We start from the raw sequence: 206,064 nt of genomic DNA on the forward strand, positions 1-206,064 counted from the left end.
AACTTGTAAACTTACACCTCTGCTGTAGTGCGTTGGGAAGATCTATTGAGGTTCACTCACACATGTTGTTATCCCTACCCCCCAGATCTTTTTTGTGCCTCCTCCTACCATTTATTGGTTGTTTGAAGTGGGGACAACTCCCCCTCTGACAACAGGGATTGGGATTTGCTTCTCTTGTTACTGAACATCAAAGTAGAACGTTATGTAAGACTGCAGTCAACTCTTTTGCATGCTTACCCAGTAAATAAGTCCCATTGAGCAACAGAATGCATTTCCAAATTAGAGCCCCTCAGATTGCAGTCTTAATTTTTGCAACTTTAAAAAGGGGGGGGGAACAGGGTGGGTGGGTGTGATGGGGGAACGAAGCGAAGTGTGTTTCATGTATTGAGTATATTTTTATCCAATCCTTCCACAAAGTTCAGGATGGCTTGCAAGCTTGCAAGCTTTCCCCCACACTCCCAATTTTATCCTCACAATCCTGTAGGATTGGTTAGTCTGAGAGAAAGTGATGGGCCCAAGGTCACCCAGTGAGATTAATGGCTGAGTGGGGATCTGAACCTGGGAAAGAAAGAAAGAAAAACCCCTCCACCAGTTCTACTCCAGCACCAACCACAACATCACACTAGTTATGGCATAAATTTGTTTGAACTTCAAACACCAGCTCAAACCCTGCTGTTTTATGAGAGTAAATGAGCAAATAAGTAGAATTGCAATACAGTTTCTCAAGCAAGGCCTCTTGAATATGATGGTTCATTATACCATGCTCCAAGAAACACATCTCAGTTTTTAAAGTGTGTTTTTTTCTATTGAACTGATTAACAGACATACTTCCTGTTTCACTCAATATTTCTATTGGGGGTGGAGAATCATAGGTTTGAGAAAATCAAAGGCAGATAAAAATCACAGACACTGTTATCAAAGCACACCAGTTCCATTTAGCTTGAAAGGACTTAATGGAGACTAAATATTGTCATGTACTGTATAGTTCAGAAATGGCAGGGTGGGGGAGGATAAATATAAAACACAAATGAGGCCTTAAGAACTGTGTTCCCCAGCCTTGTTGCTTAGTTCATTCTGTAAATATCCACCACTTCTACCCTGGACAAACACATTCCTCTCTTCCTCTCTCTCTCTTCTCTGTCAGTAAAGAGGAAGTGAGACTTAGAATGACACAACTGTCAGTATTATAAAGTCTAACAGCACAATCCTTGGCATGTTCACTTCAAAGTAAATACTAAAGTGTTTAATGGGGCTTACTCTCAGGAAAGTTAGCACAGGAGTACAGTCTAAAAGAAGTAGGCGTCAGGCACAGTAAGGTGACCCTAATGTATGTGGATTGCTTAAAGGCTATGCCAGTCCATTCTTTCAGCAATAATTAATCAAGTGAAGTGCTCCGAGTGTTATAGACAAAATGATACACTTGCCTATGTGCTTGCAATACAGATTTGATTATTCTTAGTTAACGTAAGCCTTCAGGGGCTTTGATTGTGCTTCTGTGTCTGACTGGAGAGCAATCATTGGTAAAGTAGATGCTGTGCAGAAGGACCCCATGAATTAATAGAGACTGGTGGTTGCATTCATATTACTACAAACAATTTTTTTTTAAAAAAAGCTCCAGTTTTATTGGCCTTAACTTGGGGTTGAAGTGCTGGATGAGAAAGAGAGCAAGAACTCTGGAATAGGTCAGCCCTACCCCACGCTCAGAGGGCAATGTCCAGGGGCTGATACCATAATGCAATCAACTTCAGCAGTGCAGTTGCACATTTGACACTTCATGAGGGACATAAGGATTTCCCAGGAGTAAAGTATACTTCTCCATGTATTGTTGGAGATACATTACAGTATCAGTTCTGGAAATGTACAGAACTTCTACCTGGTGGAACCATAAAACTTTGTAAACTGCCCAGAGAGCTTCAGCTATGGGGCGATATATAAATGTAAGAAATAATAATAATAATAATAATAATAATAATAATAATAATAATAATTCACATGGCATAGTTCTTGTGCCATTCCGGTGGGAAGTTGCCGAGGAGATTTTGTGCTTGATAGAGACCTACAAACTGCCGCTTCCAATATTAATCTTGGGTATGAATTATTCAAATAGGAGATCACTATGAATCAACATTTGTGATTTGTTAAGGTGGCCAATGTATTAATTTTGGAACACAGTGAATTCTCCACAAATTGATGATCTACTAGATTTGGCTGTAAATGAGTGAGCAACACTAGTCATAGCTGCTGGTTTGCTTCTACTAAATTCAACAAAGTATGGACTGCATTCTTGGCATTATTTGAAACATGATTAGCTCTGATGAAAATTCATGGCTCATGTCACCTTCCTCTTCTTCCCCATCCCCCTTTTTGGTTGCCTTTTGCACATGTGTATATCTTCACAATCAATTTTAACATGGGACTAAATGGATCCAAAGCTCATAAGGATTATTGGGGGAGCTCGGCGTGGGACTGTTCTGTACTTTATTCAAAAATGGAAAACAGAAATTGTGTTAAATGGTTGTTTTTAAGTGGGTCATTGTTCAATATGAATAAAATGTTGTAGGAGGGGCACAGCACAGTGACAAGAGCATCTTCTTTCCATGCAGGTGATTATCCCTGGCACTGACATCTTCCCCGGATGGCCATGCCCCTTCCCCCTTATTGATAATTGGGTGATTTCTAGGCTTTTGTGTTTTTTTCTCCATTCTAAAAGGTTTAACTGCCTCTCCTAAAGTTTAGTTACTGGCTGTAAATTAAAATATGCTGGAATTTCAGCCCTGCCTCTTTGGCCAAACCCATCATTGGAATGCAGTCCCATGGAAAATTAAATTAGGCCATCAGTCTGAAAGAGGTTTCACACCCCTGACTTAATAGATATGGTAGGGTTTGATGTGAGAGACACCCCCCCCCCCCCCGCTTAGGAGTCTGTAGCTCGCCAGAGAAGACAATGCAGGACTAGATGGACCAACCTTTTGACTCAGCATAAGGTAGACAGTATGTATATTCTATGAAAAACATGATGATGATGATGATGATGATGATAATAATAATAATAATAATAATAATAATATATTTAATAAAAACACCATAAAATACATACAACTCATTCAAACATTTAAAACCAAGTTAATATCGGCAAGTTAATGATAGCGTTTTATTAGTGTTTAATGACAACATTTTATTAGTGTTTAAACTTTCAAGACAGTTGGTTAGGAAAGTAGACACCATCTTTTCCCACGGCCTAGCCTGTCCTGGCTGCCGAGCTTTAACCCAGCAGAAAAACTCTTTTAACAATTCGAGTTCACTCTAACCTCTTCTTTGAACTCTGCAGGGCGATACAAAGTTAGGTCCCCGGCGGTGGCTAAAGGAGCCTGAGCCAACGCAAAACGAAGCTTAAGTTCGCAGCTGAGTTTCCAGCGGGAAAGCGGCCGCCCCGCAAAAACGCCACTCGAGCCTTGGAAGCAGTTTTAAGTAAGGGAGTTTGGCTTTTAAAATGGGCACTCCTCTTCCCCCACCCCCACCGCGAAAGTGAGCGTCAAGGACAAACAGCTGGTTCAGGTAAGGCGCGCGGAGCTGCGCGCGCCACCCCCGCAAGCAGGAAAAGCAGCCAGCCACCCGACGTGGGGCCCCCGAAAGGGCTGGGCGAGGCTTGTGCAAACTAGTTCCTTTCTGGTCGCTTTCGCCTGGGAGAGTCCCTTGCGGCGAGGCCGGGGAAGAGAGAGAGGGCACGGAATTAGGCACAGAAAGAGGAAGAAAAAGTGAGAACAGCAGGCATGCCAGGCTCAAAGTGACTGCGGCTTCGCTCCCAGTTGGGAACGGACCGTGAACCAGGGAACTCCCGGCTCTCCCTCCCTCCCTCGTGAGGGAATTAGTGCAGCGCGCGCTCCCCAGCCCCGCGCCCTTCTCGCCCTCTCCTCCGGTGGGAGTCCCCGCGGCAGCAGGTGATCGCGTCCGGCAAGAGTTGAGGCGGAGCGCGCGGCGAGGGGCGGTGCAAGCGCGCGAAGGGAGAGAGGGCGGGCCGGGCAGGGCAGAGGCAAGCCCCGCTCCCGCTCGACGGACAGCTCACTTTACAAAGCGGCGCTCACGGCCTCGGAGCGCCGTGCAGTTCTTGCGCTCGGGACCCTCGCAAGGCAACGGGTGAGTTAACCTGCGGGGAGGCTTCCTTGGCAGGGGCGGGCGGGAGGGCAAAGGCGCTCGGCGTGGGAGTTCCTGCTTCGCCTGGCCCCGTGGTGAATGAGGAAGCAGGGCAGGCGCTGCTCCCCCTCCTTCTCCGAGCCAGCCGCCCATTCTCTCGCTCCGTCATCCGCCCTCCCTCACCCGACCCCATTCCGGCGCTGAGGGGCTGCATGAAAAGGCTGAACATCTCTCTGCTCCTTCCAGCCGGAGGTGAAGGAGCCCGGCTCCGCGCTCGGACTCCCAAGTAGCTCGAGTTCCACCCTCGGAAGGGCGAGCTTGGCTCCCGCCTTTCGCTTTGGGTTGGGTGACACACTTGGGTGGAAGGAGCGCCTCCGAGCTTCCCGCTCCCTCGTTCCTGCTTCCCCCTTTGCAATCCAGGGGAGTCCGGGACAGGACAAGAGTTTACCGGGTCATGCCGATGGGGAGGGGTGTGTGTGTTGCACAACTGCGGACTCGAACAGAGATGGTGTGTGTAACATCTGCCGGAGGGTTGGCTTCACTCGAACTTCCTCGTTTTAAGAGCCTCCATATTTTCTTTACGTGTTCTGCCAAATTCATGCACATCGAATTCTTGCCTCAGTAAGGAGTGAAGGGCTGAGTCGTTGATGGAAGTTTGTTTCTCTTTGCAGCTCATTGCATGTGTGTGTTGGCAACATTTATGTTCTCTACCCACTTCTCAGAGTTCTGTCATGAATGAATTCTTAAATGAACCCTCTTTGGGTGGAGGGAATATTGAAACATATTTGGGATGTGAAACTCCAGGCTCATCAGAAAGCACTTCCAAAAGCTGCTGCTGGTGTTGTTCAGTAAAATTGGAAATCTAGCCTCTGCGGCTTAGTATTTGTAGAAAAGGTTGGTTATCTTGAAAGAACAGAGAGCTTCGGCTATTGGGCGGTATAAAAATGTAATAAATAAATAAATAAACGCTACAACAGTATGCAGAAAACATAGTGGCAAGATATCCTTCTCTCCTGGAAGAGAAGGATATCGGTGGCTACTCGTCCTGATGGCCATGTGCTACCCAGTATCAGAGGCATTGTGCCTATGTATACCAGTTGCTGGGGAACATGGGTGGGGAGGTGCTGTTGCACCATGTTCTGCTTGTGGGTCCCTGGGCAACAGCTGGTTGGCCAGTGTGTGAACAAAGTGCTGGACTAGATGGACCCTCAGTCTGATCCAGCATGGCACTTATGTTCTTATGACAGATATTAGACGTTTAAAGGACAGCAGCAGATAACACCCCTAGCAGTGTTTATCTAGAAGCCTGCTCTTTGCTGCACCAGCAGATAATTGCCAGCTGTATCACTGCTGTATTCATTGGGTTTATGGCATATATTTTGTGTTCTGTTCTGAAACCTCAGTTGTCGTCCATTAGGATCGCAATACATCCTTTTACTACATCTAGAAACAGCATGTTGAGTAGTTCAGTGATAAGGATTAGCGAAAGTTCCCCATCTCACAAAACCGGCTTGGTTAGTGTTTATACCTGTTTGTTTTATTTTGGGGTGGAGGGGTATTTGCCTTCCCATGCCTTGTATGGTTGGATTTGCTTATATTAGTCATCTCAGGTTATTTGCTATTTGTTAATACGTTTCTATTGTTCACTTGTTTTCTGCTTGTGGTAGACTCTTGTCATCAGTGGTGGGTGAGTAACCCTCTCCTTGGGCAGAGAGTTGGACTAGATGTCCATTTGGCCTCCTCCAACCAACTCCATTTTCCCTGTCAACACAATCCATGATAGAAGTGCTAATTATATTCACCATGATGCTGTACCAGTGTTGCTTGGAAATTTCTCTGGTGTTTCAGGCAGATATAGTAATGGTGGTCAAACTTCTTAACAGAAGCACCAAATGAGCTTCAAAGTGTGTAATAACACCACTCCAGTGCACGCTATGGTAATATGTAACCAGACACAAAGCCCTTTCTGCTTTTGTACAAGTGTGCAGCACACATGCTCCAGGTTGGCCACTTACAAGATACACTAGCATAAATTATTCCGTTCCTCCAGAGATGTCATTTTTGTACTGCAAAAGAAAACCTGTGCATTGAGCAATATGCTGCTGCTTCCTGTCACAGTAGCAATTATATTTCTAAATAAAATGGCTGAATGGTACAAATAACTGTTAGTCTAGGCTTGGGCCATAAAATAATTAGTTCCAGGAAGTGTAGCAAGCTGCCTCTGGGGAGCATGTATGGAGGAGTTCATAATTTAGCCCATAAAGATCTGAGAATACTGTGGATTTGTGCAATTTGGTTGTCTTTAAATTTAATGCAGATGGTGACAATTCTGTACCATCTGGATAATGGAAAGGTGACGTAGTATATTAAAAAAGCAATTTATTTACCCTTGGGCTGAATCCGATGCTTGCTTTCCTGAGAGCAACCTCCATTGTGTCAGTGGGACTTGCATCTGAGTAACCATGAAGAGGGTTTGGGCATTCACTGCACAAACCCAATATGATGAACACATTTCTAGTTTTGCTTAAATTATAAAAACACATAACGGAAAGTACATGGTGATGAATAAAGGAAACACATGAGAGCCAGTGTGGTGTTGTGGTTAGATTAGGATTGAGCAGGCCCAGGTTCGTGAAGCTCATTAGTTAACATTGGGCCAGACACGATGGGCATGTCTAGACCAGCCCTATATTCTGGGGTAGCACCTGGATCATCCTTGTGCATCCAAATGACACACAAGGGATCCCCGGGGGCAACCCAGGATGACCAGGGACTTTCCCAGGATATACGGAACCATGGAAACCCCGACTTTTCCATGGTTCTGGGACCATACCATGAGCAAGGGCTGTGTGGCCACTGCTCCTGGGTTGTCCCATCCTCCCTGTGAGTAGTGGGGCACTTGAAATGGGAATGGAGCTGCACGGCAGCAGTCCGTGCCCATCAGGGGTGGGGAGCGGGGTCGGGTTTTCTTTTTTAAAAATCACTTTTTGCACTGGAGTGCAAGTGCACTCTTCCTTGTTTTTCGTCTTTTTTAAATGGCAGCTGCGACGTCCTTCTGTGATGTCGCACGACCATCAAGACACCCACAGAGGATCGCAGAAGCCGGTAAGTCCACGATCCTTCACCCTCCCTCCCTCTACACCCTGTGGTGTAGACATGCCCCATGTTTTAGCCTAACCTACCTCACAGGTTTGTTGTGAAGCTAAAATGGGCAGGTAGTACGCTTTGAGCACCTATTAGGAAAGGAAACATATAAATGTAGTAAATAAATATCTGCCGCTTAGTGTGTTAATGCATGTACCTGGCATATAACAGCATTTATAATCTATACACATCTGTCTCACATGTTTATTGTAAGGTGATTCAGTGATTTTTCAGCAAATTTAATAATGCAGCATAGTGAGAAATATTTTATTTATTTATTTATTTATTTATTACATTTCTATACCGCCCAATAACCGGAGCTCTCTGGGCGGTTCACAAAAATTAAAACCATTCAAAGTATAAAATTAAAGTATAAAAATTTAAAAGTATAAAGTATATAAAATCAAAGTATAAAAATTAAAACCATTCAAAGTTAGCATACTAAGTACTACTTAGTATGCTAACCTTTTTGTTCTGCAATTGTCAAATTGTCTTCGATGGTACTAATGTGAATCATTGGGAGGATTGCAGTCTTGATGTTGTTACTCATTAAACACTAACATTTCCTTAATTTGGACTAGTCCCATTTTCTGGCAGCCTGAGCTTATAAATCTGCTTTAGCATTGGTGATAGCAACTGAAGCACCACCTTGTACTTTGCAAGTAGTCCACTTGTACAGTTCCATTACACTAAGGAACAGCAGTGCATTCCTGTCTCCAAGGCATGTGAATGGTTGGGGATGCTGTAAGGAACTAATGCCTAGTATTATAGACAATGTTTGTTTGTTTAGAGAAGAGTTATATATTACCCTTCATTAAAATACCAGCACAGTGTATAGCATCTCGTGTCTCAATACAATAAAAACAACAGATGTTAAACTCTTAACATTTACAGCAAGTTAAAATACTTGAGTAAATAAAAATGTTTTATGCAGTACATTCCGTAACTAGGATGCCACTGCTGAAAAAAGCCCTGCCCTTTGTTGTAGAATAGATGATTAGGGCCTCAGGAAAAGATCTTAAAGCCTGGGCAGTAGGGAAAAAGTGTTCCTTCAGGTGTTCAGGTTTCAAGATATTTAGGACTTTAAAGATGAGAACCAGTACCTTCAATTGGATCTGAAAGGGAGCAGGCAGTCAATGGAGTTCTTATAAGGTTGGCATGATTTGCATAAACCTGTCCATACCAGCCAATCTTGTCAAAATCCAGCTTTAATTGATTGGCTTTCATCCAACCCATTAATACATTCAGGCAATGATTCAGCACTTTCATAGCCTCACCTGACGAAGAGAAATAGAACAAAGCGAAGGAGTGTGAAATTATTCTTCCTAGGAGCAATTATATTTGTATAGAGGAGCAAGACTACTTTACCTGGAGACCTGGGTTAATTAAGAGGCATGAAATAGACAGAACTGATGTTTGGTGAACAAGGGACAAAGAGCAGCTAAGAAAGAACCTATAGCCTGGGATCTTTAGCTATAGGGATACAGAAATGAAAGGAAAGAAGAGTCCAGTTTGATACCTCACTAAGAGAGTGAAAATATTCAGAGCTGGCCTTACTCATAGGCTATAACAATTAGTAGAACAATTGAAGTGTCCTCAGTTAATTGGGCAGCAGAATTGTTTAAAAATGATAATTATTTTTCATTCAGTTGGCAGATTGTCTTAGAAGAGGCATTGCTTTCCTTCCTTACACTTTTAAGAGAATACCACTTTTAAGTTAGGCTATGCTGTGAGTATGTGTATTATCTGAAAATATTCTGTGTTTACTTCAGTAGTATTGTTTTTATTCCTAAGTAAATTCAATGCAGATTCAGTCAATTGACTAAAATACTAATGTCTTTAATTGGTTGACAGCCCTATGAGTATAGTGATGCAACTTCCTAATGCCTTTCTATTTCTTTATATCTTTCTCATTGGAGGTTGTTAGGTTGTTGACATAAAGTGGAAGCAGATTGTGCTCAATGCACATCCCAACAAATACCAGGTTAATTAACTCATGATTTGCCACTGTGATGTGTGAATTGGCCCAATTGTAGTCCTAAGGAAGTTGGTGGTACTACTCCTGGCACTTGTAGATAGTCATGTGCCATCTGCCAACAGAGATGCCCAAAAGAGAGAGAGAGAGAGAGAGAGGCAAAGATGTAGAACAAAGGATGTTATTTAATATGATAAAACAAATCTGATTTGTTTCGGACCCGTGTCAGATTTATTTTATCATACTAAATATCATTTTTTGTTCTACCCCTTTGCCGTTGGCTTTCTTTGGTATCTCCGTTGTAGTTTCCTTTCTTTCTTTCTTTTTGCTTTTGCCAGCTGCCAACAGCACATAAAAATCTTTTATTATAAATATGAGGTTTTCAGGAGTTAATCATATCGTATGAAATAGAATGCATGCGCAAATGATGAGTCATTCTTTAATGATAAATGAAGAGTTTCAGTGCTGCTCTATCAGTATTAGTTTAACTGGGTGAATGTGCCATTTGATGCCAAATTCATTTTTGTCGTCTTGATCCTTAAAGTACCCTGGGATCATACTGCTGATTTATAATGTGCAACCCTCTGTTCAATTCTCTTACACAGTGGCTTTTTCACATTCTCCCACACAACCTACTGCCCATGACAGACTATGACTCTGCCTATGCTAGTCAAACGAAAACTTAACTTGTTAAATTATTATTATTATTATTATTATTATTATTATTATTATTATTAAAAGATGGGTACTTTGTAAGGTATTGGTAAAATCATGTCATTCAGCAATGATATGTTATTTCTGAATTGACAGAGTATATGTCCAATCTGAAAGGATATAAATAAATTGTATCACTCAAGAAAAGTTCTGAACTGTAAGCTCATATTGGCACTAGTTTCTTAGGGCAGTTTTGGAATGTCTGCCAGTTCTTAAGAGGAAGTTTCTACATTGGCTGCCAAATAATTCGTGGAATGGGAGGATTAGAAGATTTGCATGTGGTATCTTCCATTTAGATGCTTCAGTAAGTTGAACTGGATCTTGCAATGGTAGTTGTGAATCTACATCTCTTACAGTGCAATCCTATACATGTCTACTTAAAAGTAAATCCTAATGAGTTCAGTGGGGCTTACTCTTAGGCAAGTGGATGTAGAATTTCAAGCACCCATGTGTGTGTGTTTTCATGGATTGTACACATTAATGGACAAACACAGCCCTTGAGAGCAATCCTCTATCAGTATGCCAATGAGGTACACATACAGTTGTTTACATATGATTGCTGCTGGCAGGCTACTGTAAAAGTATCACCAGTTTTCACTAACAGAATTTGAAGGCACATTCACATAAACAGAAACTTGGTTTTAGGTATTTTAGTTTTGTGAGTTTGGAGAGCTGTGCAATTTGTTTACCATAATACTCGGTAATGTATTTTCAAATAGAAGAGCACTTTTGGGGGCACATTTAGCTTGTTTTCATGTGGTGTTTATAGCGTGATCAATAGTGTTAGAAATGTACTGTGATAGCCACGTAAAACTAAGGTTTCTGTATTGGTGCATTTACTATCACAATTTAAAATATTGCTAAAGAGGTAATCCTCTACATGTCTAGTCTGAAAAAAGTCCTACAACTCCTAGTATCTTTCGTGTCACCCATGATTTCTGAAGCATAATGGGAGTTGTAGGACTTTTTTCTGTCCAAACATGGAAAGGATTGTGTGCTAAAACATTTAATTTACACTGCACCCCAAGTCTGTACAGTCTTCCTTATGATTATGTTCTTTTAAACAGGTAGGAAGCTGCCAAACTATAAAAAGGCAAACTTATGAGACAGCTTTAGGTGCCCGTTAACAGTGAACAGAGCCAAAACAAAAAAGCACATGTCAGTTCTAATTCGTTCACTGCATTTTCTTTCCATGAGTTCAAAGTACTTGCTAAGCCCTAGTGCAGACAAAACATTGCCCAATTTTCTAACCATGGTTAAGAGATTGGGAAAATACCACTGGCTTAAGTGATTCTCCCTCTCTTCTCTTGCACATGAATTCCCTCCCCACCCCCCTACATTCATTTCCAGAACTAACTAGATTTAGCATTATGTCCGCATCAGACTTGAGATATTGATGACTCAAGCTGTTTTGGAACTTGCTTGCTCAGGGTGGTTGTCTCTAATGAAAGGGAGGGAATATTTGAATGCAAAAGGGAAGGAGGAAGAGGTGTTAGCAATCTCCAAACCAAACCATAGGTCAAACCATGCCATAGGTATGACATCAGGCAGCGTTACGTCTGTGCCAGTCACAGTTGAAGAAATATTACTGCCTGAGGTGAAAAAATGAAGTAGTGCTTGCTGCCCTTTAGTGCACTTACATTTTTTTGTCAAAGTGGTGGTCTGTATTGTAGTGGTCAAAAAGCACCCGAAAAAGTCATTTGGTGACCCTGAACACCTGACAATGGGCATTTCTATCAAGGCAGGTGATAAACTGAAATGATCCTCACATAGTACTAATAGCCTGATCCCCTTCAGAATTACGCATACTGGTTCAAAAACATCAGCTGCTACAGAATGCAGGTATCCAGGGTGCTGATTAGAGCCAGGTGGTTAGAACATAGAATGCCAGTTCTGTACATCTCTCCTTACTAGTGCACTTACCACTGCTTGCTTGTATATTTTCAGGCCCAATTGACTTTTCGGGCACTGCCTAAACAGTTTGGGACCAGGGGGGGACCAGGGATCTACACTACTGCTTTAAAGCAATTTGATACCATTTTGAAAACTGTATATGGAGTGTGTCCTAGGCCCCAACAGTTGTCAAAACTGTTATAAAGCGCTTTAAAGCAGTAGTGTAGATCCTGCCCAGGTTATCTGAAGGACTCCCTACACTGAACAAATCTGCCTGAGCATTTGGATGTGCTTCAGAGGCCCTACCTGCAAGTGAGATTGATTTCATTTGTGCACATGAAAGAGAGAAAGGACCTTTTCTGTGTTATGGAACTCCCTTTCCACTGAGGTGCACATGGCTCCAATACTGCAAACGTTTTAGCGGGCTTTTAACACGTATTTGTTTTGGACTGCTGTCTTTTAAATGAAACTCTGCTGGTTTAAAATGATTGCAATGCTATTATTATTAAAAAAAATCAGTACTATTTATTGGAATATCTGCTCCTGTTTTATTAGTATTTCAATTAACCGCTGTTTTTTGTTTTGGATTGTTTTTAAAATAGGCTCTTTTTATAATGTCTAGATATTTTTGTTTCTAGTGCATTTTTTATTATTATAGAAGCTGGTTTGTTAAGGCTGTACCCTCAAATATGAGATATAAATGAGTATAAAGATAAATAAAAAATAAAGCATGGGACTGGGCTGTAAAAGTGACCAAAGGCATAATCCAACTCTCACTGCGACAGACCAATTCTCACTACCACCACCCACGTACCACGCATATATGAAAAGATCAGTTCCTCCACGTTATACAGACCATTCAAACCCAAATTGTTCTGTACATTCTAGTACACTGAAACAACTGCATTAGGTCTCTTGATTATGCATTTTACAGTTCACTTTCCCATCAAAACATTAAAAAAAACCTGGATGTTCCCAAACATGCAAAAAGAAGGAAATTCAGGGTGAGTGTGGGTAGGGAGCTATGCTTTAGCAACAATCCCAAAAACACAAAAATAAAATATCTCTCTCATTAATTTGTATTCCAAGCTAGAAAAGAAATTCTAATCATCTAGCTGTGGTAATAACGGGAGGTCTTTCTTCCATTTTCTCCTCCACACTCCCTGTTAAATGGAGTATTGCTTTCACAATATAGTAAGTGCTAGGTGAGAAACTCCATTCAACTCAGAATTTACATTGTAATCCTATGCATATTTACTCAGAAGTAAGTCCCATAAATTCAAAAGCTGTATAGAATTCCAATGTTACTTCTGAGTAAACTCTGAATTAACTCTGCCTGGACTCTAGTAGGCTACAAATCTTAAAATAATGACTCCTTTCATTTGAGTCCTTGGATGCTTAATCTAATGTCATGACAAAATCTCTTGAACGAGGCATTGCACTTCTCATATGCTGCTTTTACCATTTGTGATATTGCACAGGGAGGTTTTTTGGGCTATGCCTTTCCTTTAAAATTAGCTCAACATCTTCCATCTCTAAATTGCCATCTGAGGCAGATTATTTATCCTTGATTGCCTCTAAATATGAATATTTTATTTATTTACCTACTGCATTTATATTGTCCACACAATAATACAGTTTTCTGGGTGGCTCACAAAGATAAAATGCAGTATTAAAAACATTGTAAGAACAGTGCAGCGTAAACATTGCAGAAGATAGTAATGTACAATCAAATGCATAGTAGGCTTAAAAGTACATAATATACTAGCAGTTGGGTATTTTAAGATCACAGATTTTAAAAGCCTGAGAAAATAAAATGGCCTTCCTCTCTGGTGCTGAAAACACAATAAAAAGGTGCAAGGTGAGCTTCCCTAAGGAGACTGTTCCACAGCTGGAATAGCCTCCCCAGGGAAGGCCTTCTCTGAGAAGACTTTCTCCCTAGTACTTAGCCACTTCTGAGGTACCCTCAGAGTAGGGCCTCTGAAGAGTATCTAAATATTCAGGAAATTATATACAGGATAAAGAGATATTTTGGATAAAATGCTCTCTAGCTGTTAAAGGCTTTAAATTGGTTCTGGAAATGGACTGGGAGCTAGTGCAGCTGTCAAAGCACAGGTATAATATTATCAAATTGCCCAGTCCTAGTTTATAATCTTGAGGCCCTATTTTAGACCAACCACTCTTTTCAGGCCATTTTTAAAGGCAGTCCCATGTAAAACACATTGTAGTACTCTAGTATTTAGCTATACTAATATGACACTTTTCAGTAGTCAAACTTTATCAACATAGTTGCAGTTCTTATCATGTCTGGGCCAACAACTGTGTTTTAATTATGGTGTGTATGCCAAAGGTGCATAATTAAAGAAATGTTTTAATATATTTCTCTAGCATATTTAATGTCCGAGAGCAGGCAACAACATATTCAGAACTTGGCTACCTAGGAAAGCTGTTATGAATTAGACTGCAAGTCAGTTTTTGCTACACACTGTTTGTAAAATGTCCTTTGAATTATTGCATTTTTTTGAAGGCCAGCTGAACAAGCAAAGAAGGACGTAATGTTGCCTTCATAAAATGAAAATTTAAGCAGCACAGGAGTGTACGTTCATACATACACTCTTATTCATGGCCTTATTTGAGAGACTTCACAGTAGTCATGATTGTGCTGGTGCAGCCCCATTGTGTATTTTACTATCAGTTTTATTCTGCTTTTGTTCTAGATTACTTTCAGTATAGTTCATCCAAAGAAAATAAATTATCTGACTCAAATTTCAACATTTAGGTGTTGTGACTTCTTGGTTTCCCGCCATAATAATATCTGAGTACAGCCTGCATGAATACAACTGTATGTGTTAAACTGCTCTGAGCTACATTTCTAGAAGTGATAGTGAACAAGAGCTTAATCCAGTACTATTCTCTTAACCACTAAACAGAAAGATTTCAAATAGGAGAGTTTCTAGAAGCCTTCTAAACTCATTAGATCAGCTTTCTCCAACTTGTAGCCTCCAGATATTTTGGACTACAACTTCTTTAAGCGCCAGCCAGCATTACAAATGTTGAGGAATGATAAGAGTTGAAGACCAAAACATCTGGAGGGTCGCAAGTCAGGGAAGGCTGCATTAGATAGGCTTCTTGTTGAGTAGTTATGGGAAATTGTTTTCCCATAGTGAAAGAAGGCAGAGGGGAAATGTGCATTCTGGTACATGAGAAATTTAGCACTTGGGGTTTAAGATAAATGGGAAGGGGGAGACAAACAATGTACAAATTAGTGTTGGGGATGTGACTAATCAAATAAGATTTGGTCAATTATTAAAATATTTTTATGCATTCATGTTTTAAGAACAACAAAGATATCAACAGGTTTAATAACAAAATAGTGTTATTAATATCTTTAAAAAACAAATTAGAAAACTATTATTGTGAAATGATACAGTTTTTAAAAGATGTTAACAAATGATTGATTTTATTAACCTTTTATTCTCCTCTTCCCTCTCCAATGAACTCAAGCCTGTATACATAGTGGGTGTGCTTGGACGATCACACATTGGGGAGAAGCCATTGTGTACAGCACCATTTGCATAATCCCCCCAGGATGCAGTGCAGGTCGGTGTGTCTTGAAAACCTAATGCGTGGTGTGGCAAGGGTAGCTTCGTACCCACCCTGCAAGCTCGATTGCATGTAGTGGATTGTAGGGTGAGTCTGAAGCCACCCTTGCTATGCTTGGATTGGATGGCACACCAACCCGTGCTGCATCGTGGAGGATTATGCAAATAGTGGTCACATGCACTCCACATGAGGGAGTGGAGGGAGAAGCCATGATGGCTTCTTTCCCCTGAAAGTTCATCATAACCTGGTTATTCTCTCCCCTTCCACCACCACCCACCCATTTTTACCTCACAAGAACTCTATGAAAGTAAGCTAGGCTGAGAGTTTGACTGGCCTAGCATCACGTAATGAGCGTCATGGCTAATTGAGGATTTTTTATTTAGCTTTTTAATATAGCATGCCAAACCACCATTTTTCTAAAGCATAGGTTTCTAAATTATACAACACTATTAAGTACTGTTGAACTATGTTTATCTGGAATGCAACATTCCAATTTCATTACTCATGCTTTCTAGAGGCCTGCTTAATTATCTGGAAATTCATTTAGTAAGATGTTCAAAGCTGGGAATTTAGGTGTTTTTTCTTCGTTTCTTTACAAATGTTTCACAAGCTTAAAAAAACCCCTGAAAGTGTCTTTAAAACAGTTTCTTTAGGTTTCCTTAAATTAGTCTCATGTCTGCTGCTAACTTGCTATGGATTGAAACTAGCACAATTTCGCTCCCACACCCTTGTGACTGAGATAAAGAATTACTTCTGAGAAAGTAGCTATTTCAAATGAAGAGATAAGGAAGCTTGTGATCAAAACATAAGTAACCCAGAGCTGCTAGCTACAAGGGCATAATGTGGACTGTGTCCATGCATGTAGAGATCTCCAGAGGGTAGGCTATACTCCATCTTTGGTGTGCATGTAGGGATCTCAACAAGGCACCAGTTTTACCTCTTCTTTCTTTGATGTATATGTACACAGCCCATCTGGATATTACAATCAATCTCTCCACTTTCTGTTGTGCCCACACAGCAAAGTGGTCAAAAGCAGGGCTTTGTAATGCTCCTAAGGAACCCTGTCTGTGTATGGAAGGGTCATATCCCAGGTTTGGGAGGAATTGTGAGTTGGGCCTCAAAATGAAATTCAAAAAGATTTTTTTTTAAAAGAAAGTTCTATTAAAGGACATACTGGCTGCATTTGGACGTCTCTTTAAGCCATGATGGGTTAATAAGCTACTCACAGTAGCTTATGTTGAAAATAAGATACTGTTATCCCCCACATGAACAGACAAATGAGCTACTGTGTGTAATCTGAGTGATCCTCCTGCCCCCTGTCCAGTTACAGTCCTCCTGCCCCAGCATTGGTGCTGTTTTACCCATTGACAACATCACAGCAGTCTGTTTTAACCTTCAACAATGTCCCAATGAGAAGGTAGAGGTTAATTCAGTGCTCCCAGCATCGCTCCAACAAGAGGATGATTGCTCTAAAGCGCTGGAATTATGCAGGATTTGGACCAAATGTCATGCACAGCCTTTCCTAGTTGGGAAGCACCTGATGAGCCATGATTGCACATAAAGGAGCGAACCCCCTGGGGTGGTGCAGATAAACCGGGCAAAAAGCGGGTGGTGCAGATAAACCCTTGGAAGTCTGCAGGATCAGGACCAAACTTCATACATAGTCTCCCCTAGTAGGGATGCATATGAGGCCCATTGAAAACCCTGTGCACTGACAAAGCCATGAGAGTGAAAGCACTTTTTCACCCAAAAGTGGGTGGCAGGTATAACTCCATGGAAGTTTGTAGGAATGGAGCAAAAATTTATACAACACATCCCCTGACAAGGGTGCACACAAGGCAAAATGACAATCCTGCACAGCTGTCTTCACCCGACCAATACAGTGTTTGACACTTGGAGAGGTTACAGAGGACACTGCCGGGGAACACTTGGGGTCGGGCTGCTAGAACAATCAGATCATAGAAACAGAGATCTGCCAGCTAGTGAACTGTGGCAGTAGCAGTTTGGAATGCTCTTGTCAAGGGGGCATGGCCTTGGTCACATGTCTAATTCTACACCTCACAATTAAGACAAACCTGTTCTACATAATGTGTTAATGTTAAAATCACTGAACTAAAGAACAAGTAAGACATTAAATGTATCAGAAATTAACATTTATTTTTAGTTGCTGTATAAATTTTAAGACTCTTCCTCCCAATGTGCCCAGGAATACTTTTCAGTCGATCTTATTTTTCTTAAAAGTAGGATGAAAAGGAGGACAGGGCTCCTGTATGTACGCCGCCCTGAGATCTTATTGATATAGGGCGGGATATAAATGTTTTAAATAAATTTTTTAAAAAGAGAATTTCAGCAGTTAAAGCTGTAGGAGCCCTGCCCTCTTTTGTATCTGGTCACACTAGGCAGGGCTTCTGCAGCCTTAATTGTTGTGATGAACAGGGACTCTCACCAGGTGCTGCATGCATACAAATGACACCTGCTGAAATTCCCTTTTCTATACAACTGCTAAGGATGCAGGAGCTCTGTCCTCCATTCCACATGGTCAGCCTATTATTGCCAACAATAGCTATCCCCAACCTGGTGCTCTCCAGATGTTTTGGATTTCAACTCCTATCAGCCCCAATGGTGAGGAATGCTGGGAGTTGAAATCCAGCATCTATGGAGGGCATCAGGTTGTGCTGCGGCTGGACAACAAGAGAATCAAGAGTCTTAGAAGTACTTTGTGGGTAGCATTTTGAACACCCAGCTGCTGTGTGCACAACCAGCCACACAATAAACCTATGAGATTATGAAGAAACTTCTGTCATGCATAGGCAAAAGAACCTGTAGAAACTGACTTCACATTTGCAGAAGAGGCAGGTATAGTAGTTCTCCAAGAACATACAAATTATTGTTGAAACAAGTTAAACAATCTTATCTCATGAATGATATCACTAAATTCCTGTCACTAACTCTGAAAGCAACAGTCTCAAACTCTCTTCACTCATTTCTCAACCTCACTGAATCTAACTTCTACAACAGACTCTAACTGAATCCCCTCAACTCCTCTCAAGAAATTTCAAGCTGCCTAGAATATATTTATAATCTGTTGCTTTAGCCATAACAATAATAGAAAAGAAGCTCTAAGGAAATAGATAAGGCTGCAAAAATGCCCATCATGCCCTGGACTACTGAAACATGCTCTAAATCAGTCTTCTACAACCTGGCGCCCTCCAATTGCTATAGACTTCAAGGGCCCTCAGTCCCAGCCTGTGTGGCTGAGGCCTTTGCTAGACCTACCGGATATCCCAGGATGGAGGAGGGGTGATCTCATGTTGTCAATAACACAAGATCCCGCCCTCATCTACACGTAATGCGAGGCGACTCAAGTAGAGAGCCGTCGCGTCTGCCATTATTTTTTTTAAAGGAACAAAGTGCACAAACGCTCGTGCGCCAAGGTAAGGTGTTTTTTTTTTAAGGGTTTCCCTGCTCTCCCCACCCTGTGCCCCATGCGCAGCTCCCGGCTCCTCATGAGTAATTGCACAGAGCCCGGGATCCCCTGCACGGGCAATCCTAGGTATCAGCCCAGGATAACCCCTGGTCTAGCAAAGGCCTAAGAGTCAGAAATCCTGGGAGCTGCAACAGCCTGGGGAAAACTTCTCTAAATAGATCTAACTTTAAAGGGGGGGAACTGGAAATGTCACTTGCCTTTTCACAAGTTTGGCTGGAACATTTCTATTTGAGAAGCCATTTGTTGGCTTTGAATGAACACAATTTAATGCTTTCATGATGTTTTATAATTTTTGCTGGACTGATTTTACCTTTTGATCTATTTATTCTGATTTTGTTATACTTTTGTCGTATAGTAATTATACATGGTGGCATCCAAAGGCAGTGTTTAAAAAGCTAACAAAATACAAAAGGATAGCCTAATTCAATTTTGCAAGAAATTTATATAAAATATTTTAGCTACCACGTAAACATCATCAGTATGAAACAACTGATGGCAACCTTTTTTTAAAAAAAAACCTGCTGTTTGCTGTAACCAAAATAGCTTCATTACTTCTGGATTCCTTGTCACCCAGCAGAATGGGCTACTACTAATTAATGGAACAGATGGAACCAGAATGGCAGCACCACAAGCCAAGAAAAAACAAATCCGCAAAACCAGAACTGAAACAAGGGCAGGAGTTTGTTTTTTTCCTATTAATGTGTTAGGTCAGATAGTAATTTTATCTGGAGAAGTGGTCAGAAATTTATTAGGATAAAGGGAACAAAGCAGGAAGATATATATATGTCCCTCCCTTCTGCATCACAATTATAAATGCAAAATAAAGCAAAGTTCATAATGTTAAGGTAACATCCTCCCAAGCTATGGAATGGGTGGGTTCTAGCCTCTTTCAAATTCTCTTCTGAATGTACTTTGTACACTATGCCCATTTGAAACCTTAAAGAAATTAGTAGTTTGTTAAAGTAAATTTACACTTAATGAACACTAAAAATGAAATAAAGGCACAAATGAGCTAATTTCCCAAATTGGAATACCCGGTCCTCCTGGAAGTGCAAGAAGGGCAAGGGTGAACGAAATCACATCCCTTTAGCTTTTTCACAGTATCATCTCCCAAGTTGGAAGATAATGTGTGCATGATGAGTGTGGGTGGGTGTCTGTCACTCCTCTTTCAAGAATTTGAACACAGAGGAAAAAACTAGGTCTGTTAAAAACCATTTATCTGGTGTGAAGCTGAATGTTTTAGTTATGGATGTACATTTTAAAACACATTTTCCAGGCAACACTGTGGCAGGAGAAGGAGGATCGTGCTCCGTACCTCTTTGCCCCACTGGTGCTGCTGCCACCACCACTGGTCTGGTGGGCCGCTGCTGCTGGTGGGCCTGGTGCGTTTTCACAGCAGTCTCAGGGATGCCGGAAGTCTCGTAAGATTTTAGACTTCCTGGGGAAAGCAAGTGGCCAAAAAACGAAGCTTGACCATCACCGCTAGGTGCCTGTTTTCCCCGGTAAATTGGCCCCCAGCCCCAGTTGCCCCAGTCAAGCCTTGTCTTGACAGAGGACTCTGGGCATTTCACTCTACTTTCTCTGCTTCTCAGAAATCATCATTTCCAGAACAGGAATGGAGAGCAGGGACAGGAGAGATGCATATGAACATGTGGGAATTTCAGGCTGCCTCTGTCTTAGGATCTTCTGATGAGGCTCTTCTCTAGGCCCCCAAGCCTGGTGAAGTACATTATATAGCAACAAGGTGGAGCCTTGTTTGTAGTAGCACTCTGATTATTGAATATCCTCCCCTTGGAGTTACAACTAGTACCAACAAAATACTGTTTCAGGAGTAAGTTAAAACTTTATTTGCCCAAGCCTTTTAAACTTCGTTTATGTTCTATTGTACTGTTTTGGCTGCCTTTAATTTGTCGTCCTCATTATTGCCCATTGTAAACCACCCTGGTATCCTTAAGATGAAAGGTGGCTCAGAATGTTTTAAAAGAATGAATGAATAAATCAATAAATGAGAGTCTTACCTGTTTTTCCTTCCCTTTCTCACTCTGTGCTTTTCCTACCTTTTAAACAGTGGTCTCTTGCTACTTCTAAGTAGTGTTAGGGATGTATGCGGGCAGGAGCCGTTCAGGAGCCTTTTGGATCTACAGTTCTCTCCATATCAGATGAAATGTGGTGAGGAGTGAGAGGGCTTTTTGAGAAGTGTGTTTGTGGGAGTTGAGAGGTGACCGTGGGTGAGGCAGGAATAGCATACCAGCAGGTCATTTCAAAATGAGATTGATCTGTCCCACCACCTCCCACTGACTTCTCAAATAGCTTGCCAAAAAACAAAAACAAAAACCCTAGTTTTTGACTAAAGTTATTGCCGTGTAAACACTATTTTAATTGCAGAGTTAGTTCAAGATAATTTGCTTTCTGATGCAGACGACAAGATAATTACCTTCCCATTCCTTGTACAGAGGCTGACAAAACTGGCAACTAAACTTTACTCCAACACTAGTGATGGGACAGTGTCCTTCACCACACTGAGGAGAGCAGGCTAGCTAAGGCCAGCTGTCTGGTTGCACACAGCTCTGTTCTCCCAACACTTTGATACCACTCGCTACCTTAGGCTTCTGCTGGAGTGTGTGCCTGGGCTGGTTGCCTCTCTACTTGCTTGCTCAAGGAATAATAGGAATTACTGTGGGGTCTCAGGATAAATGGCTGGGGTGGAGCCTTGCTAACACCGCTGACCCTTAATAATCACTACCAACTCTGTTTATGAATTTGCCTTAAATTGTATTAGCTTTCATTGCTGTATTTAAGTAGCTAAACAAATGTGGACTAACCAGTTAAGTTTCAGGTCAATACTGAGTTCAGAAAATGTATATGTGCAGCATGACAAAAACATACATGGTTTCTATTAAGCATGCATTGTGAAATGGATTTTCCATTTCAAAAGTATTTTATTGTAAAACAGCCTTCTCCAACCTGGTGTTCTTCAGATGTTTTGGATGTTTTGGACTACAACTCCCAGAATTCCTGACTGTGCTGGCTGAGGCTGATGGGATTTGAATTCCAAAATATCTGGAAGACATCAGATTGGGGAAGGCTGTTGTAAATCATGTGTGCTGTGCTTAACGATATTATTTTCATCCTGAATCTGTAGAAGAGCCTGAGGTTAACGTTCAATCCTAAAACTTGAAGTGTCTCCAAATAATTCCTATAGGGCATGTTCTGTACACAGTAGGTAATTTGAGACTCAGGCTTCTTTTAAAAATAAAAAGCCTGAAGTGCTTTAGTTAATTCTGGTTTTGATTCATGAAAGTAGTAAGGAATGTTTATGGTTGGAAGAAATATCAATTGTTCTATTGGTATGAAGTTTCACCATAAATAATTGGAACATATTTGTTTTTGAGATTAAACACTATAACTGCTGATATACCCTGAACATAATCTCATTTCTTTGGGGTAGGGGGTAGGAAATCCCATTATTTCCAATAGAGCTTGTTGAAGACCATAGCCTTAAACCACATAATCAGCAAATAACTTTTGGAAGTTGCCAAGGAAGTATGCTTTGCATTAGTGAAGTCTGGTAGATAAAAGCATTTTATTTGAGCTGGAAGACATGTGTTCAAATCCTAGTTCAACTCTATGTTCAGAAGACTGAAGGCATTCATTTCATTTGAAGACATTGTATAATAACTGACTGCCATTTCTTTTAATGCCACATGTCTGGGGAAAACAATGCCTAATGTACTTGGTAATTATAGGAAAAGCCTCATTTTAAGTTTGTTTAAGGACTCAGCTGGATACCGTACAGGGATGTAATGCCACTGCCAAAACGAAAGTGACTAAGTATCTGAACTACATTCAGAGGATCAGTAAAATTATTCCTTTCTACAAATAAAACCTGAAATGATCCATATGTTTCCTAACTAGCTTTGAATCTGGCCTTGGGAATACATAGATGCATATTCTAGGAAAGAATTCAACAAACGTTGAAGCTTGTTACCAGCTATCAAGAGACATTTTAGGTGACAGTTTTCAGTGAATGTCAAGCTGTCCTTAGCAAAAATGGTGTCTGGCTCCTTATCCTGCTACAGTACTCCTGCCCAAACAGTGGCACTGTTTCACCTCTAAATTGCTGGATGTTTGCAGATGGGTCCAACATCAAACCCCCACACAACTACTCACCAAGGAACGAAAATTCCAAGTGCACCCAAAAAGGGTTGGTGGCTATGAAACCTTGGGACTTTGCACAATCAGGACAACACACACAGCCTCTCTTAATTGGGAGGCACCTGATCCAACAACTAAACACTGTGCAATTAGACCTGGAGGAGGGGAAATCCTAGGTGCACCAAAAAGGAGGTGGCACTAGTAAACCCCTGGAAGTTTGCATGATCAGGACCAAACTTCATACACAGCCTCTTCTATGGGGAGGAACCCGATTCACCCTCAAAACCCTGTACAATTATACACGGGGGAATCCGGAGTGCATCTAAAAGGGGGTGGTATGAATAAACCTTCAGAAAATAAGCAGGGGAAAAACCAGCGAAAAATGTGCATTTCTCCCATACACTAAAAGGACACAATTATGCAGGTACAAATTCACACAAATGTGAATTTGCGCTATTGCAAATTTGAGTGAATTTGCATTTGCATGAATTCACAGCTGTGCAAATGTGCACTTTAGACTATGGGGGAAATGCACATTTCTGGCTGGTTTTGCTTATTTTCCAAAGGTTGGTTTGTGCCATTCTCTATTTGGTGCACCTGGGATTTTCCCTCCCCTGGGTGAACTTGCTTATGATTTTGAAGGTGGATCCGGTGCCTCCTGACTATGGAAGGCTACCTATGAAGTGTGGTCCTGATCCTGCAAACCTTCAAGGGCTTATAGAGAAGCAGCAGCTATATGGTTCTCTCTTGCCACGTGACTCTATAGGCAAGCAAATTAAATCACAGTGCTTGACACAATAACCCACAGTGGGTTAAATAACACATGGTGTGCAATAGGGGTTATTAGAGGCAAATTTCAAGCAAATATTTTGGACAAATAACTCATTGTGGGTTAAAAAAGATCCCAAAGATGACATGATAACCCATGATGGGTAAATAATCCATCTGAACACATTTCTTAACTGTGAAATGCAGTTTAAGGGTAGGCAGAGTATCTTACTCACAGGCAACCCTCGCAAAGTTCAAGACTCTCACAATTTTCATGGGATTGATAGAAGGGCAGCCACTCATTGGTACCAGGCATTTCATGGCTGGATTATTCTTTGAAGTAGGAATAAATTTAGTTATTTAATTATCAAAACATCTATTGTGGCCAAATTGTTGATTCCCACCCACAGTTTCCTAGTAAACATGCCAAAGGACTATTGGCTCTTTCACAACATAGTTCCCAATCGCCTGGTTTAGTTGTGGTTTAGTGACAGGTATACATTGTTAGGAAGCCTCTGGAACGGAGAAAAAGAGTAATCATGAGAAGCAAATGTGTTGAATGTCATTATTGTTCCTCCTCCCCAGTTTGTGTGAAAAGGTGGGGTTCACCTTCATTGTAAGAGTTGTTGCCTCTTTGTATTGGCATTTGAGGAGCAAAGGCTGACTTGCTCAGTTGTTGAGAAACAACAGGACTAACTAGGGGTTGTTCCATAGAAACCCATTTATGCAGATGAAAATTCTACACAAAATTGGCAATAAAATGGTGAATGTTCTTCCTCTCTAATCAAGAAAGGTTGGACAGATAATGTAAACTAATGTACAGCTAGTACATGAAAAATTATGGAAAAACTAAATTATAGAATCATAGTTACGCTGCAGACAAGAAAGGTCCATTTTAGACTGTCGGTGACCCCGGTGTTCTACTTGAAAATGAGGATTAACTCTGCATGAAATAAAAACATTACAGCAAACATCATTATGGCAGCTATGCTCAGACCAGAATTAGCATCTGGATTCTGGGCATGTATAACAAAGAGAGAAAATATGAATTTACAATTATAATCATGCTTTTAATGAGTGTTTGCATGCATCTGAACTCTCATGTCAATGAAGAGCTCTTATTAGGAAGCAGATACAGTTTTCAAAACAAGGCGTTGTATGAGTGGGAGTAGATCTCTGATTACAATCAATTAGAAGCTCAACAAAAAGAATAGAAACTAGAAAGCTAGCATTAAAACTGCATCTTCGGTTATCTCTTCCCCCAACAAGCCAGAGAAGTAAGCAAGAGGTCTTGGTTTGGACATAATGCTGAAAAACCATAGATGAAAGGTTGTTGTTTAAGTGCTCCCACTTGCAGCAGGAGTAATCAGGTAGAGTGCACCAGCAGTGCCCCCTTGTACATGACAAGCCAAAACTTTTTTTAAAAAAATGTGCCTTGTTATAGCTGAAATAGGGTGACCATATTTTGGAAACCAAAAAGGAGGACAACATGGTCGCCCCCAAGGGGGCGTGTCCAGTACCAAGGGGGCGTGCCCACCCGAACATAGCCTTGGTCACATGTCTGATTTTACAGCACACATTTAAGACAAATCTGTTCTACATAACATCTTAATGTTAAAATCACTGAAATAAAGAACAAGTGAGAGATTCAATGTATCTGAAATTAACTTCACTCACTCCTACTTTTGTAGGTTTTGCTGTACTTTGAAGCTTTTGCTATACTCTGTGTGTTACATTCTCCCCTTCCCTCAAATATCTTTTCTGACTGTATCTTCACTCATTGCAAGCGGCTATTGTTGTTAACAGGGTTTGCTACTGGCCCCAGATCTGTTTCAAATTTGGTATGGCTAAAGCGCTACCTAAAAGCTATCATGGTGCCAACTTTCAGCTCTTTATCTTTAAAAATGACAGTTTAAAAAATAATAATTTTAAAACCTCAATTTTTTAAAAAAAAATCCTAAAAAATCAATGGATGAACGGATCTGTTTCAAATTTGGTATGACTAAAGCCCTTCCTAAGAGCTACCATTGTGCCAAGTTTCATATCTTTATCTTAAAAAATGATGGAGTTATAAGCATTTTTGTTAATTCCCATTAGAGCTTCTCTTTGGAAAAAAATCCGGATTTCCCCTCCCCCCTCCCGGATTTGCCATCAAAACCCGGACAAAACCGGGCAAATCCGGTCATATGGTCACCCTAGCTGAAACAACAAATGAACATCTATACTTGGATAAATCTCAATACTGAGTGCCAAACTATTCATGACATTAATTGGCTGGTTGTTATTTATAGAACATAAGAAAACCATGGCTGGATCAGAGCAAGGTCAGATCTACACCAAGCAGGATATGACACTTTGAAAACAGTTTGAAAACTGTATATGGAGTGTGTCCTGGCCTCCAACAGTCACCACTACTGTTATAAACCGTTTTAAAGCAGTAGTGTAGATCCTGCCCAAGAGTCTATCTAGTCCAGCATTCTGTTCATACAGTGGCTAACCAGCTGTTGACCAGGAATCCACAAGCAGGACATGAATGCAAAAGCACCCTCCCACTGCCTCTGCTACTGGAGGTAGCTCATAGCTATGAGAACTAGTAGCCATTGATAGCTTTCTCCTCCAGGAATTTTGTCCAACCCTCTTTTGAAGCCATCCAAATTAGTGGCCATCACGACCACCAATCTTGTAGTAGTGAAGTCTATAGTTTAACTATGTGCTGTGTGAAGAAGAACTTTATTTTATCTGTCCTGAACCCCCAGGTTTTAGTATTTTGAGAGACGGAGAAAAATGTCTCCTATCTACATTCTCCACACCATGCATAATTTTGTACCCCTCCATCATGTCTCCCCTTAGCCTCCTTTTTTCCAAACTAAACTAAACAAAAGCATATGTATTAATTGCATTCAAGCAATTAACGTCATATCTAGTTTGGCCCTGAGAGTTTTGCTAATTCTGGTTTCACCTAAAGGTTCCAGAATTGTTTAGCTGAATCTTTAGTTTTTGAATATCATCTGTCTTTCAAATTCAGATTGTATCACTGTGACTAGTTCATGGATCATAACTACTTACATTTTAGTTTACTTACATCTAAATCCCCCTCCAGCTATAGCCAAAATGAAATCTCAAAATATATTAAGAGTCATGAATTTAATCTTAGAATCAAGTAAAACATCAAACTCTTTGATTTGCTTTCAGGATTTTTGGTTCACTGCTGGGGGCAAATGAAGCCAACCTCTCTCCAGAACTTTGTAGAAGTTGCTCCATTTCCCTGAATTAAGTATATATGGTCCATATGCTCATTCTTTACACACTTGCATTTTCTTTCTGTCTGATACAATCCCCTGGAAACTAGTAACTTTTCCATTGTGGATATTATACTTTATTAAAAAAGTCATGCTTTTAGTGGAAAGGAACTGTTTATGGATTTTTCAAAACAATTTATCTGAAAAGAGCTACATCCAACTCCTTGGGATGTGAAATTTCCATTTGGTCTTCGGGTGTGTGCAGGAAGATGTTTGAAAGCAAATAATAAATGAGTAATAATATATTTCCCATTGGCCATTTGGGAGTTCTTAACACTTCCAGCCCCTTGCTACATAGGAAGCTGCTTTATACTGAGTCAGGCCATTGGTCCTTTCAGCATAGTATTGTCAACATTGACTGGCAGCAGCTTCTCCAGGGTTTTTTCTGCCCTTCCTGCAGATCAAACTTGGAACTTTTTGCATGCAAAGCAGGTGCTTTATTACTGAGCTATGTAGAACCCCCTATAGTCAATCTGTTCGATTATATTAAGCAAAAGAGTAAGTCTAGTGAAGGAAGTTGCAATTAGACAGAAAGTACAGTGCATGTGGAATAAGGCAGAAAGAGCTTGCAAAGTACTCTAATACAGCCAATGTGAAATAGAAATGAGTAACATTCTAGAAATTGATATAATTCTTAAAGAAACTTTAAAGAAACTTTAAAGAAACTTTAAGGGGGATTGGGTGCAAGTTTTGGAATTAAAAGTACATGAATGAGAGTAAAAAGGGATTCATAAATATATGAATGAAATACATTTTGTAAATCTGACAATTTGAGATATTTAGTTATGGAGAAAAGTTCTCTTCAGGGAAGTTATTCTGCCCTTTTTACATGTCTTTTCTTGCATATGAACATCTTTGTTCATTTCTGCCGTTTCCCCATATTAGATATATAGTCCTATGATTTTTCCATTATGGGATTTTTTCTGCATAAAGGTTGCAATCCTATGCAGAATTAGGTATACCACAGCCCGTTGATTTCAATGGCCTCAAGAATACGTAGTGCTGTGTAAGATTGGATTCTTGTAGAGGTGTGTTTGTAGAGTCAAAGTATGAGTTGGAGCAGCAGAACCTGCTTTGCAGGGAGAGAGGCTTGTGTCACTCTTAATTTATGTAATAGATTTGTTGCCTTGATTTATTAACATTCTACCTTTTAAAAGGTTCTTGCTTTTGTATGTCAAATTATTATGTGCTTATAATGGGCAACTGCTGGATTTTGGGGGGTGGAATGGGGTGGAATCAAAAATAGCTATGAGGGCCTCAATCTAGATTGAGTCCAAGGTACATTAGGGAGAGGAGTTTAGCCATTTCATCATTCACCTACAGAAAATCACCCCCTGACATTGCATTATTATTATTATTATTATTATTATTATTATTATTATTATTATTATTTATATAGCACCATCAATGTACATTTATGCTTTATGATTCCTTATTTATCACCTTTGTGGCCATAGCAGTGTTAGGCCATGGCTAGACGGGGCAATATCCTGGAAATCGCCACTGGATTGTCCCTGTGCATTCACATGACACACAGGGGATCCTGGGAGCAGGGAGGGATGATCCTTCCTTTGCCCTGGGATACCCTTTCCTCCCACTTTTCCCATGGTCTCGGGGTGATTCCGAGACCGCAGGATGTGTGGCCGGGCGTCGCGGTTTGTCCCAGCTCCTTGCGAGTAACCGTGAGGAGACTGGATCTGCATTTGGCTTTCTCTTCCATTGAAAAATGTGATGGGAGCTGTGAACTGGGCACAAGGCGTGAACTCCTCAGGAGCTCTGTGCCCATCGGGGGTATGGGGGGGATATTTTTATTTAAAAAAACCCTACCTTTTACGCTGGAGTGCTTGCGCACTCCTCTCCGATGAAAAAAACAAAAACAAAGTTGCGTGCGAAACATCCTCTTCCTCCCTGGAAGTCTCACGCCACGTGTAGACAGAGGAGGAGATCTCACTATCACCAGATCATGAGATCCTCCCCACTCTGTCCCTCTACACCCAGTAGGTCTAGACATGCCCTTAGAGTGATTATCAGTGGGGAAATTGTTGGAAAAGGGTTAAATCCCTCTCTCCACTATGCTACAGTCTCAGATTGGATCGAGGCGCTACAGCCATTTTTACTATAAAGAGTCTATATATAATGTATATAGTGTACATTATACACTACCCATAATGTAATGGGTAGTGTGTGTGTGTGTGTGTGTGTGTGTGTGTGTGCGTGCACGTGTGTGTATGTTAGAGGAGAGACTAAACTACTCCAAACTAAAAATGTGCTCATAGTTGAGATTGCAAAATTATTTTTATAGCTTTATAGATTCAGTCTAGCAGCATTCTAACCCTGTGATAGCCCATTGTAATGGAAGGGTTAAACCTTTTGTTATTTGAAGGAGTTATATCACTTTTCTTTTTCACTTTGGGGTGTACTTCCTTTGCCACTTAAGAAACCTGACTATGCGTTTTAAAGCTTTAGCAAAGTGGAGTAACAGCAGGTAGGGCAAATAATTGGCTGGGAACCAGACCTGCTTGTGCAAGCAAAGGACACTAATACTTTTTAAAGGAGGGAAGCTCCAATTTTTTTGCTTCTTCCTTCTTGGAGGTGGATCTTGTGCAGGGCCGGTGCCAGACTATTTTGCGCCCTAGGCAAGGTGAGCTACTTTCACACACACACCCCAAAAAAATTTTTTGCCAACTTCGATTTTTAAGAACAGATGGTTTGTAGAAAAAATAAGCACAAAACTTGAAACTGCTAAACTTATTTTAAATTGCAAGAATAAGTAATAATCAATTTTTGATTATCTTTCTCAAATACAAAAGAAAATGTTTTGGCACACAAATCATTTTGAACTAAAGGGCACTCGATGTAATGCATACCTCCGCCATTGCAAATACAACAGTAAAAAGGAGATTTTGTTCACAGGGCAGAGAGGTGAAAAATGTCAGGGGAGCTGCTACATTATTACATTGTCCAGGTGCACTCTCAACTTATTTAAAGACAGACAAATGGCACATAAAAAACCAACAAGACAACTTTTTCATTGGTGAGAGTATTTCATGCTGTTATACTCCCTCTCTCAGGCATGCATTCCTCTACCACTCACAAGCAGGTGGAATTATGTGCAGGGTGCAACGTTCCCCCCGCCACACACACACACATTCATATGCCTACACACACGAGTTTAGGGCCACTACAACAGGACTAGTCAGGAAAGTTGAGCAGATGGCAGGAATTTGTATCTCTCCCCGCCCCCCCCCCCGCCCCTGCCCCCCAATAAAGATATGGTGCCTTTAACTGGAAATGCCAGGGATTGAACCAGGGACCTTCCGCTTCCAAAGCTTACAGGCTGTCACTGAGCTATGGGCCAGGAGACATGGGGATGTTTAGATTCTGCAAGCTATGGTTCTTGTTTTCACACCTAATCCATCCCCTTTCATCGCTTGGTAGTGGGGTTTACTCAACAGCCTTGAATATACACCATCAGTCACCAGCATCACAGTATTATCAAGTCCCATTGATTTCAATAAAGCTTACTCCCAGATAAACAAAAAAGAAAAACACAACTGCCTCATTGACAGCAATACCTAATGACAAAAATGTTGCAGAAAAGAGAAAAAGAGAGGAAAATAAACAGCACCGGCTATGGAAATTAAAGAACTGGGGCAGCAGGAAAAGTCACAATTATTCCATCAGTCACCAGCATCACAGTATTATCAAGTCCCATTGATTTCAATAAAGCAAACACCCCATTCAGAGATGAATACACGCACTGCCAGCATGTGCACCCCCCCACACCTTAGTCTTACCTGTTGCTGCTTCTTCCTTACTGCTGTTTCTTCTTCCTCTTCCCCCTCCCCCTCCCTCTCCCGCTTCTCCTGTTTGCTGCTTCTCCTCCTGCTGCTTGCTTCTTCTTCTATCTTCTTCTTCCCCTTCCCCTCAGCTGGCGATCGTACCAGCCCAGGAGGAGAGGGCTAGTTCGCACTGGGGGGAGGAAGCTGGAGGAAGGAACATGTCCTCTGCCTCCCCCACCCCCACCCCAGCCGCCAATTTTGCCCTTTCCCTGGGCTGGGGGGAGGCGAAGGCTGCTGTACGCATCCGGAAAGTTCCCTGCATTTGGCTTCCGTTTGGAGCAGCTCTGGGAGGGCTGCTATTTTCACTCCCCATCCCTGGAGCAAACACGGAGCCCAGCCTCTTATCTCTCCTCGTCTTGATGCTTGTGTCAAGGCGACAAGAGGTAAGGGGCGGTGCTCCGTGTTCACTCCCAGGACGGGGGAAATGAAAAACGCAGCCCTCCTAGAGCCGCTCAGAGGTTAAGGGAGTAAAAATGGACCCCCGTCCCTTACCTCTCGTTGCCTTGACGCAAGCATCAAAGCGACGAGCAGGCCTTCTCCTGTGTGATGGCCAGGCGAGTCCAAATGTGTGCGCCATGGAGCTGCCCTCCGACGCTACGCTAGAGCGGCTCTGGGAGGGCGGCTCCAGCGCGTTCCGGAAGTCCGAACTTGCCGCACCCCCAGCCCAGCATCCCTGGCTTTGTTTCAGTTGGGCAGGCGCAGGGTGCCATCTCAGCCACCCAGGCCCAGCTAAATCCTAGAGCTGGCTGGGCCGGTGCCTCAGCCAACGCGCGCTGCACACCCGGTGCCTCTCTTAGGTTGGCGCTCTAGGCCGCTGCCTTAGTGGCCTCAATGGTAGCACCGGCCCTGATCTTGTGGACCAGATCTCATCTCATGCCTTTAACTTTTGGAGTGGCTTTTCCAGGAGCACAAGGAGCTATACTGGAGGCAGTGGCTGGAAAGGACCATTATATAAGGGGTAATTCTGTTCGTACCAAGCTGGAACCAAGCTGTTTTGAGAATGCAAGCAGACTGGATCTGCATTTGGCTTTCTCTTCCATTGAAAAATGAGATGGGAGAACTACAGCACTGGTGGAAGAGGTTGTGCCAGAGTGGCCTCTTTGTGAACTCCTGGGGCCATTCCAAGCATAATCCATTTTTCCTACAGCCCTGAAAAGGTGCAATTAAAGGAAGGTTGAGAAGTGATATCACTATTTCTGTATTGTATTATTTCATTCTTCAGCGTAAAGACCGTGTTTGAATGTTGCGCCTGGTTTTTGTTTTTTCTGTTAAACTAATGTGGGTGTGCACTCAATGATATAAGAAGGGCTGTACCATAAGTTTAAAAATCTGAGTTCTTTGAGACACAGTCTTATATGATCCATCCTTATTTGCATGTAGGGATGGGTGGACCCAACTCCATCCAGTTTCTCTGGCTGCTCAGGAAGCTCCCGTACCTGGTTGCGAGCCCCCAGACATTACCAGAGCCATCCACAAGTACCCACAGATGTCTTTCCCTTCAGCAAGTTGCAGTTTTGCTTAAAAATGGCAACTCATGTTTTTCCATAAATCAAATCTTATCCAAATGGCAGTCGTAAAGCAGCCATTTACACAACATGCAGGAGTGGGCTCTGCATTTAAGCTAGACAGGCAATTTTGCCCATCTAGCAGAGGCTTTGGGATAGGGAGGGAAGGAGTTTGTGGTAGCAAAATGGTAGCCATATGGCTTCTTATGGCCAATGCCCCAGTCTCCTCCACTCCTAGGAATGCCTGTTTTTCCTAAGTCTGCAGGGGCAAGGAGTGCAGGGGCAGAGAGCACAGTTTCGGAGCTCCGAGGTCAGAGCACCATGTTGTGCCTCCATTTGCGATGGAGGAAGAAAACAGAACAGCTGTGCTTGAGAGTGTTTAGGGAGGGGCCCAGCACATGAGCAAGCAGAAGATAGCTGCAGCTTAACCCAGCTGACCTCACTTACCCATGAGCCTCACAATATAAGGCAGCCTCAGAATCAGCTTGGTTACTGGAAGCAATTGTTGTTCCATGACAGTAGCTTTCCTGCCAGCTCCTTGACTCAGCTCAGATTATTCCTGAACGCGGATCGACTTCTACCATTCCCCAGTGCGTCCCTAAATCTGATGTTGTTTGCCTTTGCTCCCGATGGATATCTTTGGCGTATTGACCTTGGACTGTTTAATGACCTACTAGCAGCGGCTAATCTCTCAATTTCTGTGATTTTACCATTTCTGTCCTCAGACTTTATGAACCGAACTATCTGGAACTGGTGGTTTTGTTTGTTTTCAATTTGTCAGTAAGGTCTAGAGCTGAATTTTTTTTGTCACTACTATTTCAGTTCCTTTTTGGGGAAAATAAATTCAGGCACAGGTATATAACCTATGTCATCTGCAGTGAAGTCAAATGCATACAATCTGTTCGACTTCTCTACAGTCTCCTCCTTTACTTTTCAGTTTCCTGCTTCTGATGTAATTGTATTTTTTAAATAACAATATGCTCCTCAAAATCCTCTTTTTTAAATCTATTATTGTCTGCTCACATTTTTATTATACAAGTTTGTGTTCCTTTTCATTTTCAGGATCATTTGTCCCAATTTTCTACTTGCAATTCTTTCTCACTTCCTAGTAAATGTGCATGTCCTTCAGACTGCACATTGTTTCCTTTCAGAACAGAAACTATGTCTCCGTGTGTCTATAAAGCTCATTCTTTTTAATACCTTCTTTGAACATTAATTGTATTGAAAATCGTTTCTGTAAATAGCTAGTGTACTCTGAGGAAAATAAATACATAATCATTTGCTTAATCTGAAGTTTCCACAACAGAAAAATATAGATTGCAGAGAGAGAGAGAGGATTACAATCAGAGGATTGTAAGTTCCTTTTCTTGCTAAAAAATCTTTGCTGACAAATTTTAAAGAAATCACTATGTAGCAGAACTTAAAGCACTTCACATATTCTTTTTCAGTATTATTGTTGCAGTCATCATTCCCTTTTTATTAAATGCCTATATGCTATATTTACACAGCCATTAGTGGCTTGGATCCAAAGAACCATAATCAGAGTTCTGTTCAGAGAACAGGGATTCCCCTTCCTTTTCCATGTCAGCCCATTTCATCCCCCACAAATGTCAATACTGAGCATTGGGAGGACAGTTCAAAACAGTGTCAATCAGAAATTGGAGACATCCCCACTTTCTGTTCACACAAAACGAACTCTTGGGATGCAAGTCATATTACTTGATTAATGATTTATATATCAGCTTGAACATAACAATAATATGAGAAAATCAAAGAACAAATACTAGATCAATCTAGATACTTTATTTTGGAAAAATATCTTTCTTTTAGGATAGAAATTGACTTGTAACTTCATTTTTGCTGAGAAGTTTTATCTTTGAGATTAGCTTTACAAATGATGTCACGCTTACTCCGGTCAAGGAAGCTCGTAGTCTTGGCTTTATATTTGACTCCTCGCTCTCCTTTACTCCTCACATCGAGGCAGTAGCTAAATCCTGTCGTTTCTTCCTGTATAATATTGCCAGGATTCGACCATTTTTGTCTGTCTCTTCTGCCAAGACTCTCGTTCACGCACTGGTTATCTCTCGGTTGGACTACTGCAACCTTCTTCTCTCTGGCCTTCCTTCGTCTCACATCAGTCCGCTGGTCTCTGTCCACCACTCTGCCGCTAAGATCATCTTCTTGGCCCGCCGCTCTGACCATGTCACTCCACTTCTGAAATCTCTTCATTGGCTTCCAATTCACTCCAGAATCCAATATAAACTTCTCCTGCTGACCTTCAAAGCTCTTCACGGTCTAGCTCCTGCCTATCTCTCCTCTCTCATCTCATACTATCGCCCCGCTCGTGCTCTCCGCTCCTCTGATGCCATGCTTCTCGCCTGCCCTAGGACCTCCACTTCCCTTACTCGGCTTCATCCTTTTTCTTCTGCTGCCCCTTACGCCTGGAACGCTCTTCCAGAACACTTGAGAACTACAAACTCAATCACTGCTTTTAAAACTCAGCTAAAAACTTTTCTTTTCCCTATAGCCTTCAAATATTGAGTTTGTTCTGACTCTATACTGTTAGCTTCTCCCTACCCGGTGCCTGTTTACACTTCCCTGTGCCTGTTTGCATTCTCCTTCCCTCTTTATTGTTTACTACAACTTATTAGATTGTAAGCCTATGCGGCAGGGTCTTGCTATTTACTGTGTTATCTGTACAGCACCATGTACATTGATGGTGCTATATAAATAAATAATAATAATAATAATAATAATAATAATAATAATAATGTCTGTCCCATAATTAATTGAAAAGCTATCTGAAAATGTGGCAGATTGCTATTATTAAATGAGTTACAAAGTTGGCTATATTGGTATGAATGTAGGGTGAGTTTATCTATAATACATTTGTATCCATAATTCCTTTCCCATCTTTTCCATTGGTTGTACATCCCAGGTGAGTCATCCTACATGTGTCTCAGATTACCAAGAACACACAAGTCTGAAATAACTTGAATTTACCATGGATTTTAAGAAAATTTATTTCTTGTGGCATGCAATATCCACAGATCATGGCGAGACTGATCTGTCAAATTTGAATATATAAACTAAGGCATATAATATATGCCTTGCTACCTATGAATGAAATGGAGTTGCACTCACAAAGCTTTTATTTGGCATTCACTTTTTTTAAAGTCTCATTTTATATTATACCCACCAGTAAAATTTTGTGCCTGTTTTGTGTCACAAATCCCGAGTTCATGTGTAGTGATACATCAAATGCAGGTTCTTAGTTAACACACACAAAAACCTAATATTATTGTATCACCTCCAAACAAGTGCCAAGGTTTTGTGCTAGCTTTGTGCTGTTTTATACTACAAATCCTGAGTTTTGTGCTGCCACCAAAGCGTGAAAATGACATACCTTTAGGTGGGGCCTGGTGAATGCTGAAAAGTCCATATTCTCATATCACCTACAACCAAATAAGATACCCCAGGACCCGATTTAAAATCTTACCATACACTGCGAAATGCCTGAGAGTAGTGCAAGGTCTTAATCTGGAACCAAAAAGATTACAATATTGGTGCCAGGCAGGCCTCATTGTGGAGATCTTTCCGTAATCGGGGAGGGCACTAGTGAGCAGGCTCCTTCCCTTGTTGCCACCTTCTGAGTTTCTCTTCCAAACTCTATCATTCATCATGTGTCTTGCTTTCAGTGTATTTTCTCCAGTCTATTGAAATAAACAAATATTTCCACCAAATGCGACTAAAATCCTTGCTTTTCTCTATGTAACTCCGGTACATATCCGAACACTTACAAACTTTTTGGTGCCAGGCAAAAACATTTTGGTTAACCCAGATATTTTAATCTGTTGTAGTTAGTTTTTATGAATTCTGTTCTTTTTATTTTAATTGTATTATTTATTGTACACATTGAAATTTTAAAAGGATGAAAGGAAGCATTTTTTAATGCATGTACATTTTCAAAGTAGCACCGAAATCATATCTTACAAAGTTTCCTTAAGAATAACACAAACTATCAGTAAACTATTGTGCTGTTATCAATTGTTACGTTTCCCAGATTACCATGAGAGCTGCCATAGAAACATCTGGCTACACAAAAATGTAAGAAAACAATCAATTTCTGTTTAGCTGCTCTAAGTCCAATGCCTATAGAAAATGGCTTCTTAAAAGTTTTTGTAAGCTGCTCTAGAAGTTGTAAAACTGAAGTGCAGCATGTTTTTTTTAAAAAATTAAGTCTACATGGTAACTAGCTAGCTTTGTACTAGGCACTGGGGATATGTGGACTATGAAAAACATTCTGCCTCATATTTTACTGTGTGGCTGTTTTCCTGGCTGTGTTTTTTATCTCTTACACTAAAAAACAACAACCCCAAAACCTTGGGCTGCTGAGTGTCATTAGTATTTGTTAAAGATTTTATTGTTTTGATCTCTCATGTGTGAGATCTCTTTTTAAAGAGTGGAGATATTCATCTACCGAATGTATTGTTTTTAATCCTAGTGTAGATGGAAGTGTGTTTTTATGACTGGCAAGTTAGCTAATATTTTGGAATTGGGATCAAGAAAGTGCAGATTTATTCTCTATGAATATAATTTTGTAGGAAAGATGAGAAAATGTTTAACCCACGCTTTGGGTAAAATAAATTGTACTTAAGGTAACTTTTTAAGAATGGCCTCCTGTCACTACTCTTACCCCTGTTTTTATATCAAAGTGAATTCATCAGTGGATTTCAAAGGATATGTCATTGAGGTGCATCTAGTTCAGGGGTGGGTAGCTTGTTGCTTTCCAGAAGTTTTTGCCCACAACTCTCATCTGCCTTAGCAGCATAGCCAATGGTGATGCAAGCAAAAACATCTAGAGAGCCACGAGATTCCCACCCCTGATCTAGTGGTTACCTCTCTTACTGTTTTCTAGCAGAGAGTGAAAAGTGTTGTCTTCCATTAGGCGTTCTATGATTATTAGAAAGTTGTTGTTGTGTGTGTGTGTGTCCCCCTCATTCTGCTTCCTTGCTGTTATTTAAGCTAGTTTATTTATTTATTTATTTATTACATTTCTATACCGCCCAACAGCCGAAGCTCTCTGGGCGGTTCACAAAAATCAAAACCACAAAAAACATCCAACAGGTTAAAAACACAATTACGAAATACAGTATAAAAAGCACAACCAGGATAAAACCACACAGCAAAGTTGATTATAAGATTAAAATACAGAGTTAAAACAGTAAAATTTAAATTTAAGTTAAAATTAAGTGTTAAAATACTGAGTGAATAAAAAGGTAAAAAAATTAGTATATTGTAGTTTATTGAATGTTGGTGGTTCTGATTTTGATGTTTTTATCTGTATTTTAATTTTATGCATCTTGCTATGTAGCCCTATGGTTGATAGGCAACCAACCCCCCCACACACACACAAACCACACCTCTGTGTTTAGCATGTAATATCATCTCCCCTTGGATACACTTAACATAATCTGTAGCATCATGTCTACATTAACCATAGCCAATCCAAGCTTTATGGCATATGCATCTGTATGATATGTATGTACATATGTATGTAAATACTGGCATACTTGCATGCATTACATGCATTGCATATTATTAGTACATGTAAAAATGTGTGAAAGACTATTTAGTTCCGACTTCTAGTTCTTTTTAAATATGCCTAGCACTTGCCAGTAGTGGTACAGATAATTGGGTGAGCATTATATTTTAAAAATGTATTTGAATGATCTATGAATTTCTAATATATATTTTAAATTCCATGTATTGAACTAGATCTAGAAACAAATATTTTGGGCTGAGCAATTACATTGTCTGTATTGTATGAATACATTACCAATTCCAATTTCAATCAAGATTCAATAGTTAGGGTGGCTTGGAGTGGAGTTCACAGGGGCCGGGATCTACCAGCAGTTTCATTAACAGAACTGACAAACAGGGACCATGTTGTATCAAAAGGATCATGTTTCAGTTGACCCCACAAGACCCTACAATGATACGTTAGTTTTTCAGAAAGAGCTATGTTCCACACTTTCCCTTTCCAGACATTTAGCGTGGGGCCCTTTGGGTCTTTCCAATGCTTGCCAATTTCTAAATATGCAGCCATAAGCAGCATAGTTACGAGTTCTTTGTGAACGAGGAATGGATTTAAGACATTCAGCAGGAACAACAAAGCCAAGCTTGGTTTAGGCAGAATTCTCTTTAAATATGCCTAGATAGATAGATAGATAGATAGATCTGCCTAGCATATTTGTGGCCTCTGAGATTGCCTTGAAAACTAGTACTCAAAACTGCTTTAAGGCTTTGCAGTCCCACCACATGTGCAAAAAGAAGCCCCTCTCCTGCACAATGGGGAGATAGAGCTCGTTATGCGTGAAAGTTGGATTGGGGTTTTATGCTATCTTAGTAACACGTTTAGGGCTGCCTCCTCTTTGCCCAGGCATATGGCAGCGCATCTTAATCACCCACATTTTTTTAACGGTTTTTAATGCTTTATGTGTGTATGATCTGTGTTTTAAAATTTTAAATTTTGTATACTTGTTTTTATCTCAATTTTAGAATTTCTGTAAACCGCCCAGAGAGCTCTGGCTATGGGGGCAGTATATAAGTGTAATAAATAAATAAAATAAATACGGGATGGTACTAAGTGGAGGGCTTGTCCATACTTGCTTCCACATGTCATCTTTTATATGCATGGGTAGGTCTTCTTACCATATGTTTTTCAGTGCCCCGGAGGAGCCTCCCACTTCATCTAGCAATAAATTATAAATTGTTGAGGCCAAACCCTTATCTTTTCCCTTGGGGCCCAAACATAAGTGTTCAAAGGCAGTGAGGGGGCAAAGATCTACTTGTAGTTTAGAAAAGTTCTTACTTGCCACAGTTGGAACCAGGTAGGTTTAATGCCATTTAACTTTTCTTTTAGCTTACTATCATTAATTACTAGCCCCTTTATAAAATCTCTCAAGAGATAGATATTATTCCTGTCCCATCCTGCAAATTGGGCATATTTATCTCCATGTCTAATAAAGGGATGGTCCAGGAAGGGTAGCATTGGAGATTCTGATGGGGAAAGATATGGTGACCATTTTTTCCAGATAGCAAATTAAGGTGCATAAATAAATTTGAGATTTGTTTAATGGTCACCCAGGAGGGATTTTAAAAGGGGAGAGCAGATATTGTAGGTTGTTGAGGGACCATGTCCATGTGCACCCAGTTGACAGTTCACCTTTCATTTTGCTTTTAAAAATCTATTTTAAGGAGTTTTATTCTGTTTTTAATGTATTTTATCTTGTACACTGCTCTGAAATTTTGAATGGGGAGTGGTATATAAATATTGTAAATAAATGTCAGTCTAACATTTAATTATTCTGATAAGCTGCCTGAGCTGGAAAGCCTCAAAATATGTCTGCAAATTAGGCATTGCCAAGCTTCCTATGGAGTGTTTTCTATATAGCATATGCTTGTTGATTCGAGAACGCTTGCCCCCAATTACAAAATGGCCGAACATGGCTTGCCATTTGGAGAAGCACTTAGCCAGGATATTAATAGGTAAGACCTGATAAAGAAATAATAATTTAGGCAACAAAGCCATCTTTACAGCAGCTATTCTGCCTAGCCACATGAGGCTTAATCAGCTCCATTTAGTACTGGCTGCGCAGTTCCCCAAAATTCCTCTGAAATAGCTGAAGAGGGTCTCTTATTATAATCACCCCCAAATAGTGGAATCCTCCAAAGCATGGTTTAAATCCTGTTCTTTCGCAGAGAGAGTTCGTAACCTCAGGAGACATATTTAATGGCATGAAGGTTGATTGTGTTTAAAGTACAGGCAAGATTGATTGTGTTTAAAGTACAGGCAAGCGCATCTTTCATGTACTTTATGTATTTTGAATAAATAGAAATAATTTGTTAATGCGTGAAAGCTAGACACAAGTGGCCAAGAACACAGCTGGGTATCTGAACCTAAACTGTGGTTCACACATAACAAGCCACCATGATTTTCCCTGCGAGGTTTCTTGTTGCAGCGTTTTGAATATTTGAGCTGTGGCGGAGGGTGGGGAGGCACTGTAGCTTGTCGTTACATGCAAACCCAGCGAGGGTGGGTTGTTGAGGTGGTTAATATTCCATCTGCAACCCTAAAGAAGACCATAGGTTCTAGGTGGCTTGTGAACCATGTTAACTACCCTTGCTGTGTTTGCATGTAACAACAATAGATGACATCCACCAGCCACAGCTCAAATATTCAAAATGGCAGCTGCCACTGCAATGAGACAACTTCTTGTTACGTGTGAGCCAGGTCAAAGTAAAGCCATACTTACTCTCCTCTTCCTTTCTTCAGCTACTCTTTTTATTTTTTTTATTTTATTTTTATTTATTACATTTTTATACCGCCCAATAGCCGAAGCTCTCTGGGCGGTTCACAAAAATTAAAACCATCATAAAACAACCAACAGGTTAAAAACACAAATACAAAATACAGTATAAAAAGCACAACCAGGATAAAACCACGCAGCAAAATTGATATAAGGTTAAAATACAGAGTTAAAACAGTATAATTTAAATTTAAGTTAAAATTAAGTGTTAAAATACTGAGTGAATAAAAAGGTCTTCAGCTGGTGACGAAAGGAGTACAGTGTAGGCGCCAGGCGGACCTCTCTGGGGAGCTCATTCCACAACCGGGGTGCCACAGCGGAGAAAGCCCTCCTCCTAGTAGCCACCTGCCTCACTTCCTTTGGCAGGGGCTCATGGAGAAGGGCCCCTGTAGATGATCTTAAGGTCCGGGTAGGTACATATGGGAGGAGGCGTTCCTTCAAATAACCTAGCCCCAAACCGTTTAGGGCTTTAAATGTCAATACCAGCACTTTGAATCGGGCCCGGACCTGGACTGGCAGCCAATGAAGTTGTAAAAGGACTGGCGTAATGTGATCTCACCAGCCAGTCCCTGTTAGTAAACGGGCTGACCTGTTTTGTACCAGCTGAAGCTTCCGGACAGTTTTCAAAGGCAGCCCCACGTATAACGCATTGCAGTAATCCAAACGAGAGGTTATCAGAGCATGGATAACTGTAGCTAGGCTATCACTGTCCAGATAAGGGTGCAGTTGGTATATCAGCCTAAGCTGATAAAAGGTGCTCTTTGCCACTGAGTTCACCTGTGCCTCAAGTGACAGTTCTGGATCGAAGAGCACCCCCAAACTACGGACCCGATCCTTTAGGGAGAGTGCAACCCCGTCCAGGACAGGGCAAACATCACCTCGCCGGACAAATGAACCACCCGCTAACAGTACCTCCGTCTTGTCTGGATTGAGTCTCAGTTTGTTAGCCCTCATCCAGTCCATTACCGTGCCCAGGCACTGGTTCAGAACAGTCACTGCCTCACCTGGGTTTGATGAAAAGGAAAGGTAGAGCTGGGTATCATCCGCATATTGATGACACCTCAGTCCACATCTCCGGATAACCTCCCCCAGCGGCTTCATGTATATGTTAAACAGCATAGGGGATAAAATAGAGCCCTGCGGAACCCCATGGCTTAGGAGCCACAGCACAGAGCAATAATCCCCCAGCACCACCTTCTGGAATCGGCCATCCAAGTAGGAGCGGAACCACTGCAAAGCAGTACCTCCAACTCCCAGCTCAGACAACCTATCCAGAAGGTTGATGGTATCGAAGGCCGCTGAGAGGTCTAGGAGAACCAACAGGGTCGCACTCCCCCTGTCTCTCTCCCGGCAGAGGTCATCCCACAGGGCGACCAAGGCAGTTTCCGTTCCAAAACCAGGCCTGAAGCCCGATTGAAATGGATCTAGATAATCCGTTTCATTCAAGAGTGCCTGGAGTTGTCCTGCAACCACCCGCTCAAGCACCTTGCCCAGGAAAGGAATATTAGCCACCGGCCTGTAGTTGTTAACATCCTCCGGGTCCAGATTAGGCTTCTTCAGGAGTGGTCTAATTACCGCCTCTTTTAAAGAGGCCGGCACCACTCCCTCTCTCAAGGAGGCATTTACAACCTCCTGGACCCAGCCGGCGATCCCCTCCTTATTTGATGTAATGAGCCACGACGGGCAAGGGTCAAGCACACAGGTGGTCGACCGGACTTGGCCATGCACCTTGTCCACATCCTCGGGCCTCACTAACTGAAACTCATCCAATAAAACTGAGCCGGACGGCGCTCTGAACGCCTCTACTAATGGTGCTGCATTAAGTGTGGTGTCCAATTCATGGCGAATCTGAGCGACTTTATCTTCAAAGTGCCGTGCAAACTCGTCACAGCGTGCTACCGAGGGTTCAACTATCTCACGCCCTGGCCCAGAGTGTAACAGGCCATGAACCACTCGGAAAAGCTCCGCCGGACGACACTGAGAAGACGCAATGCTGGTGGAAAAGAACTTCCTCTTTGCCACCCTCACCGCCACAGAGTAGGCTCGATAGTGAGCTCTAACCCGTGTTCGATCAGACCCAGCACGAGTCTTCCTCCACCTGCATTCTAGCCGTCTCCCCTCTTGCTTCATTGCCCTCAGCTCAGGTGTATACCAAGGAGCTGACCGGGCTCTGCTCATAGGGAGAGGACGCTTGGGCGCGATCGTGTCAACAGCCCGAGTCATCTCTGCATTCCACAGAGCGACCTGGGCTTCGACAGGCGCACCGGCCATATCAGCAGAAAAATCCCCCAGAGCCCTCTGGAATCCATCGGAGTCCATTAGCCTCCGGGGGCGGACCATTTTAATAGGCCCCCCACCCTTGCAGAGGGGAAAGGCCGCTGAGAGTCTAAACCTCAGTAGGAAGTGATCTGACCATGACAAGGGGGTAGATGTTAGTTCCCCCACTTCCAGATCACCATCCTCCTGCCCAGTCGAGAAAACCAGATCAAGCGTGTGTCCCTTTGCATGTGTTGGGCCGATGACATGTTGAGACAGCCCCATGGTTGTCATGGCAGCCATGAAGTCCTGAGCCGCTCCGGATACAGCAGCCTCGGCATGGAAGTTGAGATCCCCCAGAACCACCATCCTGGGGGTCCTCAACACCAGGTCCGAGACAACCTCCGTCAGCTCAGGCAGGGAGACTGTTGGGCAGCGGGGTGGACGGTACACCAGCAGAATCCCTAATCTGTCTTGAGTACCCAACACACAGTACAGACACTCCAGACCACATTTTTAAGCAATGTGGACAATATACCAAAGAACATATAAGCATCTCTTAACTCTCTAGCTTTCAGACTGCAAAAAGTGGCTGTGTGAGAAGATGAGCTGCTAGTTCTTTCCTGACTCTCTTGCCTCTTACCTATCGTATCTAGTTCTCCCCATCACTGCTTTCTTAATTCACAGTAGTGAGGGTTAATAGCTTCCAGTAAGGGTAATGTTACTTTAATAAAAACCAGATGTATGTATGTTTTTCTTGCTTTCCTCTTACTTGGACAATCGCTCCAGTCCTGAAATGGTCCAATTTGGAATAAATCCACACTGGAATTTTCAGCAAGGTTAATCATCAGAAGTATCTAGGAGATGGGATTACCAGTGATTGGGTTGGACTGTAAAATGGGTCACCAGTCAAGAGATAGGAAGGAACTGGCAAGACAGTGTTGTTCTGAATGGTACAGAAAGGAGCTGCTGCCTGGGGGAATAGTAAAGGGAAAGAGACTTGAATGTGCTTTCAGGGCTTGGCTGTTCCCACCTGCCTTGCCACACTCCCAGCCCTAGGAACATTTATTAGGAAGCTGCTGTTAATTTTGGTGTGTGAGAAAATGTCTGTCCTGTCTCCAGAACAGCTAGGGGACATCTCTGTGGGAGAGTATTTTTCCATCTTGCTTTTCCTGGTGCTCTGCTGCCAAGAGTACGATGGAACCCTGGTGAGAGGAAGATCTCTTTCTGCTGCCTGAAATGTCTTATTTTGTTGTTTTTGCTGGGAGGAGAGGAGACTAAGAAGCCTGGGCACAAACTCTCCTGGGGCCTCTCCAGCTTCCTTTCCTTCCCCTCCAAAATGATCCAGCTAGATGGACAAAAAAGCCCATCTAGCAAAAATGCGAACTGGGGGCAGAGGGGAGCAATTGCTTCTGCTGCTCTGCAATAGATGCTCATAAGTCTCTTGGTTCGGAGGCTTATGAGCATCATGGGTGGAAACAGTAGGGTTGCACCCAAACAGTAGGGTTAATACTAATTAAAATGGCTAATGGCTAATGGAAATGGCTAATACTCAGGGTTTTTGGCACCCTAGGCAAGGTGAGCTGCTTTCACCACCACCCACCACCGTATCCCCCCCACCCCAGGTAGGCGGAGACAGGTTACCTGTCCCTCGCCTGAACTCCTCCTGGCTTGGCGGGATGCTGCAGTGGGTTGGGCGGGCAGCTCTAATTCCGTCCGTTCGCTGCCCCCAGTGTCCTGGCTTGTCTTTGGCTGGGATCCCCCAGCCGAAGCCAAGCCAGGAAGCTGGGGGAGGGCAGTCAGACGGCTCCACATTCTGACTTTCAGCGTGCGCTGGAAGTCAGAACGTGGAGCCATTCCTTCCCTCACCCAGCATCCCGGCTTGGGTTTGGCAGCCCCCAGCCGAAGCCAAGCCGGGAAGCTGCGGGAGGGCGGTCAGACAGCTCCATGTTCTGACATCTGGCATGCGCCGGATGTCAGAACGTGGAGCCGCCCGCCCCCCAGTGTCCCAGGTTGGCTTCGGCTGCTGGGCGGGCGCCCAGCTGAAGCCAAGCCAGGGACGCTGAGGAGCAGGGCAGAAGGCTTCGGAACGGCGCCCCCGGAAGCTGCCCTCACTCAGCCAGAGCGGCTCTGGGAGTGGGAGGGCGACTTCCGGGGGCGCCGAACTTGGCGCTCTAGGCGGCCACCTAACTGGCCTTTATGGAAGCGCCGGCCCTGCTAATACTAGCCCAATAAATGACTGGAATTCTTAGTTTAATTGTCTATCCAATTAGTTGGTAATCTGTTTCTAAATTAAATTTCTCTTTATCTATCTAGATCATAATAGAAACATGGAAAACATGGAATAAAAATATACAGAATAGTATGTGTAAAGAAGAATGATGAAGATATATTAGGTTGCCCTGATAAAATATTTCTAAGAGGAGTGTAACTGTGCAAAGCATACTTTAAATACACAGGAGCAAGTAAAAGAGGGCTGCAACCTGTTCCTTATTCATTTATTATTTACCCAGGTCATAGATAAGGAGGAAAATGTAGAGACTGGTTTATTTTTGACATCAACATGTATCTTATGGTCAGCTTCTGCTGTCATTCCATTCCATAGTATGCCAAATCAAGGTGCATACCTTAGCTTGATGTAGAGTTGAATAAATGGGTGCTTATTTGAAATTATATATTCCTTAAGAATGTTTGGTGATCAGTGATTTTTTGTTAACTTAAATCATGGTACTAAATACACATACTGTATTTCTTCGATTGTAAGACACACTTTTTCCCCCATATAAACATCTCTAAAAACGGGGTGCATCTTAGAATCGCAGGTGTGTTTATTATTTCTTAGAATCAAAGCTTTTTTTTTGTTGTTGGTGGTACTGAAATTAGTGTGCGTCTTGCAATCAATGGCGTCTTAGAATCTAAGAAATACGGTAGTTCCAAATACTATCAAATTAAACCCTTCTTTGGACTCCCTAAATAACATGCAAGAATATGTAGTACATAGCAGAAGAACCAATGTTTTGAGGTGTGTCTTAAGACAAACAACACACAACCTGAGTAACAGTTGGAGCTAGACTATGTTCAGGAAATGAATTGAAACTATGGATGTTTAATATTGTATAGAATTGTATCTGGCTTCTGGTTCTGGAAAGGAGTTACTGATTCAGTAGGGACAGTGCCACCTACTGACTTGCCAATATGAATTGCTGACGAAAACGAAACTTTTTCTGCTGGTTTCCAGTTAAACTGCTGTACGGAGTTGTTCCATGATAAAGACAGATTTCAGCATAGTGAAATAGGTGAAGGTATATTTGTATAGTTGCTAACACAGGGCATGTAAAAGACACAAAAATAATTCATAATGTCGGTATTAGCAAAAGCAATGCAGAAGCCCAAAGAAAATAATTTCAGTTTAATAGGAATTACACTTGTGAATTCACTGTGGTGTTTCATTGACGAAATGACAGTGTGTGTGCCTGCCCTATTACCCAAGCTGGGATAAACATCAAATTTCATATTCCTTATAATCTCTGTAATAGCGCACATGCATGTAATTGAGAGACAGGGGGAAGCCAGTAGTGATTGAGGTATGTATTATTAAACAAGCAAACCAAGCTAAATGTGGTGGGGATTGAAGAAGAAAGAGACTGGTTTGTGGGGGAGAAGCCTTCTGTCCTTGTTATATTTTTTAAACAAGAGTGAAAGTACTAGATGGCTGTGTTATATTTTTTAAACAAGAGTGAAAGTACTAGATGGCTGAGGAAAGGACTGAATGCAGATTTTTCTTTGCAATGTGTTAAATATTTTACTTGCCAATACACTGGCAAATTGATCACACATGTTTATGTGAAAGGTTTCCCATATTCATGAATAATGATTCAATCAAGCTAAAGTGTTGTCTTGCTTTTTGCATATTTAGAGCATTAGGTCATAGCATTGGCTGTTATATTGTAGCCAAGTGCACTGAATGTCTTGTGATATATTAGAAAATGCAAGGAAGACCTAGTTTCCATTTGTAATACTTAAAAAAAAAACCTGCTCTTTACAGTTCAACTTTCATTACATTTTCCCTTTTAATAATGATATTGGAGTTTTAATAATAATATTGGACCACAATCTTGCCAAACCTTTAATAAAGTATAGTTAATTACTTATTAGGTTCAAAAGATTGTAGTCATCTGATTGCTCTAGTAGGCAAAAAAATGTGTGCATGATATAACAAATTCACTTCAAAAAATTCTTATTTAAGTATGCACGATTTTCTAGTAATTTTATATTATTTCTTTATCGTGTGGTGTAAATTTACATATAATGCTTTTAATTCACTTTGGAAAATAAGGTGGCATATATGTATTTTAAATAAATAGATGAATTTAACTAGGTAGACTTTTTTATTTAAAATAAATGAAGAAAGCAAATTAGCAGTTTAGTTCAGTGAAGAATGGGATGATAATCTCTTCAATCAGAATGCTGACCCAAGCATCAGCGGAAAAAAGGGGGGGACCCTAAGACATGTTTGCTTTCTGTTAATGTGTTTGTTTATAGTGAAGTATTGATAGAGCTCAAGATGGATAGTGATCCAGAGCAATACATTTCAACAATTTGATAAGGGAAATAATGAGCCTTGACTCATATTGAAAGGAATTCTGAACTTGCTGATGGGACTGGATTATGAGTGGATACAGGAAAAAAAATTATTTTTATTTATTACATTTTTATACCACCCAAAAGCCGAAGCTCTCTGGGTGGTTCACAAATGGAAAACGACTCTCTAAAATGGTTAATAAAGTGCTATCAAGAAAGTTTATACTTATCATGGCCAAAATCCAAAGGGACAGTGACCTAGTTCAGATGATTCGACAGCTCACTGTGAATTAATTTACCGACAGGAGCTGTCACATTGTGCCAGGCACCAGTGGGTGTCATTCTTGACTGGTGCCCACACGTGCCTGGCTTGTTGTGTCATACAAATCCATGCGGCAGGGGTTGTTTGGGGGTTAGACAACCCTAAAAAAACCAGATGGCTTGTTTTAGTATTATTTGAGGGTTGTATAATGTCCAGGCAACCCCTGCTGCTTGGGTTTGTGCACCCAGTATGATGTGACAGCTCCTCAGGTAAATTAAGCCATGGTGGGCTGTCGTAACATGAGAAGAGGCTCATTGGCTTAGATCCAAAATGGACTAGCATAAGCAGTAAGGCATTTTGCTCATGGAAGGGGATTGTCCTACAATTTTAGACTCTCTCCTCTCTTCAGCCTCCTACCATATCCCACATCATTCCTGAGGTTTCCCTGATGCTCAGAATCACAAGTTGGGTGATGGAAACTGCAGAAAAGCTCCATTCCATGAGCTGAATGTGGCTTGCTCTTCCCTCAACAAATTCTACAATTGAAGGCACCTACCAGCTTTCGGTGTGGTATGCAAAAGTGTAGTGTCACAGCCACTGACAAGAGAAAGAGCAGCAGCATGGTAATTGTGCAACCATTAGGCTGCACAGCATCTAGCTCCCAGGTGTATTTGAAGGTTCTTTTTACAGGGGAGGTTGACTGTGCTGGTGACAGGGAAGGGTTGGGAAAGGTCATGTTAATACATCAGAGCATTTTTTCAGACCATGGTCTAATCAGTGTGAACTGTTAAAGTGCTAGCATTAAAGGAAGTGCTAGACCTAAGGATTATCCCAGGCAAATGTAGGGGTCATCCCTGCCTGCTCCCGGGATCCCCTGTGCGTCATTTGGATACATAGGAATGATCCCGGGACAATCCCAGGATATAGACCTGGTCTAGCCATGGCGTAATGTCTGGGCAGTTCTTCTTTGTACATGCATGTTACCACTTGGGCAGCAATCTGCCTGTAGTTTCATCTGTATTATGAGCTAGATTGAGTTGACAGCAATAGCATTCCATGAAGAGGCTCCTGAAAAAAGAATTGCACAGGGAGAATTCCACTTGTGTATGTGTTCTTGAATGAGCACAGCATTGGATGTCCCAAAATAACATCAATCTTTGTTCTGAAAGGAAAATAAATGGTACTGCTTTGCATAGAAAGTTTCATCATACTCACCCTCCACTTTGGCCTTAAAAAAATATTGGCAGACACAAATTTGGAAAATGCAACTCTTGTAATAATGCCTTCTATTTGGCTCCCATTTTACTTCTAAGGATTGTATCTTAACATAATTTAGCTGTGATATAGAACCTGAAATTTAAGGAGTCAGTTCTGATGTAATGCTAATAGCCTGTGGTGGGTCTGTTAGCAAAGGAATATTCCTTGAAATTATATTGCCATTGGCCAAACTAATGATGGCAATAACCTGGACCCAAACCATGTAGGCCTTTAAAGGTAATAACCAACACTTTATACTTTGCCTGGAAACTAATTGGCAGCCAGTGAAGTGATTTTAAAGTTGGTGTAAAGGTAGAGAACTTTTCAACATACCTTGGATAGCTTCTTTAGAGTTCTGACTGAAACCCGGAGCCACCAGCCTCCACTGACCACAGGTTGGTCATCCCTGTGTTAAAATGATGATGATGATGATTGATGATGATGATGATGGTGATAACTTGTGTGATCCAGAACCTCTGCATTCAATTTCACTCTGACTTAGAATTTATTTACAGTTACGCACAAAGAAGAAAATATATGTAGCTTTCAGATGTTCCTCAAAATATGCCAGGTTTTAGTTCAAGACCTTTCTTGATTTTTATTTTCATCACAAAGCCCAAGGTTAAACTTTAATTTTAACCATTTTTTCTTCCACTCTTTCCTGTATAGGTTCACAATCGTGCTCTGAGCTATGGCTCCTTTCTTACGAATATCGTTCAACTCATTTGAGCTAGGACCAGTGCAGAATCAAGGAGAACAACTACAGCCCTTCTGTGCAATAAAAATGAAAGAGGCCTTGACGACAGGTAAATGACTGATTTTATTTATTTATTACATTTATATTCTGTGTTTTCCTGCAAGTTGCCCAAGGTGATGTAGACGATCCCTCTTCATTTTATTCTCACAACAACCCTGTGAGATAGGTTAGACTGAGGCCATTGCTAGACGAGGGTTTAGCTTGGTGCGAGGCCTGGGCTCCCTGATGTGCATGCAGACTATGCACAGGGGATCCCGGGGTCAGGCCGGGCTAAACCCTCCCTTGACCCGGGATAACCGGATCCACTTATGGCCCTGTTTTTCTGCAGCCCCGGGCTTTCCTTTCCCCGTCGCATCTTACGTGTAGAAAAGGGCGATGGCCCGCGCTAGCTGTAGTGCGGCCTCACTCCTTCTCCTCTCCGCATTAACTGGTAGGTCTAGCAAGGCCCTGAGAGTCAGTGACTGGGCCAAAGTAACAATGGAATAAAACCCAGAATGAAGGGAAAATATTCCTGTGAGAACTGAGTATTCTCAGTGGGCATGGAGTGCTGACTGACCAATGGAATGAAAAAAAGGAAAATTGAGGAGAAGGAAATAAAATGCAGTGGTTTTGTTTCAGGCCTCCACTTGTAAATAATCTTGGCTAACTTGGGTCCAGATATTAGCTCAAACTGTTGCAATCAAATGTGCATATTCTTCATGTACCTTCCTCAAAACAAAACAAAAAGCTGACCAAAGGTAAAATGAAAAAAAGGAATATATTTTGTGTCCAAGCTGCTGGCTACTTAAGATGTAGTTGCAGCTTTTAGAGTACAAGTGTTAAACCTATGGCCCTCCAGATGATGCTGGACTCCAAATCTCATCATCCCTGACTATTGACCATGCTGACTGAGGCAGGTGGGAGTTGTAGTCCAATAGTATCTGGAGGCCTCAGGTTGCCTATCCCTGCTTTAGAACAATGGAGTCAAGCAAATTAGTATGTGTTGGATCACCTGGGGAAATGAGTAGAGATTTTTTAAACTCTCCAAGAACAATGTAAGAGTTGACAAAAGAATAGAATCATAGAATAGCAGAGTTGGAAGGGGCCTACAAAGCCATCGAGTCCAACTCCCTGCTCAGTGCAAGAATCCACCTTAAAGCATCCCTGACAGATGGCTGTCCAGCTGCCTCTTGAATGCCTCTAGTGTGGGAGAGCCCATGACCCCCCTAGGCATGGTGGATTTGATTTAAATCATGAGATAAATCACGATTTAAATCACTACTCAGAAAGACACGATTTAATCATGTGACTCCCCCCTCTCCAAAAAAATTCATTCTATTCATTGATTTTTTTTAACTTAGCATTTAAGAGGTAAGGGGTTGATTCTGTGTACATGGATTTCCAAAGGAACAATAGGATTGTGATCTCTGCAGACACAAATTCACAGTTTTGAGAATTGTAAAGCCAAGCATCTGTGATAATATCTTCTATAGAAAAATTGCCCAATAATCTTACAGAAACCTCTGGAAGAGCATGACATTGTGAATGGATTAATGGAATTCATTTACCAAAAAAATTAAACATTGCATAATTAAAAACTAATCCTTATTTCATGATGAATATACCTTTGGACTATAATGTATCTTAAATAGAAAACTATTTTTCCTCAAAAAGCATTTTATAAAAAAAAATCCGATTTAAATAAAAAAAATCCAATTTAAATTTAAAAAATCTGATTTTTTTTTAAATTAAAAAACATTGATTTTTATCCACCCTGCCCCTAGGTAATTGGTTCCATTGTCATACTGCTCTAACAGTCAGGATGTTTTTACTGATGTCCAGCCAGAATCTGGCTTCCTGTAACTTGAGCCCATTATTCTATCTCCTGTACTCTGAGATGATTGAGAAGAGCTCCTGGCCCTCCTCTGTGTGACCACCTTTCAAGTATTTGAAGAGTGCTGTCATGTCTCCCCTCAATCTTCTCTTCTCCAGGCAAAATATGCCCAGTTCTTTCAGACTATCCTCATAGGGCTTTGTTTCCAGTCCCCTGTTCATCCTTGTTGCCGTCCTCTGAACACATTCCAGCTTGTCTTCATCCTTCTTGAAGTGTGTGGTGTCCAGAACTGGATGTAATACTCAAGATGAGGCTTAACCATTGCTTAATAGAGGGGAATCAGTACCTCACACGATTTGGAAGCTATACTTCTATTAATGCAGCCCAAAATAGCATTTGCTTTTTTTTGCAGCTACATCACACCGTTGGCTCATATTCGGCTTGTGATCTACAACAATTCCAAGATCCTTCTCTTTTGTAGTATTGCTGAGCCAAGAATCCCCCATCCTTTAACTGTGCATTTGGTTTCTATTTCCTACATGTAGAACTTGGCATTTATCCCTATTAAATTTCATTCTGTTGTTTTCAGCCCTGCACTTCAGCCTATCAAGATCACTTTGAAGTTTGTTTCTGTCTTCCAGGATATTAGCTATCCCACCCAATTTTGTGTAATCTTCAAATCTGATAAGCATTCCCTGCACCTCCACATCCAAATCATTAAAAAAATGTTGAAGAGCACTGGGCCCAGGGCTGAGCCCTGCAGTACCCCGCTCATTACCTCCCCTCAGTTTGAGAAGGTAACATTGATAAGCACTCCTTGAGTCTGATTCTGTAGCCAACTGTGAATCCACATAATAGTTGTTCCATCTAGCCCACTTTTAGCTAGTTTGTTAATCAGAATGTCATGGGGCACTTTGTCAAAAGCTTTGCTGAAGTCAATGTATATTATGTCCACAGCATTCTCACAGTCCACAAGGGAGGTTACCCTATCAAATAATGAGATCAGATTAGTCTGGCAGGATTTGTTCTTGAGAAATCCATGCTGGCTTCTAGTAATCACTGCATTGTTTTCAATGTGCTTACAGATTGACTTCTTTATAATCTGCTCCAAAATTTTCCCGGCGATGGATGTCAGACTGACTGGTCTGTAGTTCCCAGGTTCCTCCTTTTTGCCCTTTTTGAAGATTGGGACAACATTAGCCCTCCTGCAGTTGTCCGGCACTTCACCTGTCTTCCATGATTTCGCAAAGATAATTTAACAGTGGCTTTGAGAGTTTTTCTGCTAGCTCCTTTATTACTCCAGGATGCAGTTCATCGGGCCATGGAGATTTGAACTCGTTCAAAGAAATTAGGTGTTCCTTGACCATTTGTTTATCAATCTCAAACTGCAATCCTGATCCTTCAGCTTGTCCTTTACTTTTTCCAGGGAGGGCATAGAACCGCTTTTGGGAGAAGACTGAGCCAAAGTAGGAATTGAGCATTTTGGCATTTTCTTTGTCATTTGTTTTCAATTTGCCTCATTAAGGCAAATCCTCATTAAGTAGTTGAACCACCATTTCTCCCCCCCCCCCTCGGTCTTTTACTGTTCAGGTATCTGAAGAAAGCCTTTTTATTGCTTTTAACATCCCTTGCTAGTCTCAGCTCATTCTGAGCTTTAGCCTTCCTGATGCCATTCCTGCACTTCTGTGCTACCTGTCTGTACTCTTCTTTTGTAGCCTCGACTTCCTTCCACTTCCTATATGTGTCCTTTTTTGTTTTTAGGTCATCTGTAAGCTTTTTGTGGAGCCACATTGGTTTCTTGTCTTCTATCTTTTTTCCTTGTTGGAATTGTTCGTAATTGTGCCTTTAAAATTTCCTTTTTTAAATACTCCCCCCATCTTGGACTCCTTTTCTCATTAGGGTCACTTGCCATGGATCTTCCTTAACATAGTTCTGAGTTTATTAAAATCAGCTTTCCTGAAATCCAGAGTTCATGTATGGCTATACTCTGCTTTTGCTTCCTTTAAAATCAAGAATTCAAGTATGACGTGGTCACTTTTTCCCAGAGTTCCCGTAACTTTAACTTTATCCACTAAGTCATCCCTGTTGGTCAGTATCAAGTCAAGGATAGCTGATCCTCTAGTTCCTTCTACTTTCTGCAGGAGAAAGTTATCAGCCATACATGTCAGGAATTTCTTGGAAGGGCTACTTTTGGCAGAATTTGTCTCCCAACAGATATCGGGGTAATTGGAGTACCCCGTTACTACTGCATCACACTTGCTTTTCAAAAGTTTCATCCTCGTCTTCTTGATTGGGCGGTTGGTAGTAGACTTAGACTATCATGGTCTTTTTATTCCTTTCCCTGTTTATTTTAATCCAGATGCTCTCAATGGGGCTCACAGGTTCATCCTCCTGTATTTCTGTGCAGGGATAAGTATTTTTAACATAGCGCAACTCCGCCTCTCTTTATATTTCTTCTGTTCTTTTTGAACAAGTCCTTCAATTGCTATATTCCAGTCGTGGGAATCATCCCACCAAGTTTCGGCATTTATCTTTACCTGGAAAGTCACGTACTCTATCTGTAACGGATTATAAGTGACTCTTAAGCATTACCACAACAGAATAATGGCGGTGGCAGGTCTGGAATTAGCTTTTCATTAATGGAACCATCTCCTCTGAAGAGCTATTACAGGAAAGAATTTCTGAAACCAGGTAAAAGCTTTTTGGCACAAGTAGAGGAGATAAACCAGAAGTCTGTAGAATGCAGAATATTCTCAGGTGGCTATTTGTGAACATTTGAGAAACTCATTTGGCAAACTAACATCAACCTGCTTGTCAGATATGTAATTTATAATGTTGGTTTTGGCAGGTCTTACCTTATAAAGACAAACTGAGGTGCTATTCTTTACTACTGTTTGGACAGTACATCACACTGAGAACCATGCATCAAACAAAACTGCTGCTGGATCAACATAAACATAACCCTGAACTGCAATCCCATGATAGAAACATCACTGGATATTAGGAGGCTAATTGCTCACTCCACGGATCATATAGTGATGCAACAGTTCGGTCTGACTAGGCTAAGGCTGTGTCCTACATTGGGCGTGCACATTTTCCCAAGACAGGATAGACCATTACTATAGTTCAACTTTTTAAAAGCACGTTGACCCTTATTACAGTGGACATTTTACTACTGTAAATAATAAATATGCTTGGAGACTCACTCTTTATCATGATCTCAAAAGTTGTTGAGAGATCATTTCTTGGCTTTGATTTAATGCAATGAAGATTACCCACTGGTTGTGATGCTTCTCCCTGTGACAAAATTTAGTGGTTCCCAGGGTAACTTTTCTCCTATACTTTTCTGTGGGATTTCCAGAGAGAGGCAAAACCTTGATTCAGAAGAAACCCACTATGTACCCAGACTGGAAATCATCCTTTGATGCCCACATCTATGAGGGGCGTGTGATTCAGATTGTTCTCATGAAGGCAGCAGAAGAGCCATTATCTGAAGTGACTGTAGGTGTTTCTGTTTTGGCTGAAAGATGTAAGAAAGGCAACGGGAAAGCAGAATTCTGGGTGAGTATGATGTCATGCAATTAATTATTTTGTTATATGTTTACCCCAGTCCCATACAGCATAGAATCAGGATATCTGAAGGGCAACCCACTTCTAAATGAACCTGCCTGCCACTCTAGCTTCAGAGGTTTTCCCTGCCCCTTTCTACACCTAAGGATTATCCCAGGAAAATGGAGAGATCGTTCCTGCCTGTTCCCAGGATCTGCTGTGTGTCATCTGGATGCACAGGGATGATCCTGGGACAATCCCGGGGAAAAAGGCAGGTGTAGAAACAGCCTCTGTCTTCAGTGCCTTCTGTATGGAATTCCCTCCCTGTCAGTGTCCACCTAGCACCTATGTTGCTAAGTGTTGGACACCAAATCAAAATAGATTTGTGATTTGGCATCAAAATTTTATTTTTAATACAAATCTTTTAAAAAGCTAGAGCATCAGGTTCTCCCTCCTATTCCGGGACATGCTGCAAATCAGCTGTTCGGGTCAGCAGGAAGAAAAGGAAAGAGTTGCTTTCTCTCCCTGCACACTCTTCTTCCGCCTACACAGTCCTTTCCCCTTTGCTCTCTCGCTTTCTCCACTCCCTCACTAATTCTCTCCTTTCCCATCCCTAGCCTGCTTCATTCTCTCCCTTCCTGCCCTTAGCCCTGCTCTCTCTCTTACTTACCCCTTTTTCTCACTGTTTCTCTCCACTCCCAGCCTCTAGCCTTGCTATTTACCTTTCCCCACCTCTTTACCTTGCTATTTCTCCCCATCCAACAATTTCCCTTGTTCTTTCTCTCCCCTCTGTCTCTTTGCATTGATCTTTTCCCTCCTTCCTAGCCTCTAGTCACCCTGTTTCTCTCCCCACCACCTCTTTACCTCTCTGTTTCTCCCCATCCTAGCCTCTAGCCTTGTTTTTCCCTTGCTACTTTCCCCTCCTGCCCAGTCCCTAGCCTTGCTCTTTCTTTCCCTCTCACCCATTTTTCTCTATTTCTTCTTCCTCCCTTGCTCTTTTTCTCTCCATTCCAAGCTGCTTCTCTCATTCTACACAGAGAGAGAGAGAGAGAGAAAGAGAACCTTCCCAGGGAATACTTTTTCTTTCCTTTTGGGGCTAGGCAAAAGTGTATGTGTATAGGATGAGCAGAGCAATCCTAGTCAGAATTGACTCCCACTGAGTTTCATATTTGCATGAATAGGGTTGCAACCTTAAATGGGCATTTTGTTGTGCTTCTTTGGAGGATTGGCTTTGGAATTCAGACCTTTCCTCTGCTTATATTCTGTTTCTTGAGTGAATTACTGGTCTTTTAACTAGCCAGGCTCCCATGGCAGCCATTTTCTGGCTAGCCAAAACTTCCAAGGGAGCCATTTTATGGTAGTGATCAAATTTCCATATGCGCCATGGGTCCCATGGTATATAGAAGGTAGTACAGCAGTTGCTATGAAGTTGCTGGGTTTTTTCCTGTTCCTGCATACGTATCAGCAATATATACAGTATGTGTCCTGGGACCTCAGTATAGAACTGTTCTTTAATCTACCTTTCAGTCAACATTTTGAGTGCTTGAATGTGCATGCAGGCAGATCCTTCCCTCCTTTTCTTCACTGCAGAATTATACATTATAAACAAAAGAATGTGGGGTTGCTGCTGAAAGTGGCAGCCCCTTGTCATGCTCCTCTGTCCACTTCCACAGTGTATTTATTCATCATGTCCTGGCATCATTACCATATGCATTTTCCTACCTTTGCTCTTTATGGGTCAAGGAAATGGCTGGATCAAGGGAATGCTTAGAATAATAAGAGTTAATCTGATGGGTCTTTAAGATTACAGTCTATAAAATATGTTTAGTTGTGTAGAATATATCATTCACCATGCTGGTGGGTTAGTAGATCTGAATGCTTGTCTGCCCTAAGATGAATTTAACAAATAGTGGCTGGGTTCACACAGCACACTAACCCACGATGGGTTATTGGGTTGTCTGAACACAGTGCATTTTCCACAGGGTGGGTTAACATGTTGCCTGAATGCAGTGCATTTTCTGCAGAGTACATTATCGTGTTGTCTGAACTCAATGCATTTTCCATAGGGTGGCTTCTTTACCATACAGTGTGATTTATTTTTCTCAAACAAGCCACCTTGAGAACCCATGGCTTGTTGTTTGGTTGTTCAGAGTGGTTAACAAGCCACACTGCATGGTTAACAAGCAACCTCATGGAAAACATGCTGCGTTCAGACAACATGATAATCCATGGTTCAACAATAATCCACACTGGGTGGGTTAGCGTATTGACTGAACACAGCGAGTTTCCTCTTTTGTCATACATATTTTTGGGAAACACTGCTCTGTTCATTTGTAGGGGCTTCCTGTGGCAAAGAATGAAATTGAATGGTATTTGGCTGTAGGCTTGTAAGGTTTACACCAGACTTTCCCAACCTGGCACCCTCTAGGCTTGCTGGTCTTCAACTCCCATAATCCCAAACCAGCATGACCAATAGACACAGTTCCAGTCAGCTAATCATATATGAAACATGGGCCATAGCTAGACCTATGGTTTATCCCTGGATCGTCCAGAGGTCAAACCTGTTCATCTAGGTGACACACAGAGGATCCAGTGCTCAGGCAGGGGTGAACCCTGGATGATCCCAGTATAAACCTTAGGTCTAGCTGTGGCCTTGGTGTCAATCCCTAACGATTAAGGGCTCATCTACACCAAGCAGGATATTCCACTATGGAAGCGGTATATAAAAGGCAGAAGCCACACTACTGCTTTATAGCGGTATTGAAGGTCACTGCAGGATCTACACTACTGCTTTATAGTAGTACTGAAGTGCACTGACAACTGTTGGGGCCTATGACACATCTACACCAAGCAGGATATAACACTATGAAAGTGGAATATGGTATGTGTCAGTGGGCCCCAACAGTTGTCAGTGCACTTCAATGCTGTCATAAAGCAGTAGTGTGGCTCCTGCCTTTTACATAGGCTTTCATACCACTTTCATAGTGGAATATTCTGCTTGGTGTAGATGAGCCCTAAGAAACTCAAAATATCAACATTGTTGTTACTGTGAAGTAGATCAGAGAGAAGGAAAACAGCATTTTACTTTGACTTGATTCTCTAACCAGACTCATGTGACATTTTTAATTCCATATGAAAATAGATTATTGTGGAGTTTTAGCATAACTGGTGTGTAATTCATTGGTCTCTTTCTTCTTAGCTCGATTTACAGCCTCAGGGGAAAGTATTGATGGCTGTACAATATTTTCTAGAAGATGGAGGTAAGGAGAGCTTTTAAACTTACATTATTTTGTAAAAATTGATTTGAAATATGATGAACAGAATCCAAATTCTGAATCTGGAATGCTTTGCATTGGCAACAGGGTTTCTCCATTCAATGCATAGAGCTTTCCTCTGACTCATATAGGGGTTTCAGATGATACCCCCCCCAAGACACATACCCCTAAGACACCCCTTATTGTTTAAGGAATGTCTTAGGGAGGCTGTCAGGCCATGAATATGCCCCCTGCCATCCGTTGCTGATGCGTCCAGTTGCCATGCCTTCCCTGCAAGAGTGAGTAGGAGTAGGAGCTGTCATGCATCCACCAACATGCACATTCAGAGTTTCTCTATACAGGTGATAATCACCAACACCTCTTATGTGGGGGTGGGATCTCTACAGGTGTTTATCTGTACATGAGTAGAGCTCCTTCTAACACAAGGAGCATGGTGATGGGGTGCCTAGTCATCACAGCACCCTTCCTTGAATGTCTGCAGGGTTGTCTGAACACTCCCCCTACTCCCAGAAGCTCTTTTGTTCAGAGCTCCATATGAACATTGGATCCACAGCATGTGTGTCAAAGTCATGATTATAGCACTGGATTTGCAGGGGAGTAGTGCTCTTTTTATTTCTTGTAGCGTTTTTTCCCCTTTACTTTCATTTTTTAATTCATATGGTACATGCAATTGGAATATAAGGTGGAAAGTGACAGCTTTTATTGTTTTACCAGCTTAGGCTGATATACCAGCTGCGCCCTTATCTGGACAGAGATAGCTTAGCTACAGTTGTCCATGCTCTGATAACCTCTCGTTTGGATTACTGCAATGCGTTATACGTGGGGCTGCCTTTGAAAATGGTCCGGAAACTTCAACTGGTGCAAAACAGGGCATCACGCTTACTAACAGGGACTGGCCAACGAGACCACATTACGCCAGTCCTTTTCCAGCTTCATTGGCTGCCAGTCCAGGTCCGGGCCCGATTCAAAGTGCTGGTATTAACATTTAAAGCCCTAAACGGCTTGGGGCCAGGTTATCTGAAGGAACGCCTCCTCCCATATGTACCTGCCCGGACCCTAAGGTCATCCTCAGGGGTCCTTCTCCGTGAGCCCCTGCCAAAGGAAGTGAGGCAGGTGGCTACCAGGAGGAGGGCCTTCTCTGCTGTGGCACCCCGGCTGTGGAATGAGCTCCCTAAGGAGGTTCGCTTGGCACCTACATTATATGCTTTTAGACGCCAGGTGAAGACCTTTTTATTCTCCCAACATTTTAACAATCTATAAATACATTTTAACATGGTATTTTAAATTTGTAATTTTGCATTGCTGCTGTTTTTATCTGGTTGAGCTTTTATATTGTATTTTATATTATGGTTTTATTGAATGGTTTTAATTTTTGTGAACCGCCCAGAGAGCTCCGGCTATTGGGCAGTATAGAAATGTAATAAATAAAATAAAATAAATTAAAGAATGACTAGCCCTGTACTTATAACTAAGGGCTGGCTATTAATCTGGTTGTGAATTTGCCCCCCATTGAGCAAGGGTAAGGACAAGGACAACAGACTCAGGGTTGCAGCTGAAACAAATTAAAAGATTCATTGAAAAACTGCAAAAAATAGTGTGAGCTTAAATTATTAAATGTGCAATGTGACTAAAAGATCAATAATCAAGGCAATGCAACGTGAATAGAATATCAGCAATTTGAATAAGAGTAATGGACAAAATAATAATAATAATAATAATAATAATAATAATAATAATAATAATGCCCTATTTTGTCAGGCCCTACATCACTCTCTCTAACCCATTTAGTTTAAAGCATAGCTACATTAAACCGCATAGCCTTTAAACATCAATTCCATACTGACCAACCCGTCTCAGGTTCAGAGCAGAAACTGAAAGGAAAAAAGGATGTTACGCTCTTGTCTTGGAGTTATAGGCGTCCATTTTTATATTGGTCACAGCTGTGACCAGTTTTTTTGGATCTGGGGCCAAAGAGGGACATATCCACTTGTGTACCCAAAATCTTCCCATGACGAAGCATCACCAGTGCTTCTGCAGTTCTTTCATTATTTTTCCATTGCTTCATAAGTACATTGCATCTTCCCTGAGCATGTTAATGATTCATCATCCGCTATACCATGGATGTTCCTCAGCTTCTTATTGAGGTATTCTTGTTATCAACGAGAACCAAGGCCACGCACTGGCAGTTGCTCTTTGCTTCAGCAAAAGAAGTCACTCTGACCTAAAAGCAGCTTTGCTGCCTTCCCCAGTGATTACCCAGACTCATGGCTGCTCTAGGACCTGCAGGGATCCAGTGTTTCATTGGCTCTGACAGGGCTAGATCAACACTGGTTACCACATTTTTGAAAGAAACGATAATTTATGCCAAGAATAAACCCCATATTTTCCTGCCCAGCAAAAGTGTTACATCACCACTGAAAGATCATTGGGGCTTGGTGAATCAACTACCTAGCAAAACACCTCTGTTAAATGCCTTCCAGATTAATTGAGGTACTTGGTCCTTTAAATTCTGTAGCCCTAATTTTCAGATGCATACATGAAACTCCTATATGCTAAGCAGCTTCTTTCATTTCCTCAGTAGAAGGGGCAGCTTACTGCACACATTTCATGGCATCCAGGCTCACCCATGTGAACCTTTTGGGATGTTTTTTTTTTAAACGGGGATGCCAGGTATCAAATTTGGAACCTTTTGCATACAAAGCTACCTCTTCTGTACTATCATGGCACTGTAGTATCTTAGTATCACTACATGACTGCAAGAGGCAGAATGGCTTGAACACGATAAGCATGCAATTCCACTATGACTTTTTAAATCTGGCAATATTTAGATAAATGTGTCTTCATTGTAAAAATTGCATGAGTGATGCAACAGAAGTGCAGAATCATATACTTGTGTTGCCAGTGGTTTTTAACACAATTGTTGCAATGTTTTATTGCCTTGAATTTACAAAAGCTAAACTTTGTTCATTTTATTTATTTATTTATTTATTACATTTTTATACCGCCCAATAGCCGAAGCTCTCTGGGCGGTTCACAAAAATTAAAACCACAATAAAACACCCAACAGGTTAAAACACAATTACAAAATACAGTATAAAAAGCGCAACCAGGATAAAACCACACAGCAAAGTTGATATAAGATTAAAATACAGAGTTAAAACAGTAAAATTTAAATTTAAGTTAAAATTAAGTGTTAAAATACTGAGTGAATAAAAAGGTCTTCAGCTGGCGACAAAAGCAGTACAGTGTAGGCGCCAGGCGGACCTCTCTGGGGAGCTCATTCCACAACCGGGGTGCCACAGCGGAGAAAGCCCTCCTCCTAGTAGCCACCTGCCTCACTTCCTTTGGCAGGGGCTCACGGAGAAGGGCCCCTGTAGATGATCTTAAGGTCCGGGTAGGTACATATGGGAGGAGGCGTTCCTTCAGATAACCTGGTTAACCATTCATAACTAATGGTTGTGATTAAGTGTAGATGTATATATTTATGAATTACAGTTTTCTGGTATTTTGTTAAAAGAAAAATCAATCCTGGCAGTTTCAGTGAAGCAACAAAGGTTACATTTTGTTGACGTCCCTGTGCTCTCAAACTTAAGAATTACTTTTGACCCAAAAGGCTTAGATCAGAGGATCTCTTGTATAAGCTAACTACGGTACTAAATGAAGCTACAATAATAATAGTGCAAATGAACAAGCATACCTGGCCTCCCTGCCTGCTTCTACCCTAGTCCTAAGCTCATTATTGCTCACTTGACATTTGGTTCTAGTGACTAGAACCAAAGCTTCTGAAGTGATCTATTCTAAAATTAATTTCTCTTCTCAGTTATGACTTTTTAAAAAAGCAAAAAGGAAAGGCAGTTCTTCATTCCTGGGGTTGGATCCAGAACCATCATTCTGCCAGTAAAGGATATTGTTGGCAGAAATGAGAAAGTAATGTACTATTTGTCACAGATGATGTACTCTGGACTGGGTGTCCCCGCAAATGGGGCTTCTGTTTTTCTATGATATATAAATGATACTTAAAAAAAAAAAAGTACATAGGTCTAGTTGCCAATGCCATTGTTTATTTAAATGAAGTTATTTAGTTTATCCTGGCACAGAACTTCGTGCCATGGTGGATGGTTTACTTTAGCACTGAGTGCCCCTCTCTGTTGGTCTTTAAGAAGCTTTGGAGGCAGCTGGAATAGTTTTCTCTTTTTGGATGGAGCTATCATGCGGCTGGCTTCAGCATTAAAAAGAAAGGGTTCGTCTATTGCTTTCTTTGTAAAATAGGTAGTTTCAGCAGAGTGCAAGCTATTTTAAAATTGTATTGAACCGTTTAACATTTTCAGGAGATGGGGAAGGTTATATGGATAATGTGGTGTCTGAATGAGATATTTTTTTCTACACATATTTTGTGAAGAATGCTTGGTGAGTGGATGTCTATGATTTATTTAGAGAGCAATATCTGGTGGGGGGTGCCTATTTCTGCCTTACAGATATATAGACTGTGTTAGTAAGTGTGCATGGTTTCAAGTTAATTGATTTAATGAATACAAACATTCGATTTTTATAATGAACAGACAGAAAAATAATTGGCAATTGCTGTTCCCATCTGGTTAAAATTAATGGAAATTCTGTTGTTTCTGCATTTGTTCATTCACAATCCCATTAATTTCAAAGGGAAGTGTGCAAGACATCCCAGCAATATTTCCTCCCTCATTTGTAAAGGGATGAAAGCTTGGTAGTGTGTTCTAACATCTATAGTCTTCAAAAGCTGAGGGAAACTTTTCCATCTTGCTGTCTTGAGATGCTGTATGCAAACATTTTTGTGCCCAATGTGTCTACATGCGAAACACTCAATTTACTAATGGGGAAGTGATAATTGGTACCGTTAGCAGATAATTGCTTTTGAAAATTGTATGTTGGATAATCTTTGAAACACTCCAGTTTCCTGATATTTGTGTAGTGTCTGCAAAACTTTCAATGGCACCTATGAAACGCTCTGGAAAATAAAACTGCTCAATGCAGAGGGAATCCATTATTACAACTCCTCTGAATTTAACTTCTCTGTATGAGGCAATTGTTGCAACAGTTCATCTGGTTACTGTTGCAACAACAGTTGTTATCTTTCTAATTATGACAACTGGGCTTCGTCCAATGTTTCACATATGGACTTTTGCTCATGTAATGGGTCTTTCCTTTTCTCACCTCCCCACGGCATGCAGCCCTCTAGAGCAGATTTGGGGGCCGCAGGAGGGATGGGCAATTCAACCCACTAGCTGTGCCTATTTAAAGAGCATTGATATTTGAGAACACTGATGTTTCAGAAGCATTTATTTATGAATTTATTTATTTGTAATATTTATATACTGCTCCCCATTCAGCAACTTCAGAATGGTGGACGAATTGAATAAGAGCATTAATACTGAATAAAAACACATTAAAATAGATTTTTTAAAAAAGAAAAATGCAAAGTGAACCGTAGCTGGTCATCAAGGGAAGGCTTCCTGGACACATTTTCAGGAGGCGCCAAAAGGAATATAAAGTTGGCACCTGCCTGACCTCCAGAGGCAGGGAATTCCATAGAATGGGAGCTACCACACTAAAGGCTCTTCCCCTGGTGGACTCCAATCAGACAGTAGGTCTATATGGAACATGCCCTCAGTAGGTCTATGTGGAACATGACCTCATTGACCGGGCAAGTTGAGTAGAAGGCTCTTTCTCAGGTATCCTGGTCCCAAGTTGTTCAGGACTTTGTACACTAGTACAGGAACCTTAAACCTGGGCCCGTAGCAAATAGACAGCCAGTGCAGTCCCTTCAGCAAAAGAGTAACATGCTGGAAAGGGGAAACTCCTGACAACTGTTGAGCTGCTGCGTTCTGCACTAGCTCCAACTCCCGGAGCAGCTTTAAGGGCAGCCCCACATTGCAGTAATCCAGTCCTGAGGTTACTAATGTCTGTACCACTATGGCCAAGCTATTTCTGTCCAGCAGAGGCCGTAGTAGGTGAACGAGGCAAAGCTGGTAAAAGACACTCTGAGCCATGGTGGCCACTTGAGTCTCCAGCAACAGAGATCGATCTAAGAGTACCCCCAAACTATGAACCTGATCTTTAAGAGGGAGTGCAACCCCATCCAGAACAGGGAATGAGCCTATTTCCTGGACTCAGGAACCACTCACCCACAGGGTTTCGATCTTGCTAGGATTCAGATTCAGTTTATTGGCCCTCATCCAGCCCATTACTGAGTCTAGGAACTGGTCCAGGGCCTGTACAGCCTCACCTGATTCAGTTGTCACAGGGAGATAGATTTGCGTGTCATCAGCATATTGATGGCATTTAGTTCCAAATCCCCTAATGACTGCACCCAGTGGCTTCATATAGATGTTAAACAACATTGGGGCAAGATGGTGCCCTGCAGCACACCGTAGCTCAATTCCCAAGGGCCTGAGGAGTAACACCCAATGTTACTCTCTGAAAACGGCTCTGTAGGTAGGTCTGGAACCACTGTAACACAGTGCCTCCAATACCCATCCCACGGTCAATGGTATTAAAAGCCAATGAGAGATCGAGCAGAATTAACAAGGTTGCACTCCCCCTGTCCCTCTCTTGATAAAGGTCATCCATCAGGGCAACCGAAGCTGATTCCATCCTGTAACCATATCAAAACCCAGATTGAAATAGGTCTAGATAATCAGTGTCCTCCAAGAGTGCCTGCAGTTGTTCTGCCACAACCCTCTCCAATACCTTCCCTAAGAAAGTGGTATTTGCAACTGTGCAATGGTTGTCTAATACCATTGGGTCCAGGGTGGGTTTCTTCAGGAGTGGTCTCACTACTGCCTCCTTAAGGACAGCAGTTGACCACCCCTTCCAAAGGGGAAGCATTTATCACCCCTGGACCCACCCAGTCACTGCCCTTAGCTTGCTTTTATTAGCCAGGAGGAACAGGAACCGAGGAGGCAAGTGGTTGGTCACATTGCTGCAAGCACCTTGGGATTGATCCCAACTGGGATTGATCCCACAAAATTGGGCAGATGTGGCACTAGACACCTCAACTGGAGCTGCACTAACAACAGCATTAAGTTTGCTGCGGAGACAAGTGATTTTGTCCTCAAAGTGTGATGCAGAAAGGTCACAGTGGGTCCTCGATGGGGCCAGGACCTCATTTGCTGGGGAGGGTGTTAACAGCCCCCAGACCACCCAAAAGAGCTCTGCCAGACAGCTACTTGATGACACAGTGGAGGCAGCAAAATAAGCCTTTTATAAGTGGCCAATGTTTCTAATTCCAAATACTATTAGCCACATACACTAAATCTGAGGCCTTAGCTAGACCTAAGGTTTATCCCGGGATTGTTCTGGGGTCATCCCTGTTCATGTAAATGACAAACAGGATATCCCGGGAGCAGGCAGGGATGACCCCGGGACGATCCCGGGATAAACCTTAGGTCTAGCTAAGGCCTGAGTCTGACTGAGAGCTGCAGCTCCTTCTGCTTCACCCTCCCTCTGCAACAGAACCTTCCATCCCACCATCCTTCCCAACACCCCCCTCCTCCAATGCTTCTTCTCTTTCTGTAATGGCCAGTGGTGAGGCCTCTGCATAGAGCCGGACTTTGGGCAGGAGGGCCCCAAACAGACCAGGACTGGCTAACCACATTTTGAAGCAAATGAAGTTGTCATCTAAAGAAGGAGCTCTGGTAGACCATTAAGTCCAGAGCCTAAAATTATCCAACTGCACTACTTCTTAGAGCAATCTGTGGTCCTCCAGATGTTTTGGCCTACAACTCCCATCTGCCCTAGCCAGCATAGCCAATGGTGTGGGACATTGTAGGCCAAGATATCCAGTTGTCCATCCCTGGCTAAGAGCCTCCTACAATTTCTAGTTTTCCCTTCCCCCCTCTCATATCTTTCTTATTTATTTATTTATTTATTTATTTATTTATTTATTACATTTCTATACCGCCCAATAGCCGGAGCTCTCTGGGCGGTTCACAAAAATATCTTCCATCTTTCTTGTAACTAACCATAATCTCCAGAGTTTCCTCTATCTTGCAGATCCTTGATATGACCATCTCTTTCTACTACCTGTTCCTTGTGTCAGATTCTGATTTGGTCTAGAACAATCAAGAACAATATTTGTATCTTGAATTGGTCAGGTTTCACAGTTGATCTGTACATGAACTGTAGGTAGCTTCTGAACTATTATTTGGGCATCTCCTGTTGCACGTTATTAGAGATAATAATTTGAAAAACTTTTAAGAATATATGCAAGGTAGCTCTTTGAAATTTGCAAGATTAAGAGGGAAACAATAAACTGGGCTAGCATGTGTTCTGCCCCACCCTCTCATATTAAAAAGACAGGAGGAGCTAACTACTGCAGACTCAGATCTGGTATTATCTTCTTGTTTCAAGGCTGTTTCAAGCCTGCTGGCCTGCCAGCTAGTTTAGACCAGAGGCTTTTTTCGTTTATACTGTCTACAAGTTTCTTTTCTTAGGTTTGCATTGTAGGAAGCAAGCAATTGCTTTGAGGGCCAGCCAGAAATAGCAAGTATGAAGCAGTTGTCCATTCTTCAGACTCTGCAGCTAAAAGGCGCACATATTCATTTAGAGATGTATTGCTTAGAAACATCAGATTCACTGCGCATCCAGCTGCTGCGGACACTTTCCCATTCCTTTGCTGTGAAGGGCAAGCAAAACAAGCTGTTTACATTTGCTTGTAGCAATGGAACTGTGATGGTTGCTTTTACATCATGCGTAATTCATGGTGTGGAATCTACATAAAGATTTGAGAGCTTAGAACAGTGAAGTCAGCAAAAAAGTTGCTAAGCCGGACAGTACACTGAACGGTATGTTTAGGTGTACTATTAAATTTAAAGGCAAGGCATCTTCATATATCATGGGCCTCAGCGTTCCTTTCAGGGAAAGGCAGTTCATTCTCAATTTCTCTCACACACCTTTTTTTGTCTCAGTCCTTGTATTATTCTCCCTGTTGTGGACATTAAAATGGCTCACTAAGATGAGGAAGGATTAGAGATGTAAAATTTCCGGAAATTTTGAGGCCATGGTCTTATTATTTCATGCCCCCAAGACTAATGTAGAATTTAGCATCTTGGGCTTTCATTCTGATTCTAAACACATTTACTAGGGCCATAGCTAGACCTAAGGTTTATCCCTGGATCATCCAGGGGTCAAACCTGTTCATCTAGGCGACACACAGGGGATCCAGTGCTCAGGAGGGGCGAACCCTGGATGATCCCAGGATAAACCTTAGGTCTAGCTGTGGCCTAGATTTCAGTGGAACATGTAGGGATCACTGCTTGAAGAGAAGAGCAAGGCTGGGAAAATGTTAGAATAATTTTCCACTCTACAATGGGCTAGTTAGTATCTTGCTTCTGTCCTCCAGGTTCAAAGATAGATAGATAGATGTTCCATCCACTTTGAGTAAGAATGAGTGAGCATTAAAAGATGAGTAATGCACAGGAAAAAAGGTGTTGAAATATTGATACTTTTTTAACATGAGACTAATCAAACTGAGGTTGTTTTCAACTTTCCATTTTGGCTGTACAATCAACAAGAGAAAATAACACTTGTGTCGAAGAGTACAGAGGTCAGAAAAGGAATTTCCCCCTTCCTTTGAAACACACTCACAATTTCAATAGTTTTTTCCCTTATTGCTACTTTTTTGAGGGCACCATATGGACTGCAGTTTGTGGGAGATGGTCTTGGGGGCAAGAATTGCTCAGCCCTGTTAGAGTGAAATTATCTCCCACTAGCTTCACTTTGAACTGAAGCAGAGGCATCATGCTTGTTGATAAAACACCATCTTGTTTTGTTTTTACTGTTCTAGTTACCATTATGTCATTACCCTCCTACACAGTAAATAAGTTATTTGGATCCAAATATCATGTTTTAATCAATTCACCTAGCAACACATGTTTTGCAAATGGCTGCAGAAATTGTGCCCAAAATAAGAAATCAGAATTCTGCTGTGTTTTATAGTTGACATTTGTCATGAAAATATTCCTGTTTATTTTAGTGCACAATCCTATGGTGATGCCCTTAAGCCTATGGACTCAAAGGCTTACGGGCACCCTATGCAGAGAGAGAGAGGAGTGGCAGTTCCATGCTTCTCCAGCTCCATGTTCAATTCCATGCTTCTCCAGCTCTGCATTTTGGCTAGATGGTCTTTTTTGCCCGTCTACCTGGGGTGCATCAAAGCAGGAAGAAAGGAGACTGGAAAGGCTTCAGGATACATTGTATTCCAGCTTCTCCAGTCCCCTCTTCTCCTTGCCCATGGACATGCCCCCTTTACACCCCACTCCAAAGTTGCTTTTGCAACCTTGGAGAGGCAGCCGGCATGGTTCTCTCCACACCAGGGGGGAGTGGGGAGTGTGGATTTCTAGATCCATGGTCAGAGCGCTGTCTCTAACTTCAGATCCAGGAATCCGAATTATCCTCTGGTCCCCCAGACTCTGTCCAGGGGCCATAGGACTGCTCCCATGATTTCCTTGGGAAAGATTTGACGCTGAAAACTTAAACACACTTAACTAGTGTGAATACAGTTGCAAATATGGTTAGGATTGTGCTATCAGGCTGCAATTTCATGTCTCCTATTTGGGAGTAAGTCCCATGAAATCCACGGGGAGAACTGCACACACAGCTAAAAAAACCGAGCCAGGTTGCTTTTTTAAATTTAAAATAGGAGCTTGCATGTTTAGTCATATGAATTGCTGTAATAGATATTTCAAAGTTTCCTGTGGCTGTTTGTATGCTTCTCTTATGTATGTGTATATAGCTTCACATTATCGACACAGGGTGTACCACAATACTGCTTTTTATCTCCAATAACTTTTTCAAAATTTGCTAGTATGTGAGCATGTCAGATTTTGAGGTGATCAGAGCTTTCCTTAAACAAACTACATTGTGTTATTTTTTTAAGCAGTTCAGTTCAACTTCCATATATAGTCTCTTCTCCCAGGCAGTTAACAACATATGCTGAGTTTTTTAACTGACCCCAGAATAGTTGTTTTAAACGATATTGCTATTTTTATGCTTTTAAATTTTTGTATATTTGTTTTTAATGTTCACTGTTTTTAACTTTTGTAAACCGCCCAGAGAACTTCAGCTATGGGGCGGTATATAAATATAATAAATAAATAGTTGCTACTGTGACTCTGTAACACAGATGTTATCCAAGTAATGTATTGCAATTGTTTAAAATGAATCAAATTGTGAATTATGTGGTTTTCCCAAGACAGAAAATATAGAGGTTAATGCTACTACTTTGAAGTTAGACACAGTAACTCTCTTCATCTGGATCTCTTTAAAATATATCTGTTCATTTGAGGTTTCCAGATGCTGATTAGCATGTGCTGAAATAGCTATGTAGTTGGCCTTGGCCAAGTAGCTGTTTTAATTCACACACTTGCTGTTCAGTGCTGGGGGATCTCAATAAGGAGAAGAAGCTTCATAGGAGGAAGGAAAGGACACGATTTTGACTGGGTTCGGACAACACAATAACCCATGATTAATTAACCCATCATGGGTATCGTGTCGTCTGGTGGGAGTTGTTTTTTTTAAACCTTTGTTGGCTTATTTGGCCAAAATAACCCATTCTGATAACGCATGTATCATGTTGTGGTCACAGTGGGTTATTTTAGCAGGCTACTAAGCTGTGCGGCAAGAGCAGTCAAAACAGCTGCCACTCTGCTGACCACTGGCTTACTGATTAGGAACATGTTAAAGCGTGTTATTTAGCTTCTAATTAGCTAAATAATTGATTTAGAATGTAGCATGGTGACTTTATTAGCATTCATTCACCACCCCAAAAAACATATTGTTGTGCTTCCAGCTGGTTGTAGTATCTGAGGGAAGAGAACAAGGATGACTCAACATACATCTCTTTCATCTATATTTCCTATCTTCCACATCACTGTTTCTATGAGTTGCAGTTCTTAAATAAAACCAGTTAGCTCTCTTTGTTATTTGGGGGACATTTTGTATAAAAGAAGAGAAGAAATGGTGTGTTCATAAACCAACGTCTTTTTTTAAAATAGAGTTTTATAGCAGAGTTGATTTCCCATATAAAATCTTTATTTCTATCGAAGCAGAAGAGGAAAATGTTCCTTCTGTTAATATTGATGACATTATCCACAGCAGCATAGATCAGTAGTTCAATGGAATGATAAGCTGCGGAAGCATTTTGTTCTCCCAGAGCATTGGTCTGTGCTAAAGTATCTGAAGATAAAAATGGGATAGCATAATTAAGAACATATTAAACAATTACATGTCCAGTCTTAATATAGTAAATGCTATAATATGTGTTCTGTGCTCTAAGGTTTTTTGTGCTTAGAATGATAACGGGGGAAGTTTGTGGGGGTTGGCTTTGCTACAGCATTGCATTTGTAGCTAGGATATCTACTATCTGATCTAAAGTTTCCACATGGTTGGTGAGTTTTGCTGGGCTAGTCCCTATCGTGTTCTTTTTAAACTTCTTTTTTTAAAAAAATATGATTGAGTTATTATTTGTGGGCAACAACAATAAACGTTGAAAACAATGTTCCCTTTCTTTAGTATAACTCATTTTCATCATATTATTCAGCTGGTATTATTTTACAACAGTATTTTGTAGATCTTGTAAAGGGGGGGGGAAGAACAAATTGCTTTTTTGTTTTGTTTTACAGTTGCTAGGTATTTTAGCACTAAGTTAAAAGTTACTTGAAAAAATATGAACAATATGATAAAGTGAAACAAGTATTCCTTCCACAATTTCACTTCTGTTTTATTTCTTTACTTCCAGATTGCATGAAGTCAATAAGGGAAGATGATGAAGGAACTGTAACTATAAATAGAAGAGGAGCAATCAAACAGGCAAAGATCCATAACATCAAAAACCATGAATTTATTGCCACCTTCTTTGGACAACCTACATTTTGCTCTGTCTGTAAAGATTTTGTCTGGTGAGAAGAATTGTCTTGTCACACACACTTTTTATATACAGCTCTGGTATATGTCTAAGAATTTAATTGGCACTTTCTACTATGCATTCCAGTATAAGTACACTATTCAAACCTCTAGACAACTTCAATCTTCCTTCAGAAACTCGTCAAGATGATTTTTTTACAACTTTCTTGAAAGTATACAACAGGAATAGGGAATACATTTGAGGTGGGGAGCTGAATTTCCACCACCACCACCACCACAGGGCCTTCCACAGGCCGGGTGATATCAGTAGACATCATATAATGTCATAGCCCTGCCTATTTTGCCTTTCTCTGTGCTGGGAAAGGCTTTCCTAGACCCCGTCGCATCTGACATGTAGACGGGGCCGACAGGCTGCGCTACTTCTAGCGCAGCCTGGCCCCTCCTCACCGCCGGATTTTAAGGTAGGTCTAGGAAGCCCCCAAATTTCAAGATGAAAATTCACTATAAATTCACTTCTTCAGCTCAGGTGTACTTCCTCTTCATCCACTTAACTACAGCAGCCATTCTCTGAGACAGTTACACCTGACTTAGAACCACTGTGAAATGAATAGCTAGTTGATAGTACCCCACTTCAGAACTGAATTGCAGCTTGACACACATATTTCATTGGGGACAGATGAATCTAAAGATGCTATTTTATTAGTTCTGTTGGTGACTCTTTCTCCTCCATTTTTTTTAACAGGGGGCTAAACAAGCAAGGATACAAATGTAGACGTAAGTTGGCCGAATCATCTTTTATTCAAGGATGGCAATAGTCATTGATTAATTTATCATTAGAACATAGGGCATGTCTACACAATGCCTATAACCCGGGATCATCCCAGCATCATCCCTGGGCATCCAGATGACACACAGGGGATCCTGGGAGCAGGCAGGGACGAACCCTCAATTTTCCTGAGATAATCCTTAGGTATAGAAAGGGCCATAGAAGTAGCTTTACACTGTCAGACAATTGGCAATTTAGCCCAGTATTATTGACACTGACTGGCAGAAGCTCTCCAGGGTTTCAGGCAGGAGTTTTTGCAGCCCTACCTGGAGATCCCGGGAATTGAACCTGGGACTTTCTGCATGCAAAGCAAGTGTTTTACCTTTGAGCCATATTCCTTAGAACAGCAGCTAACAGTTATTCATATGCTAGCTCTCCCATTAACAGAGTAGTAGCCAATGTTAATCTGTTGCAGCAAGTAATAAACAACATTTTGGCATCTTGGAAAAGCTTTTACTATTGGAGTTTAATTTTAAATATGGCTAGATCTGTTAGTAGTTAAAATATTAAGTGAAATAATAAATATAATAGAAGTATTAAATGAAAATGTAAAAAAATGTCGCTTTCTCTGTTTTCTGAAAGCTATTTTTATTTAAAGTGGGAATTAATTACACACTTCTGAGTACTTCTTCATAGATCCCACCCCCAAATATGTAATTTAACTGTCTGTATCTTTCTATTGCTACTCTTCTGAAGAATGCAATGCTGCTATTCACAAAAAATGCATTGATAAAATCATTGGGAGATGTACTGGTACTGCTGCGAACAGTAGAGATACAATGGTAAGTATCTCTTTATATTCTATGTTCTATATGTATTCATTAACAACATTGTGCATATCCTACAGCAAAAAAATTGAAATTCAACTCAGAAGAAAATCAAATACTGTACTTCTCATTGAAAGAGAAGTTTTCATCAAGCAGCTAAGAAAATTACATTAAAAGTAAAATGTACCCCTAATGTTTAATTTTTTGTTCTAAGTCGTGGACATAGAACACAGCTCATGGGAAATTATACAAAAGTCACCAAAGAATTATTTTAAAGCTTCGGAGAATCCCTATCTCAAGCCTTGTGAGCAAAGGACCAGTGTAATCCCTGAGCTTGCCTGACCAAGGTCATGGGAAATGATGACAATACTGAGTTTTGACAGAACCCATTTTATCTTTGTAAACCTTTTTCTGGTCTATGTGACTGTAGGCAGGTCTTAAACAGAAATAGGATGGCTAGTCACATACCAAGGCTACACTTTCAGAGGATAAGAAGCACAATGTAAATACAATTATGACTATAGAGACTTACTTCTCTAGAGGCTCACCAAAAAGCTGAACATTTCTTAGACATATTAGAAGACCTTTAAGATTATTTTTCTTTAATAAAATTGGTAATAGTTTTAATTATACTAGTGTGGCTTGGTCGGAAGGATAATATCTGTATTGTCTTTGAATTGTTTTAATTTATTATAGTTTGTTTTGTTAAATTTGCTTTCACCAAGCCTATGAGCTAGATATTCAGATACATGATATGTTTCTGGGTGCCTCTCCATGATAGATGTATTTGTTTGACTTTTTTTCTAATATAAATATCCCTTCAGTTTCAGAAGGAGCGCTTCCACATTGATATGCCGCACAGATTCAAAGTTTACAACTACATGAGTCCTACCTTCTGTGACCATTGTGGGAGTCTTCTCTGGGGACTAGTTAAGCAAGGATTAAAGTGTGAAGGTACAGTCTCTTTCTTTTGACCATTAAAGGCACTGGGTAAAACAGCAATTCTAGGGCACTTTTTTTTTTGAAGAGGAAAGGATGAGTTTTGTATGTAGGGCTTCTTTTCAAAATCAGATTCCACGCACACATCTCAGTTTAAGGTATGTCCTTAACTAAATTTAGAGCTGAAAAAAGAGTTGAATGCTCTCTCTTTTTTTCTCCAAAAGTAATGTTTTCTCCTTTTTGATATTGAGAACTAAAGGAGGAAAAGTAAATTTTACATTTCAGTTCTGTTAAAGGGCTTGATGAGCAAATGGCCCACATTTTCACAACAGAAAAAAATAATTGATTATCCTTATAAATTATACTAAATATTATTAATAATTTTCTTTCTATAGAATGTGCAATGAATGTACACCACAAATGTCAAAAGAAAGTGGCAAATCTTTGTGGCATCAATCAAAAACTATTGGCAGAAGCTTTAAATCAAGTTAGTCAGGTATGTCTGATTAGTGCTTGTCTTCATGAATATTTAAGGATACATCCCTGAATGCAGATTATGATTTCCAAGCAATAACTACTATACTACTTGCTAACTTCGACATTTCTGTTAGCCTGCTAAGTGATGAGGATTTTACAACTCTCTTTTTTGCCTGAATTTCACATGAAATATACATAGCTGTGGCAAGATTCTGTTTACCCCTTGGCAAGAGACATAGACAAAGGTAATCTCTGTAGAAAAACAGGCTTAATGTTATGCACACACCGTAAGCTCATGTATCAACCACCCAATTTTGCATAATCTTTTATTCATTGTACCTTCACAGTCTGTAGAAAGCAGTCTGACTGGTAAAACAAGGTGATGATAATACATACAGTAGACATTAAAATCTTCCATTATTTATTTGTAAAGTCAGGTGTATACACATTGCTCATATTACATGACAAAACATTTGAAAAATTTGGGCATAGTAGCATAAAAAACAATCATTGCTAATTTAAGGATTAAAATAATCTTATGTTGTTTCTTTTCAGAGATCTTCCAGGAAGTCTGATTCTGGCTCAGTAGAAAGTGTTGGCATTTACCAGGGTTTTGATAATAAACCGAAAGCCTTTGGTGGAGATTCAACAGGTTAAAATCTATCTGTTTCTTTCATTGTGAATGGATAATGGTATTGCATTAACACAGTGTATAGTTAAATTATGGAACTCGTTGCCACAGGATGTAGTGATGGCCACCAATTTGGACAGCTTTAAAAGGGGGTTGGATAAATTCCTGGAGGCAAAGGCTATCAATGACTACTATCCCTGATGGTTGTGTGCTATCTCCAGTATTCGAGGCAGTAAGCCTGTGTACACCAGTTGCTGGGGAACATGGGTGGGAGAGTGCTGTTGCACCATGTAATGCTATGTTGTTCCCTGGCCGTTGGCTGGTTGGCCTCTGTGTGAACAGAGTGCTGGACTAGATTGACCCTTGGTCTGATCCAGCATGGCAATTCTTATGTTCTTAAAGCTCACCACTACATTTTTTTTTAATTTAAAAAGTCAATAGGACAAGGACATGGACAGAAAATAATTCTTTACATGCAACAATTCTGTAGCTTATGTTAACTATGTTAGGCCAAGTCAAATGTTATGTTTTTATACATTGATTGGTCCTTGGGATACAGTGTCTTGCAGAAGTATTCACCTCCCTTTGACTTGTCCACATTCTGTTGTGTTACAACCTGGAATTCAACTGGAGTTAATTAGGATTTCCTTTCACAGATCTAAACAAATAGTCCATAATGTCAAAGTGAGGAAAGAATGTACTTATTAGTCAGACAATTAGTTGAATGGAAGGCCCCAGAGTTTGTTGGAGAGAATATATATACAAATGCCATCATGAAGACCGAGAGCTATGAAAACAGGTCTGGGATAAAGTTCTGGAAGCACCAGTTAGGGTTGGATTATATATACACACCATACTATGAACATCCCCTGGAGCACTGTAAAATCCATTATAACAAAATAGAAAGAATAAGGTATGACTGTGACACTTCCTAGAGAATGCTGTCCACCAAAACTCAGTGACTGGGTAAGGAGGGCTTTAGTCAGAGAAGCAACCAAGAGGTCAATGGTAAACCTGAAGGAGTTGGTTGAAATTCACAGCTGAGATGGGAGAAACTGTCCATGGGACAACTATCACCCGGATGCTACACAAAGCTGGGCTTTATGGAAGAGTGGCAAGAAGTAAAAAAGTCAACAGGGCTCATCGCCCTAAGAACACCATCCCCATGATGGAGCATGATGGTGGCAGCCTCATGTTGTGGGGATGCTTTTAATTGGCGGGTACTGGGAAGCTGATCAGGATTGAGGGCAAGGTGGATGGAACCAAATACAGGGCAATTCTAGAGGACAACCGGTTTCAGTCTATAAGGGTCCTGGGACTGTGGCGGAAGTTCACCTTCCAGCAGGACAATGACTCTAAATACACAGCCAAAGCTACACTGGAGTGAATTAAAAATAAGAACCTGAATGTCATAGAATGGCCCAGTCAAAACCCATACCTCCGTCCAGTTAAGAATCTGTGGCAAGACTTGAAAATTCCTATTCACCAACAGTCCCCATCCAACCTGACAGAACTTGAGCAATTTTGCTAAGAATAATGGGAAAATACTGCAGAATCCAAATGCGCAAAGCTAGTAGAGACTTACCCAAAAGACTCACAGCTGTAACTGCTGCCAAAGGTGCTCCTTTGACTCAGGGGGAACGAATACTTATGCAACCAATGCATGCCAGTTTGTTTTTGTTAACTTTTATGCCCCAATGAAAACATTTTGCACTTTAAACTTGGAAAAATAAACAGCTTTGGATTAGGAATTTTTTTTTAGAATTTAAGACAAAGTATTTATTGTTTCCAAGCTTTTACTCCCACAAAATGATTTCTAAAAGCCATGTATTAAGAACATGTTTATAGAAAGACTAGAGATATAAAATGTCTGGAAATACTGAAGCCATGGGGAAAATCCTTGCTGAAAGTTAATTCTTTCAATCCTTATTAAAATTATTGATCTAAAGTATTTTGCTAAAAGACATTTATGCTCAGTTTCCCAACATGTGAGTAGAGTCAACATTGTGCATTGTTGACAGTAAATGGGCATTCCTGACAGTTTGACATTTGGGTTTTGTTCTATAGAGTCCTGTGTTTCTGATGCTGTAGCAGTCAGTCATTTAGTATAGCTCTAATCTGTTCAGACAATAATTACAAATTTACTAACTGAGTGTACTTTTAAAAGTTTAAAAATATAGTGATAATTTTATGAGCAAACTAAGTTATATATAAATAACTTGGGGAACAGAAAGACTACTTGATGTTCCTAAAGCAGCCCTCCCCAACCTGGTGCCGCCCAGATGTTTTTGACTGCATTGCCCAGCATTTATGACCATTAAACATGCTGCTTGGGAGCTGAAATCCAAAATATCTGGGAGGGCGCTAGGTTGGAGAAGGCTGTCTTAAAGCAACAAAGTGATTTTTGATATAGTGCTTAAAAAAAAGGTATGGTTTATTTTTCATTTCCCCCCCAAATTTGTTTCCCCCCCCCCATGGCTTCAAAATTTACAGAAATTTTCCATCTCTGTTCCCCAGAGAGGTTTACCTAATGCCAATTTTGATACCATTTTGGCACCAGCAAAATAACTTTTCATTTGCCAAGACATTCTGCCAAATTGTATAAACTGAGTTTGATTTATGGCATTATCAGTTCTGCTGAAAGCTGCTTCTGCGATTTTTATGTTGTTTTTATCACTTCATTGCACTGAGAGGGTGTTGTTGTTGTTGTTGTTATTGTTATTGAAGGGTGACATAACAATTATCTAAATAAAATGCCCACCACCATCCCTCAATTTATCGCATGCTCTCTAAAGGAAGCCCAACCCCACACTTTGAGAACTGCAAACAGAACTGACAAAAATGCAACGGTATCCCCAGACTTCAATAAGTTTGGAACTCAGTCATGACTTGTGTTTGTATGAGATAGTTTTGACATATTGAATTTTTCCCTCCATGTTTTCAATCTCATGCAAGCATGCATGCAAACATACACACTTGCACGTGTGACAGGAGGCTCACAGAATCTGTTAGTGATGTAATAATATTTTCTGAAGTCATAAATTGCCACAGCAAGTATTGATCTTGTTTGCACCTAATGGAAGCATTTAATGGCAAATCATGGGTTAATTAACCCATGAATTTACAGGGACGTGAGCCGCTTCTGGTTTTCAGTAAAAACCTACCAGTGATGCATTCATAAATTACTATTGTGTTGTCCAAACCTGAGCACCCACAAACAACCCAAAGTGCCTGGTTTTGGATGTCACAGTAATATTCTATGAATGCAGCCTGACTTTTTTCCAGGATCATCCCTGTGCATGCAAATAACACACAGGGGATCCCGGAAGCAGGCAGGGACAATCCCTCCATTTTCCTGGGATAATCCTTAGATGTAGAAAGGGCCATGGTGCATATTTCCCACAATATGTGAGTTAATCCACAATTAATAGCCTGATTGAGGGGAAGGGGGGAGAACTTCTTAATCATATCGCAAAAACTTGCATTTCTCTTTTTGCAGATAGTAGTGAGTATGATAGGCTCTGGGAAGGAAGATCATTAACTCGACCATCCAGTAGGAGGAAGTTCAACATAGACAGTTTTATCTTCCACAAAGTCCTTGGGAAAGGAAGCTTTGGAAAAGTAGGTAACTTGCAGAATTTAATTTTCTTTACATTTTTAAATGGCTAGCTAGCTCCTAATCATGCATTGTTGTAATGCCTTGTGATGAAATTAGGCAGGGAATGGGACCAAGGCTGAGAACTCATGGCATCACAAGACTGGGATCTCATAGGGCATGTCTACACCAGCCCTATATCCCGGGATCATCCCGGGATCGTTCCTGTGCATCCAAATGCCACACAGGGGATCCCGGGAGCAGGCACGGACGATGCGTCCATTTTCCTGGGATAACCCTTAGGTGTAGAAAGGGCCACAGTTGGGGTAAGGAAAGATGTATTCTCCTTTCTTTTCTGTCTCCCACCCCTCCATCCCTGAGTGTCGGCACAAGTCAGTTGTCACAAAGGGGAAAGCGCTGTTGTGGCTTCATCATTTCCCTATGGAAGTTTGCTTCATTGGCGATAAGGGAAACATGAAGGAAGATATCAATTGGTATGCATTGGGAGAGAAATCCTTTTTCTTCCCCTTCTGTCTTTTCATTGCTGACATGCTTCTGGATACTAATCTAGAACACAAGTCTGGACATGAATCTGACATTTAAAAGGCAACATTCAGCACATTTCTGTCTCCCAAGACATTCTGATGCAAAAGTCCCCAAACTTCAACAAATACTGCGAGTTGAAATTAAATTACATTCAAATTTAGTTAGGATTTTTTTTCCTTTTACAGGTGTCCTATTACCATACCATAGCTAGAAAGATCATGTTCTCACTTGTGACTGCTGTTGTGAATGTTTCACTCTGTTCTGAGCTTGTATAACAGCAGAGGGAGGCAAACCTTTTTTAGCCTGCGTGCCTGATTGCCTTCCAAGGGCTACATACCAGTAGTGAGCATGGCCACCTCACTCTCACACACTATGTATCCTGATGGCCAAACACCACTCTTAACACGCAGAGACCCAAATGCATGCTCAGACATGTAAATTATCCACACTGTTCTCTCATGTGTGCACACCATTCATATACCTATACCAGCCCTGCTTCCTCAGCTGATCCATGAAGATAACCTGGGGGTGAAGAGCTACTTCTCAGCCACATTGTGTATCCCCATTGTGGCACACTGGACAAGGAAGTTTAACCTTCCTACCTGATCAGCAGCTTTCCTTACAAGGGTAGAGGAGGCAGAGCCTGGGGGAAAACCCAGTGGGCTGAATAGGAAACTTCTGTGGAACACATACAGCCCACATCCTGGAAATTCCCCATGCCTCTTGTATATGCATGTATATACATTTGTACTTTTGCATAGAAATATTGCAAACTTGTACACCTCTTGCATTTCATCAACGCTTGGCATGGACAACATGTAATGCATCTGATCAGCCATAATGAATTTTAAGTCTTCAATATGCCACAAGCCCTCTGCTGTGTGAGCACAGATATGGCTATTGGCTGCAGAATTGCACAATCATTACCTGGGGAGTAGATATACCAGTAGTACTCCGATCACAAAGGAACATATCCAGGATTTTATCATCTGGAAAAGCCCTTATTTTTTGTATGCCAACCTAATATTCTGTTTTGCAGGTACTACTTGCTGAGCTGAAAGGGAAGAATGAATTTTTTGCAGTAAAGGCTTTAAAAAAAGATGTGGTGCTAATTGATGATGACGTGGAATGCACCATGGTGGAAAAGCGGGTCTTAGCACTTGCATGGGAAAATCCATTTCTTACCCACTTATATTGCACTTTTCAGACTAAGGTACAAGGCAATCCTTAATTTTACTTTTGATATAACTGGCAAAGTCAAGTGTATTCATGCCTTTTCTGAAGAGGAGTAAGTTTGCTTTAAGATAAGCATATTATTTTATCTATGCATCGTCTTCCATCCTCCTTAAGTATCTATTTGCAGCTCTGAATCATTTGCCCACAGTGGAAAGAGGAAACAATCTATCTATTGGCAAATACTTTGTATCTTAAGAGAATCTCAAAGGGGAGAAGGTAGCACTGACATATAATGAAAGTGAATAATGCAAGAAAGCAGCAGCCAAATTTCATTTTAAGTACCTCAGACGTCTGAGGGACAGTGCTTGCTGTGTGTACAGGAAGACTGAACTAGTCTGAAAAAGAATGAGATAGTTCATGCAATTCCACATACTAAGTCTTATTTGTCTCCTGTTTCTATCATATTGTGATTTTGTTGCTCTGAAGTAAACAGTATCTTCTTGCTGTGGTAGGTTATTTATTTGTGGCAGTTATTTGTCAAAATGACAGAGGCTACCTGAAGGATCAACCAGGGATAGTGCAAAGTTTGATGTGACCTGGTCACACTGTCTCCAGCTGCCACCCCTTCACCCAGCACCACCCTATGGTCCTCTGCCTGGGAAAAGAGAAGCTTGCAGCAATTTTGTTCAGCAGTTCTCTGGCGAGCACCAGTCTTCATTCTACTGCACCTGGCACCCCTGTAAGCCTGGCATTCACCAGAGAAGCATTGAATGAATCAGCTGTCACTGCCATCTTTACCCCAGAATGCCCCTGGTCCCACGTACAGTCAAACGCATTATATAATACCAAAAGTGAAGGCTGCTGGAGCCGTTTCTCTTGATGCCACAATGCTTGAAGGGGGGATGGATATTAAAGAAAAGCATCAGCCTCAGTGGCCGCTGGCATTTGCCCCACCTTTTACCAGATGCTGATGATGGGTCTGGGACTGTCTTCTCCTGTCTTCTCCTAAAAGCTAATGGAGAGGCCCTTCTCTTTGTACCACCTTTGGCTAAGTCACCGCTGGTCAGGATGAGGGCAGGGGGGCTTCTTGGTGTCCGCAGTCAGATTGTGGAATACCTTACCTTGTGTGTCCATTTGGTCCCCTCCCTTACTGTTTTTTTCTTGACTGGTTAAAACATTTCCTGTTCCAGTAAGCATTTATCTTGCCAGGCAGATCATTTTTATATGGTAGCCCCTCACTTTAGAACATTTTTTTTTAATCTGCTGAGTCCTTTTCCATTTCTGTGTTGTTGTATTACGTCTCTTGTGGGATTGTTTTGTTTTTAATTGATGTGAGCCATCGTGAGTGATGCAAATGCATTTTAAGTGTGGGGTATGAGCTGTCTAATTAAGTAAATAAGTACATTTCTGACACTGTTTGTAAAGGTTTCCATCCAGAGGCTGTCACCAAAGGCTGGAGTCACTTGAAGAATATGTTCTTGCTATGGGATACAGTTACATCAATGGGCTAACCTTGTATTCTTCTCTGTTTGTAAACAGGACCATCTGTTCTTCGTTATGGAGTTCCTTAATGGTGGTGACCTAATGTTCCATATACAGGACAAAGGCCGTTTTGATCTCTTCAGAGCTACGTAAGTGTTAATAACATAACATTGTGGGGGGGGTGGATGTTTTTCCCATTCCTAAGACTTGCACAAGCTCATGTGTTTAAGAAGGGATGTACTATGCGCTACACCTATGCAACATGACAGAATGTGTTAAAATCATATTTCGAATAACTTTGCCCTCACAGACCATTAGGGTTTGAGTAGTGTTGTCTTGGGTATGGTCACTGAACACGTGGCTTGCAGGGAGGTTGTCTGGCACACATGTTGCTGGTTGAGAGATTTAAGCTAGTCAGCTTAAGCCATGGTGAGACGTGGCATGTACCAGGCGGTTTTCGGAATATTCAAGCCGTTGCTTCTCGAGTCATCCAAACCCTGGTGGCGGGGGTTGCTTGAGGGTTCAACAAGCCTCACATAATCCTAGAACAGGCTGTGGTTCATGTGACGGTTGTTTAACCCTCACCCAATCCCCACCTGGGTTCGGATGACACAACAAGCTGTGGCTGTAGCTTGAATATTCAAAATGACCGCTGGCACATGCCTCAGCTCAGTGTGGCATATTTGCTCGTGTGAACCACCCCAAAGACTTCTGTCTAACTCAGTAATAGCCAAAGGTTTTGTCTAAACTTCCAAGTTCATGAACTAATTATTTCTTCATGGACTGCTGTTTTAGGTGATGTCTTATTAAGCTCAGCATAATACAGTTCATATAGTAATAAAATTATGATTTGAAGGGGCACATTGGTTTGCAGAAAGGTGTGTTCAAAGCATACTTCGCTCTCGTGCTAAGATTGGAAGGAGACCTGAATATGGGATCTCTGGGTGCACTTGTTAACGTAAGGACAAAGAGGAGCCATGCTAGATCAGACCAAGATCCATCTAGTTCAGCACTGTGTTCAAACAGCTGCTTGGGGAAACCAAAAGTAGGAAATGAGTGCAATGGCCACCTGGCGGCTCTTTGTGTTGGCTATGAAGCCTGTTGTGCACACGTCCCACTCAGCCATCAATGCCCGTCCCCCACCCCCGAAGGTTCAGGGCAAGCCATCTGCTGCTTTGGCCTGTGCTGCTAATGGGTGCCATGTGCAACCTTCGGTTAAGGCTTTTAGAGAAAAGGGAAAGGGGAGCCCTCCCCAATTTCAGTCACCCATGTCTGCATATGGACATTTCACTATGTTGTTGTTGTTGTTGTTGTTATTATTATTATTATTCATCTCTCTTTTATTGCTCGTGGCAGTTTTTCTAAACAGACATGATGGGCTTTGCCAAGTCGTGCTGTCCTTTACTGACTCAGAAACTTCCTTACTATTGAACATGTATTGAGTATGACGGCTTTCTGGATGTTGGTGTTGATGTATTTTGACAGACCCAGTTTCTGAAGATTTTCTGTAAATACATAGTAGTTGCTGTTGTTGTTGTTATTGTTGTGGTTGGATAATGATCATCATCATATGAAAAATCATGCCCACATGTGATCTCAATTCTACATGTGGACATATGTTCTGATATGATAAAAACTCCTACAGCTAGTGATGACGCCAAATTTCATAATTAGACCACCCACTGATTGAACCTTGCCTTTTCATAATGTTCATCCTTTTAACGAACCTGGACCGGCGGTTTATGAATTTACTATTAAGTTCAGAATTGATCACAAGCTTCTGAGCATGCGCGGTCTGTATCTAAACAATGTCATTTCTGCACATGCACCGCATTGGTTGAATTAACCCTTTCCTTGCCTAATTGCTCTAGAACCATGAGGAGGAGGGGAAACCTGACAGTGCCTCCCCAAAAAATCTTCAGACACCTTACAGCAGTGTCAGCAACACAGTCCCCACTAAGACCCCCAAGTGTGTCCACCAGAACCCACTCAACCCCTTCCTTACCACTGCTACCACCATTGGCCTCCAACCATTCTTTCCCCTGCCAATGCTGTGGCCTGGCCTGGCCTTCCCCTCCCTGCTGTGGCCTTTCCTTCCTCTCACAACTGCTGGTATAAGGCAGCATTCTATGTTCCTATCGGCATCCTGCCCTACTTCTTAAGTAGGTATAGAAAGAACTAAGGTTGATGCACTATGACCAGACTAGGGTCCCAGTATTTATTTGAATGCAAGAGGAATAGCTATTACAACATCATTAGGCTTAAATTAGGACTTTGTAGCTGTTTTAAAGAGCTTTTGCTCTATTTCAGGTTTTATGGAGCTGAAATATTGTGTGGCTTACAGTTTCTTCACAGCAAAGGCATTATTTATAGGTGAGTGTTGGTTGGTTGATTGATTGATTGGTTGGTTGGTTGGTTGGTAAGAGTCTTTTCAAACATTGCAACAATTACATCTTGGTGAGGAATTGGTGGATTCTGTTATTAACTTACAAATACAGTATTTTACAAGGCACTGCTCCTTATTAACATTTTGATTTTAGTCCAAAAGTGTTAAAAATTCAGCAAGCACTTGAGACTAATCTATAATTGTTTTCTTGTGTTTTTCTCCTTGGAAACAAGAATAAAGAAATATTATTTACATTACACAGAAGAGTCTTTGATTCACATTCTGCCAGGCACTTAGCCCCAAGACTGAGACACTTTGTCTTCATTTCAGTGGCAAAGGAGATTGATAGTATTTGACGCAGCATTTCAACAGGCTGACCTCTTGTCAAAGTACTGACCAAAGTTTTTTGCCTTGAATAACAAATTATGGAAAGGTGTTAGAAGTCCAAATGATTTTAGCTTGCAATACAAGAAAGTACCTTTGAATGCTATTGGCCAAATTTGATCATCTTCTGGAGAAAGCCTGATGGAATTAAAGATTCATTTGCTTCTTTTCCCTACATAGTGTCAAATTCATGCAATTAAAATATAAAATCTGAAACTTTTGAAAGAAGACATGAGAAAGGCATTTATTTTGCTTTGAACATGCAGGATCTATCATTTTCTCTGCTAATGACCTTGGTCATACTTGTGTGTTTTTTAAATATATTTCAACTTTATTGGCCACTAATTAAGAGTTTTGACTTTCAGAGCTCTGCCTAAAGCCAGAGCTAAAGAATGGACATGTACATATGGAACAAATCTGAGTACACATTGAGCTTTGCTTGGTTTTCCTTTTGCAGCTGTTCCCAATCCTGAAGAGACAGCCTGCTTCTTATTATTATTAAAGCGTAGTTAATTATACAATTCAATGAACTATCATTGATGTAGTTTGCTAATATAAAATCATTACTAATATATCTATACAAGCTAAGACCATGAGGTATTTAGGCACTGGAGACATACAGAGAATATGAGAATCTAACTTTTAATTGAACTGTACTTCTGTATTAGATTCGAATATAGTAAATAACACAGCTTGCAACGCAATCCTATATATGTCTACTCAGAAGTAAGTATGTGTAGGATTGCAGCCTTACTGAACCAGTGATGGCTTTGCTACCAGTGCAAAATTCCCTCATGGACCCCCAAAGTGAATATCTTAAGGATTCTGCATTTTGCCTCAGCTTCAAAAGCAATAATTTTCATTTCTCTATGGCTTCCATGATTTAATTGACCATACCTTTAGCATGAGGTAATTTTTAGTAAAGTTATTGTGCGAAGCAATCATTTACTTGTTTCCCAACTTCAATCCATTCTTGTAGGCTTGGAAATAGTTTTATATTAATGCTGACGGAAGCATCCTTCAAGTCTGAAAACAAGTAGTGGGTTTTTTGGGGGGTGTTGTTTTTAAGTGGGAGTTTACTACTATATTAACATGGAACTTTCAGGTCATTTTTAAAAAATTGTTATTTATTTATTTATTGCATTTCTATACCGCCCAGTAGCCAAAGCTCTCTTTTTTTTCTAATTTAAATGCTGTGCTGGGGGTTTTTTTACACAGGGACCTCAAACTAGACAATGTGATGCTTGATAAAGAAGGCCACATCAAAATAGCTGATTTTGGGATGTGCAAAGAGAATGTAGTTGGCGAGAACAAGGCAACGACTTTCTGTGGTACCCCAGACTACATAGCACCTGAAGTAAGGAATGTACATATGTAACATACAAATACTACAAATGGTATCTTTAACACAATCAATAAATAGGATATTAATCTCTACCTCTAAGCAGGACCATCTCCATATATTTTCACCTCTAGGCAAGGTGATATTTTGATACAACACAGGCCACCTCTCTTCATTCTTGCTTGCCCCAGCAGCAGCTGCTTCTACTGTCCCACCACCACCTTCCACCTCCTCATCTTCTCACTCCCAGCCACCTCTCTACCACCATGCAGCTCCTTCCTACCCCCTCTCTTGTGGCAGTGCTGCCCCTTCTCTTGTCTTTCCCTTCATTGTCCACCCTGGCTGATGCTGTTGCCCCCTCATCTCTTCTTCTCTTTCCCTTTCCCATGCATCCCTTCTAGCTGCCACCACCTTCTCCTCTTGTCTCCCCAGTCCCCATGGACTGTTCTCCACTTCCATATTCACCCGGCAACTGTCTGACTGCCTCACTGTGAAAGGTTCTACCTAGTGAGCCATTCTGGGTGAGGTGGCCCTGGAGATCACCTGTGTTGCAGCAACATAGGCAGTCTCCAAGGCTACCTCACCCTTGCTTTAAGGAAGGACCCTTTGTAGTGAGGTATTTGGGCTGCCACCAGGTGGACTCCCTGGAGATCCTTGCTGGCTACTTTTCTGCCACAGAATTTGCTGTAGTAGGGAAGCAGCCAGTGGGACTTCCCAGAGGGCCTACCCTGCCCCATGCTTAGCTCTGAGGAGTTGTGCACTGGGTGAGTGGCACTCTCGAAAGTCACAGTCCTTCTGGCAGCAGAGGAGCATGTGGCTCCCGGCACCAGCTAAGAGGACCTGGAGTGGCACCACCAGACACCATCACCATCACATGGCTGCTGCCACCTTAAGGGGGTTGTTTTCTGCCCTCAAAATTTGGAGCCTAAGGTGGTCACACTGTTCACCCTCCCTACCCCACCCCAAGAAATGGCCCTGCATCTAAAGAATCAGAGAGGGCTCGCAGCTCAGGTCTGTGCCATTGCCTTACCAGATAGGAAATAACACCGGATCCTTCCAAATACTGGGTTTATCTGTTCCTGGGATCCTCACTAGCTCATGATCTTTATTAGCATTGAATGAGTGGAGCAGATTGTGGGTTTAGCCCAGGAGATTCTGAGTACAAGTAAACCTGTATTATTCATTCAAATTAGATGTCACTATAAGCCAGGAAAGGGTGGGCAAAATATGCGTCATCCCAAGGCTCACTGTGTCAGAGCTCAATTGGAATTATGCTTTGAATATTACACTGAGATGTAATGGAATCAACAACATTCTTTTAAATTTTACATACTGATTAAAATCTGGAAGGATCAGAGTATTCACTCAAAAAAATTGGAGGGTCATATGTCTACACTAGTAAAATATGGAAAACCAAATGCTCAGTCTTTAAGGCTTTAATATACCACATACTACTAGAGAAGTGGGTATTTTTAGAATTAGCACATACCTGCTGCTAAGCCATAATGTGTGTGTTTTTATTTTATTTTTAACCACATGTAAATCATAAAGATGTGTTATAGAACTGAGGGCAATTATAGCTCCCAGGAGCATATTTTCATAATGCATACAGAATGAAAATATATGTAGTTGCCACACATTTCAGAGTAGAGGTGTGTGTATATACACACACAGAATTTTAGCGTTCAGCCACTTCTACTGTAATGTGCAAAGCAGCCCTCAATTCTGATAACAAGGTATTTCTCCCATGGTGGTATAAAAATCAATAGGTTAATAAATAATAGAAGAAAATAGCTGTATGTGGAATGAACCTGTTATTACAGAACATAACATGCACATACTTACACAATGCAATAATTAGTTCTTCTCTCCTAGCATCTTACCACAAATAAAATACTATTACAATTGGTCATAAATAAAGTATGTTTAATGGGAGTTGCTTTGAAACATATACAATGGCTGCATTCAGACACAACAGAACGCTAAGGGTTGTTGTTATGCGAATGAACTGCAGTGAGACTTGGGCTCACACACGCCCTCTTTCCCCAGCAAGGAGAACATAAGCTTTTTTCAAGGAGATGGTAAACTTTTGCTTTCATTTCTGAGGAACTGCAATTTAGCATTGCACTCAAACCAAACAAGCTGTGTAGTGGCTAAATTTGACTGTAGTTTGTTTAAAAAAGAAAAAAGAAAGAAAGGTAACAGCGGGGAGCCAGTTTCATTTAGTTTGTTTCAAGCCATAGTTGAGATTAAGTTTGTCCAGATTTGGACAGAACACTAAAGTGAGATTAATCACAACTCTTGAGGAGTTAAAGAAACATATTGGCAGGAAAGCTTTTCATTATATTTCACAGCTGCTCTTTTCTCCTATGTGCAACAGATCTTGCAAGGGCTGAAGTATACATTTTCTGTGGACTGGTGGTCATTTGGAGTCTTGTTGTACGAGATGCTTATTGGACAATCTCCATTCCATGGTGATGATGAAGATGAGTTATTTGAGTCAATTCGAGTAGATACACCTCATTACCCACGCTGGATTACCAAGGAATCTAAGGATATACTAGAGAAGGTGAACACTGGCTAAGGCTAATTCATGTCCTTTGTGCAATAAAATGAAATGAAATGAAACTGAGGATATTTGAACCTAATCTGTTATGCTGAACCTGCTGTTAATTGTGCTTTTACAAAGAGATTAAAGCTGGGTTCACACAACACACTAACCCACAATGATCATGTTGTCTGAATGCAGTTTGTTTTCTGCTCCTTAACCATGCAGTGTGGCTTATTTACCGCCTTTATTGACAAGCCATGGGTTTTCAAGGTGGATGGTTTGAGAAAAATAAACCACACTGCATGGTTAAGAAGCTATCTTTAAGAAAACAACACAATAACCCACCCTGCAGAAAACATGTTGCGTTCAAACAGCATTGAAAACCCATGGTTCAACAACAACCCACACTGGGTGGGTTAGTGTGTTGTGTCCTGCCTCCAAAGCAAAGATTTTTGTGAAATAGAGCCAAGAAAAAAATGCTTTTTTGTTTGTTTTGTTTATTTATGTATGTATGTATTTCATTTCTATACCACCCAATTGCTGAAGCTCTCTAGGCAGTTCACAAAAGTTAAAGCGATAAGTATAGCATAAGATATATTATGAAAGCTTACAACCGGAATAAAACTAAGCAACAATGCTGATATCTAAAATGCGGTTTTAAAGCAGCAGAGTTAAAAGACTGGGATAGTAAATTGCTAAAATAGTGGGGAAATGAAAAGGCATTCACCTTGCGCGAGGAGTACAATGTAGGTGCCAGGCAAGGGTATTCCACAGCCAGGGTACCACAGCAGTAAAAGCCCACCTCCTGCTAGCTATCTGCCCCCCTTCCTTTGGCAGGGGCTCATGGAGAAGGACCCCTGGGGATGCTCTTAGGGTCTGGGCAAGTACATATGGGAGGAGGTGATTCTTCAGATAACCTGGCCCCAAGCCATTTAGCTGTTTAAAAGAGCTATAGGTTGCTGTTTAGAGGAACCTACCATCCAAGATGGCATACAAAAATAATAAATAACAATAATAAATAACAAGTAAAATAATAAATAACAATAAACAGTGATAAAACAGTAATAATAAAATAACATTTTAACAATTAACACTAGCCAGCATCATGTACGCAATGGACAAGTTTACACATCAGGGTATAAGTCACCTAAGCTACCATGGATTTGTTGTTTGCTGAACAACCCATGTTACTCTTGACAGATGATCAAGTGTGAGGCAGCTTGAGATGGCTTCTTTCAGTCCTCCTGGCACATATCCCAGTTGAGTTTATAGCACAGCCCCTCTCCGATCCTTGTATTCTTGACAGCCGAGAGCTTACCACCACCACCACAATTGCTACTTAGCTTTCTTTCAGATCTACAAGTTGCAAAGCACAAAATCGCAGAGCCTTGTACTCCCCTTTCCTGAGCAATTTTAATGTTGCTAACCCTTTCTCCCCACATACTTCTAGTTTGCACAAATGGGATCAGGTGTTGTTTTTAATTTCTTCGAACCTTTGCAAATGTGAAAATTCACAGGAAAACAGCTTGCATTCTTAAGTTGGACAAGTATGATAGCAGCTAGTACAATACCCAAGCACATCATATGCCCTCTGCACATCCAGAAATGCCACTTGTCCTCCCTCTCATAACAGGTTGAAATACCAGCTGTCAAATTTCTCCATTTCAGCGATTTCCTTGAGAGAGAATTCTGAAATGAGATGGGAGGTCCTGCTAGCGGTGTAATTGCTACAGGAGTATATGGAACTTATTTCTCTTTTGCCAATTTAACAACTAATGTAGCATGAAATAAAATAGGAAAACATGCCTTGCTGTGGTCCTGCAAATGTGCATGTTTATGCAAGGCTGAATGGGGTAGAGGGGCATGAGCTCATTTGTGCTATCTTTAAGGACCAAAAATATTTTTTTAAAGGCTGCAAATGTAGTAGGGACATTGCCAACTGTCAATGGAGTATTGATGGAAGGGCAGGCACTGACAGCAGAAGAGGCGGATGGATGGCAGCAGCACTAGGAAGATCTCAGGGAGTGGCCTGCAGGATTTTGGGGGGGTTGCTGCTCTTGCAATGGGGCTCTCTTGCCATTATAAAGAACCCACAATGAAGTGAGTCTGCTGGTTTGGACGTTGTGACAAGCCACCCTAAGAACAAGCCACTATAAACAACCGTACGACAACGCATGGTGTCTCAGAGCGGCTTACTTGTGAAAAACAACCCAACGCGGAAAACACACACTGGGTTTGGACATCACGCTAAGCCACCCTGTAACCATGCATAAAAACAATGGAAACAAATGCACAATATATATTGGACCAATATGTTACAATATTGTGTCTTTATTGGTCTGATATATATCATGTATTTGTTTCCATTGATTTTATGTATGTATATGTACATGTACATGTATATGTGTGTGTGGTTTGACTAGATTGAAAAATTAATTTTTTTAAAAAAAATATTTTATTACCATTATTACTACTACTACTACTACTGTATATATTGGTCTGCTTTTTTGTTGTATTTCTAAGGGATTGGGAGAAATTTCCTGTTGTATTTAAGAGGGTGATGAAAGTGACAGTGGAGGGGGCATCGCAGGTGTGCTTCCCTTCCTTGCATGTTTACTATTCAACAACTGAATAGCATTTTTATCATGTCAAATTCTGCTTCCATTCCAGAATGTCAGGTAAGTAACAACAGTCACTAAAATTGGCCACAATGATGGCCTTAGATCTGTAAGTTCTATCAAACACATCAACCTCTTGAATCTACTCATCAAGGTCTTGCTTTCTGAATTGTGATTTCCAGCCAAAGTCATTTTTGTGAACCGCCCAGAGAGCTTCGGTTATTGGGCAGTATAAAAATGTAATAAATAAATAAACAATAACTTAATTAAGATTGTTATTATATTTTGTAGCTGTTTGAAAGGGATCCAACAAAACGATTGGGAATAACTGGGAGCATCAGAGACCACCCTTTCTTCAAAGCAATTAATTGGACAGCGCTCGAAAAGAGGGAGATGGAACCACCTTTCAAACCAAAAGTGGTACGTAGCCTCTGAATTTCTCTCATGCTCTATAGAATGTAAAACTATGGAGCTAAGGGCAGCAAATGTGGAATCACCTCAAGAATGGGCAAATCTGTTTATTTCTATCCATGTTGCTTTTGCATATGTTCACCCATAAGTCCATTCTGCCCTGCTTCTATATTAGTCTCTATTTTAAAAAAAATCACACAAAAATGTGCATTTAAAATCCATATTTTCAAATGCTTTTTTTCTTTCAAAATACACACACAAACCATTTTTTCCAAGCATTTTCAAATTAACATTGAGACATTAATTGAACCAAAAACTGCACTGGGCAGTATGAAAGCCATTGAATAATTAAATTTTGATCCACATATTGGTCAAGGAGCTAAGGATCAGAATTTGCAAATATCAAATCTCTCAAGCATTCCTAGCTGATTCTCTCAACTAGCCTGTGAAATAGGTTAGGCTGAGTGAAAGTGGCTTGCCCATAGCCACCCAGTATCCTTAATGACTGGTCAGTGATTTGAATGGAGGAAACACTGCAGGTTATGGGTATAAAATATTTATTTCATGGATCTGATGCCCTACGCTTTCTCACTCTGGAATAATATCTACATGAATTGGACGATTCAGCCTAGAGATGTAACATTTGTGAATATTTAGATATCTGATGTTGTGTACTCCCTCCCCACCCTGGGGCCTGAAAAATATCAGAAATTGAACCTGGAACCTTTTCCATATAAATCTGTGCTCTTCCTCTGAGCTATGATTACCCTAGTCGACTGGTAGCAATTATAGCCAGAGTATGTGTCAGGACTGTCTATTTTCCAAAGGGAGCACCATGTTAGTGTGGTGCAACAAAAACAAGTCTTGTGGCACCTTAGACTCCCACATATATCACACCATAAGCTTTTTGAACTAGAATCTGCTTTATCAAGAGGTTCTTAAAGATAACCAGTTTTACCATACATCTGCACCAGGTGTGTAGTGGTTCCTGTTTACTACTTGGTGGGATGATGTAGACAAGTGACCTTATACTGCAATAGTTGGATTGTCCATCTGAAGTCACTAGAATTAATGACTCTTCCGGGCAATAGCCTAGATTGTTTAAGCTGCTTCAGATGATGTTGTTGCCCTTCTTCTTTGTAGAAATCAGCAAGTGACTACAACAACTTTGACAGAGAGTTTTTGAGTGAGAAGCCCCGACTATCCTACAGTGACAAAAATCTAATAGACTCTATGGATCAGACTGCATTTGCTGGGTTCTCTTTTATTAACCCCAAATTTGAACGAATTCTTGAGAAATAGTTCTTCAATCAAAACCGAACTCTGAAGTACAATTGTAAACAGAAGCTCTCAAGCACTCCATGTGAAATGTGATCAGAGGATACTTTCATCTCTTTTTCTTCATTCTGAATAACACTCAATAGTGACTAATTACATTCTACTGCTAATTCTTTAGAAACTGGCAGTAAGCTTCATCTTGCATGGTTGAGTTTATAAGTATCCTTGTGAATCATGTGTAAATGATTTTCTCTGCAACAGGGAAAATGTAAATTGTGTGTTGTTATTTGAATGCAGTTATCTGTTGGAAAAAATATATGTATATGCTGTATATTTTGCTCAAGTGGCGAAAGATAGCTTATGAAGGGTATTTTAAATAAAGTGACACAGCTAGCCAGTTCTTTTACATCATCAAATGAAATAACTTGAATTTTTATTCAGTTGATTCTGGGTTTCAAATATTACTATTTTTAATTCATAAGTGCCATGAATTGATATTGTGCTTTGCAGAGCCTCACTCTAACAAGTTTACAACCTTTATAATAATACTTTTACTTTTTGTCATTCATGGATGAAACCACATTAAAGATCATGGAAGTACTGCAGTTTTTAAAAGAAGTGAGTCCTTTCCCAGTTGGATTAACTACCATCACAGACCAAACTCTATCTGCAGCCCAAAGCATGTTGAGTAAGATGCAAGTCCCCCAACTCAGTGGGGTTTACTTCTGACTAAACATGCATGGAAGCAGACCTTACATTTTTGTTAAAGGGAGGTGACAGATACTGAGAAAAAAATCTAGCTGGGGCTATATGACAATCTCATCTCACATGGTAGGATTCTTCACAGGGATTCCTAGGATGGCTGTTGGCTTGATTCTATTTTTTGTTTTGGTTTTTATCCAGTGCAGGCTAATAAAGGTTCAGTCACCACTCCAGAGATTAAGACTGGTTCCCATAGGAATATTTAAATACAGAGTATGTGATAATCATTGCTACATGGGAGCCTGATAAGAACAGATTTTTATACTCGACAGAAAATTCTGTACAACACGTACAGAAAGTTTAAACTTTGGTTCGGGTTGGGGGAAGATAAACAATGCAAAACTGATGTGTTGATTTTAGGTTATTACTTAATTGTGAAGATGTAATGATGAAAGACTTAAAAGTTTTAAATAAAAATATACATGCTCTGTTGCTCACTGAAACACCATGTATCTATTTTGCTTGATTTTCACCATCTTTAATCTCTAGAAGCTACCTTCCTCAGTTTCTGGACAGTTGGATGTCAGAACCGTAGACAACAGGTATAGACTATCTGTAAAGGAAACTCCACAACTAGCCCTCAATAGGCTAGATTCATAGTTAGCCTGCAACACGGGTACAGCTAAAATGAGGACAGAATGTGGGCACACAAGCCCTACCCCACATCTCTCTCCACCCCTGGTGATATTAAAGATGTTCACTCTTTGAGAGTGAAGATATTAATAGAGGCTTATACGTGTGTTTGGCCGAGTGCACTTCCAAACCTCCTACAATTGCAAACCCTGCCTCATCAGCACTCCCAGTTGCAAGAATATTTAGATTTGGTTATATTTCAAGTACTGAAATGAACCACTTGCTGTTTGAAATATCCAACCCCTGGCTGCTTTTGTTGTAATAGAGAAAAACCTATCCTTACTGTATCCAAAAGAGACTCAGTCACATGATGTTGGACATGGTTAGGTTCCAATTCACTGCAAGATTTATCTTTTCCTTGTGCCATGTTGCATAGATTACTAAAAATATTTACTCTCTCAGCAGCAGCAGCAGCAGACACTTTGGCTGGAGTAGCGGGAACACAATATTTCCATGGAGTTAAGTTTTTGTAAGCTGAAATACAAGCTTCCACTGCTACAAATACCTGCTTTGTATTTATAAGCTACTTTTTTAAAATTAAGAAATCGTATACTAAATTAAACACAGGTTTTAGTAGCTTACATGTTATTAGTCTTGTTTTACTAGGACTTTTGGGAAATGGCTAACTACAAATATCCCATGCAATTAGGAAGTTTAATGGGACTCCAGAAATTACTGGCCTCACAGCTGGCCTGATGTAAAATGGAAGGCTTGTAGAGCATCTTTCTAGGCAACAGCAATTTCTGAATCTTCCACTGTTTCAGTGTACTGCTGGGGTGTTAAGTCATACCTAGTGCTACTACTAAAAGCAGCATAATAACAAATACATTACCTATTGCAACATAAGTAAGCCTTATTAGTTATTTCACAATTTATCTTTCCATTTTCCCAATGGAATTAGTACTAATGAAATACCACTAACAAGAATTATATTACAGAAAGTCGCTCACTGCTTCTTGTAGCTGTTTCCCAGATATTTCAAAGTCTCGGCAGATAATTTATTTACACTGCCTAAATGTAATACCTATGTACAAATAACACAGTGCATTAAAGGCTAGGATAAATTCCTAGCAATAGTATGAATTCCAAGGTAGCAACTGATTATGCTACATGGTTTGATTAAGCAGACTTCCATATTAAATAAACAGGGCAAGATTCAGAACTACAAAATCATTCATTATGGTCTTTCATGACCTTTAAGGCTAGCATTTGGGCATACTAATGCTATTAAACTAAAAAAAAGGTGCAATTACTTATTGTTTAGGATCAGGTGAGGGTTCTAGATAAATAGATGTTTTAAAATTAACTATTTTTAAAATCCTTAAGCTCCTTCACAGAAAGTGCTGCTGCCCAATTTTCTGTCATCTCTGCCTGCATCCCCGATGTGCTCCACTGGGCCCCCTCCCAGCCATTCATGTTTTGGTTGATGGTGAAAGAAAAGGGAAAAGTTAGCTGCTGCCTGTCCCTTCATTCCACAGATGGTATCTGGATCCCACACAGTATATTTAAGTGTTTTGAAAAAGAGAATATCTACTATTTGGATCCTGAGGGTTGGATTCAGGATCAGCTTCTATGAAAGGAAGGGAATTTCTATGAAAGAACAATTCCAAGGAGCTCTCGTCAGTGGGCCCCTGCTGGGCCGTGTATCCTCAGCAGGCTTCCAATCAGGCCTGTTAGCATAGGTGTCTCCATTTTCTAAAGGAAGCTGTGAAGTAGCCGTTATACAGCCGGCGAAATGTCACGTACCCGAGGGCGTTTTCAAGGGTGTCTTCTTGTATCTGTCTTATCTAACGAAAACAATGACCTCGGCTCCAGGCAAAAGTTAGCTTACTGTAACTTACTGTAGAGCAAAGGGGACTGTTCAGCAGAGATTAGCAATGCTCCAGTGTTACGTTCTGATTGGCTCATGCTGCTACTGGGCCCTGCCCTTTGCAAGCTTCAAATGCTGTGCTAGATTCCCAATTTCTCTGTCTGACTGCTCGCCTTTGAAGAGACTCAGATCTTGATTACTAATCAATAAAGCGCTTTTGAACCCTCTGTCGCTGAAGTGTGGAGTCGTGCTTAGTGGCTGATTGGATCTCGTCCCTAAGGGCAAAGAACTTGTGCAACAGGTCAACCCTTGACGCTGGCCTTAAACTCCTGTGCTCTGCCGAGGGTACGAAACAGAAGTGATTTATCGAGTCACCTTAAGGAAGGAACCCTAAGGTCCAAAACACAACAGATCTTGGGTTTAAATAAACCACATCTTTTGTTCTACCTATTTGCCTTTTTTGGCATCACTATAGGAGTTTTCCTTTTTTTTTTGGCTCTTCGGCTCTTACACTAAGTCCCACTACTGGTTGATACTCTCCAACTACAGCAAACCCTCACAGCTCTTAGCATAATGTGGTTGAATATAAAGAATGTTTTGAAACTTGCACAAATTTCTGAAAGTGAATCAAATTAATCAGCGGCACTTGTAATATATACTAGGAAAGATAAATATAGAATATGTTTATTTTACTTGAGCTTCAGGCAGACAGAACTTAAATGACAAAAGGAACCAAAAGAGAAAAGTAAAAAAAGCAACTCTCGCAATTTAAAACAGAGCATTTATTATTTTGGAACAAATATTACATAAGATTAGTATCTCTCAAAATATTAAATTCAAGGCCGGATATATCAAAGGACTGCATTAGAACTAGTAAATGAATTAACAGTCACTACTGATTTAAAATCCTCATTCAAAATCCTTTGGGTCAACTATACATATTAGGACAAGATGAAGAGATTTTCATAACATTTTGAACTCCCCAGTACTGACTGAAAGCCATTTCACACATTATCCTGTTGTAAACCCATGTTTGCCCACAACTACACACTTAACAAGAAACTGCTGCTAATCACAGCTCCCTGATTAATGTGTCTGTGAGATCCACATTTTTATAAACAAGTTTCTCAAATTCCCCTTTTATATCTAAAAAATATATAATGTATGAATGGAGTTGATCATTGGGAAATCCAAGTGTTGCTGATGGCACACAAAATCTAACACCTCAATTTTAAACTCATTTACTTAGAAGCAAGTCCAACTAATTTCAAAAGGGCTTGCTTTCAAGTTGTGGGTTAGATCCAGATGTAGTCATACTTACAGTAGAACTACTGAAATCAATGGGACTTAAGTTAGCCATGATCAACTAGTTAAGTACAACTAAATCCCTGGATCTAACCCTGTGTGTTTAAGATCACAGTTTAAGTAGAATCAAGAGCTTTCTAGTTTTATATTTTCAAGTATCAACATTAAATTTATAACTTAAATTTTCAATTATACATCCATCCTGTAATAAGAAGAAACCACTGTTATCACAGTATGTTTAGATATAATCTATAAAAATATCTACTATACATTAAATATTCAGCCACAGAATTTTACAGCACATTGAAAAATATGAAGATCAGGAAATAAGGAAAACAAATACTTTTTTTCTGGTTAAGGAAAGATAAGAATATTTTACACCTATCAATGAAGACAAGCTTACTTCCTTGGCTAAATGAAGAGAAGAGTATTTTCTTACAAAATACACATTCACCATACAATGTGCAAAATAATATCTGCCCATTTTTCTTCTGGAAAATCTTCAACTTCAAGGATTAAATTCAGTCCACTTAAGTAGCAAAATCCTTTATACTCAGTGCCCCATATCCAAAGAATTTGTTTGTTGATTGAATTCATCTATGCTAATCAGGGAAGCCATAACACGGCATCCTCTTCTCCACCTTATACATCCCATATTACTGTGTGTGCTTCCCAGTCTTCTCCAGTACCTAGTGATCTACCTGAATAAATACATTACAATGTAAATGCATATTATCTTATAGCATGGAATAGAGCTAAAGCGCTTTTGATGTGTAGTTGCTGTAAGTGTTTAACGTAAGAATTTTCTGAAATAAGATTGGCTTTATGGCTTATTTCCAGAGCATTGAATATTGCTCAAACTGGGTTGTTAAAAGAAATTCACAATACAGCAACAGGTTGCGTTAAAGCGCCCACCTACGTAAAATCCAAAAACGATTTGAGCCCCCAACTTGCAAAGCTAACATGGTACATTGCACAGAATTCTAACATTAACAGCATGACAAGGTTCAATAAGGTACCAATACAGATAGTGAGACAAACAAAATGCTGATTGCAGAGGTCAACAGTTCTTCATTTCAAGAACTAAGAGGCACCTAATTTGCTGCTTTCTGCTGACTTCCATCACACAAACATTTACACTATAAATTGTATAGTACAACAAATAGAAATGGACCAACATGCACAAAACTGTATCACTCTTAAGAGTAATTTCTTCTGTACAAATTCCATTCATTTCAACAGGTGGAGCATATTCCCCCCAAGGCCTGTGCCCAAAAAGTAAAATTAATAAAATTTCACAAATCCACCTACAAGACTGCATTCCTATATGCATAAGATTATCTGAACATCCTTCAGGCCCACAGAAAGGGAGTACCAGGAGTCCCCCTTTTGTGGGACTGAAGAATATTTCACTATGAATGTAAATATCTTTACAATAGCTGCTGAAGGATCTCTTTCATCTGACCCTGCCGATGTACTTTAACTGGAAAAACATGAATACAACTTAACACTAAAACACAATTAAAAACAAACAAACATGTAATACTTTATCTGTTAACTTTGGTTCAAGAAAATAAAAAATAAGCTCGGATAATGCCAATAACTCACTGGAGCCTCGTGATCATTTGGTGTGCCTCGAAATTTGTCTTGCACCCTGCACTATTACTGCTGTTTAACCTCTGCCAACTATACACCATCTTCTAATTTTATTGTCTTGTTATTTGTTCCATGTAAGCTAAGCTAAGGTAATATTAATTAAAATTTTCCCATTGGTTTAATTCGAACCTGTTTGGACATTTCTTTCTTTTAATAAAAGCTTAAAGTTAAAAAAAGAAAAAAAAAGAGCAATGCTCTTTAAAAACAGGCTTATAAAACATGTTTATCCTACCAATTTTTTAAAAAAATAACCAGGTTTTTTTGGAACAATTCAACAAGACAAAAGGAGTGCACTTGAGCAAATATTATTCATTCATTCTTCCCAGTAGGTGCTATAGGGTATCAAGTGGAGCCTTTAATAAAGTTATTTGGAAATTAGATATACTTTTTAAAATTTCAAATACTACAGTGTGATTGCCCCCCAAAATGGAAATATAATATTCTATTGTATAGCACTGATTGGATTAGGAAAACATTGTTTGTGGCTAAAGTAGATATTAACAGGATTAAGTATTTACTAAATGGAAAGGAAAATTGGAATGAATTCTTCCAGGGTTGGACAGAGATCTTGTATACTGGAATAAATATTTTAAATATCCTCAGAGAAATGCTTATTTTGTGTTTGGTAATGTAAGATCTCATAATATTTGAATAAAATAATAATGAAATGCTACTACCGGAAGTCTGGAACTGGAATAGCAGGAATCATTTACGGAATAATGCTGAAGTTAAGATATGACATTAAAAGTGACAACCCCATTTCATACACCTTAACATTCACAGGTGAGGAACAACAGGATAAAGATAACATATATTAATTTAAAAGCCATTTTGTTCAATGTTCCATAAATACTTGGCATGTTTCAACCTTTCATGTTAAGTCTGCCTCGTCCCAGGGGGTTAAAACACATTCTAAAAAGAGGAGTGTGTGTATTCGTAGGTGGCTTGGCTTTCTTGAAGGCTTTCTTCATTATTCTCATGTCCCTGAGTGGTTTCCTTAGCACTGCTTCAGCAGTATGGGACGGGGGTTGGGGCCCAAGAGAGCTACAACTGATTCGGCACAGTCCTCAAGGCTTCTTCTCGAGAGCGGCTAACGCAGACATTCTGAAAAGAAAGCAAAGGTCCTCATGTCAGCAACATTGATGGCTTTCATGCTAAAAAACAAACAAACATACTTGAGCTTTGGCTTGACCGTGATGTTTTCCAGTACCACGGTATTCCTTTGAAAGGCTGGATCACGGAAAATTTGTAGAACTAAGGATGCAATCCTATGCACACTTGCCTGAGAGTACGTCCCACTGACATCAATGTGGCTTACTTCCTAGTAAACATGGATAGGGTAGGGCTGCAATAAAGCGGTATTTTGTCAAGACTCCATCGGGGACAGGTTGCTCTATATACCTTTACTTTGTAATATGTTCTTTCATCCTGGAATAACTACCTAAATATAAACTGGGTTTGCCTTATATTGTGCTGTAAGAGCAGCTTAGCAGATATTCAAGAGATTGCAACCTGGTGGGTTCAGCTTCACTTGGATCTGCTTGGCTTTAGGCCTGGGCTTAGTTAGCCTGGGGCAGAAGCCTGCTTTTAAGTGTTCACTGGAAACCAACACAAGCCAAGGAGCACATATAGCACATGCTGGTAGCTACTTTAATAACCAAAACAGACAGCCTACAATTCTTAAACACATGATGTACTACTACTTCTCATCACAATTAAGATATGTCATGACACTACATGGGACACATCCACCAATAATACTGCTGAAAACTCCTAACAAGAGAGTAGTCCAGGGATAGGCAACCTTTTGGGGCTGTGGGCACATCTGGCAATTTGAGAAACTGCTGGGCAACACCACAAAATGGCTGCCATGGGAGGTATGGCAAAGAACAAGAAACTTGCCCCAAAGACGGAGTGCAATGCAGAGGTAGGATCTGAGTCCCAAGACAATAAACAACTCCTTTGACCCCAGAGTTTTCATTACCAACAAAATCCTATTTCACAACTATTCCAGCTGCCAGTAAGAAAAGTGTTAATTGGGGGGGGAAGAGAATGGGAGGGGGTAAGGAACCTTGATGGGCACCAAGAATGTTATGTAGGGGCTTTTTCCTGCCTGTGGACACCATGTTGCCTCCTCCTGCCATACTCATACAGGCTACGCTGTCAGCGTATGCAAAACATTTGGTTTTCTCAGGCACAGATATTTTCCAGTTTCTCTCCTGCCCCTGGCAGACTGTATCCTGCTGCTACAGTCTGTTGCCATTTGTTGTGTAGTGCTTATGAAATCACACACGGCTTGATTTCTGATTACCTGCATTAAGTGCAACGCTCAATTTGTCAATATCAGCTATTAATCAGCACAGCTGTTTCCTGAAAATATTAAGGGATTTTTTGTTTTGTTTTTGTTTTTACAGTCGGATCTACATTCAAATAGCGTAAGCAATACCTGGGGTGGAATTAAATAAGTTTGTTAAAAGTCAAGCACCAAAAGTCTGTACAGCACCATGTACATTGATGGTGCTATATAAATAAATAATAATAATATAATAATAAGCACAAATTGAAATGCCTACTGGCACTCAGCCATATGTGATTTTGATGACCCCTGACAATAACACTGTACTCAGTGACTACTTTTATTGGAGGCCCTTTGAGGAGGGCTGTAGGCAGCCCCCTACTACCATTGTCCTACGTTCCTGGATGCAGCAATTGCCCCCTCCATATATTCTCTTTGCCTGTGGATTGGCAAGTGGAGGATCCAACAGAAAACCACCCCCACCCCCCGCCAGGGCTAGAAGGCTACTAGTTGCTGATCGCTTACCTAGAAGCAGTCTGTCACTCTGGCATTAGCCACGGGATTCCACTTGCCACCTGATCTCAGTATCAAGCAAAACCTTGTACATTTTCAACCTCATCTTGGAGCTTCTGAAAGTTTTTCCAGGACTACAGCTGATACTCAACTCTGAGATCCACAATTTGAACATCTTGTTCAGTCAATAAGTCAATTGATGTGTACCAAATGAGCTCTATTCAGTTCTCCAAGTATTTCAACCAGCACACCTATGAGGAAACCTATCCCTGATCTTATTTCAAAAACCTGAGCAAATCTTTCTCCACCATCAGCGATCACTGATAGAATCTTGCTGATAGTTATCGATATAACCGTTGTTTTCACAGCAAACACCAAGTGAGACTTCAGAATTTACTATCTGCTTTATACACTTCTGGTGTAGAGGGAAGTTGTACATGTCTCTACACATATTGCACACATTACTCTGCAGGGGGAAATGCATCATTTTCCTCTTCCCTGGAAGTATGAAACACATATGAGTCATTTGTACATCCACATCACCACTGGATCAATAATGGATTGGATCTAGGGTCTGCCTTCCATGAGAAGGGTTCCACTCGTGGGAAGACCCTCCACACAATTTGGGGGGATCTCTCCCCTCCCCTCCCCCTCACACCACAGCTCACCCCAAACAGCCAGGTTAGCTGATTCTCTGTATAGCATTTTCAGGAGACTGGAGGGGCTGCCCGAGGAAAGCAGCACAGCACTTGTGCCAGCACATTTGATCCACAATAAACCATTCCAATGATGATACCCACCCCCAGCAACTTTACTTCAGTGCAGATCTGCATGGATCACAGCAGCATTTTATAAAGCTGCTACCAGTACATCCTTCCCCCCCACACCTCCACTTATCTATGTTGTTTAGTTCTACAAATTGCCTACTTAGCACCAGAGCAGAAATCAACAGAAGGAATTCAGTTTAAGCAAAGAGCTTGATGAAGAAATGAGGGGAAATAGCCAAAAAAACACACAAAGGGATGGTCATGGGGGGGGGGGGGGAAATAGTCAGAAAAACAAAGGGATGGTCATCTCAACCCCAATTCTGATAGTGTGCAATGATAAAAATGATTTCTATTGAAATTTTCAGGTATACAAAGATGACAATTGCCTTTCTAGATCCAGATAATTCAGCATTCTGCACCTAGCACTGGTCACTCAGATACCTCTGGGAACAAGCATTGTCTCAAAATGACCACCATCATTTGCCCGCTGCAATCTTATCAAGAGAACCTCGCTAAATGTGAGCGGTTAGCTCACCAAGACCCCAATCCCACACATTTCATACACCTTAACAGTGGATCTTCCATATTCCATCCTGTATCACCTGATGTTTCACCCCCAGGCACAATAAAACGACAGTCCTACATCACAGCATTGTAGGATATTATAGGCCTCACATCAGGCCCTCAGAGTGCCGTCAACTAAATAAATTGATGAAATCAAAGATCTCACATAGACAGACACAGAAAGCTTAACTCAGGACTTTGATGCTGTGGACTCCAACTCCCATAATCCCTGACCATTGGCTATGCTGGCTAGAGTTCATGGAAGCTGCAGTCCCAAACAGCTGGAGAGCATCAGTTTGCCTACCCTGGCTTAACCGGTCCTAAAGGATTGAGATTCCAATAGCTAGGGCCAATGCAGAATAGTTCTCTTTTCAGGTATTAGTCCTGCCATAACACCCTGAAGGTGTGACAGAATCACGTGCCCTAGGAAGTTCAAAGAGAAAACAAAAGAGGGTCTGCTAAAGAGCCACAAGGGTGATTCTTTTCTCTGCCTTGCACCATTGATATACCAGCAAATCATGGTTGCACTTTTCCCTTTTGCAAATCTAAGAATTCTGGGTCTAAGTACTGTAATCAAATTCAAAGCAAATTTTAGGTCTCCGGTGCTTATTGCATACGTAATAATACTTACAATCTAGTTTAACACTTTTGAGGAATATATTTTTTTATTTCCTTTGTATTTTTGAAGGCAAAGTATCCCTAATATTGGAAAGATGGAAAATCAGTTTATTGTATTCAGTGATACTGAAAACTGCCCAATGCAAATAATGGCATAGTGGATGATGATGATGATATCGATATCGATATCATCATCATCATCATCATCATCCAGGAAAGTCAACCATTTTGCCCCAAAATTTAGGAAGCCTACACCCTCATTTTGGATGGGAGAAATCACAATTTTCTCCCAGTTTCATTAGCACTGAAGCCCTATTCCTTCCTGCAACCTCGTCTGGTGAAAACTGATGATAGAGAAGTGCATCAGGGAGGGGGGAGAGAGGGGGGGGTCTGCCCGCATCAAGGTCTGGGCTTTCCAGTTACACTACTAATTACTCCAAGTGAACAAATGATTAATGGGACACATTTTTAACTGCCACACTTGTTTATAAATTGGTTAGAGCTTAGAGTATGTAAGTAAGCAGTAGATATATTATTTCGTACTTCCTTGTGAACCATCGCATTTTATTGTTCAAACGCCATTTGGCTGAAGTGAGATATATTTACATGTATGAAATACACTTTGAGAGATATTATCTCTTACTGGCCCACTTCAACATGTGGGAAAATCTTTATGCATGATATTATAGGACATGATCTAGAGTCATGTCACAAATTCCATCAGAATTTTTCTGAATGTTCCTCTCTCTCCCCACAAAAAGCAGCTTTTCAATCTCAGCAGAGTTTTAAGATGTCAAATGTAAGCGGTTTTCACTAGAATGGGCCTATATTTGTGGTAGAAACAAACTAAACCATAGCATACAAACTATACACTACAGACTAATGTACTTAACAGTACACGGACGCTTGTAAAAGGGGGGAAGCTGTTTCCAAAGGGGAGAATCTAGGGTGGAAAAGTAACAGAAAAAGGAACAGATTTCTTTTCCGACCTGTCATTTCGCTACTGATTTCTAGTGGCTCTAGGGTTTCAAATGCATATTTTCTCTCATATTAATAATTTCTAAGTAATACACAAATGCAACTTTTATTTGCCAAACCTTAAGAGAAATATAGTTCTATGTCCTTATCTTAAAAAGAAACAAATTAAAAGGTACTACCACACATCCATTTCAAAAAAGACGATAAATTATCAGTGTCACAGAATTAAAGAAATCTTAGTCGATTAATTGATTAGTCAATTAATCAACAAATTAAATTGCACTTGAGTGTGTTTGTATTTGAGTAAAAACAATGGTTCTGAGGCAAGAAGCAGGCTTACTTTGTTTGTAGATAATGTATGCACATGTTATAGCAGGTGAGAAAAAAGGGGAAATGCCTCTTTTCAGATGGTGCTTGGAATCATCTTAAAACCATTTGCAGTTTTTATAAGTATCTATAATAAAAATACCTTTTAAAAAAAAGCTGCCTGATTAATCAGATGCACATATTTAGTCTATTAAAAACTTTCTGTAATTAATTAATCAGATTGATCGATTAAATGTCACAGCCATATTAAAAATTAAAAATATATTTTCCCTAAAGTTGGGGCTGAGCACCCTATTCCCTGCAAAAAAATCCATTGTTAAGCATTTAGCTATCTGTTATATCTACATCACTGATGCTATGCACTAGCAGGAATAACTGTAGGGTGACTATTAATTATGTTATGCTTTTCTATGTAAAACAATCCAATCACTCTAGGGAAAAGAAAAAAAATAGTTATGGACAGAAAATTAACAAGAGCTTGCAGTTATCCCATATTATCTTAAAATTCCTTAAATGTACATAAAACATCAGTTTTAAAATTAGCAAGCCTCAACTGATTACGTGATATCACAGAAGCCAGTAATCAAATGGCTCAACTAATAAATTATAATGGGATGGGGGAAACAAATTAAATTTATCTAATAGGATTTGATTGTGTGTTGATTTCCAAAAATCATGTGCTAAAAAAAACCTGAAATTATCTGCAGTTGATTCCAAAGTGATTGGAATAGTTAAAATAAATTTAATATAATATGATGAAGACAGCACCACATGTTTCATAGCTGATCAGGACACAGGATTCACTGGTGAGCAGGGACAGTTACAAGAGCTTCCTCGGGAGGTCTCGAAATGTCTACATTCTGTGTAATAATAAAAATACAGAGGAAAATGTTTATCATGCAACATCACCAGTCAGCTTTTTAAAATAAGTAAACAGCTGAGCCTGTTAAATTAACAAATGCTAGGCAATTTTTTAAAAAAAAACAGAGCATAGTAATGACTTTTAAAAATATACTAGCAAATATAGACAGTAGAACTCCCTCCTGTGAAATATCTTATGTATATTTATTCAGAAGTCTACCTGTGGTTCAAGGAGATTTACTCTCAACTCTGCATGCATAGGATTGCAGCCTTAATCCATACGTGTGTGCAGGTGGGCCAGTAATTCTGGGGGACATGTGTCTGGCTGGCTTATACACTTATTGTGATAAAACAAAGTTCAACCTGCTACCAAGAAGAGCTTACAATTCTCATTTACTTTCACAGTCTGACCTTTCTTACACTCCTAAAAAGCAAAAAACCAACCCAAGTTCAGCTCAATCAAAAACTGGCTTCAGGCTCTGTGTACTCAAACATCATGGGGAACTGGCCAAGAATGTGAGCCATCTTGGCCAAAAATCTTAGTTACCATTTTCCCCCACCCGAAATTCAATATGGCTTTGATACGTGGCTGCCATGATGCTAAGTTCTCAAGAAAATGCTAAGTTCTCAAGAAAACTGACTTTTTGATTTCCTATTTCCTGGTAAAAGTACGTTTACAGCTCAATCCTAAGGGACAGTGTTGTCCTTACAGTAGCAGAAAGGTGGCCACTGGCATTTAGACCCTGCTACCCAAGCTTGTAAGCCGTTATGCCCACGTACCACCTGACAGCACTCACAATAAATCTGAAAATACATTCTCTTTTTGTTGCTGTTTAGATCTTGTTCCCCACCTTTTTTTTCCAATTTCAAACACTTATTACAGCATAAAGCCTGACCAAATTAAATGTTGATACTATGCCACAGTATCCGTCAATCAAAACTAAGATATGGATGCTGTTCCTAGACGTGTACATTTTATAGAAGAGTGTTCCAAAACATCAATAGGTTTATAAAGACTCGTTTTCCCTCACAGTGTTTAAAGAGGAAATTAACATTTACCCAGCAACCAAATGGCAGTCGATGGGTCGTTTGTGGAACACTCAAGATACTTCCGCATAATGAAAATATTTAGTTAAGTATTCATTCTGTTGACAGCACAACTGCAGTGCTACTCCCAACTGTAGCAGCTTTCAGGGCTTTTGTCCAACATCTTATTATCTAGTCTGCATCTCCGCTAATAGAACCATTACCTGAACACAAGATCACTCCTCCCAAGGGTTACATACAACAGGTCAAAGAAAAGCACTCCATTTACCAAGGGTGATTAGCATCATAACTGGATGCAAAATTGTTACTCTCCCGAAAAAACCCTGACAAATCCACCCAGGCGACATACACTGTATTATGGCAGCACTGTGCAATCAAAAGGTGTCATAATTTTGACCATAAAAAGGAAAGGTGCAAGAAACGCAACCACTGAAGACACAAAGATGATAAAACTACCAGGGAATAAAACTTTCTTTGTTTTACAAAACTTAGTTGTGTCAGACTCTCAAAAATCTACTGTATCCTTTATAAACAACCATTCCAATTAATCAGATATTGTGTGTGTTCCCAGGCCACTGAAACCAATGACGTATATCACTTTGGGCAGTGTATCCCAAACTGTTTACGAATTTATTGGTGGTTCTATACATAAATTAATTAATTTTGCAATACATTATACTTAGTCGTTAATTTTTGTTTAAAAATTGTGTTTAAAAAGCAGCTATGAATTAACACATATCAGAGTTGAAGAGTGAAAGGTGGCGAACACATTCATTTTGCAGGACTTTTTTTTTTAATCCTTCATAGGTCCTTTGATTTGCCTATGATTAACTTGGGCAGAAATTTGCACGTTTGGGCCCACTGAAGCCAATAGGAATGGCAGATACATTATTGGGTGTAAGATCACAGCCATTTCTACTAATACTGCTGCTACTACAACTACAAGAAGTATTCAATGTCAAAGCAAGAGAAGTAATGTTTCATACTAACGACTGATGTTTTTTACTGAGTCAGATAAGTACGCTCATCAAGTTTCCATTATCTAGGGTTGATGACCCACTGTAATGCATTTTCATTCCCATTGCTACATACATATGGAGCTGTTCTTAGCTAACAAGTGCTGCCCCTTAGCTGGTCTATGGGGCTCTGCAGATGTGTGACCACATCACCCCAGGCCCACATCATGTGCTCCATTTGTATGTAGGCTCCTTTCCATGCAGTTAGCAACTTCTCTTAGGTGTGGTTCACACCAGCTTTAAGCCTGCCAGAGAAAACAATGACCGGCTTTTGTCTAGGATGAGGAAAAAGACATGAATTTCAAAATCGCACAGAAGAAAAAAATAAAACAGCCCAACCCACTTGAGTTCTGCTTCACACAAGCAGCTAAACCCAGAGAGGCAATCCGTGGCTATCTGACAGCCACCAGGCTGCTTCTTTAAGGCCTGAAGTGGGCTGAAACTCTACTCTAAAGACCGAACTAGACATTACAGGTGTATGTTTACAATATTCCTCCAACAGCCTTTAAAAAAAATATCAAAAGCAGCTTTGGGAACGGGCCACTTGGAACAGAGAACCAATGAAAGGAGTAATAGTGCTTAACCCTTTCCCTGCTGGCATTTTTTCTGCTTCAGAACCACCCCCAGCCCTGTAGAGTTCTGTCTGTAGAGTTCCAAATCCACATTTGAGAGAGCAAAGAGTCATACCTGTGGTTTGTCTCTGTGCGTATTTACAGCTTCAACATTCAGAAATATAGATTCCACCTTGCAACCTGTACACAGAAGTCAACATTTAGAGACTTTGTTTCTTCACTTCAACAAAAATAGCCACTGTATATTTTTTAATGAAACTAGCAATTTCTTACTAATAATACAAATTAATACCTGGGGGGGAGCAAGATTGTCAAAGGATTGATTAACATGCTGCAGAGAAACTAAGGTGAAACCTATTCATGTAATGTTTTCCAGTGAAATTGCCTTAACAGCATAGAAGCCACTGCAGGTGACATCATGGCAACAGAAGCACAAAGTCATATGGAAGTTATCCACAATACTGCTCCTTCTGATGTAACTTTAGAGCTTTTGATATTATCTGAGGGTTATAGGAAAGATGTATACTGCAGTTGCTCCCACACCAGTAAGGTAAGCCTGGAAGGGGCCTTAATTCTGAACTCGTTATCTACATTCTAGGCGTATTTCTGATTATTCACATTCAGTAGGTCAGGAGTGGGCCCACATATGTAACCTCTGGGATCCTGCTGGCAGCTCTCCTTTCAATTTAAAGTTCACAGAGTTGCTAGTTTGAAAGGGTGTAGTCAACATCAATGGGAAGCAAAGAGGCAAATTTAAAAGATCTAATTAATTTTATCTAGTTTTATAAGAAAAATAAGGAATGTATTAGACATACAGATTAAACACAAAGGTTTTCAAGGCATATGGTTTCATATGATGAATGAAATCATGTGTCTTCAATTTCACAATAAAAGCTACACATAATCCACTATAGCTGCATTATCTTATACTTCAAACACATTCTTGGTCTGAGACATGTGCTCAAAGGTACCATGATCTTTAGTTCTACTAGGTGTGGGTCTGCCCTGAGCCACTCCACTCCACCCGACACTAGTTGATGGGCCTTGAGGGTCTACTATGGAATGGTATGCAATCCCCACTGAGGCCTGCCTGGCGCAGACACTGCCATCTTTTCGGTGTCAGGTAAGCCCTCTACTCCAGGCATTTAACAGTATATTAGGAGGCATCTCTGTCTGTTGCTTTAGAACTGGTCTATTAGGAAAACATTATTTATTTGTTGTTAGCTGTTTACATTGTTTTAATTCTATTAGGTTAAATTTTTTGGACTATTTTTATTATGTATTTTGTATTTTTATTCATTGATGTAAACAGATTCTGGATGCCTGACATTTGCATACCCCCAATCTAATAAACATATTTACAACTCATGATGCATTTTGGACACTAGATGTCACTACAAACATCTCTTTATTTAAAAGGGTAACAAAGTAAAATTTTGTTTTGCTCATAATCTGCTTTCATCAATAAAACCAAGTCGCAATAAACATGTTGCTAGTGGTAGGGCACTGTTGGATCCTACCCCTTGTCTCCATTTTGGCCCTCCACTAAATAACATCGCAAATGATAACAATGCCTTCTATTTGAACTAACCAGGGTTTTAAATTTCAGGATTAAAGCTTTTGTTGCACAGAACTCTCTCTCTCAGGCTGGAAGTCAAGAAATGGGAACGGAGGATAAGGGAGAAAATAGATGTTTCTCTGACAGGGTACAATATCTGCCAAGCTTATTCTGTCAGAAGCTTCTTTTCAGTTCACAGAGGAGATAAAGGAAACTGAAGGTGACACTTAGATCAAAACAAGCCACATGGTAAGGTTTTAAGTTGCCTTACATGTAGCAATGGCGCTACAGCACTTATACAACATCCCCATTCACTCCATTGTTCGGTAGAGTTCGTTTCAGGGCTTCTTCTGGGAAGCATTAAATCTCTGTTGGGCAAGCGGTGGGTTCTGCTTGCGCGAGAGAATTGGTGTGTAGGTGCCCCGGTGGAATACTTCCCACTACTACATGTATGCTATTGATTAAGGCTAAAACACACCTGGGAGGAAGTCCTGCTGAATTCAATGGAACTTACTTCTAAGTAGACATGAATAAGGAGAACTGCAGTGTAAATCACTGTCAAGTATTTAATTATAACCTTTTTCTTAATAAACATCTAACAGTTTGTTCCAAAAATGAATAATTACAACTGGAATCTAACTGGCATGTTGCCTCCTACAAACGTAATGTTTTTCATAATAATTATGGTTAATTTGAATACCTTTCCAGGCTCAATTTTGAATAGCTTACCATAAGCCACTGGGGTTAGCTTTAAGACAGTATGCAGTGGGCACTTGAGATAAGGCAGTTGTTCTAAAATAAAAGACAACAAAATTAATAGCAAGTAATATAACTTGCCCTTTTCAAAACCACGTCACATGTAAATTATTGTTGTTGTTGTTGTTGTTGTTGTTATTATTATTATCATACCACCCCATAGCCAAAGTTCTCTGGGCAGTTTACAAAGATTAAACGTTGAACATTAAAAATCGATATACAAAATTTAAAAGCATAAAAGCAAACAACAGGCAACATACAAGGATAATGTATATTTAAAACAACTGTGAACTCTCAGCCAGGCGTAAATATAGATCTGGGGTCAATAAAAAACTCAGCATATGCTGTTAAATGCCTGGGAGAAAAGAAAAGTCTTGACCTGGTTCCGAAAAGATAACAATGTTGATGGCAGGTGAGCCTCATCGGGAGCTAATTCCATAATTTGGGGGCCACCATTGAGAAGGCCGTCTCCTTTGCTGCCATCTTCCGAGCTTCCCTCAGAGTAGGCACCCAGAGAAGGACTTTAGAAGTTGAGCGTAGTGTACAGGCAGGTTCATGTCAGGAGAAGCGTTCTGTCAGGTATCGTCCCAAGCCGTGTAAGGCTTTATAGGTTAAATCCAGCACCTTGAATCGGGCTCAGAAACATACAGGAAGCCAATGCAAGCGGGCCAGAGTTGGTCTTATATGTTTGAACCGCCCGGTCCTTGTTATTAATCTGGCTGCTGCATTTTGCACAAGCTGCAGCTTCTGAACCGTCTCAAAGGCAGCCTCACGTAGAGCGCATTGGAGTTTACCAGAGCGTAGACAACTGAAGCCAGGTTATCCCTGTCCAGATAGGGGCGTAGCATCTCAGTCTTGTCTGGACTGAGTTTCAGTTTATTAATCCTCATCCAGTCCACTGTCACAGCATATCCACAGCATCACCTGATGAAGATGAGAAGGAGAAGTAGAGCTGTGTGTCATCAGCATACTGATGACAATGCACTCCAAAACTCCAGATGACCGCACCCAATGATTTCATGTAGGTGTTGAACAGCATGGGGGACAAGACTGACCCCTGCAGAACCTCGTACTGGAGAATCCACGGGGCTGAGCAATGTCCCCCAAGCACCACCTTCTGGAGCCGACCCGCCAAGTAGGAGTGGAACCACTACAATGCAGTACCTCTGGTTGAGTTTTTATATTGTATTTTATAGTATGGTTTTATACTGTTGTTTTATACTTTGAATGTTTTTAATTTTTGTGAACCGCCCAGAGAGCTCCGGCTATTGGGCGGTATAGAAATGTAATAAATAAATAAATAAATACCTCCCACTCCCAAATTAGACAAAGGAATCTCTTTTGCCAAGCATATGTAAATGACTGTATTGATTTACTATTTGAAACATTTGTATCAAACCTCAAAGAAATGTTCAGAATGGCTTACATCATAAAAACAAAAGGCATAAAACAGCAATACCTCCACAGCAGCAGATCCAGTTAAACTCAAAATTCTAACATCTTAGAAGCAGCAGCAATAAAAACCATGCAGTACACTGGATCAAAATGCCTGACTAAAAGATATTTCAACACGCCTTAAACTGTGAATGCCAGGCATTACAGATGTAGATAACCCCTACTGAAAAAAGCCCATGCTCCCCTCCCCCTGAACTCAGCTGGCAGAAGAACCCCGAGAATGGGCTCCTCAGATTATCTGCAAGGTTTAGGAGGTTCATACAGGAACAGGCAATCCTAATAGCCCCAGAAAAGGAAAGAAAAGAAAAGATCATCCTCATTCCACTTAAAGCAGGGATGGAGAACTGCTAATGCGCAGGCCAGATATAGCCTACCGGGGAGGGGGGGATCCAGCCCACCAGATTCTCCCCTCCCCAACATTGCAATCCGCTACTCAAAAAAATGGGGGTGGGGGAGTGTGTGGTGCTGCAATCAGTCTTTTTTTTTAAAATCCATTCTAAAATTTCTCCATGGAGAAAATTCTTCAGAGCAGGGAGGGAAGGGCTATCTTTCCCCTTATGTCCAACACTATGATCCCCTGCTCAAAAAAAAAAAAAAAAAAAAAAAGACTGATTGCAAGGGGGGGATTTTCAGGATAGGGAAGTATGTGTTGGGGGGTGGGGGAGAGAGAGAGAGAGAATGAATGAAGCCTAGACAATCACACTGAAGGCCACATGTCACCAGTGTGGTAACCCTACCCACTGCTGGGATGCAGCCCCCAGCATACTTGTGCAGAGTAAATTCAGCCCTCCGACCAAAAAAGGGTCCCCACTCCCGAGTTAAAGAATAGCTCAGCCTTAAGAAGGTGGAATTGTAGGTCACGAATGTGTCAACGAGCCCTTGCATGCTCAGTTATGGTGTGCAACCTCTGACAGATCAGATAATCATTAGAAGATCCACGGGGAAATTACTGCTGATGGACCAAGGTAAAAATTCTCCATGAGAGTTTGCAGTCAAAAGAAACCTACCTGCGGGCTTATCCAGAAAGTAAGCAAGCAGACAGCGCATAACAGCTTGGTGACAGATTACAAGCACATTTTCCTGCCTTTCCAGCTCCATAATTACTGGCTCCAACCTTTGAACAAGATCTTCATAGGACTGGGAGGAAAAAAATCAACAATATATGTTCAATGAGTCTCTTGAACTGCTAAGAACTGTTCAGCTGATCATGACCAGGAAGAATTGTAAAAGATATTGTTTTAATATGTCGACTCAAATTAAAGTTTAATTTATTGGTAACGTTAAAAATATGTTGGCTAGGAAAACCCTTAATTGAACAAGTAATCAAAGTGTCTGTAAAATCAAACACTTGTGGATCTTTATACAGAATAAACAATGTGCTGCCATGTTACGGGTAACCTCCCCACAAAAATCAGAAGTTTTACTCTATAACTGAGTAAACAGATGTTTGATGCTTTGAATCCAGCTGCAGTGCACTTGTGCAAGGAAAAGATTCTCTGATTAGAAGACACGGTGTGTCTTGCTTCAGGAAGGTGATTTTTCTCTCAGTGTATGGTTGCCACCTGCTTTTCTTGGCAGGGCTCCTACGCTTTTAATGGTTAAAGTTAAACCACTGTGCCACAAGGGGAAATTTGGATGAATGTTTACCCAGCTTGCAGTTGCAATGACAGCCAAAGTTTCACCAGCAGAATCACTACTTGCCAAGGCACAAGAACCCTTCCGTTGGTGTGCTACTGTTGTTATTATTGTAAGCCACTTTGAGAGGGTCTTTACCCTTAAAGGCAATTTATACAGATTCTGAATGAAAAAAATAAATTTCAGAAGGGGAAATAATGTCAAGCTGACCTACAGTAAACAGCCTGGTAATTGATATGCTACTATTTTTGGTGGACTCATATGTTTATTTACATTTACATTTTTATACTGCCCAATAGCCAAAGCTCGCTGGGTGCTGCTAACATCTATGAATAATCAGGCACGCTGTCTTGCTGAAGTTTTTGGAAAGTTGGAATACTTGTTTAGAAATGAATCGTGAAAGAATCTTTTTTCATTTATAGTCTCTTTATGCTAATTCCTGAAGATGGAACTTGGCAGGTAGGTCGATTGGGATTGGATGGGAGTTGTAGATAAACAGACCAGCTGGGATCTAGCAGAAGATATGTTTTTGCTACTATTAAGAACACATCAACAACCCAAATTTTCGTCATCAAGCAAGGAAGTGCAGAAGCTTAAAAAGAAGCAAACCAACACAAAAACTCAATTCATCTTCTAAATAAAAGGTTAGCAAACATCTCTAGAAAGGTTTCCATCTCAATGAACACCCATTACAACATGGTTACTTTACACAAAGAATAAATAACGGCCATCTGTATTTCAGCATCATTCTGGGCTTTGTGATCACATAGGCACCTCATGGCAGGTGGTGTGCTCAGCTGAAACCAAGGTGTGCTGCACATTTCACTAATATTGAAACAGCTGCTTTGATCAATGCTTTTTACTAACGCTTGACTTCTAAAGCCAGCATGTGAAAGGCCAGGATGAGTAGCAATTGACACAGCTTCAACCGTATGTCTTTATTCTGGTCTCCTTCAGAATTTATTCCCCTACATGCTGCACGAACGTATGAGGAGGGAAGCATGGGGAAGAACCACATGGGTGCGTTCAGTCAAACGTGTGTCGGCTTCTCCCATCAGACCTTCACAATAGTCCGAAGAGGAGCCTGTTGGGAACGGGATGTTAGGGCCAGGAGTGTTCTTCGACCATGTGTTAAAAGAACGTGGGGAGAAATTACCTCTGAAGGAGGCTACTTCCTCCTTGGTATTTCCAGCAGCTTCAGAAGTGGTTGAAGATGCAATCCTATGCATGTTTAGACAGAAAAATGTCCTGCAACTCCCAGCATTCCCCAGCCAGCAATGTTGGGAGTTGAAGGGCTTTTTTTCTGTCTAAATATGCATAGGATTGCACCCTAGAAGGTCTTTTAGTCTTGGCTAGAATTTGAATGCTTTTCTGTGTAGGCAATGAACATAACATCACTGTTGCTATGACTCAACACGTTTCTATACAAATGAGAATTTGATAACTATTTTAGTATTATCATAGATGAGAATTTGCATATAGACTTATGTATGTTTCCAGGTACAATCAACATACCTGGCAAAGCATTACACTCACTTTACATCAAAGTATTATTATTTTTTACCATTGTATCCAGCATCCCATTAAAAAACAGGGATTGGTATACCCTTGGCTTATGAGAAAAAACCAAACCCGTAACGTACCTCCCCCTTAGGATATCTGTATCTGTATTTGTCCTGGTCTCTCAAAGCAAATTCTAATGGATAATTTTCCTGAATTTCTTCATATGTCATTTCTTCACAGACTCCCTAAGGAAACAAAGAAAATATGAAAACTGGTGTGGCTCTATAGCCAGAAAGCTGGGTGGGGCATCAAAGTTCCCAGTTGAAATCTCATATCCAGCATGAACTCAGCCTCAGCCCCCCGTCTGTTCTATGAATACTGACTTACTTTACAGGAGTGTTGTGTTGTATGGACCACTGAGTGAGACATAGTGTATGTAAGCTGATTTGAAAACTCAAAAGCACCACACAAATGCTAAGCATGATTATTACTACTATCACTAAGACTACTAGCAGTAGCAGTTTTAAGGACACTGCAGTTTGCAACAAACAGATGTTCACCTTCCTGATGAACCACACTGCACTATCCTCGTAATTAATTATTAAATTTTAAGGGTTGGACCCATGGTGGTTCAACAAGTGCTTAAAGTCTTCCTTACATCTTGGTACAAAGTTTCATGAATTCGGCTAGATCTGGCATGTCTTTTTCACTTCAACCTCAATGGTTATTTCAGGCTTCTTTTTTTAAAATCAAACTACTTATTAGCCCACATCTTCAGTTTTAAAATGTGTGTGTGGGGGAGAATTCCCCAATTTAATATGCATTGAAATTAAGGGCAGGTGGAAGAGGCAGGAGGAGGAAATATGCTGGGCATGATTACCTGTGTTGTGAACCTTCAGTAAAGATGGGATGGAAGAAAGAGAGAAAATAATACGTCTTCTATTCTGTTGTATTGCAAAGTGTTGACTTTGCAAGTAATACAAGCTGTCATTTTGGGTAGCAATATTTTACAGACTACACATGCAGGATTATTTGCATCATTACACAAGAAAAGTTAATGCATGTGTGTAACTTGGTACCGGAGAACTTTAAAAGTCTGAAATTTTTTAAATTTTTGTGAACCGCCCAGAGAGCTTCGGCTATAGGGCGGTATAGAAATGTAATAAATAAAATAAATAATAAAAACAAGCCCTGCAGTCTTACCATCTTCAAGTGCCCTATTATTGCCTCATAAAATATGTCTCTTTCCACCATAAACAAAGCTAATCATTTAGACGTAGCCACTTACCGCATCTATTTCATTCAAAACTTTCCATTGCTCATAAGGCACTCCCAAAGCCTCTGCTGTCTGAATGGTCCGCTTCATTTGGCTAGTCCATACTTTCAGATCTTTGATGTTTTGCTCATTAATGAAGTGCGCCAAGCTCTTGGCAAACTGCGAAGCACATCAGAAAAACAAGTTACACGAGGAAATCACAGCTGAAGGACTCCACTCAAGTCAAATGCCAATCAGCCTAAGCCTCTAACTATGAGATAATGCTGTCTTTCAAAAAGTCTCTGTGTGGGCCTTCAACAGTTCTACTGGCGTTTGATGTGAGAGACACCAAGGAGAACTCTTATATTCAATGTTAATGTGTTAAAGAGAGACTGTCTTCTGGCTTGGATGCAGCAGAGTAATTGTGTGAGCATGAGGCACTTCCAGTCATGGAAAGGGCGGAGTGTCCCCAATCTACACCAATTTCCCCCTCCTCACCGCAGCCTCCTGTTTCACATTTCACACCATTCCTGAGGGTTCTTTGGCCCCCACAAGTGACTTTTTAGGGGGTGGGACAGGAAGGCGGCTGCAGCAGGAAGGGGGAAGTCAGAAAGTGCCTTTTCCAAGAGGATACCGCCTCACAGTTTGTGGATCCAAGCCTCTGTCTTGGTCTTCAGCCTCGGAAAGTTAGCAAAAAGCAAGGCAGATACAAGCTTGAAATGTTAAAAGTTAAATTTTAAAATTACGTCAAGTTATACAGTGATTAAATACAAGGAACGAAAAAAGCTGTAGTTACATTAGTCAGACAGCATGTACCTCTTTCCCCCTATGAGACAACCCAGTGTCCCCTCCTATTCTTCCCTTTAGATTTAGTTCACTTTCACCGTGTCGACAGAGGTAGATGGCGCGAGGAGTTACATGGATATTCATGAGGTAGTAAACAATCCGACTCTGGATGTGGTCCATTACTCGGTTCACAAGATAACTCCTTCCAACATCCATGATTTTAATGTAAGAAAGATCCCTGTAATGGATACGACAGAAAACTACTTGTAAGAGTTACAAACTTAAGTCGGCTGCTTCATTTATCACCCATAGGGGCAAAGAATGAGTTTCCCCCACCTAAACTAGAACTTTTTCTAGAATATGAGAATAACAGGATATTCCATTCCACCAACACCCCACGGTGTTCTGATACTTTCCTCCAACAGCCTGTCTGCATGGAGCAGGCACAATCCTGAGTCCTTTGTTTTACAGGACTTCTTCTTCGAGACTCTTCAAGAAACCTTCTGCTGAAACCTCCTTTTTACAAGAGAGTGGTGCCACTGTTGCTACATACGGACTCAACCTTGGCAGAATGAATTTGCTATTAGCATGTAGAAACTCCTACCCCCCTACACCCCTAAACTGTAGCATACAACCTGGTTCATTTGCTTGAGCCATCTGTTTTATATTCCACTTACTGAGGTGCTTACTGTGCTGTTTGCTGAGATGCAGCATGAGGTCTTGGCTTGCCAAACTGATCCCGGGGTGGGGAGGAGATGAGGGATGGAGGAATCCTACCTTTCATCAAATGGTTAAACCAGAGAGCCTTTTCATCCTTTTCAACTGCTATAAGCCCCTATAAGGCTTCTTCCAAACCATACCCAAATATTTCTAAAATGCGTTTGATTTGTCTAGTTTGGACTGTAAAAAATTACATAACGTGAAACTTGGAATGAGTTACCCTCTAAAACTTTCTAACACCTATTACAGCACAAGGAAGGACTTATTTAGATTCAGACATTGGGGCCCAACAATACACAAAACGATCACAACACACTGACCCAGTTCTCACATAATGGTGGCAACTCCTAAACAACCCAAGAATTAGGTTAACTTTGGGTTGTTTAACCCACAAACAACCCGAAGTGTCTAGATTCACACATCACACAACAACCTATGACCGGGAACAATCCAAAGTTAAATATGCAGAGTGGCAGCAGCTCACGCACAGTACACAACCCAGTAAATCATAAGTTAATTAACCCACAATTTGCCGCTGTTACACGTGAATGTGCCCAAAAAGGGAAATATTATTTCTATTCTATGGTACAATAACAAAACATACTGCCTCGCCTGTTAACAAAACATACCACCTTACCTATTTTGCTTCTTCTTATTTTCTGGTAGCAACTGTGAAACAACAATCTTATTTATTATTATTATTATTTATTTATATAGCACCATCAATGTACATGGTGCTGTACAGAGTAAAACAGTAAATAGCAAGACCCTGCCGCATAGGCTTACAATCTAAAAAAATCATAGTAAAACAATAAGGAGGGGAAGAGAATGCCAACAGGCACAGGGTAGGGTAAGCAGGCGCAGGGTAGGGTAAAACTAACAGTATAAAGTCCAAACAGCATCAAGTTTTAAAAGCTTTAGGAAAAAGAAAAGTTTTTAGCTGAGCTTTAAAAGCTGCGATTGAACTTGTAGTTCTCAAATGTTCTGGAAGAGCGTTCCAGGCGTAAGGGGCAGCAGAAGAAAATGGACGAAGCCGAGCAAGGGAAGTACAGGCCCTTGGGCAGGCGAGAAACATGGCATCAGAGGAGCGAAGAGCACGAGCGGGGCAATAGTGTGAGATGAGAGAGGAGAGATAGGAAGGAGCTAGACCGTGAAAAGCTTTGAAGGTTAGCAGGAGAAGTTTATATTGGATTCTGAAGTGAATTGGAAGCCAATGAAGAGATTTCAGAAGCGGAGTAACATGGTCAGAGCGGCGAGCCAAGAAGATGATCTTTGCGGCAGAGTGGTGAACAGAAACCAACGGACTGATGTGAGAAGAAGGAAGGCCAGAGAGAAGAAGGTTGCAGTAGTCCAACCGTGAAATAACCAGCGCATGAACAAGCGTCTTGGCAGAAGAGACAGACAAAAATGATTGAATCCTGGCAATATTATACATGAAAAAACGACAAGATTTAGCTACTGCCTCAATATGAGGAATAAAGGAGAGCGAGGAGTCGAAGATAAAGCCAAGGCTACGAGCTTCCTTGACCAGAGTAAGCGTAATATCATTGACAGTAAGAGAGAATGAGAGATGTGGAGAAGGTTTAGGAGGAAAAACAAGCAATTCAGTCTTTGCCATATTAAGTTTCAAACGACGAAGAAGCAGCCAAGCTGAGATATCTGAAAGACATGCCGAGATACAATCGTGAGGCTGTCCTAAGAAATAAGGGCACAAACTAGCTCTTGGTTTTGTGGGAAGGGCCATAGTTCAGAGGAAGAGCAGCCATGCTTTGCATGCAGAATCCCACGCACCTCCAAGAAGGGCTAAGAAAGACCCCCATCTGAAACCCTGGAGTGGTGCTGCCATTAAACGAAGACATACTGAGCTAAAAGGACCAATGGTCTGAATTGGTATAAGGAAAGTTCTTCGTTTCGGAAGTTATTTTATGTCTTATTGATTTCAGTGGGGGAGAGTCGAGCAGAACATCAAAGATCTGGAAAATGTGGATGAACCAGATGAAAAGGACAATTTAGACAGCAGAGGCTTTTATGAGTCTAGTTGTGAATATCATGGATGCAGGGAGATATTCTCATGGTTATATCCAAATGCCTGGTGGGTGAGTGGGTGTTATGGTGGACAGAGAAGTATCTTAAGGTAGTTCCAAAGAGAGCTTTCTTTTTCTACCCTAACCCTAACCCTTTCCTCCTGACAGAATCAAAAGAGAAGCCACCTGGTACATCTCAGACAGAAGTAAGTTTATCACTCAAGTGAGAACAAGAACAGAACATAAAAAGCGCCATGCTGGGCCCCAATGTCATAGATAAGTTTAAGATTGTGAAGTCAAACAACATAAATAGCATCAAGATTGATGTGGCCACTTACTTGTCTAGGTTTTCATCTAGTGTCTCATATGTATTCTTGTAACACTCAATTCTTTTCATGAAGTCTTCTGCAGCTTCATCACTACCACAGTCAACATAATCAGGACTGCCCAGTTTCACTTGCTAAGAAAAAACAAAGAAACAGGAATGCTTTTTTTTAAAAGGTTAATATTCCTCTACACCAAGCAGGATATTGCACTATGAAAGTGGTATGAAAGTGGTGTATAAAAGGCAGGAGCCACACTAAGCAGGATATGGTGGTATGAAAGCGGTATATGGTATGTGTCAATGGGCCCCAACACTTGTCAGTGCACTTCAATACCCCCATAAAGCAGTAGTGTGGCTCCTACCTTTTATATACTGCTTTCATAGTGCAATATCCTGCTTGGTGTAGATTAGGTCCTAGTCACAAGTGTAACACAATCATAATAATACTTAAAGAGCAATCCTATGAATTGCTTACAGATATATAGCTTGTATCTTTTGATAGATACGTGTTTCTTTAGACAGATACGTAGGACAGATACATACTGACTCCACACAAAAAGTTTTCGGACCAAACAAAAATGACATTTATGGAAGAAAGCATGCTGGAAGTTGTAGGGCTTTTTTTCTATCTAAGGAAAGGGAAAGGAAAGGAACCTCTCATGCAAGCACTGAGTCATTACTGACTCTTGGAGGGATGCCAGCTTTTGCTGACGTTTTCTTGGCAGGCCTTATAGCGGGGTGGTTTGAAATTGCCTTCCCCAGCCGCTATTACCTTTCCCCCAGCTAACTGGGTACTCATTTTACCGACCTTGGGAGGATGGAAGGCTGAGTCGACCTGAGCCGGCTGCCTGAAACCAGCTTCCGCTGGGATCAAACTCAGGCCGTGGGGAGAGTTTCAGCTGCAGAAACTGCTGCTTTACCACCCTGCGCCACATGAGGCTCCATTTTCTATCTAAACATGCATAGAATTCTGTCCTTATTTTATCTTAAAAGGTTGTTAAATAGCTAGTATTTTAGCTTTGGCTAACAGATGCCAGCATCTAAATGAAGGGTTCAGGTGAGCAGTGTCACAAAAGGAGAAACAAAACAGTGAAGTTGTAATTGAATGTCATCTGTAATCTGTGCTATAATGAAAAATTGGATGATGTTAGTAAAACTAGATGAGATAAAGAACAAAAAATAGAGAGGTAGTTCAGAGTGAGGAAATTAGAGTGGGACAATGCAAGTCATTAATTTGAAACCATTATGGCAAAGCCTTGCATTGTACAAAACTTGCCAGAAAAAAAGCAGATCACAGGAGGCAATGGGGACTATGCCCCTTCATTTGCAAATTTCAGCAAGAAATTGCATCAAAAATTGGCTGCGTGCACTCCTTAAGTCTCCCCACCATCACCAAAAAAGAGTATTGGATAAGACTGGGGTGTGGGGTAGGGAACCAACTACACCACATGACTGGTCTTGGAAATTACGCTGACAGCACAGACTTTTACTTCTCTCTTTTTTTTAAAAAAAAAAAAGGAAGTTGCTACTCACCACAATATTTGCAGCAATAACCTCTGGATCCACACATACTGACTCCACGAAAAAAGTCTTTGGGCCAAACAGGAATTACATTTATGGAAGAAAGGGAAAAGGAGAAGGATTAGAACTGGTGTAGCGAGCAATTACTGCACACACACATGCCCTTGTCTAGCCCACTGCATATTTACTGTTACAAGACATGTTTTACCTTCAAACATTCATTCTGCCTGAACTTGACTATCCCCTTCAGAGATCCAAATTAGTATGCAATTCCCAGCTAATCTGAGGCTCTTCCAAAGAGCACGGCTTTAATGAAGCAGTTGCAAATTAAGAAGGTAAGTCATCCCATGGGAGCCAGATGGCATCCTGGCTTGGAGTCCATGACATGGTGGGAAGGGGTGTGTGGGCAGGAGCCTCCCTGCAGCGTGACTTGACTTGTGGTCAAAATGCAAAGCTACTCTCTACAGTGGCCGCAGTCAAGTAGAAACAGGGGATGCTGCCACACCCAACAGCTTCTCATTCAGTGAAGTCTGCTGTGCTGAAGCAACAACACAGATACAAACACTGGGGGAAAGGTGGATATAAACTGACTACACCCATTGGTAAATAAAGTCTTAATAAGGTATTTTAATGATGGCATTACAGAACTTGAAAATTTTTAAAAAACTGCTTTGGCCACTACAGTGGGTCGCTGCCTTGGCATCTACCCATTGCCTCTATGGATCTTAGGCTGCATCTTAATAAATAAATAAATAAATAAAACTGTGTTGAGCCAGATGTCTGTTTAATAAGGGATTGTCTAATTCACCTAAATGCTTTTTAATGTCTCTTTAATAAGGGATTGTCTAATTCAGCTAATCACTAGCAGTGCAATACAGCTAATGCTTCTTTTAAACATATGATTTGGCAATGTCCACTTGCTTCTTTTCAGGTGGATGTTATTAACAGATAAATTTTGTACTGGAAAAGTCCTTAATATTTACTGATATGCACACTCTTTTAAATGATTTTACCTGCTTGTAACAAGCCACCTATCACAAGATACCTAAAAATGGTAGTTTTTAATGCATACTATAAGAGATCCTAGAAGAAACCAGTTATTGCCAAAACAGAATCTTATTTCATATCCAGTAACAGCAGGACCTATTGCTAATGGTTATTTTGAGCCACATCAGCAAACAGGGCTACTGATTAACTTCACAGTATGAGATGCAATCAACAAGATTTAATGAAAAGATACTTTTTCCGCAAGACTGCTACTGATAAATATCACATGAAGCTACAGTCAATGCCATGTCCATCACATATTGGGAACAAAAGATTAGCACATCCAACTACTGTGTCATTCAGGCAACTTTGCTTTTAACTCACCTTATACCCATTTTCCTCACCAAACGTATAGATGGTTTCTCTACGTTCCCTTGTAGTGTTTGTGGCATCAAAAACCTACAGGTGAAAATAAAAGAAGCAATACTGTATTAGAGGGGAAAATGTAGCTACAACAAGAGCCCCAAACTTGTTGGGCTGGTAGACATTTTTGGAATTTTGCAATGTTGCCATGGGGTGGGGGTCTCCCCATTTATAAAATTGCCGACATGGTGGGCTTGGCAAGTTACAAAACACCCATTTCCCAGAAAGTAAATTGCCCAAGAACCTCCATACAAGATGAAACCTAAAGCTATTATTTTGAACCCACTGATTATTTTCTGCTCCATAACCTATATTACAGAAGGCAAATTGACTAGGCTGAGGGACAAGTAAACTTGGCCAAGAAATTGAGTACCCTTCAGATATGGGTGTGAGCCGCAAACATAAAATCTCTTCTTTACACTCACAAAGCCAATACCCATATAACAAAATGCCAATTTCACAGAATGCAAACTGGTGATGCTTATTAAACACACACAAACAGGCAAATACCCACCCCGACGTTAAAAAATACCACCAGGCAAAACACAAAGACACACTTCACATACACACAAAGGCAGGCAAAATATACACACAACATCAAACAAACCAGGTGGCACAACGCCATACCTCAAAGACAGATAAAACAGCCACGTCAGAGGCAAAATACATACCCCTTGCTCTCCACTGCCCCTCTAACCCCTGGGTGCCCCCCTCTAGCCCCCAGCTCACCTTATTTTTTTCTGGGTGGCTGAGCATGTTTCAAAATGAAGTGCTCTCTGGAGCCATCTGCCATTTTTACTTTCTAAGACTGTCTCTGGAGTTGTGTGGAACCCAGAGGGATTCTTGGAAATAAAGGTGGTGCTGGATGCCGGTGTTTTGCAGCATGCCAGACTCTCGGTTTAAAAACTAATTTTAACATGATAAATAAATAAATAAATAAAAACAGGTGGGATAGGGAACCTGGGGAGGGTGCCAAGGAAGGTGTCCATGAGCACCACATTGGGGACCTCAAAGCTACAGCCTTAAAGGAGTATATTTCATGAATCAGAGCTTTGTTCACACCTTATGCTTTTTGACAATACCTATACAATTGTGACATGTACACAGCAAGTGCATGTTCCTGATCTTGTACGGCATACAGGGAGTGTAATGCTCGGTTCCTGCCATAAGTACATGTACGGCACACTGATGGCAAGTAGTCCAAACAGCTCAATCCAATGCATGATTACAAAGACAGTAATTCCCATTGTCAGGGCTTAGTCCATGCAGCCCACAGTTAAAAGTATTCCCATGAACAAAATAATGGACAGAATGAGGTCACTGATCTGGTTTGCACATAATGACAGACCACAGATGAAACGACCCATGAGCTGTTGGGGACAAACAGGAGAGAGTGGGTGCATTGCCTCCCACCTGCACACCACTTCTGCATTTATAGTAGTGCCGTTCCATGACCAACAGAATGTCACCATGTAACATCTCGAAGATGGGCCTTCTCTGTGGCAGCACCCACTCTCTGGAAACCTTCTTCCAAGATATTCGGGAGGCAGAAAATGTGGTTTGCTTCAAAAGCCTCTGGAAAATGCACTTGTTCACCCAGGCTTTCTTTGGCTTGTGATTTATTGCAATTAATATGCTGCTCCATCATACTATTCTTTGTATTGTTATTTTAGATGAAATTTATCTTAACAGCATATTTAAATGTGACTTTTGGTCCATTCGTAGGTTGTTGAGTCTGATGTGTGAATACAAAGCACTGGCTTGTTTAGGGGCTAAGTAGCAGTTAAGCCAACAACAAGCCATGGGTCAACCACTGGATTGTTTAGTTCCTAAACAATCCAGCACTCCAAGCTCACACATCCCGTTCAACAACATACAAACGGGCTCATCATAGCTTGTTGATTAAAAGCAGAAGTAGCTGGTAATCTGCAAGAGCAGACTCACCTTATCTGTCCTGCTTGTACACAACAGCCCATGGATTTTTAATGTCCCAACATCCCATACTATGTTAGTCCTAGAAAAGCATCATAGGAATCTTAGTACGATTGACAAAGCGCATTAATCTACTATGTTCCTGTACCAAACATTACACACAGAATCAAATGTCTTCTATACTGTCCTGATCTCTCTGCAAACCGCTAGCCTCATATTTTATACACAACTTAAAGTTAGATACTCAGTTCTAATGACAAAGTCAGAGACTCTTCTAAGTAGAAGAATACATGCCAGATTTAAAAACAGAAGAACAAAAATATATGTGCTCATCATTTTGGTGAATTTTTTATCTTCTGTTTTTATGTCTTGCATTTATAGTAAAATTAAAAAAGAGAAGAGACACACAAAATGAAGTTCTTGAAGCACTACATTTGTTGTCTGGTTTGTGTTTCTTAGCCTCAGGAAGTTCCTAGTCCTAAAGTAACCAAGAAGATCAAACTGAACAACAAATGTATTCTTCAAAAACATAATTATATGTGTTCTCTTCCCTTTTTTTAATTCCAGCATAAAGAAACAGATAGAAAAATCATCATTCCAGGGAGAATCCATTTTTTCAATAAAAGGAATGATTGAATGCTATCATTAAATTTCCAGTGGCAGTACTGAATAAATTACTCCCAGGGTTCCACAAACAGCATCTATCATCCTTCTCATGCACAGATTTTGAACTAGAGGCAAACCTACTGAAGATGGTCTTGATTAAGATTTGATCCATAACATTAGATTGAGTCTATTTTTCTTTTTTTTTTAAATGCTCTGATGTAGGTGGACTTGAATCAGTCATTTCTAAACAATGTTAAGTATGGGAGATCTGGAACGTTGCTTTGCCTTCTTGGCCTGTCATGCACTTCCCACACATTTCAAGGTATGTGTCCATCCTTGTTGCCCTTGTGTAAAACCACAAAGGAGAAGTAGAACGTTCTCTCTGCAAAACCCAGCCAGTAAAGCACTTATAAGCAAGAAAACAGAAGGAGGACCTTAAAGATTAAAATTTCAAATACAGCAAGAAGCAGCATCTACAAAAAGTTATCAACATAAAGACCAGCTACACAAAACAAAGCAGTTTGGCTATCATATCTGTGTGCTTATAATTTATCATTTCCTTCTGCTCCTAGGGAAATCCCACAACATCTATGTCATCACCACAATTGTATGCTTGCCTCACTGAAATTCTAAAGGAAGGAGGTTAGGAAGAGAAAAGTGCAAACATTTCAAATTTTGTTGAAAATGTACAGTGTTGGCTGCTACGCAAGATGTTCTGAGTAAGCAGGATTTATGAGAAGAGGTCTTCGTACTCCCAAACATTTGGTTCTTTCCCTTTTCCCTCTGTTCTAGTTCACATCTGGTGTTAAATCAGTAGCAAACTCTTACTGGTTTGGATAATACTGAACCTTTAATTGATTATTATATTATAAAGTTTGATCCCACCTCCTGGGTTATTCACCTTCTGAAGGTAGTTTACAAAACAATCAGTGAAGCAAACAATACAAAATGGTTACTTCTGTATTTAGAGAGGAAATGTCAGTAACAGCTGAATGGAAAATTTCTTACACCCCTCAAGACACAACTATGGCAAGTCACCCACTGATGTTGGCAGGTTTTTTTCATACAACATTGCCTTTGTTGTGATGTTATTTTGTAATAATATCACTAAAAAGCAAGTGAAGAGGGTCTACTATCAATGGGGGTTTAGAGCCCAGATTCCACAGGGGACATGCACCCAACAACTAGAATTCATTTAGAAGGCAGCCATGAGTTCCATGAATAGTTTAGGACTTATTTCTTTAGCCATGGGGGAATGAACACTTACTGCTACATGCCCATTTTCTTCACAAAGATATCGCCGAACATCATTCAGTGCTGCTAAGGCACATTGTCTTAAAAAGAGAAGAAACAACATAACAATTACACTCCCGAAAACAGTGCATCATTACATACACACATGGCACTTAGTTTGTTCCTAGCATGCTTTAAAACACAATATAAAGTCCAAGAATCAATCTATTTTACAAAGACATCCAAGAGACACCTTTACAAATGGAGAAACATGTTGAGTGTCTTGCTCCTAATCACATAGCTGGTATAGGAGTACTATACCAGTACTATTGTTATGCTGAGGGACTCCATCATACATGCTGACCAGGTCATCTGGTCAGGAGTGACTCAGGACTTTATGCCCACCCCCCAGCTTCCAAGGTTCTGTCCCAATGGTGTTGGGTAGGATGACGGTGGAATGATGGTGATTTGGGAGTGGAGGAACTTTCTATAGTTCCATTCTCATGGAACTCTTGGTGGGTTTTACATTTACTGGAACTCAGAGTCTCTGCAGGGCCGGGGGAGTGATTTAAAATGGTCCACCACAGGATACTGATAATCTGAATGGTTTTCTGACAGCTCTTGGGTTTTTCCTTTGTCAAAGCCCAGGCTGACCTATGGAATGGGGAAGTGGCCTGGGTGGTTGACACAATTGCTCCTAAGCATCATCTCCCATTGGGTAAAACCAAACGAGCTTCCTTGTTTTTCAGGAAGCTGGGGATAATGAAACAAAAGTGGATAGAGCAATGTTGGCAGAAAACCTGGAACCCAACATAGGCTAGAGCTCATTTGAAAGCCTACTCCACGGCCCTGATGGTGACAATGAAACTATTTCTTCCTGCCACCACTGCATCTGCATAAAGTTGCCCAATGGAGCTTTTTTGAGTGGTCAGAGGCCTATTACGTTCTGGCCAACAAGAAGGAAATGTGAACTCCTCAACAGAACATTGTGACCAATTTGTACAACAATTTGCAAATAAAATCAACTGTATCCATGCCGACTTGGATGCCTTAATTGATACAGGTCCAATGTCTGTAGCTTTGGACTCTGGTTGTCCAGCTATAATGGATACTTTTCCATTTGTACATCCTGAGGATGTAGACAGGATACCTAGGGAGGTGAGGCCTACTATGAGTGTGCTTGATGAATGATCTGCTTTGATGAATGATCTATGCTGGGAACTGGACAGTAGGAGTGTATTCCTGTTGGTTCTACTGGACATCTTGGCAGCTATCTATACTATCTACCATGGTATCCTTTTGAGGCATCCGTTTGCGGGAGGACTTGGAGGCACTGTTCTACACTGTCTCCAGTCCTTCTTCGAGGGGCTGTATCACTTTTGGACTATTATAACAAGCTCTACATGGAGCTGCCTTTGAAAAGTGTTCAGAAACTGCAGCTGGTTTAGAGTGCTCTGGACAGACTCTTGACTGGGGGTGATTACAGGGAGCACATGACTCCCTTGTTACAAAACCTACTTTGGCTACTGGTCTGCTTTCTGGGAAGAATTCAAAGTACTGGATCTGACCTACCTAAAAGACTGCCTTCTCCAATGAGAGGTTTAAGGTCTCTGAGAAAGGTGCATCCTTCAGACCCATCACTATCAGAGGCACATTTGCAAAAGATGGCCTTGTCGATGGCTGCCCCCAAACTCTCCCAAATTCTCGGCCAAGGGAGGCAACGTACTACTGATTTCTTTCATTGTTATGTTTTAATTGTGTTTTGATGGATCTGTTTTTATTATGTTTTAATTAAGAGTTTGCTTTTAAACTGTATTTTATTATTGTTTGCCATCTTCAATACGGTGGAAAATAAATAAGGAAGATTATAATCTGAATTATTTCTTGTGAATCAGGGGACTTAAGAAGACAGCTCTCAGGACTAGTCGGGTATTTCCTCTTGAATCAGTCTTCTTACTTTCCCTTTCCTTGATCGAAATGATAGCTAGCTAGTAACAGCTGCCTCTAGGCCAGAGGACATGGAACATTCTTTCAGATCAAAACAAGACTGCGAAGCAAAAGGAGCAAGCCACATTGCAAGCTTACTTTCGGATTTTCAGGCCTTCTTCATTGTCTGGCAGGAAGAACTCAAAGGACTTGTATGTTTTTACCAAATCTCGCCGATACTGACCAACATTGAATTCTATGTGGAAAACAAGGAAATTAGTCAAGTTGAGTTCAATCAGAATTTGGCCTTAACATCACTGGCTTTTTCCTATAATTTACAGATGACATCTCATCTCTGCTGCTAAGGTGTAGCACAGTGACTAAGAGACTGAGCTACCAGAAGCTCAGCCATGAAATTACTAGGGGCAGTAAAACAACTGTGCCAGCAAGCACCACTGGTGTTGCACTAGAGGTCACCTAATTTATGTTAGTGGGAATGATTCTAACCTAGGTGGCATCAGGCAAGTCACTCTCTCACAGCCTCTCTCCCCACATCTGTAATAAGGGGGATACTACAATGACTTGCAGGATTTGCTGTAAGGATTACAACTGGATAATGCAAATCCATGGTTTGAAGTTGGCTTGATTTAAACACACCATAGTTCAGATGACTTGCAGTTTGTGAGCTTCAGACAAGACAAGGAGCAGTTAAGCAAAAATGGAAGCAAATGTTTTCAATCTCCTCCTCATGGTCACGCTAGAGGGGAAGGGAGAGCATGAGGTTTTCTGCAGCTCTTGCCCAACATGATAAATCATACTTTCTCATGATGTCCAAACCAGCTCAGAATTATCCCTGAAAGTATTGTTACATGAAGATCTGCACAACGCCACTTCTCTCCCTCTCCTGTCTAATCCCTCCTCAGAACCCACATTTTCTGTGAAGCCTTTGCCTCAGCCCCCTACTTCCAACGCCCTACTGCAACTTAGCTTCTAACTAAACCTAAGCATATGTGCAACAGAAACAATGGGCCTGTTCAGACAACACGCTAAGCCATGGTTAGGCTGCTAAAACTTTTGCAGCAAACGGTTATCAAGTGCGTTTAAACTAGAGTGAACATATGAAAAGGAGGACAGGGCTCCTGTATCTTTAAAGTTGTATAAAAAAGGGAATTTCAGCAAGTGTCATGTGAATGCATGTAGCACCTGGTGAAATTTTGTCTTCATCATAACAGTTAAAGCTGCAGGAGTCCTGCCCAATTGACCAGATACAAAAGTGAGGAGGGCACCTGCAGCTTTAACTATTGCAATAAAGAGGGAACTTCAGCAGATGCTGTATGCATACAAATGACACCTGCTTAAAATCACTTTTCTCTACAACTGTTAAAGATACAGGAGCCCCTGTCCTCCTTTTCATATGGTCACCCTATTTAAACCGTGGTTATGTAGCCACCATGGTTAGGAATGGTTCACACAGCACACTAAGTCATGGTTCACACGACATGATAACCCATGACGTTTAGCTCAAAATGCTTAACCACCATGGCTTAGCATGTCATCTGAACAGAGTCATCCTCATCTTCCTTCCCCATTTATCCCTGGTTCCCCCTTGTTCTCCTTCCTCTGTTATTTTCCTGCGTGTCTAATTTTAGATTGTAAGTTCCTCAGGGCAGAGAACCATGCATGGTGCCCTGTATAGCATTACGCACACTGGTGGCACAATATAAATAGCCAATAATAATATTTATTAATAATTTTAAGCACCCCAATTCCCCCAATAAGTTCATGCTAAGGAAAAAGTAGTCACCTTTTGTAGGCACTCCAATCCAGTTTAAGTAACGTGTCAATTTCTTTGAGATGTAGGTTTTCCCTCTTGCTGGGAGGCCAACCATAACAATCAGTGTAGGGCAGTTGGTCATACATACTGCAAAAAAAACACACACACACACACAAAAAAGCTTGTAGTGTTCAAGCCAAAAAGAAAGGCCGAGCTCAATTTCAGAGTCCATTTAGGAAACAGCTGTATTTTTGCAAACAGAACATGAACACACTGTTATTCCCATTGTGGTTTTTTGCTGGCACTACTTTTGATATTTTCCCAATGAAAACATTGCTCAACTGAATAAAAGGTTTAAAGCTAAATTTTATTTTTATCAGAAGTTCCTAAAACCACCCCATTAATAAGGGTTAGGGTTTGGGAAGATGTTTATTAATCTATTACGTTCCTAAGGGTTGCAGTAAGTTTTATATTATTCTGAAGTCAGCCTTCAGAAATTATCAAGTTTTAATACATTCCTAATGAACACAGAGTTTTCCTCTAAGTCCATTTTTCAAATGTTTATGGATCTGGAATTTGATTCTTTCCAAAGGATTATATAGTTGCATCAACTGCCCTAAAACCATAAAACTACTATAGTTTAGGTCCAGCCAATTAGAAAATACAGATGATGACGCTTCTCTAATACAGCAAGATATTATTCTATTGTTTTTAACAAAATCTCTCTCTGTTTCTCTTTACCACTGGGGAAGATGCATTTCCTTTTGAACAACCAGAAAGAAAGCAGAACAGTATAGTTGGGTAGTAATCATCATCCTGTGTGTCTAAATAATACATTTCTATTGGACGAGTATCTTCCCTTTATTTGTCCACTAGCCAAAGTGCAGTGTAAAAATATAAGAAAAAAATAACTACTGCAGATGGAGCAATGGCTGAGGCCAAAAGACAGTGGCCTGGATCACTCAGAACACTAATCCATGGTTTATTTAACCCATCATTTGTTGCCCTACACAGGCTTCATCTGGCAGATGATCAAGCACACTCTGGTTTGTTTTCTCAATCCCTGGGTTGGTTGTTTCCCTCCTCCTTCATCCCCACCCCCATATCCCAAATACTTTTGCAGGGCTCTAGTACTAGCACGTAGAATGGTTTGCTCGTTTGTTTTTACAACTCTTGCATGCCACATCTATAGCCTAGTGAAACAACCCATAGTTCTGGGGTTGCATGTAACAGCTATCCATGGTTTAAACAACCCAGAGCTCACAACTCAACAACAAACCATGGGTTCTCTTTCTAGGTTGTTCATGGTTAATAAACCATGGTTTGTTAATGCAGCCAGCTAACAAGCCTGAATTTAACAACCCTTTAGGTGTAAACCAGGCTGGTACCTCAATAATTCTTATAATAGCCCTATAAGGTAAATGAGTATTATGGTGGTATAAAAATATAAGAAAAAATGCAGATGGAGCAGTGGCTGAATCCAAAAGAATCCAAAAGAATAAAAAAAAAGTGTCAGCACTGAGCACCCCACCAGAAATATTTGTGACCTGAAAAAGTGAAGCTAATTTACATATTTTGTCTGCATACTTTGACTGTAACTTCCACTATGTGAAACTACAATTCAGTTATAACCTCTCAGAGAAACATTTGGAGATTCTCTTGTGCTGATTCACTGCACTTGAACCTCACAATCCACTGGAATGGCCTGTACACCAGGGAAATCAAGGGGAAAGCAACAAAAGAGCAGATGGAAGACTGTTTAAGACTGTTCAAAACATCCCCTTCCCTCTGCCACTACTTCTGTGGCAAATCAACCTCTTAGAATCATAGAATAGTAGAGTTGGAAGAGAGCCTTTAAGGCCATCGAGTCCAACCCCCTGCTCAATGCAGGAATCCACCTTAAAGCATCCCTGACAGACGGCCGTCCAGCTGCCTCTTGAAAACCTCTAGTGTGGGAGAGCCCACGACCTCCCTAGGTAACGGATTCCATTGTCGTACTGCTCTAACAGTCAGGAAGTTTTTCCTGATGTCTAGCTGGAATCTGGCTTCCTGTAACTTGAGCCCATTATTCCGTGTCCTGCACTCTGGGAGGATCGAGAAGAGATCCTGGCCCTCTTTGTTAGAAGAAGTTGTCATCGGAGGGTTGGGGATGTTAACATATACATGCCACTTATAATCAGGTTCTGGGTCAAGGGTAGGCATGATGCGGCACCTGCAGAGAGACCACATCCCAGCAAGGCGCCGCTGACACAGAGGCCTCTCTTTCTACATCTAAGGATTATCCCAGGCAAATGGAGGGATAGTCCCAGCCTGCTCCCGGGATCCTCTGTGTGTCATTTGGATGCATAGGATGATCCTGGGGGGAAAAGGCAGGTGTAGAAACGGCCAGAGTTGCTCATTCTCTTCCCCACCTCAACCTGCTTGTTCACTTGCCTCTCACTCTGGCAGAGACAATGGTGGTGGTGAGGAAGCTGGGCAGTAGATGCCACTTGTTCACTGTTCCTGTCAAGCAAGCAAGTGGTGTAAATGATGAGAAAGCAGGTAAGAAGCAATAGCAGCTGACGACAAAGGTGGTGAGAAGGGAGACTCACTTAGGAGGGGAGACCTTGAGGGTGAATTGCTCAAAAGCCCCCAAAAACCTGGAGTCGGTACTGTATATAATTAGCATCCTTGTTGTGCTACCTTTTTTATGGGTCAGAAATTTCAGTCCTATAAAAGCAGGGTAGAAAATAAGTAGAAGTATTGGATATAAATAACGCGATTATTCTAATAGGAGTCCCTGACCTACATAAACCAGCCTTAGAGAACATATATCACCCACCCAGACATCAACAGCAGTGCTCAGATAGTATCATTACCTTGGTTATGCAGAGGCGTGGATTTCAGCATTTAGAGTAAGCACAGTGTCCCAAGTGCAACTTAAAAGACTGGTAAGGCTAATCTAAAACAAGGGTTATTGATTCAACATAACCAGCCAGGAATCAACCCTCTAAATCAAACTTTGGCATCTTTAATCACCTTAACAAGCTCTTTCCCGAGGGCAAATTCATTACAAGCAAGTGATCTAATTGTAGCACTTCTAAGGTAACGCAAAATTACAGAGCAAATTTTGTGCAATGCAAACATTGCCATGTTTTTCTGAATACTTTTGGTATGTGACATGACAACCGAGGAGTGTGTGAAGAAACAACACAAGAAAGGAACAAAGCAAAATCATGAAAGAAGCATGTGTCCCTATGCAAGTCAAGAACCACTGATATATTCATCTCATTATACTCTCACTCATATCTACTCAGAGGTAAGCCCACTGAGTCCAAAGACACTTACTCTCATAGATTGTACTTAGGACTGCAGTCTAACTGGGATGGATCCAGATTTATGCAGGGTCCCTTTCTTCTGACAGCAGCCCCTCCAGTCCTCTGAAAATACTAAAGAGTGTCTGAAGACCCAGCTGAAAGGGGTGAGCTGTGTGTGGAGGGATGGTAATGCAGGGGGACCCCAATAAATCAGATGGAGAGACCTCATGGAAGCAGAGTCCTTCCTTTTGCGGAAGGCAGATTCTGAATCCAACCCAGTAGTTATTTTTGGCTGTGTGCATGAAGACAAAAGAAAAGAAAAACCCCAGACTGCTTTACACTGTAAGAAGAACCCAAGAGAGAAGCTCTCAATTGTAGTCAGGAATTGTGGAGCATCCTCTCCTGGGCTACACAAATGTAAAATACTAAAAATGTGTTTTTGAAGATTACCCGGCCATTACTAAAGGGCAATCAAATCCACAATTCTACTTATTTACACAGAATAATGAATGCAAATCAGCATTCAGTTATGCATGTTTGAATGCCATTGAAATCAACTAAACTTAAATGTTTGTAACTGAATACAGCACAACAGTTAAAAGCTTAGATAAAAGCTTTTTTCAAAAAAGATGGACATCGGGTCTATCAATTACTACTAGGTATATAGTATCTAAGAACAAAACATCAATGTTGAAAGGCAGTATATTATCAATTACAAGAAAAATCATGTGAACAAAAACAAAGGTTAGCTACACCCATTATGTTCTTGTGATCTTCCCAGAGGGGGGAAACGAATTAAGATGGACCATTAGTCTGATCCAGCAAGGCAATGTTTATGATCTTATAGTTCTTATGCCTGCCTGCCATTATTTCTTCTATTTCTGTCATTTGAAGCATTCAACATGTTTCAAATTTTAACAGTTGGACTTTAATCCCTTCCTTGTGCTCTAATAACTCAACCAACTTTAATAGCTTCATTATTCATATTAACTGAGAGATAAGGAAGTACTTTGGCCTTGTTTTGATGTAAGTTTCATCAGCAAAAATGTCAGACACATCAAAACCGTGAAAAATGTTACATCATCAAATTCTTTTCAGACACACAAACCAGCACCATTAATAAAAGACTGCTATCCAAGAAAGTGAACCACTTAGGGATTTTATTATATTTAGCAGTATACAAATATCACAAATAAAGTAGGAATTTGATGTGCAGATCATTCTTTCACAGTGGTATCCTATGCAACCTGCTATTACTTCTGTTTGTTAAGTTACTTTCATTTGTAGTTGTTAGAGCTGTTGTATCACAGTTCATACATATTACTCTGCCACACATATTACGTATGAAAGTTGCTTGAGACATAAGCTAAACTTTGCCAAATTCAGTAGTACAATGGCCTTCAGTGCAAGAATGGAGGTTTGACTAGCCAGAAATCCACTGAGAATTACACAAGGCACATATGACTAGGTAGCAGGCAATAAATCCATTCCTATACAGAGTGAAATTGGATGAAAGAAATGGGAAAACTGCATTGCTTTTTCCTCTCATTAAGTGTAATGTCTACATGAGAAACAGTATTAGAGAAGCACTGACATGCTTAGAATTGTCAAACTATGCCCTGCAAGTCTATCTACAACAGGCACAATGCTTGCATACCACTTTCACATTTACCATGTTTTTTATTCATACATCTGAGGACATGGAATTTTGCATCAAAGACAGCAAATGGTGCAAACCAAAGAAGTCAATCTCAAACAAAAATAAAGTCTCATACTAGGCAAATGTGCACACATTTACTTTTATCTTCTTTATTTTATTATTTTAAGCTTGCAAATAACCACTTACCTGGTCATGTGTAACAAGAATTGGCTCCAGGTGATCAGGTAAGAAAGCAGTTTATGAAGATGGCTATGAAAAAGGACTGGGATATATGTTGTAGCTTTTCAGACTTCTAAATTGGGCCTGTTCAGACAACATGCTAAGTCATGTTTAGGATGCTAATATCCTAAACATCTGAACAGGATCATTATATAGTTGTTTTAATGTTTTACTACTTTTAATGTTCTTTTTTATTGTTTTAAATTGTTGTACATCATCTTGATGGCTTTTTAGCAGTATATAAATGCTAATGATAAATAACATAAGTAACACACACCTTATATGATAGAATCCTCTAATAGGACCCTTATTAGGATGGGTTTACTAATACAAATTAATATGTTCTTGCACAAGTAATAAGAACTTCTGACTTAGAGAAATGTTTACAGAAGCTTTCTGAAGTTTAGAGTTCAATGAATTCTGTAAGATGAGAGAACTGTGGCACTGGCAACAAAACACATTTACTTCATGCCTTCATAAACTGAAAAGCTTCATCAGCTTCTTATTAACAGAAGCCATAAACTTGTACAGGCCTTTTTCTGCCTTTGAACACATCCTGCTTAATTAATCAGTCAATAAAAGACAAGGTTCTTTTTCACATCAGATTAAACACTTTGCCAAAGGGCTAGAAAAGTGAACCTGTTATCCCTTCTTTTCCAGGAATAGTGTTTCAGTGTGAGCCAGCTACGACTGGACTGCGACACAACAACAACCAATCACTTGTAGTGAACTTGGGGCAGCGCAGATGCAAAAAGCAATCTCAAGGAGAGGATGCTAAATAATACTCACATTTCCCTGGAGCACTATATTACCTCAGTAATTGTTATAATAATTCTATAAAGTAGGACTGTATAATGGACACAGAGAAGAGAGCACAGTGCTTGGCCTGGGCTGTTGTATAACAAGTTCTTAGGTTACATTAAATAGTCCAAAGAGGACTAATTTAGGGTGACTATATGAAAAGGAGGACAGGGCTCCTCTATCTTTAACAGTTGCATAGAAAAGGGAATTTCAGCAGGTATCATTTGTATATATGGAGAACCTGGTGAAATTCCCTCTTTATCACAACAGTTAAAGCTGCAGGTGCCCTGCCCTCTTTTAAATCTGGTCACTCTAGTATAGCTCCTACACCTTTAACTGTTGTGATGAAGAGGGAATTTCACCAGGTTCTCCATATATACAAATGACACCTGCTGAAATTCCCTTTTCTATGCAACTGTTAGCCCTGCCCTCCTTTTCTTATGGTCACCCTAACTAATTCATATTATTATTATTATTATTATTATTATTATTATTATTATTATTTATATAGCACCATCAATGTACATGGTGCTGTACAGATAACACAGTAAATAGCAAGACCCTGCCGCATAGGCTTACAATCTAATAAGTTGTAGTAAACAATAAAGAGGGGAGGAGAATGCAAACAGGCACAGGGAAGTGTAAACAGGCACCGGGTAGGGAGAAGCTAACAGTATAGAGTCAGAACAAACTCAATATTTGAAGGCTATAGGGAAAAGAAAAGTTTTTAGCTGAGTTTTAAAAGCAGTGATTGAGTTTGTAGTTCTCAAGTGTTCTGGAAGAGCGTTCCAGGCGTAAGGGGCAGCAGAAGAAAAAGGACGAAGCCGAGTAAGGGAAGTGGAGGTCCTAGGGCAGGCGAGAAGCATGGCATCAGAGGAGCGGAGAGCACGAGCGGGGCGATAGTGTGAGATGAGAAAGAGATAGGCAGGAGCTAGACCGTGAAGAGCTTTGAAGGTCAGCAGGAGAAGTTTATATTGGATTCTGGAGTGAATTGGAAGCCAATGAAGAGATTTCAGAAGTGGAGTGACATGGTCAGAGCGGCGGGCCAAGAAGATGATCTTAGCGGCAGAGTGGTGGACAGAGACCAGCGGACTGATAGAAATCACAACATACAAACAACAGTAGTATTCAGGTATGAAGTAGTTCAGGTATGAAGTCTCTGTTAGAGTTGCCAGGGACTCTCTATTTTTCTTCACTCTTTGGCCTTAGCTAGACCTAAGGTTTATCCCAGGATCGTCCCAGGGTCATCCCTGTGCATGGGATCCCGGGAACAGGCAGGGACAACCCCGGGACAATCCTGGGATAAACCTTAGGTCTAGCTAAGGCCTTTATCTTGTTTTTACCAAGAATCAGAAGTACCAGACTTTCTGTTGTCAGTGCTGAAAAACCATTTATGAACCAAAACATTTCTTTTCAATGAAGCTCTTTTACTCATCTATCTTACAATATATTATAGGCATAGTAATTCTGCTTCCTCTTTTTTATTTTGATCGAACTGTCCCATGCCAAGAACACAGACCACCATCGCAAGCTGAACTCTCTCTGTGCTGATCTTCATATATAGGAACCATTAAACAATTGTTTTCTTGAATTTAAGGAAATCCACTCACTATAGCTATAGAGCAGGAACTATAGTATGGTGGGGGAGTATCTGCTTTACATGCAAAAGGTCCCAGCTTCAATCAGGGTGGATTAATTTAAATCAAGGCAATTTAAATCAATGATTAAATCAGCAAGAAAAAAGTTGATTTAAACCAAGCTTCCCATTGAAATGTTTTCATATATTTCCTGAATAAAAGTACAAATCTGACCACTAAACCATGTAATTTACAACTAAATATAGTATTATTTACTCTGTTTCATTCTTACAAGTTGTTGCATCTCTTTATTTCACTGTATATATTTTGCACGTTTCCTTTTATTATATAGGGAATGCCTTTAAAATATTTCTATATAGAGTCTTTCTTATGACCAGTATCCATGACACTTTGAGATTAGCAGCACAATCCTATATAAACCTCCTCAGAAATAAGACGTACAATGGATAATTTTGTCTTTTTTTCTTTCCAGTGTTGCTCTTTTCTGCTTTTCTCTGTTTTGGCCCAACCTTGCCCTCACAAAAATACAAAGTAGCAAACCAGGCACAAAAATAATCCAATTTAAATGTTTAAAAAATCCAATATGTTTAAAAATCAGGTGGTGATTTGGGGACGGACGGACGCGGATCTCTGGTTCAAACTTTAGCTCTCAGTATTTCTTAGAACCAAAAGGTCCAGAAAGAAGCAGGTGGAATAATACCAAACAGAAAGCAAACTGTAGTACAGGTTGATGTTTTCAACTCAGTATTCAAGCAAAAAGATGGCTCCAAGCTGTACAGATCTTGAAACAACGTGAAAGATTAACTCAAGAATAGCTTTGGTCTAGGCCAATTATAGACATGCCAAGTTGCACTCAGTTTCAACTTAGAACAAAATATCTCCAGAAGAGATTACAGGGGTAGGTAACAGATGGATATCGTATCTTTCATCTCCAGGAATTGTTCATCAGTTTTTCACTACAAACAGATTTCATTCCTTGGTGTCAGACATATGGGATCCTTTAAAAGCTTCCTCAATTTTATCTTCATTTTCCTAGCCTTCAGTTTTAAATCCCTATTGTAATAAACCATTCAGTACAAAACATTAGCATATTTCCATTATTCCAAGATCCCTACATTTTTTAGAGTTCATGAGATATCCAATTAAGAAGTAGAAATTTAAAGTAAACATAACAGACAACCCACTCTAGCAATAGAGTAGTTTAATGGTGCTACTTTGAAAGTTGTACTTTTGCAGTATTTTACTCCCCTCTCTGTTACATGCATTAATATGTAACTTTAAATAAAACATGTATCGTTTTTAAGGTTTTACATGGTGTTTTTAAGCAGCTGTTTTAAAAGCTGGTCTTGCTATCTCAATGCTACATCTCACAAGATCACTGACGGACCATCTCACATGGCCAGCAAGAAGAAGAAGCAGCTTGAATGAATGAAATGGTGCTAGAGTAATAACAAAGAGGATTGCTAACAAATACTGAAGAAATGTAAAAGATGTGAGCAAGGGAAATGTTTTGAAGGCACCTTTGGACACCTCAAAAATGCCAGAAATGTTCACTTGCAAATATCTGCCGCATCACTATTAAAGTCATAATATCCAATGTCTTGCTGGCCTCATTTGAAATCAAGATAGTGAAGATTCAGAGTTTTTTGAATTAGGTTTAATAACCAGTACTACTATGCTGCTTATCCAAAGTAGAGGTTAGTCGTCACTGAATGTAAAAGTGAAGACTTAAGTTGCTGCATCTATTCATTTTAGGACTTGGGGCAGCTCCACATGCACCCGAATGTTATGTACAAATTGCAAACATGGAAAATATGGATGGCATACATGCATGTGCACAAATTTTTAAACTACCAAGTTTCTGTCAGCCAAATGACACCTGTGGAGTATGGGAGCTGACATTAGTACAGCCCATTTAAAAGATGCAGTTTTAAGACAGGACCAGGTGTAAATTTATTCTTAATAAACATTTATAAAGCCTAATCTTACATTCACTTTCTTAGAAGTAGGATCAGACTGGGAAAAGGTAATTTCAAATTACATCTAATATAGCCTGAACTCAAACTAGGTAAAGAGATAATTTATGCTGAGCTAATGGTTTCTTTATTAAAAGATTCATAGAATAAACTGGAAAGAAATATCAGAAGTAGTAATTCCCATACAGGTGGATCAGGACCAACTACTAAGATATGGAAACCTTGGGAGTGCCGCTTTTTAATTTGTAAGGAGGATTTGGAATTAGACAAAATTTAGTATATTGCTTTGTAAACTGTTTGTTAACCACTGCCACATAGACTAAGTGACAATGCTGTCTTAATGATATATCATTTTCTCTATCAGAGATGCAAATGACCGCTTTTTCTTCATCAGCTTGGACTAGAAGTAATCCACCATACCATTTTAAACATCCAACTGACTTGTCCAAGAACACACTTTGATACTACACAATACTGTTCTTGACTTAACATCGCATCTCGCAAAGGGTCACAACCTGTTACTTTTTTCCCAATGGCTGCAGCAAAACTGGAGGCTGATGTAATGCAGTTCTGAAGTGAAAGAAGGCTGTAAGCTTCCAGTGAGATTGCTGCGGAAAAGGAATTGCTAAAGTGAATCTGGGTCTATTAACCCGTTTCTTTCTGTGACATGATGACACAATCTTTTTTCAGAATACTACGTTGAGTGCATGCATGCTTGGCAGCTGCTGTTTCCAACAGTGTCACTCCATGCTAGGTAGCATAGACCCAAATGACAACCTAACCTTCCACACACCACCCAAGCCCAGACCATAGCTGAAGCAGGAGGCTGAAGTTCCCTGGCACAACTCTGCCAAGCAGCAGCAGTACATGTTACCTCAGACTACTGGGCTTGCTCAACTCAGATTGTTATTCTTCCAACAACATGTTTCCTCACTCCTCCTACTTTTTAACATACTGAACTGTGTGGAGAGGAGGAGAGAGGAAGCACCTCCAGGGAACAGCACCTCTTCTCTGATCTCTGGATCCAGGTTCCAGGCCATTTCCCCTGTTCTTCTCTTAGGATCATCCCAGGTATGCACACTGTCCATTCCTGCCAACAGATAGCTGATTTTTGTACTCTCTCCCAGAGATCACACATTGTAATAAGGATACCAAACTTGCCTAAAAGAAAACCATCTATCCTGAAAGATAATCCCCTTAAATCCTATTTGTTATGGAGGCTATTGGTCTGAAACTTCACCTTCGCCAGAACTAAACATGACAATGCAACTACCCATCTTTTCCTGTTTTCAATTGAAATAATTTCCAGTCCTTTCTGAATGGTTCCCTAGCCCTCTCTTCAATCTTCTGTAGCTCTCAGCTACAGTTCTCAGCTGCATTTCCCCCATACACCCCGGGACGATCCCGGGATAAATCTTAGGTCTAGCTAAGGTCTTACTCACTGGTGTGGACAGGATTGCAACCTTAGATATCCTGCTGGGCAGTTTTCTTCCATACACACACACACACACACACACACACTTATTTTTATCTTGGGAAAACATTTTGCATTTGTCTAGGAGTCATTATCTCTAAGGTGCCACCAGACTGTTTTTGCTGCAGTAGGCTTATATGGCTACTCTTCTGGAAATCATCTGAAGTGACGTACTGGCAGAATTAGGACTTTCCCATTGATTTAAAGTTCTTAATCCATCTGTCAACTAACATACTCACTAATGAAGACTTCAGCAGTTGAATTATAATACTACTGCTTCTAATACTGCTGTTAAATGCAAGGAGTTTGCCACATCAATGTCTACTTTATCCCTCCCTTCTTTGTGTCCCTCCCATTCCCCCCCCCCCCCCAATGCTGCCATCAATGTTTCTTTTATTGGAAAAGAGAGAAAGGAAGGAAGGAAGGGAAAGTGAGAGACAGCTAGGATGTGCTGGGACGGTCAGAACAGTACTGTGTTGTTAGGGAACTTCATGATCATTGCTCTTGTCAAGAGTGTAGAGTAACCACTTGCATTTCCTTCCAAATGGCCTTTACTCACGAGGGAAATCAACGTATTTAGCATTTTCAAGGTGCAACACATTCTATGCACTTTTTAAAAAACTGCATTCAGCCCAAAGGTGTCTCCCATCATCCAGCCACTCTGTGTGTGTGGCAAAATTCTGGCGCCTAAAATAACGGGCGCTCAGAGGGCATCGCTTCGCTCCTTTTGAGCTGCTCCTCCCGAAGTTTCTACTGCACATCCGTCTTCCAACTCGCTCTGACAGCAAGGAGGAAAGCTACACCCACCGCCAACAGCGCCGTCCCACTACCCCGCCTCCCCTTGGAAGGCGCCGGTGCCCCGTTTCCCCCTGCCCCACTGGTCGGTTTCTCCGTCCCCCGAAAAACTCTTTGCCTGCTCCCTCGGAGGCCTCGGCCTCTCTGACACCATGCCCTGCTTTCCTCTCAGCCTTCTCCAAACTACCCCCCCCCCACTACCGGGGTGATGCAACTCCAATGTCTTGCCTTTCCGCCGCCCCCATCCCGTATCTCTTAGCCTTGGCTCCTGCCCGCCCGCCGCTCGCTCGCTCGCTCACTCACCCCCGCGCTGCGCGCTGTGCTTGGCCGGGAGCCCGTTGTTGTAAGGCACCCAGATCTTTTGCAGGGGGTTCTGCGTGAGCTCTCGAGCCGGCGACGCCGCCATTCTTGCATTTGGGGCTCGATCCCCACGACTGCAGTCCCGCCTGCTGCGACAGCAGAGCGCTCGCCGGCAAGGAGATCCGGGAGGGTGCGCCGCCGCCAGCCAGACAGCCGGCTTGTGTCCGGAGAGCGTTCGGCGACGGAGGGAGGCAGGCAAGGCCACCGGAGGGCGGAGTCCACGCGGAAGCTCCGCCTCCTCAGGCCGCGCGGAGAACAAGTTGCGGAGCGCGGAGCAGAAAAGACTCGCCCCCAACTCTGGAGCGAAGCAATGCGCGGGAGGCGCAGAGCCTCGGCTCCGCCCTCTACGCGCTTCGCGGAGACAAAGGGGAGCTCAGGCTGCAGGGCTGGCCGTGAAGGTGGGTATTACGCGCCGCGGCCGAGCCGGGCGGGTAAGTGTGGAGAAGGAAGAAAGCTCCGCTCGGTCACCCCTGCTTTAGCAGAACGGGGGACTGCGGTAACAAAGGAGATATGCAGCGCAATCCTCTGCGTGCTTACTCGGAAGTAAGAGTGCATAAACAGCAACGCCTTCTGACACCTAAAGATTAATGCATTTGCTATGGCATAAACTCTCGTGGATTAGAGTCCAATTCATCAGATGCGACGAAAGCTTACGCTATACAGCCTTTAAAGTGTCACAAGACACTCTTCTTGTTCTTGCTGCAACACTACAGACTAATAAGGGTGCCCCTCTGGAAATTCTAATAGTGGATAGGATTGCAGGTTCAAATCGCTTTGAATCTCCATAAACGTTTCCACTGACTTAGGAGTGTATTATTATTATTATTATTATTATTATTATTATTATTATTATTATTATTATTATCATCATCCTGCCTTTTGCCCAATACTGGGCCTCCATTTAGTCTAGTATGCAATTGCCCATCTCTGACGGGGAAGGGGGTAGGGGGGAAGGAGTAGGGAGAGAATAACCTTGAGCAGGTTCATCAAGGGTTTTTCCTCTAATAATTCTTGGAGCTGTGATTTTCTGAGAAGACTGACAATCCTGCTTGGAAGATCCTTAGGATCCTTCCTCCTTGCACACAGCCATCCAAAAAAGCAAAGATTAAACCACTTTAAATCTAATGTAGTCATGCCGTAGTACTACGTAATACGTAGTATTAACCCTCCAAAGAACACTTTCTAACATGAGATGAGTTCATCAAAGTCAACACAAAAGAAAATTATGAAACGTTAAGAGTTCTATGACATTGCATAAAAAACCAGTACCGCAACTGAAACAGGATTTTTAAAATTATTACAAACCTGAGAATCAAGCTTTTTCAAAGTGAAGCGTGTAAACTTGCCTTGCAGGAAAAAAACAACCCAAGTCTATGTATGACATTACATACCTGCAGTAAATGCTAATGAGGTTTTGTCATTCAAATCTCTTAAGATAAATCAAAGACACATCTGCATGCTGTCAAAAAACCTAAATGAAAGATAATCACCAGATGTGTTCACAAAAAGTATCAATTTTTCCCATCTTTATAGTGCAATTCTATATATGTACTCAGAAGTAAGTCCCATGGAGTTCAAAAGGGCTTATCCCAGGTAAGTAGCTATAGGACTGCAGTCTCAGTTTATGGTCAAATTTCCTGATATATAAAATAATGAATGAAAAAAGTTGTATGTCTGAATGAATCATTTAAAGCAAGTAGGGCCGTGCAACACAATATTGCAGAGTATCAGTGTGTTACCTGAACTGGGGGGGGGGGGGGCGGGGCGTTAGTACCAAAGACAGAAGTCCCAGTTCTATCTTGGTCCTTACTTCATGTACAGATGTTTGTTTTTGAACATTTAGAAGTGGAACTGGTCCACATGCAAGTCAAGGTATAAAAGGGCTTCATGCAATTGAACACTGGATCTGGCCTGGGAGGGAGCATTTTGACCTTTGCTGCAACCTGAGAGGTATGGGGGTGTATTTGACTGGAAAGTCAAAACAGTCTCATCCTAACTTCTGATATACAATATTAACATTATAGGGCTGCTGTAAAATTACTCTTTCACAGCGCAGCCCTTGAACTTGCTTAACTTAAGTTCAATCTCTGGACAACACTGCAGATCCTGACCTGCAGTATTCAATATGAACTACACTGCGGGGCTGTCGTAAACTGCTCTCTCCCAGCCACAGTGCCTTCCAGTCTCCGTTTGAAGACAATGAACTGCATTTGCTTTGGTATTTGCATTGGCTGGGTTAGTTTTGAATGTTTCATACTGAATAAGAATCAACTTAGAAAAAGTAGGGACTTTGCTGTCTTTTGGTGTGGGGAAAACATCACTGATGGCCAATCCTAGGCCAATGGATTTCTCCATTGATTTTGATGATTCCATCATTACGAAAAGCAGCTTAACCATGTGAACCAGGAAATGACCTTTTTATATCTATGTTTTATTACACTTCCTCGGTTGTCTTTTGCTTGTTTTTCTGAAGGAAGAAGAGGAATGGATCAAAGGGCAATGCAGCCCTGCAGTGTAAATTGCCTAAGAGGACACTAACTGGCTCCATCGCCTGAATCACTGCCTGGTGCTAAATAGAACTTAGGACACAATCCTGCGCATTTAGACAAATAGTCCTACAACTCCCAGCATTCCTCAGCCAGCCACAGGTGGGGAATGCTGGGAGTTGCAGAACTTTTATCTGTCTAAGCATGCACAGGATTGCACCCTTAGCAGCTCATGTGATGGAGTTAACTACGTACTGCATGTGAGCCATACACTGGGACAGCTGCATATACAATTACAAATCGACATCTGAGTCACTACAGCTCATGGACTCTAACATTAAGCACCCAAAAATGATTAGCAGAGGTGCACAAACTCAAAGACAACCAACTGAGCCTATTTTACTTATTCACTGAACCTAAGTGATTTGTCCAAGGCTAGCCATTTCCTCTATGGCAAATATTTTTTAAATTTTTTGTAAGGATCCACAAGTTGTGCCAGCATTCTTAAGCATAGTCCCATTTTTACAGATGGGGAACTTGAGCGTTTTACTTTCCTGATCTTTGGCAAAGTTGCATGTATGCACGGGATTGCTATCTATGTATGAGCACATTCTAAGCACTGATGCTTCAGCAATAACAAACAAACAGCCATGTCTTGTGCATGTTTACAGAGGCATCACTGACTTCAGTAGAACTTGCACCTAAATAATTGGGCATATGATTGCAGCCTTAGAAGTTAAACACCCCAAAATCAACAAAAAGGGAGGAAAACCAGAACAAGGCATGCTGTCAGTAACTAGCCATTCCAGCAGGCTGTACTAAGGAAAATAAGAGGGCGCAGCCATTCCCCAAGCTTGGATGAAGACCACTTCCATGAAGGTTTCCTCTCCCTCAACCGTCATCTCCAGCAACCATTCAAGCAAGGCTGTATTGAGGAAGATGAGAGGGGAAAGCACCAGAATGGCTGACTAGGGAATGCTGGAAATTGTAGGACTTATTTCTATCTAAATATGCATAGGACTGCACCCTTTATTATTTTCCCTCGTCCCTCCCTGTTCCTTTTTCTTTGTGCGGTGTGTGTATTTTAGAATGTAAACTGTGGGCAGGGACTGTTCCAGTCAGTCCACCATGCCCCCGCCTCAAGGATACACCATTTATTTATTTTTATTTATTATTGCATTTATATTTCGCCTTTTTTCCTCTAAGGAACCCAAGGCGGCATACATAATCCTCCTCTCCATTTTTATCCTCGCAACAACAACCTTGTGAGGTAGGTTGGGCTGAGAGTCTGTGACTGGCCCAAAGTCACCCAGTGGGTTTCCATGGGAACTAGAACCCGGATCTCCCGACTCCCAGTCCAACACTCTAACCACTACACCATTCCATACTATTCCCCCTGCCCCTATCATCTGATTTTCCTGTCAATCAGCTGGATGTGCTCAGCCCTAATTTGGGGTATTTTGCAGGATTCCTCACACTTAAAGATTTTTTCCCCGTATTTGTTGCTGCTGCTGCAAAACTTGGGGTTTGCCCCAAGCCTGCTGACATCTCCCTCTTGTGCACAGATGGTGCTGTCTTGGGGCTCCCACTTTGAACTTAAGAAACAAGAGGAATTACAATAACCTCATCATTGGAAGCACACTTGTGTGAGGGAGGGGAAGCAGAGAAAATGGAGAGTGGGGGGGGAGGACTGCAGACAGCAAAACAGCTGCATATCCCACCTCCCCAACATTTCAGAATATGAGAATGGGAACACTCCTATACATAAGAAACTGTGTGTGCCCAAGGCAAGACTCTGGCTAGCCAGGAGGTGGGCCTGGGGGCAGAAGCTGTTCTGGAGACAAGAAAGCAAGGAAAAGGGAAAGCATGTGCAATCAAGTGACTTTCCCTCACCATATTACTGGAAAACTGCAACTTTATCTTTCTCCACATGTAAAAATTAAGGAGCAGGACTTACAAGCTGATTGCATCTCATATATACCCATAACACTCAATAGCCCTAAGCAGTTCTGCCCATGGCTGCAATTTATATCGCCTGAATGGCTCACTTTTTGGCAATCAGGCAAAATACTCCTGCATACCATACCATGTATTGGAGAACAATGACAGACAAAAGCTATTCCTAAATGTCCTTCTCCTGGCCTTCCTAGAAGCACCTCGTTGCCTACTGTATGAAACAGCATGCTAGAGCAAAGAGGGCTTTGATTTGATCCAGCAGGGTTTTATATTCTGCAGTGCCCATTCTCCAAGTTCCTTTGCATCTGAAGTGAGAGAGAGAGAGAGACTTTTTGGTGAAGTACAGTTCCTCTCCTGTTAATTAACTGTGGAAAGAGTGGCTGATACAGTATATTTGGGACGTAGGAAAAAGAGGTTCCATAGCTACACCCGCCAAGCCCACGGGCACAGGAGCAAAAGACACTGTCTGGTGAAAGCTCATAGAAGAGAATTTTTAAAAAATGCTGCGTACAGAAGAGGGAAAATCTGATGCTGCTATGCCCCTATTCAACTAGCTAATCAGATATGAACTATTGGCTAAAGGTAAAGAGAGGCTAAAATATACTGAATAAAACAATCTACTGCAAATCATCCAGAGAACTGACTGGTAGAATCTGATCCCTATTTACCCTGTACTTATAGGAATGAATTTCTGGAGGAAAAAGCCAGAACAAGAAAGGCATTTAAACAGTATCACACAGCTTCCAAGTGAAGGCTATACTCTGTGAGGACTTTCATGTTCTTAAAAACAGACCTTGTCCAAATCAAGATGCAGTACTTCTAAAGCATGAAAAACCGGTTCATAGTTTCACTGAGAGTTCATATGGACGATGTGCAGAAGATAAGCTCTATATTACTTTCTCTCACCCCTTACATCATTTTTAAAATACACTTCTGTTATAGATGGAAAATAGATTTTTTTCAGATAAAACTTAGGGTGACTCTGGCAATTAATATGTGAGGCTCCATTAGGCATGAACACATACAAACACAGCAGCCCACAAGAGCTTTCTAATGCAAATTGATAGCATTCACTGCTGTATTAAAGGTGGAATGGATTTTTTTTTTTCATTCTCAAGCAGCCAGATGCGCAGTAGAGATGTGACGCAAATCAAGGACAGACAGCACCCACTTTCTTGGGGGTAATTTCCACTCAGCCAGGTTGCTTTAAAGCCTGTTTAAATCTACAGCAATGATAAAAGTGTGTGTGCGTATCTCTTCATCTGTCAGCAACATAACACGAAGACCATGAAACCTAGACACCTGAAACTTGGGATGCATACTAAGAGATCCAATGGCTGGGTTCATGCAACACGCTAACCCACCATGGGTTAATGTGTTGTCTGAGCACAGTGAGTTTTCTAAAGGTTGATTAACAGGTTATCTGAATGCAGCGTATTTTCCGCAGGGTAGCTTGTTAATCATGCAGTGTGGTTTATTTTTCTCAGGAAAAACAACAACTTGAGAGCTTATGGATTGTTGTTCAGGTTATCTGAAAGACCGTATTCTCCCTTATGAGCCTGCCCATGCTTTGAGAACCTCTGGGGAAGCCCTTCTTTCAGTCCCACCATCTTCACAGGTGTGCCTAGTGGGAACATGGGAGAGAGCCTTCTTGGGGGCTGCTCCAGTGCTCTGGAACTCTCTTCCTAAGGAAGCTAGACTGGCTCCCTCCTTGATGTGCTTTCAGAAGCAGGCAAAAACTTCTTTGTTCCAGCAGGCCTTTGGGGAATGATCTGGGCCTCTGTCTATGTTAAGGACTTGTAAAATTGTCGTGTATTTTAAATGTTTAAATGTTTCAATATTGTAATATGTTTAATATATATATTTACTTCTGTATATTTCTTTTCATAGGTTTTAAAATGTATATTTTAATGTTGGTTATCACCTTTAAAGCCCTACATGGTTTAGGTCCAGGCTACCTGCTGGATTGCCTTCGCCTGTACAATCTGCCCCACACACTCAGGTCCTCTAGAAAGAATCTACTTCAGTCAGCAAAAACTAGATTGACAACTGTTACCCAGAGGACCTTCTCTTCTGCTGCTCCCAGACTGTGGAATGGCCTGCCGGAGGAGACTCATCAACTTAACAGTCTATTAGCATTTAAGAAAGTTATTAAGACTGATCTCTTCATACTAAGGACAAGGCTGGCCCAAAACATTTTATTGGGTGAGCAACAAATGGAGGCATCTCCCACCCTCCCCAAGTCAAGATGTGTAACGCCTATGGCCAGCTAAGTTATTTTGGTACCTAAGGCTGAAAATTCCAGAAGCACCTCTGCCCTTCCTTGGCATCCCACTACTATGGAGCAATTTAACTAACAATTTGCCACCTTTTCATGACACCCAACATCAGCCACCTGAGGCAACTGCCTCACTCTGCCTAATGACTAAGGAATTACTAACTGTTCTAATACTGCCCAGCTAATTGTATAAACCTAAATCTGCCTAACTGTAAAGGTGTTACCTATGTAATCTAACTGCATGCAATTGCAAATATTACATTTTTCAAATTGGAAAAATTTGAAAAAATTGAACGGACACTTTTATAGTTTATTATTTAGAAGGATGCTTTGCTTTCTTTATGGAGTTGACTGACCCAGGTTCAAATTTCAGCTCAGCCTTTTTCTTCCTTTAATTTTCCAGTTGTAAAATGAGAACAGCAGCTCCCTTACAGAGTCATTGCAAGTAAGACTACAGAGTTGCAGAAATGTTACCTTACAAGGCAGATTTGAGGATATAAATTGTAAGTTTGTGGGAAACTTTGCAGTTTGTAAAATTATAAGCATTATTAACAACTCCAGCAAGAAGGAATTTGTGTTTTCAATAAAAGGAGTTCTACAAAAACAAAGTACTTGAGGCAAAAGCAACCAAAAGGAAACTAAGGAAATCTAGATTTGTTTTTAAGTTCATTTCCCCTTTTCTTAAGACAAATACAAATTCCAGCGTTTCTCTAGTGAGATTACTAAAAAGAAGGAATGGACAAAAGCATTTGCAAGACTGATTCTTAAATTCTGGTTGCCTAGAAGCAAAGTCTGCAGCATTGTCAAATATAGCAAGACTGCTAAAATCTGATAGTTTTAAACATGAAGATATTAACAGACAAGAAGCAGGCTAACACATAATTGAGGAGCATACTCATAACAATATCATCCTCCAGAAAGCTAATGAAACAAAGTTCTTATACGTAATGAGAAGGATACCTATAGCAAAAATTGTAATGTATTTTGGACACTAGAAGTAGCCCAAGAAAGAAGGAAAGCAAAAGGCAACAGTGATAGGAGGAGATATGCCCAATTAAATGCAAAATTCCAGAGGTTAGCCAGAAGAGATAAGGAATTATTTTTAAACAAGCAATGTGCGGAAATGGAAGAAGACAATAGAATAGGAAGGACAAGAGACCTCTTCCAGAAAATTAGAAACATCGGAGGTAAATTCCAGGCAAAAATGGGTATGATCAAAAACAAAGATAGCAAGGACCTAACAGAAACAGAAGAGATCAAGAAAAGGTGGCAAGAATATACGGAAGATCTGTATAGGAAGGATAATAATATCGGGGATAGCTCAGACGGTGTGGTCAGTGAGTTAGAGCCAGACATCCTGAAGAGTGAAGTTGAATGGGCCTTAAGAAGCATTGCTAATAACAAGGCAGCAGGAGACAACGGTATCCCAGCTGAACTGTTTAAAATACTGCAAGATGATGCTGTCAAGGTGATGCATGCCATATGCCAGCAAATTTGGAAAACACAAGAATGGCCATCAGACTGGAAAAAATCAACTTCTATTCCCATACCAAAAAAGGGAAACACTAAAGAATGTTCAAACTATCAGACAGTGGCACTTATTTCACATACCAGCAAGGTAATGTTCAAGATCCTGCAAGGTAGACTCCAGCAATTCATGGAGCAAGAATTGCCAGATGTACAAGCTGGGTTTAGAAAAGGCAGAGGAACTAGAGACCAAATTGCCAATATCTGCTGGATAATGGAGAAAACCAGGGAGTTCCAGAAAAACATCTATTTCTGTTTTATTGACTATTCTAAAGCCTTTGACTGTGTGGATCATAACAAACTGTGGCAAGTTCTTGGTGGTATGGGGATACCAAGTCATCTTGTCTGCCTCCTGAGGGATCTGTATAACGAACAAGTAGCAACGTTAAGAACAGACCATGGAACAACGGACTGGTTTAAGATTGGGAAAGGAGTTCGGCAGGGTTGTATACTCTCACCTTACCTATTCAACTTGTATGTAGAACACATCATGCGACATGCTGGGCTTGACGAATCCAAGGCTGGAGTTAAAATCGCAGGAAGAAACATTAACAATCTCAGATATGCAGATGACATCACATTGATGGCTGAAAGCGAGGAGAGCTGAGGAGCCTTATGACAAAGGTGAAAGAAGAAAGTGCAAAAACTGGGTTGCAGTTAAACCTCAAAAAAACCAAGATTATGGCAACCAGCTTGATTGCTAACTGGCAAATAGAGGGAGAAAACATGGAGGCAGTGACAGACTTTGTATTTCTGGGTGCAAAGATTACTGCAGACGCTGACTGCAGCCAGGAAATCAGAAGACGTTTACTTCTTGGGAGGAGAGCAATGACAAATCTTGATAAAATAGTTAAGAGCAGAGACACCACACTGACAACAAAGGTCCGCATAGTGAAAGCAATGGCATTCCCGGATTGACCTATGGCTGCAAGAGCTGGACCATAAGGAAAGCTGAGCGAAGGAAAATAGATGCTTTTGAACTGTGGTGTTGGAGGAAAATTCTGAGAGTGCCTTGGACTGCAAGAAGATCAAACCAGTCCATACTCCAGGAAATAAAGCCAGACTGCTCACTTAAGGGAATGGTATTAAAGGCAAAACTGAAGTACTTTGGCCACATAATGAGAAGACAGGATACCCTGGAGAAGAGGCTGATGCTAGGGAAAGTGGAAGGCAAAAGGAAGAGGGGCCGACCAAGGGCAAGATGGATGGATGATATTCTGGAGGTGACAGACTTGACCTTGGGGGAGCTAGGGGTGGCGACAGCCAACAGAAAGCTCTGGCGTGGGCTGGTCCATGAAGTCACGAAGAATCGGAAGCGACTGAACGAATAAACAACAACAAAGGACTAAATATTTGATACCTCAAACGTGCTTATTTAAAATTAAAACCCAAACGCTGCCAGTAGATGGCACTTCAGCTGCATGTTCACATAGCAAGAGTTGTGTATGAAAGACATCCTGAAAACAGGCCAATTCTGGTATAACCCTCTCCCCCCCTTTTATTAAACTAGTTCTGAACAAACAATGTTGTCTTGCTCATACACTTGCTTTGCCTCAACAGGAGTTAGAGGATGTAAAAGGCCATCATTTTTAATCCAGAGCAGGATTGGAGCTTCTTTCTACCTCACCAAGCAGAAAACAAGTATCTGAAAGGATGCAATATCGATCAGGATTGGGGCTCAGCCTTCTCACCACACAGGCTGAAATTTTTGTACTCCCATTCATTTGTCCCAAGCACTAAGGGAAGAAAATGAATAAATGTTAGCCAACAAAAAAACAACAACCAAAAAGTTCAGGTAGCAATGTTAGAACTCATGCATGTTATCTGTTTACTCCTCATTATTGTAATCCTGGACAAAATATTTTTCCTAAATATTTCAGTCAAAAGTACTTTGCACACAACTGTAATTTTGAGTGTATTGAATGAGAAACCAAGCAGTTTACCAGGAAAATACTGATCATGGCCCTCAAAAGTTGCTTTCCAAGGATCCAACCCCCTATTTTAAACCATATTTTCAAGGTTTAAATGAATATCCTTCATATCTGCATAAGAAAGTATTTATATAATCTACAAGAGTGGGTTCTCTAGGTTAAAGTGATCATCAAATATTTCTCTCTCTGTAAAAATCTGGCTCATTCAGGACCTGCTATGCAGCATAATGCACATTTCAGCATTGAAGATCTAGCTCAACATAGAATTTTCCATGAAAGAAAATTACTGAAATTATTTACATGCTGTCAACCAAAATAATAATAATAATAATAATAATAATAATAATAATAATAGTTATTTATTGCATTTTTATACCGCCCAATAGCCAAAGCTCCCAAATAGCTGTAAGCTTCTATTATCCCTGAACATTGCTCTGCTGTGCTCTTTATCTCAATGGGCTCTAGTAGAACAAAATAACAGTGTCATTTAATTAGATAAGCTTTATAGGCCTTAATCAGAAACATAATTTTCACATGTTAGAAGCTATGCTACTGTCTGCACATCTGTGTGCAAGGTGCATCTCCCAATATGAATAATTCTAGCAATTACTTTTAAATTATATATTGTTTTAACTTGGATCATGGTTTAATTTGTTTTTAACTGTGTATATTTATTGTTTTATATTGTATGTTTTTATTTGTATGCCACTCTGAGATCTTAATGATATAGGGCGGGATATAAATGTTTTAAATAAATAAATAATTCTATAACAAAAATGCCACAATCAATACTCTTAAGAAGGGATATAGCTGATTATCCAAACAAATATATTGTTACACTATTTTCTGCTGCTTGATTCTGCTTAAGTTCATGTAATTGTTCTGCAAGTCATTTGCAAACAAACCTATAGAATGAAGACAAGCCTACTAAAGGTGTAAGATGACGCATTGGAATTACATTACCAAATAAACTGAAGTAACTGCATGCAAGAGCACATTGTCTCTAAAGGTTGGAGTCCTGTATCATCAAGAATGCTTGGGAAGGATACAGAATTGTTACAAACAGTTTTTAGGATGTTTTAATAATGTATACTGTTTTTAATTCAGTTTTATGTATTTTATACTTCTAGTTATGCTTACTCCGGTCAAGGAAGCTCGTAGCCTTGGCTTTATCTTCGACTCCTCGCTCTCCTTTATTCCTCATATTGAGGCAGTAGCTAAATTTTGTCGATTTTTCCTGTATAATATTGCCAGGATTCGATCATTTTTGTCTGTCTCTTCTGCCAAGACGCTTGTTCATGCACTGGTTATTTCACGGTTGGACTACTGCAACCTTCTTCTCTCTGGCCTTCCTTCTTCTCACATCAGTCCGTTGGTTTCTGTTCACCACTCTGCCGCAAAGATCATCTTCTTGGCTCGCCGCTCTGACCATGTTACTCCGCTTCTGAAATCTCTTCATTGGCTTCCAATTCACTTCAGAATCCAATATAAACTTCTCCTGTTAACCTTCAAAGCTTTTCACGGTCTAGCTCCTTCCTATCTCTCCTCTCTCATCTCACACTATTGCCCCGCTCGTGCTCTTCGCTCCTCTGATGCCATGTTTCTCGCCTGCCCAAGGGCCTCTACTTCCCTTGCTCGGCTTCGTCCATTTTCGTCTGCTGCCCCTTACGCCTGGAACGCTCTTCCAGAACATTTGAGAACTACAAGTTCAACCACAGCTTTTAAAGCACAACTAAAAACTTTTCTTTTTCCTAAAGCTTTTAAAACTTGATGTTGTGCAGACTTCTACTGTTACTTTCTACTGTTAGTTTTTCCCTACCCAGTGCCTGCTTACCCTACCCTGTACCTGTTTGCATTCTCTTCCCCTCCTTATTGTTTTACTATGATTTTATTAGATTGTAAGCCTATGCGGCAGGGTCTTGCTATTTACTGTTTTACTCTGTACAGCACCATGTACATTGATGGTGCTATATAAATAAATAATAATAATAATAATAATAGTTGTTGTTCCCCGCCTCGATCCAGTCTAATAATTATTATTATTAGACGTATTTTTATTTTATTGTTTTTATTTATATGTTGCATACTCCACCTATAAGCCCTGGAAGCAACTCACAGCAGTTAAATACAATATCGCTACAATATAGGTGTTGTCTTCTGCAAACTAACTGGATGAGATTATAAAATTTCAAAGAGACACAGCTGTTAAGTAACTGGGCCCAGACAAAGCTGGAACAGTGTTTGTAATTTAGGACTGGAGTTGTTTATTCTGTCCATTCTGGAGTTGATGATATAGGAAAAATAAAGATAGTATTTAACATAACTGTGCTGAAATGCTTAAACTAAACAGGCTGCAATCCTATGCATACTTACTTATGAATAAGCCCTACTGAACTCAATTAGACTCCTGAGCAAACACGCATAAGACTGTGCTTTTAAGCTCAGTAATTTAGCATCCAAAAGAATTGGTATTTCTGATCCCTAGCTACAAGGGAAATGAGTCCCAGTAACACTAGGGTGACCTTATGAAAAGGAGGACAGGGCTCCTGTATCTTTAAGCAGACTCCACATCAGAGTCTTGCAGACTCTGCCCAAGCTTATAATGGGGCACAGTGATGAAACTAGAGAACAAAACACTCATTATCTTGGCAAACAATTTCCAGACAAGTTAGCCCTTTCTTTTTTTAAATCCAAATGATTACAAAATTGCTTAATCTGGTTATTATAGATATACCTCCCATTTCTAATTGTAACTTAAAGATAAAAATGATCCCTCAAAGTTTCAGAACTGCACCTTAACAAGATATGTATTTTTTGTCAGAGAACGAACACTTTCCATATTTTAAAAGCAAAGTGAATGTACCGGTCTGTGCGTGAAATACTATTATACTATTTATTTATTACATTTCTATTTGCCCATTAGCCAAAGCTCTCTGCTTTTTGCAAGACAAATTTTAAAATCATAAAATACAACAACACTTTTTGTGGACACTTCTTGAAATTTTCATGTTTTGCAACTTTGCACGCTTATAGAAAATGTTCTGTTTCACGAAATTCAAATGTTTATATATCAATTGAAAGACCTGATTCACGTAATACAACAATCCTGCTTCTTTTCCTGGGTGTCCAATCAACTCTTTTCTTTGGTGCCATTGCTCTATTTATGATGTACATATGTACACTTTCAATTTGAGAAATATTTCAAATATTCACACTATCTCTAATTGCGCTTCAGTTACACAACAGCAAATCTGAATTTCCCCAACTTGAAAAGTGATGTATCGCAGCTACTGCCATGTGATTGGTCCCCAGAACAAGGACTGTGATTGGCCAGTAGGGTTTACAATTCTAGTCCGCTTCTTCACTCAATCGCACCTGTTTGTTTTTAGACTAAAGTAAGCATAACTTTTTTGTACTGCAGATATTTGCATTCTGTTTTTTGTATTGAATTCAGCATTAACTTCTCTTTCAATTAATATATAAACATTTTAATTTCGTGAAACAACATCTTCTATAAGCATGCAAAGTTGCAAAACATGAAAATTTCAAAAAGTGTCTACAATTTTGGCCACCACTTTATACAGTCATAATATTAAAACAGAATATTACACAATATTCAAAGAAGAATGTAAGTTGCCTAAGAGTACAAGGGGAAAGCCAAAATACAGATGATTTAGAAAATACTGAAGACAAAATATAGTCACATTAAAAGGTTGTTAATAAAAGACGTACATCACCTGTTATGGAAATATAACTGATTTTCCATCATTCCCTTCGTCCATTTCTCCCCTTCCCTTCTTCTCTCCAAAACCATCCTTCCCTGCCCCGAATTACCATCTTTTGGTTTTAGATGAGTAGAGTAGACCCTCTACTCTTAGGTAGGGAAGAAAAGCCCCATTTACCTTTTTGGGTAAGGTCGCTTACTCAGGTGTAAGGAACGAGCCCTAGCAGCTGGTTAAATCGCCAGGCGCTTATGTGCGCAGACACACATCTTTTTCCTTTCCCCAAGGCTCGGCGGGAAACCAGGGAGAGAAATAAGAGGTGGGAAGTTTGCCCATCGAAAGGAATGTCAGGCGCCATTTTTGAGGGCTGGGGGCTTCTTCTTCACCTTCCTTTCCACACGCTCCGGCGGGAATTTGGGAAGGGACAGTGAATACTGATTGAATGGAGGGAAGGTGAAGCACGAAAAGTTCTGCCACATAGGCAAGGTGGGACAGGAATGTCCCAGGGGACATTGCAAAGGGGGTTGGGCAGGAAGGGAGATTGTGCAGAATTAACCCTTTCCCCTCCCAGCTGAGCATGTCGGGTGACGTAAAAGGTGACAATTTGGGCTAGTAGCCAATTGTAAGTGTAGGATGTTTTTCCCTCTGTATAAAACTAAAAGTTAATCTCTGCTCGTGGTCTCTCTCACCCCTTTTGATCTGTGGAGAGAACCCCATTGCGCAAGGGATTTTTGGTACCTGATTGTGGAAATAAAGCCTTTTCCTGAAAACCTGCATCCGGATTTTTTTTATTTGAATCAATTGGTTCGTATTCCACAATATATATTACACACCTAAATTGATTTATTGTGAATTTTAAATTGCTGATATTGTTCTATTTTGTGTTTTGATTTTAATTGATTTTATTTGATGTAAGACATGTTGTGTAATACATGTGTAATATAAATTTTACATTAAAAAACCTGTTTAATCATGTCCATTTCTGCAATGCTTATGCCTTCCCTAAAATCCCAACTTCTAGGATGCTGCAACTCCCATTTTCCTTTTTATTATAGCTGACCTCCATAGCTGCATTTTTTCAAGACTAATTGCATTAATATTCTCATAACAACTGTCATTAAAGACTCCATATTTTAAAAAAGCACTTTGCAATGAAATATTTGGCATGATGCTAGAAAAGAAGAAACTTCTTCAGAAACTGGGAAAGCATAATTGGGAAATCTAGGTAAATCCCAGATGTGCAAAAGGAGGAAGTGGTACCGGTGACTCAAAAGGTGAATACATCCCTTGTATCTTGCAACTGAGAAATATCGTTTCATCACAAGCCGCACCATGCAGAAAACAAGTGCCAGCTGTGCTGGAGAGCAAAAGGGAAGCACACACTGGCCTCATCCACCAGTCAGGGGGCTAAGGGCCACTAGAAAGTTGTATCCCACGGACCCCCAGGAAGTACACAATGGCAAGAAAGAGACCAGCCTGGCCCAATCTACTGGCTAGCAGAAAAGCAGCTGCAGGGAGTTGATTTCCCACCTCCACCCCTGCCAGAAAGAACCCTCGACTCCAACTGCCAGATGCACAAGCAAAGCAAAGTATGATCTGGCCCCTTCCATTAGCCATTGAGAGACTACTTGTGTTTCTTTTCTTTTTTTTTCATATTACTTATTATCTTTTTCTTTGCAGAACCATTTGATTAAAGATCTGTGTATGAATCAGCTAGCCTGGCTATCTGGAGAATGCTGGGAGTTGTGAGACTTTTATTCTGTCTGAACATGCACAGAATTGCATCTTAAATAAATAAAATAGACAAGAGAAGATCTCCATCTTACAGCTGCTCTTGGTTAAACGTATTTTATTTCCTGCTATTTTAAGCATGGTGAGAGTATGTATGCTAATAGAAGAACCTGTATTCTTCGCCCAAGGCAAGACGCAGATCTGAGTTACAGTGGGCTTTTGTATGTTTAGAAATGAAGATTAACTTATGCTTCTCTCTCCCAGAATGCATTGTGAGGTGTAATATAGCACCTACAGCACCTACCAATGACAAATTCAATCAGTCTGCAAATCTCCATTTTGGAATTATTATTATTATTATTATTATTATTATTATTATTATTATTATTTATATAGCACCATCAATGTACATGGTGCTGTACAGAGTAAAACAGTAAATAGCAAGACTCTGCCGCATAGGCTTACAATCTAATAAAATCCTAGTAAAACAATAAGGAGGGGAAGAGAATGCAAACAGGCACAGGGTAGGGTAAGCAGGCACAGGGTAGGGTAAAACTAACAGTATAAATTGGGCCTACCTGCAGACCTCACAGACATAACACCTGGCCAAATGTTTAGTCTCTTCTATTTCTTCACCTATCCCCTCCTTTTTGTCTATCTAGCCTGATTAAGAATTCTGGAGAACTCCAAAGCATGCACACTATTGTGGCAATTTAGTTGATCCTAATAAAGGAATTGCCTAACTATGGATTTTGGATTTTTAAAATTCATCTTCCAAGTAATGCTTGCTTCCTTGAACTATCAAACCTTTTGAAGTTACATTCATTTTCCACCAATCTGTATTATTCTGGATGAATAACAAGCCTGGATTAATGTTTTACAAATTTGCTAGTAAGTTCAGAATTGATCATGAGCTTTGAAGCATGTGCAGCTTGCATCTAAACAATACTATTTCTGTGCATGTGCTGAATTGGTTGGATTAATCCTTTTCTTGGTAAAATGTGATGATGTCACTTTAACCACAATGAATCATGTTCAAAGAAACAGCAAATTTGTAAAACATCGATCCAGCCTTGTTACAAAGGTAAGCATTACGAAAGGACAAGTTTTGACCCGTGAACCCATACACATGACACAATTAGCAAGAAGGAGGTTCACAAGCATAAACACTCATGCTCATAGTACTAGGCATGAATTTAACTCAAATTACAGAATGAAATGTTAATATGCAAATTAGTTATTAGCTCCAATGCAGCTGCCTATCCCCCACCCACCCCAAAAAGGTGCTCCTAGAGGGGGCAAGGGAACCTCAGTGTGGGATGATGCTGTAGAATGGAGGAATTGCCAGAATTCAGGGAGGCTGCCTTTTTTACTGGCACAATATGCAATTGGATCCAAGGCATAATGAATGGAGGTGGTGGGAAACTGAAGGGTTATTTTCCCTCCTTCCTCTTCAAAATACTTTTAATTTTTGTAAGCGTTGGATGTTATGACAGGAGAGAATAAATCTCGTCACTAAAATAGCTGACAACTGAAAACACACTCAATGTGCTGTATCGTAATTTCAAGAAAGGCATACAATTGTTTTAAAACAGTTCACAACACTCCCACAGTCTAGGCAGAAATTGCGTAATGCAGTACGTGCTGTTACTGTAGCAACATCAATGATTACTCCCAGGGCAAGGCATAAAAAAAAGTTCTCAAAATACTGCCCTATAACAAGAGAATGAATGTCTTAATTTTAAGCAACTCTAACACATCCTTCAAAATACATCATGTATTTTTAAATAAATATCAATTTACCTGGTCCTCTCTCCCTTATATTCATGTATCACCTTATATGTTTAAGTCATGATTAAAATAATGTTATACACAATAGAAAACTCTCAGTTCACATCTCTTGTTCTAAACCCACTTATACTAAAGGAAGGTTAGATATCATACTTAAATTTTGTACTAATAGGATTTCAGCCTTCAGCGAACAGGAACCAGTGGACTAAGAATCTGGGCTGTAATTCCTATTTACATAATATTTTTATTAAAGCGATAGTAGATGAGTCTCAGCTGAATCTATACAACACTGAAAACATTTAAGGACTTGAGGAATTTAACACACATGCCCTTCAAGATTCCCAATGTTATAATACTATTATTTCATTTGTGCTTGTAGTAGCTCCTCTATTACTGGATGCTGTTATCTCTACAAAGATGAGAGCAGCCTGCTGGATCAGACCAAAGACCTATCTAGTCCAGCATTCTGTTTGCACTGTGGTCATCCAGATGGCGATGGAAAACCCACAAACAGGACATGAGCACAACCGCACCCTCCCGCTCATGTTCCCCAACAATTGGTATACAGAAGCATACTGCCTTCTGATTCTAGGGGTAATACTCAGCCAACATGACTAGCAGCCATAGTTAGCTTTATCCTCCACAATTTTTTTCTAATCTCATTTGAAATCCATCCAAATTGGTGGCCATCACTACAAACAGTGGTATACACTGTGGGATCCACAGAGTGACACAGCTATTTAATATGTGCTATATGATCAAGCATGCAAATTATCCACAGTGAAGTAAACCAAGGACTAATAAAATTACTCTTGTGTAAAAATGGGAAAACAGGAACACAGCCTAAGCTAAATAAGATAAGATCTTTTTTTTTTCCTGTCTTGATTGGATACATTTCAGTGACACAAAAGTGCGGATTGGTTTATGGTCCTCTATTGTTTCCCCTTGCTCCTGTTCCCTAGCAATTACCTTCCCATTCTCTATATAGAAATATATATATTTTTCTGCCAAGCATCCAGAACAACATACAATATTTATAAAAACCCATAGAATTGTTAGCAGCTAGAATATCACATGAAACAATTGAGGACAGCAGATCAGCAACTTCTAAATGCCGGGCAAAATAAATGGGTTTTCACTTAATTCCTACTGTTCAAAAATGAAGAAGTCCAGCAGATATCCTAATGGATACATTCCCTAACTGTAGTGTCACTACTAAAAATCCTGGGCTCCGGGTTACCACAGACCACACTTAACTAAATAATGGTAACTGAAGAAGGAACACTTCCTAAAAAGCTCAATGAGGGAAATGTGGGGTAGACTTTGCTTCATCTACACTGTACACAGGCTGTTCTGGCTTTACTTATGCCATCATCCTGAAGTGAGCCAAGAGACAAATTGGAAGTGACTGCAGCTATCAAAGCACCAATGCTATGTGTCCCCTGTGTCCAATCCCAGACAAGAGACAAGTAGCTGCAATATCTGAACTGTCTTGGAAAGCAGTGCTCCACGCAACACTTTACTTTTAGTCAATCCACAAGGGCCTGAATTATACTGGCTAGATTCCTATCCACCAGAAAGATGAGTTAGCAAATTGAATTGATAGATGGAAGGTTCAACAGGCAACTTGAGCTACCTGAACTTACAGGAGCACAGCTACTTCAGTAAGTACTCCAAAACTCATTCTACCAGAGAATGTGCAACACCATCAAGGACAAGTAAGCTGACCTCTCCATGATACATCTGATCACCATCAACTGTTTTACCTCCAGTTTCAGTTTATTAGCTCATAATCAACCTGTCACCATGTCCAAGCAGTGGTTCACAGTTGAGATTGCAGCTTCTGGACTAACTGAATAGGAAAAACGTCAGTGGGGGGATCTACACTACTGCTTTAAAGCGCTTTGAAAATGTTTTGAAAACTGTATATGGAGTGTGTCCTGGGCCCCAACAGTTGTCAAAACTGTTATAAAGCACTTTAAAGCAGTAGTGTAGATCCTGCCCTGGATACTAATGAAGCCACACTCCTAATCTAGGTATGATCTCCCCAGCAGCTTCATCTAGATGAGGAGTGGGCAACTTGTGGCCCTCCAGATATTCCCAAACCCTCCACGAAATGGGTGACATTGCTTGTGTAGCTAAAATGCAGAGTGGGAGCCACATCTCGCTTCCCACTCTGCATTGGAAATTCATTCGTTTCCAAGTTCAGAGGCTTACAACTATCCAAGGTGGATCAGATTGGATTGTGCCCTAAATTACCAAATCAGGACTCAAATAAGAACATAAGAAGAGCTATCCTGGATCAGACCAAGGGTCTATCTAGTTCAGCACTCTGTTCTCACAGTGGCCAACCAGCTGTCAACCAGAGACCCACAAGCAAAACACAGTGCAACAGCACCCTCCCATCCATGTTCCCAGCAACTGGTGTATATAGGCTTACTGCCTTTAAATAATATTTAAGGCAACTCTTAAAAACTGAAGAATTAAAAAACCCAACCTCTTGATTTATAATCACATCAAGACAAGGGTACCCATCTTAAGGAGTTCTCACCCCCATTCACATGGAAGTAAGCCCCACTGAACTAAGTGGGGCTTAATTTTGATTGCACTGTTAAGTTCTTGCAGGAAGTTATACCCCAGTCAACTGTATCGTAAAGATAAGGTAACACCCCAAGTGTGACCAAAGTATCTTTTTCATTTCAACAAACTGTCCTAAAAAACCTTTATTTTAGCTGGCAGGACAAAGAGGTTAGGCCATATTTGTGAAAATGCAGCTCAGACATTCCTTCAGAAGAAATAAATTAGTTGCAGCTCACTCACCCATGCAGATCAACACAAACTGTCCTGGGTAAGTTTTTACCTCCTACTTTTCTACAACTTGGCAACATGTAGTGTCTAATTACTGAGCTATTTAATCCTAATTTTGATATGGTCCAATACACATCACTGAGGAAGACAAGCATTGTCCTTAGAAGATTGGCAATTTCCTAAAAATATTAATTACTATGCTATAAATGGTAAATAGTTTGAAGTTAAAGGTTTCCATAATTTTGCTTGAATTTTCTCCCAGTGTTAAAACATAATTTTGCAACAACTATGGATTCAATTTAAACTTAGGCCATGGCTAGACCAAGCCTATAGCCCGGGATTGTCCCGGGATCATACCATGACACTCAGGGGATCCCGAGAGCAGGCAGGGATGACCCCTCCATTTGCCTGGGATAATCCTTAGGTCTAGCTAAGTCCTTAGTCATAGTTAGTGTGCACCTGTTGAAATCAATGTCATTCACTACTAACTTCCATCCCATTGTTTTCAACGTGTCTTCCATAAGCATGACTAAGTCTGGGTCAAACCCTTTGTAAATAAGAGACATAGCCCAAATCTATAAAAGAGTTGTGTTGAGGCAAAAAGAATCTGTTATCTCCAAGTTTTGGAAATCCTTGGAGATGCTAGTAAAATTCATAAGAATTAAAACCACATGGCATCTCACCATACCCCAAAAGAGCAGTAATGATATGCAGAAGCCATACTATACTTAGTCCATTTGAGAGATTCAAATTTCCAGGAAACTCCCAGGGTTCATATAAAGTTTTCACATCAGCAGCAACCACATGCAATGCTAAGGTGCCTGTTACAAGCTGACAGAACTGATTAACCATTTTCAGTTTTCTAATTCACCCATTTCCTGAACAAACATCCATACTAATGGTAGTTACAAAAATAATTTAACAATACATTAACAAATAGAGACTTTATATTATACAGAACCATTCCACTGTAAGGAACTGCATGTCCTCTACCTCTTTGGCAGACCATTGACTAGTTTGGAAACATATAGGTCAGAAAAATTCAGCTCAAACCACAATTTCCTTTTCATCTTTAAGACCACATTTACCAGAAACAAACATGCTCAGATTACATCCTTTGTTTTATCTTTGAGAAAGGAGAGTTGTTCTTCTGTTTCTGTCATCCATAATATAGGGGAAGGGGTTAAATGTCATAAAAATAGAAAGCTACCATATTCCCATTACTAGTATCACAGCTGAAGAGCAGAGTAATGTACTTTAGAGAAATGTTACACCAGCATAATAGAATTTTAAATAGGCCAGTAAGATTTGTGACATAGGCCTTAGCTAGACCTACCAGGACGGAGGAGAGAAGATCTCGGAGGAAGGAAGATCTCGCGTTGTGTTTAACGCAAGATCCCTCCTCCGTTTACACGTGAGGCACAACAACCTCAGGAAGAGATGCGTCGAGCCCGCCATTTTTTTAATTTTTAAAGGAGACGGAGCGCACGAATGCTTGTGCACTGAAGGTATGGTTTTTTTAAAAAAACAAAAACTACTTTCCCCACTCCCCCCACCCTTACCCTGGTGGGCACAGTGCTCCTGAGGAGTGTTGCGCCCCGTGCGCAGCTCACACGGAGCAGGGTCAAACCGCGGAAACAGGCCACATGTTCCACGGTCACCAGCTCAGCCCAAGACTGGAAAAAGTGGGCCCAAAGGGGAGGGCTCTATCCCAGGGCAAGGGAGGGATGATCCCTCCCTGATCCCAGGATCCCCTGTGCATCATCTCGTGCACAGGGATGATCCTGGGGTTCGCTCCGTGATAAAGCCTGGTCTAGCTAAGGCCTAAGTAAAGTTCTTCAATCTGTTCTTTTATTTAGTTCTGTATTATGGATCTCTTTCCTCACCTTAATATTTCAGAGCTGAGAGATCGAAGAGGAGCGTGAAGGGTTAAATTTACTTTCCAGAACCAAAAATGATGTTTCTGTGGGAAAGAATATTTCAAGTGTATTTGACTACTATGGTTTTCAAGAAACAAGGCACTTCATCTTAGCTCCTAGCATCCTTTAAATTTAAAATACTGTCTTATACATATGGAAGGAGATGGTTCAAAATGACCAAACACCAAGTGATTCTCATTCTTTGTTTTACTCTGATGGTCCTCACTGCTTGTTCTAACTTGAGTTAGGCCCAGTGCAAACATAACACATCTAGTTCCTTTACCCATGGTTAAGAGATCAGGATTACCCCCATGAACTCCTTTTCTCTTCTCACCACTATCCTCCTTTTGCATTAACCAATTCCCTCTTCCTTTCCTTTTTAGTATTAACCACAGTAGAACTAATGACTACCCACAGTTAACTTTAAACCAGAGTTCAACATTGGTTTACAAACCCTGGTTAAAGGTAGGTTTAACATCGGCCTCAGTACAGATATATTTCACCATGTTTAATACTGGAAGAGAAGGGTTCATGCAGAAGAGATGAAGAGGGAGCATGCAAGCTTAAGGAGTACTTCAGAACTCTTCAGCATGATTAAAAGATTGAGAAGCATGTCCAAACTGAGCCGTAGAATGGCAGGGGATGGGATTCTCTTCTTCCAGCTGAAGTGATAGTCAAGACTGTAATCCAAATTTGTTTCACACCCTCACAAAGAGGAAGAGAACATTTCTGAAAACATAATGAATAAAATGACAAAGATTTTCTATAATATTGACCATTATGTTGAGCAGGAGAGAAAGAACCAACTCGCAAGGGAAAGGAAATTGGCTAAAAACAAAATGATTCTACAACAAACAAAAGGTAAAGATTTCTAGACAAAGGGTTGTAGCCAATGCTAGTCCTTACTTAGAATGGTTCCATTGAAATGAATGGGACTTGAATTAGACTAACATTGGATACAACCCAAAAAGATTGCACTACCAGTCTTCTTGCAATCATAAAGATTCAATAAATAAAGATTGTCTTTCCTTCAAGAAGGAAAGACAATCATTTCTCAGCATTAAATATCATACTCAGCACAACCCAACCCTTATATAATGATCAGGCATTTACAATCTATGGTATATTAATTTAAAATACAGATAATAAAAAAACTTCCACAAGTGTCTTTCATGTCAACTAAAAGATGCATTTTTAAAAATACAGAATGGTATACTACAACATAGTTTTACATATCTTTGCTCTTCAGCATGTCTATGAAGCTGCCAGGGATTTGGACTGAACCTTCACACCAAGCTCTGGTGATTTACAAGTGCTAAACCTGTGCCTGAATTCAGTAACAGGCTGGATGAGGTCAAATAAACAATGCCACAGACCAACGTTCTGTGGGTAAATGGTTCTGAAGTTCAGGGAAACGGTTCTTAATCTTAACCAGTTCTGGATGGATTTGCACTATCCCTGAAGGAAAAGGTTTGCAACTTGGGGAATGTGGTAAAGCACAGTCAGGACTCACAAGGATACAGCGCCAGCACATCTGCTATTCTCCTCAGAATTCCCTTTTCCTTCTGAGCACAGCTGCAATCTCACAGTATCTGGGGGGAAATGAATTTTCCCAGCAACAATATAGTTTCTTATTGAAATGCAAAGTATTTTAAAGTGGCTTGGTCTTGAATGGACAGTTAGCTTTGCTTCTGGTGGAGATAACATTGCTAGAACCGGTTTGCTGATATGGATCAACACAGCTGCTGGGACATGGCTATGGAGGCTGCCATGATGAGCACCTTCACTTCAAATTTTAGTACTATACCACTGCTTGGTGGTGCTCCTCATTGACTTTAGAGGTCCTGATGACCTCCATAACATTGAGTGCCTTTCACCAGTTTTAGCTAAAGTGCCAGCTGTCATCTTCTACTGGACACAGATAGTCTGCCCATAGTTACCCATATGGATAAATGTGATGCATTATAAGTAGAACTGCCTCTGAAGATGGTTTGGAAACTTCAGTTAATGCAGAAAGCAGCAGAGTTTTAATTTCACAGATTATATCTCACCGGTCTTAGGGCTCATCTACACGAAGCAGGATATTACACTATGAAAGCGATATATAAAAGGAAGGAACCTCACCAAGCAGGATATAGTAGTATGAAAGCAGTATATGGTATGTGTCAATGGGCCCCAACAGTTGTCAGTACACTTCAATACCTCTATAAAGTGGTAGTGTGGCTCCTGCCTTTTATATACCACTTTCATAGTGGAATATCCTGCTTGGTGTATATGAGCCCTTAGAAGAATTTGACTGGCTGCCTAATCACTTACAGGCCCAATTCAAAAGTGCTGGTCTTTACCTTTCAACCTCTAAATGGCTTGGAGGATTCACACACTTGAAGGAGTGTTTCCCATATACACACACTAAGTTCATCAGCCATTGTACTTCTCCAAATATACCCCCAAGCAGAGGTGGTTATTATTATTATTATTATTATTATTATTATTATTATTATTATTTATATAGCACCATCAATGTACATGGTGCTGTTCAGATTACACAGTAAATAGCAAGACCCTGCCGCATAGGCTTACAATCTAATAAAGTTGTAGTAAACAATAAGGAGGGAAAGAGAATGCAAACAGGCACAGGGTAGGGTAAACAGGCACCGGGTAGGGTGAGGCTAACAGTATAGGGTCAGAACAAACTCAACATTTAAAAGCTATAGGGAAAAGAAAAGTTTTTAGCTGAGTTTTAAAAGCTGTGATTGAGTTGGTAGTTCTCAAGTGTTCTGGAAGAGCGTTCCAGGCGTAAGGGGCAGCAGAAGAAAAAGGACGAAATGTCCACCCCAGAAAGGTGCACTTGGAACCAAGTTTGCTGTCTTTTAGGTGTCAGCCAAAACTTTTTTTTAAACTACCCAGGCATTTAAAAACATTTTATGATCTTTATTAAATATTGTAAATTCTGACTTTTAATTGCATTTTATGTGCTGGCTGTACTGTATGTTTTGTTTTGTTGTTTTGAAATGGTCGGAAGACTTATTCAATAAAGTTTCATTCATTCATTCATGCTAGTTTTAGTCTTTCTACTGCACATTTGAATATTAGAAAAAACTGCTTTTGTTGGATTAACAATCTACAACTTTGCCTTACCAGATTGTTTTAGTTTCTGCAAACCCCTTTAAATAATTGATTAAAGGAAGTATATAAATGTTTTAAATAAACAAACAAGAAAAAATGTTATTATGGTAACATTATCTCCAAGAAACACGTGTGACAAGACAGACAGCTGTGGAGATCATGAGCGCTGATAAAGAATCCATTTTCCATGGCCTTAAGGGAAGCATTCAGTCTCCCAGGATTTTGCAAGCATTCTTGCAGAAAGCATGAACTTTCTAGAAATTTACCAAAGCCACAATACAGAATGAAGTTAAATATCTCTCATAAGAATTGCATGCAGACTATAGATTAGTCCACAATCGCCAATCTATTATTTATCTTTCTTTTTAAGAGTCTACAATATTTATTATAAACTATGTATTGGATTGGATCCAAGCAGAACCCTGTTCATGCATCAGGGATTTCCTGGGTCTCCACTGAGGCCTTAGCTAGACCTAAGGATTATCCCAGTCAAATGGAGGGGTCATCCCTGCCTGCTCCCGGGATCCCCTGTGTGTCATTTGGATGCACAGGGACGATCCCGGGATATAGGCCTGGTCTAGCAATGGATACAGACACACTACAGCCTCCTGCATCCACCCCACCTCGCAAAACCACTCCTGAGAAACTGAAATGGGGTTGAAGGGGTACAGGAAGCTTAAGCATGGCAGGGAAGTCAGAGGAATTTAACCAGGCTATCTAGCACAAGTACATTTCTATTTGTGTAAAACATCTCCAGATCCAAGCCTTTCAGCATGAAATTCTGTATTAGCTTTATATTGGCTGAAATAGCTCAGATACTGAAGAAAGCTATGTCTGAAAAATAATTCATCTAACAATATTTCATTCTAAGAACATTTAATTTTAACATTCCTAATAGTAAACAAACTGAAGGCTGTGTGTTTCAGTTTTACTAAGAAAAAAATATGATGCAATCTGGAATTTTGAAAGGAGCTTTTTAGAAATAACTTGCCTATGAAACAACTTGTCTATGAGTTCTGACTACAGTTAGTGCTGTGCTGAGCATTTCTCCCACAAAAATTTTGACTATCCTCATTCAATATGTTAAAAAAGAAATTGCTTATTCAAGACATTCAAAGGAGAAGAAATTTCAGAGACATTCTCATGGCTTTGGTTCAGGGTTCTTGTGCTTACCTTACTTATGAGATGACTGAGGGGTGTGTGTGTGTGTGTGTGTGCTGTCTTTCATCTCTCTGACAGCCTGTAGCCGCCTTGGCTTTCCACACTTCCTGCCCAAGGGAAGACATCATGAATTTATAGCTCCCATAGTGACTTTTCAGATCAGGAAGTGCAAGCAGCCTGGGAGACTGTAGAGCAATGATGAGATGTGTAATAGGAAGAAGAATACAAACAGTACCTTCAGCCCCCTCATAGTGATTAGGTAAGGTCAAAAACAGTGGTTTGGTGTTTTTTTTTTCATTTTCACAATGTATTTTCTGTCCTGTTTTGTTGATATTCACAACAACAACAACAACAACAATAATAATAATAATAATAATAATAATAATAAATAAATAAAAAACTGCCAACACACATGCAAAATAACTTAAGAAATACCCTAGAATGAGGCAGAAAAATGGAAGCCTCTTTCATGGGGGAAGAAATTTTCAGGAAATTGGAGGACAGATTTTGGCACCATTTCCCTGGAGCTTGATGCAACACTGCTCCCCACCACCACCTCACACCTCCGACGGGGCTTTCAGGGAAGGAGCAGTGTTGCCAGAACCTGTATTAGAGACAAGGAGCATGGCCAGATGAGGCGATATCCTGAGGATCGCCCTGGGATCGCCCTATGCGTCCACATGACACACAAGGCATCCCGGGAGCAGGGAGCCATGATTCCTCCCTTTCCCTGGGATATCACCCTACCTTTCCATCCCAGTTTTTCCCGCGGTCTCAGGATGATCCCAAGACCGCAGGACATGTGGCCCGCCATCGCGGTTTTGTCCCAGCTCCTCACAAGTAAACGCGAGGAACTGGGAACCAGGCACGGAGCTCCTCAAGAGCTCCATGCCCATCGAGGGTGGGGTGGGGTGGGGTGGGGTGGGGGGAGCGCGAGGTTTTTAAAGGGAAAATGCAAAATGGCGGGCACAACGTCACATGCCACATGTAGATGAGGGGGACAATCTCAAGATCATAAAATCCCAAGATCATCCCCTCAACACCCCCTCATCTAGCCATGCCCAAGATGTATCCATAATCACCCCACAGAAATGTAACATTTGGAAGACCCCCGAGAAGTTGCCCTGAAGAATAACTAGAGCTGAGCCAAAGTTCCGCAGAAGACATTTTTCTTACAATGCTCTAAAGTGATGCTAGATATATGCAGCCTTGTGGAGAAAGCAAAATGGGGTCCAGGTGGCCAACACAGTTGATTCTGTTGCCAGTGGCACTGCAGGAAAAAACAGGGTGGAGAATTACAAGAGGCCACTTTTTACACAGTTCTAACTACAATTATTAACTCTATTATGGTATATCACAGTTAGGAGAATGATCCAGTCACAGTTAAGCAATTTAAAGACGTAGTTCTCTCTGAGGCTGAGTAAACCTGAGTTTGGCCAATAGGTTATAGGCATAGATTCATATGATTTAAAAATCTTCCAGATAAAACAATTCCCTACACAAAGAAAATTAGGGTCGCATTCTTCTTTGTGAGGAAGGGTCATTACGGAGAGGGGAGGGTTAGCAAAAACCACTGCAGGTGGGTCCACCACATGACCACAGAACCATGTGGCACAACATGGTTCTGCTACTTACTCAAACGCGCGCACACACACACACACAGTACTTATGGCACATACCTATGCACAGTTTAAAAGTTCATCCCAGCATCCACAGAAAAACATCTGCTCCGTCAGAAAAACAAACCAAAAAAAATGGACATCATAGAGAAAGTCCACAGCAGCTAGAGCATTGCCAGTGTGGGATGTTCTAACCCACCCTCTCTATGGTCGCAGCCTGTAAACCACCCAGAGCCCACCATGCATAACAGTAAGCCACCCAGGGGGCCCTTATCCCTGCTGCAGGGGTATGATTAGCCAGAGTGGTTTCTTAACCATCATTGGGCATTTTTCTCCCCACATGACACTCTAAGCCACCATAGTTAGGTCAAAATGCTTAACTATCATGGCTTAGCATAACATCTGAACAGGCCCCAAATTCCAGGAAGGATTTTATGCTAGCCTTCCCCCTGACATGTTAACCTTCCATACAATAAGAATGCTTCTTTCTCCCACCCCGTGTATAATAGAGTATAATAGAGTCACTTGTGCAAACAGAGGGGGAAAGGGACGCAAACAAAATAACCTGACCTTTGTAGTGATGCTGGCATTGCTTGACAGAGCAGGGGCAATGCTGCAGGAGTCAAAATGCCAAGGCTAATTGGAAGGGTAAGACTAATAACACTAGTCACTGGCATGGTTTGAATAAAGTTGCTTCCTTGTACATGGTATGGAGAAGGTTGCTTCCTTGTACACGGCATGGAGAAGGTTGCTTCCTTGTACACAGTATGGAGAAGGTTGCTTCCCTGTACACGGTATGGAGAAGGTGGAGACAGGGAAGCAGAGATGCCCAAAGGTGAGCCACCCTTGAGGAAGGTGCATAGGGAAACAGACAGGAAGGAGACTCCACCTGACACTTCAGGTTCCCATTTTGGCCATACCCGACTCCAGGCAACATGCACAAGCTCCAGGTTGAGTGAACAAATAAGGACTTTGGTGGGAGTGCCATACAAGGGAAATGGGCCAAGACTGCTAAATCTTAAGGAGAAGAAGGATAGTAATTTGAGTCTTTATGTTCTCCTTTACTTGTAGTTTGCTTTGGAGATAAAATAGTGTAATCCTGTGATGCAACAGACTTCAACTAAAGGACGTAAACAACAACCCCATCAGACAGAAATAAAGACCATCTGTAGGGTTCTAAACCTCATAGGTAAATCCAGACACACTCCTCTTCTGGTACACAGACATGTAACAAGAAGCATTGCAACATTGCATTTTACAAGTGCTATAGAACAATATGCCCAGGCAAACATACTGGTATGCCAGTAGCCACAGTGATCTGAACCTAACAAGCACCGGTCAGCATGACATGCCCAGTGCTCACCAAATGTTCTCTCATTGCAGCTACATAGGGTTGAATCCAGCACCACCCTAGTGGAGGTCTGCTGGTGGCAGGAGGTGTTCTCCCTCTCTTCTCTCTCCTGCAGTACTCTCCACTACCCGAAATTCTGCTCCAGGGGGTTTCACAGCATTCTGGGAGGAAATTTGAGTGCACAGGGGGTGGGTTTAAACCCAGTGTTTGATAGCTACATTTTTATGAGCAGCAGTGCCCAAACGTTTACTATACCAAGTGATTCAACTCATCTTAGCGAATACATGCAAATCTTCAGATTGTTTCATTCTTGAAGATAATTCTTGGGTGAATTCTAAGAGTTCAAGAATGGTTATCAACTACTACAGGCAGAATGTAAAGATGTGTTTTTCCCTAAACATCAGCTATCTCCACCATAAAATACTACACAAGGAACCGCTTTTGAAACAGAGGTGAATTTCAAAAGCAGTTTATAATCTGACACAGGCATCAGCTCTTTTTAAAACGTCACCACTGATTGTGCACACACACTCCCTTTTTCTTGGCTCCCAGGCCTATGGCTCTATTCTCTGACTAATTTTAAATATTAAATGGAGAAAGAGGCTCCTGATAAGATTATACAGTTACCAAAAACAAGGGCAGTGACTATATTTAAAAACAAAACAAAATGTGTGACACATACATGCATGAATGCTTTTTGCAGTCTTTCCAGATGACACATGCAAGGCATAGAATAGCCTTTAATTAAATATTTTTTGGAATGTTTAAAATTATACTTACTTGTGTTTACAATATCCTTCATATTGGGAGTTCTAATTTAGGGTAGTTGTTATAATTCAAATCCCCTTATATGTAATACAATATATTTGCAGAGTCTTAAAATTGGCTCCCACCCTCAAGCAGGAAAGTCTACAATGCCTGGTGGGATGGGAGTGGGGGGTGAATATACAGAGTGAAGAGGATGGAATAGCCCCACCCTTCATCCAACACCAGAGTGTGGTTGGCACACATGCCATGGTTGGAGGAAGGCCAGGATAGGCTGCTTGATGCTGTCTTGTGCTATTTGCCCTTCCACTGTTTTAACAGCAGACAAGCTGAACTTTACAACTTTACAACACAGAGCTGGCAGAACCACTCATTCAATAAAGCTGCAGCTTGTTTTCACCCCAGCTCATTAGATTTCTTTTATCCCAATTCTGCTCCCCAGCGCAGGCACAATTTAAAAATTAGCTTTCCGGAAAGAAATTGTGGATTATTTTATTTATTATTTATTTGTTTATTTGATTTATACTTCATCTTCCCACAGAAAGAAATGATGCTCAAAGTGGTTAACAATAAAAAGAACCAAAATTTAAAATTAAAATTAAAACATAGTTAAAACAATTAAAACACAATTTTAAAATACAACAAGAATAAAAAATTACCCAGTCCAAAAGACCAGTTTACATGCAAAAAGACTGCTAGAACAAAAACATCTTTGCCTTCCAGTGGAAGAACAACAGAAGGGAAGCCACCCTAGCCTCCACAGCCTGGGAGCAGCCACCAAGAAGGCCCTTTCTTGCATCCCCACCAAACACACCTCTGATGGTGGCACTACCAAGAGAAGGCCTCCCCTGGACAGGTCTGTATGGGATCAGAAGGCCTGGTCCCAAGTAGCATAGGCTACTTTACCAGCACTTTTCATTGTGCCCGGAAACAGACCAGTAGCCTGTAACAAGCCCCAGTCAACACTCTGGCCTTAGCATTCTGGACCAGCTGCAGTTTCTAAACAGTTTTCAATGGTAGCCACACATAGAGGTCATTACAGTAGTCCAAACAAGATGTGACTAAAGCATGCATGACCATAGCTAGATCAGACATCTCTAGGAACGGGCACAATTGGCACAGAGTTATATTGTGGTCATTTTCAACGTCCACTTATAGCCAGTGTAAATAATAACTTGTGGTTAGAAGTTCCAAAACAGGCTAGGCAATCATGTACTCTCATCCAACATACCCACACATACACCCGATCCTTTTTTAGAAGTGAATCACTTTGATGATGCTGAACAAAGTAAGATGTGAAGGATAAACTTTATAAAAGTTATAAAAAATTTCATAGGAACATGCTGACTCAAACTCAGTCAATAACAGAGAAATGTACCACCATTACAAAATACGCTATATAATTTACAAGAGAGTATCTATAAATAATTTCTTTTAAGGAAGATACTGAAAATATATAGCAATGGCAGAGCTGTCCACAGGAGACTAGCCTTATCATTAAGCAGTATAGGCTGCCATTACAGGCAGAAAGTAACAGTACAGTGGGGGATAAATCATTCATTAGTATTACTGGCCCTCTGTTTTGTCTTTTTAAACTTGCATGTCAAAGTGCCAATCTAAACAAAATGGCTGCCATGTAAATGAATACAGTGGTACCCTATGTCTGTCCACTAGCCTTTTTTTAAAAAAAAAAAAAATATTGAACCTACATATTAAGAAACATGGATCTTTGGTGCCAGTGGATATCAAGAAAAGCACCAGAAGCCAATAGCAGCCCTTAGCATCTAGGAGACCAGCAGCAAGGAAATAGTGACATCATGTAGACATTTGTGTCGGTAGCCAAATGCCTAGATCACCACATCATCCAACATATGGCCCAATTGTTTGCAGAGTTACATGTGCCTAAGCCTATGAGATCAGTGTGCTTAGGATCAGACTGACAGGTCTTCATCTCAAGATACATGCGCTGGCAAACAAGCCCTTCATTTAACATTTCAAAATATATACACTTTTATCAGAAAACACACTCATATATCCAACCCCACAACATATATTCAACCTCACAACAATTTTCATATACTCAATCTTCTGGCCACAGCCCACTCTCTTTCTTTTGGCTTAAGCCATGAGGTTCTAGGTTAAGACATGGCTTTCTGAAGTGCTCTATCACATCCAACTCAAAGAAGAGCTACATACTACTTCTCAATAATTACATAGCGTCTGAAAGACCTAAAACATATTTTAAACTAATTAAGGTCTCTCATTGGAATCTCCAGCTCTAATGTAACCTTGATTAGGACCTTCTGGCAAAACAAAAAGATTATACTATATACAGTAGGAAACCATATTCTGGTCACTTATCAGATAAGAAACTGGTGTAAATAACATCATAGGTGATTTCCATTTAGTTGAAACACTGTACTATGTTGTCACAATTTGTGCTTTACGAAGCTCCATGCAGACATGTTAAGGGGGAGAAGAAATTGAGGGCACAATACAACAGGATGGATACTTATTCAATGGAGAGCTATGATATCAGAGCTCTCTGTGCATTCTAAGCCCTGCCAGCAAGAGCCAAGCAGGGCAGAGGGAATCACAGAGGACTTTTTGCCTACCATTCCTCCCAAACTGCATTTAACATTAGACAGGCTTCTGAGTCCATCTAACTCTCTTATCTTGCAAGAGATGGAAGCTAAGAGACCGGTAGACCTACAATCTCTCCTCTCCACTGCCTGCCCTGTCCACTGGCACAACACCTTCCTCCCCGGTCCATTTCCAGAAGTGGGAGCTCAAAGGAGCCAACGTGGAGAGCTTCCTTGGCTGAGGGTGGGTAGCTGGGAGGTGCAGGATTTCCCTGATGGAGGTTGTCTATAGGAAATCCCCAGCATCCTGTGTCCCTTCAAACACCATCTAAGGACCACTGGAATAATCACTATACAAACATATGGAGTAAAGGAATATCAATATCCACTCTGCCTTTCTCCAGTGCAAAAACTCATAAACATTATTGATAATGGACCTAACAATTACAAAACACTGATTATATAATTCTTTCACACCAACATGTCAACCATTTATTCCATTATTCTTTCAAATCATGCTAACACTCCTGAAATTCACTGATGTATCTAAAAATATAAGAAAAGAGCCTCCTCATGCCTTGCCAATTTCCTACATGGAAGCCACTGATTCAAAGCCATGTTGAATCAGACCAAAGGTCTATCTAGTCCTGCACCAGAGGACAGTCGGAAGTCCACAACTAGAGCATAAGAGCAATAGCCATGTATGCATTCTCTAGCAACTTGTCTAAAGAAGCATACTGCCTCCAATTCTGGAGGCAAGATAGATCTAGCATGACTAATAGCCATTAATAGCCTTCTCCTCCTAGATCCCTTTTAAAGCCATCCAAATTGGTGGCCACCACTACATCTTGTGGTAGTGAATGACATAGTTAAACTACGTGCTGTATGAAAAAGTACCTCCTTCTATCTGTCCTGAACATCCCACCATTCAGATTCCTTGGATTACCCTGAGTTCTAGAATTATGATTCCAGTTGTATGATTCCTTTGCATAACATGATAGTTCAGTATCCATGTAAATCATTGTACTGAGAAACTGCAACCAAACATTGCTTCCTAGCATAACACAAAGCAATTTACATGCATTGGCACACATTACAATTTATTCTCTGGAATCGCCCTGCTTCCTACACAGAAGTGACCTCTGTGTGGTAATTACAACCCAAAAGCCAGGGGGCTTATTAAACCACTCCCAGATTTTCATCATATCACAGAGTTCACTGTATTACAAAATGTTTGCCTAGGAGCTATTTATGCTTCCTTTTTAGCATTTCATTTCTAAACCAGAAATACATTGGCCCTAGTGTTGGCCCATGATTATTATTATTATTATTATTTATTTATATAGCACCATCAATGTACATGGTGCTGTACAGATAACACAATAAATAGCAGGACCCTGCCGCGTAGGCTTACAATCTAATAAGTTGTGACCCATGGTGCTGGAGAAGGAAATAACTTAGTCTGATGAGTTTCTTCTGAATTGTAGGTACTGTTGGTGCCTCTGATCTCTGACAAAAACCTTGTGCAGACTCGCTTTTAGCTAAGGGGACTGTGACTAGTAACAAATCCTGCTGTTCCTAGTAATTGTATACTTAAATGGATAGCAATTTAACTTGGAATGCAAAATATTATTGCTTTTCACTTCCATGATTTCACAATCCTCAATGCCATTTTCTTCCTCGAATCACCTGGAACTGACTGCTGTCAGACCCTGTATTCATACATTGACTATTCATCAGAATCAATAATAGAACTTTTTGCTGTCAACTAACACACAAAATGGAAATGATCAAAGAACATGAAATCTCTATTTCAACAAATTGACAGACCAAAACAGTTGCCCTTCAGAAGAGGACTAGAGGCTGAAAACAAGTAGTTAGCATTTCAGCTATTAAAAGCCCTCACACTGAGCAACTCATCCATGGTTACCTCAAAAGGATGGTGGTGAAGAACTAATCCCTGCATGCCCTAAAGCTGCAGAGGCCTTATTACCTTCCAACCGCTGCCACCATCCCTCTGAAGCCCATATGCAGTAGTTGCAGGACCCAGTCCTTAAACCTGCCATCTCAGACCTGGAGCCTGTCACAGTGTTTAAATGTGAATATTCATTTATACGGTCCTCAGTAGCTGCTTTTCTCCTTTAAAAGTACTCAAAGCATTATGAAACAACACAGATGGCAGCACCCCTAAGCATGTGCAGAGTGCCACTCCCTCACCAGAGTATCGGCAGCCTGCCCCCACAGAGCTAAGATGAGGAATTAACCACTTATATAGCTCAGAAGATCTGGCTTCCAGTCAGGCATGAACCATTGCACGTCGGCATTTTCACAAATGAACCACTGCCTGAATGACAGCATATTTGGAGGTCAGGAGGAGCAGCTCAATGAGCCCGCCCCTGGAAGCGCATGGTAAACAGAAGGAGTGGAGAAGGGCCAGCAGAAATAAAAGCGGGGGGGGGGGGGAGTGGGTGGCAGAAAGCTCTACACAGAAGACCGGAGCTTTGCGTTAGAGAATTATGGAGCCTCAGAAGGCGGCCGATTTGCCATTGCCACAGGGGAGGAAGAACTGAGCCGCTTCTTCCACCCTAAAAAGGAAGCGGAGGGGGGGGGCTCCTCCGCCTCAAACGCGGGTAGAGGCTACGTCTCCAGGGACGAAAAGGAGCCAGGTCCCCCAAGCCCAGGGAAGCAGAGGGGCTTCTCTCCTCCACAGGAACGCCAAGCGGCTGCCTCGCACAGCCCCCCAGCGGGAAGGCAAAACGACATGGGAACGCGCGCCCCTCGCCGCCGCCGCCGCGCTTCCTTTGGGCGAGGCCAAGCCAAGAAAGGCGGCAGGCGCAGAAGGAGAACTAGGAGCAAACAGAGTCCCCGCTGGTAGCCGGAGAGCAAGTCATAAATAGCAACGGCGCGGACAACCCACAGTCTCGCCAGCAGCCTGGAGGAGGCGGGATTGGGCAGCCTCTGCCCCGCAGCAGTGGCTGCGTACGTGAACGCCGCCGAGCCCCCTCCCCGGGGCGCTTGTACTTCACACCCGGGCACACGTATCTGTGTGCGAGTGTATGTGTACATCACACGCACGCACACGCCATCGTCACGACCCCTTTACCTTTCCAATCCCGGCCTTGCAAAGGACGCTCCGGTCTGCCATCGCCTCCGCCACCTCTGCAGCACCTGAAGCCCGACATCCGTGCCGTCGCGGAGCCGTCGCCGCCCGGTTCTCCGCGCTGCGCCCGCTGCCGGGGTAGCGTCGTCCAGCCTCGGCCACTTCACCCGGGCGGGGGGGACAGAGAGCCGCCCGACAAGCCCACAGTCGGCGGGGAGGGCTGCCGGCGCAGCGGCCGAGCCTGCAGCTCGCTGGTTCCCGAGCCCTGTGGAGGACGGAGGCGGCTCATGAACGCGGCGCAAGCAGTGGCGGGCGTAAAAGCATCCTGCTGCGGGCGCAAAGCCCGGGAGAGGATCCCCTCCTCGTCCTCGTCGGCGTTGGGGGGCGGGGACGGGGGTGGGGCGTGTGTACTCCGGCGGCCGCCCAGGGCTCCAGCCGCTCCCGCCGCTCGCGCAAGCCGGTTGGATAGAGTCGGCGACAGGGGCGGAGAAGGAGGCGGAGAGATGCCCAGCCATCAGCACTGCCTCTTTCCGTCCGGAAAGGTCCCCGAGCGCCTCGTGTATTTACTAGGAGAAGGGGAAAGAGGGGCGCAGGAGCGTCGCGCTGGCGCCTCGTGTAAACGCGTTTGGTAAAAATATATTTTTTAAAAATATCCCGTGTCTTCATGTTCAAGGCGTTTTCACACGTGATTTCACTCCACCCGCAAAGCAGGGAGTCCGTTCATTTTTAAAGAGATGTCGGATATCCGCTTTCGGCTCAGCTAAAGCAATCACGGGTTAGAAAGCTTTGAGGCGACAATCCCATGTCAACATGCATAGGACCGGGCTGCATGAGTAAAGCCAGCTTCATACGTTAATGTGTCAACTCAGGCTCTGTGCTGCTACCTCCAGGATCAGAGGCAGTATGCCAATGTACACCAGTTGCTGAGCAATATGGTGGGAGGGTGCTGATGCACGTGTGTCCTGCTTGTGGGTTTCCCATCCAGGAGGCATCTGGTTGGCCACAGAATGCTGGACTAGATGGGCCTTTGGTCTGATCCAGCAGGGCTCTTCCTATGTTCTTAATGAAAAGACATGGACACCAGCCAGTGAAAAACTTCCCTGCTATAGCTGGACCTTCCTCACTCTATGGCCATATGCCTACACAGATGAGTTCACAAGTCTCTAATTGGGAATGGCAAGTAATTTCCTGGTAGAGCGCCTGCTTTGTGGGCCAAAGGTCCCTGATTCAACCCCCAGCAACTCCTAGTAGGAGTGGGAAAGGCTCCTGCCTGAAACCCTGGAGAGCAGCCACTCTGTGTAGATTATCCTTCCCCAACCTCGTGCTCTCCAGATGTTTTAGACTACAAGTCCCATCAGCCCCAGCAGTGTAGATAATAGTGAGTTGATGAACTGAAAGTCTAACTGGGTTCAAGGCAACTTCCTCTACTTGCACAAGCGCCATCCAGATATTAGGATAATTGGGGTTGATATGGGAAGTACACCTGCAATGTCTTTTTATACTATGAGAGGCCCTCAGTGCAGATGGGAAAGTACTGGCATAATATGATCACATTAGCCAGTCTCTGTTAACAATCTCGCAGCCTTATTTTGGACCAGCTATAGTTTCTGGGCCATTTTCAAAGGCACCCCCTCGTATAATGCTGGGAAACTCATTTGACAACCAGGGTGCCACAACAGAAAAAGCCTTTTTTTCTTTGGCAGGGGTTCCCAGAGAAAGGCTGCTGAGAACTATTTTAACGCCTGGGCAGGTTTATATGGGAGGAAATGATCCTACAAGTAACCTGGCCCCAAGCTGTTTAGGGGTTTTGAATTTTAATACCAGCTCTTTGAATCAGGCTGGGAAATGGACTCCATTGTTATCCAAAATTATTATTATTATTATTATTATTATTATTATTATTATTATTATTTATTTATATAGCACCATCGATGTACATGGTGCTGCACAGACCACACAGTAAATAGCAAGACCCTGCCGCGTAGGCTTACAATCTAATAAAGTTGTAACAATAAGGAGGGAAAGAGAATGCAAACAGGCACAGGGAAGTGTAAACAGGCACCGGGTAGGGTGAAGCTAACGGTATAGAGTCCAAAAGCCTTCCACTGAACAGAATACCATGTTTTGGGGGGGGGGGAGGTAAAGCCATGCACTGCTAATTATCTTGTGCCCATACTTTATCATCTTCGTCTCTGTTCCCACTGTTAGAATATTCTTAGACAGAAGAATGTATGGCATTGAGACAAATATAGTAAGTCAGCCAAGCCAAGAACTCTTCCAAACACAGCAAGGCTACATTAAGGTCCACTTACAATGGTGGCACAGTGCCCACTACTGGAATAGTATTTTGCTCTTCACCAGAAGCATTTTGTTTATAGCCTATACTAGGCAGAATATCATTATTCACTGCACACTGCAGGTATTTAGGAAATCTTTAATTGTCCTAATAAAGTGATAGTGCAGTCCCAATAAGCTGATTTTAAATTATTATAAAACAGTAATTATAGTAAAATAACAATGTGATCAAACACTGGAATCCTATACACAGTTACAGCTCGATCCTATGCATTCACCATCTTCAATGGGCATTGTTCCCAGCTAAGTATGCAGAGGACTGCAGCCTTACCTTAAAACCACATTTATGTTTTAAATCAAAGTAAATGCATCTAAGATCTATCCTCCAGAGTCTTGCTTTGTAGGACAGGGCCCTCTGGCTAGACAGTGTGATGTCTGGGAACAATCCATCGCCATTGCAACTAGTTGCCAAGTAGTGGCTGCTGGGCTTTGTTCCTCCACAGGAGCCTTTATACATTCTTTTCCTCACTTTAGCTCTGTCTCTATCTCATGTGTACCATGACAAGAGGGTTGCAGCAAGGCAGATAACTAGGGTCATTAGTAGGCACTGAAAATATTTTGGATCCAGACCCATAAGACAGAAGTCTGCATTAAATTGGCATATATGTTAATTTATATCTATATATGCAAATATAAAAATAATTAGGATTTATTTAAATTTCAAAGGAAGCAAAGCCAATTAATTTCTTATTCAAATGATCTCAAATCAAGTCAATCCTTCATTTAATGTGCATCCTGCCTCAGATCATCCCAAGCCAATGGAAAACTCTGGGACAGGGCCGCCCCAAGACATTTTGTTGCCTGAAGTGAAGGTAATGCCCCTTATCATTGCATGCACGAAACGGACGACTGGACTAGTAGTTGAAGCTTTCTTCATTGCAGGCAACGAGACAGCATCTATCACCATACCTGAAGGCAGCAGGCTAACTTCGGGGGTGCAGAGCCACATGACCCACAAGTCTACCCTCCGACACTTTGCTGCTCCTTCCCAGCATTTGCTGCCCGAGGCAAATGCCTCACTCCATCTGCCTAATAGTAGAGCCAACCATAGGCATGTGCAGCATATTTCATTAGGGTGTGCACCCAAGGAATTTTTTTTAAAGGTGACCACTTATTGAATACTCAATCATAAAGGACATTATTTGTATTAATTCATTTATTTATTAAACACTGTAGACACTGATGCCCTGCTCTGTGTTTGGCTTGCCTGACCATGAGAGGGCTGTTGCACTTGTGTGTGTGGGGGGGGGGGGGAATGAGGAGATACTCCTCAAGCCCCAGCATTAGTGGGGTGTTGTGGTGACACTGGCTGGAGAAGGGGCTTACAAGGTGATATTAACCTTCAGGGCCCCTCCTCCTGGTCTCCTTGAAGTGCGGATCCTGGCAGGCTCCCAGTAGAGCGATTTCTTTCTGTTCCTGCTGCAGGGAGCAACGGTGCTCTCTCAGAGGCAGCGGTTTTTTGGCATGATGGCAGAGCAGCTGCAGGGCAGCCAGAATATCATTCCTGCTGTCTTCAGATCCCCCTCTGGATCCCTATTCAAAGGCCCCCTCAATTTGGTGCTTATTGCTTGAGATATTGCACACACCTATGGGACCAACCCATGTTGCCATAGTTAACATATGCCAACAGCTCATGAGTGCAAGTTTCTGCAGCTTATTTCTGTCCAAAAACAATGCACATGCTAAGCAAGACTGAAACAAAGTCTATGTCTGTTACATCCTTTGTATATCCCATATCCTTTTGCTTTAACCTTACTTCCTGAGAATCCAGGGAAATATAAGCAAGAGAGCTTTTTAAAAAAAGAGCTAAAAACCCTTTATATAAAATTTAAACATACCATTTTCCTAAACACACACATACTTCAGCTATTTGCATAAACACATGCCTGAATTCATTAACATGTCAAGAAAAAGTAGTTTTCACCAACACCTCTATGCTTCATGGAAAGAGAACTCTCTCTTGCATTATCACTTGAGGCCTTGCAATTTGTCAGATTTTAGTTGATTTGTTCCTCTTTGCCAATGACCTGGTTCATACAAAGCCACAGTGAGTGAATTTTCCCACAGGGCTTCTCATTGTGTCAGCCCTTATTTTGAATTCTTGTTTCTTGTTGCATGCTAATTCAATGAGGGTGGGTTGTTGGAGTGGTTAAGAAGCAACCCAGAACCCACTGGCTTTTTTATAGTTGTGGGTGGCCTGTCAATCACCCCAACAACCCACCTGGCTTTTATGGAATGAAAGGCTATGATATGCTCCTGCCATGCCCCAATAGTCAAAATGGCCACCATATTTATTGTTTTATACTGTATGCTTTAATCTGTATGCCACCCTGAGATCTTAATGATATAGGGCAGGATACAAATGTTTTAAATAAATAAATAAATTGTTGGGACAAGATCATGAGATTATCTTGGAAGCATGAGTAAATAAAGATTTCAGGCTTAATGAAATCCTACACATTTCTTGAACTCCATGGGCCTTACTTTTGAGTAGACATGCATAGGATTGCAGTGTAAATGAAGCATCAGAAGTAATAAATATTAAAGCAGATTACAAAGATACTGCCTACATTGGCAATGAGCTCCATCATACCTACTTTTTCCCCCTGATATGCACCCATGATTTTGACCTCTGTTTCATTAGTGGGGCAAGCACTGGTCCCTTTCACAGTCGTTGCTATACCAGGGAAATCTCTTTTCACTTGTTTGCCCTCCCACTATTGTGCCTGCCTTGCCCCGCCCCAGTTCATTTGTTCTTGTGGGGTGAGGGACGTGGGTGCCTCCACTCGGGACCTGATTTATTTATTTATACAGAGTGCCAGGGGTGGAGAGCAAAGAGGACTTTAAGCCAGGCGCAGAGTCCCCCTTACAGCACAGTTGTGAATTTCTTCACCACCTCTTTTCTTAACATCAAGCCAGCTTCCCAAATTTCACACACTCTTTTCCCCATGCCTTGTTGGAAAAGCGTCATGAAGGCTGCCTCCTGCTCTTTCTTTGATTTTTAAAGATCTCAGCGCTTCCACTGTTTTCATGCTCCACACCCGTTATTTTATTCTCCGGCTCCAAATCCCAATTAATAATACTTAACATAGGATCACTGCACCTGTTCTCCCCAGCCAAAGTCCCAATGAAACAATCAACAACTTTGTAGGAAACCTTGGAAAATCCCAGACCCATCAGCCAATGTGATGGACGTAACCAATATGTTTACAGTTCCCTCGCTTTTAAAGCTAAAGAGATGAAACTTGGCACCATGATAGCTCTTAAGTAGGGCTTTAGGCATGCCAAGTTTGAATGAGATCCCTTCATTGGTTGATTTTTTTAATGATTTCTCCCCCACAAACCATACACCTGCATAAACACACCCACACACAACCTCTGCTTCTGCTTTAATATACCCCTGCACATTTATGGAGGAAGCTTTTAAAACCTCAAACTTAAAAAAATCCTAAATACTAAGGGATGAATAGATCTGGTTCAAATGTGGCATGGCTAAAGCTTTACTTAAGATCTACCATGGTGCCAAGTTTCATCTCTTTATCTTTAAAAATGAGGGAGCTGTATTTTGCTTAATTCCCATTGACTGTAACTTTGTGGTGGAGAAGACCTGCTCTGCACACTCCTATTGTCTAGTTTTACAATGTTTCATTGGGTGGGTGCTGTTTCAGGCAATGAGGGTGGGGGTGGGGGTGGAGCAGTGAAAGTCCATTCAACCGACTCAGCACAAGCCGGAAAAAAGAAGCAGCGCACTGCCCTCCTCTTTCATTAGCAAGACCTCCATTCAAAGCTCACACCCCCAACAAAGGACATGGTGCAAGAACGGCAATACACGGGAGTGGAAGACCGCTTTAATCCCACTTGGAGGAAACTTCCCCGCTCTATGAAAACACAAAAAATGGAGGAGAGGAGGCGGGGGTGACTGCAGGACAGGCACAACGTCATGTGAGTATCGTGGTGCAAAACAGCAAACCAGGCATGATGAGAGTACGCTAAAACACTGGTGTGCTTGAGCCCAATATATCCAAAATGGGGGGGAAATGCACTGGCGAAGTAAAGAATTTTTTTTAGTACTTTATTAATTTGTACTTTATTAATAAAAAAAACACCAAATACTAACACATTTGTCATATATCTGTACCTTAATTCATCTTTGATACCTTTAACATTTTAAATACCCTACAGTTAAATGGTTTCAAATTCTCCAAGTCTTCCGGACAATCTGTAGTAGTGTCTTGTGTTAAAAGACCAAGTAGTAGTTATCATTTTTAATGTCTCCTGACTGATGGTAATATCTTAACTGTCCCATTCATCTCCATTCTCCAGGTCAGATTCTTCATTATCTGAAAGAAAAGTCTGAGGATAATAGCATTCTATGAAAGCAAATAGTGGTATTCTGTTATGCCGTTACTTATAAATGTTAAGAGGTCACTGTACTTTTTTTTTTTAAGCACTTAAGCTACAAATCCAGTCCTTACTTGCCTGGTAGTAAGCTACAAGTGTGTATAGGATTGGACTGCAAATTAAGCAATGTATGCTTTGCATGCCTGGAAGGGCTGCAAAGAAATAAAAGTTGGAAACTGCTCTGAAAATGGCATTGAGAAAAACTAATACAGAATTTACAACACCATAAACATAGTTTCCAGATTATTTATTAATTAACTGGGGTAGCCGTGTTCACCCTATACTTGAATATTGTAACAAAGCAAGTGAGACTTGCAACCAAACGTTTGCGTGTGACTTCCTCACAAGAGTGCTCCTGTTCAAGCAGGGCATTTCTTTCTTCCTCTCCCTCCCCCACCCACCCACCCACCCACCCACCCACCTCTCTCTCTCTCTCTCTCTCTCTCTCTCTCTCTCTCTCTCTCTCTCTCTCTCTCACACACACACACACACACACACACACACACACACACACGGGGAGAGAGAGAGACCAATTTTCCATTTTTTTCTTTCCTAATGGACACTCAACCTTCCATGGCTACTGAGCATGCTCAATCCTCATTGGACTAGGATTTGGGTTTTTGGGTGTGTGTTTTTTAAATTAAATCTGCAAACTTTAGGTTTCTCCCTGAGAATGCTGATAGTCACTCTTGTTTCCCAGCTTTGCTTCCATTCCTGTCAGCACTCACCAATTGGGTTCACTATTAGAAGAAGTGATAATACTTGTTAAAGAAGTATTTGCCATCACTTGCACAAGTTCTGGCAACCAATGTTAGAGACTAGAACAAAATCTTCCTGCAAGTAAACAGTTTTTAAAAGGGAGTATAAATAGAATATCCCTAGTTTTTGTTCATCCCACCAGAATAAAAATGAGCCTAGAGACTTTGCATCGGAGTGACTCTACTAGTAAAATTAAGGATCCAAAGCCCAAAGCCCACTCATGTATGTTAGTTGGTTTGAAATAAATTGAAACTTCACAGAGATTTAGAGTGTTAAAGTCAGCAAGATGGCATTCCTTCTGGATACTTTTTACAAAAGATACTTTAGAAGGGAAACATTGTTCAGTGTAACTACATAAAAGGAAAGACAGGTGTATAGTCAATTTGTGATCCTAACCAGGACCCTAACCAGGCCCTAGGAGAGAGCATAGAATTGCATGTGCTCTTAATTTTATTTATTTATTACATTTCTATACTGACCGATGTAGACAAAGCTCTCTTGGCTGTTCAAAACAATTAAAACCATAAAATGCAAGACGATAAAATACAATAAAAAAATTTAATAGGTTAAAACTACAACAGAAAAAAATAAAAACCGTCAAATAGAAGCTAGCATCAGTGCAAATATTAAAAAGACAGTACCAGATATAAAACTGAAACTGAAAAACTAAAATGCCTGGGAAAATAAAAGGGTCTTTACCTGGCACCAAAAAGAGTACAATGTATGTGCTAGGCAAGCTCATCCCACAACCAAGGTGCCACAGCAGAAAAGGCCCTGTTCTTTATAGCCACCCACTTCACTTCTTTTAGTAGGGACTTCTGGAGAAGGGCTGCAGATCTTAGGGTCCAAGCAGGTATATACAGGAAAATATTATCTTTCAAGTAACTTGGCCCCAGGCTGTTTAGGGCTTTGAATTTTAATACCAGCACTTTGAATCAGGCTGCAAAATGGAGTGGCCCTCAGTGCAGATGGAAAAGTATTGGCATAATATGATCAAGTTGGCCAGTCCCTGTCCCAATCTCATTGCCCCATTTTGGACCAGATGAAGTTTCCAAACGATTTTCAAAGGCAACCCAACATATAACACATTGCAGTAATCTAAATGAGAGGTTATTAAAGCATGGATAACTGTTGCTAGGCTATCCCTGTCCAGATAAGGATGTAGTTGATATATCAGCCTAAGGTGATAAAAGGTGATCTGTGCCACCGAGTCTGCCTATGCCTGTAGTGACAGAGCAAAGAATCCAAGAGCAATGCCAAACTATGAACCTGATCCTTTTAATACTCTTTAACCAAAGCACACCAAATTTAGAAGGAAAGTTCTAAGATGTCCAAATATAGGCACTTTGAATTATCTCTGTCCTTCAGAGATACTCTTTCCCTGAAATAACCGATGCAAATAATCAACTGTGGGCAGAATTGATTATCTGCACAACCATTGATTATTGTGTCATGTGGTGGGCTCCGGTGATCATTTCCCCTGCCTACAGAGTCTTGAAGCAAGAGCAGCAGAAACCCCTGCTGTTCTGGCCCAGTGAGGCTCTATAGACCGGGGAAATTATCCAGTTCCAGGAAGTGCTTGGGGAATCACCAATCATGCCATCCCTCTGTGGGGCGCCATGATCAGCAGCTCCCCACGCGCTTCCCAGGGACATGCACATCCCTTGTCCCTGCCACGTAGGGAAAGTGCTGGCGACTGGAGATGGGGGATGCTAGGAACTCCTGCCACTGCTTGAGGAAGTCAGGAACTCTTCGCATCCTCCATCGCCAGCCAACAGCACTTTGCAGTGAATGGAGGTCAGGGCACAGGAGGAGTGCATCCTCCTGCGTCCCGCCCTCCATTCATGAATTGTTGCTGTGCAGAGGGTGGGGGAATGTTGTCAGGAGACACTCTCCTGACAGCATCTCTCTCTCCACCCTCAACTTAGCAACAAATGGGGAAGGAGCATTGCAGAAGGATACCATCCCCTGACAAGGGATGATGTCACTCCACAACGCCTTCTTCCCCACCAGGGACATAGCCACAAGGAGCACGACAAACCTTTGCCATAATAGCCACCCTGCTGCTTATTCTTATGGCCCTGCCGAAAGGAGGTGGTGGGGCGGAGGGATCTCCTCTCCTGACAGGAGAGAAGATCCCTCCAGCACTTCCTTCTCGTTATGGTGCTGGCCATGACAAAAGACGCACTGCAGCTGTCCGCTTAGCAAGAAGGAGACGGTGGAGGGATCTCCTCTCCTGTCAGGAGAGGAGATTGTTCTACCACTTCTTGCTGCGGCGATGGCTCGCACAGCACGTCTTTTATTGCCAGTAGTCAGAAGGAGGCACGCTGCGTCTTCCCCTCTCCCCACAGAATAGCGGTTCCCCGATATGGTAAGGAGGAGCCAGTGCTGCCATTCAGTGGGGAGGATAGGGGGTGGGTGGAGGGAGCAATAGCCAACCCTGTCTTTATAGCCTACTGCACAAATGATGATTAGCATGTCGCCCAAGCACAAAAATGTTAATAGTCATCTGTGGAGTGGACTATTCACACAGGGTTGGCTATTGTGTCGTGCAAACGCGCCCTATGAGAATGGATGGCTATGTAGCACACACAGCCTTGTCCGCAAACATTTTTAATGCTTTACTATTTTTCCTGGTTTTAATATTCTCATTTTATTGTTGCAATGCGCTATTGTTCTATACTGTTGTATACCGCCTTGATGACTTTTTAGCAGATAAGGTGGTATATATATTTTTGTTAACAATAAATACATGTCACTAATGCTCCCTGCCCTTCAGCATCTACAACTCTCCCTAATGGTAGGGAAGAGATTCATAACTTTTCCTAGACCATGGAATTGGCCCTAAAGCTATATGGTCTCATAAAAACATCTGAAGAGATGTTGAATGGAAGTAGTGAATAGGGATGGAAGAACCAGGGATGATTGAACTTGCCGAAATTCTCCAAAATTCGCATCAAAGCTCGGTTCGGCTCACTCCTCACAAATGCAAGTTCAGGAATTTATAAAACCTTTTGGAGAACAGGTGCTTCAGTTTGTGTTCATGTTCAGGGTTATGATGGACATTTTCAAGAGATTTGTGAACTGAAACAAAATTTCTAGTAGTGACGATATAGCTATTTTAGGAATAAACCTAATAAACCAGTGAGAAATGGAATAATGGGGTTCCTGGCCCTATCTAGCTTTTTGAAGATTCCACTCGCTAATTGCTCTTCTATCATGGACATGGGGTGCTTCCAGGTGCAGCTTTTATGGTGCCATCATACCATCATTCACAAAAGGATCCCAAAATCATTTTCTTCTACTCTTGACCATCGTGTGTTTTCTAACCACATCTTCCATCTTTTTCCTTAACACAGCAAATCCATTAAAGAGTAAAAGATGGAACAGCTGCACAATGCATCTTATTTCTAGTCTTAGAAGCCCTCTGTCTAGAAGCATCCATGAACTTTAGCTTTTCTACGCTATTTCTCAAATTATATGAGACCTTGTCAGCTATTAATTTGCCACAGCCGTAGTACTGTTATCCTCCTGCCAACTACTAGCCTTAGAAATAATTTAAAAAAAAACTTCTATAACATTTCTGACACCACACAGTGGTATTTGGCTTTACCAACATTTCAAGTTTCATTTATATCAATAGTTATTTAGGAGTAGATCAAGTTATCCAGGCTACTTGCTAACTCTACAGTTTTCTAATTGGACAGTTAGACAACGGACATTGTCTAATTGGACATTGAATGGAAATTCAACATTAAAAGCAAATGAAAATACTGGGTGTATTCACCCACTTCATGGGTTACAAGTTACTTTGTTCCAATAAAAGTTATCAAGCAGATGCTTGTACAAAAGAATTAGACCACAAGGAGAAAGAAAGGGACTTGAGTCATCTACCTGAGACATGTATTGCCTTGTGTCTCTTCTGAATGACAGCTTTAAGCGCAGCTACTATTCCTCCATCACTTGGAGATGTTGGATTCTGAAGTACCTGTTTTCAGAGATTGAGAATTAAACATGGATGAACAGAAGTCAAATCTACTGTGGAACTAATAGCTATGAGGAAAGCTAACCAGCTATCTTGGTGTGTATTTTAAGGATTTTTATTGGGTCAGCATCAAGCAGCTTGACAACCAGCAAAAGCTCCTTCTCCTTCTCTTCAAAACTCTCATCTCAGCTCTCTTCATCCCAACATACTCCAGCCTGTGACCTTCACTCATACAGCTCCATCACCTCCAGCTGTCTAAAATCCTCCTGCTCCCTCAGCCACCTCTGTCCTTTCCCACATTCACTGCCTTGCACCAGCACCTCCCAAATAATGTAGACATTTTCTTGATCGAGCGTGGATACTGTTTAAAGTTTTATTACTAAGTGGCACTGGACCTAGTTGTATCTGAGTGAAGTCAGGAGTTTCCTTTTCCTATGCCAGTTCTGTTCTCATTGGAGAAAGACAATAAAGTCCTCTCTAGCTTCCTGACTGGTGTGTCTTCTCAGCAGTTTGATGCTGCTGCCATAGATTAGAAGCCACCCTGGGGAAGTCAGAAACTTACCCTGACTTTTCCAGGAAGAGCCCAGCTTTTCCACCTATCTGTCCTCACTTGAAGCCACTCTGGGGACATTCGCAAGTGGAAGTTGACCTTCTATTGGTCACCAGAAGAAACTGAAGGAAAAAGGGGTGGGTGCAGCGACCCTAATGGCTGCCAGAAAGCCCGTGCTGCCTCCCCTCATTAGGTCAAGTTGCTGCCGCCACACCAGCACAGGGTTTGGGGGCAGAGCAACGCCAAACCGTGCTGTGAAGACAGCCCCTAAGCCTCCCAGGATGCCACCTATTAATTCTTCCATCAGATCCCTCCTCAGAATCTACCTTTTCCATTAAGTCCTTGTCACAACACCTTAGTATACATATCCCATTGTAAATATAAGACTAATACATGTAGCTGCTTTAATTGCATATTATTCACCCCTTATTCTCACTTCTTCCTTTGATGACCATGGTGTCATTATCTAGATCAGCCTTCTCCAACCTGGTGACCTCCCAACATTTGGACTACAACTCCCAGCATTTCTGACCATTGTCTGTGATGGCTGAGGCCAATGGGAGTTCAAACATCTGGAAGGTACCAGGTTAGAGAAAGGGAATTTAGATTGTAAACTCTTGGTTGACAGGGACCTCAAGTTCAAAGCTTGAGCTTTAACAGCGATTTATTTCCTCCATGCCAAACGATGGACAGCCCTGCTCGGCCAATCAGTGTGGCATGTAGGTGGACTCTGGGCACTGCTGTGCAATTAGGCTGTTGCCACCAGTAAGAAGGGGAAAGCGGATGAATGTGACCAATTAGGGCATGCGAGAAGCGAGGGAGTGGAGCTGTGCCACATGCACATTTCATAGGGGGGATTCACTATGCATGAGCCACATCTGCATTATTCATGAGTCCCTCTGTAGTGAGGGGACTGAGAGGCAAAGGAACAGGAGAGTTAGTGCCCATGGCGACATGGGCTTTACACTAGTTATTTGAGAATTAAACATGGATGTACCATGTACATGTACAGATACCAAACAACATTTTTCATCAAGTAGATATTTAGAGGGACTATCACTACATCTAGCATCTTCAGATCCAGAAAATAAAGACCAATGACACATTTATTGTCTACTTTCCACAAAGTGAAATGTCATGGAGAAATTCATATGGAAAGCCCTCACATTATTTTGGACACCCCTACTAAATCAGTTTTTTAAAAAAAAAAAAAAAAAATAGCCAGCCACATGACAAGCACACTCAACATTTAAGACAACTAGAAATATTTCATCTAAAAAGCTGTAATGCAAAAGATGCTTTGGTACTTTTTTTGCTACAGAAACTCAATTACACAAAAAAGAAGGACCTTGGAATTGTTGTTAGATCACAAGCTGAATATGAGCCAACAGTGTGATGTGGCTGCAAAAAAAGCAAATGCTATTTTGGCCTGCATTAATAGAAGCATAGCTTCCAAATCACGCGATGTACTGGTTCCCCTCTCTTTAACACTGGTTAGGCCTCATCTTGAGTATTGTGTCCAGTTCTGGGCAACACACTTCAAGAAGGATACAGAGGAGGGCAATGAGGTTCAGAGGAGGGCAATGAGGATGATCAGGGCTCTGGAAACAAAGCCCTGAGGAGAGACTGAGAGAACTGTGCATGTTTAGTCTGGAGAAGAGAAGATTGAGGTGAGACATGATAGTACTCTTCAAATGCTTGAAAGGTTATCACATAAAGGAGGGCCAGGATCTCTTCTCAATCTCCCAGAGTGCAGGACATGGAATAATGGGCTCAAGTTACAGGAAGCCAGATTCTGGCTGGACATCAGGAAAAACTTCCTGACTGTTAGAGCAGTACAACAATGGAACCAGTTACCTACGGAGGTTGTGGTCTCTCCCATACTAGAGGCCTTCAAGAGGCAGCTGGACAACCATCTGTCAGGGATGCTTTAAGGTGGATTCCTGCATTGAGCAGAGGGTTGAACTCAATGGCCTTGTAGGCCCCTTCCAGCTCTACTATTCCATGATACATCTTTTCTTCCAGGAATATCAGATAAAATATAAATCATTTATTAGATAAGCCAACTGGGGGGGCTTTTATTTATTGCATCTGCCACTTGTACTATACATGCTCCCCCACCCCAAAGTGTCTGAAATGAAGAAAAGAAGAAGAAGCTACCAGCAGCTAAAGACCTGCGAATTAGAAGCAAAGCTTTGCCTCTAAATGAGAGCTGCTTTCGCCTCAGGCAATTTATGCAGCAAGATGCATTAGCTCAATCAGCTTTCTTCTAGGCTTCAAGAAAGCGGCTGAGGCAATTATCCTGTCATCAGGATTTAGGTCTGATTTTTATTTTATTTTTAAACATAAGAGATTAGAAAAAGCTTCCACAGACTTAGGTCCTTTTGCTTGTGTAACTGGAGCTTGTGCAACTACAGAATTTGTGTTCTATAGCTGGCTTGCACTCATACCACCTCCCTCCAGAGAGCTGATGGCAACTTCCTATAGCATGTTTTTAATAGCAGCTTTTACTTACCACCACAACTTTTAAAGCATCTGGGGATTTCTTATTTCACCTTGCATGTACTTTGAAGACCTACTTAGTACTGTCAGATACAAAGGCAGGAAATTTAGACCATCTATGGTATGTTTCTATATAAAGGCCACATTATTCATAAGCCTCTGTGACATGACAAGTTTGTCTGCATGTAACTTGCATGAGAAATTGACAGTTGACTGAACTTCATTAACCCTATGCTGGAGAAAACTAAGATAAGATCTGTCTGGATTATTTACACAAGTGTAGCTATGGCAGTACTTGCCTTCAAAAGGGTCTTCGGCTTCTTCTAAACACAAAGTCATGCTAATTTGCATGCTTGCACAGCCAGCTTACATGATCTGCTGAGGAGATGGGTGAAGCTTTGGTGCTGAGGCCTGCAGAGGTTCACTACGGTATCACTACCGGTTTATCTTGTACTCATCCGAACAAGTAACTTCTATGATATCAACATAGCCACAGTCCAAATGTTGTTTGCCTAAATTAGATCTACACTGCCATTTTGTACCAACCTTAAAAATACCTGCTTTAAAAATACCTGCCTGCACATGTCTTTTCAGGATTACAACCTGAACAGAAAAAATAAAAGCCCTAACAGCCTCTTCCATATAGCAATATTTTTTCATATTCAACACTCAAGATATACTGAATAGCCTAATAATATGTATTATGCCTAAGGTGTATTTATGCAAGAATGCTGGCTTAGCCATTTTTGTTTTCGTTTTCACTTCTTTAATTATGTAAGAGTCTAAAAATGAAATATTTCTCTTTTCCCTGGAAGAAACATTCAATTTCAGCTTTGCAATACACCACATATCTGAAGTTACTATCAAATGTAAGTCTAGAAAGCTTATTTCTCTCACATAGGCACCAAGTGGCCTTGCAGATCTTCCTTTCTCTTAGTCCAATGGGCTGTATTAAATTACTTCCAGGACACTCCAATCACATATCAAATCACATTTCGAGTAATATTTTCAGTACATCACCCCAGATAGTGAGTGGAACAGACTATGCCTTTCCCTTCCTTCTCTCAACAGATAAGAACTCTTTCCAAACCTAGCTTACACTCATAATTGTCTATCTGCTCTAATACTATTACGATATATAAGATATTGGACGAGAGTGTTGCCCTCCACTTAGGCAGGCCAAAATGCAATGCCTACCATCTTCTATGTAATCTCCAGCTTCCAAGCCGAGCTCTCAGATTGGGCTGCATTGCCCCAAGATAATGCAAACACGTTTTATACTAGAGGTTTATTAAGTAAATGTTTCTTCTGTGCCAATGATTTTGGCTCAATGTTAGACTCAAGTGAATTTTCCAGTGAAAATTATTTAATGCAAATACATGCAAATCTGTATTTTAAGTACTATTGTTTAAAAACAATTTCAGAGAGGTAGCTGCATTAGTCTGTTGCAGCGAAAACTAGTGGCATCAGTTAATTGAAGTAAACTCCATCCACTTCATCAAATGCATGAAGTGTTAACCTCAAATTTGCAGATCTACATGCATATGCTGGGGGTGGAGAGAGAGAGAGAGAGACTTAACCAGGTGTGCTTATGATTCTGCCAGCTAAGAACCATCCTTCTAAACAAAGTGAGCATTGAAACAAAAATACTTGCTGGTTTCAGTTGTGTTCCATTTCTGATCTGACACATTACAGCATCTTGGCTGAAAGGAATTAGTTGTTGGTCGCTTTTTGCCCTTTTCAGCTGCACTTCCTTTAAATTTTGGATTAAATTATGATGAGATGTTTTTTTGGAAGGAGACATGCACGGTGGTGGAGAAATGACAACTGAAGGAAGATCACCATTATGTGATGAGTCATAGGATTCGGATATGAAAGAAGACACTGTTGCATCATTACACCCATCTTTCATTCTTGGAGAATGAGAATCTAGTTCACTTTGGAGGCTGCAAGTTGAACCCAGCTCTGAGGCCGTCACAGAATAAAGTAGAGGATGGTCAAGTGATTTGGTCAACAAGCCTGTGAAAAGATGAATATGTTAAGTAAATGCATAACTCCAGCTATTTGATCTCTAATTCCATCCAATTATAATTTTCAACACATTTGTTTTCTTCCAACCCCTCCCCCCCGAGCATCCCAAGTAAAGCAAGACTTTTGATTGCTGAGGGTCAAAATAAATTTTCTGCTAATCCACCATAACATAGCTATACATTATATTTTCCTTACTCTTATATGAGTGTGCGTGGCCCCAATTCAGATTGGGACAAGAACCCTTCAGGAGTATGATCAAGAGCTCCATCAGACGAGTGTTTTACTGCATGCTTGTTACTGGGCACTCACAGATTTTCGTGGGTCCTTCTCATGACATCGTCTGCCTCCCGCACGCCTCCCGCCCCTTCTAGCCACAAAAAAACAGCCCAGTAAGTCTGACTAATTTTTAAAGACAGAAGTTGCCGCTGTCTCCTGCTGTGTGCAGGAGAAGCAGCACGATCAAAACGGCCCACTGAATGGACCCCGTGCACGTTGTTTACTTCCTCTTTCAAAAAAGGCAGTAACAAGGAACAAACATGCAGGCGGAGAAGTGACAGTAAGGAAACACAATTTTCCCCCATGTGATGATGCTCCAAAACCTTCCCCCCACCCACCCACCCACACACATCAATTTCCCCTGGAAATCTACCCCCACACACCCCATCCACCCATGTGTTTTAAAAAAGGGGGGAAGTCTCAATGGAGACTTCTTTAAAAACCTTTGTTGTTGCTGTTTTTATTTCGGGGGGAAACAATTGTAAGGTAAAGGTTTAGCTCCCTCCCTTTGGGTTTATCAGAGCCACTTGTACTTTCACAAGAATAAGGAAAACAGGAATAAGGAAAACTATCATGCATTATTTATTTTATTCATTTATTTTATTTATTACATTTCTATACCGCCCAATAGCCTCACTATGCGGGATTAGCAGAACCCTAAGAGCAATATTTCATTTCTGTTATATTTCCATACCTTCCCATAGCTGAAGCTCTCTGGGCAGTTCACAAACATTAAAAACCATTAAAATACATTATATAAACTGTAAAAACCATTCCCGCAAGGACATAAATCAGATAGCACACACAACGAGAACAACATAGATCTAAAACAATTTAAAACAGTCAGAGACAATCCAAAAAGGCTTGTTAGGGAGCCAAATGCCTAAGAGAAGAGGGCAGTTTTAACCTGGCACCAAAAAGATGACAACATCGAGTGTGTTTATGTCAATTTACTAAACCACTATCAAAGTAGGGTTATTAGACTTGTGTGTACACTATGTCCAAACTCTTATATTTATGATCAGATTTGGACTGAAGCTTTGTTGCTTAAATCCTGAACACAGATGCATGTACTTGCTTAACAGTTGACTGCGTAATCAAGACTGGATTAGAGGATGCAGAGGTTTTATGTTGAACCACATTCTGCATCCGTCCATCTGTCCCAAATCCACACACTATTCCCTGCCAGCAGTAACATTGTAATGAGATGCAGGAAAAGCAGTTGTAGCCTCTAAATCCACATACTTTTCCCACCATGTCTTCAAAACATTATTTTGCTTTGCTCACCCTGAGCAGCTGGTGTTCAGGATCGCCTTATGGAAAGGAGCACTGGAGGCAAATATCTCTGCACAAGCACTGTGTTTATAAATTGGGAACACACAAGACTCCTTCTCCAAGCCTCAGCCTCTGACCCAGCCAGCACAAGACCCAACTTCCTTCAGACCTAATGCGTAGTTATTCGAAGCGCTGGCTAAATTCCATTAAACTCATAATTCAAAGGGACTGAAAAGTGATTTGACTTATCTTCAATAAACTTTGTACACCTGCGGTGCCTCATACATGTATCCTACATGTTTCCTGGGTTCCCTAATAACACTGCTATCTAATACAGCCTGGCCTTCATTTTATACAGCATGACAGTATTTGCAGAGGCTGAAAGCAGCCCCTGGTGCAAGCTCTCTCACTGCCTGGGAGGATACCCGCTACTGTTGCGTCACACCCCTCTTCCCTTTGCCACCACATTGGCTCCTTGGAGAGCTGTGTGGCTGAACAAAGTGTCTGTGGACCTGCAGCCACTTCTTTTGGTTGCATGGTCTCCATAGAGCCAACGCAGCAATAGCAAAAGTAGGGGGGCACATGAAGAGGGAAACGGAGGTCAGGCAGCTCCCATCCTCTCTCACTGCAGCTAATGCCACAACGGGAGAGCTGGAGGGGTTCTCCAGAGCACCCCCTGGAGGTGTTAGGGCAATGGGCCCTCCTGGTGGGACGGAGCCAGGAGCAGTGCATTTCACTGCTCCTCCTACTTCACCACCTAATGCAGGCATCTCACTCTGCCTGAAAGGCATGAAGAATATATATGCCATGCTATTGCTTCTAATCCACCTTAGGCTTTAATTATTTTTAAATGAAGAGTGGAACATAAATGGAAATTAAATAATATGACAGGTTGGTTCTTAATCCCAAGATAGAATAGTAGTGACACTGTTCTGAGCTGCAGTAGTTGTCAGAGGCACATCTGCAAGTATCCAAATGCAACTGATGTGTTGTTTCTGACCCAGGGATTTTTATACCAATTTAGAAGGCTAGGGTAGCTCTGTTAGAGGGGTGTTTATGCTTCCCCCGATACAGTGGAAGCAGCATTATAGACAGTTCCCAGATAAGTGGGGGCAGGGACAATAGAGGTTCACTGCTTTAAAGAAAAATAGACATTGCAAATGGAAGCACACACAGACCTCAGACCAAGCAGTACTAGCATAGAAGAGCACTGCTTAATAGCATGCCTCGCTAAAGCTCTCCTTTTGGATACATGCGCTCTCTCACATGGCAAATGTGCATTTTAAAGAAAATTTACAAATGGTACAGTGAAAGGCAAGGAATTGTGCCAGGAGTCACTAACCATGTCATAAGCGCTATCCAACTGCTACACTTGTGCAGCTGCATTACACACTACCTTCGCTGGTGGCAAAGCAGCTGATGAATACAACAAAACACTTGGATGTTTGAATAAATGTTTTCATAACATTAATACAGCAATATTTGTTTCCAATACATACACAGGTGCCTGAGGGCAATACCTTTTGTCTTTGCCTCTTCCAATACAGCTTCCATTCCCCCTCGCTTCTCAATAGTTTCAAAAATCTTTTTCGAAGTTCTCTTGTCCTTCAAATGAGCCTGTGTTATACCAGCCTGGGCAAAAACCATCTTTAGTTCAGGCTCTAATTTGGCCTACAAGACACACCACAAGAATAACAAAACAATGTTGTATCAGAAAAAGACTCAAGCATGTTTTTAGTCTTACTACTTTGCATACAAAATGCTTACGACTGTTTTGTAAATACCATTAAATTCAATAGGACTTCCCCATTATTTTTTAAAAACAGATTGTCACTCACTAACTATTAGTCCCAGAATTCTTTGAGGGAAACCATTAGTATTACAGTGACAGAAAACAAAGTTTAGTGTAAGAAAGGTTGCCAAAATGTCCCTCGGTTCTAAAGAAGGAAGCGAGGGACAAGTGCAATCCTTTGAAAACAAGTGCACATTTACTCAGAAGTAAGGGTACTTCCAGATAGAGGACTCCTAGCAAGACCAATAAAATGGCAGTGTGCAGCTATTCTGTGTCTTTCTTCTTGACAGATTTTCTGCAATAAGGTGGCAGAAGGAGAGAGAGGGTTATGAGTGGAAGTTCGCAATGTTTGAAACTCCGTTACCCCCACCACCAAATCTATGAATGAGGAAGCACCCTAAGTTGTAATGGACTTGCTCTCAGGAAGGCATGCATAACAGTGCAGCATAAGGCTCAAACAATTTAGAGTGCAGATCTCAGACACCTAAACCAAATCTATAAACTTAACTGTACAGAAAGTCAGCTGTTGCTTTGGTAGAAAGCATTTTAAATAAGTATGAGTGATGAAAGATGAAACATTGGTAGTTCTGTAAGTAATGGCCCACAGCAACTACTTACCACAAAACCAGTTTGGGGATTCCATCCAACGTGACACAGGTGTCTAAAAGACACATTAGCATTTTTAGCATATATCATTGAGAACTTGGAAGTTAAAAGCAAGCACATGTTATGATAGGATAAACTATCACTTATTGCAGGCATATTGTACGAATCTGCCCCTCCATAAAAGATAACATGAAGCGTAAAAAACTATCAGATTGCAGTATGGTGAGTTTCAGCAATAGCTATTGCAATTAATTCCTGCAGCCCTCAGAACGTTTAGTTATTAAGGGAACAATCCTATGCATGGCTGTCTGTGAGGCATGCTGGGAGTTGTAGGGCTTTTTTTCTGAATTAACATGCATAGGATTGCACCCTAAGGCTCCAATCAGAGCTTATTTATTATTCTGAATAGTCTCAATGAAGTCCATGTTGGAATAGTAATTAACCAAGGCAGCCTGACCACAACCCAATTAAATCAAAATGCCTGGATTTAAGTATGGGACATAGTAACCAGACACAAAGGAGATGCATAGTTTTGTAGAATTAGGAATTCCAGCAAGTCTAGTTTCACCTACCCATCAGTCAAAAAATACCCTCTTCCATGCAGCTATTATCATTGTCAGGAACCCCATTCTCCTTTGCATCTGGTCACTCACTGCAGAGACAGATAAGCTAGCTAAACTGAGCATGCAATTAGTTGCCACTTCCACATTTTATATCATGGTTTTATACTGTTGTTTTATACTTTGAATGGCTTTAATTTTTGTGAACCGCCCAGAGAGCTTCGGCTATTGGGTGAGATAGAAATGGAATAAATAAAATAATAGGAAGGTGCAACCATGCTGCCAATTAGGTGTTGTGATAGGGCCACCACTTGATCAAAAGATGCTGCTGTGCCTTTAACAGCAATAAGACTGCAAGTCTCTATTTTACAGCACAGAGCTTAGCCTTATCAACTGCTCAGGTGAGATGATCAAGCCATTGTTAAAGGCAGAAGAGACAGTAAGTCAGGGGTCCCCAACCTTTCTGGACCCCTGAACTTATTTGGGAATTTAAGTAACTGCTGTGTGTGCCACCACAAAATGCCTGAGCAGTGGATTATCGCTTTGGCATCTACCTACCTGGATCTTAGGCTGCATCTCATTCAGCAAAAAAACATTTGTTTTGTGTCTATTGGACAATGCAATATCTCTTTAATAAGGGATTGCCTAATTTAGTTAATTGCTGGTGATGCAATATAGCTAATGTACAAGCTCTTTTAAACTATTTACCTGTTTCATGAAAATTAACAAATGGTCAGGATAAATGGATTCTCCATGAACTATTGACAGCAAAAAGGCTTATATTACAACACTGGAGGCATAAATGCTCACCTCCTGTAATGCAATGGACTGAGGATTTAACAATGCTTTCAATATCTGAACAACTGGCATATAGATGCTACCTTCAAACAGATACTGTTTTGGATATTTGGTCTGTTTTTATTGAAACCTATGTATTGCTAGAACATTGTATGAATTTGTTACAAATCTATACATGTATAATTTTAAAAGAAAATAACAATAAGAAAATAAACATTTTGGATGACCACAGGCACCATGTTTGGGACTCCTTTGCTGGTGCTATTGGAGGTGCCTACAGGGACTATGGGGCATGTGGATGCCGTGTCTGAAACCCCCTACACTAAGATGTTGTCAGTATTTTTCAAGTTAAAGTTATCACATTCAACCTAGTTACTAAATGATGCATATGCATGTGACAACCCAATCTAAGCCACAAACTACATTGTCTTCACTTACTTGAAGTTACTGGGGGTTCCAATATAATCTTTGCTTAGTTTATTTCTTCGGGGTTTTCCTTCCCACTTTGTTATTTCACGCAGTGTTTGAGAAATGGAATATGGCGAGGACGAGGCCTTGCAGTGTGGAGATTTTTTACTTGGTGGAGACTCAGGCAGCAGACAATTTATCTCAGATACAGGTGCTGGAAGACACAGGAAAAGGAGTATTGAATTAACAACAGTTTGCTTGCTCAGTTTATGCCAGTTTCAAACATACCCTCAACAGCTGTGAAAACTTTTGAATACTATTGGAAAAACAGTATTGCTATTGCAAGCATTCCCCCGTGACTTTCCTTATTATTGTCATCACAAATCATTCTAGGCCATTAGTGTGTTCTGTATCTGTAACAATTGGAAAAGCTACATAGAAACAATATAAGAGGCAATTTAACAAAGGAACTACCATCTCAGACATAACTTTTAGCATTTGGAATAAGTGCTTTCTTTCTCCATCACTCCCTTTTATATTGAACTGGATGTAATATATTAGAAAGAATATAACATTTGTTAAGTACTGCTTCTGGAAAATTTTGTTAATTGCAACAAAGTAGGTTCATTTCAAATCAATATCCTGTGTTTTTATATAGCAAATATAGAAACAGGACAAGACTGAATATAGGTAAAATAAACCCCATCTTTATGTACATGTTAAGAGCTAAGTACAAACACACTGAAATATAGCACATATACTATAGCCTTTCAATCCTTAATTTGCATAGGTGTGGGGAAGAGAAACAGTGTCTTAAGAATATATATAGTTTACCAAAGACAAGGACATTTCTAAACAATGCCATCATATCACAACTCAGCTTATACTTCTTCCCACTACTTTTAACAGTAAAGTTTCAACAGCAGAACAACTAATAAAAGAGCTTAAATAAGAACATGGAAAATAAGTACAACTGTTTTAACCTTTTCCTACCCACTAATAAAGGCAGGTTCTTGCTTAATAGTTTAAGCTTGCTCGTTAGCACCACTCAGATTCCACAACCTAATTACAAACAAATGCTTTCAAGACTGAGAACTTTAGGCCTACAGATGGTTCTGATCCTGCAGACAGATCTATAAATACATAATCTCATAGAGATTTTAACTGAAAACCTTCTAGTACCTATGCTTATCTGCAACTTTAGAGGCCTTTTAATAAACCCTTCCCTTTCTGGCTCAGGATGATGGAAGCTGTAGGCCCAACTGAAGGGCATCAGATTGGGGAGGCTGTACTTGTACTTCTCAGCCAGAAAATTCAGTTCCCTGGTCCTCCCAGAATTGTTGGATTCCATGTTTATTTGGAGCTAGTCTCACTGAGTTAAATGGGATTTACTCTGAAGTCAGTGTACCTAGGATTGCAGCAGTACTTGGAAGTCAGTCAGACTAACATCAGCAGGATCATAGAATCATAGAATAGCAGAGTGGGAAGGGGCCTAAAAGGCCATCGAGTCCAACCCCCTGCTCAATGCAGGGATCCACCCTAAAGCATCCCTGACAGATAGTTGTCTGACTGCTTCTTGAATGCCTCTAGGGTGGGAGAGCCCACTACCTCCCTAGGTAACTGATTCCATTGTCGTACTGCTCTAACAGTCAGGAAGTTTTTCCTGATGTCCAGCTGGAATCTGGCTTCCTTTAACGTGAGCCCGTTATTCTGTGTCCTGCACTCTGGGAGGATCGAGAAGAGATCCCGGCCCTCCTCTGTGTGACAACCTTTTAAGTATTTGAAGAGTGCTATCATGTCTCCCCTCAATCTTCTCTTCTCCAGGCTAAATATGCCCAGTTCTTTCTGTCTCTCTTCATAGGACTTTGTTTCCAGACCCCTGATCATCCTGGTTGCCCTCCTCTAAACACGCTCCAGCTTGTCTGCGTCCTTCTTGAATTGTGGAGCCCAGAACTGGATGCAATACTCTAGATGAGGCCGAACCAGGGCCGAATAGAGAGGAACCAGTACCTCACGTGATTTGGAAGCTATACTTCTATTAATGCAGCCCAAAATTGTTAAGTATATGAAAAGAAATACTTGCTTAGTCATTAAAATTGTGTGTGTATGGCTATCTCAGGGTTAAACAGAGAAAGTCTATCTGTGGGCAATTACCTTGAGATAGAGGCTGTTCTGGGAACCTTGCCAAGATTCTAAGTTAGCCTCATCACAGCTGTATGTAATGTAGATAAGAATTGTGTAGATCTGTATATAGTTTCTCACTTGTGTAAAATGGAACTGATCACTGCTCTCTGATCACTGCTCTCTGTGTATGCCTCAGTGTGCTGATCTGAACTGATCTGAATTGGACTGCACAGAAGCCTGAAGGAAATAAACCAGCTCTGCTGTGTAAGACCTGCGTGATGTGTGTTTGTTTCTGAGCACAAACAGAGTTCCAGAAGGAGAAAAGTTCTGGCAATAACCCAACAAAGGTTATGGGCCCAGTCCAGTCCAGGAAGCCTACGCCAGCTTAACCCAGGCAGAAGAACCAGAACTTGATGGGAATGGTGCAGTATCAGAACCAGAACCAGGAGTCTGCTAAAACAGAAAACTGTTGATGAAGGAAGACATCAAGCTAAAGCCAGTGCTGCAAAGTGAGGAAAAATCTCAGTCAGCTGACTCTGAGGAGGACTCTGAGCAGAAGGACGGTGAGATACCAATTCCTAAAGCAGAGGAAATGGCAGGAGCTAATATGTCTGGTTTGCATCAATTGTTAGAAAAGCTGAATGACTCTAACTATGCATTATGGTCTTACAAAATGCAAATGTATCTGATTCAGGCTGAACTGTGGTATGTAGTCACAGAGGATCCACCAGATAGAGCAGATCCACAGAATGCTAAATGGTTTAAGGACGATGCAAAAGCAATGGCAGTTATTGCATTAGCTGTGGAAGACTCTCAAATTTCCTTCATTCAGTTTTTGAATACATCAAAAGAGTGCTGGAATGCGCTACAAGCTGTATATCAAAGAGAAACAGCGGGCAGTAAAATAATTCTAACCCGGAAGCTGTATGGAATGAAGCTGAAACCAGGGGAGTCTATGTCAAACCATTTGAAAAGCATGAGAGAAATCTTCAATCAACTCAGGGCACGAGGGATGGAGTTTACAACTATACACCAAGTCTATGTGATTTTGTCAAGTCTTGATTCATCGTACGACGCGGTTGTCACCATGATGGAAAGTCAAGAGGAGAAAAATTTAACCCTCGAGTATGTAGCTGGAAAACTACTGGAAACCTATGAAAGAAGACAAGCTTCAAAACAACAGAGTTTTAAACATCCTGTGGCTGAATTTCAACAAAGCCATAAATCTTCTGATGTGGTGGCTGCATTAAAGGCAAGGAAATGCTTTAATTGTGGTTCCACGGAACATTTACGGCGGGATTGCAACAACAAGAAGAAAAAGCAGTCAACAGCAAAGTGGAGAGAAGAGAACAACATGAATGAAGCTGAATCAACAAAGAAGTGTCTTCTAGCAAGAGTCAAAGAGACAATGAATCCTTGGTTTTTGGACTCTGGGGCTTCAATAAGTATGGCAAAAGACAAACTTTCATTTGTAACCTTGGAAACTTCTACTTCAGAGCAAAAGTGTGTTACCCTTGCAAATGGAACAAAAATCCAGATATGTGGCGTGGGTAATGTATATTTTGATTGTCTGGGAGTTGAACTACAAAGTGTTTTATATGTACCAGAATTAGAAACAAACCTTCTAAGTGTGTTTCAGTTAACAGAAATGGGGTATGAGGTTTGTTTTACTGAAGAAAATTGTACTATAAAACAGGGAAACAAGGTGTGTGTGCAAGGAATAATGAAAGAATCTTTGTATGTGATTAATACTTGTACAGAACATGAAGTTGTAGCCAGCAAAGTCACAACAAAAACAATAGCCAATTGCAAACCACACCAAGAGTGTATCCATTTAACTCATAAAAGGTTTGGTCATGCTAACTATAAAACAATTTCTAAGATTCCAGAATTGTGTGAAGGAGTGAAAATCAAACCATGTTCTAACTATCTAGAATGTAATGTATGCAGTGAAACCAAGTGTCATAAGTCAAACATTCCAAAACATAGTGAGAGAACAACAAAAAGAATTTTTGAATTAATTCATGCAGATCTTGCAGGTCCTTTTGAGACAAGTCAAGGAGGAAACAGATTTTTCTTGTCTATTGTTGATGATTACAGTAGATTTGGATTTGTGTATGTGTTAAAACAGAAGAGTGAAACTTTTGGAAAGTTTAAAGCCTTTGTTAAGTGGAGTAAAAATAGATTTAAAGAACCTATAGCTAATCTAAGAACAGACCGGGGAGGTGAATTTCTCAGCAACCAATTAAAAAAATTCCTCAGTGATGAGGGTATACAACATGACCTTACTGCTCCATATTCACCATTTCAAAATGGAGTTGCAGAAAGGAAAAACAGAACCTTGCAGAACATGTTAAGAGCTCTATTGAAAGAGTCAGGATTGTCTAATCTGTTCTGGGCAGAAGCTTTGTCCACCTCAAATTATTTGTTAAACAGGCTTTACCACTCTGTACATGAAAAAACTCCATATGAAATGTTTTACAAAAGAAAACCTAGAGTGTCACATATAAGGGTTTTTGGAA

The 206,064-nt window shown here is 41.0% G+C and overlaps 2 protein-coding genes across 7 annotated transcripts; one reads left to right on the forward strand and one right to left on the reverse strand.

Moving 5' to 3' along the window:
* The first annotated feature begins 4,045 nt into the window (after positions 1-4,045).
* Positions 4,046-94,149, forward strand: PRKCD (protein kinase C delta). Of its 2 annotated transcripts, none has more exons than XM_063121168.1 (18): positions 4,046-4,134; positions 49,914-50,050; positions 55,176-55,375; positions 58,563-58,623; positions 71,411-71,570; positions 72,278-72,309; positions 73,058-73,143; positions 73,953-74,082; positions 74,463-74,563; positions 75,100-75,196; positions 78,675-78,796; positions 80,356-80,529; positions 82,032-82,123; positions 84,285-84,347; positions 85,963-86,101; positions 88,467-88,655; positions 91,547-91,675; positions 92,810-94,149. In XM_063121168.1, exons 2-18 carry the CDS (start codon positions 49,936-49,938, stop codon positions 92,966-92,968), a joined length of 2,049 nt encoding a protein of 682 aa, XP_062977238.1. In that variant the 5' UTR covers positions 4,046-4,134; positions 49,914-49,935; the 3' UTR covers positions 92,969-94,149. The 2 variants fall into 2 exon arrangements, with proteins under 2 accessions (XP_062977238.1, XP_062977237.1); XM_063121167.1 differs by lacking the exon at positions 4,046-4,134 and adding an exon at positions 7,217-7,236.
* A 2,764-nt stretch (positions 94,150-96,913) lies between these two features.
* Positions 96,914-179,315, reverse strand: PFKFB4 (6-phosphofructo-2-kinase/fructose-2,6-biphosphatase 4). Of its 5 annotated transcripts, none has more exons than XM_063121174.1 (15): positions 179,124-179,315; positions 131,119-131,235; positions 129,474-129,570; positions 127,423-127,489; positions 123,579-123,653; positions 122,220-122,276; positions 120,700-120,821; positions 117,648-117,855; positions 116,865-117,011; positions 115,717-115,821; positions 113,446-113,575; positions 110,957-111,019; positions 108,785-108,849; positions 105,942-106,033; positions 96,914-100,214 (listed from the first exon to the last, which is right to left on the reverse strand). In XM_063121174.1, the coding sequence occupies exons 1-14, from the start codon at positions 179,200-179,202 to the stop codon at positions 105,974-105,976; spliced, it is 1,392 nt and encodes a 463-aa protein (XP_062977244.1). In that variant the 5' UTR covers positions 179,203-179,315; the 3' UTR covers positions 96,914-100,214; positions 105,942-105,973. The 5 variants fall into 5 exon arrangements, with proteins under 5 accessions (XP_062977244.1, XP_062977246.1, XP_062977245.1 ...); XM_063121176.1 differs by lacking the exon at positions 179,124-179,315 and adding an exon at positions 169,716-169,732; XM_063121175.1 differs by lacking the exon at positions 179,124-179,315 and adding an exon at positions 166,930-166,970.
* Between the last annotated feature and the right edge of the window lie 26,749 nt (positions 179,316-206,064).

The sequence above is a fragment of the Elgaria multicarinata genome, chromosome 3 (genome assembly GCF_023053635.1).
Source record: "Elgaria multicarinata webbii isolate HBS135686 ecotype San Diego chromosome 3, rElgMul1.1.pri, whole genome shotgun sequence".
NCBI classification, from domain to species: domain Eukaryota; kingdom Metazoa; phylum Chordata; class Lepidosauria; order Squamata; family Anguidae; genus Elgaria; species Elgaria multicarinata.

What these genes read in the sequence shown, in the direction of transcription:
- PFKFB4 (XM_063121173.1), bottom strand. Translation starts at nt 143,313, where the DNA reads ATGGCGGCGTCGCCGGCTCGAGAGCTCACGCAGAACCCCCTGCAAAAG. An exon ending in GATTGGAGTGCCTACAAAAG is followed by an intron (nt 129,571 to 131,118) that starts GTGACTACTTTT and finishes TTTTCCACATAG; the next exon opens with AATTCAATGTTGGTCAGTAT. An exon ending in AAGAAAATGGGCATGTAGCA is followed by an intron (nt 123,654 to 127,422) that starts GTAAGTGTTCAT and finishes TTTCACCTGTAG; the next exon opens with GTTTTTGATGCCACAAACAC.
- PRKCD (XM_063121168.1), top strand. Translation starts at nt 49,936, where the DNA reads ATGGCTCCTTTCTTACGAATATCGTTCAACTCATTTGAGCTAGGACCA. An exon ending in GTCTGTAAAGATTTTGTCTG is followed by an intron (nt 71,571 to 72,277) that starts GTGAGAAGAATT and finishes TTTTTTTAACAG; the next exon opens with GGGGCTAAACAAGCAAGGAT. An exon ending in GCAAGGATTAAAGTGTGAAG is followed by an intron (nt 74,083 to 74,462) that starts GTACAGTCTCTT and finishes TTCTTTCTATAG; the next exon opens with AATGTGCAATGAATGTACAC.